At 48.1% G+C, this 256,453-nt stretch overlaps 4 protein-coding genes and 1 long non-coding RNA gene across 9 annotated transcripts; 4 read left to right on the top strand and 1 right to left on the bottom strand.

The window, feature by feature from the left end:
* Window positions 1-24,875: 24,875 nt before the first annotated feature.
* On the top strand, window positions 24,876-31,363 carry Nodal (nodal growth differentiation factor). Its single transcript, XM_075978864.1, has 3 exons — window positions 24,876-25,071; window positions 29,160-29,875; window positions 30,561-31,363. Exons 1-3 carry the CDS (start codon window positions 24,876-24,878, stop codon window positions 30,711-30,713), a joined length of 1,065 nt encoding a protein of 354 aa, XP_075834979.1. The 3' UTR covers window positions 30,714-31,363.
* A 3,510-nt stretch (window positions 31,364-34,873) lies between these two features.
* Window positions 34,874-60,680, bottom strand: Eif4ebp2 (eukaryotic translation initiation factor 4E binding protein 2). The gene is made up of 3 exons (XM_075980169.1): window positions 60,300-60,680; window positions 43,584-43,769; window positions 34,874-40,598 (listed from the first exon to the last, which is right to left on the bottom strand). Exons 1-3 carry the CDS (start codon window positions 60,442-60,444, stop codon window positions 40,567-40,569), a joined length of 363 nt encoding a protein of 120 aa, XP_075836284.1. The 5' UTR covers window positions 60,445-60,680; the 3' UTR covers window positions 34,874-40,566.
* Window positions 60,681-60,912: 232 nt separating this feature from the next.
* Window positions 60,913-64,484, top strand: LOC142853672 (uncharacterized). The gene is made up of 3 exons (XR_012911234.1): window positions 60,913-61,115; window positions 63,732-63,849; window positions 63,981-64,484. It is a non-coding gene; the product is annotated as an uncharacterized LOC142853672 (long non-coding RNA).
* Window positions 64,485-84,383: 19,899 nt separating this feature from the next.
* Window positions 84,384-180,708, top strand: Lrrc20 (leucine rich repeat containing 20). 5 transcript variants are annotated; one of them, XM_075980166.1, is made up of 6 exons: window positions 84,405-84,481; window positions 92,624-92,768; window positions 113,841-113,969; window positions 131,273-131,422; window positions 149,851-150,018; window positions 177,421-180,708. In XM_075980166.1, exons 4-6 carry the CDS (start codon window positions 131,398-131,400, stop codon window positions 177,573-177,575), a joined length of 348 nt encoding a protein of 115 aa, XP_075836281.1. In that variant the 5' UTR covers window positions 84,405-84,481; window positions 92,624-92,768; window positions 113,841-113,969; window positions 131,273-131,397; the 3' UTR covers window positions 177,576-180,708. The 5 variants fall into 5 exon arrangements, with proteins under 5 accessions (XP_075836278.1, XP_075836283.1, XP_075836281.1 ...); XM_075980163.1 differs by lacking the exon at window positions 113,841-113,969 and having other exon boundaries at window positions 84,384-84,481; XM_075980167.1 differs by lacking the exon at window positions 92,624-92,768 and having other exon boundaries at window positions 84,406-84,481.
* Window positions 180,709-190,757: 10,049 nt separating this feature from the next.
* Window positions 190,758-235,959, top strand: Npffr1 (neuropeptide FF receptor 1). The gene is made up of 6 exons (XM_075979125.1): window positions 190,758-190,813; window positions 191,927-192,056; window positions 192,142-192,202; window positions 219,413-219,757; window positions 229,717-229,816; window positions 235,083-235,959. The coding sequence occupies exons 1-6, from the start codon at window positions 190,758-190,760 to the stop codon at window positions 235,957-235,959; spliced, it is 1,569 nt and encodes a 522-aa protein (XP_075835240.1).
* Window positions 235,960-256,453: the final 20,494 nt, after the last annotated feature.

Raw genomic sequence — 256,453 nt, 5'->3', positions numbered from 1 at the left:
GGAAATTCTGATCCTCCTCCTGAATTCTGGGATTATAGGCACGTGCCATTGTTCTGGCTTCTGCAATGCTGGGAATCAAACCCAGGTATCCCTGCATACTAGGCAAGCAAGCACTCTACCAATATCCCCAGCCCTCACTATCCCTATGTGAAGGCATGGGGAAACTGAGGCCCAGGGATGACCTGACCTCTATTTCAGCCTCCCTCATGCCCTCCCAAGGTGTGTGAGAAAGAGAAGAAAGAGAAAGCCCGAAGAGTCACCTGAGAAGGACACCCCATCTTGACTCCAGCCAAACTTTGCTCAGATTAGCCTGCACTTTCTAAGCTGTGCTTTGTGGCCCAAGGAAAGTAAACTAAGCTCTCTGATCTCCACCGTCTTCACATTTGGGAGAGGTGTTTGGGGAGTCATTGAACTAGGGACCTGAGACCCAAGGACAGTGTGTGGTATGCTCTCAGGTTCCATCCTGGTCACAGTATCCTTGCTCGCTTCTCTGTCACTGCTCCATGTCCTGTCCCCCCTCCCCAAGTACCAAATGGTGTCCCTACAGGCCTGAGGACACGTTTCAGGACCGTGTGCCCTCAAGACCCCATAGCCAGGCTGGTGCAAATACATAGTATAGAATGCATACATACACAAACATGCACAGTGCCCCTCACTGTCCATAAGAAACTGAACCCTTGGCTGTCTACCTCAAGACAGTGCTGGGAATGTCAGAGCATGTGTGACCTGTCTTTGGTCCCCAGCATATGCTTGGCACATCTCCACCCAGTGAATATACATCCCTCACACACGTCTCTGCTGTTGTTGAATCCAGCAGAGAAGCCCTGTGTGGAGGCCTGCAAAAAAACAGCTGTAATCACAAGCCTTCTGACTCTAACCGACAACCTCACAGCTCGGTGGAAAGGCTTCAGGAGCAGGGACTCAGAGACTTGGGGGCGCCTCAGGGACAGCCACAGACTGTGCAAACCTCAGTGCCCAGCCTTAGGCCTTACTAGTCCCAACCCAAGCTCCTGCTCCGAGAATTCAGCTCTTCAGCCATGGGCTGGAGCAAGGGAAATCCTGAGAGCCACAAGAACTAAAGTCAGGCCTTGAGAACCAGAAAGACCCCCCACTTGGGCCTGAGATGGGGAGAGAAGCCACAGAACAGCCTAGGGCACCATGAGCAGACACGTTCTACTCTCTCCAGGCCCAGGAGAAATCAAGGACCAAGAAACGGCTCTTCCAGCTGAGCCAGTCTGGAACCTCTCAGCCACTGTGTAAGTGTCTACAATGCCAGCCAGAAGCTCAGAGCGAAATACAGTTCTCTTAAGAAAGGACCCATGGGTCACAGAATGGAATCTGAGAACGCAGAGGGTTCAGGATACACCCCCACACCCCCAGCAACCCACATAAGACACTGTGTAACACCTTGAAAGACCCAAGGAGTAGGGTGCCCCCTGTACAGATGTGTTTGTGTTGAACACATGTGGACAGCCAGGGCTTGTGCTGCTCCTCTACAGGGATGTGAAGAAGGCATCGTGTGTGTGTGTGTGTGTGTGTGTGTGTGTGTGTGTGTGTGTGTGTGTGTTTGTGTAAGGCTTCAGTGGGAGTATGGGCATGCAAGTGTGTGTCTGTATGTGTACATGCATGTGAGTGTGCATGTGTACACATGCATGTCTGTGCATGCACATGAATGAAAATGCACATAGAACACATGTAGCACGGCACCCCAGTCAGCCAGCTGCTGCTGTAAAAGCATCTCAGGAGGGTAGCTTGTGGGGCCCCAGGACCACTCAGCCCTAGCCAGGTTTCAGCGCTCTAGAAAGAGAGCTCTCACATCCAGTCCTTGAGCAGAAGCTGTGGGAACTCAGACTCCCTCATGGGAACACTCAAGCCTCAAGTTGTTTCCTGACAGGCACAAATGACTGTCCGGAAGGCAGAGGCCCTGAATCGTAACCAAAGGTGACACTTGACAAGGGATAAGAAGCAGGCCCCACTGTTCCTCTCAGCTTCTGTCAGGCCCTGCAAGCCTGGGGACACAGGACGTAGATGATGAAGTCAACCTGTCCTTGCTCTTGGTGACCACAGTACTGTCACAGCACTCCGGGGCAGGTGTCAGCAGCTTCCCCCAAGTGTGGTGATCTCTGGGACAGTTACTGACCCCCAACCCAATCAGTCACAGGCTGCTGTGACTTCCCTCGCAGGCCCTTCGCCCTGTCTCAGGATCCAACCCCTAGATGACTGAGTTCTACTATGTGCAGCCGGTCCATATGTAGAAGACACTAGCTTTGAACCAGGAGGACACAGGCCTGGAGAGAGCCTTGGGCGCCCCTTCCACATTACCTAACCTGCCTCCCAGTCGCCACAGGTCTCCAGCAGTTCTTGCTTCCTGAGACCACCTGGAGGATGAAAGGGGTGCCAGCCCTTACTGGTGACCACCATCACTCTCATTGTTATTGCCACCAGAGCTCACACCGAGAACCCAGCCTGAACATACCAGGACACAGGGCTTCTCCTGGCTGAGTTCAGAAGCCCAGTCCTCCTTGGTTTCCCTCCCTGGTGCACCCACTAGGTTTGTGGGCTCTGGGCTGTGCCTCATGCTAGCCCTGCAACGCTGTGGGACCCAAACACGTCCCCTGGACTGTAGGTACTTTCAGTGACTGACAGCCTCAGAACCACCAGAATTCACACTTGCACCACAACCTGTAGGCCACCCCCTAAATCGAAGTGTTCAAAGTTTAAATTCAACCTATTTCTTTCCTTTTCTGATGCTGGGGCTGGAGCCCAGGGCCTTGAGTGAGGCAAGGCTCTACTACTGAGATACAGCCCCAAACCCTCAGTATGTTTAAAACCAAGACTCAGAGTAAATACTTTCTTCTGGTTGTCTCTTTTTTTGTTTTGTTTTGTAGTTTGACTTTTATCTTATTTATTTATTTATTTATTTATTTATTTATTTTGACAAAATGGCACCCTGACTGGCTTCAAAGTCCCTGTGTTGTTGAGGATACCACTGAAGTTCAGCTCCTCCAGCATCTTCTTCCATACGACTGGGATAACAGGTGAGGATGAGCATGCTATGTGATACTCAGGATGGAACCTAGAGTGCCTGCCATGCCAGGCGTACAGCATCGTTCTTCAAGCATCTTCTCCTAACCCTGAGCACCTATGGGAGAGATGAATAATCCAACAAACTGACTGGTCATCTCTGAGCAATTTGTTCCTGTGAGGGAGGGATGGGACCTGAGTAACGGAAAAGCAAGGAGGATGGCCTTGGCCAAGCAAGGACATCCAGCTCTCTGGGCCAACTTCAGAGGAAGAAGATGGTTGCAAGGACCCTGCCAGCTCCAGCAATGTGGCGGGTAGCTTGTTCAGTCATCTGCAGGAAACAGGTCTGAGTTTTCAGTCAGCTTCTGCCATTTATCTGTGTGACTTCGGGCAGGCTATTTAACTCCTCTAAGTTAACATTTTCACATCTATAAAATAGCCATACCTACCCTGGTATTATCCTGAGACTAAGCAAATATAAATCCCTTAATCAACAGCAAGTCCAGCTTAAGTTCTGTTTTTGTTTTTTTTTGAGATAGGGTCTCTCTGTGTCTCTCTGAGTTGCTGGATGTCCTGGAACTCACTTTGTAGACCGGGCTGGTCTCGAACTCAGAGCTCCGACGGCCTCTGCCTCCTGAGTGCACCACCATGCTCAGCTTTATTATTATTATTTTGTTTTTGTCTTTTGTTTTTTCAGATGAAGTTCTGAACAGAAAGAGTCGTGGTCATCTTCAGCACTAGAAGGTTCTCTGGCATGTTATTCATCCCCCTCCCCTCCAGCGTTCCCTAGCCGGCACTCACTCCAAACCCCTTCAGAACATGCAAAACTGTCCAGCCCCTGCTGCTGTCAGGCAGGGTTCCAAGTGGCTTTCTGCTGGGCCTCAGTGCAGAATCCCAGGCCACTAGGAATAATGGGCACAGGGAGGGGCCATCACCCTGCAGCAGAGAGACCATCCATCCCTGAATGAACCGTCATTCCTTCCCTCCCACCCATTCTCTCCCCTAAATAGCCCAGCTCTGTTGCCTGGTTGTCTCCAAGCAGCCCAGTCCAGGCTTCCAAGGATGTCTAAGAATGGCCGTGCCATTTATGAAGATACTGCAGGGGAAGCAGGGAACTGGAGGAGGTCACAGGACCCAGGGAGGCCTGACATTGCCTCCCAGGAGCACTCTTGTAACAAAGTCCCCATTTCTAGAAACAGAACTCCTGGGGGGTGGTATCTCCCTGAATCAAAGGCACCACGAATGTCTCTTCTTGCCTGAAAAATGTCAGGGAGGCAGAGGGACACAGACTTATGGGGATGGACATTGTCCAGGACATTGGGAACTTGAGACATGCAGGACCCTGGGCAGGAGCTTAGGAAGGTCACCTGGGTTCAGCCCCCTGCCGCCCAGCCTCTTTAATGACACTTGGGGGCTGGTTATTCCAGCAGGGCCTCTGACCCTCTCTGAGCCTCAAAGAACCCCAATACCAGAAGAGAGCAACCAGTTAGAAGAGACGCTGTCATACCTTTAGTCGGAAGAGACCCTCTGCCCCAGAGACGGGCCTAGAGATGTACGTCTGTGGCTGCAAACCTGCAAATTGCTATGAACGAGGCTGGTCAGAGTCTTTCATGGCGTGAGTTTGGAAAACGAAAGGGTCTACAGACAGGGAGCTAATGGGCTGGCTAACTTGAGCACGGAACATGTGTAGTTATTTTATTTCATTTTTTAAATTTTATTTTATGTGCATGAGTGTTTTGTCTGCATGTGTGTATAAATACCAAGTATCTGCCTGGTGCCTTCAGAGGCCAGAGAGGACACTGATTGCCCTGAAGCTGAAGTTACAGACAGTTGTGAATCACGATGTGGGTGCTGGGAATTTATCTCTGGTCGTCTGGAAAAGTAGTCTGTATTCTTAACCATTGAGCCATCTCTCTGGTCCAGCTATTTTATTTCTTAAGGTGTGTGTGTGTGTGTGTGTGTGTGTGTGTGTATTCAGGTATCTGAGGAGGCCAGAAGAAGGTATCAGATCCCCTGGATCAGAGGTACAGGAGGCTGTGAGTCACCTGATATGGGTTCTGGGAACCAAACTCCTATCCTGTGGAAGAGCAATAAAAACTCCTAAGCACTGAGCCTTCTCCAGCCCACATGCAGCTATTTTAAAGCAGGAGGCAGATGGATGTAGAGAGGGGAGTATCTCTAGAGTGGGAACAAGGCCTGGAGGTGGACAGGGACAAGGACCGCTAGGGTGGTGTGGACTGTGGTGGTGGCATCCCGGAAGCGGTCAAGGCCTTGTCTGTAGAGAAACTGATCCCAACTACAGATCATACCCAGCTCACCCAGGCAGCTGCATACATAGATTAGAGGCTGGAATAAGCTTGGAAATAACCGTATCCAAGGATAAGGGTCAGGTGTGAAGTTACATACACTAACTATGGAACACAACGGACAGCATCACCAGTATAGACAAACAACATCTGAACATAGGATGACACTTTTGTTCTCTGCAGTGCTGGGAGAAAGCCAGGGCTTTCTGCATGCTAACTCTACCACTGGTATATGGTATATATATATGTGTGTGTGTGTGTGTGTGTGTGTGTGTGTGTGTGCATGTATATGTATATGTATGTATATGTGTGTGTGCATGTGTGTGCGTGTCTACAGTCATATACCACCATGTTCAACCCCATAATTTTTTTCATTACTATTTATTTATTTATTTTGGTTTTTTGAGACAGAGTTTCTCTGTGTATCAGCCCTGGCTGTCCTGGAACTCAATTTGTAGGGCAGGCTGGCCTTGAACTCACAGAGAACTGCCTGCTTCTGCCTCTGCCTCTGCCTCTTAAGTGCTAGGATTAAAGGCATATGCCAAGGTAAGCCTTTGGAAGGCTCCAGAAGTGGGTGTCATGACAGTTAAGCCCTAGAAGGGGAGCTGCATCTGGGGGCAGGAATCAGGATTTCCTTTTACACTCCTTTCATGCAGATGAACTATTTTTACCTCATGCATTTATGACAAATTTTAATTATTAAGCCATTTTAAATTTTAATCATTTCCATATATGTACAGCTGCAAAACAACATAATTAATTCTCCAGGCCATTGTCCATATATGATGGCTGTCAAGCTTTTGCCTCTGGGAGCTGGAGAGATGGTTCCCAGTGGTTAAGAGCACTTACTCCTCTTGCATAAGATCCAGATTTGATTCCCAACACCCACGTGATGGCCTGTAACCCCATGCCTTGGGGACACCTTCCTTTGACTTCTGCAGGCTCCTACGCACACACACGGTACACAAATATACACTCAGGCACATACACATCCCCATAAAAAATAGAATATATTTTTAAATTTCATCTCTGGACTGGAGAGGTGGCTTAGTGGTTAAGAGAACTGGCTGCTCTTCCTGAGTTCAAATCCCATCAACCTCATGGTGGCTCACAACCATCTATAGTGAGATCTGATGCCTTCTTCTGGCATTACATGCAGTTAGAGCACTCATATACATAAAGTAGATAAATAAATAAATAAGTCTTAAAAACAAACAAACGAAAAATTCATGTCTTGCCCGAGCATGATGGTACACACCTAATCCCAGCACAGAGGCAGATGGGTCTCTGAGTTCAAGACCACTTTGGTCTACAATGAGTTCCAGGACAGCCAGGACTACACAGAGGAACCCTGTCTTGAAACAAAACAGAATTATATATATGTGTGTGTGTAAATATTATATGTATATATATAATTTTATCTTTCATAATTTCTTTGCAATCTTTCCTTTTCTCTTTCTATTGGTTTGAAGTGTATGTGTGTCTGTTTTGTTGTAGTTGTTTGGTTTTTTTTGTTTTGGAGGTTTTTTGGTTTTAATTTTTGATTTGTTTTTTGCTGTTGTTGTTGTCTGTCTGTCTTTGGAGTCAGGGCAGAGAGCCTCAAACTTGCAACAATTCGCTTGCCTCCCCTTGCCAAGTGCTAGGATTACAGACTTGCACCACCATGCCTAGTTCCCAGTGGGGTTTCTGTTGGAGTGTCTGAAAACAACCATAGACCTCACAGCAGCTCACAGACCCCACATCAAACTGTGAGGGATGTGACACACACCATCCCAAAAAACAGAGTGTAAGAGGGCAGCCAGTGCATCCCACCAGATTTGACCTTGACCCTAGACTAAGTTCCCTAGAGGGGTATCACCTACTCCCTTCATGACTGTTAACAGCAAATCATTACCAGAAATTTCTCTCTCCCTCTCTCTCTCTCTCCCTATCTCTCTCCACTTTTCTCCTGTCCTCTCCTCTCCTCTTTTCTCCTGTCCTCTCCTCTCCTCTCCCTTCTTTTGAGAAACAGTCTTCTTGAGCCCAGGCTAATCATCCCTGCCTCCGTCTCCCAGGTGCTGGGATTACAGGGATGGCCCAACACACCTGGCTTGCCCAAGTCAGTCCCATGACTGGAAGCTACGTTCTTTATTTATTTATTTATTTATTTATTTATTATGTATACAATATTCTGTCTGTGTGTATGTCTGCACACCAGAAGCGGGCACCAGACCTCATTACAGATGGTTTGTGAGCCACCATGTGGTTGCCGGGAATTGAGCTCAGGACCTTTGGAAGAGCAGGCAATGCTCTTAACCACTGAGCCATCTCTCCAGCCCCCTGGAAGCTACGTTCTTGAAGAGACTAGGCTTCCTACCGCTTTGCCAGCTTGCAGACATCTCACAGAGGCAGAGACAACTCCCAGACCTGTTCATCCCCCAGACAACCTCAGTTGCACTACAAACCCCTTCCCTCATTCCTATCCACTGCCACCAGGGCCCTGCTGGAATACTGTCTTCAAAGCAGACCTCCATAGGCACTCTCTCAGTTCTGCAGGAAGGAGTCAGCAGGAGATCATCCTTCCGGTCTTGGTCATTACCAGAAGCCATGGGTACCCTTCCAGGGTTGGTGGGGATGGTGTGGCGAAGCTATAGAAGCTGGATACAGCCTGAAGAGGATTACAGCGCCTCCCCCAGTACCAGCCCCCTGCCCCACCCCAGGTGTGTTGGTTTGCATTCACTGGAAGGGATAGGACTACACCAGCTCCTCTGAGCCTAAGGCTGCCCTGGCCAAAGCTCAGAGAGCTTCCCAGTTCTGACATAGCTTCTGACTGCACCTCTCCCCCCCCCACCCCTCCAGCAGGGAGCAGGGATTGTGAAGACACCCTGAAACAGGTCAGTTAGTTCACCTCCTGAACCTCAGTTTCCCTGTCTTCTGAAAGAAGACAATGGACATCTTGCCTCGTGCGGCCTCCGTGAAAAGGCACATGTGGAAAACATGGTACAGTGAGTTCCCCATGCCTCTGCCTACTCGTCTACCCCCCCCCACCACATACACACACACACACACACACACACACACACACACACAGAGAGAGAGAGAGAGAGAGAGAACCTACTGTCCCTTCCAGCTCCATGATGATCCTGGGCTCCTCTAGGGATAAAGTCAGGGAAGAGAGCTCCGTAGCCGGGCTCCAGAGGAACAGAACCTATCTTTGCCTTCCTTTCAGTCATGCCTTCAGCTCTCCTCCCTCCACTGAGGGGGAAATGGGGCCAGGCTTGAAAGAGCCATGACCAGGCTTCTAGAGACCTAAGTTCCAGTCCAATCCCTGCCTCTCTGGAACTAGGCTGGGCAGATCAGGGAACCTGGCCTCAGATTGCTTATCTGTGCAATAGACAAGATCATCTTTGCCTTGTGCTTTTCTCCACTCTGGTTATGAAAGGAGGGGAGGAGGCAGATACCCATTTGATGGCAGGTGACAAACTTCAGGTGACTTAGAGGCATTGTTGGAATGGGCTCTGGGGTCCACTTCCATGGAACCTTGGACCAGGAGGACAGTTGGAGAAGGTATCCCCACATCATCTCAAAATCCCTATCCCCTTGAGATGCTGTGCCTGCCTTCCCTGGGTGGTAGACTTACTTTATTGTGGCCATTTCCATCCTAAGGCCAACTCCATTACTGTCTTCATTATACAAATGCATAAATTGCATAAATTGAGATAACAGCCAGTTGAGGAATTTGCCCCACATCTCCCAGTCCACTGGTGCCCTTATGTTCAGCCACACAAATTCTGCTTGATTTGGTTCCTCCTAGAGACTGGAATTCATGCCCTGGAAAGCAGCCCTCTTTGCCGCAGGACTGAAGATATCAGTATGGCCTTCATCTGTCCTCTCAATGAATTTTACAGCCACTTCTAACTCTCTCTCCTCTCTCTCTTTCTCACACACACACCACCACCACCACCACCACCACCACCCCACACACACACCACACCACCAGCACCACCAATGCCAGGAGTCTCACTCAGAAAATTAGCTTTCAAATATTTGAGCAATACCATACCATATCTGCCCCGCCCCCAGACGCCCCAGCTAAACACCCTGGCTTTAAAAACTGTGGGAACCTTGGGAAACTTGAGTTCTGAGTTCTTTTCCTACCTCCCCTGTGGGATGCTTTCCCAAGATGGTCAAGAAAGGGGCCTTTGTCTCCCTACCCCTCCCCTCCCACTCAACTGGGCTGGCTCTCACTTTGCACCTAACTGACACTTTGCGTTAAGAAATTGTGGTCGAGAGCTGGAGAGATGACTCAATGGTTAAAAGCACTGACTGCTCTTCCAGAGGACCCAAGTTCAATTCCCAGCACCTACAGGGCAGCTCACAACTGTCTATAACTCCAGTTCCAGGGGACCACCCTCACACAGACAAGTGTGTACATAAAATAAAAACAAATATAAAAAAAGGAAAGAAAGAAATCGTGGTTAGATTCTGAGCCCCCCTCACCTGCCTCACAGCCTGTCACCTGTTACCCCCCCCCCCCGTGAGCTTCTGATTTGGGGAGGGGACAACACTAAGTTCCTGCAAGTAGGAAGCCTAGGAGGAGGGATGGAACCCCAGCAGGCTGAGAGCTTCCTGCTCTGCGGCCTTATAGGCATGCAGAGGGTAAGTTCTCTCACTTCCTCTCCTAGGCCACCTCCCCACCCTACAAAGTCTCCCCATATGATGCATATGGGATTTCCATTTGAGAGGACAATAGGCTTCTGGACAATGGCCAGCGAAGAGCCTGAGAAATGCAGTTAGTGCTATTGTATGAATCAGTTAAAATACTGGAAGGGGCCGGGCAGTGGTGGCACATGCCTTTCATCCCAGCCCTCGGAAGCAGAGACAGGCGGATCTCTGTGAGTTCAAAACCAGCCTGGTCCGCAGAGCCAGTTCCAGGACAGTCAGGGCCACACAGAGAAACCCTGACTCAAAATTAAATAGACAGACAGACAGACAGACAGACAGACAGACAGACAGATAATATTTACTGGAAGTCAGATATGGAAGTGTACACCTGTAATTCCAACAGCTGAGCAACAAAGGCAGGAGGGCCAGGATTTTGAGATCATTCTCAACTACATAGTAAGTTCAAGGTCAGCCCAGGTAATGTGAGATCCTGTCTCAACAGACACATGCTTACATGCTTAGTTGGTGGTTGGGGACATAGACGTAGCTCGGTTGGTAGAGTGCTTATCTAAGAGCTGGGTTCAATCCCCAAAACAGAACAAAAATGAGTATGTATGGACACTTTTAATTCCAGTACTTGGGAGGTAGAGGTGGAGGATCAGAAGTTCAAGGTCATCCTCAGTTACGCGTCAGTTTGAGGGCAGCTGGGGCTATGGGAAACCCTGTCTCAATATATATCGGGGCGTGGTGTCACACACCTTTAATTCCAGCAATTGAGAGTCACAGGCAGCGGATCTCTGTGAGCTGGAAGCCAGTCTGATCTATAGAGTGAGTTCTAGGACAGCTAAAGCTATAAAGTGAGACCCTGTCTTTAAAAAAAAAAAGAATGTGTGTGTGTGCGTGCACACACACGCTTAGTAGCATTCACCTACAATCCCAGCATTCAGAAAACTGAGGGAGGAGAATTGCAAGTGCCAGGCTACATATAAGACTCTATGTCAGAAACCAGCCAACAAATACTTACACAACTGGCCTTTATGTTTTGTTTTATTTTATTTTATTGTCTTAAATTTTTCCATTGATTTATTTTTATTTTATTTTAGTCCAATTCTCCCTCCAGCCCCCACCCCAACCCCACACATACAAGGGTCTCACTGTGAAGCCCTGGCTGGCCTCAAACTCACAGCGCAACCACTGACTCAGAGAAATAAAGACTCATGCCACTGTGCCTGGCCTAATCCCTTTCATTTTAGTGTGTGTGTGTGTGTGTGTGTGTGTGTGTACTATATACATGTCTACACTTTTCTACTTAGTTTTTGTTTCTTTGTTTTACCACATCACAATGCTTTTCTAGCTTTCTGAGATTTAAAAAAAATGTATGGGTGTTCTGCCTGTATACATACCTATACACCGTGTGTGTGTACCCTCCGGGTACCCACAGAGGCCAGAAGAGGACATCCGATTCACACACACACAAATTCCGTGCACACACACACACAAATAGAATAAAATTTCAAAATTAAAAATAGGAAAGCATCAGCCATGTGCAGTGGTGCAGGCCTTTAATCCCAGCTCTAGGGAGGCAGAGGCAGGCAGAGCTCTGAGCTCAAGACTAGCCTGGTTCACCAGTAAGTTCCGGGACGGCCAGGGATCCTAGGAGAAATCCTATCTCAGCTCCCCTATTATCCCCCCAAAATCGTTCGTTCTGTCACTGAGCTACACCTCCAGCCCTGTTACACATCTTCTACCACAATTGGAAATAAACAAACAAAAAAGACAACCCACAAATTGGGAGAAAATAATTGTCAAAAAAGAAAAAAAGAAAGAAACCTCCCTCAAAAGAAGCCCCAGGGGTCCTGAGGGCTGGCTCTGAGTCAGGCAGACTGGCTGAGGTGGAGACCCCACACAGCGTGGGAAAGCAGGGGGATTCTCAAAGTCCTCCAGCTGCTCACTCCCAGCTGCCCCCATAGCAACCCTGGGGCCGGGGGCAGGCCCGTGAAAGCCAAGAAACCCTGATCTCAGCACCAACACAAGAGACCAGAGCGAGACTGTGGGGGTGGTGCCGAGAGCAGTGTGGCCTCAAAGCTGGTACCAGGGCCCCAGGGATTACCCCTCGGCAGGATGGGTAGGCCCGTGGGAGCCTGGCGGCGTTCCAGCGCGCGGCAGCCCTTCTCTCCTGCTGCTCTCCAATCCTTCAGGGACCCCATCCTACAGGGCCCATCTTGAACCAACCTTTTCATCTGGCCTCTAAAGCCAGGTGTGTGGTCCTTAGCCCCTCCTTTGGATGCAGGGTGAGCTTGTGTCGGGCCTCTTGCGTTGGAGTCTGACAGGCAGGCGACTGTAGCCCGTAATTCTGTTTCTTATACTCATCCCCTCATCTATAGAAAGGGTACAATAGGGCCTATCTTGAGTTACATCAAGGATCACAGCAAATGACATAGTTGATGGAGGTCAGCTTGGAGTACGTGTTTATTAGATGGTCTTTCTCTTCCATTTCATTCATTCATTCATTCTTTGGGGGTGGTTTGAGGCAGGATTTCTCTGCATAACAACCCTGGCTGTCCTGGAACTAGCTCTTGTACACCAAGCTGGCCGCGAACTCACAAAGATCCGCCTGTCTCTCTGCCCCCTGAGTGCTGGGATTAAAGGCGTGTGTCACCACCGCCTGGCTTCTCTTCTACTTCTCAGTGAACCAGGAGTGTGCCCCGCTACTCAGCCACTAACTCTTTGGGTAACTGCGGTGAACCCGGTGCCTTCTCGGGGCCCTCAGTTTCTCTCACTGTAAAATGCATGCACACAACTATCGGATGTTTCAGCTACCTAGAGCAGAGGCCAGCCTGGGTTGTATGAGACCGGGTGTCAAAAAAAACACAAGGCTGGGCAAGGAGGCGCACACTTGTAGTGCCAGCACTCAAGTGGCAGAGGCAGGCGAATCTCTGTGTGTTGGAGGCCAACCTGGTCTACATAGCGAGTTTAAAAATGATTTAAAATAATAATAATAAAGTTACTGAACAGGGGCATCTGAAATGTAAAATCACAGAATGGTGATCGAAGAGTCACAGATGGCAGATGTGAAAGTCTCCAATACAGCGGACTGCTAGAATCAAGACCATGAGAAAGGTCACCCACCCATGTGTAGGGATAAAACTGGCTAAGGCGGCATCAGTGAACTTCTGGAGTGCTGGAATGTTCTTCAGAGTGGTCCAGGCAGGGGCTACAGAGGCCTGAGCTCATAGCTATGAAACGCAGGGACTCAGGGAGCTGGAACTGTAAGATTCCATTCGCGTGCATTCAGCGCCCCCTAGTGGTCCAGGCCTGTCATCTCATCCACTTTCCAGGATGAGGCAGAAAGATGACTAGTTTAAGGACAAGCCTGGGCTGTGGAGTGAGTTGAAGGCTCAACCCAGGCACCTTGGTAAGACTTTTCTTCTCAAAATAAACAGTAAAAAGCGTCATATACAGAAGTAGAGCATCTTGACTAGCATGAATGAGTAGGCCGTCACCAGAGTGTCATCAAAACCGCACTCTCCTGGGGTGACAAGGAGTTCAATATTTGGGGGTTTTTTGGTCCCCTCCCCCCAAAAAACATTCAAAAGAGACCTACTATGTGCATGGACAATCTGAAGCCTTGAGGGGTGCACCATGGGGCAGGGGAGGAAAGGGTGAGGGACTTTGCCCAGGGTATACTCAGGACCGGCTCCATCTGAGTTCTTAGGGTCAATGCCCCATTATGGGTTCTAGGGGTGGCGGGGCAGGCAGCTGAGCAACAGGAGGTTGGGCCTTGGCAGAAACCCACTCCCTTCAAAAAGAAAACAAAGAGCTCCAGCCAAGGCCAGTCACCTGTTGCCAAGGCAACTGTCCCAAGTCAAAGGCACAGGGTACAAGAGGCACGGGGCCAGGAGGTGACAAGCCATCTGCTATGTCCCCTTTTCTTGTGAGGAAGGCTCCTTGGTTCATCTATGCTTCAGGCCACAGAGCTTAGTGTTGTGTGTGTGTGTGTGGTGTATGGTGTGTGTGTGTGTGTGTTTTAAACAAAGTCTCATGTGGTTCAGTCTGGCTTCGAACTTGCTATGTGGACAGGGGTAACTCTGAACTCCTGATTCTCCTGTCTCTGCCTCCCAAGTATTATGATTCTAGGATGTCTCTCTCATGTCCCCAATCCGACACAGCTTTTCGCTCTTTCGCTTTCTCCCTCCCCCAATAATACTCTTCCGCTAACTCTGTTGCAGGTGGTGTGTTTTCTTAATGGCATACCTTAGTGCCCCCCCCACTAAAGGTACCCGCTTTGTCTTTCGTTTTTTTAATCCTCCTACGTACACCTCCAGCGAGCACTGTTTCCTTTCACAAGGGTCAGGATGAGAACGAGGCATGGGTCCCAAGCATCTGACTTGGAATTGACACAGCAGGACTTCGTTGTTGTTGTTTGACTGTATATAATAACTCCCTGGAGCTCGCTACATTAGACCAGGCTGGCCTTGAACTCTCAGAGATCCTCCCGCCTCTGCCTTCTGAATTCTGGGTTTAAAGCTGCGCGCCCCCACAGCACAAACTTTTCTTTAGTCACGCTTGGAACGGACGCAGATTTGACACAGCCCCCTCTCACCCTAATCCCCAAGAATCCAGAAGCAGATACCAGTCCTAGAATAAAGGACTCCTAGCGTGGTTGGGGTGAGAATAAATTCTCACTTCCAGGGAATTAGCTGTTCTCTAAGGTACTTCCTGCCCCATCCAGAGCCTCTGGTTAATCGTATTAGCTCCCCTGGGTTTCCCGGCATTCTCGGCTTGGTATGCGCACCTCTCCAAGATGCCTTTGAAGTCCAGGGCCCTTTGATGTGAATGGATGTGAGTGAGGGCTGCGCCTGCCGGGAGATCCTGTGACCCCTGTGGTCAGTGGTCTTCAGAGCGAGGGCTCTGGGAGCCTGAGTTGCAAGTGCTCCCTCCCTGCCTCATCCTGGAAAGTGGAGTCAGGGAGCTGAACACAAGAGCTCCCAGTAGCAGCCCACAACCCACGTGACTTACCCACCCGATGAGCCTTCCAAAAAAAAAAAAAACTATAGAAACATAGAAACATCTACTGGGAGAGAGAGAGAGAGAGAGAGAGAGAGAGAGAGAGAGAGAGAGAGAGAGAGAGAGAGCTCACATCTCACCTCACCTGATAAAGAGCAAAACTCTCAGAAAGACAAATCTTCCCCGCAGTCCCAAAATGAGACAGCCTTCCAAAGACCTTAGAGGTCTAAGGTCTGATCAAAATATTCTAAGCTTTGATCAGAATATTCTCCTAACCATGTTTTCCTTTCAGAATTATAAACACACATACAAAGAACATCATTTTTAATTATTTGAACTTGTTTGTTTAATTTTGTCTGACTTTTTTTTCTTTCCTTTTTTTTTTTTTTTTTGAGAGAGAGCCCTAGATGTCCTGGGACTTGCTATAGAGACCAGCTGGCCTTGAACTTGTGGTGAGCCCCTGTCTCTGTCTGCCAAGCGCTGGAATTAGAAACAAGAGCTACCATGTCCAGTTTTATTGATTTCTTTGGTTGGTTAATTTTTTTGGTTTTTTGTTTTGTTTTTGTCTGTTTTCGAATAGCATCTTGCTGTGCAGCCCTGGTTGACCTCAAACTTGCAGCAATCCTCCTGCCTCTACCTCCCAATTGTCGTCTGACTACCATGATTGTACCATAGCACACGCATCTCCAAACACATATACACACACATAGAAATAATTAAAAAACAAAATTACTGGACTGGGGCAGTAGCTCAGCAGTAATGTGCTAAACTGGAACTCGTGAGACACTGGTTCAATCCCCAGGACCAGCTTTAAAAAAAAAAAAAAATCAGCCAGGCAATGGTGGTGTAGCACTCAGGAGACAGAGACAGGGAGATGTCTGTGAGCTCAAGGCCAGCCTGGTCTACAAAGTGAGTTCTAAGACAGCCAGGATTGCTGCACAGAGAAACCCAGAATACTGGCTCGGTGCTCTCGCAGAGGACTTGGGTCAAGGCTTCACATCCGTGTCACACAACTCACAACAGCCTATAATTTCACCCCCAAGGGATCTGCCGCAGGCACCTGGACACGCATGAACATACCACATACAAGACTCACTCATTCACATAAGTAAAAATGAAGCAAGTCTTTTCTTCTCCTCCCACTCTGTTATTGTAAAGTAATTTGGGGGACAGTCAGCACCTCTGCACCCAGAAAACAGTTCTGCTGTTATTCCATCCCCTACCCAGACACACAGACACCAGAGAGAGCGGGGAGGGAAGCATTTCTCGACCCAGGGCTCAGAGCTGACTCAGCACGGTGACTGCCTCCCAGGGACAAGAGGAGGTGGGAAGCAGGAGACAGAGACTGTGGGAATCTCGGGGAGCTCCAGAGTGGGAGGAGAAGCCTTCCCCCTGGTGGTCTAGGTGTTTGTTTCACAGAATCCTTCCACTCCCCAGGGTTCCCAGGCCAAGGGAGGCTTCACCTCCTGACCCTGTGAGAAGCACTCAGCTGGGCTCCTGCTGGAGAGGGCCCAGGATGAGGAGTTACAGGAACTTAAGGTCCGCTTGGGTCCTAGGGCTGGACCAGCTCCATCCAATCTCTCAGGCTAAGGTGATGTCAGCCCAGTCCAGGACACAGCTTCCATTAGGCTCCTGAAAGGTGGGCACTGAGTGACTGGTGTTTATAGAAGGCACAGTAATGAGCCATGAGTCCAGACACTGGCATATCACATGGATGTCCCCTGTCGTGTGCAGGGAAGAGTGAGGAGAGTTGTGGCCTGCGGCTCCTGTCCTGTTGGCAGCCACAGCACTGAAAAGCACCTGCCCAGTCTTCACCCTTTCCCATTTTGTCTCCCCACTGCCAACCCCCAGTGCAGGCACTGGGTAACATGTATTCATTCAACAAACACATCCTGATTCCTTATGTGTAACGGAAGTAGGCCAGGGCTATTAATGAATTGGGCTGGGGGGCCGAAGAGGGGACAGTTGAAAATGACCAAATGACAACATACAAAATGAGTTCAGTTCTGCTCTGGAGGTGCCCTGGAGATGATGAAGAGAACGCTAGCATACAGGAAGTTCCTTAGCTGGGGTGAATGAATGAAGGCCTCCCTGGGACTCTGTGGAGACATGCCAGCACCTGGCCTGTGTTTACAACTCTGGAGGACTTAGGGACTCTCCCTTAAGTGAGCTGTTAAGCCTTCTGAGTCTGTTTCTCTGTCTATAATATGGAAGTCAATGTCCCATTACTTCCAAGGACTAATAAGAGACATCTAGTTTAGCCTTCACTTTGGTTTTTTTTAGGCAGAATCTTGCTAGGTTTCTCAGGCCAGCCTTGAACTCATAACAATCCTCCTGTTTCAACCTCCCAAGTCCCGAAATTACAGGTGTGAACCACTGCACCTATTTATTCAACTAACTAATAAAGACAGGGCTCACCAGAACCCAAGCTGGTTTCGAACTCCCTTTGTAAGCTGAGGATGACCTTGAACTTCTCAGCCACACACTTCCACCTCCTGAGTGCTGTGATTATACTAAACCTGGTTGATGTGGTCTTGGGGATTGAATCCAGGGCTTCACGTAGGACAGGCGAGCTCTTACCAACTGAACTGCGCCCTCAGCCCTACGTATTCATTTTGACAAGAGGTCTCACTGTGTCACCTAGGCTTGTCTCAAGGACTTGTGGGCTCAGATCACCTCCTCACTTTGCCAGTCTTCTTAATAACTGAGATCATTGCTTGGCGCCCCCATCAGCAATGTTTTGTGTACATAAAGAGGCAAAGTTATCTTCAGGAAAAAAAAAGAAGCTGTGAACATCAGGAAAGAGCAGGTGTTTCTGAGGTGTCACTTCGGGAGAGGTGGGAGGCTGGAGAGGAGGCTGGGAGCTACAGGCTGGAGCGCAGGAGCTGTTAATACCTCAAGAACTCAAAGAGCCACCTGAGCACAGCAGGGGCCTAGATAGAACCTCTCCTCCACTCTGGGTGTCAGAGCAGTGGTGTGGGAAACAGATGGGTGGGACATACTGAACATGCCAGGCAAGAAACTTGTTGGGACCCTGCCCCGCCCCCCACTGCCACTCACGGAGTTCCTCCATTTCAGGTCACAGAAAGGAGTCGGAAATGGTCCTGTTTCTTGAGAACTCCATCTGGTTACTGGCATGGACACACGGGCAACTGCTACACAATGCTTGTTTCACTCATTTGTGGATTTGTTTGGTTTGGTTTTTGTGTGTTTGTTTTCTTTGGTTTTCGGTTTTTTGAGACAGGGTTTCTCTGGGTAACAGTCCTAGCGGTCCTGGAACTAGTTCTTGTAGACCAGGCTGGCCTCTAACTCCTCTGCCTCCGGAGTGCTGGGATTAAAGGCGTGTGCCACCGTCGCCCGGCTCATGTATGTATTGTTGAGACAGGGTCTGACTGTGTAGACCTGGCAGACCTGGAACTCAGATCTGCCGGGTCGGCCTCCTGAATGCTGGGATTAAAGGCACCTGCCGCCATGCTTGCTGGGTAATGTTTTATTTAGGAGCTTTACTGTATTGCTGGAGGCTGTAGAGAGAAGAGGATTATTCCTGCCTGTCCTCCCAGTATTGGGGGGACCTTAAGTCCTCGCACACACTAAGCTAAGCAAGCACTCTACTATTGATCCACATCCCCAATCCTTTTTCTGCTTTAAATTTTGAGACAGGGGCTGGAGAGATGATGGCTCAGAGGTTAAGAGCATTGCCTACTCTTCCAAAGGTCCTGAGTTCAATTCCCAGCAACCACATGGGGACTCAGCCAACTGTAATGGGGTCTGGTGTCCTCTTCTGGCCTGCAGACATACAGGCAGACAGAATATTGTATACATAATAAATAAAAATATTTAAAAATAAATTTTGAGACGGGGCCTCGCACTGAGTGGCCCAGCCAGGCCTTGAGTAGGTGGTATTAACAGGCTTTAAGCCCCACCTCCTGGAGGGGACTTTGCATCTGTATTATTAGATGAGTTGGGGTTCACTGAGGAGATGCAGTGAAAACAACCAAAAGGCGAGCATTCTGGGGCCTTGCTTTCTGCGCCCATCGCGTCAGCTGGCAAGAATGGTAACTGAATGCTGCACCAGGCGCTGGAGTGCGGCAAGAAGGCAAATGTTCTCAGCTTCACAGAGAACTCGCTATTGAGTTCTTTCTTGTGGCTTCTGCATGCTGATACAAACAGTCGTCCAGAAGCAGCCATGAAGAGTTCTGTAGGCAGAGACTGTACATTCGTTTTCCGGCTACCCTGCCATAGAAACTATATTAATTACATTACTGCTTGGCCTATTAGCTCAGACTTCTTATTAACTAACTCTTACATCTTAAATTAACCCATTTCTATTCATCTGTGTATCATCATGAGGCTGTGGCTTACCCATAAGGACCCAGTGTCTTCCTCCTTTGGCAGCTAAATGGAGTCTCCTTGACTACACCTACTCTCTCTCTATATCTCTTCCAGCCTGGCTGTATTCTGCCCTGCCATAGGCCAATAAAACATATTCACAGTTTTATACAGAGGGGAATCCCACATCATCTCCTCTTTTCTGTCTAAATAAAAAAGAAGATTTTTAGTTTTAACATAGTAAAATTACATATAGCAAAACCTGTATCAAGCAAGAATTACAATATTTAGTCTATTTGTATCTGGAAAGTTTCATATCTAATTTATCTTTTATCATAACTAAGGAGAACTGTAACTATAACTACCTGTCTTCAACTCCACCAAAGACCCCAGAAGGATATATTATTACCTAAGTTAACAGGAAGTGCATTGTAAGCAACTTCCAAAACTCTAAAATCGACAGAGACACCTTGCCGCCTGGACAGTCACCCAAAGTTCTTCTGAAACATTGGGGCATCCATCTTTAGTCCATAATGGAGGCAGGTGGATCTATGTGAGTTTGAGGCCAGCCTGGTCTATATAGTGATTCCAGGCCAGCCAGGGATACATGAGGAGACCTTGTCTCATAACAAAAACAACAACAACTTGGCAGATAGGTAAAGGTCACTAATACTGTTGTTGTGTGCCTGTAATCCCAGCACTCGGAAGGTGGGGGCAGAAGAATCAGGAATCCAAGACCAACCTCAGCTACATAATAAGTTTGAGACCAGTCTCTTGTAGAAGAAATTTTGTCTCAAAAAACCAAAACCAGGGCAGAAAAGATGGCTCAGAGGTTAAGAGCACTGCATGCTCTTCCAGAGGACTTGGATTCGATCCCAGCACCCATGTGGCAGCTCACAACTGCCAGTGACTCCAATTCCAAGGGATCTTACCCAGTCTTCTGAACTCCAAAGGTCCCAGGCACACAAATGGTACACAGATATACAAGCAAGCAAAACAACTATACTCATAAAATGAAAACAAATCTTAAAAACAAACAAAAAAGTAACAATATATAGTAAACATGTCTTTGACTCCCAAAGAATCATGTCTAGGTTAACAGGGTGTGAACTCATGGGATGACCAGATTTATTCAATGATTTAAGGGGCCTAGAGCAATCCTAGTGTTCCAGTCAGGAGAGAGCCAGGACAGCTGTGAGAAAAGACTTTGCCCCCACCCCCCAGCAGCGGTGTGGCCTCTGAGGTTATCATTCAGGTCAGACTGTCTGGGGAAGTGAGAGAGTGTCACCCTCTGCCTCAGGAAACAACCCTGGGACTAACTAATGCCCCTAATTAAGGGAGGAGGGTGGCTTGACTGGCCTGTGTCCTAAAGAGCCTGCGAAGACCTGGGTCCTCCTCCTGAGGAGCAAGAGAATGTTGGAGATGGACGAGCTTTGTCAGACAGTCTAGGAGAAAGCCCAGATCCCCAGGCAGCTGGGGGCCAATACACACAAGAAATGAGCTCTGTCTGCAGCCCAGGTCACATGAGGGCAAGACTTGGGGAGTCTAAGAAAAACCATTTACTACAAGACATTTGCACAACTGTATTAGTCAGGGTTCTCTAGAGTCACAGAACTTATGGAATGAATCTCTCTCTCTCTTCATATATATCATCCCAATAAATTCCCACATATATATATTTGGGAATTTATTGGAATGGTTCACAGGCTGCAGTCCAACAATGGCTAATGTGAATGGAAGTTCAAGAATCTAGTGGCTGCTCAATCCCATGAGGAGGCTGGATGTCTCAGTTGGAATGGGTGTACAGGCAAGGCGAGGGTAAGGCAAGCAGGTAAAGAAATAACCCTTCCTTCTTCCACGTCCTTCTACAGGCTTCCAGCAGAAGGTGTGGCCTGGATTAAAGGTGTATCTTTCAGCCTCAAAATCTAGATTACTAATCCCAGCACTCGGAAGGCAGAGGCAGGCAGATCTTTGTAAATTTGAGGCCAGCCTGGTCTACAGAGCAAGTGCCAGGACAGGCTCCAAAACTATACAGAGAAACCCTGCCTGGAAAAAAAAAAAAAGATCTGGATCACAAGTGTGCCCTCCACATTTCTGTATTACAGTTCATTCCAGATATATTAACCAAGTTGGCAGCCAAGAATAACCATCACAACAGTGTTTCTTTGGTTTTTGTTTGTTTGTTTGTGACACATGATCTCATTTCATTTAGTTTAATTACTATGTAGCTGTGGCTAACCTCGAACTGAAAATTTTTCTGCCTCCATTCCCCAGGATTATAAATATTGCCTGCATTTTCTTTTCTTTTTATCCCCTATAACTTTCTTTTTCATGTGGCTGAGCATGGCAGTGCACAAACTTAGGAGGCAGCTGCAGGTAGAGCTCTGTGAGTTCAAGGCCAACCTGGTCTAGGTTGTGAGTTCCAGGACAGCCAGGACTACACAAAGAAACCCTGTCTCAAAAAAACCAGAGGGAGCCGGGCGGTGGTGGCGCACGCCTTTAATCCCAGCACTCGGGAGGCAGAGGCAGGCGGATCTCTGTGAGTTCGAGGCCAGCCTGGTCTACAAGAGCTAATTCCAGGACAGGAACCAAAAGCTACAGAGAAACCCTGTCTCAAAAAAATCAAAAAAAAAAAAAAAAGAAAAAAAGAAAAAAACCAGAGGGAGAGAGGTAGAGAGAAAGAGAGATTTATAAACAATTTAAAAAAATTTTATTTTTATTTATTTATATATTTATGTGTTGTGCCAAGGGAGAGGACAACCTTCAGGAGTCAAACTCCTTTCACTATATGAGTCACAGGGACTGAACTCAGGTCACCAGGTTTGGTAGCAAATGCTTTTCCTCACTGGGCCATCTCATCTTCTCTTTCTTTTCCTTTTTTTTTAATTTTAAGATTTATTTATTTATTATGTATACAGTGTTCTGTCTGTATGTATGCCTGTACACCAGAAGAAGATACCAGATCTCATTATAGATGGTTGCAAGCCACCATGTGGTTGCTGGGAATTGAATTCAGGACCTCTGGAAGAGCAGCCAGGGCTCTTAACCGCTGAGTCATCTCTCCAGTCCCCAGCAGCTTTTTTTCCTCCTTCTCCTCCTTTTCTTACCTCTCTTATGGGAAAGCACCAAGAGTTAAAACGTGGATGTGTGTGGCAGGTGACCTTCCTCTCCTGCTGGCTCACCCTTGTGTATCTTGGGGCCAGGACATCCCAGTCTCACGAGCTTCCATTTTGCCTTCCTGCCATGTCTTGGCCACGGGGTAGAAATGAAATCAATAAAAGTTAGCAGAATGCGCATTGCACATGCCTCTCAATAATTTGCCATTGTTACTATCATTAACTTCAACTCAGTTTGTTTGGTTTCTCTGTGTAGCTTTGGCTGCCCTGGAACTCATTTTGTAGACCAGGCTGCCCTCATACTCAGAGATCTGCCTTCCTCTCCCTCTCTGGTGCTGAGATTAAAGGTGTACACCACCACCACCTCCAACTCAGTTCTTACACTTCCTATGTGCAAGAAGCACAAAGGCCAAAAGCTTAACCATTAGGAGACGCTTCTAGCTGAAGGTAGAAAAGACCATAAAACCCAGACACGGCAAAATCTCACTGTGTAGCCTTGCCAGTGCTGTCTGCCTTTGGAGAGGGGTCTGTTGCCCAGGGAAGGAGCTCCTAACACCACCAAGTAACAGTGCTCAAGAACAGCAATACCCAGCCAGATGTATAATCCTTTCAAAGGAGTTTAGAGCCCTTCAAGCGCTTAGTTTTAAGTGCTTAGGCGGAGATCTCTCCAGCTGTTTTATTCGGGACACATCCTACAAACTGTTACCTGGCCACCCAGGTTTCCAAAACCTTCAGATAAGAACCACTGGGGGTGCTCGTTGAATATGCAGATCGCCGCGCCCTCTCTCTCTGAATTCTAATTCCGAGGTCCGGGAAGTGTGGAGGCCTGGGTTTAACAAACACCCTCAGGCAAGTCCAGACGTGTTGCTCCTCCGTACCCTGGGTCTGAAGTTGGGGTTAGAAGTGAAGCTCAGTGCCTATCGAGTTCACGCGAGACTTCAGTCCCAGTACCACGTAAACCAGGGCACCTGTAAATGTAATCTGAGTACTTAGGAGGTGGAGGCAAGAGGATAAAATTTTGAGGTCATCCTCGGCTACAAAATGAGTTCAAGGCTAGCCTGGGCTACATGAGACCGCTTGGGGAAAAACAAAATGCCTGGGTCAGACAAATGATATCGAGTGGGGAGGTCAGGAAAAGCCAGCGAAAGTGCATCAGGACCTGCGGCAGCCTGCAACCCGAGCCTCGGTCCAGCTGGTTAGAACAAGATCAGGCAGGTCTACTGGCCCCAGGGAGTCTCTGCCCTATCCTAACACCTGCTCACATCCCAGCCTGTGAAAGAGTGTGTAAAGTCCTCAGCACGTAGTAGGTGTTCAGTAAATGTTAGCCAGCTGCTAACGTGCTAGTTGGAAGCTTTAAAAGGTGGGGGTGGGGAGCAGCTAAGGAGAAAGCCAGCAATAGCGGAGGAAAACAGGGGGCGGACATTGGGACAGGAATTTACATTTCTTTAAAAGGTAATTCTGATCCCGCCTTTCCTTTTGAGAACACAAAGCCTAGGATCTTTCCATTCCCAAGATTCTCTTCTTAATGACTCCATTCCTACGAATTCAGTCATTTGTGTGGTGGGAAAAAAAAGGTTCAGTCCTTAAGATAAATAATATAAATTACACTCCTCATGGATATAACATATTTATTCTGCGCAAACATATACGACTGATTGAGAAAGCACAAGTCATTTAATTCCATCTTGGGCAGACAAGGTGAGATGGAGCAATGGTCTTAAGACCTCGCAGGGCGCCCTGCCACTGTTGGCAGGAGATACAGCCAGCAGGCCCCAGATTTTCCTTTCCTCTTCGAAAACTCCCCTAGCAAGCAGGGAAGAGCCTGTGTCACCACCCAAAACACCTGGATTAGCTGTAGCTGGGTCTTCCTCTGCTCCTCAGGAGGGCGCTTTGGTATTTGAAAACTGACCTTTGTCACCATGGGCCTTCCTCTGTTCTTGCAAATTCCCAGTACCCAGTACTTGCCAATGAAGGCTGTACCCCTGGCTGGCCTGGTGCCCAGAACAGAGCCCCGCCCCCCACCCCAGCACTCCCTACCTGCTTTTGGATGAGCTAGAAGGAGAGGACCGCCAGGGGTCCAGAAGAGGCAAGGTAGGGAAGCCATTGTTGTAATTCTGGGCTTGAAGCCAGGGCTCCAAAACACCTCCAGCTCAGCGAAGCACAATTCGTAGCAGGTAATAGACCGTTGTCTCAGCAGTAAGACTTTGCGAGGCAGAGGGGCAATGTGTGTAACAGCCCAGACCCAGTCTCTGTACTCAAACCCCCACCCCAGTTTATCAGTCACATCTCATCACATCACACCTTCCTCCAGCAGGGGCTCCCCTGCCCTACCCTTCCAGGGGGTTATAGGTTCTTAAGGCCTCTCAGGAGGAAGGATGAGAGGGGGCGGGGCAGCGGTGGCTGAAATATAAGAGACCCAGACGCTGTTTGCGGGTTCATCCAGCCCACCATGAGTGCCCACTGTCTCCCTATCCTTCTTGTCCATGCCTGGTGGGCCCTACTCCAGCCTCGCGCCGCGACGGTGGCCGCCTTTCCTCTGTGGACACGGGGGCAGCCCTCGTCACCGTCCCCTCTCGCTTACATGCTGAGCCTCTACCGAGACCCGCTGCCTCGGGCGGACATCATCCGCAGCCTCCAGGCGCAAGGTAGGCTGCAAGCCTGGCCTCGCCAGCACCCAAGGGCGCACGGCCCGGGAGGCGCGCGGTGACTGCGGAGGGACTGGGCACCAAGGGGTAGTTCAGGGTCTGGTCTTAACGATGTTTCCGCGTGGGCAGGCTCAAGGAACAGCGCTGGTGGCCGGGACGGAGAGGAACTCAGCCACCACCAGGGGCCACTATATTTCGGGTTCTAGTTTAGGTGTTAGAGAGTAAGGGCGAGGCCCCGATCGCGCCACTGAGCATCTGGGAGCCTCAGTTTACCTATCTGTAGTTTAGAAATCGTAAAACCTCCTTTGTAGACTTATGGAGAGGACTGGATGACAACACCGCCCCGCCCCCAGAAAGGCTCTGCACGAACCAGATATACAATAGAATAGGTCGTTACTGAGTTTTAGCTGCCGCAAATGCCACCTGGAACTAGGGCTTAAGGATCCAAAATTAGGGACCGGGTGCCGCAATTACAGAACTCCGGTAGCTCTCGTTGCTGGGCTGTGTCAGGTGTCCTGGGTGACCCCGGGCTCAGAACTTCCTTGGATCGAGGTGTGTGTATAGTTGACCCAGAGATCTAAGTGTTGCTCACCAGAGAAGATCGACAGGTGGGTGCCCAGGAGAAGGAGTCCAGACTCGGGACTCCTTTCCCGGGCGCAATCCACATCCCGTGGCCTGGACAGCTTGGCCAGCTCGCGCCTCTGTACTACGGGGGCCAGACGGCCCTCCGCGGGACCCGGACGCAATCCACATCTGCTAATCCGGTCTGACCAGTCGCCCGCCGGCCCTCGCGACCTGGAGGCGGAGTCCCTAGTCCCTGCCTGCGGCGTCTGGGGTGAGACTGCCGGTGACCCTCTCCTGAAGGGTCATCTGGGGGACTACGGACTAGGACACCCTGGAGGGCGAGGCACTGGGGAATTGGTGGAGTGCTTGGCCCCTCCGCCTAGGGTGGGGCAGAGGAAGTTCTTGAAGGTTTATTTACGTACGTGATGGGACAGTCTGGGATTCAGGAAAACTGATAGGGTTCATCCAGTTCTGTTCGCAGTCGCCCGAGTCTCACTTGTTCATTACTTTTGTAAATCGGGGGCTCTGCCTGGAGGGAGTCTGGGAGAGCGGCATTCCAGGTCACCCGACTTTCCTCTTGAGTCAGTGTGTAATCTGCCCCGTCATAGTGGCAGTGGGGTCTGTCAGCTGGAATCTTAGTGTCTGTCTGTGCCTCAGTGTTCAGTTCACTCATGTGCAAATGGGAGTACCGGTGGGGGGGGGTGGGGTGGGAAGACGGTTCCTGTAAAGCCTTGGCATGGGGGGTGGGAGCAGAAAAGCAGAAAATGACAAGGCCTTATGATAGCCTCTTACCTCCCTGGTTGAGGACAGGGACAAGCAAATGGCCTGAACAACTCTTTCCTTTAGAATTGGAGGTGGCTTAATGTGCTAATTATTCTTGCACACAAGTGGGTTTCGGGGGTGGCCGTGAACCCCTTCCTCGTCAGTATTCAGTATCAGCTGTTTAATGAGCTAGAGCTGCATCTGGGCATCTGGAGGACCCTCTATCCCAGGATACCCTGGGGGCAGCCCGAGAGGAAGCAGTTTCTTCCTGGCCTGCCTGAACACCGGCCATCAGTTATTAGCGACTGTGTCTCCATGAAGCGCCTAGCTACCTGACTACCACATTCCTGAGCTTTGTATAGCACACAACATCCCTTCTTTCTATAAGAAGGCAAATGAGGCCCAGAGAAGGAAAACTGACCAATGACAAACTGGAACCACGACAGGACAACTCCTCAAGTCATGGGGGACTCAGGCTGCTGCTCTTGACCATGAAGCAGGAACACCTGCCTCTGAAAGACCATTTGCAGATATTTAGGATAAAACTTTGAGATCCCATACAGGCTGCTAGTATACGGGGGCCGGAGTGACTAGAGGAAACCACCTAGCTCCCAAGGGCAGAGGTGTCCCTAGGCAAGGGCTAATAGTTATTGTATTCTGATGGTACTAATGAGGACAGAAAGTGGACTTTAACTGAGAAAGCGGGTAGAGATGGGCGGGGAGAAGCTGCCAGAGGCAGAAGCTGCAAATGTCTGTGGGCAACTCGCCTAAACTCAAAGATGGTCTGGGGATGGTTAAAAAGCTAAGAGCTACCCAGGAGCGTCCCAGATCCCTGCCGCCTCCAGGACTACTAATATGCCCATCTTAGAGTCCTTGTTTTGTTTATCTCCAATGAAACAGACTCTGAAACAAACCGGAAACACCAGATAAGTGTAAAAAATTAAACCTCTTATTTCCCCATGTCCTTACATCCATTATTTTGTTCTCTTGTTTTTTGTGATAGGGTTGTTTCATGTAGTTGCCTCTGGCCTCCAATTTGCTATGTCCCCAAAGCTGGCCTTAAATTCCTAATCCTCCTGTTCTTAAGTGTCCCAAGTGCTGGGATTATCAGCATGTGCCACCACACATGGCTGTAATGCAAAGAGGAAACAGGCTTTGTCTCCTACTATAGCTGGGCTGGCCAAAATCCCACAGCTATTCGAGTGCTGGGATTACAAGCCTGAGTGACCAATTTTCACTTAGGTAATCATTTTTTTTAAAAAAATTTATTCTGTATACAATATTCTGTCTACATGTGTGCCTACAGGCCAGAAGGCACCAGACCTCATTACAGATGGTTGTGAGCCACCATATGGTTGCTGGGAATTGAACTCAGGACCTTTGGGAGAGCAGGCAATGCTCTTAACTGCTGAGACATCTTTCCAGCCCCTAGTTAATCACTTTTTAAAACCCATAAATGCACGCTAGTTCCAGACATCTACTACCCCAGTATCTCACCGAGTGAGGGCCGCCCTCTTTCTTGGGTTCCTGCCACGGGTCTGCCCGACCCATGTGAAGAACCTGACACAAGAGGGCAGTATGAGCAGCCTGGGAGTAGATAGAAAACTCTGGATAGGGAAACCAAGGGTCTGAAAAGCTGATGGAAGATGGAAGCAATCTGCTGCCTATGGAGGAGCAGGTGGGGAGAGGGTAGCCAGCGTGGCCCTATTACTTGCTCTTTCCTGAGAGCTCTGGGGTTTCTGTGATAGTTACATCTACCTAGCATGTCTGGAGCAAGCCGCCCTCCTGTCCACTAAGGAAAAGCACAGGCCAGAGAGGGTGGCTTGCTCAAGGCTCAACAAGGCAAGTAGAGCCCCAGGTCAGGTAAGATGAGTGGGCGAGGGATGGCAGAGCCACCTAGTTCTTGATATCTCTCTCTCTCTCTCTCTCTCTCTCTCTCTCTCTCTCTCTCTCTCTCTCTGTGTGTGTCTGTGTGTGTGTCTGTGTGTTTCATGACAGGTTTTTTTTCTGTGTAACCCTGGCTACCCTGGAACTTGCTTTGTAGACCAGGTTGGCCTCAAACTCAGAATTCAGAGATCCACCTGCCTCTGCCTCCCAAATGCTGGGATTAAAGGCCTGCGCCATCCAGTTTTTACCCACTGTCCTCTAGATGGCTAGAACAGGGATTTCAAGTTTACTCCTGTCCTTTCCTTCTGTCCTTCCTTCCCTCTCTCCCCCCTTCCTTCCTTTCCTCCTTTTCCCTGGCTGCCCTCTTCCCCCACTCTCAAGGCCAAGTTGGCCCTGAACTCCCACTGAAGTTGAGGATGACCTTGAACTTTTGACCCTCCAATTCTAACTCTGGAGGACGTCGGGGGCTTGCTGCACCACGCCCAGGTTATACAGCGCTGGAGACTGAATTTGGGTCTTTGTACTTTGTAGGCCAGAGCTGGACCAACTGAGCTACATCCTCAGCCCTTTGGTTACTTTTCCTTCATCTCTGAAATGGGACTATGAGAACACACACACACATATATGAGAGCTTAACATATTACTTGAGAGACTGAGACAGAAGGATGGCCCAGAGTTCCAGGCAAGTCTAGGACAAATATCAGGTTCCAGTTCTGCCTGAGTTATTATAAAATGCCAAAATAGATAAAATGGACTCGATGATATTAAAAACCAATGGGGGTGGGCAAGGGCAAGAGATGGGTGACAGGCAGCCGACCCAGCTGGTGGCTGACAGAAAGACCTCTTACCCTGTTTCCTCCCGACTTCTCCCCTAGATATGGAAGTGAGTGGGCAGAACTGGACCTTCGCTTTCGACTTCTCCTTTCTGAGCCAAGAAGAGGACCTGGCATGGGCGGAGCTCCGGTTGCAGTTGCCCCGCCCTATGGACCTCCCCACTGAGGGCCCACTCACCATTCAAATTTTTCACCAGGCCAAGATGGACCCAGAGCAGGAGCCAGCGGACTGCCTGGAGCGAGTACGGATGGAGGAGTTCACTGTCACTCCGTCTCAGGTCACTTTTTCCTCGGGCAACACTGTCCTGGAGGTCACCAGGCCACTCTCCAAGTGGCTGAAGAACCCCAGGGCACTGGAGAAGCAGGTGTCCAGTCTGAAAGGAAAGTGCTGGCATCAGCCCCGCACCCTGCCTGTCACCACCACCAGCGACAATGTGCTCATGCTGTACTCCAACCGGCCTCAGGAGCAGAGGCAGCTGGGCGGCGCCACTTTGCTCTGGGAAGCCGAAAGCTCCTGGCGGGCCCAGGAGGGACAGCTGTCTGGAGAGAGGGGCCGATGGGGCAGAAGGCACCGCAGACATCACATGCCAGACAGAAGCCAACTGTGTAGGAGGGTCAAGTTCCAGGTAGACTTCAACCTGATTGGCTGGGGTTCCTGGATCATCTACCCCAAACAGTACAATGCCTACCGCTGTGAGGGCGAGTGCCCTAACCCTGTGGGGGAGGAGTTTCACCCTACCAACCACGCCTATATCCAGGTATGTTACCTGGAATGGAACAGGCTGCTAGACATGGGATGGGGCTTAAAGACTGTGATGAGATAACTGGGTTTGGTCATTTAAGCACTTCCATGTTTGCTCCTATGAGGATGTAGATTGTCACAGCACTGAGTCCTGTTCTGTGGGGTTATCCCGGGAGCTCGCTCTCTCTCTATACACACACACACACACACACACACACACACACACACACACACACACACACGCCAGGCCAGCTCCAAACATGGCCCAGGATTCACTCCCCCTGGTGCTGGGGTTACAGGCATGCACCACTATGCCTAGTTATTACAATATTGGGGCTCAAATCCAGGACCTCAAACATGCTGGGCAAACACTCTACCAACTAAGCTGCATTCCCAGCTTTTCCTTGTTCCTTTAATTAGGTGATGGGAACAGAACACAGGATCTCTGCTCCTGACATTCTGGGAAAGGACATTCAAAATGGACTTTAGGACTGGATGAGTCTTCCTCCTCCCGCTCATTGCTTGTCTGACATTAAACTTCTCCAAAGTCTGTCTATTTCAAGGCCAACAGACTATTTCACAGACATGGGGGTTCATGAATTGGTTGTACGTGAAGCATCCTATTGTTTATGAAGATAATTTTTCACTTTAGCCAGAATTACTAATTCTGCCTCTCCCTCCTTCTCCTTCCTCCCTTTCAGAGCTTGCTGAAACGCTACCAGCCCCACCGGGTCCCTTCCACGTGCTGTGCCCCTGTGAAGACCAAGCCACTGAGCATGCTCTACGTGGACAATGGCAGGGTGCTCCTGGAACACCATAAGGACATGATTGTGGAGGAATGTGGGTGCCTCTGACAGAGCCAGGGCAAGTGCTGAATCCGCTTGCCCTCCACAATGCTGGTAAACTCCAGGGAGACGCATAGTGTCCATCCAGGGAGCAGAAACGGAAGGGCTCTGCCTGCCAGAGCTGAAGAGGAAGTCCTGCCCCCTGTGCTTACAGGGCTCTTAGACCTGCCAGGCCAGAGACCTGTGGGGAGGCAGGAATAGGGAAACCTTTCAGGGGCTGGCTGGGCTCCCTGGAAATAGGGGTTCTGAACTTCACGAGTGCTCTTTAACCTCTGAAGCCCTAGAAATGGTGTGCAAAGGCTGAGGTATATACGTATTTATTTTTTTTGAGGCTACCCGTAGCTTTCCTGTATTCTTAAAAGTGGCTGTGACCTGCTGTCCCTCCCTAAAGATCAGTATAATTGTATTAGATTAAAACTAGCCATTTGGCTCTCCCTGATTCAAGCTGGGCTAGGGGAACCCCCACAACTTTCTAGCTGGCTGGCGCTAACGGGCTGGCTTTCCTCAGGGGCTCTATGATCTCTGCTAATGAGTTGCCTAAACAATAAAGCCACTGTCCAGTTCTCCCAGGGCCAGCTGTGCCTTTGACCAGAGAGGTGGGCACTTATCCAAGAGGGACTGGCCATGGTGGACTACAGAAGACAGAGCTGTCAGACGTCTGCTTGGCAGACATAACCCAAGTCTATTAAAAATCAGTGAGAAATCACCCCAGGCTCTCAAGTTATGTTTTGGGGTTCTGAGGTTCCAAACCAGCAGGGCATGGGGCTGTGGTCATAGATTTTGCAGAGAGGCTGTGTGATGTGTGTGAAAAAAGCGGCAGAGCCTGATTGGTTTGTAGGAAGTACCTCTAAGGGCTAGGGAATGATTATGATTCAGTGGCAGCTACTTACTTAGTATATGAAGGACCCTGGATTAAACCCCAGCACGAAAAGCTGGGCCTATTGGTGCACACCTTTAATTAACAGCAATTGGAAGGCAGAGCTGGTCTTTATGGTGAGTTCTAGAACAGTCAGAGCTACACAGTGAGACCCTGTCTCGAAATAAACAAAACGAAGCATTTAAAAGGGAGGGCCATGGATCTTTGTCCTCTGGGCCTTCTTCCACTTTTGAGATTTTAAACCTTAAAGCATAAGACCTGCTAAGCCCTGTTGAAACCACTTTCTGGGGGGGCGGGACGGGACATGACTAGCTCCTGATTCTGCATGGCAGCAGAGAAGAAGGAAACTCAGATGCCTAAAGAAAGTTCTACTACAACTTCCCTCTCCCCAAAAAACAAACACCAAAACCTTTAATTCCAGCACTGGGGAGGCAGAGACAGGTGGATCTCTGAGTTCAAGGCCAGCCTGGTCTACAAAGCAGTTCCAGGACAGCCAGGGCTACACACAGAATTCCTGTGTGTTGGGGGGGAAGGTGTGGAGGCAAGTTCCATCACTAAGGTATCTGCTTGTTCTTTTGGCTGGGGGATGGAGCTGCTTTGGGGGTGTGCAGGTCTGCAGGAGCTCTTCCTCCTAGGATGCCCGTCCCCTTTGCTCCAGCCATGGCTGAATCAAGGCAGTGAGACTGGTCCAAGCAGGGACTGGGTTGGCTACAACCTAGCCTGGGCTTGACTAAGATGACTCAGCAGCAGAGCTGGGTCTAAGAAGCTCTGAGCTGAGCAGTTCAGTCATCAGGGTTCCGCGTTGAGGTTTGAGTCAGCGTCTCCCTTTAGCTCTGACTGACTTCAAACTCAAGGCAATTCTCCTTCCGATTCTCAAATGCTGGGATTACTCATCTCTACCGCCATGCCAAGCCAAATTTTATTTTTTGAAACAATGTTATGGAATCCACTTGTTCCAAGGGCTTTCCTGAATGCTACCCCAGAAGGCCTTTATGGATATCCCAGCAGTGCTGAGAGATGCAGGGCACCTGGATGGGATCTAGAGGACTAGGCTAACCTATCTTAGACCAAAGGCTTGATCCTCAGGACTCAGCCCACTATCAACAGCTCAAGTGGAGTGAAGTGGCCTCTCGGGGGCTTTAGGAAGCAGGTGCCTGCAGTTCTTTCACAGCCAGAACTTCAGCAGGGCTGAAGGCCAAGCTGTTTGACTCCAGTTTGTGTTGGCTGTTCTGTGAACTTGGGATGAAGTTCCCTAGTGACAAGGTATTGCCTATGTCAAGTTGGGGCTGGAGGCACAAAGTGATTAACTACATGTGTTGATTATGCTCATCATGCTAGCTGCAAGACCACTGGCTGCGGGTATCTGGGTACCAGTGTCTAACAACTGCTCCAGATCTGGTCCATGCATTGGCAGGATGCCTTGAACATCCCAAAGGACTCCCTCTGACAACTGTTCTATCTGAATGTAGGGTTTTTATAGATATTTGCTCTCGAGGCAAAGGTCTAGTGTTCTGCAAGTGTAAGCAGTGCCAAGGGCAGAAACAATAGCTTCCTTACACACACACACACACACACACACACACACACACACACACACACACTGTAAGCAGGACCAAGGGCAGAAACAATAGCGCTCTCTCTCTCTCTCTCTCTCTCTCTCTCTCTCTCTCTCTCTCTCTCTCTCTCTCACACACACACACACACACACACACACACAGTGCAGGTGGGTCTGGCAGCAGCAGAGACAAGATGATACAGAATTGAGGGGCGACAGTTGTGACCCTCTGCACCATAACTTGAGTTTATCTCCATGTTAAGAACCCTTTTAGCCAGGCAGTGGTGGTGAAAGCTGTTTTTAATCCCAGCACTTGGGAGGCAGAGGCAGGTGGACCTCCGTGACTTTAAGGCCAGACTGGTCTACAAAATGAGTTCCAGGACAGGCTCGAAAGCTGCAGAGAAACCCTGTCTGAAAAAAACAAAAGAATCCTTCTACAGCAGGAAGACTCCATTCCTCCATCTCCAGTAGAGGCTCTGCAGGTTATCCCAGTTCCGAGTTCCCTTTAGTCCTAGCTTTATACAGTTCTGTCTGCTCTAACCCACATCTGAATAGAGGGTCTCAGTATAGCCCATGCAGTCTAGAGTGATGGAGTACAGATGTGTACCAATTGAGTTCTCCAAGAACTGGCTGTACCAGCACTAGGCACAGATTCTCCTGATCGTACAATCATTTCTTTACCCTGATAGAACCAGAAGTTGAGAGATCTAAGGCCCAGCACCAAACCTCTATGACACTGTCTTGACACCTGTCCACAGCCACCAAGACAAGAAAGCCAAGCCAGGCTCATGCAGCACAGCCTAGAATGGCTCTCGCCTGTGGGTCGAATACCAGATACGTGTATCAGATACTCAATTCATAGCAGCAGTAAAACTACCATTATAAAATAGCGATGAAAATTATTTTATGGTTGGGGGCGGGGTCACCACAATATGAGGAACTGTGTTAAAGGGTCACAGCATTAGGAAGGTTGAACCACTGGTCTAGAGCAAGATATATATGCAGGGTGGGCTTCTTAGAGCAAGGAGAGGCCATTAAGTTCCTGTGCTCACACTCATAGGACCAGAATGACAGTGATCCACTAGGAAGACAGAAAGCAGCAGGTCTCTTCAGCCTGGCTTCTCCAGCTGAGACTCGCCAAATGTGAACAACCTGCAACAGCACACCAGACACTGTTCTGGTGTGTGGGTGTGTATGTGGGCCAGGCTGGCCTCCAACTTTCAGCAATCCTTCTGCCTCAGCCTCCTGAGCAGTGGGGTTTCAGGTGCAAACCCTGTGTGGTATCTGACCCCAAATAAACAAGGAATAAAAAGAAAGAAAAAGGCAAGCTGGGTGGTGGTCACAACACACACTTTTAATCCCAGAACTGGAGAGGCAGAGGTAGGCAGATCTCTGTGAATGAGGCCAGCCTGATCTACAGAGCAAGTTCCAGAACAGCCAGAGCTGTTACACAGAGAATCCTATCTCGGAAAATAAATAAGATCAATATACCAAGAGGCTAAGTGTGGTGATACAAGCCTTTAAACCTAGCACTGGAGAGGCTGAGGCTTGTGACTCTGCATTCAAGGCCAGCCTGGTCTATATGGGAAGTTCTAGGTCATCTTGCAATTTACAGTGAGACCCTATCTCAAAAACAAACAAAAAACTTAACATACTAAGTTCAGGCTGGCTCTGTGAAGTGTGCCTGTAGCATATGTGAAATGCAGGGTTCACTGCCCAGCACCACAAAACACCAAGTCAATATTCAATGTCTTTATTTAGCTGTAACAGCAACCGTTGGTGAGAAATTTTCACCTAGTTCCAAATACCTGCTGGCTTGGAAGGACAGTAAGAAAACAAACTGGTCATGGAATCACACAGGACTGTCTTAGGATTGCATGGAACCTTCCACGGACCATTGCTGACAGCGAAGGGAGGGAGGTAAGGGGACAGCACATCAAGGGAACCAAGTAGGAGGACCAAGGAAAGTACTGGCAGCCTCTGAAATTCCATCCCATGTGGCTAAGACTGCAGCAGTGAACAGGGGAGGGTCTATCAGAAAACACAGATTCTTAATATGGACAACTGGGAATCGGAGTCCTTGGGATTCTTCAAGTTGCCTTCTTTAAGGCTTCCTGGAGCCATGAAGTGGGGGCCAAGGCATCGGTGTCACGCTGGCCCCTACCTCCTGCTGGTGTCCCCACTCTCTTGCCCTCCAGTCATAACCCCCAGGCCTGGGCTGGGCAGTTTTTAAGACTGAAATGAGAGGAAGGGGGTATAGAGGCAAGAATGGGCATTCTGTGCTAGATTTGTGGATTCTCTGAAGTTCACAATGCCCTGGATTTAGGTCTGAAGCCCTGGAAGGAGCTCCCTTTGGAAGTATCAGCACAGCCAAGTGTCTACCAGGCATTCGGCCTCTCACCACCACCCTTCCACCTCAGAAAGGTAAGCAGGAGTTTGTATCCACTAGGAACTGTTTCCGCTAGTTCAGTAGCCTTTTCTCCTGGGCACAGTATGGCCCACTAGGGTGCAGGAAGAGTTGAGCAAGCAGAGAGAAACCACAGACCACCCAAAGACTTTGAAAATAAGCTCTGCCATCCAGGACCTGCCTAAGGGAAAGCTAGTTTCAGAGGGTGGGGAAGGTATCTTGACTGATCAACTGGAAAATTGAGGACCCGTCAGTCATCCTTACAGTCTTCAGCTGTGAGCAGCTTCAACAAAGCCCACCACTACCGTGAAAAGCACTGCCAGAGCAGGAAGCACGGCGGGATGGCAAGCACCGAAGGATTGCCTCAACTGCGGGAACCCGAATTCCCGTCACTAAAGGCTGAGAGGCAAGGGGCTGTGGGTAACTCAAAAGCTCAGACAGAACCCTCTACCCCAAGAAGAAATGGTGTTCCTCCACTATAAATCCCGCCTTCCATGGTAAGGATGGGTCAGTGATTGGGTTTTCGCAGATCATTAAACAGCTGCCATGGGCATGGAGTCCAGAAAACACACTAAAGAACTACATGAAGACAGTAGTGCCTTTCCTCTAGAGGGAATAAAAAGGGCTCCACCACACCCCCCTCAAGCAGCCAGCACCCAAGATGCAGATGGGAAGGAGGCTCCCTACCTGATACACTCACAGTGGCAGTCTATACAAGAGGTTGGATGGACTTTCAGTGAAACACAACAGATGAGAGGCCCAAGAGCTCCCTATCCCTCACCCCTAGAAAGAAACGCACCACGAGAGCCTGAAATACACTCCAAAGCAAGCATAGCTACAGAAAAGAAAAGGCTAGAAGACAGAGCACCAATTCAAACAAGAGCCTCCATCTAAGGATGGGGAGAATGGATGGCAGGAAGCAGCAGACATCCCATGAGATCCGAGGCACTGGTGAGCCACCTCTGTGGCTTCCCCTACAGGTGAAAATGTGATTGCTGCTTTTTGTAAGAGCACCCTTCTATCAAAGTGTCCAGGAGGCAACAGGCTCCTCTGCATGCTGCACTGACCAGAGCAATCAAGTACAGACAGACATCTGCATTTTTCAGGTGTCCCTGGTTTATGATCTGGATGGGACACCTTGACCAATGCATGCAGGTAGCACCTGACTTCAATATCAAGAACCTGAAATGCTTTCTGCTCTGTAACTCATGAACCTGACATCTAATGCCCTTTGATTCCTCTGCCAAACACCGCTCCAGTTAAGAAAGTTTGTATGGCTGCATAGGAAGGCCCCCAATTCCTTTTGTCAACTCTGGGCTAAAGGAAGTCAGAAGGGGTAAATGACGCTTGAAGAGGCCACCTCAGAATCTCATAAAAGCAAGCGTTCTTGACAACAGGCAGATGGGGGGATGCAACGGATCTGGGAATCTCCATTTCCTGCCTCTTTTCTTAAGACAAATGGGTAGCTTTGGGGAAAGAGAAGTCTTTTATCCCAGTTTGGTCCCATTTTAGAGGGCTGATCTGATAGCAATGTGCACCTAGCTTATGGCTGTGGCTATCCCCATTTCCCTGAGGACTACTTTCCTCCTGTTAGGGACACGGTGGTGTAAAGGCACTGCAACTTTCTTCTTACCCACCTCCTTTTCTAGGATCAGTCACTCAGGAGGAAGCTAGGTGCTATGGCATGATACCTACAGAGTCCCATACGGAACGAGGGAGGCACTCTGCTGACAACCACAAAAACAAAGTATGGAAGTGGGATTCTCCAGCTCCAGACGAGAGCAGCCCCCACCCACAGACTACATGCACCTCCATGAGACCTCATGCTAAAGCTCCATGCTGAGCAGCCCCTAACCCTATTTGAGACACCAACAGGTAGTGTTTACTATTGTGAGATATTACGCTGGCAGGTAATTTGTTACACAGCAGAAGATAACTCTATCTAGAAGCCAGCTTTTCCACTCCAGTTCCCTGGAGGAGGCAAGGAAGCGCCTATTTGAGCAGAACACAAGGGCTGGGAACTCAGGAGGAAGGCCACTGCTGGGGTCTCCCACCAGGGCTGGAGCTTCTTCCTCATGTAGGTTGATTGTCACAAGTGCAGAAACACATCCTTCATAGCAACAGTGTAGATGGCTACTAAGGTTTAAATAACTGTCTCCTTCAGGAGGGAGACTGGCAGATTAGGACCATATACCCTCCATTTAAGGCTCCAGCTGTGAGGCCTTTGGATCACCCAGAGGTGAACCCCCACTGGACCCTGCTTACTAGAAAATGGCTCATGAGGCATGGCACAAAAATGCCATCTGCTGGAAGCTTATGTCTTGCCTTGTGCAATTATCTTACAATGCTCATGTGTGGAGGTCAAAGAACAGGTGGCCTTCATATAAGGCCTGCACCAAGCAGTGAGGGGTCCTGGCAGAGGCCATAAGGCTAAAAGGCTCCTGCACCACACAGGTGACACTCTAAGGAATACTAGACATGGTTTCTGATTGAGGAGGGGCGCATGTGCAGACTCTCCAAGATGGCAAGAAAAAGGAAAGTTTCTCTATCCTACTCAGCTGCCAGGTCTCCCTTCCCAGTGGTGGGTCCAGGAAGCCACTCTGCTGCAGACAGCGTTCAATGAGGAAGCATATATTCTTCTGCACACTCACGCCTCCTCACTGCAGCGTTCACAGAGTGCCAACACCAGTGTGCGAAGAAACATGAGCCTTGCTCGCGAAGAATGAAGCTCCAGGGTACAGAGGTCCTGAGCAAGCTGCTTATGCCAATGGCAGCACAACTTAAGTTTTCCCAAGACTCCATGAAGTAAAACTTGGAGTTTAATTAAAAACATAACAGACACATTTAACAAAGAAATAAAACTCTTCTGATTATCAACTTGGAGACTCCAAGAATCCCCAAACATTGGAGACCCAGCTTATTCCTGAGACAGCGATCGTCACAGAGGGCTGCAGTACAAGCTATTCACATTGTGTGGCAGGAGACAGACCAAGTTCTGCAGATGTCCTTCCTTTTTCCTAAAGTCTTCACAAAACAGGGTCTTTCCATGGTGCAAAGGAAAAACAAACAACTGACTTTCCCAGACAATGGGGATCTGGAATCTTACTAAGAGGGTTTAGACAGGCATCCAAAAGAATTAGAAATTCCCAGGACAAGCCGGGCGGTGGTGGCACACGCCTTTAATCCCAGCACTCGGGAGGCAGAGGCAGGAGGATCTCTGTGAGTTCAAGACCAGCCTGGTCTACAAGAGCTAGTTCCAGGACAGACTCCAAAACCACAGAGAAACCATGTCTCGAAAAACCAAAAAAAAAAAAAAAAAAAAGAAGAAGAAACTCCCAGGACACCAGTGGCTGCTGTACTGTCTTCCTGTAGGAGGACGGATTCACCAGCCTGTCTATGGAGGCCTCTCTCCCGGGATCTCCCTGTCGGTCCACAGTACCAGGAGAGTGGGGCAGGGTGGAGCAAGAGAGCAAAAAGGTAAAAGAAAAGAATGAAGTTTTCGCCAACAACTCATAGCAAGGCAGACTAGTCCAGTTTCACAAACCACTATACTCCAAATAGCCCCTAAACTTGAGAGCACGGGAAAGCACTCATAAGGAACTATGAGAGATAACCGACAGTGAAGACAGCAGACTTGCCTATGAACATTTTTTATAACCTTCCTAATACTGGAAGATGTTTTGTTAAAAAAGTTGCAGTTCAAAATCGTACTGAAAACTTATCTAAAAATAGGTCTGTAGTTATCTTAAAAATAAAAAGTCTCTCCTCTGATAAGAGAAGAGACAGATATTATCAGATACCAACATGGGAGGTATCTTTGATGTAGATTTAGAAAATGGCCTGGTGGAAGAACCAGAAGGAAAGAGAGTGAGGTTTGAAAAGGAGAGAAGGAAGGGAAGCAAGAAGGAAGGTCTACAATGAGGAGGAGAAGGAAACTGGGAGGAACGCACTCTTTCAGCCCATGCTTCTCTCTCGGCAGCCAAGGATAAAGCAGATTCAGGAGGGGAATAGGGGAGTCAACTTTAAACTCAAAATATAATAAACTGCAGGGCAGCAAACCTGCTAAAGTCTATCAGGTTTAAACCATGACTACTAGGGCTGGCTACTTGTGTGGCTCAGTCCTCTACAGAGGCCAGAGTTAGGGCATTCTCAGGCAGACCGCTGGGACCAGCTGTGCCCACCAGGTAACAACGACCAAAGCACTGGCACTTCAAATGACTGCTCTGGGAGCAGACAGAAGTCCCAGGGCATCTTGGAGTGAAGACGACTCTGCCTGCAAGATGCAGGTAGGAAGAATGGCAGAGAAGCAAAGACCACCTGGTCACCCAGGGGTCTCTTCAGAAGGAAGGTTTAAAAAATACCTGTGCCAATGAATTAGATAAGAGATGAGCCATCACACCCAGGACAGAAGCCTTCTCCCTAGAGAAAAGGGAGCTCATGCCATGTGTCCCAGGAATGCAGTCGGAGCTACACACAGGAGGTACAAGAGCTGTGCTCCAGTACCAAGGACAAACATCTCCAGGGATAGGGCAAGCAGCTCATTTTGTTTATCATTCTTCAGAATGGTTTAAAGATCCCACATCCAGCACTGACTCACCAATGGGATGCAGGGAGGAAGACAGAAGAGAGTACAGGAACAGCAATGGGCACCAAACCTCCTTCCCTCCCCAGTCACCCCAAGCAGCGGTGCTTCTCCTTAGAGAGTTCCTGGACTTGGGGCAAATCAGAAGGGGGCAGAAGATTCTTAGGAAATGAACAGGCAAGTTACAGGGACTGCTTTCCTCCAAGGACCAACCGCTCAGTTCTAGAGTAATCCAAGGGCTTTCATCCTAACCTTAATGGGGCAGGGGCAGGGGCAGGGGCAGGAGACAGGGAAGTTGTGGTCAATGGAGCTTTATCTCCCATCATTTGGCACCCAGAGGGAGGGGAGGGGAACTGCCGGCTTCTCGGTTCACTGCGTTCCTACTGGCCCAGTCAGGTCACATGGGCCGCTGTGCTGAAGCCTCCTTAGATTGCGTAGCAGTCAGATGTCCATTTCAAACTGGGCCTCATCCCCTAGTTAGAAGGAAAGAAAAGAGAAGTTTAGTACAAAGAGTAATAATAACAAAGCTGTTTTCTTTTTAAGTTTTTTTCTTTTTTAATTTATTTATTATGTATACAGTGTTCTGTCTGCATGCCAGAAAAGGGAACCCAACTGAATTACAGATGATTGTGAGCCACCATATGGTTGCCGGGAATTGAACTCAGGACGTCTGGAAGTGCAATCAGTGCTCTTGAAAGACTTAGAGGCACCTTAGCACTACTGCACCCCCCCTTCCTGGGAACCAGGGCCCTGGTAACCAACAACACGTGCACTAGAGCTTTGAGTACTTTCCATCTCCATTGTATAGACCCGGACCCTGGAACTGGGGTGAGAAGACCTTGTTACCGTCATAACATTGATCAAGGCTCCTCCTTGTAACCATAACATTGATCAAGGCTCCTCCTTGTAACTGTTACAACATTGATTAAGTAGAGTTAGCTGACCGTTAAATGAACTAGTCAAAATAGTAGACAAATGATTTTTGGGCTTTCCTTTTGACTTTGTACTCCCCCCTCCCTGATTTTGTGGTTTTTTCCTTTAAAAGAGCTTGTAATAGACAAAGCGGTCGTCCTTCTCCTCTCAAGGCTGGGGGACCTCTGCCGTGGCAAAATAAAAATTCCTCTTGCTATTGCATCAACCGTGTTGTGTCTCTTGGGGCGACCTCCTCCTTGGTGGGGCTTTAGGGCCCAACATTTGGTGCATTGGCCGGGAAGTGCTGGTCGCCCTCAGACCCATTCCTGACCCGGTTGGAGGTAAGAGCGCGCTCGTCTGAATGTTTTATGTTTGTCTATTTCTGTTATTGTGCTTTATATTTATGAAATTTGAAGGAATATTGTACCTGCGCAGGGCTAGTATTTGAAGGGGACCAGGCAGTGGGACAGACGTGTCCGGGAACACTCCCTGGCCCAGCCGCGGAGGACGCTTCACTGGCAATTTGTGAAACTAGGAGCGACCAGGTCATCTTAGTTTCTAGGGAGCGTGGCCCTTATTACCCACTCCCTTCCAGGTTCGTATCAGTTTGTTGCCGCGCGGCTCTCGGTTTTGAGTCTGTGTCTGCCATTTTGTATTGTTGTTTTTGTCTTTGTGTTCGTTTTTGAGTTGGAATCTAGTACATTGGGACAACAAATAACTACCCCCTTAACTTTGACTTTAGACCACTGGAAAGAGGTTGAGGACAGAGCTCACAACCAGTCTATGGTAATCCGAAAGAAATGCTGGCAAGCGTTCTGTTCCGTGGAGTGGCCCACTTTCGGAGTGGGCTGGCCACAGGACAGAACATTTAATCTGAATGCTATTTTGCAGGTTAAGACAAGAGTCTTTCGGCCTGGCCATCTCTCCAGCCCAGCAAAGCTGTTTTCAACGTCTTTCTCTACCTGCAAAGGGCAAAACTAATAAAAAATCCTGTTTCCTGTGGCCCACGATACCTACTCCTGAGGGTAATACTAGCACTCAAATTCAATACTTAAATTTGAGGTGAGCTTGGGCTACATAGCAATAAAACCTCATTTATTTTTGTTTTGGCCAGTCAGTCTCATCTGGGGGTGGGTGTGGAGAGGAGAGTCACACCAGGTGAGGTGTAAGGGGATGTTTCCAGCTGCTTTTCCACAGACCAACCCCATCGCAGCTCCTGGTCACTCAAGGGAGCACACTTCTGGAGGCTTTGAACCTGGCTCCTGCTCTGAACTGACACTTGCAGTGGGGTGGGAGGAGAGAGGTGTGACAGCCTACACCCAGAATTCAGGCACTCAGGAAGCTGAGGCAGGAAGATAGCTGCAAGTCTGAGGCCAGTCTGGACTTCATGGTGAATTTTCTGCAGCCTTGGCCAAGAGCGAGACCTTGCCCCCCTCCCAACCAAAACCCAAGTAAACAAACAAAAACGAAAACACCTTAACTGGAGTTTCAGAAAACATGAAACACAAAGTCTCTCTCCTGCTCTGAAGGTGCAGGGCAGCCCACTATAGTCACTCAATGAAGATGGCAGATCTCTCTCTCTCTCTCTCTCTCTCTGGAACAGGGTTGCTCTGTGTAGCCCTAGTTATCTTGGAAGTTGCTCTGCAGACCAGGCTGGCCTCGAGATCCACCTGAGATTAAAGGCGTGTGCCACCACCACCACTTGGTCAGGTTTTCTTTCTGGGGTTGATGGAAGCAGGTGGCCTAAGATTCTGCTTTGAGGTGAAATGTGTGCATGTGCACACTTGTTCATGCAAGGAGGTCGCAGGGACAACGTGTGTGTGCAATTGTGTTTATGTAACTTTAGGCATGGTTCTAATTCACCTTTGGGTTGCCATTTTTTTTTAAAGATTAATTTATTATGTATACAATGTTCTGGCTGCATGTGTGCCTACAAGCCAGAAGAGGGCACCAGATCTCACAGATGGCTGTGAGCCACCATGTGGTTGCTGGGAAGTGAACTCAGGACCTCTGGAAGGAAAGTCAGTGCTCTTAACCTCTGAGCCATCTCTCCAGCCCCCGGGTTGCCATCCTTTTTAAAGACTGCATCGCCGGGCGGTGGTGGCGCATGTCTTTAATCCCAGCACTCTGGAGGCAGAGGCAGGCAGATCTCTGTGAGTTCGAGGCCAGCCTGGTCTACAAGAGCTAGTTCCAGGACAGGCTCCAAAACCACAGAAAAACCCTGTCTCGAAAAAAACCAAAAAATAAAAAAATTAAAATTAAAATCAAAAGACTGCGTCTACCTATATAGACCAGGTGGCCTCTAACTCCCAGAGACCTGCCCATATCTGCCTCCTGAGTGCTGGAACTGAAGGTGTAAATCACTACATCTGGTTCCCATCCTGATTTGGTTTTCCCTAGCAATTAGGTGGAAACTGAAAGCACTTCAGTAGATGTTTAGGAGGAGAGGACACGTCACACGCACGACCGCACTCAGCTGTGCTTTGATGAAGCAGCATGTCCCAGTCTACAGTCCACTCCAGCACCTCCCCAGCTCAGCCCCTCACCAACTGCGTGCTTCCTGTCATGATTGTTCAGGTTGTTCAAGTTGTTCACTTCTACTTTGGAGTCTTCAATTAAGGTGCCAGGACTGGTGACTCCAGGGATATTGGGCAGATGGCAAGGCGGGGTCTGTGCCATGGGAGAATTGCGACGATCCAACAGAAACTTTCGGTCATAAATGATTCGTGTTCCTAAAACACAAGGTTGAAGAGTTCCAATTAAATTAAGGTACCACCAACACAATGACTACTGAAGCTGGCTACTTGTGTGGCTCAGTCCTCTTCAGAGGCCAGAGTCAGACAATTCCCAGGCAGACTGCTGGATCAGCTGTGCCTACCAGGGGAGACCAAAGCACTTCAAATAACTGCTCTGGGAGCAGACAAAAGTAACTGGGAATCTCAGAGAGAAGAGGAAGAAGAACAGACAGGCAATGACCACCCAGAATCCCTTCCAATGTCACCTAATCCCTGGCATCAATCCAGCTAAAAGGAGAGACTACCCCCTCCCCATGAACAGGGAGAGGGCAAGGTGCTCTGCTTCTGGGAAACTCCTTTGATTCTTCAACACTCAGCTCCAATGCCACTTCCCTCCCCTTCACCTGTGCTTTTCACATCACTCAATACATCACCTTGTGCAGGACTCCTGCCTATGTATGTGCCAGTCTACAGAATTCACGCTCCATATGGCAGTTGTGTCTTATTTATTTATAATTGATAGCCAAATATTTCAATTTTCAAAACTGAATCCCTCCCTTCCATTTCTCTTTCTCCTTAAGAAATTTAACCTGGGTTGGAATTTTGGATCAAATCTTGTTTCAGCCACTTACCTACTAGACCAACTTAACTCCCAAAAGTCTTTTTTTTTTTAAATTTATTTTTATGTGCACTGGTGATTTGCCTGAATATATGTCTGTGTGAGGGCACTGAGCCCCTGGAACTGGAGTTACAAACAGTTGTGAGCTGTCATGTGGGTGCTGGAAATTGAACCCAGATCCTCTGGAAGAGCAGCCAATGCTCTTAACTACTGAACCATCTCTCCAGCCCCCATCAAGATAACTTTCTTAATCAAAGACTAAGCAAATATAAACAAGTATGTGAAAAAAGTAGATAAGCATCTTCTATTAAAGGCTACCCAAAGAAACCTGGAGGCTGACCACCTCCCCTAGAGAGACAGAATACCCTATTTCTTCAAACATAGACCTAAGGATGGCTCAGCAGACAGAGGAACTTGCTGCTAAGCCTGTTTAACAGGTTCAACACTGGGTCTTACATGGTGGAAGGAAATGGGTGATTGCCAAAGTCTGTCCATTTTAAAAACAAGATTACTGTTAATTTACAAATGAGTATCTTGCCAGCATGTACGTGTGTTCTGAACATACTGAGGCCAGGAAGCACTGGATCCCGGGGAACTGCAGTTACTGGTGTTATGAGCCACCATGTGGGAGCTGGGAGCAGAACCCAGGTCTTCTTGAAGAGCTTCCAGTGCTCTCCGAGCCGTCTCTCCAGCTCCAAAAGTTGTCCTTTGACCTCTGCACACTTTGGCAATATAAGCCCATGCCACGGACATAAAATAAATATTAATACAACAAACCACTTGCAGTCAGTCAGATGGAGAAGCAAGCTTGCAGTCACCGCCACTCACGAGGATACTACTCTCATCACAAGCCAACCCCTTAGGTTTATCTGTACCTAAGCCCCCCACCATTTAGTCCAATCACACTGCGTGCATATCAAAGCTTCTACACTGAATTGTGTTCATAACACGTTCTTTTCTAGTCATCCCAACTTGAGACTTCTAATCTGTTTGGAAACCCATAATCTGTTTATTATTAAGCTATGTAGATTAGGGATCAAAGGTTGAAAGGGGACAGAGACAATGGCTTTTTCTAACAAAGGGAAAGAGCTTTAGTGGACCGACTCTACACATTTGTCTGACACCCTCACTATCGACTAACCTATTTATGGGGTATAATAACGTTCTAATTCATATGTATATCAGATAATTATCAACTTGGAGTATTTCGCACATTTACTACCTTAAACTTTTGTCACTTTTTCCTTTTTTAAAATTTATTTACATGTATGAATGTTTTGCCTACCTTTATGTATGTGCACAATGTGTGTGCCTATGAATGGTTGTGGGTCCTGAGCTCTTAACTGCTGAGCCATCTCTCCAGCCCCAATCTTGTTTTGACAATGCCTCCCTATGCAACCCTGCTGGCCTTGAACTTGGTATCCTCCTGCCTCAGCCTTTTAAATGCTGAGATTATAGGCAAGCACTCCACACCCAGCTGAAATGCTTTTCTTTTTATATGACAGTATGTATGTATGTATGTATGTATGTATGTATGTATGCATGTACACATGAGCATGTGGTGGTCAGAGGACAACTTTCAGAAATCTGTTCTGTTCTCTCCTACCATGTGGTTCTCAGGGATAGAACTCAACTCATCAGGTTTGGCAGAGCACACCAAAATTTTGTTAGTACATTAAAATCCAGTCTTTTAACCACAATAAGACAACGATCTAAGGTGCTGCCATAATTAAACTTATAAATTACAGATAGTAGTCCTCCCTTTTCTGAGGTTTTACCGTGTTTTCAAAGTGGTAAGAAAGCAAAGATTTAAGTTTCAAATAACTTTCATTACAACTGCAGTTTCAATTATTTTATCATCAGTTACTACTGATCTCTTGCTGTGCCTAACTTACACAGCGATGTATAGAGGAAATCAGTAGCCACGGCCTACTGCTTCTTGTAGTCTCCAGCACCCAGAGGATGTTCTGAAATCCATCCCCATGGTTGGGGGAGATACCAGTAATGTGAACAAACCAGTTGTTAATCTCTTCATCAGCGGACGGATATGTGGCTGTTGCAACACCTTGACTATTAGGAATGACACCAATTTAAGATGTAGATATCCATGCACAGGTTATAGTGTGAACAGCCATTTCCTGGAGCACATCCCAATATGGAATGCTAAGTCACATGCTAACTGAGGAACTGCTGTTTTCCAATGACCACAGACTTCACATTCCTGCCAGCAATGTGAGACCCCAACTTCTCACAGTGCAGTTTACACCGTGGGGTCTTTTTCATGCTAGCCGCCCTAGCTGACATGAAGTGATCTCCCCTGTACTGACCTACTCTGCCTTCCCTAATGACTAATTCTGTCAGCTCTGCACCTCATGTCCTTTGGCTTTTCTACTATCCATCACCTTTGGAAAAAGGTGTCAGGACCTCTGACCTTTTACTGTGTTTTAATCATCCCCTCAAAATGTGTGTGTGTGTGTGTGTGTGCTGAGAATTGAACCCACAAGCTTGTGTATCTGAGGCAAGTGCTCTACCACTGACTGAGATCTCCAGCATTATTTTTTATAATCTAGATATAAACACACACAATTTATTTCTGCTTATATATTTTCTCCCTCTCTCTCTTCTCCCATCTCCCTCCCTCCCCCAGTCCTGATGATTGAACCCAGGGGCATGTGTTCAGTGATGTCATTCTTTGAAGCATAAAAAGAAAACAAAATGTTTAAATCCCTAGCTGACCTAGAACTTGCTCCATCTAATACACACAATCGAGTTCTAAATGCTGGGTTCATATGTGCCACCACCTCAGGTCCTAGTGTTTAACTGCAATGAGATCCAATATATATATATATTTGTTGCTATTGCTTGTGGTTTTGTTGTCAAATCTAAGAAATTACTTAATCCAAGGTTATAAATCCTGTTTTTTTTCCAGGAACTCTACCTGTGACTGTGGGTCCAAATTCTGTTTCTGGGAGAGCAGCCAGTTGTAGCCTCTTTTCAGTAGCCACTGTTTACTGAAAAGAGGTTCAATGTGAATTGCTATGAACGTCTACTGGATGGGGGAGGGGTGCACTGAGAAGGCATACATACTACTTCTGGCTTCTCAATTCTTTCCCATTGTTCCACATACAAGTGCAAACCACACATTCTGAAACCCGGAGATGAGAGGTATTTCAGGTCCTGTAGAGTTCCAAGGCTGTTCCCAAAGATGTGAGCTTGAATTCTGACGCCTGTCTGTGTGCATCATTTCCTAATCTATCAACAGTAAGTGCCTCTTGAATCTCTTTCAACATTAATTTTTAAAAAAGACTTATTTATTTCATGTATATAAGTGCTCTATCTGCATGTACACCTTTATGCCAGAGAGGGCATAATATTCCACTACAAATATGGTTGCTGGGAATTGAACTCGGGACCTCTGGAAGAGCAGCCAGTGCTCTTAACCTCTAAGCCATCTCTCCAGCACCTCAATATTAATTTTTAAAATTACATTTACGTAGTGTGTGTGCACGCACATGCACCTGGTTGTTGGAGGGCATGCATGCGATGGAGTACACGTTGAGGTCAGAGAACAACTTGAAGAAGTCTGTCCTCTCCTTCCACCACACGGATCCTGGGAATCAAATTCAAGCTTAGCGGCAAGTCCCTTTACCTATTTTAATGGCCACTCAACATTTTGTAGTTCCCAATGTACAAGTTTTGGCTTTTGACCAGTTTTATTCAGTTGTACCTACTGAGCTAAATTACTACCTTTCCACACCAATTTATTGAATTTCGAGTCATTGCAGGTTAAAGAATTTACTGATTTGGGTTGGGCAGTGGTGGTGCACGCCTTTAATCCCAGCACTCAGGAGGCAGAAGCAAGTGGATCTCTGTGAGTGTGAGGCCAGCCTGGTCTACAGTAAGTTCCAGGACAGTCAGAGTTACACAGGAAAACCCTGTTTCAAAAACCCCAAATAAGTAAATAAATAAGTTACTATTTGGTAGTTACATACCAAATGGGATGGACACACACACACACACAAAACAGCACTAGCAACCAGAGTGTTAGTGATTAATAAGCACTTGGCATTCCAAAGAATCGAGCTATTCAAAGAAAAATGTTAATTATCAGGAAAAATATTTCTTTAATTCCTAAATGGATATTTGTGTTTATGGTAAAGAATCAAAGACAATCTATTAAAAATGAAAATATTCCATGTCCTTGACACATGTGAACTTGTAGACAAACTTTTTTTGTTTTGGGGGGAGAAGCAGGGTCTCTTTCTGTAGCTCAGGCTGGCCTTGAACTCATAGTAATCTGACTACCACCTTTAGGAGGGCAGTGTATGGACTGCAGACTAACTGGATGTAGAGTACTTGTCTAGCATAGCAAGGCTTTAAGTCTGAACTCCAACACAACAGAAACACAAAAGAAAAAGGCACTTCCGTTCCACGCAGAAGAGGACTGACACCGCCAGGGCAGCAGACGGCATGAGAAAACTGAATGAAAACAACGGGTAGTTAGATGGTGAAGTCACGGGAGTACGTGAGGGCATGCTCCACACTCATATAGCTCCAGTGCTGGGCAAGCGGGCAAGCCGGCAAGTGGACAAACTGAATTTAAAAAGAACCAAGCACCAACAAGATGGCTCACTGGGTAAAAGGACTTGGTGCACAAACCTGAAGCCCAGAGTTCAACTCCTGGATCCCACAGTAGAAGCCATCCTGAGGTTCACACATGTACCTCAGTACACACATCGGTAACATTTAAAAAGAAACAGTTAAAAATAAAGCAACAGACCAAGTTTGATGGTACATGCCTTTAATCCCAGCACCTAGTCTACACAGTGAATTTCAGGCCAGCCAGGACTACAGTCAGACTATCACAAAATAAAACAAAGCAAAACAGACAGACAACAACAATCAACCACCACAAAAAAAGACAGCACTTGGCAAGCAACCTTGGTAGTCTATGGGAATTCTTTTTTTTTTGTTTGTTTGTTTGTTTTTTTTGGTTTTTCGAGACAGGGTTTCTCCGTAGCTTTTTTTTGGTTCCTGTTCTGGAACTAGCTCTTGTAGACCAGGCTGGCCTCGAACTCACAGAGATCCGCCTGCCTCTGCCTCCCGAGTACTGGGATTAAAGGGGGGGAATTCTTTTTAAGATTTATTTTTAGGGGGCTGGAGAGATGGCTCAGAGGTTAAGAGCAGTGCCTGCTCTTCCAAAGGTCCTGAGTTCAATTCCCAGCAACCACATGGTGGTTCACAACCATCTGTAAAGAGGTCTGGTGCCCTCTTCTGGCCTGCAGGCATGCACACAGACAGAATATTGTATGCATAATAAATAAATAAATTAAAAAAAAACAAAGGTCCTGAGTTCAGTTCCCAGCAACCACATGGTGGCTCACAACCATCTGTGATGAGGTCTGGTGCCCTCTTCTGGCATACAGGCATACACACAGACAGAATATTGTATATGTAATAAATAAAATATTAAAAAAAAAAAAGATTTATTTTTAGACAGGCAGTGGTGGCACCTTTAATCCCAGCAGAGGCAGGCAGATCTCTATGAGTTCGAGGTCAGCCTGGTCTACAAAGTGAGTTCCAAGACAGAGCTGTTACTCAGAGAAACCCCATCTCAAAAAACAAAAATAAAATAAAATTTAAAAAATTATTTTTAATCTTTAATTATGCATATAGAATGCAGGTGTCCAAGGAGGCCAGAAGGTGCTGGTCTCTTGGAGCTGGAGTTAGAGGAGGCTATTAGGGGCCTGATGGGGTTCTGGGAACCAAACTCCAGTCCTCTGCAAGAGTAGCACATGTTCTGAACCACTGAGCCCTTCCTCCAGCCCAGCAAGGAAAATCAAGAAGTCAGAAACAAGATCTCTAGCAGTCAGTGACTTTAAACACTCAGAAGAAGGCTGGGCCTCCCCTACCCCTTAATAACAGAGAAGGAAGATGCAGAAACATGTGAAAGATGATAGAGAGCTTATCCCCCACGCTTGGGAAGGTCTGCCTGCCTGCACCAGAATCCAGGTTTTAGTTTTAACAAACATTTGTTCTTCATGGAGGCCCTTGATGAATAGACTGTTAAAAAGTCCTGTGGCTGATAATCCAAAGAAAACTAAAGGTTGCCTAAGCTGGAGGCCCCCCAGGAGACTGGTGGTGGCCAAATCACATTTACTTTGCTCAGCCACTAAATCCCTCAAAACTGAGACTGTTTTTAGGACAGCTAAAAGCACAACTGGAGTTTGGGGCCTTCTATCATAATACGACTAAGTGCCGTGGCAAAGGGAGACCTGTAAAGTTCTATGGATGGTTTAAGAAATCCTCTAAACCCATTCCCCAGCAACCAGGAGCAAAGGTTACCAAATGCAAGTACTCAAGGATGGACCCGTCTGATCACTGCATAGGCCAGAGAGGAATGGCTGTGTCCTGCTAGGAAGCACTGTTGGGGAGACCCTGAAGAGCAGCTGACAGATGCCTTCTTTACAAAGAAATCAATGTAAATCACAGTGACACAGAGACACGGAACAACACAATTAACACAGGCACTGAGGCAAAGTCTGGGTTGCATAATGAGTTGAATCAGGTGTTCTCTAAGGCTAATAACAGAGGCCCGAGGATGTAGCTCAGTGGGTAGAATACTTGCCAAGCATGCACAAACCCTTGGTGCAATGGCTGCACAGACCTAAACAGGCTTGGTAGTTAGTACACGCCTGCAATCCTAGTACTCAGGAAGCAGAGGCAGGATCTTAAATTCAAGGTCATAGGCTTAGTTCTGCTCAGATTAGGCTACAAGAGACCTAGTTTCTTTTCTTTTCTTTTTTTTTAAAGAGACCTAGTTTCAAATCAAAAGAAAAACAAACAAGAAGGAAGGAAGGAAGGAAGGAAGGAAGGAAGGAAGGAAGGAAGGAAGGAAGGAAGGAAGGAAGGAAGGAAAAGGAAAAACAAAACCAGCTAATAATACCAAATCCCAACCGACCCTGTCTAGTGTGTCTCCGGAAATCCAAGTCAAAATGAAGCATCCCCACTACTGTTTGGATTTGAACATTCACCTGGAAATAAATCTTCTCCACAGAAACAACTGAAAGAAAGTGCAGGTTGGATCTCCCAGGCTTCTGACTGCCTCATGGAACAGGTCTCTGGATTAAATCTCCTGTCATATGTTGTCAAGTTTTGGTAATGCTAATGATAAACTACCCATCTTTCCAAGTGGCAAGGGGAAACACAAATTCAACTTAGGCTTTCAGCCCGACTATTTCCTCCTCAAGGTCACTGCTTTTGGCCAGCTCTAAAACCAACTCACACCTACTACCACCCTCCACTTTTCCTCACAATGAGGAGTGTTGACTCATCCCTTGGATACACCCACCTAGTCTGTTTCCTGCTGTTTTAGGAGTTGGGCATGGTCAATGGTGGCACAAAAACTTAGTCAAGCAGGCAGAAGTAGGTGGATCTTTGTGAGTTTCAGGCCAGTACGGTTTACACAGCTAGTTTCAGACCAGCCAAGAAGATACTGAGGCTCTGCCTCAAACACAAGAGCCACTTCATGTCAATGTAGAAGTAATAGAAGACCTAAGAGCTCCTAACAGTCCGAATCCCAACGGAGCCTGCTGCACTCCTGCTAAATACCTCTGAATCCACAGAGCAACATCTATCCTAATATACAGTCAGCATGCCCACTATACACAGAAAGACATTTCCAAAGAATTAAAATTGAATGAAATGTTATTACCTTAATTGCAAAACTGGCAAAGAAGACACAAGAAAAATAGAGTACTGTCCTTCATCAGTATACAACTAAAACCAGCAAACCAAATCCAGCAACATCAGTACAAGAACAAGGGAGATTTAGCCAGAGTGCGAGGCTGACTTGACAGCTGAAAAGTTAATTAACGGAATATACTTTTTTGTTTTGTTTTTTGAGACAGGGTTCTCTATGTAACAGCCCCAACTGTCCTGGAATTCTTTGCTGGCCTCAAACTCACAGAGATCTGCCTGCCTCTGCTCTCAAGTGCTGGGAATAAAGGTGTGCAATAACACCTTTTTTTCCTCTGAGGCAGGAGTTCTCTGTAACAGAGATTCGCCTGCTTCTGCCTTCCAAGTGCTGGGATTAAAGGTGTTCACCACCACTGCCCGGCTTATAGACTATATCTTAAAAGAATAAAGCAAGTCACATGATCACCTCACTAAAAGAAAAACTCTGGGCCTGAGAGGGTCATTCAAATGGCAGAGGCTTTGAGCTTTATCCCCAAAACCATGTCCCTCCAAAAGATCCCTAACATTCTTTCAGGATGATTATATCCCGCAAACTAGGAATAGAATTTCCTCACCTTCTAGTTAAAGGCACCTGTAAGAGCCAACAGCTGCCACAGCCCAGAGCTTTAAGTGCCCACAGCTAAGATTTTACTTAATGGGAAGACAGCTTTCTCCCAAAGATCAGTATGCCACATACCACCACACTGAAGGCCGTACCCAGTAGAACTGGTCAAGAAAACCAAAATACAGATCTAGACAAGGATTGAGACCATCTCTGCAGATAACAGGAAGCCACAGGACCGAACTGTATTTCTCAATACAACTATTTTTGCCTGTTGAGATTTTTACCTTCTCCAAGCTATGGTCTAGGAACAAGATGAGGTGATCTTTAAAAACTAGGCTTTTGAACAGGGCTGGTGGCAAAGACCTCAAATCCCAACTACCTTGGTGGCTGAGTCAGGGAGAAAGAAAGTTCAAAGTCAGCCTGGGTGACAGAGCACCTTCAAGGTTGACCATGGCAACTTAGCAAGATCCTGTCTCAAAAAAACGAAGTACTTCCTCCCGGAAAAGGTAACTGACTAGACAGAAAGCCATCGAAGAGAACGCTTAAAAATTATAATAAGGTTGCTGAAGTGTAGCTCTCCACAAATGATGGCTCTGTCAGGGATGTGGGTGGGGAAGGACTCAGCTTTTTTACAGCAATAATGTTCCAGTTAGTAAACATGCAATACAAAGTGAATTTTCTTCTTTTTTTGGGAGGAGGTCATCACTAAGGTGGGTGGGATGGACCAGGGAAGACTGGGAAGTGAGTGTGATTGGGATGCTTGGTATGAAATTTCCAAATAATGAATAAAAATATTATGTTGGAGGGGGGAAAAATTCAAAAGCTCACCAGCTAGCTAATCAATCAATGAGCACCATTCAGTGAGAAACCTTGTCTCCAAAACTAGGTAGAACACATCAATAGAACAGTGATGCTTTCATGCACACAGACACAAAACCAAACTAGGAACACTCAGGATGGACAGCTGTTGACAGACGATAAAAAACAAACTAGGCTTTTGCTTCATTGTTTTTGATCTACCAACCTCAGACCCCAAGTGCTGGAATTACAAGAAAACACCACTGAACCCAAGAACAAAGGTTTTATATATAAAATAACAAAGTAAGGTTGGGTATGGCGGCACACGTCTTTAACCCTAGCACTCAGGAAGCAGAGGCAGACAGATTTCTTTGAGTTTGAGACCAGTCGGGCAGGCATACTTAGTGACTTCCAGGCCAGCCAAGGCTACACAACAAGACCTCAAAAACAAAAACACACATGCACACACACAAGTGACGGATTTGGAAATGGCAGCTTAGGTCTTATCTACAAGTCTCAACAGAGCTTAGGTTCTATAAATGGACATGCAAAAAATCTCCATCCTAAAGACTTGGAGCTAGGAAGCCCTTCAATTCACCAAACTCACCAAGGACCCAGGCCTCTTCCTCTCCTGCTCACTAGATGAAGCAGCTTCCCACACTTAACTGTCCTGTCTAATCCACAAGTCTTTACATACAAGCTAAGGCTACAGAATCCATAGTCATATAAAATCCCTCAACGAAAACTGCCTTTAAGACTCCAGGTCTAGCCGGGCGGTGGTGGCGCACGCCTTTAATCCCAGCACTCGGGAGGCAGAGGCAGGCAGATCTCTGTGAGTTCGAGACCAGCCTGGTCTACAGAGCTAGTTCCAGGACAGGCTCCAAAGCCACAGAGAAACCCTGTCTCGAAAAACCAAAAAAAAAAAAAAAAAAAAAAAAAGACTCCAGGTCTGGAAAGGTCTCTGCTCAATGACTTTGGGGTGCAGGTGTCAGTTTCTCTATTCCCTCTGAGGGATGGTGAGCAGAGGAGGGGCAGTTCTGTATTTGGAACAGCAGCTCTACCTTCCCAGTCACCCCTCATCTGAACGATTCCTCTCTCCCAGTGCTGCCTTGACAAGAAATGACCTCAGCCTTCACCAGGCTTGCAAAGCAAAGCCATGCCCTCCAAATTCAGCACAAAGCCACGGCAGTCTGTAATACTGAAGTAAGCAGTTGCCATTTTCCTGGCATAACAAGGCAGAGTGATGTGATGTGTATCTCTCACTCATAATAATGAAGTGCCGAGGCTAAGAACTAAAGTTAAAGGGCTCAGCAAAAAGAGGTGTTTGGTACATAATCGTGAGGATCTGAGTTCAAATCCCCAGTGCTGGAACCTGTTGGGTAGCTAACCTAGTCTAGTCAAACCTCTAGGTTCAGCAAACAAACCCTGTCTAAAGGGTGATAAGTAAGCAAGCAATTCTTGGCCTCTGCATGGGCCCATGGGGGCACGCGCCACACACACACACACACACACACACACACACACACACACACACACACACAAGAGAACAAAATGAAGCTAAAGAAAGACATTTTGTTGTCTCAGAATAAACAGGCCAAACTCACTGAGAAACTCTATCAACCCTGTAGCCAGTAAGAATCAGCTCATAAAGCAGGCTCCCCCAATACACCTTTCCTTTTTTTTTTGTTTTAAAAAAAAGAGCACACTTTAGTCTAAAGGGGATTATTTCCACTTCTTCAGGCCTTCTTGTTTATTTCCAGATTTTACCAATAGCCCGAGGTAATTCTGCCCTAGGAAACCTAGCAGAGGCAGGAGCCAGCTGGCAGGGAAAGAGAGACGAGAAAACACATGGATTTCAGGCCATAGCGATTAGTGGCCTTCTGCTGCTCCTGTGTGCACTGTTCTTTTCCATAACTGAGAATGTGACTGAGGAGAGGACCAAGGAAGGCTAAAGGTCATTAGGCTTCTGCTTAACCTAGAACATTTGTCTCTCAGGAAGACGGGGAGAAAGACGTTGCAAGCTGGCATTCCAGAGGTAGAAGTGTCTGCCAACTTCTTTCCCAGGAAGGTAAGCATCTACGACAGCGGAGGAAGAACTGAATCTGAGGCTGCCCAACACATTCATTTCTTCAGGCCTCAGGGGCCTTTAATTCTAAAGTCACCTCATTTGGGTCCTCCAGCTAACTGGACTGACAAACCAACAAGAAAGTTCCACCCTGAACATGCTCACCTCCCATGAGGGCGACAAGCAGCTGCTACTGGAAGAAGCGACTACCACCCATCGCTCCATGTGTAGACACGGGAAAATGAAACAAGCTTTCCTGTCCCCTAACACCAGCAAAAGCAACTCAAGATGTCACAGTCAAGTGTGCCTTTAGTACAGCTCTTACTTCCAAACCACAGAGGGGAGCTTTAAAAAACCCTCCAGCTGGGCTTGCTTACTTTGGATCTCCAACAAATGAAGGGCTCTTGCCCAACAAGGCCAGGGCAAGGCCAATCTTTCAGGGCATTCAGCAAACAGAAGATGATCCTACAATGCCCTCCCCAAGGGTGTGGCACTTCAGATATTCAGAAGCTCAAGGGAGGAAACGCACTCCCTTCCCTTCTCACTAAGCAGAAATTCCCAGTCCAAGCCAGCTGCTTTCAGGTCTCAAGTATGTAAGCCAGTCATTTGATCATACTGTTCCAAGTGTTACTGGCAGCCTCCATCCCTTCCAAATCAAGATCTGTAGCCCATGCAGAGCAAGACCTACATTTAACACTTCATTTTTTGGAGACAGAGTGTCATGTAGTGATCCTGTCTCCTCATCCAGAGTGCTGGGTGCACAGGCCTGCACCAGCTGCCTAGGTCTGCTGTGCTCGTTTCCTGTAAAGTGCTGATCACAAAACCCACTAAAGACCTTACCAACCACGGAGATAAATTGACTTAGTGCAAGGAAGAGAGACAAATCATCAGAGGGAAGAATTTTCCAAAGTAGGAGGCAGCTCAGGGGTAAAGGTGCTCACCACACCAGAAACCCCAATGGAAGGAGAGATCAAAAGTTGCTCTCTCGCAGGCCTTTAATCCCAGCACTGGAGGCAGAGGCAGGCAGATCTCTAAGTTTGAGATTCCAGGTCAGACAGGGCCGCACAGAGAAACCCTGTCTTGAAAAAGAAAATAAAAAAATTGCTCTCTAGCTGGGAGGTGGTGGCGCAGGCCTTTAATCCCAGCACTCGGGAGGCAGAGGCAGGAGGATCTCTGTGAGTTCGAGACCAGCCTGGTCTACAAGAGCTAGTTCCAGGACAGGCTCCAAAGCCACAGAGAAACCCTGTCTTGAAAAAAAAAAAAAATTGCTCTCTGACCATTACTGGCAAGCCAAAACACTGTACACACACAAAGGTCTTTTTTTTTTTTAAATGAGTATGTGATGAGGAAGGTCATTGGTTAATTGATAAAGAAACTGCTTGGCCTGATAGGTTAGAACATAGGTGGGTGGAGTAAACAGAACAGAATGCTGGAAGAGGAAGTGAGCTCAGACTCCATGCCTCTGCTCTCCGGGGTAGACGCGATGAAGCTCCAGCCCAAGATGGACATACGCTAGAATGTTCCTGGTGGTGCTACACACATTAATGGAGGTGGGTTGATAAGGATGTGAGAGTTAGTCAGTAGGAGGCTGGAGCTAATGGGCCAAGCAGTGTTTAAATGAATACATTTTGTGTGTTGTTATTTCGGGTGTAAAGCTAACCATGCGGGAGCCAAGTGGGACGAAAAGCAGGCCTGCCCGCAGCTCATACTACAAGTATGTGTCTATGAGACGTATGCCACATGTGCAGAAGATGCTAGTGAAGGCCAGGTGAGAGTATGAGATCTCCTGAAGATGGGAGTTACAGGCAGCCCAGTGTGGAAACTGGGAACTGAACTCAGGTCCTCTGCAAGTTTGGCAGGCACACTCTTAACTGCTGAGCCCTCTCTTTTTTTTTTTTTTTTTTCAAGACAGGGTTTCTCTGTGGCTTTGGAGCCTGTCCTGGAACTAGCTCTGTAGACCAGGCTGGTCTCGAACTCACAGAGATCTGCCTGCCTCTGCCTCCCAAGTGCTGGGATTAAAGGCGTGCGCCACCATCGCCCATCTGAGCCCTCTCGAGACCACCTTAAAGTCATTCCAGCCGAGGAATGGTGGCACACCTTTAATCCCAGCACTTGGGAAGCAGAGGCAGGCAGATTTTGGTGAGTTCAAGGTCAGCCTGGTCTACAGAGTCCCAGAACAGCCAGAGCTAAAACACAGAGAAACCCTGTCTCAACCACCGCACACACAGACAAATCATTCTAAAGTGGAAAAAGTCAACAAGCATTGTTTAACTAACCACCGCTGAGTTAACTGCTATAAAAGACTGCTTAGCCAGTCAGAGTGGTGCATACTTTAAATCCCAGCATTAGAAAAGCAGAGGCAGGTGGGATTGCTGAGGGTGAGGCTGGCCTGGTTTTACAGTGCTATCTCCTTTCAAAAAGGAAGCAAGCCAACCTGTATCAAAATCTAAAGACTGCCAGGCATAGTGAGTGGCCTTTAATGTCAGTACTCACGAAGCAGAGACAAGGCACTTCTCTGTGAGCTCCAGGCAAGCCAGGGGCATATAGTGAGACCCCACCCCCAAACAAACAAACTCTGTGCAGAAGCTCTGCAGACACAGGCCGAGTGGTAACTGTCGTGGAAAAGCAAATGAATGCATATTTCCGGCAGACCTTCCCAAGCATGTTAGAACTAATCCAAGCTGCGAGACAGCTTCTATCTTTAAAGCAAGGCTTAAAGACTACGTGCCTTTTCTTCTTTTGAAAGCACAGCAGCTCGGGGTTTGAAATACGACCACAGATCGTCTCTGGATCTTCTCTCAGGAGAGCAAGATTAACATACAGCTAAAACTATGGTTCCTCCCCAAGTAAATTACAGCTAAATGCACCTGTTACTGTGACATGTGCTCTGAACTGTTGGAAGTATGGGCATTTTACTGACCAAAACCATACAAAACTCTGGAGAATTACAGATATCTCTCCACCACCCTGGAAATAATCCTTTTTTTTTCCCTTTTAAAGAGACAGGGTGTCACTATGTAACGTTGGCTGTCCTGAAATCATTATGTAGAATGAGTTAGCTTTGAACTCACAGAGATCAACCTGCCTGTCTGCCAAGTGCTGGCCACTAAATTCTGTTTCTTAAGAGTTACTAGTTCAAATTAAGACAATTTTATCTGGAGCTGACCAAGATCTTTCCTGATTGTTGTTTCCACCAGACATGGAGGGACACACAACAACCCCAGCCCTCAGGAGACTAAGGCAAGAACACCATGGATCTGAGGCCAGCATGGATCACACAACAAGGTTCAAGGTAGTATGATGGACCATGTGGTGAAACGTTGTCTCAAAAAAAAGCCATGAAAAGCAAGCCTAAATCCTGTTGATCTTGAATAGATCAAATCAAAGGTCTCTTCAGCAACAGGGCCACTGTTCCAGAGTGGACCTGTCTTACCCATTCTTTAACCTGGAGAGTCCTAAGGAATGGCTTCCTCTGCCAGAGTCATTCTGAAGGTCTTTCAGGGCATTCATCCCTTTCTCTAGACTGGCCTGGCTGGATCCTCTGCCAACGTTTCTCCTAGCTTTGTTTGCTTTGCTCCATCACTCCCTTCCTTGTTTGGTTGATTTTGTTGTTGTTGTTGTTGTTTTTTTTTTTTGAGACAGGGTCTGACCCTGTAGCTCAAGCTGTCCTAGGACTCATTTATGTAGCTGGGGCTGGCCTTACATTGAACTCTCCTGCCTCTTCTTCCCAGAGGAATGGGACCACAGGCCCAAACTACCACACACAGCATCTGGATTGCTACCTCTTGGTGTTGGCAAGGCAAACCCTTATTCTGTGCCTTCCTATTGCACAAAATTCCAGGAGGGCCAGGGCCAATTTGCAAGTGATCGGTTGAGGTGAACTTGGGAGGCCTGCCCCATGGTCAAGACTACCCAACTGTACAGACTGCAGAGACTGCCAACCAAATCTTCACCCGCTAGCCAAAGGCCAACCCCCTGGGTCACCAAAAGAAGGCAAAGTTCTGAGATTAGAAAAGGAAGGCCAGTTCCCTTCATTAAGGCCCAGAAGATTCCTTTCTCCCTCTAGAGAATAGCCCGGAATGGGGACAAACAACCTTTGCGCTTCCTTTCCCGTGACCAATTCAACATGTTTCACCTCTAGTGTTGCTGGTAAACAGTTCCGGGTCATCTTTGGAAAAGCAACCCCAGGCACCTCCTTTTGCACTGCCTCCCTCTACAAGCCCCTTCCCTACGACCATGCAACCTATTCCGACTAGTGTTTGCTATTTGACAAAGCCCCCGTCCACAATCTCAAAGTCGCTCCCCCAAAGCCCGGAGCTGAAAGCTGACGGCGCCTCTACCAGAGCCAACATCTGGGCTACCACAGGAGGCATTTTACCACCACCACCCCTTGCCAATTCTCCAGCCTGGGGCTCCCCTGACCTGTGATGACTCCTCCAACAAAGTAAACAATGCTGCCAAAGGAGGATAACACAGGGCGAGGCATGCACAATGCATGCCAGCCTCGTCCCGGGGCTCTAAGCACTGCCAGATAAGTCAACGGACGATTCCGCGCCGGATCCCCGTCCCCGACTTCCCTCCTCCAAAACCCGAGGGGCAGCTCCAGAGACGAGTCCTGCCTCGCAGAGTGCACGTTCTGCAGCACACAGTCCGAGCGGCAGACGTGCCCGGGAGAGGAAGCGGCGGGTCGAGCATACAGTGCCACGCGCCAGCGGCGATGGCGGGCAGGCCCGGACAACTCACCTCCCGGCGTGGTGGAGAACAGCGTCCCGCCGGGAGTGGTGCAGTAGTCCTGAGGTAGCTGCGCAGCGTCGCTGATGGCCACGGTGCGCGTGGGGATGGCGCGGCTCTGGCTGGGCTGGTGGCCGCCGCCTGCCGACGCGGACATGGCTCAGGCGCGGGCTCGCGGCTTTGTGCGGCGGCGGCGGCGGGGCCCGGGAGGCACTGGCTCCTAGAGCGGGAGAAAGAGAGCGCTCGGCTCTCAACTCGCCGGCTCTCGCTCGGTCGTCCCGCTGCGCTCCCGCCGCCGCCGCCGCCCGGTCCTCCGGCCTCCGCCCGCAGCCTCAGCAGCAGAAGCAGCAGCGGCAGCAGCGGTAACGGTGACTACCGGAAGCGAGCGAAGGCGGGAGCAAGAGGGGAGGGGAGTGCAATATGGAGACCGGATGTGGCGAAAGCAGGAGGCGTGTCGAGGGGGGGGTGTTGATCGAGGAACTGAGGGCGGGGCTGAGCTGGTGAAGCCAGAGGGTCGTCCCGGAAATCCAAAAAACAGGAAGTGGGCATGAAGGGTGGGGCCTTCAGGGTGCGCTGGGCGGGACTTGGAGGGGCGGGACTTAGCTCAAAAGGACCGAATGGAAATTAAGCTAGATGTGGGTGACGTTCGCTTTTATTTGTAGTGTGGTGTGTAGGTGTCAACAGTACTTTCCTGGTGCCTACTCCGGGTTCCCAGCTATATCTAATAATTAAAAGTATAATTTTGGAGGGTCCCGTGGATGGTTCAGCGGATAAAGAATGGTATGCCACCAAGCCGCCGACCTGAGCCCCATCTTCAGAAGCCACAAGGTTTGGAATGCCCCCCCCCCCCCCCCCCCCCCCCCGACTTCCCCAAGTTGTTCTCTAGACTTCTAGACGCAGGACGCATGGCTCAGCGGTTTAGAGCACTGGGTATCCGACCTCATCTTCTGACCTCTGCAACACACTCTTAATGCACATACATACATGCAGATAAAGCACTCATACGATAAAATAGAAGCAGGATGGTTACGAGCATCTATGCTACATAGCTACATAGCTAGTTTGAGGCCAGTCACGAATACGAGACTGTCTGAAAAAGTAATGAAAAGTGGGAGGTGAGGAGATAGGTCCACTTGTAAGATTGCTTGCCGTGCAATTGTCAGGACTCGAGTTCAAACCCTATCATCCACATTAAAAAATTTATTAAATATACAATATTCTGTCTGCGTGTATGCCTGTACCAGACCTCATTACAGATGGTTGTGAGCCTCCATGTGATTTCTGGGAATTGATCTCAGTACCTTTGGAAGAGCAGGCAATTCTCTTAACCTCTGAGCCATCTCTTCCAATAAGAGATTTTTTTTTAAAGGCCAGACATGAGGCTGACAGTGGTGGTACATGCCTTTAATCCCAGTACTCAGGAGGCAGAGGCAGGCAAATCTGTAAGTTTGAGGCCAGCCTGGTGTACCGAGTGAGGTCCAGGGAAACCCTATCTTTAAAAAAAAAAAAAGCCAGACATGAAGTGACCCCCATGCTGTGGAGAGAAGAGGTTAGGAGTTACAGCTGGAACTTGCTGACTTCCATCCCTACTCAAAGCTCATTGAGAGTCATCTGGGAAAGGGAACTTCAACTGAGAAGGTGTCTTCATCAAATTGGGGCCTGCTGACAATCCCGTGGATCATTTCTTGATTAATGATTTCTAAGGGAGGGTTCAGACCACTATGGCCAGTGCCACCTCTGTTCATGTTGTGTGAGATGGTACAAGGAAGCAGGCTAAGAGAGCCTGGGAGAGCAAGCCAGTAGGCAGCACTACTCCATGGCCTCTGCTTCACTTCCTGCCTCCAGTTCCTGCCTTGGATTCCTCCCCCGACTTTCATTTATGATGGACTATAAACTTTTATTATTATTGTTGTTGTTTTTAATTTTATTTATTTAAGATTTATTTATTTATTATGTGTACAGTATTCTCAGTATTCTGTCTGCATGTATGCCTGCAGGCCAGAAGAGGGCACCAGATCTCATTACAGGTGGTTGTGAGCCACCATGTGGTTGCTGGGAATTGAACTCAGGACCTTTGGAAGAGCAGGCAGTGCTCTTAACTGCTGAGCTATCTCTCCAGCCCTGGACTATAAACTTTAAGGGGAAATAAGCCATTTCCTCTTCAAGTTGCCATTGGTCATGACCTTTATTAAACTATAAAAAGCAAAGTAATATACAAGGCAACCAGGGGCAAAGATGTGTTGCTTTTGTATATGCTGTATTTGTTTAATTTTGTAAAGATGTGTTGCATTTGTTTCACCTTGCCTGCCTAAGGCACTTGATTGGTCTAATAAAAAGCTGAACAGCCAATAGCTAGGCATAAGAGGGAGAGGCAAGGCTGGCTAGCAGAGAGAATAAATAGGAAGAAAAGTCTAGAAAATGAGAGAAGAAGAAAGAATAGAGAATTAGGGAGATGCCGGGGCAAGAAGCCAGGCAGCCAACAGCCAGCAGACATAAGGAACAATAAAAGTAAGATATACAGAAGGAAAGAAAAGTAAAAAGCCCTGACACAAAAGGTAGCTAAAGAGAAATGGGTTAAGTTAAAAGGAGTTTGCCAGAAATGAGCCTAGGCTAAGTTGAGCATTCATAACTAATAAGAAGTCTCCATGTCATGATTTGGGAACTGGTAGGTGGCCTAAAAGAAAAAGCATGGTACATTTTGTCGTTCTAACATGAGGCCTGAATTTTCACATAGGGCCTGAGAAGGTTAAAGAAGAGAGAGAGGAAAAAGGGATACAGTTCCTTTAAGAAGCTCTGCCATATAGCAGAGCACTTAAACAGCTAGTACATTAAGTAGAAACAAAAAGCTAAATAAAAATGCCTGCCACAGTGCAGGACACCCACTTCTTAGAGCTGAGGGGCTTGAATGGAGTTCCTGGTCACAAACCTCCAGACTGGGCCGGCAACCTTAAGGCTGTGACCTTAAAAATCCAGGCAGGGTGGAACCAGCTGCCGAGGCTGCAGCAGAGAACCCAACAGTAGCTTAGCAGTTTAAGGTTTTGCTCATGTAGACAGAAAAGGATAGAGATGCGCAGTAGAGACAGATCCAGATGGAAAAGGCCTCTAAACAGGTTACAGTATGTTTAAAATGCGCATAGGTTTAAGAAAGAAAAGAAAATGAATGTTCGGTCATAGAAAAATTAAATAGTTTATAAATAATAATAATAATAAAAATAAGCCATGTAGAGTTGGGAAATCCACAGGGAGTTTGGCTCTTGTGTAGTATTGTGTTGTCTTCGAATTTTTTGATTGCTGATAAGCAAGCAACAGCTGCTGGGAGACATGGGATTGTGAAGGGGATTGCTGAATTAAACCAGCCTATATACTTTAGGAGTGCCTTAACTTTAAAGTGGAAATCAAAAAATGTATTGCTTTGTGAAAAAGGTTATGGTTTTGTTTCCACAGCAAATGAAAGACTGTGGATTCATTCAAGTTTGACAGAGATCAGGTTTGATTGGGGAAGACCCCCTGAAAATCCTGGCTACAGATATAATGAACTAAACCTAGAAAAACTACAAGGCAGGTAATGTTTATTTTACATGCTCAAACATAAAACAAAAAAAAATCATCTTTGGCTGGCTTGTGTGCAATGCATAGTCATACTTGTGTTAATGCAGGTATGTATATTACCTTTGACAGTCTGTGTGTTTTCAGAGCAAGGGAACGAGACACCAATAAAAATGAGTGGTCCAATTAATCAGCATCTCAGAATGCCTCTGTTGCAGTTTCCTAAGAGTTCTGCATCTAGAACAGCTTCAAGGCTGCTGGCTGAGATGGTCCAGCCTCACAGGCTATTCTAGCCAGGACTGCAGGTAAGCCTTGTCATTTCCCATTGCACAGAGACTGAACAACAAATGTTATAACTAATTTCCTTAGGACTTGACTATTATCTCAATTTTCTCAGGTTCACTAAAGATTCCTTTGTCCACAGACAACAGAAGCAGTTTAGAGAATACAATGGTCACATTCCCAAGAGGTAGAGTGGGTGGTTTTGGTCATTTGGTGGGTTATGGATATTTGTCATTATTTAGTGGGGATATAGGATAAAAGACAACTATTAACTTCAAATATTTTGCATTGTTATAGATTTTAGTAGCCAGGTGGTGGTGGCATACACCTTTAATCCCAACACTTGGGAGGCAGAGGAAAGCGGACATTAGTGAGTTCAAAGCCAGTCTGGTCTATAGAGCAAGTTCCAGGACAGGCTCCAAACTACACAGGGAAACCCTGTATTGAAAAACAAAACAAAAAAAAAAAATTAAGGGCTGGAGAGATGGCTCAGAGGTTAAGAGCACCAGTTGTTCATCCAGAGGTCCTGAATTCAATTCTGAGCAATCATATGTTGTCTCACAACCATCTATAATGGGATCTGATGCCCTCTTCTGGTATGAAGTCATATATACTTGTTATATAAATTTGAAGTTATTTTTGTTATAGGTATATACAGTATATCTTTCTACTCTTTTGGGATATTGTACTTATGTAACTCATTTAAGAATGCAGATTAGCAGTTAGTCATCTATAATAATCAAACTTACAGTGTGTTAGTTATGTTTTCAAGGTTAAACAGATATATTTTAGATAGATGGTTTTCAGATACTTCACAGACCTACAGAATATGACATTTAAGATGTTTAATAACCCAGGGCTTTTCATGACAGTGAGGCAGGTCTGCTCCTGGTAGCACTGATTTACTTCAGAGAAGATGATGGGCATTGAAAAACCTCAATATGGAGTTTGCCTTTATTATGGCAAAGTTAGTCACAGGGTAAAGAAACTACTCTTGCCTTGACGGCTGACAGTATGCTGTACAAAGTGGACAAGCAGGACACAAAGGGAAAAAAAACCCGAACTTTGCCGAAACAAGGCAGACAGTCCTTTAGAATTCCTGCTTTGTAGACAAGTCTGCCAGATATTCTAGGCCTGTAGGCCAAAGATTAGTTGCCTCAACATTGCAGAGGAACCTTGGATGACTGGCCAGGCAGTCAGATGCCTGTCAGTTCTTTAGTTTTGGAAGTGGCTTGCACTGTACTTCTGGTTCACTCAGGTAATACATCCTTCTGGGATCTTTGATGGAGTTGAAGACTAGATAGATACAGTTTCTGTTTTCCTTAGTTATAGTAGAAAGTAAATTAGATACTGAGCTATAGACTCATCAAGATAGAATAGATAATAAAGAGAATTCTCTGAATTTGCCAAATGCAAATTGACTGGATATGTAACTGTAATCCTTACTTGATCCATGACAACTCTTATAAAGGAAAACGTTTGAGTAGCTTATAGTTTCAGAGGTTTAGTCCATTATCATCACAGTGGGACATGGTGGCTGGAGAAGGAGCTGAGTGGAGAAGGAGCTACATCTTGATCCCAAAGGCAACAGGAAGTGGTCTGGGTGTCACACTGAGTGAAGCTTGAGCAAAGGAGACCTTAAAGCCCACCCCCATAACAATACACTTCCTCCAACAAAGCCATACCTAATAATGCCACACTCTATGAGTTTATGGGTGCTAATGACATTCAAACTACCCCACACCTCAAAACCAAAGTAAAGACAAAAAGGGGAAGGAGGCTGGTAGGAATGTAACTCAGTAGATGGGTGTTTGCCTATCAGGTGTGAAGAGATGGGTTCAGTCTCCAGTACCATGTAAAATTGGGTTTGGTGGCATACAACTGTAATCTTAGCACTGGGGAGGTAGAGGAAGGAGGATTCGAAGTTCAAGGTCATCCTTAGCTTCATAATGAGTTTGAGGCTAGCCTGAGACACAGGAAACCTTATCTCAAACCTAGTAAATTATAGAGAACCCCCAGAAGCTCTTGTTAGTGTGGATTACCAGTACTGCTAATTACCGCATTGCAAATTAAAACCACAGTGGCTTTAACATTTCTGTTACTTCATTAAGCAATAACCCATTATATGCTGCTTCATAGCAATTAGAGTCATTGAAGCTGTAATTTTAATTTTTTTGTTTTGTTTTGCTTTTTTCAAGACGGAGTTTTTCTATGTAGCCCTGGCTCTCTTGGAACTCATTCTGTAGACCAGGCTAGCCTCCTTTTGCCTCTGTCCCCCAAGTGCTGGGACTAAAAGCATGTGCCACCATGCTCGGCTTCATAATTTAAATTTTCATTGTAAAAAAAAAACAATTTTCCAAAGCTAAATAAACATAGACCATTGATGTTGTTTTATTTTGGCAAAAACATTAGCGCCCGACCAAACAGACGCAGCTGGATTAGCATGGCTGTTTGTGTGCTCACCGGGGCGATGTCCTTTCATTAAGTGTATGACACAACTCAACTTCCCACAGGCAAGCACTGCAATTGAAGGTGTCTGACCCTCTAGACCACACTTTGAGTGCACAGTGAGAGAGTGATGGCAAGCCCCAGCACTGCTGCTTCATTTCTGTTCTGCAAATGAGGAAACTATGGCTAAGAAAGAAGAGGGGTTAGCCTTAACCCTAAGGAGTGAGAGGGGCTAGCCTAAGGAATGAGAGGGGCTAGCCTGAGGAATGAGAGGGGCTAGCCTAAGGAGTGAGAGGGGCTAGCCTGAGGAGTGAGAGGGGCTAGCCTGAGGAATGAGAGGGGCTAGCCTGAGGAATGAGAGGGGCTAGCCTAAGGAGTGAGAGGGGCTAGCCTGAGGAATGAGAGGGGTTAGCCTAAGGAGTGAGAGGGGCTAGCCTGAGGAATGAGAGGGGTTAGCCTAAGGAGTGAGAGGGGCTAAGCGCCTAAGGAGTGAGAGGGGCTAGCCTGAGGAATGAGAGGGGTTAGCCTAAGGAGTGAGAGGGGTTAGCCGAAAGAATGAATCTCTAACCCCTTTCCAAAAGGCAGGCAGATGCTTAAGATGAACAGAAGGACTTTGGGGTTTCGCTAAGGCATGGCGTGGGGCTGATTTCATGACGTTAGAAATTCAATGCAGGAAGAAGAGTTCTCTGCCAGCCCTGAAGTCTAGAAAGGCCCAGAAGTGGGGAATGAAAAGGCTGAATTTAACCTTTGAAAAACCATTATGACTACTGGTTGGGTCCCAAAGAAGGGGAATTTTCAGCTGAAGGGAGGAGGAAAAGTTAGATGCTAGTTTTGAATTTCTGGAGGGCTAACCAAACATTTGGTTTACAGAAAGAAAACCTAGCCCTCTTTGATCCATCTTTAATTATAGATTCCCAGTATTCTGGAGACCAAAGGAAGAAAATAGCAGCGAAAGGTAGACACAGGAAGTAGGGGCGGGATCAAATGAGATGAACGAAGCCCAAATTGCAGATCTCTGCCTTTTGTTTACGCTGTCAGTGGCTGAGCCATTTTATGTTCCCTCAAGCAGAGTATAACGCTTTTGTTTCTAACTAAACAAAACACTTTATTTAGTTCTTTGCTAACACTTATTGTGCCTTTCTTTTTATTTTAGCCACCCTAGACAGCAAAGTGATAATTCATTGAACGTTTGATTTGTGTTGCCTTAACGGTTCATTATGAATGTTGAGCACCTCTATATTCCTATTAGCTATTCTCTTTGGGGAAATGTCTGTACAAGTCACTTGTCCATTTTTCGTTTGAGTTATTGGACTTAATGGATCTTGAAAGCTCTTTATATATTCAGAGCCTTAAAGCTTCACCAGATAGATATAACACTTGTCTTAATTAGGGTTTCTATTGCTTCGATGAAACGCCATGACCAAAAAGCAAGTTGGGGAGGAAAGAGCTTATTAGGTTTACATTTCAACATTGCTGCTCATCACTGAGGAAAACTACAGACACACCTGAAGGGCAGAGTGTGGCTCAGTGAACTAGGCTGCCTGAGACACCCCTCTGAGGCTTCGCCCATATTCACACAATATTTGACGGGCTCTCCCACCTACTGCATCCAGTCCTGATACTTAGTCCTTGAAATGGTACGTCTTCTCTCTTCCTCATTTTTTTTTTTTTTTTGCTTGTTCGACTGTAGATTTAAGATGAGCCTTATTGCCTGGTGGTAGTGGCAGAGGCAGGCAGATCTCTGTGACTTCGACGCCAGCCTGGTCTACATAGTGTGTTTCAGAGCTACATAATAAGACCCTGCCTTGAAAATCAAAACAAAACAAAAAAGATGGATCTTCCTATGTACTCTGGGCTGGCTTTGAATTTGTAATTCTCCCACCTCTGACTCTAAAGCACTGAAATCACAGACATGCTCGACCATGTCTGAGCAAAAATACCGCCCAACTCTCAAAACAAGAAATTAGAAGGAAAACATATTTCTGTCCTTTCCTGGAGTCAGTCATAGACACATAGGCAGGACCCTCTTGGTTTAAGTGTGCAGGATGAATAACATGTCTAAATGATGTTACCCTGACAGCTTGAGGTCAGGGACCCCACAGAACTCTCTAGATGTGCATCTGGTGTTTTGTCAAAATGCAGCATGGAAACCCTACAGGCACCCGAACCATGGAAGTTTTACATTTCATTCATATAACTGAAGTTTTGTTGACCAAAAGTGGCTGAGGTGTCCCCAAGGCAGTGGTTTGACAGTTTGGTCTCCCCAAACTCACCCTTCACTCTGTGTCTGACTTCCCCAGGGCAGAGGCGATTCAGCCACCCACACCAGATCTGTATCACTAAGGCTGATGGTCCCTCATCCTGGAAAACAATTTTCCACTTTACAAAGCACTTTTGCAAACGTTTATCTCCGGAGCCACAGCCCTGTGATGGAGGCAGACTGTTTACTGTTCTTATCTATCCTTTACAGATGAAGAAACCCAGGCTCAAAGAGGTTACCTGACTTGTTAGAGGAGGAGCAGGCATGGCCTGATGAGCTGGGCTAGGAGCTTTGGCTTCTATCAGGAAGAAGATGCACTCCCTCTGTCTGCACCCTCCCTCTGCATCCGTCCTCCCTCTGTCTGCACCCTCCCTCTGCATCCTTCCTCCCTCTGCACTCCCTCCCTCTGATCCTTCCTCCCTCTGCACTCCCTCCCTCTGATCCTTCCTCCCTCTGCACTCCCTCTGTCTGCACCCTCCCTCTGCATCCTTCCTCCCTCTGATCCTTCCTCCCTCTGCACTCCCTCCCTCTGATCCTTCCTCCCTCTGCACTCCCTCCCTCTGATCCTTCCTCCCTCTGCACTCCCTCCCTCTGATCCTTCCTCCCTCTGCACTCCCTCCCTCTGATCCTTCCTCCCTCTGCACTCCCTCCCTCTGATCCTTCCTCCCTCTGCATCCTTCCTCCCTCTGCATCCTTCCTCCCTCTGCACTCCCTCCCTCTGCACTCCCTCCCTCTGCACTCCCTTCCTCTGATCCTTCCTCCCTCTGCATCCTTCCTCCCTCTGCACTCCCTCCCTCTGCACTCCCTCCCTCTGCACTCCTTCCCTCTCTCTGCACTCCCTCCCTCTGCAGCTCCCCCACTCTGCACTCCCTCCCTCTGCACTCCCTCCCTCTGCACTCCCTCCCTCTGCAGCTCCCCCACTCTGCACTCCCTCCCTCTGCACTTCCTCCCTCTGCGCTCCCTCCCTCTGCGCTCCCTCCCTCTGCGCTCCCTCCCTCTGCGCTCCTTCCCTCTCTCTGCACTCCCTCCCTCTGCGCTCCCTCCCTCTGCACTCCCTCCCTCTGCACTCCCTCCCTCTGCACTCCCTCCCTCTGCACTCCCTCCCTCTGCACTCCCTCCCTCTGCACCCCCTCCCTCTGCACCCCCTCCCTCTGCACTCCCTCCCTCTGCACTCCCTCCCTCTGCACTCCCTCCCTCTGCACTCTCTCCCTCTGCACTCCCTCCCTCTGCACTCCCTCCCTCTGCACTCCCTCCTTCTGCACTCCTTCCCTCTCTCTGCACTCCCTCCCTCTCTCTGCACTCCCTCCCTCTGCACTCCCTCCCTCTCTCTGCACTCCCTCTCTCTGCACTCCCTCCCTCTGCACCCTCCCTCTGCAGCTCCCCCACTCTGCACTCCCTCCCTCTGCACTCCCTCTGCACTCTGCCCTGCCTGCTGCTGGCCCGAATTCTTAAAGAGATCATGGTGCCCCTGAGCATCTATCCCTCACCAGCACCGCTGCAGAAATCACTGCACCTTGAGCAGAAGTCAAGGACTGCTGAGAAGCCAATCATGATGTCACTGTGTCCTGGCACTGAGGCACTGCATGGCTTTCAGAGATCCTGTCTGGCATCCTAGGAGCTGGAGGGTGCTAGTTTTTATGTCAACTTGAGGCAGCCTAGACTCATTTTGGAAGAGGACTCCTCAATTGAAAAAAAGTGTTCACCAGCTTGGCCTATGGGCAAGTCTGTAGTATATTTTTATTAAGTAGTGATTGATATGGGAGGGCTCAGTGCCACCCCTGAACAGGAGGCCCTAGGCAAGAAGGCAAGCTGGCTGGGCAGTGGTGGCACATACCTTTAATCCTAGCACTCGGGAGGCAGAGGCAGGCAGATCTGTGTGAGTTTGAGGTCAGCCTGGTCTACAAGAGCTAGCTACAAGACTCCAAAACTACAGAGAAACCCTGTCTCAAAAAACGAGAGAGAGAGAGAGAGAGAGAGAGAGAGAGAGAGAGAGAGAGAGAGAGAGAACACAAGCTGTAGCTAGATAGTGGTGTGCATGCCTTTAATCCTAGCACTTGGGAGGCAGAGGCAGGCTGATCTCTGTGGGTTCAAGGATAGCCTGGTCTACAGAGCTAGTTCCAGGACAGCCAGCACTGCACAGAGAAAGCCTGTTTGGAGGGAAGAAGCTGAGCAAACCCTGAGAAGTTAGCCAGTAAGCAGCACTCCTCCATAGCCTCTGCCAGCTTCTGCCTCCAGGTCCTTTGGTTCCTGCCCTGACTTCCCACATGCTGGACCACAAGCTGTAAGATGAGATAAACCCTTTCCTCCACAAGTTACATTTGATCATGGTGTTTTAATAGACATCCCAATTAAGACTCCCCACCTGCCCTCCAGAGTAGGAATTATCACTTCTATTTTACCAAGGAGAAAGCAGTTACAGATAACTAGCTTGCCAAAGTGACCTGGGTACTTGGAAAAATTACTTGTGCTCTGTGTGTGTGTGTGTACGCATGCATGCATGCGTGCGTGTGTGTGTGTGTGTGTGTGTGTCTGTGTGTGTAGACTAGAGATAAATACTGGGGCCTCTTCCTCAAAATTGATCTCTACCTTTCTTTTTTCTTTTCTTTCTTTTTTTGTTGTTGTTGATGTTTCCATTGTAAATTTTCTTTTTTTAAAAAAATTGTTACTATCAATGCATGCATGTGTGTGCACATTTGAATTCCACAGTATGCTTGGAGAAGTCGGAAGATAACGTGGTGGAGTTATTTTCTCCCCTTCTATCTTCACGTGAGCTCTGGGGGTTGAACTCAGGTCACCGATCCTGCTGGCAAGTGCCTTTAGCAGCTGAGCTTGGAGCTTCCTGATTCAGCAAGGCTAGCTGGCCAAGGAGACCCAGGGCTCTCCAGTGCTGGGATTCCAAGGCTGCACCGTGACACCCGGCTTTTTGTGTGGGTTCTGGGAGGTTCCCCTCAGGTCTTCATGCTTGCACAGCACATGCTTCACTCTTTATTTATTTTTTATTTACTTATTTATTAAATGTACATTGGTGTTGTCTTAGGGTTTTTATTGCTCTGAAGAGACACCATGACCATGACAACTCTTATAAAGAAAACATTTATTTGGGGTGGCTCACTTATAGTTTTAAGAGGTTCAGCCCATCATCAGCATGGCAGGAAGCATGGCGGTGTGCAGGCAGATGTGGTGCTGGAGCTGAGAGTGCTACATCTTCCTGGTGACAGGAAGTCAATTGGAGGTCACACTAGTGAAACCTGAGAAAAGAGACCTCAGAGCCCACCCCCACAGTGTCAAACTTCCTATTAGTGGCTCTCCCTTTAGGGCATTTTTTTTCCCAAACCACCACAGGTGTTTTGCCTGCATGTATGTCTGTGAGAGGGCGTCGGATCCCTCAGAACTGGAGTTACAAACAGTTGTGAGCTCCCGTGTGGATACTGGGAATTGAACCCGGGTCCTGTGGAAGAGCAGCCCAGTGCTCTTAACTGCTGAACCATCCCTCCAACCTGTTAAATACTTTATTGACTCCATCATCTCCCAGCCCTAAAAATTCCCCAGCGTTGTTGGGGATGGTTCATAGTGCCTGGGTGCTGGCTCCTCCACCAGCTGGTTGACTATGACCTGCAAGCCTGGAGTCTGAAAATTCTGAGGATTCATGTCAGGGTCAGCAAAGGTTTGACTGACATCAAACAGATCCAGGAAGTTCCTAGAAGGTACCAAAGCTGTAGTGAAGTAGGCAGAAACTGCACTATGTCTGTATGTCCCATGATGCCCGAGGGAACCGTGCTCTCCTCCCAGTATTCCTCCCTTTGGAGGTCTTGGCAGGTGAGGCTCACCATCTCTCATGACGGACTTCAGAAAATAGGGTAAGGGACTGGGGGGTGGCTCATTTGGTAAAATGCCTGCTGTGCGACCATGAGGGCCTGAGTTCAGATTCTGCACACCTATTAAGAGGAAAGTTGACTCTAATCCCTGCACTGGTGGGAGAACTGAGGCAGGAGGATCTCTGGAGCTAGCTGACCCACTAGTCGAACTAGATTCAGGGGAGACTCAGTCTCAAAAACTAGGTGGAGGGTCTGGGGAGATAGAGGGGCTGGAGAGATGGAGGAGGGGCTGGGGAGATGGAGGAGGGACTGGGGAGATGGAGGAGGGGCTGGGGAGATGGAGGGGCTGGAGAGATGGCTCGGCAGTGAAGAGCACTTGCTGCTTTTCCAGAGGATCTGAGTTCAGTTTCCAGCACCCATGTCAGGCAGTTCACAACAGCATATAACTCTGTTTTAGGGGATTAACCCTCTTCTAGACTCTTCTGGTAATCACACATACACATAAATAAAAATTTAAAAATGGAAGCATCTTTGGCCTCACTCCATACACATATGCACACACCCACATGAACATATACATTGTACACACACGGAAAGAAGGAAGGATGGAAGGAAGGAGAAACGAGGTATAGCTTGCTTAAGGTTACATATTCCTGGTAATGGGGGTTCTTGAAGCCAGTTTTGTATCTCCTGGCTACCAGGCAACCTGTCTCTCCTCTCTTTCTTTTTCACCATCCTGGCATTTACTAGAGGATTCTACAGACCCAACTCAGATTCTCCAGATCAATAAAAGCCCCAGGCCTGCAGGATGAAAACAAGGTTAGAGCCCAGAGCAGCCACGTTGCATCTGCTGGAATGTGCTAGATATGAGAGATTCCGCTCCAACAGGGGAAAGCATAGCACGGTTGGAATGGAAATGCACAGTCATCCAAACAACGAGTATTGGGCCACACCCTGCTCCCGCCTGAGCCCACAGGCAGGGCACACTGTGTACTGAGTCTTCTAGCCAAGGGCAGTGCTTGCCAAGTTGAGGCAAGGGTTGCTGTCCCAGGAACTTACGCCATCTCTCGGGTGGATCCCAAGGTTGTCAAGGGGAATAATGTATGGGTGGGCATAGTGGGGCTCAGAGTAGAAGACAGGCCAGACTACCAGGAATCTAATTCCCTGAGCAAGGTGTGGACAAGCCACTTGGCTTTTTATCGATCCATCGAGTAATTTATTCTCACATATCCACTCGACGGCAGTCCTGACTCCAGGCTCAGTGCTGAATCAGGACTCATGGAGCGCCCAGCTGGCTGTGGGGCCCATCTGCCTTAGCATCAACTCCTTGCCTACTGGATGGTTCTGGATGGGGCCATTCATCTACAGTGTCAGTGAGTGGCAGTGTATGTTGGGTTCCGTCACCACCCTCTCTTCCATAGCTCTCCATTTCTCTTGGAAGCTTTGAGAAGCCCTGTGAAGGTCCTGGAGAAATGGTTCAGCAGTTAAGAGTACTTGTCATTCACACCAAGGATCCAGGTTTGATTCTCAACACCTACGGGACAGTTCACGGCTGCCTCTAACTCCAGTTTCAAAGGATGGATGCCCTCTTCTGGCCTCTATGGGTACTGCAGACACATGATGCGTAGACAGACATGCAGGTAAAACACCAGAACACATAAATAAACCTTGAGAATAAAAAACAAAAAGTCCGGTAGAGCGTTCTTCTCATCCACCTGCTCCCTCTCACTTTCTCCTTGCTGTCTGATGGCCATGCTTCTTCCTGTCACAGGGCCATTACACAGGCCTCTTCTTTTTTTCCTGGTTGTTCCTTTCTGGCAAACAGATATCCAGGTGAAGCTCAAGATCCCTCCTCCTGTTGTCACACCCTTAGTGTGGGTGATCTGATGTCACACTCTCAGGCTTCTTCCTAACCAATAGCATGCAGCAAAGGTGCAGGAGGCCATTCCTGTCCTTAAGTTACATTAGACTTTTTACGGTCAGTTCATACTCTGCTCTTTGGGGGGGGAGGGATAGATGTTTCCTTTATATCTTCCCTAAAAAAGTCGCACAACAAGCTCAGGAGCAGAGTGTTCACCTAGAAAATGTTGTAGTCCCGTGTCTGTGTCCAGTCCCTGCCTCCCGGTCACTGACTTGGAAGAAGGAAGCTAGCTGCCAGGTGAATGGAGTACCAGCATTGTAGTAGCGCTGGCCTTACACCTTGCTTCAACACTAGGGGGCGCTCTGAGCCAGGTTTGCATGAATTCTGCTGTAGACCTTGAGCACATAAATTAGGGAGCTTGACAGTCAGGGATGGGAGTTTTCAAAAAAAAAAAAAAAACGACTGCTCTGAATCGCCTACGATCCTCCAGGTCACTGGAATAAACTCATTCGATCACCAAATTTGAGCCATCAGACTATTTCTTTGGTCTCTACCTTCCTCATTTAGGGGTAAATAGATGCTTTTTTCTGTCTCTCTGTCTCCCTCTCCTCTCTCTCTCTGACAAGATCTCATGTAGCCCCCACTAGTTTCTAACTCCCTCTGTGGCTGAGGCTGGCCTGTAACTCCAGATCCTGCGGCCTCCACGTCCTCAGTGCCAGGCTTGCAGGGGTGACCACTATGGCTGTAGCTCGTTTTCTTGTTCGTTGGTTTTTGTTTTGGAGACAGGATTTTACTGGAGCACAGGTTGTCCTGGAAACTCACAGTCCCGGGTCAGCTTTTTGAGCACTGGAATTTTAGGTGTGAGCCACCAAGCCCAGCCTAACAAATGTTTTTGTTTTTAATGTTTCCTCAAAAAAAAAAAATCCTGAAACAAGTTCAGCAGTAGAACACTTACCTAGCAAGTATAGGCTCTGGAGTTTGGTGGAGGTGTGTGTGGCACGAACTAAACCATGCAGCAAGGCTCTTGACTCCGTGAGTCCTACATCTGCCAGGAGATTTAATCCTGCCAACAACCAGAGTGAACCTGGAACTCATCCCTCCCCCGTTGAGCCTCCTGACTGGCGCCTTCCCCGACGCCTTGCAAAGGACCCTCTGTGCAGAGACAGCTGGAGTGTAAACTGTTTTTGTTAAGTGTATTGCCCTCTCATCTTCCAAACGCCCTGTGAACTTGGCTCTTCGCCCTAGAGGCCGCTCAGGAACCACCCATGATCCTCTTCCTTCCTTCCTTGTTTCTACCCCATCTGGAGTCCTTTCCTGGGCAGCTCTCAGGGCACAGGAGCCTGTCCCCAACACGACCAGTTCTAATTGTGTCACTGTTTATCCACCATCTAACTTGTCACCAAAAGCAGATCCTATGAGAGCAGGCTGTGTCTCTGCTCTGCACTGCTGGGGCCCAGCACAGTGCCTGGCGTGTACAGCTACCCATCTTCTCTCTTTCTCTTTTAAAATTACGTCTGTCTGTCTGTCTATCTGGAAGGAGATATACATGCCATGGTAAATTCACATGATTTTCAAAGGTGAAGTTCAAAGGACAGCATATATGTGTGTGTGTGTGTGTGTGTGTGTGTGTGTGTGTGTGTGTGTGTGTGTAACACACACACATATATTCTTTCCTTCTATCTTGTGGGTTCAAGGATCAAATTTAGTCTTGGCAGCAAGAACCTTTACTCACTGAGCCATTTTGTCTACCCTAATTCCCTCCTTTTGTTCTGCTTTGAGACAGGTCTCACTGTGCATACCTGGCCAGACAGGGACTTTCCATATAGATCAGGCCAGCCTCAATTCAGAGAAATCCACCCACCCCTGGCTCCAGAGTGCTGGGATTAAAGGCACATGCCACCATACCTGCCCCAAATGGCTGCTTTTGAGTAGATATGTATTTATCGCGCAGGGCATTCTGGGTGAGATGGGGTGGAGATTGACTAGGGGCGGTTAGAGGCTACAATGGTCTAAGGAGAGGCTAGACCACGAACCCTCAGATTTGCCTTTACTGCGTGTGGCACAGGTGAACACGTCAAGTGTGCTTAGGGTCACTCACGATCGTGAGAATTCACTTTTGGTAGAGCAATGGCCCTAAGCCACCTCCCGGGCTTGGCAGGAGTGTGATTCCATCAAAAGTTCCAGGCTCTTTCCTCTAGCACAGGAACACCTTGTATTCAGATCTGCAGGCAATACACTTGGCAATCTCTCATTATTGCACTTTCAGGGTCAGAGGTTGGAAAACTTGGAGGGAGAAGGCAGGCTGCAGGGAGGAGGAGATAGTCCCGATGTGGCCATCGTAATGAAGGCCCACGAGTCAGGCTAGGGGGACTATGCCTGCAGTCCTAGCCAATGGAAATGCCAGGTTAGAGACAGACTTAAGCCTAGAAGTTCCAGCCAGCCTAGACAAGAGGAAGACACCTAAAAAAAAAAAAAAGGAGAGAAAAAAAGAAAGATCCAGGAAATGCTAGTACGTCAGAGTTCAGTGTGTGGGTTGTGTGGACCGGCCTGTGTCTCTTCAAAACTATCGCTTGTGTGTGCTTGGCGGTAGGTGGGTGTACCTGTGTGTACACATGTGTGGCCACAGGTCAACCCTGGGTGCTTTCCTCAGCCCTCCACTTCTAGAGTTAAGATCTTTTTTGTTTGTTTGTTTTTTGTGAGACAGGGTTTCTCTGTAGCTTTGGAGCCTGTCCTGGAACTCACTTTATAGACCAGGCTGACCTCGAATTCACAGAGATCCTCCTGCCTCTGCCTCCCGAGTGCTGGGATTAAAGGTGTGCGCCATCACCACCCGGCTAGAGTTAAGGTCTTTTCATCATCCTGGAGCACACTGATTTGGTGAGGATGACTAACCAACAAGTCCCAGTGATCTTTCTGCCTCTGCCTCCCCAGTATTGGGATTCAAGGCATGAGCCATGAATTCTAGGTATCTTAGTTAGGATTTTATTTCTTTGAAGAGATACCATGACCACAGCAACTCTTATAAAGGAAAACATTATTTTAGATAATTTGTTTTTATTTTATGTACAAGTGGTTTTTGCCTGCATGTATGTCTGTGTGAAGGTGTCAGGTCTTGGAATTACAGACAGTTGTGTGCTGCCATATGGGTGCTGGGAATTGAACCAGGGTCCTCTGGAGAGTAGCCAGTGCTCCCAACTGCTGAGCCATCTCTCCAGCCCCATAAAAGAAAACATTTAATTGAGGCTGGCTTACAGTTTCAGAGGTTTAGTCCATCATTGCAGGAAACATGGCAGTATGCAGGAAGACATGGTGCTGGAGGAGCTGAGAGTTCTGCATCTTGATCCACAGGCAGCAGAAGGAGTCTGAGTCCACACTGGGCATAATCTGAGCATATAAAACCTCAAAGCCTGCCCCCTTACCCCAGTGACACACTTCCTCCAACAAGGCCACACCTCCTAACAGTGCCATTCCCTGTGGGCCAAGCATTCAAACACATGAGTCATTGGGGGCCATTCCCATTCAAACCACCACCACACTAGGCTTTAAAACACACTACCCCTTGAGATTCGTATGCTGAAGCCTAGCCTGGTATCTTTGGAGAAATCTATAGGGCCAAATAGATTATGACCAATGGACTCCTAGGGAAAGACTCTAGCTGGCGGCTGCTGCTCTGAGATCAGAAAGATGCCAGACTTCTCTGTTCCGGGTGAGGACACAGCCAGAAGGCCGCTGGCTACAGCCAGGAAGATGGCCTTCCACCAGGGGCTCCATCAACTCGAACTGACCACGGCCTTCCAGGACCTGGAACTGTGAGAAAATGATTTCCATTCTTTAACTCACAGCCTGTGGTTTTTGTTATGACAACCAAGTAGACTAAGACAGCAAGGTACAAAATCTCTATTTTTACCAACATTTTTGTCTGTTTCTTGAGACAAACTCATGCTATAGTCCAGACTGTTCTGGAGCTTGCTATGTAGCCCAGATTGGCCTTGAACTTCTAAGAACCAATGTTCCTCAGACTCCTGAGGGCTGGAAATATTGGTGAGAGCCGCCATGTGCATGCTGGGAATTGAACCCTAGTTCTTTGGAGGAGCACCCAGGCTCTTTTTGTTTGCTTGTTTTGGTTTTGGTTTTAAAACACAGGGTTTCTCTGTGGAGCATTAGTTGTCCAGGAACTCACTCTCTGTAGACCAGGCTGGCCTTGAACTGAGAGATCCTCCTGCCTCTGTCTCCCTAGTGCTGGGATTAAAAGCAGCACCACCACGCCTTGCATCCAGGGCTCTTAACCTCTGAGCCATCTCTCCAGCTCCCACCTGGTAGATTTCTTGCCTCAAAAGAAGAATGAGGTTCAGGTGCAGACCTTTATCAGCCAACAGTAGCACTGGGTGATTTGATGATCCCACCTCACAATGAGGATTTGAGTCTTAGGAGCTCTCTGAGCATGCATGTGCAACTCAGCCTCACCGCTGGGTGGCGCTAATATAGCAAAAATCAGGAAGGCAGCCGGCTGAGAGAGGGCAACAAATGCTTTTTCATGGTCTGTTTTTTTTGGTAAGAATAAATCGAGTGAATCTTAACTTTTTTGTTTGTTTGTTTGAGACAGGGTCTTTCTACGTAGCTCATGCACTACCACCCCCAGCTGAATCTTAATTTCTATCCAAAAGGGCAAGCCCTTTGTGTGTCGGCGAGACAAACTGCTCACGTGAGGAATTCCCTGCTTGTGGAGCCGTGTTGGTGCTCAGAGAGTTCTGGCATTTGTCTCATTTCAGATTTTGAATTTTCCGGCTGGGGACACACCACTTATGTGCCTTTTCTGACAGCCCCTATAACAAATGGACACAAAATGGCACTTAGTCACTTTTCACTTCGGGATGAGGTCTAGGTAAGGGGGACTCTGCAGGTGGTCATGCTAGGTAGGGGAACGAACCTTGAAGAATGGAGAAAACTCAGTTCAGATCGACTCTGTCAACCCGGATCAAGACTTCAGGGGTCTGATCCCAGGCGATTCATTCCCAACAAACTTAAATACAGTATAATATGGAAAAAAAGTTTTGGGTGTAATATAGTCCCTGGTGAACAAGGAAGTATAATTACATGGAAGCCCCACTCAGGCTACGTGTCATTTCTTCCAAGAAGACGGGTTCTAGAGCTAGGCTACTTATACTAGCTTAAGGGCCTAAGGAAGGGTCTGGCCCGGTCTCAATCATATCGAAAGCGTAGAGGTCATTTGAACCGTTAGCCACTTGGGTCCTGGTTGTAGGACCTGCAGGTTGATACGGCGTGGCCCAGCAGATAATACACATCACCAGGCTGTCAATCATCTTCAATTCTAGCTTTCTGGATGGGAGAGCAGGTTTTTCATCTTTCCTATTGAAAAGACAATCCCAGTGCTTAGCCTTCCTGGTTTCTCTGGAGATCTGTGGGCACACGGACCTTGGTGCTCTGCTCCCAACATCTAGGTATGTTGTCCAGTCTGTTCTTGAACTCGTAGGCTCAAAGACATCAGACGCCCTGAATGCTAGGATAACAGGCATGCACCACTGTGCCCTGTGGGTGCTTCAGAACAACAGATACCCAGGCATGCACCGCTGTGCCCTGTGGGTGCTTCAGAACAACAGATACCCATTCTCTCACAGCTCTGGGATCTGGAGGTCAGAGATGAGCTTGACGGGTTGACAGGATTCGTTCCTTCTAGGAGGATCTGAGGCCTGAAGCTCTGTTCTGCCTGTTGTTAGCTCAGGTCCACCCACTGTCCCTGAATTCCTTGGCTTGCAGGAGCATCTCTTCATTTCCAACATCATGGTGTGCGGTACGTGCCCCTCCTCCCCTTGTGGGCCACCAGTCACACTCCGGTGTGACCTTACCTTCACTAATGAGACCTACAATGACCCTATCTTCAGTACGCCCATGTTCTGAGGTACTGCAGGTTAGATTTTTCTTTTTGTTTCACTTTTAACTTTTTCTTTTTAGAATGGTCTTATGTAGCCCAGGCTGGTTTGAATCAACTAGGTAGCTGTCTTAGGGTTTTATTGCTGTGGAGAGAGACCATGACTATGGCAACTCTTATAATGAAAAACATTTTTTCTTCATCTATTTATTTTACATTCTGGCCGCAACCTCCCCCCATCCACTTCTTCATGTCCCTCCCCCATATCCCATGCTCCCCTCCCCCATTCGCTCCTCTTCCGTCTCCATCCAGGAAAGGGCAGGTCTTCCAAGAGTATCAATAAAACATGGCATATCAAGTTGCAGTAAGACTAAGCACCTCATGTATTAAGGCTCGGCAAGGCAACCCAGTATGAGGAGTAGGGTCCCAAAAGCCAGTAAAAGAGTCGGAGACAGCCCCTGTTCCCACTGTCAGGAGTCCCACAAAGAGGACACAAGCAATACAACTGTCACATATATGCAGAATGCCTATGTCAGTCATAGCCTATGCAGGCTCCCTGGTTGTCCGTTCAGGCTCTGTGAACCTGTGAGCCCAGGGAAACTGGCCTGGTCTCCTGGGATCAGATTGGTGCCTTGCCCAGTTGTCATCAGAAAGGTGCCATCCAGCCACTGATGGAGGCAGATGCAGAGACCTATAGCCAAACATTAAGCAGAGAGTTTGGAATTCTGCAGAGGAGGAGAAAGGAGTGTAGAAGTCAGAGGGGTCCAGGGAAGGCTCACACAATCAAAGAAAAATATTTAATTAGGACTGGCTTACAGTTTCAGAGGGTTAGTCCCTTATCATCATGGCAGAAAGCCAGGCAGCATGCAGGCAGGCATGGAGCTGGAGCTGAGAGTCCTACATCTTGAACCACAGACAGCAGAAGGAAAAACTGCCACACTCGCTAGACTTGAGCTTCTAAGACCTCAAAGCCCACCTCCACAGTGACACTTCCTCCAACAAGGCCATACCTCCTAATAGTGTCTCTGTATATGGGTCAAATATTCAAACACATGAGTCTATGAGGTCATATCTATTTAAACCACTACAGCAGCTGAGGATGATCTTGACCTTTGAATTTCCCACCTCTCCCTTCTGTGTGCTGGGACCAGGCATACACTGGCATGCCTGGATTTTGAAGATCTGGGGACCGAAACCTTGCAAGTGCAAGCACTCTGTCAGCTGAGCGACACTTCCAGCTCCAGGAATTAGAATTAACATCTCTTTTAGGTGGACACAAACCCTAAGGCCCTAGAGCGCTGCCTAAGCCCCCTTGCTGGCCAAATTCAATATTCATTCTCCAGACCTCCCCACAGTTAATGCGTGTATGCTTGTTAGAGAATGAGACGATCTCATCTTGTTTGTCTTCCCCTATTCCCAGCAAAGGGTATGTGGTGATGTCAGGCAGCCATGTAAACGTTAGCAGACCTGGAAGACACTGGGGCGGACTCCTTCCTCATACTCAGCAGCCTGGAAAACCAAGGACTAAGACTGCAGGACTCTATTGGCTGGTCAGAGGGATGAGACCTGAGTCCTCTGGCCCTGGGAGATGTGACAACATGAACTGTCTGGAAGGTTATTAATAGACCTAGTCTGGAAATCCCAAGTCTCATAAGGTCCCTGTCTAGCAGGAGGCTTTCTGACAAAGTCTAGCGTATATAGCAGTGAGCCCAAGGTTCTGTCTCAAGGCAGAAGGTGAGGACAGACAGCAGAAATCGTTCTCTGATCTCATTTACGTGTGCATATGCCCATGTGCCTGCACTTACAGGTGACACCATATACACAGACACACAGAGATACACAGACACGGAGATACATACAGACACACAGAGACATACACAGAGATAGACAGACATACAGAACACACACAAACATACACAGACACACAGGCACACACACAGAGACACTATTTTCTTTTTCAATACAGGGTTTCTCTGTGTAGCCCTGGCTATCCTGGAACGCACTCTGTAGACCAGGCTGGCTTCTAATTCATAGAGATCTGCCTGCCTCTTCCTCTGAAGTGATGGAATTAAAGGTGTGCACCACCACTGCCCAGCTATTCTTTTTAAGTAAATCCAAAGAGGCACCTGAACAGGACAAATTCACTCAGGAAAAATTACCTGTTCTAGAGACTTCACAAACAACATAAGCCCTGCCTAAAAAGTAGACAGGTGAGTGGCCCTTGGGGACCATTGTTTACTCTCACGACTTAGGAGTGTGCTCTGCTCCATTTGGCAATAAAGACATCATTCAGCGATGTGTCTGGTCTCTTTACACAGAGCTCTCAAGGATGGAGAAGCAGAGGTGACTCCAAGATCCCAGGGCAGGTGCATCCCTCAAGGAAGATGTTGTATGACCAGTTTACTGCTTACTCTGGTAGGGAAGAGACTAGTGAATCTGGTCAGTTTCAGGGACTTCCTGAATTTATTTGTTTATCTTCCTGTTTAAGGAGGGTCCTGAAGCTATTTTGAATTGCTTATTGCTTAAGGAGGTTCCTGCAGGATGGGGTGTTTCCGGGAAGTTACACAACAGGAGGTCTGTGAGGTGGTTACATTTTAGAAGCTGTGGTCATGGTGGCTAGTCTGGGCATGGTGAGTAAAAATTACTGAAAAGAACTGCACTTTCTGCTAGACTAGAGCTTTGGTGATACAGAGAGGTTGGAATGTTGCGGGTCCAGAGCCAGGTTGTTTTGTGGCATCTTTATGCCCTTGAACAATAACTGAGACTGCCTGCCCTGTTCTATCTGGCCTAATATCTTTGTAGCCATCCCATAAGTCACTGAGGATGCCTTAACAGACCCATAGTTTCCAGCCAGCCAAAGACCTGATTGTCCTTAGACTAGCATTTTAGGCCTACAGCTGACAGATTTTTTTCCTCCCTCCTTTGCTGTAGCCTGTTTTTTAAAAAAATATTTATTTATTTATTATGTATACAATATTATGTCTGTGTGTATGTCTGCAGGCCAGAAGAGGGCACCAGACCCCATTACAGATGGTTGTGAGCCACCATGTGGTTGCTGGGAATTGAACTCAGGACCTTTGGAAGAGCAGGCAATGCTCTTAACTTCTGAGCCATCTCTCCAGCCCCTGCTGTAGCCTGTTTACCTGGAAGAATTTATACTTGAAAAGCGCCTTGACTTATGATTTGGTTCTGTTGCTATAAAACCTTCATCAAGAGGCTGGAGAGACGGCTCAACAGTTAAAGAGTATTTACTACCCAGACAGAGGACCAGGGCACAGTTCCCAGCATGTACATGGTGGCTTACAATTTTCTAGAACTCTAATTCTAGGGGCTCTGACCCCCCCCCCTTTCTGACCTCTGAGGGCACCAGAAACACAAGTGGTGCACAGATACACATACAGGCAAACATGCATAAATCTTAAAAACAAACGAAGCAACACAATTTCGTCAAACTTATCATGTTGGAACATGGAATAACCTATACCTGTGTTCTAGGGCTAGGGCTGCTCGTATTTAGCCCGAGGACAAATCATCTCTGACACCCCCCCCCCCCCCCTTTGAGGTGAGAGTTGTAGTTTTTGCGCAGCAGCTGCGCGGCACTCAACAATGCTCACAATGACTCCGTGAGGCCGGCATTTATAGACTTTAATTCCATGGTTTTTGGGCTTTGGAGAGATGAAGTTTCAGTGCGGCCTCAATTAGTATTTATGTTTTTCAAAGTTCCCTGATCTGGTGAACTCAGCCCCATCCGGAGAAAACTCAGCCTGGATCAGCATACCGAAGGTGTAGGTGCAAGCGCCCCGCCCTAGCGCTCTGGCCGGGGTTGAGTCTACTCAAAGCGGTTCCTCCCTAGGTTCCAGAGCGCGCAGGAGGAGCTGGCGGTAATTGGTTCGCGTCGCCGGAGCTCCGGCTTCGCCCCGCCCTAGTTCTCATTCTGGCATTTCTATTGGCCGAACGGCCGTGCGCGCAGAGCTGGCTGTCCCTTGGGCTCCGCCCCTCGAGCTCCGCCCCTCGGGCTCAGAACTTGCACCGGGTACCGGCGGCTACTGAGGGAGCGTGACTGCTGGGCGCAGGGTTCTAGGACGCTTTGTCTCCGTAAGTGCAGCGTCAAGCGGCCCACAGGCTTCGCGCCGCGCAGAGTAACGGTGGCCAGAGGCCGAGAGTGTCGGGCTAGGGAAGAAGGGAAAGCAGGGTCCCAGGCTTGGCTGCGTCCTTTCCCCTCCCCCAAGGCACCTGGTAGCACTGAGCCGCGGCTCGGACCGTGTTCTGAGTCGTGGACTCGCCCGTCTGAGATCGCTCGGGGGAGTGGGCGGCTCGTGGTTAGCGCTCCCGGATAGCCCACTTCCGTTTCCCCAGGGAGACGCCCGTGCCCACGGGGAGAGGCAGCTGCGCATGTCGCTCCCGGAGTGTACCTCTCCGCTCCTGGCAGCGTGGGACGCCCCCTGCTCTGTTTGCTTTCTTTGCCCCAGTCCCTGCCTGCCAGGCCAGCGCGGGGCTGGAGATGAGCAGCCACTGGCAGCGGTCGTGGGGTCCCGGGGAATCCTGTCTTTGGCCACTCTGTACAGTCATGGGCAGGTACGATCCGAGGATGCTCCTGCGGGGCTACCCAAACCCGAAGACTCAGAAACCAGGCGCCGACACGTCGGGCTCACTCTCCAGCCTGCCTGCTCTTTCCCCTGGGTGGGAAAGTGGGTCAGTTCTGTTCTGGTCTCCAGTGGACCTTTGGGACTGCTGGGGTGAGGCTAAGCACTGTGCCCCTCACCTCCCCACATCAACTCTTCGCCTTGGCAGGGTTCCTAAGGCTGGCTGGAGCCAGCGGTGGGGCAGCTCATGCGCATGGCTCCAGAGGCTCTGGTTGCTCCGCAGAGCGGCTGCCAGGCTCTAAAGTTCCCGGTTGACCACAACAGTAACTAAATATAGGACCATCTGGTGCGGCCGGAGTGTCGCAGTGTTTTCTTTGTAGAGATCTCAGGGCTGCAGATAAGGTGGTAAAGTTCTGGCCCTTAAGGCTAGGTCAGTACTATAGTCAAGGTTTAAGTACCCAAGCCCCCATTTGGTGATCTGGCAGAGAAATCGCACAGAGCTCATAGTCCAAGCTCCATCTAAGCAGAATACCATACACACCTTCAATTTATTATGTGAAGACTTCGAGTCTTTCCTGTTTGATTACCTATTGATTGTCATGCCTTAATGTGGGAAGCCCTTAATGGCTTGCAAAAACGCTTCCCCAGAAGTGATTTATCACCAATTAGTTTTTCTAACAGCACCGTTGAGGAAGGTAATGTTTCCTTCTTACAACTGGGGCTGCCCCACGTCATTGAACACTTTGCAGAATTCTTCTCGGGTTAGTTGTGCCCCTCAGAGAGCAACCTTCTAGGCTTTCTCTGGTACGTCATTTTTTTTTAATATTTATCTATTTATTATGTATACAATATTCTGTCTGCATGTATGCCTGCAGGCCATAAGAGGGCACCAGATGGTTGTGAGCCACCATGTGGTTGCCTGGGAATTGAACTCAGGACCTTTGGAAGAGCAGGCAGCGCTCTTAACCACTGAGCCATTTCTCCAGCCCCTCTCTGGCACGTCTTTGCCTCCCTGTTGCTGGCACCCAGTGATTCCACCCATGGGGTCTTGCCTCAGGCCTCCACGCCCCCCCATCCCAGGCCATAACTGTACTGTACTGGCCTGTGACTGGCTCTTTCTGCGTGCCTGTGGGAAGCTTGTTTATCAGTCATGGCCAATCTGTGGCCTGGGGGGCCCATTTGTCCCCGGGGGAGCGATGCCCATGTAGATGAGAATGCCATGTTGCAGTGACAAAAGGTGGTGACGCCTCTAGTCCCTATCCTGTCTCTTTTTGTTGCCCAGTGTGGATTTAATAGATGGTGACGAGAAGATTTCAAATTTAAGCATGTGCTGGGTTTGTATTACAAACTCGGGGAAGGGCAGCTGAGCAGTGGGAAGAGTTGGTTCTCTGTCCAAGCACCTTGGGCTTTGGAGTAATTGCTTTGGTGATTTTGTCCTCCTCTTCTGTTTTTTTTTTTTAAAGATTTATTTATTTATTAAGTATACAATGTACTGCTGGCAAGGAAGGCACCAGGTCTGATTACATTACAGATGGTTGTGAGCCACCATGTGGTTGCTGGAAATTGAACTCAGGATTGCTGGAAAAGCAGCCAGTGCTCTTAACCCTCTGAGCCATTTCTCCAGCCCTCTTCTGGTTTTCTTTTTCCTCCTTCCCTCCCCTCCCTCCCTCCCTCCCTCCTTCCCTCTCTCCTTCCTTCTTCCCTCCTTTTCTCCCTCCCTCCCTTTCTCCCTCCCTTCCTTCATTTTTTTGAGACAGGGTCTTGCTCTGTAGCCCAGGCTGGCCTGAGACTCACAATCCTCCTGCTTCAGCTTTCCTCATGTTGGAGTTATTGATACGTGTCACCATGGCCAGTCTCCTTGAAAGTTTCCAAGTCTCTCCCACACAGTGGCTGGGATTGGTGGTACCGAAGCAGCCCAGGCCCCTGTGGACTATATAGCTTCTGTTTTCCTCTGACTCTTGCCACCACCACCACTATTATGCAAAGGGTTGACCAGATCTCTGCTTCTGGAAGTCTACAACCTAGACCTGTGGGGCTGGCCTGGGGCCCATGGTTTGTGCTGGTTCCAGAGAGATGTCTAGTGCCTTGATTGTTCAAATAATGCTGATGTGCTGATTGTGAATGAACTCAGATTGTTTATATAGATTGGGGAGGGGGCAGCCCACTGTCCTGCCGCTTGTTTGGCTTGGGCAGTTATCTGCTTCTCTGTAAAAACCTGCCTGTAAAACTGCCGGTCCTGTAGCCCTTCCTTATAGGACCGGCTATGCAAGCTGGGAACTGGCCTGGAGACTTAAAATCTCATACACACACAGACACAGACAGAGTGACAGAGACACTGGTCATCCTTGATACAACAATGCCAACTTGATTGAGCTCAGGGGCAACTTATATAGGGCTCTGGCCACACCCCCGCTCTCAGGATCTTTCAGCTGCAGACCCATCAGAACCCACGCCCCTGCCATCAGGGTCTCGTGCTCACAGCAGCTGCAGCCTGCTTAGAGTAGAGGAAAACAAGTTGTTTACAGGAAATTCAGGGTCTACTAGCTCCCAACACTTCTCTTTTTAAAACATTGAAATGGAAAGAAAAACAAAAACCAGTTATGTGCCCCATCCCATGTCACCCATTCCTCACCAGTACTACTGGGATTAAACTCAGGGCTAGGAGAAGGGTCTGAATTGCCCTTGAACTTGCTTAATAGTCCAGGCAGGACTTGAACTTATAATTATCCTGCTTCAGCCTACTGAGTAGCTGGGCTTACAAGACTACGCCACTAGACCCAGCAAGGACAAATATGTTTTTCTTGTCTTCCATCCCAGCCTTTTTCTTTGAGCTTCCATTAGATATTAAATAAATCCATTTGTTCCAGCCTTTGGGGCCACAGGCGCCAATAAGCGCCATTGGATCATTTTCTTACTGCTTCTTGGTAGGGCAGGAGTCCACTCCAGCCCCCTCCAGCATGTTCTCCCTCGGCTCTGGAGCCCTGGTACCCTATCTTTGCCCTTGTACAGAATGTGACTTGCCATCTTTCCATCGCACAGTCTTGCCCGTTTTGTCATCTGGATTGGTGGAGCAATTCTCTTTTGTGGCGAGAAGAAGCTTTAGGTGACGTGTGAGTGGCTACTGGGCCAGCAGTGAGCATGGCGAATGTAAGTAGCTGATGTTTTAGATTTCCTTTGGACAGCCTAGGATGTATCTGTGCTGCACCCAGAGCATCCTTGAAATAAGGGAGTCCTTCTTCCTAGTAAGTCTGACCCACATTGTGGGGTGTCCGAGTTTCTATTCCTGGTGGTTTTCCAGGAACTTCTTCCATCAGTAGCCTGCAGCAACATCGCCACCTGGTAGCATCTGATAGAATTGCAGGCACAGTGGTTAATTGACCGCCTAGTCTCGTCTTCTGGGAAGCACAGGCCCTAGGCATCTTGGCAATTTTTCTTTCCATCTTTGTTTTTGAGTCCAGAATTGTCCCGGTGCTGTTCTTTAGCAATTTCATCTTCAAAAGAATCACAAGTCAGAACTAAATCCTGTCATTATTTTTATTCTTATGTCCTATATACCTAACATAAATATCTATGATTGTTGGTCATGAGTATTGGTGAGGGGAAAGGAGAGAATCTGGCACAGCAAGAATAGCTAGCTCCAGGCTAAGAATTAGGAGACTTGGGATCTGGTCTCTGTTTCCATCTAGCCTGCTGGCCCCCATTCCTTGATCCTCAGTTTCCCTGTTTATGAAGAAGTTAGGATAAATGACTTCAGAGCCAGCGAAGTGGCTCAGTAGGTAAAGCACTTACTGTCACACCTGATGGTCTGGGTTTGATCCAAGAACCTACAGTGGAGAGAACATTCTTTTGGAAGGTGTCCTCTTCCCTCCAAATGTGTCCCACAGCACACTTGTGCCTGCATTTACACACACACACACACTCATACACACACACACACGTAAAATTAAGGCTCTTCCAGAGGTCCTGAGTTCAATTCCCAGCAACCACATGGTGGCTCAATACCATCTGTAATGAGATCTGGTGTCCTCCTCTGGTTTGCAGGCATACATGCAGACAGAACACTGTATACATAATAAATAAATAAATCTTTAAAAAAAATTAAGGGCTGGAGAGATGGCTCAGTGATTAAGAGCACTGGCTGCTCTCCCAGAGTACCTGGGCCTCAATTCCCAGCACCCACTTGGCAGTTCACAGCTGTCTATAACTTCAGTTCCAGGGGATCCAACACCTTCATGCAGGCACCAATGGCAAAACACCAATGCACATAAAAGAAGACTAAATAAGAAGTAAGATTAAAAACATAAAGACAAGTACATCCCTTCAATTTTGGCAACACTAATTTATGCCCGGGGGTTTGGAGTAAGAGGCTACATATTGAAAGTGATGGGGTCCAGTTTGTCACAGTTCTTCCTTCACTGTCACTCACTGGTCCATGCCATGCAGGCTACTTAAGTATGTGAACTTAGGATCCTTGGTAACTTGGACTCTGTCTTGGCCATGTTGGAAGAGTCATTTGATTTGCAGCGAGACTTGAAACCTACATTGTGTGTGTGGACCGTCAACATTGGAGGTACTCTCTAAGCATCTATACTGGTGAGAGTGTGAAGAAAAACGTAGGGTGGATGTGTTCACAGGCCAGTGAGGGGGGAGATTTTTATTTTCTATGTTTTTTTTTTTATTTTTGAGACAGGATCTCTTTATTATGTAACTTGACTATCCTGGAACTCACTGTGTAGACCAGACCAGGTAGGCCTTGAACTCCCCTATTGTGGAATATTATTTTAAGATGTGTTACATTTGTTTCTGCTCTGGAACATTTGTTTTAATGATGCAAAGACGAGTTGCATTCTTTTTTTTTTAATATTTTTTTATGGTTTATTTAACTTTATTTTATGTGCATTGGTGTGAAGGTGTCAGATTCCTTTCAGACAGTTGTGAGCTGCCATGTGGGTACTGGGAATTCAACCCGGGTCCCCTGGAAGAGCAATCAGTGCTCTTAACCTCTGAGCCATCTCTCCAGCCCCGACGTGTTGCTTTCTTTTATGTTGCATTTGTTGAACTCTGTGAAGCTGTGTTACTTTGCCAGTCTAAAACACGTGATTGGTCTAATAAAGAGATGAACGGCCAATAGCAAGACAGGAGAAAGGATAGGCAGGACTGGCAGGCAGAGAGAATAAAGAGGAGAAGAAATCTGGGAGGAAAAGATCTAGGAGGGGGTGGTGGTGGAGGGCCTGCCATACAGCCAGATGTGAAGTAAGAAGGAAAGATATACAGAAATAGAGAAGGGTAAAAGCCCACAGGCAAAAGGTAGATGGATGGGACAATTTAAAGAAAAACTGTCTAGAAACAAGCCAAGCTAAGGCTGGGGACTCATAAGTAAGTATAAGACTTCATGTGGTTTATTTGGGAGCTGGGTGGTGTGCCCCCTAAAGAGTAAAGAGCCAAAAAGAGTAAAGAACAAACAACTACACTCCCCAGTGCTGGGATTAAAGGTGCATGCCACCACACCCAGCTGGAGAGAGAAATTTTGTAGCTCACAAACAACCTGAGTGACTTGTGCTTAGTCATTTAAGTACCACTGATGCTCAGGGGGAGAGGGAGCAGCCAGGGGACACATTCTGGGAGTGGAGGGATGGGAACCACTCATTCCTCAAGGATGAGTTCTGCTGAGGTGTTTGTTCAGAGCCCCGAGGGTCATACCTAAAGCACGCGGCGCCCGTGTCACACCGGCCCGTGTCCTCCTGAATCCTCTTCAGCTGACTTCTGTTGAGTGTTTATGGGTCCTGGGCTCCCCTGCGTGTGCTCATCAAGAGAGGTGTTAGCTAGGCTCAGTGAGACCTCCTCCAACACGTCCCAGCTACTCAGAGGTAGAGTTAGACTTGGGGACTTTCCCATCGTCAGTGTGTTCCAGCCTCCTTGTGTCAGCCTCTTGGCGGGATACATGCCATTGATCTTCTGCTTGGCCAGCTCTGGACACAGTCCCCACATCTCTGCTTTCTGTCCTTGTCACTCTTCTTCCTCTGACCCCTGACTAGGGTGGGTTTGCCGAAGCTCCTTTGCTGGAGTGACTGCTGAATTCAGGACTGGGGACAGGGCCAGGAGAGGCGAAGAAGAGGGCCTTTGGTCTTGACTTTGAGTTCCTTCTTCCTTGTGGGGATGTGGGTGACATCTGTGAAGAAGTGTGGGGCTGCCCAGGCCTGAATATGGCCCCCTTGTCTTGAGCTTGTCCTCATTACCTGGTCCTTGTGCTTTGATTTCTTTATCTGTAATAACAGGGGTTTGGAGACACTTTTTGATGACTTTTTTCATTTCCTTTTTATTTATTTATTTTTTACTTCTTTGCTTATTATTTACTTGAGGCAAGGTCTCATGTAATCCATGCTGGCATTTAACTTAGCCAAGGATGACCTTGAAATTTTAACCTCTAGCTCCCCAGTGCTATGGCTATAGGTGTGTCCCACCATGCCTGGTTTATGTGGTGCTGAGGATCAAACCCATGGCTTTTGTGACTGTTTGGTAAGCAGTTTGCCAGATAAGCTTCACCCCAGCCTATTTTTCCAATGCCTTGCCAATTGCTTTTCTTACTTGTCTTTAGTTATTTTAAGTATCTGGTGTTTCGCCTGTGTGTGTGTGTGTGTGTGTGTGTGTGTGTGTGTGTGTGTGTGTGTCTCACTCACGTGCATGTCTGGTGCCCGATGCCTGAAGAAGCCAAGAGTATGTATGGTTGTGAACTACCATGCAGTTGCTGGGACTTGGACCCAGGTCGCTGTGGAAGAGCAGCCAGTGCTCTTAACCACCGAGCCATCTCTCCAGCCCCACGCTTCTTTAAGCATGTTCTCCCTAGTTCTCCACTTTCCCTTCTCACTTGCAGTGCTTCCTCTTTGCTCCTAGGTAAACTCCACAGCAGGCTGAGAGTGAGGCCTGAGCGCTGACACTGTCCCCTTCCCTCCGCTCCGACAGACATGCAGGGCGTTCCTAGAGGCCACCCACCTGCAGACTCCAAGGTCCATGTGCCCTGGTACTGCCCTTCCTGCCGTGTTGTAGGAACCTGGTAGATGGGGCAGCAAGCAGGTAGCTGGCCTCGTTGTGTGGATTGAGCCCTGGCCGGGAGGCTGCAGAATAGACAGGTGCTTTTCCCTAGCAGTTAGCTGGGCCTGGCCTCTTCCCCAACACCCCACCCCACTTGCTGAATCACAGGCCATCTGAGTCCTCATACCTGCCTGGCCACTGGTTCAAGATCTGTGTATGGTGAGGTCACATGTCTTGATCCTCTCAGGAAAGGAGTAAAGCCCAGCTGCCCTCACCCTCTGGGCGGCAGATTAGAGCAGCCCCTGAAGAGGCTAAGCTGGATGTGGCCTGGGCTTTGGAGGAGGTGAGTGGCCTGGGGACTTCTTTTTATGTTGTTTTTTTTCCGAGACAATGTTTCTCTGTGTAACAGCCCTGGCTGTCCTGAAACTCACTCTGTAGACCAGGCTGGCCCTGAACTCACAGAGATCCACCTGCCTCTGCCTCCGGAGTGCTGGGATCAAAGGCGTCCATCACCATCGTCCACCTTCTTTTAGCTTCTTAATGGCCTGGGTCCCTAAGGAAGACAGTACTGGTCATGGGACCCTGACTGGCAGGTGGGTGCTTCATGGTCCTGTGTCTTCCCCAGGCACAGACCCCTTTGTGAGCAGCAGACCAGCCTGAAGGCTGGGAGCCCTACACCCACGTCTGCATGCTGAGGAAGATGGGTGAGGCCGTGGCCAGAGTTGCGAGGAAGGTCAACGAGACGGTGGAAAGCAGCTCAGACACCCTGGGTAAGTGAGGCCAGGCTCTCCTAACCTGTGACTTGCTTGTGAACTCAGAGATGGCACATAAGGAGATGAAGGGGCCATCCATGTGTGGCCAGGAGGACCGGCGCTTCATGGAACTTTGGCCACAGTTGTGACTGTTGTGGCTAGTATGTGTCTCACCGTAGACTTTGTTCTTTTTCTGGGTCTTGGTCAAAGAGATTGGAAGAGGTCTGAGCTGTGGATCCTGGCTGATTGAATGTCAGTGAGTTCTGTGTGTGTGTGTATTCCCTTGAACTGCTTCAAAACATCAAACTGGCCACGCTTGATTCATCCCATGTACAGGCCCCATGCCTGGCGCCTCTTGGGTGTTATCTAGTTGAACTGTCACAGTCTCCCTGGGGTGAACAATACTTGCCAGTCATGGCTAGCCTGTGTGAGCTTCTGGGTTCACCCAGCTGGAAGATAGCATCACGCTCTGCTGTTGTGACATGTATTTTTTTAAATTTGAACTGATAATAGCCTTTTAGCCTTTTATTTACCCTGAGATGTCAAGCATTTAAGCAAGCCATCCTTCTAGTTGAGTTCTGCAGATGTGAATGAAAGAGGATCCAGGGAGACCAAACAATTATGTCTGCATATGCATGAGTTTGTGTATGCCTTTGTGAGCATGAATGATTCATGTGTTCTGTATACACATGCGAGTGTGTGTGTGCACATGTGTGTGTGTGAGCTCACAGGAGTGTCAGTGCCACTGAAGAGACAGAGGCATGTTGGCACATTGCAGGAACCCAGAGGGCTGGAGTACAGCCTTATATTGGGAACGATAGTGCATATGGCTTAGATGGGGTTTATCTGTGGAGAGGCATTTTCCAGACATGTGAGGGTTTGTGTGCACATGTGTCTGTGTAAAAGGGCAGCATTTTGGTGGTGTTTACTGCTGGATAGAGACCCAGCTGTAAGCTCCCCATCAGGTGTGTCTGGAATGCAGGCTCTAGGTCAGAAGGCAACAACCTAGGGATTAGAGAGATAGTCAGATGCGCCTTGCTCACTGCCTCTTCCAGGAAGCCCTCAGTTTTATCCTGTTCACCTTTCCTCCCTCCCTTCCTCCTCTGGAGTGACTCATCTGACATTCCCAGAGGGCAGGAACACTGGTCTTTTTTTCACCCTGTCTCTCTGGCTGAAGGGGAACGCTGTGCAGCTCAAACTGGCCTCGAACTCACAGTGATGCACCTGTCTCTACCTCCTTAGTGCTGGCGTTAAAGGTGTGTGATGGACCATCGGCTCTGCCTCCCCAGCTCACCAGGCACCCTTGTGAGCGCTTGCCAATCCTGACTCATTTATTTTTTTATTTTTTTTTATATTTATTTATTATGAATACAATATTCTGTCTGTATATATGCTTGCTGGCCAGAAGAGGGCACCAGACCTCATTACAGATGGTTGTGAGCCATCATGTGGTTGCTGGGAATTGAACTCATGACCTTTGGAAGAGCAGGCAATGCTCTTTACCACTGAGCCATCTCTCCAGCCCAATCCTGACTCATTTAATTGCCATGAGAACTTGATGATGTTAATGTCCTGTTGTAAAGATGATGAAACAGGCATGATGCTTTTTGTTTTGTTTTGGTGTTTGGTTTTTTGAGATGATCTTTGGCTGTCCTGAAACTCGCTCTGTAGACCAGGCTGGCCTTGAACTCAGAGAGATTCTGAGTGCTGGGATTAAAGGCGTGTACCACCACTGCCCCACTGACATGAGTATTTTTTATGTGTTGTTTCTAGCGTTCTGCTGTATAAAGGTGCCCTCTGTAAGGTTGCTTTCTGTTTTTTAGTTTTGTGACAAGGTGTCAGAGTAGCAAACTTATTAGACCCCAGACTCATGTAGCTTAGGCTGCCTTTGACCTCACTGTATCGCCCAAGATGGCCATGATCTTATGGTGACCCTCCTACTCAGCCTCCTGAGTGCTGGGATAATCATGTATGACATCATGTTCTAAGCATGTATCACATCATGTTGTGGGAGTTTTACAGAGCTCAAACTAGACGGAGTGTGCAGGTGACTTGCTGATGACCCCAGTGAGTAGAACTAAAACCACAGCTCGTCCAGCCCTGTGTGGTTCAGACTCTGACACAGCAAACACCCTGATGCCCCTGTGGGGGATGCAGGAAATGAAGAGCTGGGCTGAGAGTCAAGCAGCTGGAGGCTACCCTGCTCCAGACTCCTCTCATGCCTCAGAAACACCATGGTGAGCCTGCCTTTTCCTTTCCTTTTCATTCTTTTTGAGACAGGGTCTCACTATGTGGGCCTGACTGGCCTGGAGCTTGCTCTATAGACTATGCTGGCCTTGAACTCACAGGGATCCTCTTGCCTCCTGTCTCCACCCTCCCAAAGTGCACCACTATGCTTGGCTTATCTTTTTAGTTATATGTGCTTTTGTGCACATGAACGCAGATGCCTTCAAAAGCCAGAGGAGCACATTGGGTCCTCTAGAGCTGGAGTTACAGATGGCGGTCCTTTGAAAGAGCAGCAAGTGCTCTCAGCGGCTGAGCTATCCCTCCAGCTCCTATCCCTCACCCTTTTCATTTTTGTTTTGTGATTATCTCATCAAGTTGTCTAGTGTGGTCCTGAACTTGGAACCCTTCTGTCTCCCACGAGGCTGGGATTCCAGACAGGCAAGCCCACGCCCACCTGAGCTTGGCTTCCCTGTGTGGCTCTCGTCCTGGCTCGTGAGAATCCACGCCTCGCTTCTCTCTCCCCTGAGTAGAATACGTGATGCAAGCGTGTCTCTGTCTGATTGCCTCTTTCCAGGCAGGAGGACACATGGGCGATATCTAGGTTTCCCACGTTGTTAATGAGCCCATCAACACTGTCATGAAGGTTTTTCGTGCGAATTAGTGCCGGGAGCAGGGGCTGGGCTACGTGTGGTGAGTGTGAACAGCCCCTCCCATGCTGAGAGTGCTGGTTTCTGCCTGAATTCTTCGGCACTCAGTACAGTTTTTTATTTAGTCTGGCCTTTTAGGGGTGAGACAACATCTCTTGTTGCTTTGTTTACAGTTATTTGATGACAAGTGATGTTGAAAATCTTTACATGTCCCTCTTCGCCTGATCTGTCTGTCTTTGATGAAATCAGTCTTCTAGCCTTTTACTGACATTTTTAAACAAGCGACTTTTCTTGTTAAGTTTTGAAAATTCATATGTATATATATATGTATGTATGTGCATATATATATATACAGATTTTTTTTTCTTTGCGTAGCCCTGACTATTCTGGAAAGAGATCTGTTTGCTTCTGCCTTTTGAGTGCTAGGAATAAAGGCATGTGCCACCTTGCCTGGATCTATAAATATATATAGTTTTAGTGTGTTATACTTATTACTTATTTATTTATTGGGTGGGGTGCACACTTGCCATGGTGTGTTTGTAGAAGTCAGAGAACTTTTGGGAGTCAGTTCTCTTCTTCAGCCATGTGGGTCCTGGGGTTGGAATTCAGGTCGTCAGGTTTGGTGGTTAATGCCTTTCCCTGCTGAGCCATCTTGCTGGTGCCCAGTTCTTTACACATTCAGGATCTGAGTTTTGTTTCACTTTTTAAAGTTTGAGTCAGGCTGGACTCCCAATGCCATCCACTGCCTCAGCCTCCTAAGTGCTGGGGTCCTCCGGCATGTGTTCTCCATCGTGACCTGGCCAGATGTGTTTTGCTAATTCAGTTTCTAGGCTTTACCTTGTCTTTCAGCCTTTTAACAGTGCCTTTTGAGAAACAGATTTTTTAATCTTGATGAAGTCCAATTTATCATTCTTTTCTTCTAGACAGTACTTCTGGTGGTGCATATAAGTTAGCTTTGCCAAACTCAAGCCTGCGTGTTCTCCTCTTGGGACAGTCTGGAAGCTGGGCAAATGTGTGTGTTCATGGGCCCCAATGACTGTGAAATGGCAAGGTTCTCCCAGGCAGCACGTAGAGGGGATGCTTGTGAGAGGCCCTTCTTCCTTGAATTTCTAAGGTCGGAGCAGGCTCGTTGCCTGGCCAACCTCTGGATATATATGAACGGTCACAGCGGGAGACTGAGCGTGAGTTGGGAGAGGCCGCATCCTAGGTAGAGCAAGGCTAGGGAGAGAAGGGATACAGACCCCCCCCCCCATTCCCTTTTCCCTGGCTCTCTAGCCCCTAGCCACGTCCAGCCACACTTACCAGCAGATGGCACCCTGTCACCAGCAGGCCCGGCTGCTGCAGGATGTCAGTCCCACCGCCTGACAAAGGCCTCTCCTCAACCAGCTCAGCTTCTGTAATGTGTAGTTTGTCTGACCCCTGTAGGGACCACACGATCTGGACCCCCCTTCTTTCTTTCCTTCCTACCTCTCTCGCCCTTCCTTCCCTCCTCCTTACTATCCTCCCTCCTTCCCTCCCTTTCTCCCTCCCTCCCTCCCTCCCTCTTGTTTTTGTTTTATTTTGAGAAAGGGTCTCCCTGGATAGCTCTGGCTGGCCTGGAACTCGCTCTATAGTCCAGGCTGGCCTCAAACTCACAGAGATTTTCCTGCCTCTGCCTCCCAAGTGCTGGGATTAAAGATGAGTGCCACACAGCCAAGTAGAAACCCCTCTCTTTTATGACAGTATCTACCATGCACTTAACGTGATTCTTGCTGAATCTGAAACCTCTGCTGGCTCTTTCCCAACAAATAGACGCTGAGCACCGACTGTATGCTCACAAGAACCAGCTGCTCCGGGGGTTTGGTGTGGAAACTGAGGCAAGTCTCCCTCCACGTTCCTCTCTCCCTCTCTGTATACATACATGTGTAGGATAAGGGAAGCACCCTGGACTATAGCAGGAATTGCTTCTCTGTCCTGGCTGGGTGGTAGCCCTGGCCTTAGTTGAGGTTTAGTAACCTATAGTTCCTGTGGGTTTAGGGGTTGTATGTTTCACTGTCAAGTTTCTAGCCAGGGAAGTCCCCAGCGTCTGCCAGGTTCAACCCTTTCTGAGGTCACGCGGGTAGAGACAGGCTCCCTAGGCATCCCTCAGACTCCCATTTCTGCTCGCTCAGAAAGCCAGAGCTTTTGTCCTGCTTTCCTGGCCCCACTTCTGATGGGACAACAGGCTGGTTGCTGACCGGCTGTCCACTGCCAAGCTTCCAGCTGTTCTCTGTAGAGCCCCTGAGTTCCTGTGTGATGAGGAGCCTCCTCTCGGCCCTGCCTCTGTATGATGCGATGTGGAGGGGGTGTGAGAAACTTTCTATCTAAACTCCCGTTTCTGGACAGTCTCTCCAGATTGCGGGGTTTGGGAAACCAAGCCCGAGCCTTCCTCCAGGCCAAGAGAGAGCTTCCCCCTCCGGAGCTCAGGACCTTTTAATAGGAAAGCTTTGTGTCCTGGAGGGGGCACCCGCAGTCTCACGCTGTTGACCGCTGAGCTGACCATTTCTCAGGAGTGTGGCTGCCCAGTGCACCTAGAGTTCTCCATCCTCCCCGGCCCTGACCCAGAGTTGCCAATGCCCTAGTACATTCCGACTCCTGAGATAGAGCATTGCAGCCCAGCTGGCTTAAAAGCAGCAGAAATATGGTTCAGGGAGAGGGCTCAGTGGGCAACATGCTGGCCATGTAAGCATGAGAATCTGAGTCTGGATCTCCAGAACACACACAAAGCTGATTGCTGTAGCGCAGATGGAGGCAGAGATAGAAGGCCCCAGAGCTTGGAGGCCAGCTAGCCTGGTGTATAACAAGATACCCTGTCTCCAGGAAGGTGGAAGGTGGGGACTGACACCCAATGTTTGCTTACTTGGTCCTTTCCAAGAACAGTATACACTCTTAACTGCTGAACCATCTCTGCTGCCTCCTGCGCATGGATTTTTAAAGAGAGGTTATTTGTTTATTTGTGTGTGCGAATGTATGTGCAAGTGTGTATTTGAATGTATGCACGTGCAGGCCCAAAGAGGATGTTGAGTGTTATGTAGCACATCACTGGGATCTGAACTGCGGTCCCCATGATTGTGTAGTAAGCATTCTTTCTCATTCATTCATTCATTCATTCACTCATTCATGGTTTTTCGAGTCAGGGTTTCTCTGTAGCTTTGGAGCCTGTCCTGGAACTCACTCTGTAGACCAGGCTGGCCTCGAACTCAGAGAGATCTGCCTGCCTCTGCCTCCCGAGCGCTGGGATTAAAGGCGTGCGCCACCACCACCCAGCACGTAGCAATCATTCTTACCCTGAGCGCTCTCCCCAGAGCCGTGTACAGGAAGTTTTAGCACACACATCTTTGGTTTTGTTTCTTCACTGCTCAGAATCTTCCATGTGTCTGCCTGTAGATGTCTGTTACATGTATCCTTGTGTTATATTCCACTGCATACATGTGTTCCAGTGTGTTCACCAACACCACTGTTCATGAATTCAAGGCTAACAACAGTTCTCATATATATGTAATTCTGTAAGGAGAGACCCAGGCTCTAGGCATTCTTTCTAGGCAGTGTGCGGCTCTAGAGCAGATACCGTTCAGTCTGACAAAGGGGGCTGGTTGTAGCACTGACAGGGAGGTAGAACCAACAAGTGGGACATATCCAGAGTTCCTATGGCCCCTTTCATCTGTCTTAGGATAGGCCTGTTGGTAGCAAGAGAGTTAGAGGCTTGAGCCTTGTCTTAGTTAGGGTTTCTGTTGCTTTGAAGAAAAACCACGACCAAAAAGCAAGTTGGGGGTGGGAAAGGGTTTATTTGACTTACACTTCAGCATTGCTGTTCATTTCTGAAGGAAGTCAGGGCAGGAACTCAAACAAGGAAAGATCCTGGAAGCAGAAGCTGATGCAGAGGCCATGGAAGGGAGCTGCTTACTGATTTGCTTCCCATGGCTTGCTCAGCCTACCTTCTTATAGAACCCAGGACCAGAACCCAGGGATGGCTCTACCACCATGGGCTGGACCCTCCCGCATTGCTCACTAAACGAGAAATTGCCTTATAGCTGGATCTCAAGGAGACATTTCCTCAGCTGAGGCTCCTTCCTCTGATGACTCCATAGCTTGTGTCAAGTTGACACACAAAACCACCCAGTACAAGCCTTTAGCTCAACCCTGACCTTGCTAGGTGACCTTGGCAGTCATTTCCCAATTTTGGTCTGAACTTCTGTCAGTTACACAGGTGCTGACAGATACCAGCCCACTCTCCAAGGTGCCTTGGGCATGTCCATTGCCTGGCCCGGGGATCTAAGAAAGCAGGCTTGTGTGGGCAGGCTGTGGCGGCAGCGGCTGTCAATAAGCCTCCGTGAGTCTGCGGCTGGTGTCCTCGGCAGGATGTGCCGGTGTGTAGAGCGAGCAGAGCAGCGTAGGTGGAGTCCTGGTAGGATGCGAGGGTATAACTCAGAAGCAAATAACCGGCTTGAAAAGGAAAAATCAATAGATTCAGAGAAGCAGAAACAGCTTTACCACTGGCAAATTGGCCTGGCGCCGGGGCCTGCTGGGCTTTAATACAGGACCCAGGCTTGGGGCGGCTCTTGTTTTAGAGGCTCGTGATTAGCGCCCGTCCTCCTGGGGTCCGTGGAGCTTCTGAACTGGTATTAAGCGCAGCTGAGGCCCAGAACCTTGAGTGCAAAGTCCAGGCAGTGGGCGGCAGGAGAGGACTCAAGGTTCCAGTACACCTTGTCTGCTGTCCTTTTCTTTGTGCCCAGGTGGTCCTGGGGCCCACCTAGACCCCTCGGCTTCAGGTATAGTGGTCCTCGGGGGCAGGAAAGGGACCACTCGGAAGGGAAGCAGCCCCCGTGGTGCAGAGTGTGGTCTTGCTCTAAGGTCTAGCTGTGACTTTCACACCTGGAGGACAGCAGCAGACATGCTGGGAGGTAGCTCAGCCCGGAGGGCATTTGCCTAGTAAATCAAGCCTGGTGATATTCTTGCAGTCTCAGCTCTTGAGAAGTAGAGGCAGGAGGACCAAAGTTCAGGGCCATCCTTAGCTACGTAGTAAGCTCAAGGCTAGCTTGGGCTACATGAAACCCTGACTCCAAAAACAACAAAAGCCACTCAGCAAACAACAACAACAAAAACGTGCGCTAAGCACGGTAGTAGCTCCCGTAATTGCAGTGATCTGGAGGTGGAGGTCATGAGTTCCAGGCTAGCTAAGGCTGCAGGATGAGACTTGTCTTAAAAAAAACCTTCTACCTTACCCCCACCCCAACCAGAAAGAAAAAATCCAAACCTAAGCACAGAAGAAGCTGTGGGTAACTGTAATCCTAGAGTGCTGACTCCAAGGCGGGGTAGGGAAACCTGACTTTCCCTCCTTGCACTCTGGCCCCGCCCCTAGTCCCTTCCTCTCTGGCACAGTGTTTTGTGGGACCAGAAGAGCATGAGGCTCTTGGGGTCAGACTGGCCGGCTGTGGGATTGCTGGGACAGACAGTGGTCAGCTGGGGTCCTAGGCTGCCCCAGTTCGTCGCAGTGCTGAGAGAGGCCCCAGAGCTCCGTGGATGGGTCTCTCCCTTCCTTGGATGGCTAGATCTCTTGGAGCTCTGAAAGTATCGGTGAATGAGCCTCATCCGCCCCGTTTGGACATCACTGAGGCTGAGAACTTCAGACTGCCACACTTCCAGATTCCAGATTCAGTGCCCCAAGGACTTAATTGCCTGACCCCCTCTGTACCATGTTGCCCAGTCAGAGGACTTGTCCCAAGCCAGTGCCTGCACTGGAGAAACGAATAAGGCCCCATTCCCTTGTTCTCCTCCCCTCCACCCTCCCTCTTCGTATCCTAGTGCTGTGGAGATGGCTTGGGCGAGAGACTTGGTCCCTCTCAGGGTTGTCTCAAGGGAAACGGGGATGGTGGTGGTCCCTCTCCAGCCAGGACACTAGGGCCCAGATATGGCAGTGATTTGAAATGCTGCGGTTCATGGAGATGGGGCACCAGGTGGAGATCTGGTCCTGCGGGCTGTACAGTCCTTGCAGAGGAGGGAGGGAGTGGAATATGAGCTCTGCTTTTATTTACACGCAGGACTGCAGCTGTGCACCTGCGCTGTGGACTAGGCGTCGATGCTCCTGAACCTTAAGGGCTAGTCGGGGCCAGGTGTTCCTGGTTAAAGGTGGGCGGTCCCTGCCAGGAAGGACAGGGCCACACAGATGGGTGGAGGAGCCAGTTAGGAGGTGAAGTGCTGTGACATTGTAAATAGCTGTGCAGCGAGGTCTCACCTTACACAGGGCCAAGATCTAAAGAGCCTGAAGGTAGAAGGGTCCCTTAGGATCGGAATGACTGTCAACAGGAAGACACAGCCACTTCCTTTCAGCTGCTGCACATACTCCCCGTTTCATCCTTAAAAGGGACCTGTTAAGCCTCCAACTCCTTATGTAGCTGAGGAGGACCTCGAACTTCTGGTCCTCCTGGCTTTGCCTCCAGAGTGCTTGGATTACAGGCTTGCACCGCCGTGCCAAATTCGGTTTTGTGCGTCCTAAATCAACTAGGTAACATTCCAGCCTCTGTGTTACAGAGGAGAAAACTGAGGCGTAGGGGCACTGAGCCACTTCCCAGGCCGTACCTCCCTGGTAAGGTGGGGAGAGTGATTTAAACCCAGTCAGAGTTCTCTCCAGGGTGCATCAAACATTGTTACTTCTGAGGAGACAGTTGATTCTGTGTTTGGGAGCACTGGAGGCCCCACCGGAGGCCAGTAAGCCCATGTTGTAGGGAAATGCGTATCTTCAGTGTCAGAGGTGCTCACCGCCTCTGAAATCAGCTAAATGAGTACGTGAGCTGCCTCTGCTTTCTCTGATCTGGGTGTGACAGAGGTCCCTGGTGGCTTCTGAGCAAGAGAGCTGCGTGACCTGCTCAGGTCTGGAAAGGTCACCACTGGACATAGGGCACACATGAAATCACCTAGGGATTCCAGGGAAGAAGCAGCTTGGCACCTTTGTGGGTGACAGGAAGGCCCTTAGGGGTGCTCTGTGGAATCTGGTTAACAAACTGGAGCCTGGGTTATTTGGAGTTGGTAGTGTAGGGAGTTCTGAGAAGTTTGGGTACCTTTGTGGGACACCATGGAGAGGCTCACAGCAAGGAATTGAACAGGTGGCTCGGTCAGCTGGCACTGGGGATTTCTGCAGAAGAAGCCACCGTTCCAGGAGCCCACCCCACCTGAGGTTGCTCCCTCCTTTGATGGAAAATCTTTGAAATTGCAGGGCTAATGATGCAGCTTCAAAGGGTGCGTGCTTGCAGGAGAGTGAAAACGCCTGACCTCAGAAATCAGCAAATAGATAATTTCACAGTATCAAAAGCTCCCGTTGCTCAGGCACGAAAATGTTAGCCTTGGGCAGGCAACTTAATGAGCAGGCTGAGTAGTATATTAAAACCAAATATTTCCACAAATGCATATGCGACACTGGCTGCTGAGGTGGCCAGGGATGGAAGTCCATGTTGGAGTGGACAGGCCAGGCGTCCTCTAGGCTCTCAGTGTCAACGGGCACGTGCCAGAAGCAATCTCTTGCCTGATAAAGTTGAGAAATTGTGATTGCTCACAGCGATGGTGCTGTCCAGACTCATTAGCCCAGAAGATGAGGGTGAGGTTAGGCCCCTTTGAATCGCCCTAGTTAACTGGATTGCCCAAATGCCTGTTTCTGTCACGCTCTGGTTTCTCTGGGTGGCTTCTTTGTCAAGTCCCCTCTCCTGAATGGTGTCTCACCCTGTGCTGTGTCTGTGCTCATGGCTCTGCAGAGGGTGGACTGGGAAGGTACCGAAGGGAAGGTCTGATCACCCTGCAGGTCCCCAGTAGGCTGCTGCGCTTGCTCCTTACTTCCACGCTGAGGCTTGCCTCACCCCTCCCTCTGTGGCCTGCTGTCCCAGGATACCCTTTTGTTTCCCGAGGACAGGTATAGCTAGCTGACCGCCCTCTCAGCTCTGTGTGTCTTTTTACTAGAGCATGAACTAGCTCCGAATTGGTGGCAGTTGGGTCTAGCTTACCATTGTGTCCTTAGCCAGTATTAACACAGTGGCTACTCAGGAGAGACTTCTCAGATGAATGAATGAGTCAGATGAATTAATGATAGCTTTCAACAGTACTTGGTACTTCTGCATCACACAGAGAAAGAGAGCCAGATATGGTGGTATAGCTCTCAAATCCCAGCACTCAGGAGGCTGGCGCAGGAAGGTTGTCAGTTCGAGGCCAGCCTGGGTTCTATAGAGAGAATTTCTGAAAAATAAGTCCCCCCAAAGCTCCCAAAGTTGGGGTGTAGCTCAGCAGAGAGTTGCCTAGCATGTGGCAGGCCCTGAGTTCAAATTCTGTCATTGCAAAAAAAAAAAAAGGAAGTAGGGTTAGTTTTGACTCTCATAGCCAGTAAATTTGGTGTTGGAATTTGAACCTGAGTTTGTTGGCCTCCAGTGTACTCTTTTAACCTGCAGCCTGCCTCAGTGGGACCTAGTTCCTACTGCAGGACTCCAGCAGGCCTGAGCATGGCAGATATGGTGCCAACAGTCTTTGCTTTCTCCTTCTCCTCCATTCCCTCTCCTTTCCTAAAAAAACATTAGATTACATTCTTCTTTTTCCTTTTTTATTTTTAAAAATTATTTATTTATATATTTTATGTACCTGAGTGCTCTGTCTTCATGCATACCAGAAGAGAGGGCATTCAATTACATTCTTAAATCTAGCAACCAAGGTCTGTTCCCTTATTTGGCCACTTCCTCCTCCTGAGGCCTACTACCAAGGTCCAGCTACCAAAGTATTAAAGTCCAGCAGTCAAGAGCCCCCTTTGGCTCACCTAATAAACATGCCCAGTCAAAATTAACCAGCTCACCTGTGGTGGTTTAAATAGATATGGTCCCCATAGACTCATATGTTTGAATACTTGATCCATAGGATATGACATTATAGGAGATGTGGCCTGGCTGGAGTAGGTATGGCCTTGTTGGAGGAAGTGTGTCACTCTGGGGGCAGCTCAAGCTATGTCCAGTGTGGACATAAATTCCTTCTGCTGCCTGTGGATCAAGATACAGAACTCTTAGCTCCTTCTGCTGCACTATGTCTGCCTGCACGGTCCCATGTCCCATCATGATAATAATGGACTAAACCTCTGAAACTATAAGCCAGCCCCAATTAAATGTTTTCCTTTGTAAGAGTCCCTGTGCCATGGTGTCTCTTCACAGCAATAGAAACCCTAACTAAGACATCACCCTAACACAGGGTTGTCCCCTTTCCCTTTATAAACTGCCACATCTGTCTCCTCTATCCAGAAGCAGTCCTTTGTCCCTCCAGATGTTGGCACAGGCTAGGCAACCAGCGTAGAGAGATGGTTCAATGGTTAAGAGCACATACTACCCTCCAAGGGCACTTCGATTTATGTGCACATACCTGTACACATCCATGCATGCATGCATACATGCATACATATATACATACATATGAATAAAAATCAGATAAATCTTTGAAAAGAAATTGCTTTAGCAGTACACACCTGCAATTTCAGTTCTGGTGGGTTGTGGGGAGACAGACTGTCCAGTCAGTCTAGCAACTTGAACTCCAGATTCATTTACAGTGATATCTGTAAAAATAAGGTACAGTGTGATAGAGTTAGAGACATAGGGGATGTGTGTGCAGGTAAGTGTGCACTTACACATATGTGCATGCGCATACATGTGCACGCGCACGCACACACACAGTGTAAGAGTCTCATGGGTGGAACATTGACCTTCACTGAGAACAAGAGCATTTATAGTCAGAGATCTAGAGGTGAGAACTAAAGAGCAACCTGCCCATGTTCACTGGTGAAGAGCAGCCTCAGGTCAGGAATTGGGTCCCCAGATTCTGCAGGGCCATGAACTTCAAGAGGAAGACATCCCACCCATTCCCTATTTATGGTGTGACCTTGAGAATAATCTCAACTCGTCTGGTCTCAACTTCTTCATCTGCAGAGGGAATCCCTTTCTTCAAGGTGGTCATCAGGTTTAGTACAGTGATGTTCAGTCAACGCTGCATGCCATGCCTTTGTGGAGGACCATGGGTTCTGTGCCGTCCTCCACAAGACCACATGGCTTCTGCCGTGACCAGCTGAGGCCCCACAGAGCTCGTGGTGTCTGTGTTGTCAGCATCATCATGGCTGCTGTTCTGACTCCTGACTGTGGCTGGGATGAGTCATTGACTAAATTAAAATAATGGCTGTCTCAAATCAGAACCTCTGTGTCATTCATGGATTCTGTATTTGCAAAAAGAAACTTTATTTTTTAATTTTTAAGTGAGTATTGGTTTATTTTTTTTCTTAAAATAGCAGGCAAGCTTGTTAGCAAGGAAAAGGGTTTCTTTTTTTTAAAAAATGATGTTTATGCTAATTCTTTGAGAATTTTATACAGTATATTTTGCCATATTCTCTTCCCTCAGCTCCTCCCGGATCTTCCCCCCACTTTCCTGCCCATCCAAGTTCATATTCTCTCTTCCTCCTTCTCTTTCAAACCCAATCAAGTCCAGTTCGTGTTTGTGTTGGCTGACTATTCCTGACTATGGGGTCCGCCCTGCGGTGTGATCAGTGAACCAGATGTCACATCATTGAAGAAAACTGATTCTTCTTCCAGTAGCCACCAGATGCCAGTAACTCCTCTCCTGGGGGCGAAACCTTGTACTCACCTCCCTTCCTTTATGTTGGGATTTTGTCTGGTTTGGGATCCCTCCAGGCCTTATGCTTGCTGTCACAATAGCTGTGAGCTCATACATACATCTGCTCTATTGTGTCCAGAAAACACTGTTTCCTTGACTAGATCCCTGTGCCTTTTGGGGAGGGGGATAATACAGATGTTCCATTTAGGACTGGCCGCTCCAAAGTCTCCTACCCGCTGCATGCTGATTAGGTGTCGGTTTCTGTGCTAACTGCCGTTTGCTGCAAGAAGATACTTCTCTGATGAGGCACTGACCTATGGATATAGCAATATGTCATTTAGAGTCACTTTCCTTGTTATGTCCATTAGGTTCTCTCCTGGGGCCATGACCTATCTATCCACAGGTTCTTGGCTAGGTTGGCAGGGTCAGTTATAAATTCCATCCTGTGGAGCTGGGTTAAAAAGTGGTTGGTTACTTCATTTACCAGTTGTGCCATTGTTGCACCCGTTGGCATATCTTGCTTGCAGGGATCATAGTGAGGTGAGATTGATGGGTACCTTTCTCCTCTGGTAGTATGTGTAGCACCTTCCAGCCCTGTGAGAGCTAGCCATGAAGGGTGAAGCTTCCAGTTGGGTACCAGCTGGATTTCTCCATATTCTATGTATGATGCAAGTATCTGATATCTTCAGCAACAGGGTCTTCTTACCATCGAGTTCTGGAGGGCAATTAAGTGTTGGCAATAGCTTGCATTGTTTGGGGAGATTGTATGGGGTCCCACTGGCCAGCAACTCAAAAAGAAATAACCCATTCCTGGCAATAGGGTTTTTATTCGTTAGTGTATGGTTTCTTGTTGGGAGTATTGTCCCTTATTATAGGATAACTGCATTTAAACTTTTTTATAATGTATATATTTTAGTAGTAGGTTTCTATGACTTTTTCTTTTTAAAAAAATTTTTTAAATGTTTACTTTTATGTGCATGTGTTTTGCTTGCATGTTTATATGTGAACCGTAAGTGTGCCTCATGCCTATAGAAGACAGAAGGCAATGGATCTCCTGGAGTGGTAAGCTATCAGGTGGTACTGGGAGACAAACCTGGGTCTTCCACAAGAGCAACAAGTGCTTTACACCATTGAGCCATCTCTCTATTCCTTCATTTGGCTTTTTACAAAAGCCCTTCAATATTCATGATTTCTCCCTCTATCCCACCCTCCTCTCCTCCACCTCATTTAATATCTCCAATCTCTCCTTTATCTGTTCTAACACTGTATTCTATTTCCTCTTCCTTGAAGCATCCCCTCCCCCCACAACCCATGACCTCTGTGGGTTCCAAGAGAAACACACTGTATTAGTCAGGGTTCTTTAGAGTCACAGAACTTAGAGAATGAATCTCCCCCCCCCCCCCCTCTCTCTCTCTCTCTCCACACACCCACCCTACAGGCTGCAGTCCAACAATGGCTGATTATGAATGGGAAGTCCAAGAATCTAGTAGATGCTCAGTCCCACGAGGCTGGCTGTCTCAGCTGGTCTGCTGGGATGTAGAAGAAGAAAATGAATGTGTGAGTGAAGGTGAGGGCAAGCAGGCAAAGAACAAGCCTTCCTCCTTCCATAGCCCTTACCCAGGCTTCCAGCAGAAGGTGTGGCCCACATTAAAGGTGTGCCTTCCAGCCTTCAGGTCTGGATTAAAGGTGTGTCATCCAGCCTCAAGATCCAGTTCAAAGGCATGTTGTCTTCTTGCCTGAAGATCTGGATCACAAGTGCGCCCTCCATTTCTGGATTATAATTCATTCCAGATACAGTCAAGTTGACAGCCAAAAATAGCCATCACAATCCATCCCTTGTCAAATTGGCACACAATCATATATTTTTATGTCATGATTAATTAATTTCCAAATGGAAAGCAATAACCAGGCCATAATAATGCCTTAACATAATAACTATCCCATGTATAATCACAAACATGCTATATATTTAACCAGGTCATAATTACACCTAATGTGATATAACTATCCCTTGTACAAATGCAAATGCGTTATAAATTTAGAATAGTTGTAATGTTCTTGGGAGACATCTTTCTAGTATCTCAAATATGCATATGATAACCTTTTAATTCTTTTAATTGATGTTACAACATGATAAGGAAATTGAAAGAAAACACAGATATTTATATAAACACATTCTCAACAAAATAAAACAGAAGCACTTCTGTCGGTTACAACTGGTCATGTCACCTTGGCTGGTATTTAGAGCTACCTTCTTTTGCTGCCCATTCTGTATTTCCTCCACCCTCTGCAAGCACGTCAGCAGGCCTTGGCTCTTTTCCTGGAGGAGTGACCCATCCCTTCATTCCTGGTGCGTCTGTGCCCTTTGTCATCCTGCCTGGATTAGGCTGTTGTAGCTTCCCATTGACTTTAATCACAGGGCATGGAGCACCAAGAGACGCCCTAAAGGATCTCTGGCACTCCAGACATAATCCTTCTTACCTCCATTGTGGAGAGGCGAGCCAATTTCCCTGTGGTGATCTGGATCTGTCACCCCTCCTAACACTGTTATTACCTTTTTGACATGTTGGTTTAAGGGCATTAGAAATCCAAAGTGATGAGCGTGTGTCTGAGCTTCCAGTTTGTGGAATGTTTGTTGTGGCTCCTGAAAGGAGCACTCTCCACTCTGGAACCAAAACTTCTGGCCGAGAGAATTTAGGGTTGTGGGAACAGGAAGCAAAACCAAGTGGGTCACTAGGGGCGACAGTGAGTGGAACTTTTCCCCTTTCCACCCCTTGCTTCCTTGCTCTGTGGATCCTGGCTGTGGGAGAAACCGTACCATGTATTAGATGCTGATTCAAAGCACATACAGCCTTCTGGAGACTCCTGCCCCAGTCCCCCATGCTGCTGCCTCATAATTGGTCCTGTAACTGTCTTCAGAAGGCCATTCCATCTTTCTATGAGGCCAGCTGCTTCAAGATGGTGGGGAACATGGTAAGACCAGTGAATTCCATGACCATGGGCCCACTTTTGCACTTCTCTGGCGGTGAAGTGAGTTCCCTGGTCAGAAGCAATACTGTGTGGAACATCATGTTGTGAATCAGGCGTTCTGGAGGAAGTGGTCCAATGTAGTCAGCCTGCCAGCAGATTGATGACTAGTCAACCCGGGGAAATGGTACCATATCTGAAGCTCAGTGTTGGTCTCTGCTGTTGGCAGATCTGGCACTCAGCAGCAGCTGTAGCCAGTCAGCCTTGGTGAGTAGAACTCCATGTGGTTGAGCCCATGAATAAGCCCCATCTCTGCCACCATGGCCACTTTGTTCATGGGCCCATTGGGCAATGACAGGAATGACTGAGGATAAAGGTTGGTCCACAAACCATTTCATCTACTTGATTACTGAACAACTCCTCAGCTGAAGTCATCTTTTGATGAGCGTTTCTGTGGGACACAGTATCTCCACATCCTTTGCCCATTTAGAGATCTATCCACATACTTCCTCAGATGTCTTTCTCACCAACTTTCCGATCATGCTCTTTCCAAGTCCCTGACCATCCAGCGAATCCATTGCCAACAGCCCATGACTCAGTGAACAGACAGACTGTATGTCCCTGTGGACTGCCTGAAGTTCTGCCCACTGTGAAGATGTCCCTTCGGCAGCATCTTTCAGGGTTGTCCCAGAAAGGGGTTGCAGTGCTGCAGCTGTCCACTTCTGAGTGACACCTGCCTAGCATGCAGAACCATCACTAAGTCATTTCTTCCCCAGTGAGCCAATCATAGGGAGCCCTCCATGAGGCAATAGGGGCACGCTTGGCAGTTGGCGGCATTGTAACGGGAGTGGAAACTGTGGGCATTTGGGCAGCTTCTTCATGTAGCTTGCTAGTGCCTTCAGGACCTGCTCGGGCCCGGTCTTGCATATACCACTTCCACTTGAAAATTAATTGCTGCTGTGCACACCAGACTTTATGACTGGGTGGGTCCAGTAACACCCAGCGCATGATGGACCGTTCACGTCGCATGGTAACTTGACGGCCCACTGTCAAACGTTCAGTTTCTACTAAGGCCCACTAGCAGGCCAACATCTGTCTTCCTAGGGAGCCTAGTTGTCTGCAGATGATGACAGAACCTTGCTCTAAAATTCCAAAGGTCTCTTCTGTCACTCACCTATAGGGGCCTGCCAAAGGCTCCAGACAGCATCCCTACCTGCCACTGACATCGCAAGTACCATGGGGTCTGCTGGTTCATATGTTCCGAGTGGTAGAGCAGCCTGCCCAGCAGCCTGGACCTGCTGAAGAGCCTTCTCGTGTTCCAGGCCCACACAAAGCTCGCAGCTTTCCGAGTCACCTGGTACATGGGCCGGAGGAATACACTCAAGTGGGGAATGTGCTGTCTCCAGAATCCAAATAGATCTACTAAATGTTGTGCTTCATTCTTGGTGGGAGGGGCCAGATGCAAAAACTTACCCTTCACCTTAGAAGGAGCATCTCTGCATGCCCCACATCCCCGAACTCCTAAGAATTTCACTGAAGTAGAAGGTCTTTGGATTTTGGTGGGATTTATCTCCCATCCTCTGACGTGTATATGTGTTACCAATAAGTTCAAAGGCTCCCTCCTGCTCACTTGGTTCCATAAGCATAATGCTATCAATATAGTGCACCAGTGTGGTATTTTGTGGACGAGACAAATGATCAAGATCCCTTCTAAGTTATAACACAGGGCAGGAGAGTTATACATCCCTGAGGTAAAACTGCAAAAGTATACTGTTGGTCTTGCCAACTGAAAGCAAATTGCTACTGGTGGTCCTTATGGATAGGAACCAAGAAAAAGGCATTTGCTAAACCAATAGCTGCATACCATGTACCAGGATATGTGTTAATCTGCTCAAGTAAGGACACCACATCTGGTACAGCAGCTGTACTACCTGACTGAGTTTTTGATAGTCAGCTGTCATTCTCGTCAGTTCATCCGTCTTCTGCACTGGTCAGACGGGAGAGTTAAAGGGAGATGCGGTGGAAGCCATCACCCCTGCATCTTTCAAGTTTTGATGGTGGCACTAATCTCTGCATTTCCTCTAGGGATGCAATGCTGCTTTTGATTCACTGTTTTCTTTAGCAGAGGCAGCTCTAAAGGCTTCCTATTTAGCTTTTCCAACCATAACAGCCCTCACTCCACATGTCAGGGAATCAATATGAGAATTCTGCCAACTTCTAAATACATTTATTCCAATTACACATTCTGGAACTGAGGAAATAACTGCAGGATGGGTTCAGGGACCTACTGGACCTACTGTGAATTGTACATCAGCCAAAACTCCGTTAATAACCTGGCCCCAAAAGCTCCTACTTTAACTGGAGGGCTACAGTGTTTCTTGGGGATTCCCGGAATCAGCGTTAATTCAGAGCCAGTAAACCCAGAAGATCTGATTGTTTCCTTTTCCCCAGTGTACAGTTAAAGGGTTCAGATCCCCCTGGGGAAGAACTGGAGGAAGGCTAACTGTAAAAGTTTTAGTTATCTTATTGGGGTCCTTGCCCAGGGGAACCTGGCTACCCCTTCATTCAGGAGGTTCTGGTTCGGCAAACAGGCTCAAGTCTGGAAATGGATTCACTGGCCGACACTGTCTTTTGCCATGATCCAGAGCAGCCATTCTTTCACTTGAGACCTTTTCTGTTTAAACAGATGAAACAAAAATGCAGTAGGCTTATCTATTTCATACCTGGAAACGCTATGATTAGTCAGTACTGGAGGTCTGTACCAGTCATGCCGCTGTAAAATTCACCTTGCCTGTACTGACCCTTTAGGGGTTAGGCCATTATGAACATTGTTTTGTCTCGGCTGCCCATTACAGTCCCTACAGTCACCTTGCCTCTGGTAAACCCATTGCCCTTAATCCATCCAATTGAGCAGCAGCACCTCCAAGCCTAAGGTCAGGCACGAGAAGAAGGGAGACAACAAAGCTCTTCAGAGGTGCTGGTGCCCCTCTCACCATTGTGTGTCTTACAGGATTAGTGAAGGGCGTGCGTGTCTTCTGGGCCTTCCCACTGTGGAGGATTAGGTTTACAGGGTGCCGTAGTCTCTCTAGCATTGCAATCTCCCTGAGCCTTAAAATCCTCTCATTAGCACTAAGCCAAGGAATATCAGGCACCTCCAACCCCTTTATTCACTAGGCCATCGTTTGATAAGCACACCACCCAATTAACTTTTCACACCTTTTTTAACTGTGCATGCTTTCATACTAAACCTAGACTCTCCACGGAAAGGGTCCATATCAATAAACTCAGCCTAGTTTTATGTTTCTTCCACCATTATCCCAAACCCCCTTTATTTTTTTTTAAAAAATACTTATTATGTATATATATGGAAGAACAGTCAGTGCTCTTAACCTCTGAGCCATCTCCCCAGCCCCTATTCCACATCCCTAAGATTCATTCCCACACATATTCCCTAGATTTTTACTTGAACACATTAGCAAAATCGTTAAGCTGCTTAGTGGTGTGGCGCACTTCCTCATGGACTACACTTTCTACCTCCCCTCTAGGAGCCTGCTTGCCTTGAGCCTGGTTGTAGGTCTAGATGGAACTATTGGTGGGACTCGAGGGACATTGGTGTTGTCTTGCATGGCATTTCCTCCAGAAAAAGTCACTGCTGATTGAGCAGACCCTGATGGATTAATTTCCTCAGTGAACGGTGGAAAAAGTGGGGCTTCTCAAGGGGTGGGGCGGAGAGTACTACTTTCTCAGGTGAGATGAACCCTTGAGAATCTGAGGGGTAGGGGTAGGGCGGAGAGTCCTACTTCCTCAGGTGAGAGAAACCCCTGAGAATCCGAGGGTTCAGAGTTCTCAGCTTGAGTATGGTCCTCCCACGCATTCACATCCCAAGTGATATAGGATCTCATCCTTTGCTAATTAATGCCCTTTAGCCGCTGACACCCTCTGAGGCCGAGACTTGAATTTTCGCTGTAATTTAGCCAACTTTTTAATGAGGGCTTCAGTAGGATTTTCTGAGCTCTGTGTCTGCTGGAGAGTAGATTCTCTCTTCCAGGGCAACTTAGAACCCTTGAGACGGTGAATTTGCGTCCAGAGCTGGTCAGCTTTATCACTAAGACATTGGTTTTCACCATATGCTGAGGTTCGTCATGGAGCTCACTCCTTTCCTCAGCAGTGTATCCAGAGATGCTAAGAGCAACCAACCAGCAGCGTCATTCCCTTGTTTTTCCCCAAACTGTCAGAAGTTTCAAATTTCATGTCACAGAATCCATTGCCACTCACTGTTGATGAATCAAGGTCATCAAAGCCATTATCTCTTTAATATATCATTTATACTATGGGTTTTCAGCACTTCCCGAGCTCCCAGGAGAGAGAGAGACTGGAGAGGCTTTGGTAGCTGATGGTGCTGGTGAATTTGAAGGAAGGTGCAGGCAAATTAAGAAGCCAATCCCAGATACCTAAAAGATTCATCCTTGTACATCTGCTTCTCTAGAACCACTCTAGTACCAAAATCTGTGTTAGTCAGGGTGCTCTAGAGTCACAGAATTTACAGAATGAATCCTCCCTCTCTTTCTTTCTATCTATCTATCTATCTATCTATCTATCTATCTATCTATCTATCTTACAGGATGCAGTCCAACAATGGCTAATTATGAATGGGAAGTTCAAGAATCTAGCAGCTGCTCAATCCCACGAGGCTGGCTGTCTTAGCTGGTCTGCTGGGATCTGGAAGAAGGAAATGAATATGTGGATGAAGGTGAGGGCAAGCAGGTGAAGAACATGCCTTCCTTCTTCCTTTGCCCTTATATAGGCTTCCAGCAGGAGGTGTGGCCCACATTAAAGATGTGCCTTGCAGCCTTCAGGTCTGGATTAAAGGTGTGTCACCCAGCCTCAAGATCCAGATGGCAAGTGTGCCCTCCATTTCTGGATTATAGTTCATTCCAGATACAGTCAAGTATAGCCAGGAATAGCCATCACACACATATTGTGTATGTATTTTTGTAGATGGATATTATTTACATGTATGTCCACACATTAGAAGATTGTATCCTATCCCATGGAGCTACAATTATAGATGGTTGTGAGCTGCTATGCCAATGCTGGAAATTGAACTCAGGATCTCTGGACAGACATCTAGTACCCGGGCCGTGGTGGCGCACACCTTTAATTCCGGCACTCAAGAGGCAGAAGTAGGCGGATCGCTATAGGTTTGAGGCAAGCCTAGTCTACGAGAGCTAGTTCCAGGACAGGCTCCAAAGCTACAGAGAAACCCTCTCTTGAAAAACAAAATAAACAAAAACCCCCAAAGCATTTAGTGCTCTTACTGCTAAGCCATCTCTCCAGCCCTGCATCTCAAATTTATAAGCTAACATCACATATGAAAGAAAACATGTGGTGTTTGTCTTTCTAAGCCTGGGTTACTTCACTCAGAATGACTTTTTCCAACAAATAATATGGGCTTTTTTCTCCAGAAGTCCCATATCCCGGGGCCTGGGGAGGTGTCCATCAGGTAAACTTTCTGCTATGCCAACATGAGTCAATGCCCAGAACTCTAATAAAATGCTGGGAGTGGTGGTGGCTTGTTTGTAATCCTGGTTTTAGGGAGGCAGAGATGGGCAGATGCCTAAGCACACTGGCTGGCCAGCCTTGCTGAATTAGTGAGCTCCAGGTCCAGTGAGAGACTGGCTCAAAAATAAACGGTAGAGGACTCTCGAGGAAGACATACCCTACCTTTAGCACCCAGGAAGTGAGGCCTGAGCTGTCTCACAAGAGACCTTGTTTCAAAAACCAAAGGGGTTGGGAAGAGGACTCAGTGGATAAGGCCTGCTTGTGACTCCCCCCACCCCTACCCATTTAACGTTGAGCAGATGTGGCCACTTAGAAGTCTAGTGCTCGAGAGGAAGCTGTGAGGGTGGGGTGGAGTGTGGGAGAAGCGTTCCCTGGGGCAAGCTGGCTAGCTTAGAATAGCCAGAATCAGTGAACTCCCAGGTCATCTGGAGACCCTGGAACTTTGAACTTCCACTTCAATGCATGCACATACACCCATACACATATGAGCATGCACACACACACACACACCCATACACACGCGAGCATACATCCACACGTGTCTGCACACTACACGGGCAAGAACAGGAAATAAAAAGAAAGAAAAACCAGCCGGGCGGTGGTGGCGCACGCCTTTAATCCCAGCACTTGGGAGGCAGAGGCAGGTGGATCTCTGTGAGTTCGAGACCAGCCTGGTCTACAGAGCTATTTCCAGGACAGGCTCCAAAGCCACAGAGAAACCCTGTCTCGAAAAACCAAAAAAAAAAAAAAAAAAAAAAAAAAAAAAAAAAAAGAAAGAAAAACCAAACCAACAAGCAGATGAAGACCACCCCCAATATACATTGGCGCGCACACACATGCATGCACACATAATGCACGCGCACACACATGCCTGTAGCTCTTCATTTCATAGCAATGAATGCTGTTTATTGAATGCAAACTGCCTGATAGGCACTGTGCCAAACACCTTCTGTCAAATGCATTTCATTCCATGCCCATAAATTGGTGGTTTTTAGTATAATTACAAGATTGTAAAGCCATTACCACTATCTAATTCCAAAACATTTTCATCACTCTAAATAGGAGCCTTTTACCCATTAGCTGCAGGCCCTCATGTCTCCATGCCCTCTCTTTTGGTCACCACAATCTGCTTTTTGTCTCTATAGACTGGCCTTTTCTGGACATTTCATGTAATATGGGACCATATATTGTTTATCCTTTTGTGACTGACTTCTTTAATCTCTTAAATATTTTCATGGTTCAGCCATGTTGTAGCCTGTGTTGGAATTCTGTCCATTTTTGTGGATGGATATTTTTTCCATTGCATGGATATACCTTGGTTCTTTCCTCTGTTCCTCCATGGCTAGGCATTTGGGTGCTTTCCAGTTTCAGGCTGTTGGAAATGGCTCAGCTGTGGCCATTCACAGACAGGTTCTGTATGGCTCGTGTCCTCACTGTATTGAAGAGGGGTCTGAGATAGAGTTAAGCTTCTGACCCAGCAGCACAGCCAGAAAGAGCTGGCCCCAGAACAGCTTTGGTTTGGGCCTGAGGAGCTCTTCCTTCTTGAGCTTCTGTCTCTGCTGCTGTCTTCGGAGAGCAACCTGATGGGTACAAAGCCCTTTGCCTGGATCCACAGCCAAGTGTCAGCCTTTGAGATAGGCACCTACAGTCACCTTGCTCCCCAGTAGGGAGGGAACTTTGCACTGGCCAGTGCCTTAGTTCGGGTTTCTCTTGCTGTGAAGAGACACCATGACCACGGCAACTCTTATTAAAGATGATATTTAATTGGAGTGGCTTACAATTTCAGAGGTTTAGGTCATTATCATCATGGTGGGACATGGTGACATGCTAGTAGACACAGTGCTGGAGGAGATGAGAGTTCTGTGTCTTGATCTGCAGGAAGTGAGTTGTACTACACTGAACATAATTTGAGCAAAGGAGACCTCAAAGCCCACTCCCAGAGTAGCATACTTCTTCCTAAAAGGCCATACCTCTTAATAGTATCACTCCTTTTGGGGGGCCATTTTCTTTTAAACCACCGCATTCCATCCCCTGGCTCCCAAAGGCTTGTACCCATATCATAATGCAAAAATGCATTCAGTCTAACTTTATAAGTCCCTATAGTCTATAAAAGTCTCAGACTTATTTAAAAGTCTAAAATTAAAAGTCTCTTCTGAGATTTATGCAACCCTAGCATAGCACCAGAGGCAGGAAGGCCAAAACTTCAAAGTCAGCCTCAGCTGGAATCTGTGTGTGTGTGTGTGGGGGGAACCGGACCGAGAAGGCATCAGTCTGACCAGGCTCTTAGCATCTGCCAGGGTAAAGTCACCACAGCTGGAGGGAGACCTGTTTGCTGTGATTCTCAAACTGGGCACCAGACACCCCTTGAGGCTGCCGAAAGCACAAGTGCCTGGGCTCCATCCTCTGTAGGTCCCAGAGTGGGGCCTGGGAATTTGCAGGACGATCAGAAGTTCAGGGTTATCCTCAGCCACACAGGAAGTATGAATCCTGCCTGGGCTACAGGAGACCCTGTCTCAAAACAGAAGAAGAAGAAGAAGAAAAAAAAAAGACGTAAAAACCAGTGCTTCAACAAGGGGCAAGAAGAGAGCCCTGACTCCAGAAGGCTGTCCTCTCTGATTTCCACAATACCTTTAATTATTTTTAACTAAAAAGAAAATAAAAAATTTAAAAAGAACCAATTTTCAGTGTTGCAGCTGTGTGTGTGTGTGTGTGTGTGTGTGTGTGTGTGTGTGTGTGTGTGTATGTATGGAGGTCAGAAGCTAATAAGTCAGTTCTTTGCTTCCGCCACGTGGGCCCTGGGGGTTGAACTCGGGTCATCTGGCTTGGCAGCAGGCTCCTTAACTTAATGAGCCATCTGCATGACCTGGGAGTTATTTGTTTGTTTATGTTTCAGTCGTTTAATAAGTCATTTGATTTGAGCACGCCGCTTCCTCTTCTGTTTAGGGATAAGGAAGCGCACTGCTGTGCCGACAGAGTGGAGCTGGTGAGTGTGGTGATAACAGGCCCAGAGCACAGCGTGGTGCTCAGCTTCAGTGATCCAAGGCAGTAGTTAATGTTGGACAGAACCCTGCAGGAGAGGAGCCAGAGTCAGAGCCAGGCGGCTTCTGCCTGTCTGAGAGGAGTGTTGGGAACCATGGCAATGCTGCTACCTGGAGAAAAGTTTCTGATTTTCTCATCTTCCAGGGAGCCAGCAGCAGGTGGAAGGTAGGAGGCAGGTGTCTAATAAGAGCATAGCTTCAGATTTGCAAGGTACAAGCATTCTAGAGGTTGATGACACAGCATGTGACCTTACTCAAGGCCACTGAACAGCAAGCTCCAACGTGGTTACATTGTTTTTTTTTTTTTTTAAAAAAAAGATTTTTTTTTTTTAAAGTGAGGTATTAAGTTTGTAGCAAAACGGAGGGGGAATTGGAGTCTCCACAAACCCTTCTCCCCTCAGCCTCCTGCTTTGATCCACATTACCAGCCAGCACAGTCCATTGGTCAGCTTCCTTTCTTACCACTGTGAGGAATACCTAACAGAAGCACTCAAAAGAGAGGGTTAGAAAGCTTATGTCTGAGGATACAGCCCGTTCATGGTGTCCTGAGCTTGAGCCCGCTAATCGCACTGTATCCACGGTCAAGGAGCAGAGATTGATGAACACTGGTCCACTGCTTTCATCTCCTTCTTCAGCCCAGGACCCCAGCCTTAAGGGTGGGCCTTCCCCCCTCACTTAACCTAGTCCACAAAGGCTCTCACGGACACGCCCAGAGGATTTTTTCTCCTGGCTGGTGAGGAATGCCGTCACGTTGGTAGCATTCACCATCACAGCTTCCGGGTTAACTGCTGACCCTGCAGCCCACACTTTGTTTACGTCCCACGTGGTTCGCTGGAGAGAGTGCATTCTCTAGTTTTGAGCAGGTATACGATGGCATCCATCTACCATTGCAGTACCAGGCAGTGTGTTCCCTGCTCCAAACACCCTCCGTGCGCTCCATCCCCCACCCCAGCCCCGAACTCTGAAACAGCTGCAACCCTGAAAATTGGTTCTTTAAATTTATTTTTTAATTTTCCTTTTAGTTAAAAATAAAGTTATTGGTGCGAGGTGGAGGTCAGAGAGGCCAACTGCCAGGGTCGGGCCTCCTTTCTTGCCCCTTGTTGAAAGACTATTGTCTTTTTTTTTTCCCCCTATTTTTTTGAGACAGGGTCTCCTGTAGCCCAGGCAGGATTCATACTCTCTGTGTAGCTGAGGATGACCCTGAACTTCTGATCTTCCTGCCTCTAACTTCCGAGCGCTGGAGTTGTGCACCAGTGTACCCAGTTCGTGCCTGCTGGGGGTTGAAGCCAGGGCTTCCTGCGTCTTAGGCAAGCGGTCTACCGACTCGGCCCTCTTTTCCAGTGCCGCCTCTGCTCAGCACACACGACTCCTAGCTGCCACTCTGCCTGCCTCAATGTGTGTGTCTTGGGACCCGTTTCTGCTCGCCGTTATGTATCACCAGGTCCTCATTAAAGTGAATGTGTTGGGTGGCCTTTCATAAAGCACCAGGGCCTTTGGAATAGAAGGCTCCTTTATTAGCACTAAGTACTGTTTTAATTAGAAGTTTGGGATGTGCATTTCAGTCTTCTCGCAGTACATAAAATTACACGGCTAATTATGCCTGGCGTTCCTTGGTACAGTCTTGTAAGGAACGTCTCCTCTATTGAAGCTCAAGTAGGTGCAGCTGGGAGTGCTGGAGAAGAACACTGAGGTCCAGGTGTGCTCCAGGACTGATGTAGGAGCCCAGGGTTGACCCTGGCGCTTCATTACCCTCCTGCCTCCCCAGCCTCTGGTAGCGATCTGTGGATAAGCGCCACCAGGTAGCTCAGGATTTGGGCCGCAGGAGCCTTCATCGCTGAGCATTTATTTATGGGGCAAGGTGAAGAAGAAGAAGAAGGTTGACCAGAAGGTGGAGGTCTCATGGAGCGAGTCCTCAGGGCCTTTGCTTGTGCTGTTCTACTCCTAGGTTGCCCTGCTCTCTTCTCTCTGGACCAGTCCCCATCAGTTAGCCTGAATTGAGGGTGACTAAGCATCCCAGGGTGAGGGAGATGCAGGTCTCTCCATAGTAACGTTGGGGAAGTCTTGAGCAAATGGCTGTGTTGGTTGCTCTGCTCAGATCTCTGGTCTGGAATCATCATGCTGATTTGTGAGTGGCCCTGTCTTACTGGAGTGATGGTGGATGATCTACCTAGCAACCCAGCCCTAATCTTCCCGTTGAGGGAAGCTCATAGGTGGTTACAGCACAACACAGCACAGCACAGCACAGCACAAGTGCTCAGCTCTTTAGGCAGCATGTGTTTTGCACTGGGTTGAATGGGACCTTTGAGTCCGTGTGTGTGTGTGTGTGTGTGTGTGTGTGTGTGTGTGTGTGTGTGTGTGTATCTTCTTTGCTGACCCTGGCCCAGACCTCCTATTATGTGGTATATCCTTCCTCACTTCCTCTATGACATGGTGAACTCTTAACCCATCCTGTCTCATTTGAGGCCCCTTGGAGAATGGGATATTTTTCTTTTCTAAAAACCTTAAATTAGATTTTTACTTACTAATTTTGTGGTGGTGGGGTGCGCATGCTACAATGTGCATACGGAAGCCAGAGGACAACTCTCAGGAGTTCCCTTTCCAATGTGGGTCCTGGGGACTGAACTTGGTCATCAGCTCTGGTAGCTGCAGACTTTACCGTGCCAGCCATCTCCTCGGGCAAAGATATTACCAGTACACTCTTTAACTCAGTGTTTGTAGGATTTTTTCTTTCTTTCTACTACTGGAGATTAAACTAGCCTCATGCATGCTGATCAAGTGCTCTGCCACCTGAGCTACATTCCCCAGCATTAGAACCCTCTCCTGAGGATGGCATTCTCTGTGCAGCCTACATTAACCCTTTCCTGCTTGAGGACCCTTTAACTTGTTCTTAATTGGGCCTGGTGACCATCCATATCCTGGCCGTATCTCTGGAAGCAATGTCACGCGTTCACATAATCAAAGACCCAGCACTGAATTTGCCTTAGCTTATGGAGACCTTTAATTCCACACAAAACTGTAGAATGTGCTCAGCTTCTAAATTAAAACTTCAGAAAAACTCCATGAGAACAGAAAGTCAGGAAAGCCCGAGGGCCTTTCCTCAGATGTGCTGAGGGATCACAGACTTTGAACTGGCAAAGCCTCCAGGAGCTTGTAGCCACAGCTGCAGTTTCCCATTGGAAGCCCGACATGGATTTCTTTCTGTCTGCCTGACCCAGAGGTAGGTACCTGGACATAGCCTTGACCAAGCAGGTAGTATAGCAGAGGGCTTGGAATGCAGGTACCCACCTCCCATCAAATGTAAATGTCATAAACCAGGCATGGTGGCCCTTGCCTTTAATCCCAACACTTGGCTGGAGTATGGAAGGGCAGAGGCAGGTTGCTTTCTGTGAGTTTGAGGCCAGCCTGGTCTGCATAGGGAACTGCAGACCAGCCAGAGTGTCATAGAGAGACCCTGTCTTAACAAACAAAGCCAAACAAAATAAATGTACTAAAATCTTAAAAGGAAAATAAAAAGAGACTTCATCTGCCTAACCTGGGTCCAGATTCACTACCCCCAACTCCTAGCCTTATAACCACCCCCAAGCTAAAGAACGGAGGACGGTGAGCAAGACGTGTGTGTGTGTGTGGTCCTGGTAACTGAGCCATGTTAGACAAGCACTCTCCCACCAAGCTACTCCCCAGCCCTTGAAAAAGTCACTTAGCAGCGGTTTCCTTGTGTGAAGGGGGGGTTGGCATATGTGAAGTAATAAAGTGATATTACTTATGGCCATATAGTCACCATCCCTAAAAGCATAAACTCCAAGAATATTGCATCTCATGTACTGATGAAAAGGTGACTGGACAAAGTGGAGGTTTGTTCCAGGATGCTTGGGTACCTGGATGTTCATGTTCTTGTCCAGAGAACATGACTTCTTCGCCTAGCAGGGATAATACTCTGGGCAGCGTGGCTGGAGATACAGGTGGATACATGCAGTATATTTGTATCAGGACCAGTGGACCTGTTGAAGGAATCCGCTGTCAGTGGCAGCCAGAATGCCCTGAGTAGGCAGTTTGGGGTTGCAGGATGCAGGGAACAGGTGGGAGTCCCTGGGAATAGTGACAACAAAATCACAGGAATAGGATACCTCTAGATGAGGGCCTGGCACTTAGATGAGCCTCCTTGCAGGGCCAGGATGGGCGGTCCAGTGACTTCCAGCAGTTGGCCACAGCAAGCTTCAGACACTTTGTGTGTTGTTTAACTCAGACTGGAAGAGTGGAATGAGATAATTTTCTTCCCTTCCTGTTGGTTAATTGTCTGGCCACGGAGAATCAGTGGACCTACAACAAAGGGTGAGCGAAAGAAGGAGGAATTTCATTCGTGTGGGAGTGAAGTGGAAGGCTCTCCAGGGGCTGGGCTGGCTGACAGGAAGCTGCTTTGTCAGGGAATAGTGACGGCTTTGAGCCCTCACAGGCTGTGGGGCACTGACTAAGAGGGACTAGAAGTGGAAGAGATGCTCTCTCGATGGCCTTGGGTTGCCAACTAGGAGTGAGTCACCAGCTGGTTGCCTTCAGGAAGCCGGAGTCTCCCTGCTGAGAGCCATAGTAAGCCAGTTGTTTGAAAACAGGAACAGGTCTCCCGAAAGGCCCTGCCTAAGGATTTATCTAGACTCAGGTGGGCTGTGACTGGCTGGCCATCTGCAAATTCTGTGAAAAAGTGAAAATCAAATCATTGGATCAGTGAGAGCTGGCCCGAACTGGGGGAGATTCTCAGTTATGACTGCTGCTCAAACCCGTTACCCCTTTTGATACTGCAGCAGAAGTTGAGCAAACGAATTGAAGGAGGTGGGTAAACACCCCCACCCCTACCCCAGAGCCCATGCTTCTTCCCCACCCCCTTTCCAAGTCTGTGCCTGCCTGCCAGCTCTGGTCACAACTGACTGGGGTGCTCGCATCATTTTTAGTAAATAAGTACATGGAGAATGGACTTACTCTGGCTTGTGGTTTCAGAGCATCCTGGTAGGGAGATGACATGGCAGAGCAGCTGGTTCTGGGAAAGAGAGGGGAGGACCACAGGTGTGCTCTACTAGGCTTTCTCCTTTCCCTGCTTTCCCTCCATCCAGGCTTCCAGCCCTGAACTAGAGCATCCCCTTCAGCATCTCTCTCCCTAGCCGAGCTCCTCACTCAGATGTGTTTGCTAATCCTAGGCACCTAGCGAGCCCATCAAGCGACAGTCAAGATTGACGGTAACAATGGTGTGCGCCACCACGACCAGGTCTATTATATTCTTTTATTTGCTTATGTCTGTGTGGGTGCATGTGTGCCATAGCGTATGTATGGAGGTCAGGACAACTTGCAGGAACTGATTCTCGCCTTCCTTCCATCAGGTCAAACTCAGGGTCAGACTTTGGTTGTCAGACCTGGCGGCCAATGCCCTTACTTGCTGAGCCATCTCAACAAGCTTACATGACCATTTTGAACCTCGGATTCCTTGAGTTTGCTGAGTCTTACCAGCCTTGCCCCCTTCCTCCAGCTACACAGTAGGGTCATGAGTACAGGCGTGATGAGCAGGATGTGGGCTGGCCACTTCGGGACTCTGCTCAGGGTGACAGCCAACTTTGAAGAGCCTTAGAAATAACTTGAATGGCTTTATGGCTCTTCTCTGTGCCCACTTCCCTCACTTTGGGGACTGATGGCCCATTGTGCACTCCTCTACCTCACAGTTGCTGCCCTGACGCTGTTCAACTGTTCCCGCCTGTCTTCTGGGGGTCTGCTCCTCTCTGTTCTTTTGATCCTTTTTATTTTAAATTTCATTAACAAGAGGAAGACGATGGGGTCGGGAGATGCTCAGTAGGCCGAAGTGTTTGCTGTGTGACAATAGCTCTGTGTCGGTGACCCTCGCGTGGAGGGTAGAGGTGGGCACATTGCTGGGGCTCACTGGCGAGCCATTTTATCAAAAACAGTGAGCATCAGTTCACTAAGAGACCCTGTCTCAAAAAATACGGTGAAGAGGGACTGAGGAAAACACCCAACCTTGGCCTCTGGCCTCTGACCCACATGCACACATACACACATACACACAAGATTACGATATGGTAAGTGTGGGTGTTGGAATAAAAATGGTTCCCATAGGCTCATATATTTGAAGGCTTGAGCTCCAGGGAGAGGCACTATTCGAAAGGATCAGGAGGTGTGACCTTGTTGGAGAAAGCATGTCACTTTGAATGGTCTTTGAGGTTTCCGGATCCCAGGCCCAGGTTCTCTCTCTGCCTGTCGATCAGGATGTAGCTCTCTGCTCCTACTCTGGGGTGTGCCTGCATGCTGCCATGCTCCCTGCTGGGATGGTACTGGACTAAGACCTCTGAACTGTAAGCCAGTCCCCAGTTACATGCTTTCTTTTATATAAGTGTTGTCGTGGCCGTGGTGTCTCTTCACAGCAACAGAACAGTGACTAAGACAAGTTACTGAATTACATTTTTTAAAAAAATCTGTCAAATGGCCTGGCAGTGGTGGCACACTCTTTTAATCCCAGCACTCGGAAGGCAGAGGCAGGTGGATCTCTGTGAATTGGAAGCCAGCCTGGTCTTCAAGAGCTAGTTACAGGACAGCCAGGGCTAATACACAGAGAAACCCTGTCTCAAAAAAAAAAAAAAGAATCTGTCAAATGCTACAGAAATGCAAGCATTTATGGGCACTGTGGTATGTTCCTGTAATCCTTGCACTTAGGAGATAGAGGCAAGAGCTTAGGGAGTTCAAGGCCAGTTTCAGTCACATAGCAAGTTCAGGGTCATCCTGGGCTACATGAGACCCTGTTTCAAACAATAATTTTTTTAAAGCTTAATGTTTGTAGACATACTTATAAAATCGTGCTTCAAATAGAAAATTGTTCATGGAACACAGGAGCTCTGAGGACAACGTGGTAAGATTCACTTCTTTCTTCTACCTTTGCATAGGTTCCGGGCTCAGATTCAGGGCATCAGGCTTGTAAAGCAATCACCTTTACCCATTGGGCCATCTTGCTGGTCCCCATGATGCCCTATTTCAGATGCCCAATAGCTCTGCTTGCCACCAGCACCTAGTTCCCAAACCTGGGTTCTCACCCTTAGAATGGCATGCCAAAGTGATCTTACTGCCTAATTCCTGGACAGTCCTTCTCCTATGGGTGCCCTGGCTCCCTAATCCTGTCCCAGCAGAGACAGGCATCCTGACCTGCAAAGTAGATGGAGCATACCAGTGGCATCAGCAGATAGAAACCCACGGGCTCAACCAGTCTACAATTCACAATCCCAGAGAACGTAGACAACAATGAGGACCCTAAGAGAGACATACATGGATCTAAACTACATGGGAAGTAGAAAAAAAAGGCATGATCTCCTGAGTAAATTGGGAGCTTGGGGACCATGGGAGATGATTGAAGGGGAGAGGAATGGGGGGTGGGGAGCAGAGAAAAATATGTAGCTGAATAAAAACAATAAAAAAAAAAGATGCACATGCTTATAAAGGTTAGACTGAACCAAAGGTGGTAGAAGCTGGCTGCGGTGTAACAGAACTCTTCCTCCCAGGGAAACAACACGTGTCTGCTCACCCCAGGTAGGAGGTCCTTGACAGATCAAAGTAAAGATGCTCCCAAAGTCCAACTTGGTGAACCAGTGAGTTTTACTGAGGTTACTTGTAGGGAGCAGAAATAACTAAAGACAGCTGTAGGCCCACTCTACCCTGGGCAACAGCTCCCAGAAGCTGGAAACCTGGAGCACGCTGATTCACGGTTGATGAATTTCACTCATGGTTTCCCAGATCAACAAACTTCTCTGCGAATGGTGTATTTTTGTAATCATATCTAATGACTCCGGGCTTTCTGGTGGCATACGCCGGAGTGTGTTTTTGGATATGGTAATGGGCAGTTCCCCATAACTTCACTGTGACATTGTATAAAAAGTGCCTCATTATAAGTCATTCTGTCTGCCTTAGCACTAATGACATCTTCCTAGATGCTTTTATTCAAATCATTCACATCTTCTTGAATAGGATTTCAAGTCTGCGCCAATTGAGAATGCCACCTAAATGGCTATAAACTTGGGAGGCTAAACACACCATCAGTTACAGACACTGTGGAGGAGTGATTACCTAGACCGTTCCAGGATGCTTCAGACAGGCCTTGTTTTTCTGGCCTACCTGCTGCACGCGCCCATCCTCCCGCTCTGGCAGCCGGGCGCCGTGCCTTGTTTAGTCTTACACGAAAGTGACCGCCTAGGTCATCTTCAAATTTGCCAGGCTTTTTTTCCCCATGAAAGTTCATTTTGTGATACATAGGTTTTTTTTTTTCAATCCTTAAAGTGCTACTGGATATTCCTGTCTTTGACAAATTGTTTTGTATAAATACATAGCAGTATTTTACTTAGTAAAACAAACATTGTGACAGTTCATGGTAAGAAACAATCAAATACTTTGAAATAATTGCTGTTAGAACTCTGGTTATTTTTCTTCAGATCGTCTTTCCCAAGCCTGTATACTTTTTATCTAGTTGAAACTGCTGTGTACATAGATTTGTTTTTTGTTTTTTGGTTTTTTTTTTTTGAAGCACCATCTCGCTGTGTTATCATGCTGGCTTTGAACTGGCTTTTGTCTCCCAAGTAGTTGAGATGACAGGCACACATTTTCACAGTCAGCTTAGTTTTAATATTTTGTTTAAAAAAAAATCGGCCAATCTTGGGGCTCAAGATGTAGGTAGAGCCTTAGAGCCTTGCCTAGCATGTGTGGAACCCTGGTTTCCATCCCTGGCATAAAAGCAGGCCTGGTGGCACTCACCTGTAGAGGCAGGAGGATCAGAAATTCAAGGTCATGCTCACCTATACAGTGAGGTAGAGGCCAGCCTTGCACTGAAAAAGAAAAAGGAAGAAAGAAAACAAGTATCCAATCTCTGTAATGTGAACTATAAAATTGGGAAGGCGTTGTGGAACTCTGAAGTTGGGAAAGCGCAGGCTGTTGAATGTGAAAATAACCAACAGACGTGGGTAGACGGTTATTGACGACTGAGCTTTACTCGGCTTTTAGTGAAAGCACTCCGGAAGACCAAACAAAAAAACAAAAGATGTGAGCAGAATGCTCCACGGGGGAAATAAAGATGGTTAATTGACTATGAAATGTAATTAGTGTCATTACCCAAAGAACTGCAGAGTAGACCAGTGGATACCATTTCCCCCGATCGTATTAGCAAGGTATGTTTGTAAAGCACGGGGCTATTGTTCAGTAGATTTATAACTCAGCATAATGTTCTGGGGAGCAGCTTCAGCCCACGTGAGGCTGTGCATTTGTTTATGACTTATGGTTTCCCTTTGTAACTGTCTTCTGTTTATTGAATAGTCTTAGTTTTTCTTTATACTATTGTCTTACGCATTTTCATTTTTTTCTTTATCTTACTTATAAACTCTCGCATAATCCATTGTTTGCCTTATTTTCTTTAAAAGATTTACTTTGTTTCTTTTCATTTTTTTCAAGACATGGTTTTCTCTGGATAGCCCTGACTGTCCTGGAACTCACTATGTAGACCAGGCTGGCCTCAAACTCACAGAGATCCCCCTGCCTCTGCCTCCTGAGTGCTGGAATTAAAAGCGTGTGCCACCACTGCCTGGCCAAAAGATCTATAGACCAATTTTGTGTGTGTGTGTGTGTTGTGTATGTGTCTTTGTGTGTGCCATGTGTGTGCAGTGCCCCTTAGAAGCTTACAAGGGCATTGGGTCTCTTGGTGATTATGAGCTGTCTGGTGCCGGGAACTAAACTTGGGTCCTGCGGTAGGTTAATAAGCACCCTTAACCACTGAGTTATTTTGCCAGTCCCTGCCTTGTTGTTGCTATTATTATTGTTACTACTTTATATATTTTTTGTTTTTTTCAAAACAATGTCTCTCTCTATATCCCTACCTGTCCTCACTCTGTAGACCAGACTGACCTCTAACTCTCAGAGATTCCCCTGTCTCTGCCTCCTGAGTGCTGGCATTTAAAGTCGTGTACCACAACCGCCTGACTATTTTTTTTTTAATATTCAGTGGTCTATCTTTTATGCAGTTTCTGCTCTGTTCCTTGTTCCTGTCCCTGTCTTATATGCGCCTTATGTGAGGTCACATAGACACTCTAACTCGGATTCCTTCTGAGTTGTCTGGTGGAGATAAAGAATTTGATTGTTCAGGGAGTCTCTTTTGTTTTCCCCAGCTATTACGTGAGGGAGCTGATGAGCATTTCCCTTCCTTGCTTTGTTTGTGAGGCTTCCATTAGTATTCAATTATGACATGTTTTCTTCTGTGCTAAACCTTCTGGGCTCAACATTTTCTTTCTATGATGTTTATCCTTTTGCCCTCTCGTAATTAGTGTGACTTCTGAAGTGACTGCAACCCTGCCTTGCTTTTCAGATCATTCTATTTACTCACTGGGTAGAAAACACAGCAGACATTCTATTACATTCTATCACAATTTTTCTTTAAAAAAGGCAATGTGGAGCCGGGCGCTGATGGCGCACCAACTTTAATCCCAGAACTTGGGAGGCAGAGGTAGGCAGGTGGATCTCTTTTTTTCATGCCAGTCTGGTCTACAGAGTGAGTTCCACCACAGCTAGGGCCATACAGAGAAACCTGTCTCAAAAACTAACAAACAACAGAAGACATCACAGGCTGAAAAGTTGGCTCAGTGGATGCTTAAGAGTCCCTGCTGCATTCAGAGGACCAGAGTTCAGTTACCAACATGCAGGATGAATCACAGCTGCCTGTAACTTCAGCTTCAGGGGCTCCTACCCCCTCCACTGATCTCCTTGGGCACCTGTGCACCCATGCATGCATACACACAAAGACACACACATATGCGTAACTTAGAAATCAAATCTCCTTTTTGAAAGCAACATCATTTAATACTTTTTCTTGTTATCAATGTCTTCACATACAAACCTAAAAATACTTGAAAACAGATAGAAAAATGTGTTAATAAAACCTCAGATTAAGTGCATGCCACTCTGGCTGGAGGAACAGCTGCTTAGGGCAGCGAGAGGCTTCATGGAGCAGGTGACATTTGACTAGGACTTGGACCAAAAGTAGAGATTCCGTGGGAAAGTGACTTGAGAAGGGTTTCAGTTAGTGTGTGAGGAATAATCATGATTCTTATATGATCGTTTCCACGAGCTTTGTACTATTTTTGCTCTTAGGAATAGGACCTTTAAAAGCCCTCTACTAGGAATATGGCACAGTGGCAGAGCACTTGCCTAAGAAGCCCAAGGACCTAGGTTCAACTCCCAGTGCTGCACAACAGAAAAATAACAATGAATGAAAACCCTTATTTTATTGTTGATGTACGGGATTATTATTGCACTTGTGCATTTATTCTGGAGCCATGGCAACCTATGAGAGCCAGGCTTCTGTGGAGAAGAGATGAGATGGTGCTGCCACAGTTGGTGAGAGCCCCAAGGGCTCAAAAGGCAATCACCAGCAACAAGGAAGCTCCAGAAAGATTCCCAGAAGAGGTCTGGAGGGAGCCAGTCTTGAAGTATAGAAAAGGTCTGAACACAGTGGGGTAGAGGATGTGGAGAGGGTAGCATTGTAACACACTAGTTAGGTGTCTGCCAGGCCCTTTGTGAGTTAGGATTTGATCATAGTTCCCCTTCCTGGCAGCTGCCAGTCAAATGCTGTTGCTGTTTTATAGAATGAGGAAACTGAGGCTCCGGAGCTTATGTACCTGGGGAGAGCTAGGCAGCCTAATAACATAGCCTCTGTGCTGTGTGTGCATGAAGATTTATGGAGATCTAGTTTATCCATGTGACGTAGAGCGCTTGCCTGGCATATGCAAAGTGCTGGGTTCGATCCCCAACACTTTGTAAAACTGGCTGTGGTAAGGCACACCTGTATGTCTCGTTCTTAGGAGGCAGAAGCAGGAGGATCAGAAGTTGACCGTCATTCTTGGCCACATAGTGAGTCTGAGGCTAGCCTGCTTATGCTCCATGAGGCAGCGGAGACAAGAGGAAGAAAGGGAGGGGAGAGGAAAGAAATCCTTTTAGTGGTTTTCGTTGTATTCAAGGAGCTGTAAAATTGCTGCCACCGGCCAATTTTAGAACATTTCACAGCGAAGAAACCCCGCCCCTTCTTCATCGCTCGCTCTCAGACCCTCTCTCCTACAGCCCGCACACGCACCAGCTGTTTGTTTTCTGTCTGGGTGGATTTGCCTCTTACATTTCACATACGAGGAGTCAGGCTGATGTGTGGTGCTTTTGACAGGCTTCTTTGGCTCAGCCCCGTGTTTTCATGATTCTTCCATGTTATAGTATTTCTCTGTGGGCAGGGGGCCCTGTTCTTATCTACACATGCGTGTGTGTGTGTGTGTGTGTATGTTGTTTCTTGGTTACCATCTATTTTCCCCCAGTTTGTAAGGTGGGTTATTCCCTGACCTTTAACTCAGGAAGTAGACTAGGCTGGCTGGTGAGTGCCAGGGCTAAACCTGTCTCTACCTCCCGAGCACAGGGATTGTAGACACACACCACCATCACAGTAACTGCCTCCCCCAGCCCCCGTCATGGGTTCTGGGCATCACATGCAGGCCCTGGTACCTGCAAGGCAAGTACTTTACCAGCCTCTGTGACATTTCTTCTGTGGCTGAGCAGTGTTCCTTTTTATGGGCACGTCACCCATTTTTCAGTCCGTGGCCAGCTGTATCGTTCTGTTTTCAGAAGACGCCTGCATGTCTTGTGTTTTCTGCATGGAAACACTTGTTTTCCTGTCTCCTGGGTATAGATGTGGGAAGGGTGGCAGCCCTCAACTATATGATGACTTTGTGGTTTGCCCTTGGGGAAGTGTGAGCCTGCTCTGTGTAGTGGCTTCTCTGCTTGTTGGATACAGGCCCGGGAAGATGGACAAACCACAGAGTCTGAGTGTTGTGTGTGCCCAAAGCCAGGGATCGTGAAGTAGTCTTTGAGAGGCTGCCTCATTGTCAGGTCTTTGGTTCCGGAGGAATAGATTCTGTAAGTGAAGGACCTGAACAATGCTGCCCTGCATGGCATTATTATTATGACTTGAAGGTTCTGCCTCTTGGATTCCAGCTAATCAGCTGTGGTAATAGAGATGGAGACAACCCAAGGTTCAGAGTATGGAAGGAGGGACAAGTGGGGCATAATGCTGGTGGGGCTATAGGCCAGGCCAGAAGGCACAGAAGCTGGAGGGTGGGAAGCTAGGGGGGGGGGAGAAGCTGTAGGGGGAGAAGCTGCAGGGGGAAGAAGCTGCAGGGAGGAGAAGCTGCAGGGGGAGAAGCTGCAAGGGGGGAAAAGCTGCAGGGAGGAGAAGCTGCAGGGGGAGAAGCTGCAGGGGGGAGAAGTTGCAGGGGGAGAAGCTGCAGGGGGGAGAAGTTGCAGGGGGAGAAGCTGGAGGGAGAGCTGGCTTAGGTCTGCGTGGGTCTGGGGAGGGTTCTTCGGAAGCTGTGATTCATGGCACTCATCTCTTTCTCCTTTTGCTGCAGACCTGGCTGACTGCAAGCTTGTGTCTTTCCCCATCTGCATCTACAAGGTCCTGAGGAACGTCTCTGACCAGATCCACCTCATCACACTGGCTAACAATGAACTCAAGTCCCTCACCAGCAAGTTCATGACCACCTTCAGTCAGCTTCGAGGTAGGCCAGAGATTAGCTCAGGCAAGGACTGTGTGACCAGCCCCTGACCTTCAGGGTCTCACTCCCTCCAGAGCTAGTCCTGGATCAACCAGACTCGTAAAAATCATTCCAAGAGTAGGCTTTGAAGGTAGATTTGTGCCTGGAAGTCTTTGGGTCAAATTCTATTTCCAGCTGATTGAACGGTAAGATTGACAGAGCCTGGCGGGGTGGTTGGTACATGCCTTTAATCCCAGGAGGTAGAGGCAGGCTGATCTTCGTGAGTTCCAGACCTACCTGGTCTACAGAGTGAGTTCCAGGACAGCCAGGACTGTTACACAGAGAACCCTGTCTCAAAGTTAGTTTAGCTGAAGACAAGTCCTGGTTTGATGCTTTTATTCTGGCAGATCAGCAATCCGAGGAGACATGACTGACTGATCCCTTCTCATCCCCAGCGTTGTTCTTTCATGTTGCTTTCTCAGGGCAGTTGGGACAGGTGCCAGCAATGCTGGTTTATCTCTCTGGCACACACTGAGTGACTGGGTATGGCTCTTGGAGGGTGCTAGGCAGGAGGCCAGCAGGTGGGCGTTTTGGATCTTTTGCAGCGGTATCTCTGGATGGCTGAGCAGGATGTGCTGAGGCTGTGGTACTCACTACCGCAGTCTCTCTGCCCCATGGATGCTAGAGTGGGAGAGTGGCAGAAGGCACAGGACCCCTGAATAAGGGGACTATTGCTTCCTGGGACTCTCTGTCTGCCAGGGGTATGAAAAGCATCTGTTTAGAGAAACAAACACAAAATACTGGTCCGGCATGAAGAACAAGTAAATATATCTCAGACCCCTGATTTCAGCTGGTCAAGTATACCTGCTTGTTTTGTATGTCAACTTGACATAAGCTGGAGTCATCAGAGAGGAAGGAGCCTCGGATGAGGAAATGCCTCCATGAGATCCAGCTGTAAGGCACTGCTCTTTCAGTGATCATGGAAGGGGAGGGCCCAGCCCATGGTGAGTGGTCCTGGGTTCTATAAGAATGTGAGTTGAGCACACGGTGGGGAGCAAGCCAGTAAGCAGCACCCCTCCACACTCTCTGCATCACCCTCCACCTCCAGGATCCTGCCCTGTTTGAGCTCCTGTCCTGACTTCCTTCAGTGATGAACAGCAATGCTGAGCTGTAAGCCTGATAAACCCTTTCCTCCCCACGTTACTTTTCGGTCATGGTGTTTTGTTGCAGCAGCAGAAACCTTAGCTGACAGCAGGCTTCCTCAGGGAGCTGTGGGTGTTGGATAGAGATGAGAAGGCAGAGAGACAGGTATGAATGGGCAAAGCTTGGTCACAGATAGGAAGAAGTGGTATGTCTCAGGGTGAAGCAGGCGAGAACCTGGTGAGGCCAGCGTCACTGTGCACACAGACGAGCACAGAGGCAGGCTTAGTCTGCGTGGCTCCTTCTGAGTGAAGGTCACAGAGCTCAGACAGTTGTATTTGAAAAGCTCTAGTGCCTGTGCTGGAGGGGGTGTGTAGGGAGGGAGTGCCGGGGCAGGGCTGGTTTCCCCAGAGGCATCTATGTGTGTATATACTTCAACCTGGCTGGTTTCTGTTCAGTCTGTTTCCCAGCCTCTGTCTCTTTCCAGAGCCGAGGTGGGATTCTTGCAGCCAGCAGGCTCCTCAGACCGTCCCTTGACGAAGTCAGACCCATCCTAGGACCCTTGCTGTACTCGCCGTCATCCCAAGACCAGATGAGTTGGACCACCTGAGTGTGAGCCTGGGCCTTGGCACTGAGACAGGCTCAGACCATCTTGAAGTGCTGACAGCCAAAGTCGAGACCCATGGTTCTGGGTTCATTAGCACAGATGTGTAGGAAACTAGTGCCTGAGTAATGAGTGACTTGCACTGAGTGTGTGGCAGGAAGTAGTGGGGGCGTCCCCACCCACCACGGGTGTGTCACTCAGTGTGTGTGCCACAAGAGGAGATGGACTGGTGATGTCCATTCGTCTGGTCATGTATCCGATGATGTCCATTCTTCTCATCATGTATCTGACTTGGTTTTCTTTTTGTTAATAGTTTATTTTTATTTTATATGCATTGGTGATTTTTGCCTTCATGTGTGAGGGTCCTGAATCCTCTGGAACTGGAGTTACAGACAGTTGTGAGCTGCTACGTTGGTGCTAGGAATTGAACTCAGGTCCTCTGGAAGGACAGTCAGTCCTCTTAACTGTAGAGCCATCCCTCCAGTCCCCAGTCTGATTTTCTTGAGACAGAGTCTCCAATAGATTAGACTGACCTCAAACTCACTACCGAGCCAGAGGCGACCTTGAACTTCTGACGCTCCTGGCTTCTACCTCCCAAGCACTAGGGTCGTAGCCATGCTCCCCCATGGCTGACTCCTGCTGATTATTTAATAGAAACTGGAAATAAACAGCGTGTGAGACTTTTTTTTCAGGTTTTATGTAATGGGAAAACCAGATGCATTTGCAATGTAGATTTAGCTTGTAAAATACTGACATGGCCTCTAGTTTTCCTCCTTCATGAAGGAGATGGAGAATCAGGATAGAGGCCCTGGCTAAGAAAGGATCCAGAGCAGGACCTTTGACCCCAAGAGGGCCACCTCATGGGGTGCTTGTATTAGCTTAAAGGTCTTCTAGTGTTTTGACAAGGTCTCATGTAGCCCAGGCTGACCTAACTCTCTAATTAGTTGAAGGTGACCTTTAACCTTATGATCCTTCTGCCTCCATCTTCTAAGTGTTAGGATCTTATGTCCATCTTATATGGTGTTGGGGATCAAATCCAGGGCTTCATCCTGCTGGATAAGCACTCTACCAATGCAGCCACAGCCTCAGGCCTCAGTGTTTGCTTTCTAGAGAGGTAAGTGGTGAGGTGCTCGGGGTCCCTGGAAGAGCAGTTGGGTTGAGGCTTCCTTGGGCAGAGGAGTTATCCTGTGTGCTTTTTGATCCTCAGTCCATCTCTTAAGCCCCTGCAGTCTTCCATGCCTGAGCCTGGAGGTGGGGAAACAGTGGTGGGACAGGCAACCAGGTGTCTCCCTGAAGGAGCTCTGGGTGGCAGGATGTTCATTCTTACCACCGCCCCGCACCCCGAGGTACCCGGACACTGGCAAGGAGAAATGCAAAAGGGTAGACTGCTAGGCAGAACTGATAGTTCCCGAGAGAAGTGTGGGCGCTGAGGGCTGGAGGCAATGCTTTCAGAGGTCCCTCAGCAGCAGCTTTGGGTAAATGCTGCTCAGGGCTTCTTCGTCGACACCATTGAACCCACTCCAATATCATTGGATCAGACACCCATTGAAGGATGCCGTCTGAACTCTCTTCTCTGTCCCCACCAGCTCCTGACTCCTCCATTCCTCAGCCTGGGGTTTCAAAAGGAAGGACCAGACCAACTAATTGGATTTCACACAATGGATTGTAGGCTGTGGTGGCTAGGAGCTGAAGATGGGGAGTTGTGGGGGCGAGTTAGAGGTAGCTCTGTCCCCAAGTCTTTGTTGTGATTTCTCTTTAAACAGAAGACACACGCGCACACACACACACACATACACACACATACACACACGCACACATGCTTGCCGTGAGCTTTACGTGTGTGGAGAAGGAGGTATTGGCACTGAAAAGACTGCTGTGTCTTCTTCTGGGCTCTTATCAGAGCAGCTGCTGTTGCCACGTGTCCCGAGCCTGGGACCACAGGCTCCCAAGGGGAACCTGAGAACTCTCTCCATCGGACTCATGGCTTCCCAGGGTCGGATCATCTTTGATTCCACCTTTCCATGTCCCCCACTCATTTTTATGAAATGAGAAGGCAGGACCTGATGTGCAGTGTCTTGTCTAGCCCTAGGTTCAACCCTTAGCACTGCATAAGCCAGCTATGGTGACACATCTGCTGCTGCTACATAGCACTTGGAGGCCAGCCATATCTTGTCTTAAAATAAACAAAACAGCAAGAACTGAGTGAGTGAAGGGCTGGATAGGATCAGTGTGATGGCAGATGTGAAGGGGCTGGATAGGATCAGTGTGAATGGCAGGTGTGAAGGGTTAGGTAGAATCAGTGTGTATGGTGGATGTGAAGGGCTAGGTAGGATCAGTGTGAATGGCAGATGTGAAGGGGCTGGATAGGATCAGTGTGAATGGCAGGTGTGAAGGGTTAGGTAGGATCAGTGTGTATGGTGGATGTGAAGGGGCTGGGTAGGACCAGTGTGAATGGCAGATGTGAAGGGGCTGGATAGGATTAGTGTGAATGGCAGATGTGAAGGTGTTGGATAGAATCAGTATGAATAACAGATGTGAAGGGGCTGGGTAGGACCAGTGTGAATGGCAGATGTGAAGGGGCTGGATAGGATCAGTGTGAATGGCGGATGTGAAGGGGCTGGATAGGATCAGTGTGAATGGCGGATGTGAAGGGGCTGGATAGGATCAGCGTGAATGGAGGATGTGAAGGGCTAGGTAGGATCAGTGTGAACGGCAGATGTGAAGGGGCTGGATAGGATCAGTGTGAATGGCGGATGTGAAGGGGCTGGATAGGATCAGTGGAATGGCAGGTGTGAAGGGGCTGGATAGGATCAGTGTGAATGACGGATGTGAAGGGGCTGGATAGGATCAGCGTGAATGGAGGATGTGAAGGGCTAGGTAGGATCAGTGTGAATGGCAGGTGGGCCTGTGGGAAGGGATCTCAGTATCTGGGTGTGACTCTTTTATATCTCTGTCTCCTTTCTTACTTTCTGGTCACTTGGCTCTTTTGCTTGAGTGTGTCTTGGGCCTGCCTGCCAAGTGAGAGGAGTGTGAGACATACCTAAGAGAATTTGCTTGCCCCCTCCCAACAAATGAGACACTTGGAGGTTACTGCCCTTGGCACCTGCTGTAGAGCAGGAAATCAGCCCTGTTGTGTGCACTTGGCCAGGGCTCCAAGCCCAGGAAGGGGATGGGAAATGCTTCATAGTGGAACGAACGCAAGGGTTTTGTTCTGAACAACTGCTTGGGCGACTGCTAGTGGCTTGCTAAGAGCAGGCATCTTTGGGAATGGACTACTAGAGTTGGGTAGAGATAGGTTTAGCTTTCTCCTTAAGGTCCCTAGTTTGATATGAAGTCAAAACTCAGGAAAGCTCACCCAGGTGTTGTTGTAATAAGGCCGCTTGTTTGTCCCCGGCTGTTCAGCCCCAAAATAATCACACAGAAACTATATTATTTAAAACACTGCTTGGCTTATTAGCTCTAGCTTCTTATTGGCTAACTCTTACATTTTAATTTAACCCATCTCCATTAATCTGTGCATCACCACGAGGTCATGGCCTACCAGCAGTTTCAGTGCATCTGTCTCCAGCAGTGGCTCCATGCCTTCTCCCTGACTCCACCTTTCTTTCTTCCAGCATTCAGTTTAGTTTTACCCACCTACCTAAGTTCTGCCCTATCAACAGGCCAAGGCAGTTTCTTTATTTATCAATAGTATTCACAGCATACAGAGGGGAATCTCATGTCAAGATGTGATAGCTCAAACCTGTAATCCCAATACTTGGGAGGTAGAGGCAGAAGAACCCAGAAGTTCAAAGCCAGCCTCAGCTACATAGTGAGTTTGAGGCCAGCCTGGGCTAAATGAGATCCTATCTTAACTCAGATCCACCTGTACCCCTTCCCCTTCAAATTAGAGAAGCTGTGGGTTATTGAGTTCTGACCTTGTAGAGCCAGTTGTAACGGAGTTATGGTTTGCCTTGTTGAAAGGTTGTTACAGACAACAGTTCCTATGATGTCTGGCTTAAGTGAGCAAGTATCTTAGCTGAGATTTCTGTTGCTTCGATAAAACGCCATGACCAAAAAGCGAGTTAGGGAGGAAAGGGTTTATTTGGCTCACACTTCCACACTGTAGCCCATCACTGAAGGAGGCCAGGACAGGAACTCATGCCAGGCAGGAACCTGGAGGCAGGAGCTGATACAGAGGACATGGGGGAGTACTCCTTACTGACTGGCTCATCATGACTTGCTCAGACTTTCTTATAGAACCCAGGACCACCAATCAAGGAGTGGCATCACACACAATGGGCTGGGACCTCCTCCATTAAGCACTAATTAAGAAAATGTCTTAGAGCCGGATCTTAGGGAGGCATTTTCTCAGCTAAGGTTTCCTCCTTTCAGGATAACTCTAGTTCGTCTGTCAAAGTAAGACTAGCCAACACAGCAAGTGTCCTGGGCTAGTGGCTCCAGATAATTGGATGGCTTCCTGGGCTACTGGTTGTGGGTCAGTATTCTGTTTGATACTGGGTTTCCCTGTTGTCAGTAAGTTCAGTCTTCCATAAGCCAGGCATGGTAGTGCACAGCTGTAATCCCAGCACTTGGGAGATGGAGGCATGAGGAATAGAAGTTCAAGATCATTCTCAAATGCGCAGAAAGCTGAAGGCTAGCCTGGACTACGTGAGACCTTATCTTAAAAATAAAACCAAAAAACAAAAGTCAGTCTCTCACACTCCCACCTTACCCAGTCCGGTGAATGCTCACAAGCCTCTGTCCTGGCTCAACTCATGGTATGTCCAAGCAAATAATAGCAGAGGAACCCCAGTTCACTGGGCACTCAGCTCTCCTGACCCCAAGCCTATGGACGCTTCTATTTTGAATTTAATTTTATTATTTTATGTGTATGAGTGTTAAGCCAGCATATATATATCTGCAACACTTGCTTACCTGGTGCCCAAAGAAGCCAAAAGAGAGTATTGGATCCTTTGGAACTATAGTTGCAGATACTTGTGAGCTGCCGTTGTGAGTGCTGAGAATTGAACCCGGGTCCTCTGGAAGAACAGCCTGTGCTCTTAACCACAGAGCCATCTCCAGCTCGCCCTGCTCTGCCTGTGATTTGTCACTGTAACACCAGCATCATTTGGGAATGAGAAGACTTAGAGCTAGGTAGAGATAGCCCCTGAGGTCCTCACCATTTCACAGGGGACACAGGTGGACTAGACAGCAACCTGGAAACTTTTAAGGAGTTGTCTGCTGAGGGGTTGCTTGTGGAAGACCCAGAGTTGTGGGTGGGAACTCAGGAAGCTCCAGAGAAGTGGTTTAAAGTAGGCATGAGGAGGCGTTTGCCAGTTAGATAAGGGGGAGTTTCTATAGCAGCCTTCAGGAGAGAAAAGGTATGTTTGGAAAATAACTGCAAAAATGATAGAAGACCAAGTGGTCCAGAGCAGAGGGATGAAGCATGTTGTCAGGGACTGGCCAGATGGAGCCAGTGCTTAAACAGGAACGTTCCAGAAAGGTCCTGGCAGGATAAGTTGGGAGTAAGAAAAGGCTGTGTGGGACATTGAAGACAGGAGACGTGTGAGTCAAACTATAAAGCCAGCAGATGCAGGAAATGGCGCTGGGCTTGAAGACCCATCTTCAGTCAGGTCCTAAGGGAGTCTCATTCTCTCCACAGGCAGAGGCAGCAGGGCTTGGGCTGGCTTACAGTGTGTTGTTGTGGACAAACTGGGCAGGGAGGTTTAGGCTAGCTGGCTAGCCAGCCTGGGAGACTAAGCTAACCCCAAATCCCTGCTGTGGGAGAAAAAGAGGCTTGGCAGAGCTGGGCTTAGGGACAAGGTTCTTGATTAAGTATTACGAGAGGGGGGTGAGGTGACACCAGATTCTTACGGTGTGAAGTCGAAATGTCTTCTGGTTTCCAGTAACGGACTCGTTTGCTTGCTTAAGATAGTCTCAGGTAAACCAGACTGACGTCAAATGCCATAGATATCCAGGGATGACCTTTAACTCCTAATCCTCCTGCCTCCACATTCCCTGTGCTGATTTGACAGGTGTGCGCCACTGTACCCAGCTGTAATGAGTGTCTCTTTCTATGTCCTTCCCTAAGCGTTTGTTCTCTGAGCCCATGCTGACAGGAAGATGCCAGGGAGCCAGCCACCCTGGGACACCGTGCTGTGTGTCCTCCTGTTCAGTCTGCAGGCCCCCTGCGGGGCTATCTGTTAAGGGCTTCAAGGCTCACCATGCTGTCATTGTCCTCACTGCAGGGGCCTCCAGGCAGCAACTCCTTTGACTTTTGGTAGAGAAAATTACACTTTACCTCCTTGCCTCAGCCAACCAGAAAGGCGCAGGAGAACTTTATCCTTTCTTTCTGGCAAGCCACCTGGTATGAGAGGGCTGCCCTGTCCTGCCCCAGGAGCAGGACAGGCCTTAGGGGGTTTTGAGGGGACTGGGACAGTGTGGAAAGGGCCTAGGATGGTTTATTGCCTGATGATCTGGGAAAAGGAGGCTAGGGGTGGGTTCTCTGAGGCATAATACATCTCCCGAGCCAAGGATGGGTGGACCCGTCCTCACGTAGGCCATCAGGTGGCAGGATCAAGTGTGGCTGAAGTCGCAGGGCACTGGGCCTTCACTTCATGCTCTGCCTTAGCCCCTCGTATTTACTTTTCCTCAGCTCATGTCTCTTAGATGACAAAAGGAGAAAGGCAAGGCTGGAGAAAGGCGCTGGGCAAGCCGGCCAGACGCAGAAGCGGTGCTGAAGTGGGTGTCAGCGTTGTTCACAGGGACCAGTCAGACCTGCTGCTGGGGCACACATTTTCCGTTTCTTCCACGTAGATCCTGATTAGAGTCATGGAACCCAGGAGGACCCATGTCCTCTGAGCGTCCATAGGGACAGCCCCCATTGCCATCCCTAAGGATTGTACTAGGAATGGAGGAGGTGTCAGGTGTGGTAGCCTCCTGCATCAGCTTGTGCTTTCTGTCCTCATGGGTGTCTCATCCCCGGGTTGCCTGGCTGTAAGCAACAGAATTCAAGTCTAAATGTTCATGACCACTGTTTCTGGGCAGAAGGACCGTCTGCCAGAGGCCAACAGACCCATAGAGCTGGAAGAAATCAGTTCGGCTGCCTGTGGGGAGGGCCTGGTAGCAGCCTGGAGAGGTATACCTGCCCCGCAAACAGGAGACCACCTCTTCCATCCTGCACCTTGGCTCTCTAGCCCTCTGCCTACCTAGCCAGGGCAAGTGTGCCAGTGTACACGGGGTGAGGCACACCCAGAACACCGGGGCAGGATGACTGAATTAGCTGTGTCTTCTGGCTCAGTTCCCAAGCTCACATTTTCCAAACCCCGAGTAACAATGGACTTTGCAATTTCCCTCTTTCCCCTTTTCCCCCCAAGCTTCCCGCATGGATTTCTTTGACTGCTGTGCTGCAGGGCCCCTCTGCCCCTCTCCCCCCCCCGCACTCTATCCATCTACTAGTTGTTCAGGTCCCTGCCACACCTGCACTGCTCCACCACATCATTGGAAAGAATGGGCCCTGTCTGCTTGTGTACTTTGAATAGGCAATAGGCACACACAATGCAGTGGTCCAGTCAAAAGGAATAATAGAGGAAAATAAGTCTCTCTCCTCCCCCAGACATCCAGTTCTCTGCCCAGCAGCGGCTGTCACTGCCAGCTCTGGAGATGCCGCTGGCCTGTGAAATAGAAATGCATCTAGTGTTAGTGACATTTACAGCGTCCCACCAAGAGCAGGCATTGTTGTGAGCCCTTTCCAAGTATGCATTTATTAAAATTTTTAAAGCCCTCTCAACCTTTTCTTTTCCCTTTTTTGCCTCCTTCTCTGCCTCTCACTGTGTTTCTAGCTCTGTCTTCTTCTTGGCCAAGGTCACACAGCAAGAAGGTGGGCTCATACAATTCACTAGGGAAGGATACAGGTACCGTTTTACATCACGGTTCTGTTTGACTCAGGGGTTGATGTTGGTCCACTTAAGGGTGTATGTAGTTCAGTTGATAGAATGTTTGTGTGGTGTGCACAAAATCCTGGATTTGATCCCCAACGCTGCCTAAACCCAGCATGGCGGTGCATGCCTGTAATAGTAGCACTTGGGAAACAAAGGCACAAGGATCCAGAATTCCAAGTCGTCCTCTGCTGCCTAGGATGTTTGAGGCTAGCCTCGGCCGTGTGAAACAGGAACAGCAATAACAAAACTGCCTTATTAGTCTTTCATGGGGGCAGAATGATCAGCACTTCTTTTTAGTCCCCGGCCCTCTTACCATCCCCTACAATTCAGGGTATGTTTTCTGGAAGCTTAGCTTTTGTTTACTTTCCCGCTAACACCTTTAGGAAGCCTTCTCTGCTCGACCCAACACCACACATGGCCCTTTGGACGGCTGGCTCTTGCCATGGGGTAGGCAGGCACAGCTGCAGGATCAGAGCCCCCTTGTTGGCTGAACCTTGGTCTGCAGGAGTGTGGAGCTGGCACATTCCTTTGCAGAGCAGCTGCATTGTCACTGGCCAGCCTCGCGTGTCCCCTAAGAGAATCGACTGGTTTTTCATTTCCTATGGGGTTAATTCCAAGTAGACCCTGACGGCTGTACACCGTACAGCGGACTAGGAAGCGGTGAGATGAGAAAGGAAGGTTGCACCTGACAAAGACTGGAAACCACAGCTCAAGGGAGTCATCGAACAAAGAAATGTCGCTGCTTGGGCTGCTCTCAGCTAGGACACCTCCAGAATGGGATGCGGTAGGGTCTTCTCCCAAAACTCCTTTTATCTTTGGATTCCCAAATTGTCCAACTCTGAACCCTGGCTCCTCAGACAGCCCTTTTGACCAGAGCCCCTCAGCCACAAGACCCTGGATCCACAGAGGATCCAGGTGCTGTGACCCCAGGGTGAAGAGAGAGTCAGGCTTGGCTGTGGCAGTGTGGAAGGTCAAGTGGCTAGGACTATTTCCTCTGACATAGGAACAGTAGAGAAAAGCACCGGAGCCCAGAACAGGCTGTTCAGAAGATGAGGCGGAGTCGTCAGCAACCTTGCTGGCTCCAGTTGGCCTCTCTAAGCCTCTCTCCTCCGTGCCAGTCTGTTCTGTGTTGTCCTAACAAAACACCTAAGCTGAAGAATATCTGAACTAAAGAGGCTCGGCTCACAATTCAGGCAGCTGCATAGCTTGAACAGTGTGATTCTTAAGTGTCCTGGCTAGGATCCCAGGCTTCATCACAATGTGGCTAAGAGGCAGAAAGAGAACCAGCCATGGATATTGGGTGGCTTTGATTTTAAATGACTCATACTCTTGAAAACTATTCCACCCTGCAAGAAAGGCATGAATCCCTCGATTCTCAGTGCCTCCATGATAAACACCTTGCACTTGGTGTTGTTTCCCCCCCCCCCCCTTTTGAAACAGACAATGTCTTTCTGTCTTGGAACTCACTGTGTAGACCAAGACTCAAGCTCACAGAGATCTGCCTCCAGAAGTGCTGGGATTAAAGGCTGGTGCTGCCACACCCAGTACACTGGCTTCTCATGTTAAAGTTCCCCAGCACTGTTCTTCCCCAGGGGACAGGCTTCCGGTACAAGCACATTGAGGGGACACACTCAATCCCGATCTGAATCAAGGCCAAGCAGATGATCCTGTGAGGTTGGGGATGAATTGTGTGGTGCTTAGTAGCCATCAACGTGACTGCATTCAGAATCACCATGGAAACATACCTCTGGGCATGTCTGCGAAGGTGTTTTTCAGAGGCTTAACTGAGGAAAGAAGACCCACCTCAAATGTGGGTGGCACCATCCCTGATTCTAGATGGAATTTAAAAAAAGGAGAAAGTTGGCTGAGACCATCTTTAATTTCCTTCTGGTTCCTGGCCATGAGCAGTGTGATCCTTTACCTCACCTCCTGCCTCCACATCTTCCCTGCTATCATGATATGCTCCCTCAAACTGTGAGCCACAGTATGCCTTTCCTCAATTTACACTGTCAGCTCTTCTGCTACAGTGACAGAGAAGCAGCCAGTGCACCGGGTAGGCACATGAATGTTTTGATGGGCTGTGGTTCTGCTATAGAGTGACAGTCACATTGGGAGGCTTATTGTGTCTTTAGGGAGAATGCAGCAAGAAATAATAATAGTCACAGAAATAAGCCTGCACAGGAGAGACTTCGATGGGGCCTGAACTGGATCTTAGCTGTCAGAGATGGGGAGCCTGAGATGCCCTGGATCTATGGTCAAGATCTAGGCCGTAGAAGCAGGTGCTTTAGTCAAATGCTAGCGACATGATTTGGCTTGAGCCATTGAACTACCCAAGCCTCACCTATCTTACTTGCAGACTCTGTTTGTGATGCTGGTGTTGAGCTTGCGGGACAGTCCCAGGAGTTCGCAGAGGCTATGCAGGGAAGGCAGTTAGCACACAGTGCAGGCTCTCCAGAGATGCTCGCTGGTGCTCCGTAGTCATTCAGAGAACTGAGGGCTTTGGGCATGGAGGATTCCAGATTGACCATAGACGCCAGGTAGGTGTGACTGCAAATGGTCTGAGCTTACGTACTGTTTCCTAGATTTGACAAATGAAGTATAGGATACCCTGTTAAAATGAATTTCAGAGAAGCAGAAAGTAAACACACCCCGTGAGACATATGGTGTAAAAGCACACTTTAAAAAAATATTTTATTGGCTGGGCAGCGGTGGCACCCTTCTTTATCCCCAGAACTCGGGAGGCAGAGATGGGCAGATCTCTGAGTTTGAAGCCAGCCTGGTCTACAGAGCAAGTTCCAGGGCAGCCAGGGTGGTTATGCAGAGAAACCCTGTCTCGAGAAAATAAAACCAAAACAAACCATTTATTGTTATCTGAAATTTGACCTTAATTGGATGTGTGCTCTATTTTACCCTGAAATTCACATTCCAGTGTGCCTGAGGCTGGAGTGGACAGCTTAGTTCCCTTGTTTTTGTCCTTGCCATTCCTTTGAGCCAAGACACATAGGGAAACCCCTCTCTGGTCTAGAATGATGCCACACAAACCCCACTCCCATGCTGCAGATGTCATCCTGGGCCAGACCAGGGAATATGGGGTTTATGGTCAAGTCATCCCCCAACTTTTATTTGTCTCTCCATTTCCTTATTCATTTACTTATCAAATGGTTCCTGTCTGTGCTGAGCATGGTGCCAGGTACACAGTATGCGTGATGCACCGTTCTGGTTTTGAACCCAGCTCAAGGGTCACTAGGCACCACTGTCCCCTTTGCTAGACGGTAGCACTAACTCCGGGGCGCTGGCATTCCCACACAGCCAACTGCCCCTCACTCTGTCTGCTGCTCCCTTGGCTGCTGACCTCTGTCCTGGTGAGCTGCTTTGCTGAGAGGTGGCAGGCACTTCTTGGCCAGTAAGTCACTAGTCCCCACAATGGACGGATCAGTGGTTTGGCTCCAACAGGAAGGTTGGAGCGAGGATCAGTGTTTGGCTTTGGGAAGGCCAGTAGACACTGACACCGACTGATGCCCTCAGGTGTGAGAGCTGGTGGAGCTGAGCCCTGGGCATGGCTGACGTCAGTTAGGAGCCAGGAATGGGCAGATGCCCTTGGCTCTGCCTCCGTCTATGGGTCTTGGTGCCTTGGCAGAGGGCCTCACACCTGCTTCATATACAGGCAATCTCTTGATCTGAGTGGAGCAGCAGTTAAGACAGTCTCTGGTCATCACTGTCTTTGAACCAGACCCAAGTATGACCCTGACATGCTTCCTGAGCAAGTGAGGGATGATGAGATCCACAGCTACAGCCTTCATTTTTATCTCCCAGGCACTAGGCAGAGCCCCACGTCTGCCATCCCTGCACTGCACTGATGGATGACGGAGCTGTAGAGCTGTGAGGAAAGTGAGGTTCCCTACCAACATGAGTGACACCTTGGGGCACAGAGAGGCTATGGGATGAGGCCTCTGAGACCTTCCAAGAGCATCCTTAGTGTTTTTCAGAAACGAGATACAGAGCCAAGAGGAGATGGATGGATGGACGGATGGATGGACTGACACATAGATACATATGTCTCTCTCTCTATATATGTATATGCATATATGCACACACACACAAAGGGATACAAACACACATAAATACAAAATACAAATATAGAAACATAACGTAGATACAGATATACAGGAACATAGCTATGTAGATACATAGAGAAATAGACACATAAACTAGATACATGCATAGTACTCACACACCACATACAAATACACACACACACACACAGATATGTGGATACATATTCTGGCTCTGGGGAAAGCTCGCAGAAGACTTTCTTGTAATGTGCCTTCAGGGACTCATTTCTTATATTCCTGAACTATGCTGGGGCTGTGATAAGACTCAGGCCTGAATTGGTTTGATAAAGTCTTTTTTTCCCTTAATAACAATTTGATCGTGCCGGGAAATTAGAAGTAACAAAGTGGAGAAAGGAGAGTCTCCCCCAGCTTCTGCAGCCTGTGTAGCGCTTGCCCTGATGAACTATGTATGTGTGGTCTGTGTCTGTGCCTCCAGCCGTAGGGGACTGGGGCAGCAGCGGGTCTGAGACCCCTCACGTGGACATACCGTGTGGGGGTGATAGCATAGCTATTTTTACAAACTGTCACAAACACCTGCTCCCACGTGACTTGAGAGATGGTAGGACTCGCTTGGCTGTCTTCCTGTGGTCAGTGGCCCTAGCAGTAATAAGATTGCTTTTCATTCTGTGACTGAGAGCATAAGCATGCACGTACCACCATATAACTCCTCATCTTCCCCAGGATTTGCTCCTCCCCCCTCCACTCACAGATTTTATCTGCCAGATTTTATGGCTGTCTATGCCCCACAGTGGTGGTGGGGGCCCTCTGCGCTTCCTCCCATGGTGCAGTGAGTGGCTGTGCACCATGGGGCTCACAAACATGGGCTCTAGGGATTCAAAGTCAGTCTGGGTGTGGTGCATACATCTTCAATCTCCACACTCTGGAGGTAGAGGTAGGTGGGCCTCTGTGAGTTTGAGGCTAGCCTGATCTACATAGCGAGTTCCAGGACAGCTTCTAGGTGGCCTGTTTGGCTTTGCAGGCAAATGGGAGAAGACTCAGCTGAGAAGCATGTTTCTGCAAAGTAGGCGCTTTGGAAAACACACCGCATAGAATCCCCCTCCCCTGCTCCCAAGAGGTTCCAGGGCAGCCACCTCTGTCCTTTCCACCTTCCTCTCCGCTGTCTTCTGCCTAGGGCCTGGAGTCTTCCTCTAGCAGCAGCGTTCAGTGAGACATGAACAGCAGTACTTTTTATAGAAAGCAATAATAGGGTTTTTTTTTCCTTCTTGATAAAAGGAACAAATCAATTCAAAGAAGAACTACCCTGTATTTGGAACAGGAACTTTGCAGAGTTGTAAGGGCGACGTTAAAATCCATTCCCTGTTCGTTTGTTTTCTTGCCCAGGATTCTGGGGTACTCGCTGTACTGGACCGGTTGGGTGTTATCACGTGCACACTCTGGGCTGCACTGTTGGGGACACTTTCCTACGGAAGGCAGCTTCTGTCCTCACAGCAGGAGGCATAGTGCTGTGAGTTCTCGCAGCAGGAGACAGAGTGCTGCCAAGCAAGTTCGCTTAGGAAATGGGGGATCTTTAGGGGCCGGTCCTGAAGGGAAAGTGACCAAGAGGGGGGGAGTCCCACTTTAGGTGAGGTGATGCTGGCGTGAAGACACAGCTCGCACAAGGCTGCGGGGCTTACACATACTCGGGAGAGAACATTTGAGGAAACAGAACCCTAGGACTGCCCGCAACCCCAGAACTTAAGAAGCCGGGTCCAGAGGACCACACATAGTCTGAGGCCAGCCTGGTTTGCACAGTAAGTTCCAGGCAGGCCAGACTACAGAGTGAAACCCCGCCTCCGCGTGTGGGGTGTGGGGTGCTAGGGCGGTCGTCCAGTTGTCAAATGTTCGCCTAGCATGCACACAGCTCTTGAGTTTGATCCCTGACAGCAAATATGTATGAGGTGTGGTGATGGACACCTGTAATTCTTAACACTTGGAAGGTCGAGGCAGGAGAGTCAGGAGGATCAAGGTCATGCTCAGCTACCTAAGGAATTTGAGGCTAACCCTGGCTGCAGGAGATCCTATCGCCCCAAAAGAAACAGAAGAAGGGAGGGAGAAAAAAAGAGAGAAGAAATGAAAGGAGGAGGAAAGGAAGGGAAAGTGAAAGGAATGAATGAATGAATCAAGCAATCAATCAATCAATCAAACTATGAGGGCCCCAAGGCAGTAACCTGCTCAGCGTGAGGAAATGCTCTTTGGCCAGGGCATCACGAGCTAGACGTCTGGCATTGCCCCCAACACTGTAACTAATAACCATTATCCACAGGCAGGCTTTGAAGGCTCTTATGAGACACGGAATTCCAGATGACTGAACTCCACAATTTTCCTGCCTGAGCCTCCTGGTTATTTGAATGACAGCTCTGTACCACCATCAGATAGGGGTGTTTTGTGTGTCTGGCATGGTTCTTCACGAGCCTAGCTGTGAAAGGGATCAATCTTTGGTTGGTTACATGGAACAGGCCTTGGATTTGCTCATGGGACTTTGGGTTTATGATGTTGCCAAAGATAGGACACTGGGAGGCCCCACCTGACGTCTCCTCCCATCATTCACTGGGTACTTACTGAGTGACCACCGCATCAGCCCCGAAGGAGGCTGGACATAGAAATGAAGAACCATGTGCAGTTCCTGCCTTAGCATAACACAGCAGAGGACTTAGTGTGGCTAGAGGCGTGCGTGGGTGTGTGTATGCGTGGGTGTGTGCATGCGTGGGTGTGGGTGTGCGCGCACGCACGCGCACGTACAGAGGCCCTGCTGAAGGGGACAAGGAACCCTTACTGTGGCAAACCGTAAGGAGGGCTGTAGGGATCTCAGAACAGACCATCAACCCGGGTCCACATCACAGGAGCCCTCTGAGAACGTGGAACACAGAGGAAGGGACTAGGCTGGCTTCAGGGATGGAGTGCTAGACTCTCGTTCTGGGGGACGTGCCGTCAAACAAATAGAAAGCTTTGTTTGGCCGCCTCTCATAGCTTGCCGTGCTGCTTCCCATTTTGCTGCTTAACACCAAGGAAAAATTAAGACTTAAGATGAGTTATACAATTCTTCTTTCTGTCACACAAAACCTGTTTGAAGTGCAATTACAGGGCAGTTAGCTCACAGGCAAAACCCTAGAATTAGACAACTTGTGTTTCTACTTCTGGCTTCAGAGGTGCTCTGAGTGGGTCAAAGAGACCCGACTTCAGCCAGGCTCAGAAAGGTTAAAAGGCCTCTTTCCTTCCTTTTTGCACCGCCCCATATTTTACGTAGCTGTATTTCCGACAATTATACTCTAGCCACACAGCCAACGTCTGCTTTATACTTATATTGTTCTTTGTTGAAAAGAATAAAATGCAGAGGCACATATGAAATGGACATAGCTAATTCGAGCATTGCAAAATAGAAGTCCTTCCTTTTGTGACAGCCTCTCTCCCCCACACCACATACCCCCCCAAAAGAAACAGTCAAGGCAGGAAGCCATGGAAGATCACTCTTAAAAATTGTGATGGGGTGCTGAACTGTAGCTTTCCACAGTTGATGGCTTCTTGTGGGGGTGGGAAAGGAATCGGTTCTCTTTAAGGGGCTTGCCACTAGGAGTTTGACCATGTTCCAGTAAGTATACGGGCAACACAAACTGGACTTTTTTCTCTCCTCCTCCTCTTGTTTCAGGGAGATTAAAAGGCTCAGGAGGTGTACCTGGGAGGACTGGAAAGTGGATGTGATGTCTCATGTGAAATTTCCAAACAATCAATAAAAATAGTATGTTAAACAGAAGCCTCTCAGGTTAGCCAGCTGGAGATCTTGCAAGGCTCCCTCCAAATCACTGGTATCCCTGCCTCCCTCTAATCAAGCTGCTTCCTGTTGTCTCTGCTCATTATTTCCTTCCTGTCCTCTAATGTTACTGCAACCATCTCAGGGTCTTGACAGAGTCCTTTCTTCTGTGAGTTAAAGAACTAAAGACTGGGGGGAAAAATCTCGTGTGCCATGTAGCAGTAAGGAAATTCTCGAACACAGCAGAGGGAGTCTTCTTCCTTCCTTCCTTGTTGAGACGGGGTCTCTATGTAATTTTCGCTGTCCTTGAACTCATAGAGATCCACTTACGTCTATCTCTCCACTGCTGAGATTAAAGATGTGCACCCCCAATGTCTGGCCCAGGAGCCTTTTTCTTGAAGCTTTTCAGCTTCAGCCGTGGTCCATCTCTCAGTGCTGTCTGGGCCTCCTCATGAGGGTTCTTTCCAGAAGCCACTGGTTAGCTTCACAGTCACCACTCCAGGGGAGGAACCTGTCCATATTTTGTTGGTAGTGGCTGGGTGAGAAACAAGGACACCTGACAGAACTGGGCTACCCCAACAATCCTGGAGCAAAGAGGGCCTTGAAGAAAGGTCATGATCCTTTTGGTGCATGTCCTGACATATCCCACAAGGCCTGTCTGAGGGAGCTATCACACCTGGACCTTAGGGCCCCAGCTTCTGGCAGGAGAGCCTCTTATAGAGCCAAAGCGGGGATACCTCTGCCAGAGTAATGGCAGAAGGCCCTGGGCAGAGGTTGGGGCAAATAGACCTGGAGCCATCCTCTTGGGGCCTTCCTGTGAGGCAGGGTCATTCTCACTGCCTTCCTGGCCTGAACACTGACAGCAACGCTGGTGGCCTCTGGAAGGTTCTCCTTCCCTCACAATTTCTCCTTCTTCCCTCCTGTGGCAGAGCTCCGCCTGGAAGGCAACTACCTCCGTCGCCTCCCCAACGAGGTCAGCAGCCTCCAGCACCTCAAGGCCATTGACCTGTCCCGGAACCAGTTTCAAGACTTCCCAGAGCAGCTGACCGCCTTGCCTGAACTGGAGACTATCAACCTGGAGGAGAATGAGATCGTGGGTGAGTATGGCTGCTGCTGTCTGAGGTTTGGCAGAGTACAGAGCGCTGGGATTTACTTTTTGTGAGCGTAAGGGAGGCTTGACTTTGCAGGGCCAAGACCCCTGAACAGACAGTGAGCCTGGGAAGATCACCACGTCACAGCCCTGCCACCTGCCAGGTGCTAGCTCAGATACACACTTCCGTCAGCAGCCCGGGCTTTCCCCATAGCACAGTCCTAAACTACTCGGGTCAGTGTGGGCCTCAAGCCCCATCTCTCTAGATCCTCATATGCTACCCTCAGCTGACTGCAGTCCTTTTCCACCATCAGCCCCGTTACACTGAGCCCTACGTGTGTCTTCTCTCTTCCCAGAAAGTAGCAGGAGCCACAAGCCGGTCATGCTCAGAACAGTCACTCAGGGCCCCCACCATGAGGAAGCGTCAGGCCAGTACCTCCTATAAAAGGCAGCCCCCAGAGACTGGGTTCCACTAAGGTTTAGAATGTGCCTGCCTTCCCATCGACGCAGTACCTCGCTATTACACCAGGACCTCACAGAACTGAGTGTCCTCTTCAGCTAGGAGCCTGACGTCCCCAGAGAGAGCAGATGTGCACTGTTCTCTCTGTGTCCTCAGCGCCTTGGCTCTTAACTCCACTGGCCCCGTCTCACCCTCTCACTATGCCTCTATCATTATGGCTGTTCTAACGTCAGCCATGTTACCTGCAAGTGTTTTTGTGGTCCTTTCTGCCTCTTGATTAAAGGCAATGGCCTTTGAAGTGGTTCGGGCTGCAGCAGGGGAATGGCTTGCGCTCAATACTTGCCTTGTGTGGTAGTCAGTGTGCCTGAATATCCAGGATACTATGGACAGGTTGCAAAGAGGTGAAACCAGCTCATCTTTTCAGTTCTCAGTCTATTGTTTAGTTATTGTTGTTCTTTAATTTTAAATTACATGTATTTATTTATTGTGTCTGCGTCTGTGTACATGCGCGCATGCTGGCTGCGGATTGTACAGGAGGTCAGAGGGCAGCCTGAAGGAGTCAATTCTCTAGTTCTCTCCCAGCTTGTGCACACTGGGGATTGAACTTGGGTCATCAGGCTTGGCAAGTCCCTCCACCAGCTGAGCCATCTCCCTGGCCCCTGAATCTGTTCTTTGACCATTGAGTCAAATGAGCTCCTAAGTGTTACAGAAGACAATTAGATTGCATGGAGAGACTGCGCAAGAAAAATTATGAACCTCAGCCCAGTGTCTGTGGTGACAATCCCCACCGCTGGCCCCAGAGAAACCTTTGGCCATGGGCACTCCCAAGGCCTGGGGTCCCTGAGCAGTCTGGCCTGAGTTGACTCACTAGTCACTTGGTCCTCTGTACCGTCTCTAAGCAAATAGAGCATCCCCAGGGTGCCCTCTCACTGCCAGGTCCCCTTCTGTACCACCCGAGTCACCCAAGCTGTGCTGAGCTCTGTCTCAGATTCCCGGTGCTGCCTTCTGCTTGCTCCTCACTTCCTCTGCCTCCACTTCTTCCTGCAGTGGATCCAAGTCAGCCAGCCATCAGGCAAGGGCTCCTGTGGTCAGTGCCGAATACAGAGCTGAGCAGGGGGGGGCGGACAAAGTTCTGGGCAGCTCTTTGATATGTGGTCAGTGGCCACCTGATTCTCGGGTCATCTCTGGCCACCCCAGAAGGTGGTCAAAGACAAGAAAAAAAGAGCTTTACTTCAAAGCCTGGGAGCAGACTAAATATCTGTACTGGCTGCAGTCAGTAATGTGACTGTCACTAAGTGAGACAAAACCAGGGGTCCAGGCACTTTGATCTTTCCTCTCCCTCAGGGTTGACAGTGTCCCTCAGCAGAGCAGTGTCACAGCAAGGACAGGCAACCTTGACTCATTGTGAGCTCTCTACATCTCTGCCTTCCTGTGAGTGACAGTAATAACTTGTCCCTTGTGCTTACAGCTCACCAAGTCCATGACGCACATCCTCACTGAGGCTCTAAGAGGTCCACCTAGCCTTTGTGGCCAAGTTCATATTGTACACGTGGGCTGGTAAAAGGGACCTCAGTGCCTAGGCTGTACCAGGAAGTAGTTTAAGCCGTAGTCAGAGGCTAGTGCTGGGGGATACAGAGATGCCAGGGTGGGGAGGGAGCTGTTTTCTCTCCCGCAAAGACCCCTGGTTGTCCCCAAGCAGCAGCTGCTCTAGAGGTGCCCAGTTAACCTCGGTAGCCTCCAGACTGCAGGAGACTTGTTCGCAGGCAGAGAGAGGGGATGGGCCGAGGCAGCCATCATACCCTGCTGAGTTGCCAGTTCTCCCTCTCCCTGGTTCATTCTGGTTTCCCAGTGGCTGCTCTGCTTCCAAATCAGTGAGAAGGCCATCTCACATCCTTCATAGCCCTTTTGGAGTAAGACAAGCCCCAGGGTAGGAGTGGGGGGCTGTCACCAGTGAACATGCGCATCCTTCAGTAGGTAGAGCTTTGTACCGTTTGCCAGCTATAGCTCGTCTCCCACAGGACTGGAATGGCAGAGCTTGGGATGTCTTCAAAGTGATTTATTTCCTCTTAGAACTTTAAAACGGTGCTGGAAAAATAAAGCCAAATTTTTTTATGAAAAATATCTTTTTTTAAAAAAATCTTTTGCCATGGGATTTTTATTGCATTTATTTACTTATTTTATAGGGGTTGGGGCGTGAGCCCAGGTGCATACAAAGAGGTCAGGGAACAACTTAGAAGTTGGTTCTTGGCACATCTTTAATCCCAGCATTTGGGAAGTAGAGACAGGAAGATCTCTGTATTCGAGACCAGCCTGGTTTACATAGTGAGTTCCAGGACAGCTGGGACTGTCTCCAAAAAGAAAGAAAGAAAGAGATTCTCTCTTCCACCCTGTGAGTCCTGGAGATCAAACTCCGGTTGTTAGATTTGGAGGCAAGCCCAGCACCTTCACCCCCTAAGCCATCTTGTCCACCCAGAAATAGCTTTGAGATTTCTGAGTTACTGAAAAACTTCTACTCAGCAAGCAGTGTGAGCTTTGAGCCAGCTGTAAGTGTTTGGAGGGACCCCCCCCCCCAATCCCCACCCATGAAAGGCTTCCTCTCACCAAGCCTCCTATCTGGGCCCTAGAAGACTGATATTTGTAGTATCCGCCATCCCAGCCACCCCGTTCTTGCAGCTAGTGCTGCCTTCCAGTTCTACTCCTCACTTTGGGCTGTTCTGGGGTGAAAGGAAGAGTCGGGGGTCCATTTCATGTCGAGAAGATGTCCAGGACCCTCTGGAGAGCATGCCATGCGGGAGGACACTTCTTCTTGCTTTCCCGAGGCCCAGGATAGGGTGCCATCTGTCCTTGTTGTTTTCTGATGCCTGCTGAGTTGCCAATTCTCCCTATGTCACAGCTATGAGGCACTGGCTACGCAGACAGCCTCTGGTCTGTGACCCTGCTTTCTCTGTGCTGTCCCCTCTGCTGTAGCTGCCTGCCCTTCTACCCCGTGGGCACTGCATGTGGCACCTGCAGCTTACTGGCTAGAAAGCACAACCAAAATCAGAGCAGGGATTTGGAAGCCTCACAGTGCCTCTAACGTCCCTAAGACCAAGTCAGCCTGATTATTTCAGTTGTAGGCAGTGATCCACTGGGGAGCTGTAATAGCAAATTAGTGGGTTGAGACCAGCAATTTTTTAATAGAGTAGAAAATATCAGGGTACATCGCACGAAGCACGGTAGGTTGTTACTTTGTGACTTTTAATTTCAGTTTTACTGTGTGTACACTCAGGTGTCTGTTTGGGGTTGTGGTGAAGAATTGTGTTTCTTACCATGGTCATAATAAAAACCACCAGGGCTGTCAAGACGTATTGTGCTTGCTACCCAAGCCGGAGAGAACCTGGCCACCTGCGTTTAATATAGGGAACCCACATAGAAGTAGAAGGAGAATACCAACTTGACCGGATCTTCCTTGAAGCCGCGCATGGTGGCAGGCACGTTTGGTCTCAGCATTTGGGGGAGGCAGAGGCAGGCAGGTTCAAAGCCAGCCTGGTCTACATAGTAAGTTCCAGGACAGCCAGGGCTATCTAAAAACAAACAATGACAAAAAGTTTTCCTTTGGCTTCTTGGCATAGTTACAATACTATTAAATAAAATATTAAATAATAATAGTAATAATATGACCTAACCAAAGATACTTCAAAAAGTAGTTTTATAGGGAACAGAACCTCTGTTCTCAGCCAGGTTGGCCACCAGTTCCCACACTCCAGCCCATATTTCCTGCTGTATAATACAACCTTGGCCCCTATTATCCTGTAACTCCTCTTTGGTCTGTGGTCTTAGTCTAGAAGATCTTTTGTGTCTTAGTCCGCTCTCTGCAGTGGCCAGATTTCCCAGAGTCTAAACACCTGGATCAGATGGACTGGAAGCGGAGGAGGTGAAGGGGCTGCCTCCCTCATTCCCTCCCTTCCCTGGCCCCTGGTGCTTCCCATACAGATGGGGAGTCTCTGGATTTCGGGGAGCATGGTTGTTTGTTGTGGGGGGGATGGGCATTGGTGGCTTAAGAGTGTTTGTTCAATGCCAGCCATGGTGGCACACACTTTTAATCCCAGCACTTGAGAGGCAGAAGCGGTTTGAGGTCAACCTGGTCTACAAAGTGAGGTCCAGGACAGTCAGGGGTGTTACACAGAAAAACCCTGTCTCAAAACAAACAAGCAAAGAGTGTTTGTCCAAACAAGTCACCTAAAAATCTATGAGGTTTAAGATGGTCCCTCTATTTTCCAAACAGAAAGTTGCCAGTGGGATTCCATAGGGGACAGGTGCCAGGACTCTTGAGGTTACCATCCCTGCAGAGATGATTCAGGTCCCTTGCACTGCTTACACATGGCCTCTCGTGTACTCAGTCGACTCCCAGTGTAACATGTGAGTGAATGTGAATACCGAGTGCATAGCTGTTACACCACATTGTATAGGGAATAGCAACAAGAAAATTCTGCATGTGCGCAGTACAAACATGGTTCCCTAATTTTGGGCTGTGGCTGGTCGGATTGTTCAGTGGAGAATAAACGAATAGGGAGGACGGACTGTCTGTGGAGGCTTGTTAAGTGTTTATGAACAAAACTGCTTTGGGGAGGGGAACACAATTTCTAGAGAGGCAGGGGCTTCTCGTCCTGACCTCGCAGCTTGCAGGCAATTACCAGCTACACTGCTGGGAAGAATATAGCCACCAGGGGAGGGGCGGACATGCTGGGGCCCAGAGTGCAGGGGACTCCATAGAACAGATGGCTGTCCTTGTACTTTTAGGGACAGGATTCCCAGAATGCTCCAGAGAGGGATTCTGAGGAGGTGACATGTTCAGTCTGACGTGAGCAGGGACGTGGGTTCATGCCAGGGTGCCACTCCCATGCGTCAGCCTTCCCACCTCAGGAAGCCGCACGTCCATGGCGGATCAGAGGAACACAGATCATTACATTCACTTGGTGAGCACTCGCTGCTGCCTGCCAATTCAGAGCTGGAGTGTGTGGGGGTGAGGAGGAAATCACGCGTTTCAACGACTTCATTTTGCTAAGCAGGAGGCTCCCACTTCAGTTTAGAATTTGGCTTTCCGTGCCCCTCAATTCCGGTGTTGTTCTGCACCTACACTGCTCCAGAGAGCAGAGGCGCATAGGAAAATCCATTCTTGTTGAAGACTTAGTAAATAGCCAGGCTTGATGGCTGCCTGTAATTCCAGCACTTGGGAGGTAGTTCAAGGTCAGTCTCAGCTACATGATGAATTCCAGGCCAGCTTGAACTACAGGAGACCCCATCTCCATTCCCTCACAAAAAAAAAAGGAATTTAAAAGCAGGAGCTGGGATGAGAGCTTAGTGGCCTACGGTTTGCCTGGTGCATGAGGCCTGCATTCAAAATTCAGTCCCTCAGAACTGCGAGTACCTTCACCTGCAGTGTCAGCCAGCTTTTATGTCAACTCAACACAAGCTAGAATCACCTGAGAGGAGGAAACCTTAACTAAGAAAACACCTTCGTATGATCTGGCTGTAGGCAAGCTTGGTAGGCATTTTCATAATTAGTGATTTATATAGGAGGACCCAGGCCACTGTGAGCGTGTCTACCCCTGGGCAGGTGGTCCTGGGTTCTATAAGAAAGCAGACTGAGCAAGCCATGAGGAGCAAGCCAGTAAGCAGCACCCCTCCAAGGCCTCTGCATCAGCTCCTGCCTCCAGGTTCCTATCCTGTTTGAGTTCCCATCCTGACTTCCTTTGGTGATGAACAACGATGTGGAAGTGTAAGGCAAAGAAACCCTTTCTTCCAAGGTTGATTTGGCCTTGGTGTTTCATGACAGCAATAGTAACCCAAACTGAGACATCCGCTGGTGGACATTGGGCCAGCAAGATGGCTCAGCGGACACAGGCTCTCAGCACCCGGGCCTCAGGACTGGAATTTGATCCCTAGGGCTCACACCGTGGATGGAGAGAAGCAGGTCTCCCAGGTTGTCCTCTGACACTTGCATGCACGCCATGGTGTGCACAAACATATGGGTGTGTACATGCACATAAGATAAACAAAAATGTTTAAGACAAATAAGGAGCTGGAGAGTTGGCTCAACCATGGAGAGTACTTGTTGCTTGAACACCAGGTTCAATTCCTTGCCCCCACATGGTGGCTCACAGCCATCTGTAACTCCAGTTCCAAGAGATCCAGCACCCTCTTCTGACCTCCGTAGGCACTGGGCATGCATATGGTACACATACAAATGCAGGCATAATACTCAAACACATAAAAAATAAATCTTTAAAAAAAATTTAAAAAGCTGGGCAGTGGTGGCGCACGCCTTTAATCCCAGCACTCAGGAGGAAGAGGCAGGCGGATCTCTGTGTGTTCGAGGCCAGCCTGGTCTACAAGAGCTAGTTCCAGGACAGCTAAGACTGTTACACAGGAAAACCCTGTCTCAAAAAGCCAAAATTTAAAAATTAAAAAAAGACAAGGACATATTTGTACATAGAGCCTTTTATTTAATTTACTTTTTGGGGCAAATTCTTTAATTTTGATCCCTGCATAGCCTTCCCTGTATAATCCTGGGGCTGGAAGTATAGCCATGCATTGTCACATCTAGCCATAGCATTTTCTAAAGTGGAAAGTTCCTCCATGGACTTTCAGTAGCTTGCCTCCTATGTAATTGTATATTCACAGGGGCCCTTTCAGCCCTGGCTGGCAAATCATACCTCCTGGTTATAAATTTCCTTCCCACCGTATGTCCCGTCTGTCCTCCCAGACACCTGTTTGGGAAGTACACAAACAGAAACCACCAAGGGCACTTCAAGTCAAGGGGGTCTGTGGGAACTCGGACGTTTGCACAAGTATCTTAGGCTGTAGTAGCAGTTGTAGACTGGACCTCCATCGGCCACCCTTAGGTCAGCACTGGTGGGTGAGGAGAGGTGCTTCGGGTATCATGGTGCCTCCCATCATCAGGAAGGCGAGAACTGCTGGGTGTGACATTATCTCTGTCTAGTGGTAGAACCCTTGCCTAGTTTGTCTGAACCCCTCGGATTCAATCCCTAATGCTGGAGGAAGGAAAGAACATGTATGAAGACGGAGAACAAGAGGCTGTAGGACAACTGGTTGAACCCAAGCCCTTCTGCAAGGCCTTGTGAGGTCAGTGGGTGACATTTGCACCGGGCAGGACTCTGGCATCCGAGACAGAACCCGGCACCCTGCTAATTGCTGCAGCATTGATTGCCAAACCTAACTGCCAGTGTTAAAGGAAATGTAGGGTTTTTTTTTTCTTCTTCCAGGTTTGTTCGATGTGTGGGTGTCACCATTTCCTCCGGTGACTAGAACAATAGATTAAATGAGTTCATTGTATCTCGCTGACAGGCAGGAAGCTAGCTGTCTGTTCCAAAGTGGAGGCCGTGGCCTGTAAGGTAATGCAAGGTCAAACAAGGGCTTGTAGGATGTAACCATGATATCTTAATTACTTTGCTATTGCTGTAGAGACACCATGATCGTGGCAATGTAGAAAAGAAAACATTTCCTGGGGCTAACATTCCAGAGGGTGACAGACAGCTGATGATCATCATGGCAGGGAGCATGGCAGCGGGCAGGCAGACAGACATGGTGCTGGAGCAGTACCTGAGAGCTTACATCCTGAGCCACACAGCATGAGATGGAGAAGAGCGAACTAGAGTAATGTGGGCTTGGAAGCCCCAAAACCCACCCCTACTGACACACCTCCTCCAACAAGGCCACACCTCCTAATCCTTCCCAAAGGTTCACAAAGTGATGATCAAACATTCAATATATGAGCCTGCCGGGATCATTATTTAAACCACCACATATGGACTGTTGGAGTGAGGCCAAACCCCAGTGAGTTGTCCAAGGTCACACAGTGACCTTGCTCTAGCTGAAGATGAGAGCCAGGACAGACCAACAGTCTCTTGGCATGAGGGTCATGTCTTCTTGCCTCACCACACATACAGAAGGGATCGAAAGCCAGGGAGACAGCTCAGTGAAGTGCTTCCCCTGCAAGCAAGAGGACCTGAGTTCAATCCCCAGAGCTCACAGAAACAAAGGGAAGCTGAGCATGGGCAGGTGAAGTGGCTCCTGGGGTAAAGGTACTGGATGCTAGGCCAGTGACCCAACTATGATTATGCTAGGCCTGGTGACCTGAGTGAGATCACAGATCATTTCCATCAATATGGCAAAAGGAGAGAACCAACTGCTGTATGTTATCCTCTGACCTCCACACGCATGTATGTGCATGCACAAACACCCACATTTATACACACACACACACACCAAAAAAAAAATCAAGTTGGGCATGTTGATATGCATGTAATTAATCCCAGCATTGGGGAGGTGGAGACAGGCTAGTTCCTGACACCAGCCAGCATGGATATAGTTGGTTTGGTTGTTGTTGTTACTCTTTGGGGGCCTGCCGCTACCCAGCTCTCAAATAAATACACAGAGACTTATTCTTACGAATACGCAGCCTTAGCTTGACTTGTTTCCAGCCATTTTTTTCTAACTTCAGTGATCTCGTTTCTCTCTAACTACATTTTGCCTCTGGGCTTCTTGCTTTTCTTTATTCTATTATGTCTTTATTTCCTTCTTACTCTGTGGCTGACTGTGTAGCTGGATGGCTGACCCCTGATGTCTCCCTCCCTCTCTCCTGTTTATTCTGTCTGCCTAGCAGTCCTGCCTATCCCTCTCTCGCCTAGCTGTTGGCCGCTCAGCTCTTTAATAGACTAATCAGGTGTTTTAGACAGACAGAGTAACACAGCTTTACAGAGTTAAACAAATACAATATAAAAGAATGCAACACATGTTTTCATCACTAAACAAATATTCCACAGCATAAACAAATGTAACACATCTTCAACTAATAGTCCCCAGCACCTGGTGTATTTGATGAGCTCTAGGCCAGTACGAGACCCTGTTTCAAAAACTAAGGTAGATAGCACCTAAAGAATGCCCCCCCCCCCAGAGATTGTCCTCTGGCCTCCAGATGTACACGGATGTACCCAGACACGCATACAGTTGAAAAACAAAGTGGGGATTGGAGATGGCATCTTAGCATTGCAGAAGGGGGCGTGGTCATGGTGCCCAGCTTCCAATCCTGGCAAAGATTTGGCCAGGCAGAGACCCTTGGTCTGGCATGTCTGAAAGGGCAAAAGCAAACGCTGGCCCTTCCATCTTGCCCCTGCATCTCCTAGCCTGCCTCGGAGGAATGGAACTGTCTTCCTGGGCCTGAGTTTGGAATTTTCCCTGATTTTCCAGACTCCTTGCTGCCTGGTGGCTGCGCAGAAGCATCCCAGTACCTGGGAAGGATGGCATGTCCTCTCAGGCGGTGGATGCTTGTGTGCACAGCAGGCACACTCCCCTCTTTCACTTGGCATCTGCAAAGCTGTGCATTGCTTCTGTGGACATCAAACGGTTGGTACAGACACGGATTGTGCCAGCAGAGAGCTCACTGGACAGACAGTATGGGGGTGGGGGGCATCTGCTGGCCACAGCTGTGGAATCCACAAACGGGTTTCAACAGCAGTTAGTATAAAGAAGTCTTGGTTCTTGGGCCCAGGCAGAGAGATCCTATTTGCGGTCCTGACCCTGCATAGGTCCAACCACGAGGGACTAGCAGGGCCATGTCTAGGCAAAATACCTTTCATATGCTTAGTCTCTGCCCAAATGGCCTTGTCTGTCTGGCTACCCCGTGGCAAAGCCTTGATGGACATCTCCCTCCAGTTAGCCAGGGTACTGTTGGCTCTTCTCTAGGGGCACACTGACTGTCTTTGAGGTTCTTCAACACTTGTTTAAACTGGAATGAAGGCTTGCACAAGCTAGGAGTGTAGCTCATTTGGTAGAGTGTTTGCCTAGCTTGTACGGAGCCCTAGGTTTGATTCCCAGCGCCCCAGAAACTAGGTGTTATGACATCCACCTGTAGTCGCAGCACTTGGAAAGCAGAGGCAGGGGGATCAGGAATTCCAGGTTATCTTTGGTTATATAGTGAGTTCCTTATGCTCCACTTACCCACCAGTCTCCCAACTCTAGCCTACTACCTTTGGCTCTACCAAGAGTGCTGGAGGGCTGTGTGATGGTCTGGGGCGTTAAGGCCAGCCTTGCAAGGATGTCTACCCAGGGCAGAAGCAGCTTGTTGGTGTCACAGACATGGCTTTTTGGCAGGTTATGTTAACTTCATGCCAGACACTGAGCTGAGACTCAAAATCTTCCCATTCCTGTAGGGCTCCTGGCATCATGGGTATTTGTCAGTTCTCCACTTAAATGTTTTCTGAGAGCCTTTCAAGGATGCTTTCATTTAATCCCCACTCCAACTTTGTGGAACAAAGAGATGGTCACGCCATCTGGACAGGGCAAGGGTTCTGACTCCAGCTCCATCGTGTCGTTCCTGCCAGCACTTTGCACAGGAATAGGGGAGTTTTCCACGGACCTCTGCAACAGAGTGTCCTGGGAAAGTTGTGGTCCAACACAGAACTGTGTGGTTGAAAGGAAACTCCGATGGGGCGGGGAGCGTATGAAGGGCTGTCTCCCAAGGCACACCCTGCCTGCTCCTGCGTGTTCAGTCCCTCACAGGGAGGCAGCAGTGCAGCATCGCAGCACGGAGGCGCCCCGTATTTCTAGCAGCTTCTCACAGATGGTCACGGAGAGAAGAGGTGGTGCTCACACCAGCCATACGTTCTCATCATCCGATGAGCTTTTAAGCAATCTGAGTCCAGACCATATCCTCCATCAAGTAAATTAGAATCTCCCCTGGTGGAATTCTGATTCGTGGTTTTTTAGAACTCTCCAGATGAGGCGGAGGCGATGGTTCAGTTGGTAAAGCATGTGCTAAGCAAGCGTGAGAGCCTGAATCCCAAGCATCAGGACCCACATAAAGCCAGAGGTGGTTGTGCGGCACATCTGTAATCCCGGCACATCTGCAGAGAGGTGGAAGTGTGAGACAGGAGAATCCCAGAAGCTCACACACACACACATATATATATTAGAAAATAAATAGATAAAATGCTCCAGATGATTCCAGCGTGCAGGCAAGACTGGAGCTGAGCTAAACCAGAATCTCCTGTGAATAAGCACCCTTCTGCCTCAGACATAGGGTCTTTTCTACTTGGAAGCACACGTAAATCTAGACAAGACCTCATTTTGGCCTCTGGAAAAGCTGTAACTGCCCTCCCCAAAACCTCTGAGGAGATGTGTAGTTCAGGACAAGAACAGTAGCCCAGTCCTGGGAGCTACCATTCTACTGGAGGACAGCTGAGTCGGGTGCTGTGAACTGTGTCTTCCTCCTCTGAGCCACCTCCTGGAACCCCAGGCATGGTGTTCTGCTGCCCCCTAACCCCCGAACTCACTGCCTTGGTTACTGCTCTCAGCCTGTGTCCCACCCACCAGTCTAGGCATTTTGCTCTGACAGGCCCATCATGCAGTTCCAGGCCTCCAATTAGAGGCCAGTTGTGCCAAGGGAGGGAGTGGCAGACACTAGAGAGGCAGAAATTGTCGCTCTTTCTGAGGCCCTCCCTAAGAGTTTCTGAACCAGAGCCCTGGAGGGTTGGGGCTGGCCAGAGCAGAGTGAAGCTAGCCTACAATTTGGGTTCATCATCCCCTTGTCACCAGAGGCCGGCTGTTATATCTAAGGAGAACTGTTGTGATCAGACTTGATTGCATGTCAGACCTGAGTACAAAGAAATCTTGAAGGAAAGGCAGTGTGACTAGTGGCCTTCCGCAATTGCCCCATTATCGCACCAGCCTCTGGTGAGGAGGGGAGGAGAAAAGCCGGGCCTTTTCTGTTTTTCTTCCTTTCTAGCTGATAGTTCTGACAGGTTGTGTATGTGTGTGGGTAGGAGGCTGTTCTAGGTTTGTTATGGAATCTTAAAACACTGCAGGCTCCTTCCCGTGGCTACCACACACCCCTCAGTGGCTCTCTCCTCCCTAGAAAACAGTTTATGGTCCTCTTAATATCCCCGTGACCCCACCCCACAGACTCTGGGGTAGATGAGATATTTCAAAACCAGGCGCAGTGGCATGTGGCATATTCCTGCAACCTCCACCTTTGAGAAACGGAAGCCTTAGGGAGTTTCTGGTCATTCTCAGCTACTCAGTAAGCCTGAGGCAAACATGAGCTACCTGAGACCCCCTCAGAATACACACAGGTACTGGAGAAATGGCACAGTCAGGAAAGTGGTTCCCTTGCATGCATGGGAACCTGAGTTCAGATCCACAGCACCCATCTAAAGAGCCACGCATGGCTGTCCTGGTTTGCTTTCTCTTGCTGTGATAAACACCATGACCAGAAGCTATCTGGGGAGGAAAAGATTTATTTTAGCTTACAAGTTACATTCCATCGTGAAGGGAAGCCATGACAGGGTTCATAGGAGGAGTCTGAAGCAGAAACCAAGGAGCAAACAGTCCAGGCCCGCCTGCCTAGGAATGGTGCCTCCCACAGTGGGCCGGACCCTCCTTCATCAACCATCACTCAAGGAGATGCTCCACAAAGATGGCCCTCTTTCCAGGTGGGTCAAGTTGGCAGCCAACATTAGCTGTCACATGGTCTGAGGAAGCAGAGACGGGCACCCTAAGACTCATTGGCCAGCCTGCCTAGCTAAATGAGGGACTTTTCAGGTTCGGTGAGAGACCCTGTCTCTAAACGTGAGGTGAGAGCCACAGAGCAATACATCTGATGTTAATCTCTGGCTTCTCCATGCATGTTGTGCATGCACACACATACATGAAGACATGCACACCACAGGTCTGGTGGTATGCAATCTCCTGAGCAAGGCTTAAGCAAGAGGATTGTGTTTCCAAGGCCAGCTTGGGTATGCTCTACGGGCTAAATTCACTATGTCGCCTGTGTGAAGCTGACTGGAAGGTGGGGTCTCAAGCCCTGGTCTCTTCAGTAGCAGGGTTAGAACATCACACATAGCCTCCCAAATCCCTCAATATGAGGGACTGACTGAGGCCAGCTCTGTGCTTATCCCAGAAGGCAGGGACTATTCTATTCCAGTTGGCTTCCTGCCCAGAGCACTAGTAAGGTGGGAGAAGCTTAGTTACTCTGTTCTCTGGCTTCCATCCAGCCACTAGCGCAGTCTGAGGAACACGAGTGTGGCCCAGATGCAGCCGTGTTCCAGACACCATTCCGTGGCCCTGCTGGGTCATCTGAGTTCATCTGCTCGTCTGTGGCATTTTGTGTGGGATGTGAAGCTAGGCTCTACATCCTTCATCTTAGTTGGTTTGGTTTCTAGGCATCAAGAGCTGCTATGATGCTCAAATGTGAAGCGAGGCCCCCGCTTCTGGCCAGCCTGGATTCCCAGGAATCTAAAGTCTTTCTAGATGCACTAACCTCTAATTAACTCTGCTGGGAACTCCCCACCCCTCTCCACTTCCCTGGGCCCAGCCTTCTCTTCTTCCTAGCATCCTTTCAGGCCACGGGGGGAGGGGTCACGGAGATGCACGTTGCTCAGAGGATGGTGTTTACCATTTTGCCTCTCAGCTGGTCCCGCTGCATCAAACAACTATCAGTCAATAGTGCTAATGAACCACAAGATGAAGTCAGGCTGACTTCAGGCAACGATGTCTGTAAATTCTGCCCACTTGGGTGCTGCCCTGATTAATTACCCAAACCTCCAATCGATAGCCAGAGTGTAGGGAGGTCCTCAACACTTTGAGGAGCATCAGGGAGGGCGGCAGAGGGTTTGTCCTGATCTGGGTCTTTCTCTGCAAGGTTTGTTAAATCTTTGATTCCAGTCCCTGCCTAGGACACGGGACTTTGCAAAAGAAGCTTGTGGACAGTCCCCTTCCGTACACTGGTGGACCATGAGAAATTTAAGAGAGTCTCTCAGGTTTTTGCTTGGTGTGTATCCCAGACTGACCTCAAAGTCCTGATCCTCCTCCTGCTGTAGACCTTCCCTTTTTTCTTGACAGAAAGGGTCCCATGTAGCCTAGGATGGCCTGACCAAAGGTACCTTAAACTTCTGATTTTCCTGCTTCCACCTCCAAAATGCTAAAGTTACAGGTGCATATCACTACACCCGAGCTAGTTATGCAGTGTTGGGGGTAGACCTTAGGGTGTCCTGCTGCCAGGTGAGCATTTGTCTGCCGCATCCCTAACCCTGCCGGAGCCTCTCAAGTGTACGCCATCACACCTGGATACTTAAAGACATTTTGCTTTGGCTTCATGAGAAGATTCTGGAACTTTATATCATACATCCTACAGGTTTAGCTGAAGGAAACAGAGCTGCCCAAGAATGCCTCACTAAACCCATAGCTAAATAAATGCATAGCATCTTAGGTGCCAAGATGTGGAATAGAAGTTGAACGTCTAGCAGAAGCAAGAACAAAGGGTTTGTGCATCCCTACACTAGAGTCTTATGTCAAAAAGTAAAAGGAGGGGCTGCAGAAATGGCTCAGCAGTTAAAAGCATTGGCTGCCCTTGCAGAGGACCCAGGTTTAGTTCCCAGCACCCACATAGTAGCTAACAACTATCTACAACTCCAATTCCAGGATATCTCTGGCCTCTGCGGGCACCTGGTGCACACCTGGTACACAGATCGGCACAAAGCATCTACGCATAAAATTAAGATAAATTTTTTAAGTAAAAGGGAGCAGAGTACAATTGTGCCAGTAATCCCAGCACTTGGAAGGTGATGGCTAGAGGATTAGGTATTCAGGGTCAGCCCTGGCTACAGAGAAAGTTTGGGGCCAGCCTAGGCTACCGAAGACCTGGTTGTAAAACAAAAAACAGGAACCTGGAAGCGTACCTCAGTGGTTAAGAGCACTTGCTACTTTTCCTGGAGACCCGAGTTTGGTTCCCAGCACCCACATCATGCTGCTCATAGCTGACAGAAATTCCAGCTCCAGAGGGTCTGACTCCATCTTCTGGCCTCCAAAAGTACACACACACACACACTCATGTGGGTGTGCACACTTCTTTAAAAATCTTTGAAAGGCCAGTGGTGGCACACGCTTTCAATCCCAGCACTCGGAAGGCAGGAGCACTTGGATCTCTGAGTACAAGGCCAGCCTGGTCTACAGAACTAATTCTAGGACAGCCGGGCCTACACAGAGAAACCCTGTCTTGATAAACAGTAACGGGACTGGAGAGATGTCTCAGCAGTTAAGAGTACTGACTGCTCTTCCGGAGGACCCGGGTTCTGTTCCCAGCACCCATATGGCAACTCACAACTGTCTGTAACTCAAGATCTGACACCCTCACACAGACATACATGCAGGCAAAGCACCAGTGCACAAAAAAAATTAAAAAAATTAAAAAAGAAAATCAACAAAAGAAAAACCAAAAAAATATTTAAAACAACAAAAATGTTGTAAGAGTTTGAAGGGTGACCAAGGGACACGGCAGGAGGTGGTCTTGAGCTAATATTAAGTAGCAGAAGTTTAGGGGTGATCCACAGCCCTAAGAAGAAGTGCAGGCCAAAGTGGCAAGACCTTTTTCTGTTGTTAGTGCTATACTGACACCTGCTCAGACCCAAGGAAGGGCAGTTGACATGGACACATACGGTGTCCTCATCAGAAAGACACAAGTTACTTCATCTCCTCTCCATCCTGCATCCATCACGGCCTCTCGTCCAGATGCAGGGAGCATAAATGATCTTTCCGAAGCTTCATCCTCAAGCTCTTGGCTGGCTTCTTGGGCTTGTCATCTGCTAGTTAGACTGTTCCGGCTTGTCACTTCTGCCAGCCTTGACATGGTCTGCGCCTCCATAGCGCCTGCTTCTCTGCTGCTTCTGTCAGTTAATCACTAGAGAGAGAGCCAGCTGTTCTGTGCTTCATCAAGGAGATTCGGAGAAAGGCTTGGAGGTAGACGTGGGAAAAGCAGGGACCAAGGTATCCAGCCTCTCGCTCGGCCTGGAGTCCCCAGCAATCCTTCAAGGCTGAGCTGTGGCAGGCCTTAGCGCAGCACCCAACAGTCTGGAGCAGTGCCTTCCAGGGACCCCAGCCACCACGCAGACCACTGGGCTTCGTGGCAGACGGACAGAGAAGTCATGAAGTCCAGCATGGAGATGGGTTCTTAGCAACTCCAAGTTCAGTCCCCCTAGAGAAACTGAGGCAGGAGCTGCAGTCGCCAGTGACAGAAGGGGAGGGAAGCGCTGTGACAGTCAGGGTTAAAAGCCTGAGCAGCCCACCCATCGTGACTACCTTCAGATATAGAAAGAGCCTGAAAAAGCAGGCTAATGTCTTGACCCTGACCCCCCAAGTAGGTGTTAGGGTTAGGGACTGCCCTTCCTGTTTCAGTCACTGGCTCCATGACCTTGGTCACCAAGAGTCTGAGGCTCAATTCCTTTGTCTGCAAAGTGGATCGTTGTGAAGAACCTTCTAGAACAGGGCCTCAAACATCAGTTTCTTTGAAGTCTCTTTCTCTGCTAGGCCCTCTTAGACAAGCTGACAAGCTCCTGTGACAGGCACTTAGAAGCAGCTTTTGCTAAAAAGCATTAACTCCTCGCTCAGGCTCATGGGTCACTCAAAGCAAAACAAAAGCCTGGCATCTCTGCCTTTATCTATGTCTGTCGCTTTGACTTTGACTCCTGCCTGACAGGCATGTTAGTCACTCAGGAATGACTGTTGAACACACACACACACACACACACACACACACACACACACACACACACTCAGGCTGAAGGCACAGAGATGAGTCACTGTCTTCCCTTGGATTCCAGGAATAACAAAGACTGGCAGGACAGACCACCATTCTCCAGACGTAGGCACCTCCCAGGAGCCCACCATCTTGCCAGAACCATATTGGTCCCTGTCAACAATGACAGCGGTTGACAGCTTAGTAGTTCATTTGTGAGGCCCCTTGGAAAGAGCGGGACTGTTTAATTATATGCACGCCTCTTGCCCTTTCCCCAGTTCTTCCTTTTCTTAAACCTGAGGTTCCTATCAGTACCCTGAGGATGGATTTTGTGTCTCTTTGTCTCTGGGGAGCACAGGGTCCCTTGTGCATGCTCTTGCTCAGATGGTTGAAGTGGTTTTAAAGCGGATTAAGGCAATTAGGGCCGCTTCATGGCAGTCTGAGCGAGAAAGCAGGGCTTCCTCTTGGCCCCTTGGCCCCCGTAGCTTTATCCTCCAAGCATGGCCGTTGAGCTGAAGGTGAGACTTAAATGGGAAAAAGAGAGAGTTCGCTCTGGAACCAAATATGAATGACCGTGGCCTGAGAATGTCAATTCAGATAACCCCAGACTCCAGTATTCCACCGCGGTAATGGTGTGAAGTTTTTATAGTAACAAAATAGAATTGTAATCAATTGCTTTTCAAAGGCATTGGTGGAAACACCGAGCTGTGTGGGTCTCAGAAAATTGGGAAAAATCTCAGCTATAAGCCTCGGATGCTATCTGATAACTTTCAGCCCTCGGATTGGTAGGAACTAGGGTCTGTCTGGACATTTCTAACGATTGATCTAATTGTCAGGAAGGTGCTGGGTCATAGAGAGATGAGCCCGTGAAGAGGGTAAGCCTGGCCCAGGATAATTCGCCTCGGAACTCATAGTCTAACCTCTGCACCATCGTTGAAGTTCTAATCAGTCATTGTGCCGAAGGGTCAGTGGAACGTGAGGTTCTTTTCTGGAACGTGTGTCTCGAAAAATCAATGGTGATTTAAAATTTTAACAGAGAACATTTAGATAAAATCTTTACAGAGTCTGACATGGTAATTATCTCAAACATAAAAATCCTTGTTTTTTTTTTATAAATGTTACTAAGAACAGATCAGTAACACCATTTTAAAAATTATTTTGATTTTGTGCATACCTGAGTATATGTCTGTCCAGTATCTGAGTTCAGTGCCCTTGAAGAGCAGAGAAGAGAACTAAATTCCCCTGGGACCGCAGTTACAGAGAGTGAGTTGTGAGTAGCCATGTAGGTGCTGTGGGACTTGAACCTGGGTCTTCTAGAAGACCATCTGAACCATCTCTCCAGCCCCAGTAACTCCATCTGTGAATGAAAACCTAAGAAACTCTAGAGAAAATGTGGGCATAACATAGATAGAATGTGTTAATAATTTTGGAAAACATTTCTACTTTTTTTTTAAACAAGCAAATTAACTAGTTAGATTTGCTTAAGTTTTGTGAATTTAGAGGAATTTGAACTAAGTTCATGAGCTGCCTTACTCTTCCTAGAGGCCTGCTTTAACCAGAGCTTTTTGGGGGAACTTTTAACATATAGTAAAAGGTGACGCAGAAATCAGTGTGCTTGCACACCAGGATAATACGACTGTGATGTTAAGACTCTGTTGTGGGGAGATGAAGAAACAGATCAGTGGTGAAGAGCACTGGCTGCTCTTCCAGAGGACCTGGGTTCAATTCCCAGCACCCACATGATGTATCACGCCCATCTGTACCTCCAGTTGCAGGAGTTCCAGGAGTTCTGGCCTCCTTGGGCACGGCATACATGTAGCGCATATCTATGCAGACAAAACATGCATACTTATTAAATAACTATCAAGAATAAAAGGAGTATATGCTGTTCTTGCAGAGGACCTGGGTTCAATTCCAAGCACAACCACATGTAATCACAGCTCTAAGGGACATGACAGCCTCTTGTGACCTCCATGGGTGTTCGTGCACACTCTGCAATGCACACACTGCCGTGCACACACATATACACACATAATTGGTTGCGAGACAGAATTATGCCATGAAACAGATTTACCCATTTATAAGGAATGTGAACTTAAAATTATAACAGAGTGATACAGATTAAGAACAACCTGAAGCCTTCTGCTGTTGCTAGTGTAATTTTTTTCCTTGTCAGTGTTTATTTAGTTTTTATTGAAATCATCAGGTCGAGAGAGCCTGATCATTTATGCTGCACAAAGAGACGCCATGGCGTTTTAAAGAGCACAGGCTGGTGTTTCCTTCTCATGGTCTGGAAATCAAATTTGCCTCTGTCCTTTTTCTTTTTAAGATTTAAAAAAAATTATTATCTTTATTATTTTACATGTATGGGTGTCTTGTCTGCATGTATATGTGTGTTCCATATGCATGCTGTGTGCCCACAGAGGCCAGAAGGGGATCAAACCCAGGTCCTCTGAAAGAGCAGTCAGCAGTCTTAACTGCTAGACCATCTCCAACTCCGAAGATTTATTTGATTTTTAGTTGTGTGTTTGTGGGGTGGTATGCTTGCAGAGATCAGAAAGAGAGCCTTGGATCCCCCGGAGCGGGAACTGTAGGTGGTTTATGAGGTCCCCCCTCCCCCGCATAGGTGCCAGGAGCCAAACTCCCGGTCTTCGGCTAGAGCACCCGTTGCTCTCACTGCTACGCCATCTCTCCACCTCTTGCCCCAGTTCTTTAGGACATCCCAGAGGTGAGTCTGAAGGGATAAAATGGCCTGTGGCACACTGAAACAAGATCGGTGACCCTCATTCTTAACAAGGTGTCCCTCCTCTCAAAAGGACCACCTGCAGCCAGAGAGATAATGGGTACAGACCCTTGCCACCAACCACAAATGACCTCAGTCATTCCATTTGATCCTTGGACCCTACGTGGTGAAAATAGAGAACCGATGGTGGCAGGCTGTCTTCTGACTGTTGAAATAGGAGCAGCGGGGCTGTGTCCCGCCACCGCCCGCACCGCTAGCTTTATACCCGAAATAATTACATGTATTCTTTTAAACACTGCCTGGCCCATTAGTTCCAGCCTCTTATTGGCTAGCTCTTACATACCGATCTAACCCATTTCTAATATCCCTGTAACACCACGAGGTGTCTTACCAGGGAAGATCTTAACCTGCGTCTGTCTGGAGTGGGAGAACCATGGCGACTCCTTGACTCAGCTTCTTTCTCCCAGCATTCTGTTCTGTTTACTCCGCCTACCTAATTTTATGTCCTATTAAAGGGCCAAGGCAGTCTCTTTATTTAACCAGTGAAATTAACACAAGCCAGAAGACTCTCCCCCATCATCTGACCTCCACAGGTATGCCATAGTGGGTGTGCGCATGCGCACACATACACACACACACACTTACACACAGTATGATCTTTTTTTTTTAAGGTCTGCATGGTGCTAGAGCCAACAGTGGAAGGGCAGAAATGCTGGGCCGGCTTCTGAAGGAGGAGATGTACCATGCTGTTGTCGCAGGGAAATCCTAGGTGACAGATGAACGTTGTCAGCATCATGGCCACAGAGAAGGGAGGGAAATAGGCGTGCACGGACCCACGCAGCAATGCTGAGGTTGCTTAGTGCTCGCTGTTTAGAACTGGGTCTGAACGGGAAAACAGTAACTCTCTCTCTCTTGTGCGGTAAGCTATAAGCTGCCATGGCCTGAGAACCTCAGTTGCCAGAAAAGGAGGACATCTCTGCTCAGAGCTGTCCCCTAGGGACAGACTCCTGAGGCACATGGGGAAAGTTCCCAGAGGAGGCAGGGTCCCTCGCCCACCCATCAGGGTTCTGGCAAGTGTGAATTGGAGTAGGGAGGCCCTCCACAGACACCAGGGTGGAGGGAGTTGCATAAGGGCCCTTCCACAGTGGGGATAGGCGGGCTGATGAAAGAATTCCTCCCAAGGTCAGAGTAGGAAAAAAAAAGCAGGCTTATTTAGTATACTGCAAAGATACCAGAGGGCATGGTGGTGAGGAAACTACTGGCGTGTATGATGGGACACAGTCTCTGTTTCTGTGGAGTCCTCCTTCAGTTAGGGTGAGCCTCTGTGGATAAGGACAGCTCAGACCAATCAGTGTGTGTTCCTGAGTGGTTAGGGGGAGTCACCTGTGAGCAGGTTCCCTGGCCAGTGACTCCTGCCATGCAAATGACGGACAACCTGGACTGGCTCTTGTTTGGTGCTAACAACGGTTAGTTAAACAGGCAGTTTAAGTGGGCAATTTCACACGTAATTTCTTGTCTCCAGCACATAGATGAGGGCAGCTCTGGAGATGGCTGTAGCTAATCTTGTTTGGCCTGGCCATTCTGTCCGGTCCACTGTTTGGGGTGTCCTTTCTAGGCCAGATTCATGGAGACCTTTTGGCTTTCTGGTCTCCCAGTCAAAGTCCCTCTACAACTGGTCCATCTTTTCTGTTGCTGTTATTTTGGTTTTGGTCTTTAAAGACAGGGTTTCTCTGCATGGCCCTGACTGTCTTGGAACTCACTGTGTAGATCAGGCTGGCCTCAAACGCAAATCCGCCTGTATCTACCTCCCAAAAGCTGGGATTTAAAGGCATGTGCCACCCCACCCTACTGCAGCTGGTCCCTCTTTAATCTTGCAATTAGTTCCTCTTGGCTGTACATCTGACGGCCAGCACTTGGGGAACGTGTTCCCAAAGAGGCTTTCATCATAGTGTTTGAAATCCATCTCTGTGTTAAAAATCTTTCATTCCCTATCCAGTCAGTGGTAGTAATCCTGCGAGTCTCAGATAATTCCCTGCGAGAGGATGGCGGCAAAGATCCCTTTGCTCCCCTCCCCCTGCTCAGCATCCCCCTCCTCACTTCTTCAGTTCTTCCTGGTGCTGATTAAAACTCGGCTCTCTCTTTAATGGGCATATCAGATGGGATGTCCAGCCTAGTTTGTTGGGACTGCAGGAGCCTGGGATTTTACTGTAACCCGCCAGTTACATCTAGGCCTTGATGTCCCTCTGTGCCCCATGGAAAGTTAGTTATCAGTGAAATGACTCGATCTCATTAAGCCAAATGCAAGGGGCTTCCTGATTCTTGGTGCGGGGGGCTTAGGGGTTGTGTTGTCTGCCTGCCTTCTCTTAGTTGCTACCTGAGATGATGAGCCTAAAGAATGAGCCTTTTGTCTTCCTGCCATTAGCCCTGCAGCCAATACGGGGCTGCAAGGAGCTTTCCAGGGTGCTGCCCAAGAGGAAGTCCAAGGAAGTGGGTGGGCACTGGCAGATGTCAATCAGTTTGCTTTCCCTCCACTCCTGGGGTTAGGTCTGTTTTACCTGCCTCCTGCGAGAGAGGGTATTTACCCTGCACTCTGTCCTCACCCTAGTCTGTTAGGGATCACCCTGTCCTTCGACCTGCCGTAGTTTCTGCTTGCCAGACAGTGAGGACACTCTCGCATCTGTCTTGTGGATCTGGGTCCCACTGTGCCAGCTGTATGCCGAAGCCCCCGAATGAGGCCCTGATCTAATGATACCCAGCCCTCCCTTCCTTAGTGGCCAATCGCCCTGAAGTCTAAGAATGGGTGACGCTCCCTTTTCTAACACCTTCCACCTGAAGGTTTGGCCGCCCGCCCCGTGTGTTGCTCCTCTTCTGATTAAGCCCACTCAGCTGAGGAGGGTGGCAGAAGCCAGCTTGGAAGGCTGCCTGGGAGATGGGACAAAGGACACAGGGCCAGTAGCCAACCAGCCTGGCATCCATCATCCATCCCCTGGTTTACTACCTAGCTGAATTTTTGCCTCCCTACCGCCCCGCGCCCCCCCGCCCCCCCCCCGCCCCCCCATGCAAGTCTTTAGCCTCTCTAGACTTTATTCTACACAGAGGCTAGAGATAATCATGGTATTTAGGACTGGAGAGATAGTTCAGCAACTAAGATTGTTTGGTTTTTTTGTTTTGTTTTGTTTTGTTTTTCTGTTGTTTTTCGAGACAGGGTTTCTCTGTAGCTTTGGTGCCGGTCCCGGAACTAGCTCTTGTAGACCAGGCTGGCCTCGAACTCCCAGAGATCCGCCTGCCTCTGCCTCCCAAGTGCTGGGATTAAAGGCGTGCACCACCACCGCCTGGCAGCAGCAACTAAGATTATATGCTGCATTTGGAGAAGACGTGGGTTTTGGTTCCCAACTGTCAGTGTTAGGTGACTCACAATACCTCCGGCTCCAGTTCTAGGGAACCCAAGGCCCTCTTCTAGTCAATGTTCGGGTGGAAGCTTCACCCAAGCCCCTGCCATCCATATATCCGAAGAGTCCAGAATGTTCATCCAAGCCTCCTCCCCCATCTCTCTTCAAACCCTGTGTACCTCAGAAAGCCTGCCAAATGATGGCCCCTCCCTCAGAGATGCTCAAGACCACTCCCACAGGGTATTTAAAAGGCTTCCCAGAAAACAGACACATGGTTTTCCGGTCTTTTTTTATCTCCTCTCTGGGAGGCTGGAAAATCATTCGGGAGTGATTTACTCATTAAACCTGGGTTTTTTCTAATTTGGTTTGATTTGGTCTGGTTTGGATTGTTGCATTGGCAGAGAGGCTTTTCAGGGTGCAGAAACTTTTCTGTTTCCCCAGGGACACATGCACACACACACACACACACACACGTTCTCCCCAGGCATATGGATATACACAATTGTTCTCCCGAGGCACATATGTGCATACACACGTGTTCTCCCGAGGCACATATGTGCATACACACGTGTTCTCCCCAGGCACATATGCGCATACACACGTGTTCTCCTGAGACACATATGTGCATACACACGTGTTCTCCCGATTCTCCCGAGGCACATATGCACATACACACGTGTTCTCCCGAGGCACATATGCACATACACACGTGTTCTCCCGAGGCACATATGCACATACACACGTGTTCTCCCGAGGCACATATGCACATACACACGTGTTCTCCCGAGGCACATATGCACATACACACGTGTTCTCCTGAGGCACATATGCACATACACACGTGTTCTCCCGATTCTCCCGAGGCACATATGCACATACACACGTATTCTCCCGAGGCACATATGCACATACACACGTGTTCTCCCGATTCTCCCGAGGCACATATGCACATACACACATGTTCTCCTGAGGCACATATGTACATACACACGTGTTCTCCCGATTCTCCCGAGGCACATATGCACATACACACGTGTTCTCCCGATTCTCCCGAGGCACATATGCACATACACACGTGTTCTCCTGAGGCACATATGTGCATGCACATGTGTTCTCCCCAGACGTGTCCATGAACTTGTACACACAACATGTGCATAAACAAAACCTTTTAAAAAACAAATGCTACTCGGCTCATTCAGTTATAGAAAATGTTAAGTTGAAAATGTTAATAATCCATGTAGATCATAAATTGGCACGCCCTCGATCCATATTCCCTAACTCCGTGGCTCCATTGATAGAATGCTTACCTAGCATGCATCACGCCCGGGGCTCAGTCCCCAGCACTGCATAAACTGGAAGTGATGGAGCAGGTGTGCAATGCCAGCTACTGGGAGGTAGAGACAAAATGGTCAGAAATCCAGTCTTCCTTGGTTACATGGGCTATTCAAGGCCAGCATTCAGTATATGAGTCCCTGCATGAAAATAAAAATAATAACAACTAAAAATACTGTCAATAAAACGAGTCCGCAGAGGTCCTAGAGTCATTGCGCAGAGTCCTACTTTGTTAGGCTTGGGCTGGGCTTAACAGCTTTGGAGAGGAGGCCCCTGGGAAGCCCCACAGACATGGAGCCACCTACCTATTCAGTCATGGAGCTTTGGATCACTTTCTCCCACCCCCATGCCTACAGAAGATGCTTTGTAGCCCCATACCCGGCCCCTGTTCTGCTTCTCAAATGTCCTTGAGCTTCAGGCTCCTCTTCTGTGAAGAAGGCAGAGGAGCCCCTGAGCTGCCTCGACTTCCTCAGTTTTGTAAGCTCTGGTACATGCTCAGGGAAAGACCAGCCAGAGTTGGTGGTTTCTCTGTTTTCTTCCTAGCAGTCAAGGCTGCGGGGGAGGGCAGTGGTCTGTGCTTTGGGAGTCTTCACTGTCCACCATCCCTGAAGAACTCCAAGGTTTGTGTTGAGGGAGAACGAGGGACCTTGCTGAAGGTCTAGGGTGTATCTCTGCTATGGGTATGGGGACAGCCAGGCCTGGGCTTCAGTTGAAAGTTTTGGGGAGACAGGCTGATCAGATCTAGAGTCCAGGAACCATCAGAGGCAGCTCCATACACACCCTGTGATGGAGCCTTTGACTGTGCTGGCCGGCAGCCAATGGCATCCTCAGACTAGCCTTTAGGGACCGATGATCAGACTATGTGTCCATCCCTGGCAGAGTAGAAGGGAAGATGCAGAGCGGAGCAGAACACGGCCCCCTTGGCTGCAGTTCAAAGCCGGTGATTATGTATGTGGCGGGCCTTGTAAACGGATCCCACAACAGGATTTAATACATCCCAAAATCTTGGCCACTTGCCAAGCCATACCGTCAGGACGGGGGGGGGGGGGGGGGCGGAAGTGCAAGACAGAACACTTGCTAGTAGGCTCCAGTCCCCAACACTACAAAATACAAAAACAAAAGCTGTCAGGAGCCAGGTTGGAGGGGCTCCCGCAAGCCAAATCTGGAACAAATTGAGCAGCAGATTAATTAAACACAACAGTCAGGAATCAGTAGAAGCGTCGAAGTCCCTGTTAATAAACAGATGGGCAGCCAAGAAGGGCAGCCTGTGTTAGGCAGTGCGGGGCCGAGCAACTTCAGGCGCTCAGTCTATAGCCATCCGTGGACATCGAGGCCGTGGCAATGGGTGGGAAGTGGCGAGGCGACTCGGTTGCCTGCTCTTAAACTGTGTCCCCACAGAGCGCTTGTTATTTGCAAATGAGGAAAAAAAAATCCCGAAAACAGCAGTAATTATATGGTGGAGGAATCCAGCACCACACTGACAGGGTAATCACAACAGCCTTCAGGACGACTGTGCACCTGCCAGGCGCGCACCACCTGTGCAAGCTTGCAACCGCGGGCCTGTGTTCCCACAAATGACAGGGCTGAGGAAGGTACGGCGCAGGTGGGGCTAGAAATGATTATGGAGGGAAGCTGGGCTGTCTGTGGGCTTTCTGTTTAGTGTTTTGTTTTTCTTCCGTGTGTGCCTATTTTATCGTGTTTGTATTGTCTTGGTTTTCTTGAGACAGAGTCTATGTGGTCCTGGCCGTCCTGAAACTCACTCTGTAGACCAGGCTAGACTCAAACTCAACAGAGATCCACCTGCCTCTGCCTCCCCAGTGCTGGGATTAAAGCACTCGCCACCACAGCCAGCATTATTGGGGGCGGGGGGCTTGTTGATTGACGGTGAGGAGAACACACCATAGCATGCCTGTAACAGTGAGGACTTGGGGATATCAGCTCTGTGCTTCCACCATGCGGGCTCCTCCGTTTGCCAGAGGAGCCATATCACCTGCCACCTCGTGTATTAGAACTCAAGTCAGGTCATCACTACCTCCTTTTTTTGACAAAGTGCCCTGGGTGTGTTTGGAGAAAGATCCTATTACCTTTGGATAAATTGAATGGGTGGTAATTTGAAACCTGATGCCCACATTCTACACATTAGCATTCGGGACCCAGAGCTGTGACAGGAAAGGTTGGCTCTGATTCCTGAGAACACCTAGCCTCTGTTTGACCATCCAGGGCACTCCTACACGTGTGTGACCAGGGGATATGGTGTGGGGAGGCCTGATGATGTCAGACCTTGAACCAAGGTAGCCGTGAAGGGCTGTTGTCCTGTCTAGGATCTCAGCAGTACTGGTCTACAGGTGGGTGGAAGGAAGCCCAGAACATCCTGGATAGTTCTGCTTTAGGGACTCCTCAAGGGCACATCGCCTCAAGGTTTATGTTCCCATACTGCTTATCTGTTGGTGGATATTAAGCGATTGGGAATAGCTCTCCTGTTCTCTCCACGGAACAGTATTTCAATCTATGTAAGAATAAAATTGCGGCTTATATGATGATTCTATTTTTTGAGATGCCTGATCTAATTGCCCCCATAACTAACCTGTTGGTTTTGAAACAAGGTCTTGGGTAGCCCAGGCTACCCTCAGACTCACTGTGTAGTAGAGTGATCCTCCAGCCTCTGCTTTCTCAGTGCTTGGATTACAGACACAAGCCTCCATGGCCAGACTAGGTTCCTCATTTATTAATGCTTTTCCACATATGGCTGACCCCTCCCTCAGAGATGGGACCTCTGAGCTGAGCCCATACATGGTGGTCCACGAGCAGCAAGCCCATGCCGGCTCTTCGTGCTGCCAAGTCTTCTTGCTCTGTCGTCTTTCCAGGCTGCTTGCTCGCTCGCTCACACCCCTGTAACCTGTCCCCTTTCTCCCCAACAGATGTGCCTGTGGAGAAGCTGGCCACCATGCCAGCTCTGCGCGTCATCAACCTGCGCCTCAACCCCCTGAGCGCCGAGGTGCGCGTCATTGCTCCACCTCTCATCAAGTTTGATATGCTCATGTCTCCAGAGGACGCCCAGGTCCCTCCGCCTTAGGACACACCCCCTGCGCTCACCCAGCAAGGGACGAAGGCTACTGGCCTGCCAACCTGAGAGGAGGGAAGCCCATGGGAGGCCAGGCTTGGGGAGCGGGGTGGGTGGGCCAGACAGCATACTGTGAGAGGGGACGCAACTAAGCCAAGATAAGGTAGCTTAGCACTATAGTGAGCCCTGGTGCCCCAGAGGAAGGAGGCTGGGTGAGTCTAGAGCCTGAGCTCGGGGGGGCCCCCACAGCTGCTGTGCTGACCTAGGTAGGTTTCTTTCTCTCTCTAAGCTCAGTTACTTGAGAGGAGGAATGGCATTGGAGAGCCTTTCCTGCTTGGGGCCCCTCTGCGGTTCTGCCTCCACGCCGTCAGACACCCTCCAGGCTGGTGGATGAGCCTTCTATGGGTGTTTTATGGACCTTATGATCTGCTGTGAGAGCCAGTCACCATCCTGAGAAGAGACCACCTCTGACTCTGTCGCCTTCTGAGGACTGAACACAGCCCTTCTTCTAAAAGATGCCCTTCATGGTGCCGTGTCCTGACCATCAGAGTGCCTGGATTGGTTGGAGCCTGAACTGGAGTTCAGATGCCTGCATCCTATAGTTGGATCCTGTGGCAGGAGTGTCTATGAAGAAACCTATAGACATCTGGCTGGGGTACAGAGGGTCAGCTCCAGGGAGCTGGGAAGACAAGGGAAGGAAGTTCTATGCATGCTTATCTGTCCTTCCCTGGTAATGGCCCAGTATAGCCAGGCATCATCCCCAGGGCCACAGGAGATGTGGCCCAGAGAAGACAAAACCATCTTCACCTGTGACTTTGACCTGAGGTCCTTGGGTGAACTCCTTCACCATGGCCTCCCTCTGGTAGCAACTTGGTTGCCTTGTCTTGGCCCTGGACCAGCAGCCTCAAGGCTATCACCATAATCACCTGTCATCTCAAAGACCTTTGTCTGTGGCCTGGTGGGTAGCCAGAGAATAGGGTGGCTGTCCCAGTCTTCTCAGAACTGTGGAATTTCCCAGGGGGTGGCTGGGCACTTTACCCCCTTGGGGACATCCCTGCCCCCTCTCAATCTCCATGTGTCTACCTCCTCACCTGAGCAATTAGTCCTATCAGCTGCCCTGGCCCTGGCTGCTTTATACCTTTGTGTAGGTCTGTGAAGGTTATAGAGGCCCCAGGGCACAGGTAAGGCTGGGCCACTTTGTCTCCAAGGCTTTACAGTATAGAACTGGCACTGCTGCTCAGAGAAGACACGTGTCCTAGAGTTTGTCTGGGTCCCTGCCCTCTCACAGTGCTCCTGGATCTTGGTAAGGATGGCATAGGGGCACTGCTGGTACCACTGAAGGCTGTGTATCCTGAGAGAAACCTCGCTCATTCTGCTCTCATCCCAAGGCCAACCAAGGGGTGGGTGCAGCCCAGACTGAGTGGCTTCTCCCACCCTGTGTCCCTAAGTTGGGGATTTCACCTTGTTGAAGAAGATAGGGGCTTCTCTGGGGTGTAAAAGGGATCCCGTGGTTGGAGCCTGGCAACTCCCAATGTGGACAGACTAACACACTAACACCTGTGTTCTGGAAATGTGGCCTCTGATGGTGTGTATCTGTTGGTCCAGCACTTGGGAGGCCAGGACTGCAAGGTTGTAGGTGTGAGGCCAGCCTGTGTTGCACAACGAGAGCCTGTCTCAACACCACGACAGTAGACAAGGTAAGAGAGAAGAAAAGCAAAGACTGTCTGACGTGGTGGTGCCCACTTGGAATCCCAGCCCTCAGAAAGTGGAAGCAGAAGTGTCAGGAGTTCTAGGCCAGCCTCGGCCAAGAATAAAGCGTCTCTGGGCTGTGTGAGATCCCGTCTCAGTCAAGTAAAAGGGAAACTAAAATGCAGGTTCTTGGGCCTCACACTGGTTCCCTCAGTGGGGTCACAGAGGGCCTGGGTAGCCTGTATAAATAGAGACTGCTTGTTTATTTCCCTGCCATTCAGGCCCAAATGAAGATACGTTAATTACAACACTGTTTAGCTCAGGTTCCTTATTAAGTAACTCTTACATCTTAACCCATTTCTGTTCATCTGTGTATCACCATGAGCCTATGGCTTACTGGAAAGGGTATGGCAGGCATCTTTCTCCTTCGGTGACTACAAGGCATCTCTCTGACTCCGCCTACTTCCTATATATATCTCTGTTCCGATTTCCTGCCTGGCTCTATTCTGCCATGCCATAGGCCCAAAGCAGATTCTTTATTAACCAAAGGTATTCAGAGCATACAGAGGGGAATCCCACATCATGCTTGGGCATGTCCCAATACCACACACACACACACTTCCATGAATCTGAGTATATGCTTAGCCTCCCACTAACAGTACTGGAAGGCCCTTAGATCATTTCTCAGTCTTTGCATCACTGGGATGGTCGCTATAGTGATCACCAGATGATGGTTAGGTGTGTCCTGTCATCCCACCCAACCTCTGGTTCATCTTGCATGCCAGTTAGGGTTGCTCCTGGAAGTTGTCTGTGCTGCCTAGACATTATGATCCAACCTGTCTGGGCAAGCTTAGTCAGAAACCTCCAGATCCAGGCTCAGAGAGTGAGGAAGCCGTTCGCTTCAGTCTGCAATAAAGGATGGATGTGTTAATCTCATCTGCCTGGGTAGTGTTTGGTTTTTCCTTTTCCGTTCTTTCCCAGTGTGAATGTGTGATATTTGATTCATTCCCCCAGCGCAGACTCTGGGGGTCGGGGTCCGGATGTTGTCTGCCCACCTTTGGGGGGGGGTTGGTCCTGGTGGAAAAAGCTTGAGTTACAGAGTTTAGTTCTCCAAGCATCAGCTGCTAGTCATTAGATCAGCTGGGCCTGCCTACCGAGTCCTTCAGGAGTGAGCTGTGAGCTGTGGATGTTCCCTCAGGGAAGGAGTTGGGAGAGAAGGTCATTAGAACCAATATCTGAGATGCCAGCTGCTCTCCGAGCCATCTGTATGCAAGTCTGTAGGCTAGGGAGTGTTAACCGAGAGTCTTCCATCGGTATGGCTACAAAGAAGTCATTATCTATGCTGTGTAAAGACTTTGCAGTGAGGCTTTTTTTTTTGGGCCACACTCCTATTAAGCAACTCCTCACCCGGGCTCTGTAAAGGAACTCAATAAACTCATTGCTTCCTCAGATTTAACTTTGATGGGATCATACTCTCGTTTGTCAAATTCTCAAAACCACAAAGGAGAGGAAGCCGCATTGGACCCTGGTGGTGATAGTTGCATGCCTTTAATCCCAGGCAGAGGTAAGCAGATCTTCCAGAGAACCCGGGTTGAATTCCTAGCACCCACATGACAACTCACAACTGTCTGTAACTTCAGGATCCAACACCTTCACACAGACACATATTCAGGTAAAACACCAATGCACACAAAATAAAAAATAAAAGAAAAAGCTGTATTGGGGCAAGCACACAAATGTACAACCTGCAGCAGTGCCCTGCAGAGCAAAGGGATGGGTATGAACCTGCAGAAGGCTGTGTCTTCAGAAGAATGGTCAGCTCATGTCCCAATTGCCCTTACTAGTGCCAGACATTGCATCCTATGTTACTCTGTCTTCCGGGTCCCCGGTTTTCTAAGCAGAGTCTTGGCCTGGGATAGCAGGATACTGGCTAGAAGTGCAGCAACTCCGCTCACCCTGGGGCGCAGCTTCAGAAACCCAGGTTTGGCTCCTGCTCTCCAAACAAACCCTCCCGATGGCTTTGATGGCTTTGATATTCCAGCTAGAGAACTCTGTTCTGGAGTCAGGCTTTTTTTTTTTTTTAAGTTGAATTGGCCAACTTGAATTGACTTGAAATTGTAAAACCAGATATACCACGGCTTTTATTGACCAGACACAGAGCGCCCAGCAGGTACCAGGCTCATTCTGGTGGTTAATGTGTTTATCCCTTCGTGCTAATCTCAGCAGTTCTGTGATGTGCAGAAATCCGTGCCTGCCTCCAAGTCTTGATTCCTAACCTGCAAAATGAAGGGACCAAACTAGGAGAATCCTGAGGAGCTTTCTGGAATCACACAGTCCCCATTGCTTAGATGCTAAAGGTTCTGCTATTAAATGTCCCCTGCAAAGCAGGCCTTTCCTGTCAAATGCCAGCCTTCAGGATTTCAGCCAGTGACCTGTGAGCAGGTCCTATAGCGAGCAGGTCCTATAAGGAGTTTCCTCTGAGGGGGCTGAGACTTGGAGTTTTTTATGTAGACAGGAAGCCTTGGTCAATTACAGCTTAGTTTAGGATGGATGGATTGATGAGCAACGGTACCAGACCATGATGGGGAAACCCAAGGAAACAGCTGACCTGAGCAAGTGGGAGCTCACTGACTCCAGACTGATGACTAAGGAACCTGCAGAAGACCCAACTAGGCCCTCTGAATGTGGGTGACAGTTGTGTGGCTTGGGCAGTGTGTGGGGCCACTAGTAAATAGTAGTATTTATCCGTAGCGCATGAACTGGCTCTTTGGATCCCATTCCTTATGAAGGGATACCTTGCTCAGGCTAGACAGTGGGAGGGCCTTGGTCCTGCCTCAAGTGATGTGACAGACTGTTGACTCTCCATAGGAAGCCTCACTCTCTCTGAGGAGTGGATGGGGGGTGGAGTGGAGGGGAATGTGAAGAGTGGGAGGACTGGAGTAAGAGGGAACTGGGATTGGTATGTAAAATAAGATTGTTTTGAGAAATTGAAAAGTAAAGATGGGTGGACTGGACTTGCCCTGGGCTGTGGTGGTGCATGCCTTTTAATCTCAGCACTGGTGAGGCAGAGGCAGGCAGATTTCTAAGTTTGAGGCCAGCCCGTGGTCTACAGAGCAAGTTCCAGGATAGCCAGGGCTACACAGAGAAACTCTTGTCTTAAAGAGTAGACATGGCAAGGGATCATTTGGGGGATTGTCACTGCTGTTGATACAATTTGACTCTTCCATTAAGCGACTCTGAAGGTTTCTTGTTGTTGGTTTTTTTTTTTTTTTTTTTTGGTTTTTCGAGACAGGGTTTCTCGGTAGCTTTGGAGCCTGTCCTGGAACTCCCTTTGTAGACCAGGCTGGCCTCGAACTCACAGAGATCCTCCTGCCTCTGCCTCCCAAGTGCTGGGATTAAAGGCGTGCACCACCACCGCCCGGCAACTCTGAAGGTTTCTAAGTTGAACATGAAGATATTTGTTGCTTTTATTTCCTGGGTAAGAGGTTCCTGGAATGGAACAGTTGTGTTGAAGACGACAGAATAATGGGGTTCATGGCGATACCACAGTGTGGGACCAGAAGGTGTAGATTGCTAATTTCCCCCGAGAAGAACATGTTGGACCACTAGAATCGGGCCTCACAGCTACTCTTTCACTGAAATGTGCTTTTCTCTTCTCAGAAAGCCAGTCAAGAGATTGGAGAGTTGACATTTACCTCAATAGAGTCCTGGGAGAGGGGCCAAGGCCAGGAAGAGCAGGCGTAGGATCAGAGGTTTGAGAGGAAATGTTCTCAAACAGCCAGACCATACTTTCATGCTCTGGTTAGGGTCTCTGGCTAAACAGGCCAGACCCATCCCTAAGAAAGGAGACACGGGCTGCCAGTGCTCATGCGTACCCAGTGTCCACTTGTCCTTAGAGGGGACTCGTTTCAGATTTTTTAAATGTTTTGGTGTATGAGTGTTTTTTGGCTGCGTGTATGTGTTTGTGTGTGCCTGGTTCCCAGAGAGGTCAGAAGAGGGCATCAGATCCCCTGTAACTGGAGTTAGGGATGGTTGTGATCCATTAGGTAGGTGATCGGGATCGCACCTGAGTCCTCTTCAAGAGCAACAAGTGCTCCTAACCACTGAGGCCTCTCTCCAGCTCCCTGTCCCCAAGGGACTTGTGTTTCCTTGTTTGCTGTGGCAGCATCACTCTCTCCCAGCAGACAGGGCTGGAGGGGTGAGCACAAGTCCAGGAAGCATCAGAACCAGGGCTTTAGGATGGGCTCGCTCTTTGGCTGAGCCTGGGCCTCCTAGGAGGCCTACTTGCATCGGAGTGACCAGTGGCTTTCTCCAGATGGCATGATCCTGGAAAGTGGCCTCTCCAAGCCTTTGCTTCCCCATGCAATCAGCAGACCAGCTCACACAGCACAGGTGGGTGCATCCGTGTTCCCCACCTGCCATGCCCTGATACTCCTTCTCACCGCCGCTTAATGCCCACCCTGTGAGCGAAGCCCTCGGTGTCCAAACAAGAACATAGCCCTTGTTACCACAAAGAGCTGCGGGCCATAAATCCATGGGACCCATCTGGAGGCTGATGAGCCTTTCTTCACAGTTCAGAAGCCTACAAAGCTGTAAACAGCACCTGGGAGGCTGACGCAGGGGGATTGTGATGTGGATCCCAGCCTGGGATACAGTGTCAAAACCGTGTTTGAAAGAACAAAAGCCAATCAACCTATGAACACCCATATCTGAGGATTGCTGAGGGGGCCGTGTGATGAGGCAGTGGAGGCCTTGACAGCAGCCAGCTGGAGCTCACGCTATCCCAGTGAGTGAAACCAGATCCCTTCCTGCAGAGGCACCCATACACTGTATTTCTTGTCAATGGGGAACCGCCTAGACGGTACCTTCCAGGATAAGCTCCGAGGGCCCGTCTCACAGTGCAGAGTTCACAGAGGGTGTTCATAGTGCAGTTGCTGTAACTGACACCTGCTCGGAGCACAGTGATATCAGGGGTAGTGCAAGGGTTAGTATCAGAGCTCCAGAATGGGTCTAAGAATCAGGGGTGGCAGCTGGGTGGTGGTGTGGCACACCTTTAATCCATGTGATCCCAGCACTTGAGAGGCAGAGGCAGGTGGATCTCTGAGTTGAGGCCAGCCTGGTCTACAGAGTGAGTTCCAGGACAGCCGGGGCTACCCAGGAAAACCCTGTCGGTTTCAAAAAACAAAGCAAAACAAGAATCACGTGGGCTTTCTAAGAAGCAGAATCGTAGGCCCACCTGAATGGCCAGACTGACTCTGGAAACAGGGTCATGCACCTGAAAGAGTTCCTCCTAACCACCCACACAGTACTCAGAGGATCCTTCTAGATCCTAGGTCATTCCCGCTCCGACTCCTGAGTGGTTCTGCATTTCCTTCAGGGGAAATCAAGGGCTTACAAGGGTATTTTGGACCAAGCACCTGTCAACTTCGCTAATGGACTGCTAGGACACGCCCCCAACTCCCAAGTTTGTCTTTTTCCACAGAGCGTATCTCCTGCTCTATAGCCACTGAACACTTTATCTGTGCCCTTTATTTACACTCACTAGGATCTTAGTGTTGGTTTCCATAGCTTTCCCTCCCTCCCGTCTCCTGAGCAATGCCCAGCACATAGTCGGTATACACTGCCCATCGCCAGTGGCTGAACAGGTGCGTGGTAATGAATCTCAATGTTTGAGAATTGGGATTTTGAGAGAATTGCTCATGGCCAGGGCCACTTCCAGCTCAAGGTCAGGTTCCACATTAAATTTCCATGCCTCTCACCAGGGATGTTGACTCGATCAGCATGTAATTCCCCTTGCATTGGTTTTCCTAGACCTGCACATGCACAAGCCATAGTATTGTGGCTGGGTTTTGTCCTAAGTGGAGCAGCCAAAGGTCCATATGCACAGCCTGAGAGAGGATGGCAGCCCCTGTGCCTTAGCCCTGTGCTCCCTGTGCCTTAGCGCTGTGCTCCCTGCCTGGGGTCTCACCGTTAGGAGATTGCTGCTTTCCATCCAGCTTCACCCTCCCCTGTTCCCTAGTTCCACCCCTGTCGAGATTGACAGAGTCACGGACCTAGACCAGCCAGACCCTTGCTACTTAAAGTGTGATCCTCAGCCAACAACATCAGTAGAGTTTGTGTGTCTGTGTGTGTGCGCGCACGCAAGTGCGCACATGTGTATTAAAATGTGGTACAATGTGTGCTTAGCATGCTCAAGAGGAGCCTGGATTCAAATTCCAACATACAGGCACACACACAAAAAAAGCAGTGTGTTCCTTCTGAGAATTTGCCTTCCACCACTGAGATCTGCGTGTAACATGTGGACACAGATGTTCCGTTGAGGCTACAACAGCCGGCTTGAAGGTCTCCTCCCCCTCTCCTCCCCCCACTTTCTCCTCCTTCCCTTCTCCTCCTTCCCCTAACCTTCCTCTCCTCTCTCCTCCCATTCCTCCTCCTCTTCCTGCCCTCCCCTCTCATTCCTCTGACTTGACAAGTCACAGATATTTTTACCTTATTTCAAAATCTATTACCTTGAGATTTCTGTCCCGTGCTCCTCTGTCTCTGTCTCCTTTCATCGCCTGATGAAGGTTAATGTTCATGAGGATGCCTATGTGTTTGTCTTTGGGTTCACCTTCTTACTTAGCTTCTCTAGGAACATGCATTATAAGCTCATTGTCCTTTATTTATGGCTAGAAACCAAATATGAGTGAGAACATCCCATGTTCCTCTTTTTGGGGGAGCCTAGGCAGTTTGGATGCTCACCTTAGGAGACCTGGAAAGAGGTGGGCGGTCCTTGGGCTTCCCACAGGTCAGGGAACCCTGATTGCTCTTCGAGCAGATGAGGGAGGGGGACTTGATTGGGGGAGGGGGAGGGAAATGGGAGGCGGTTGCGGGGAGGAGGCAGAAATCCTTAATTAATAAATAAATAATAAATAAATAAATAAAAAGAAAAAAAACAAAATCTATTACCAACGTCACTGGATTTGGAGTCCCTAGTAAACACATCTCTGGGCATGTCTAGAAGGATTCCAGAGAGATTTACCTTAGGAAGCAGGACTGACTGAAATGGTGTGGCATGGTACCCTGGGCTTGAATCCCAGGCTGAATAAAAAGTGAAGAAAAGAGAAAGCAGCTGAGCAGCCACGTTCATTTCTGTTCTCCTTGACTGCAGACACTGTGACCTTACATCCTTGCAGCCTTCTCCATTGTGATGACCTGGAGCAACTGGGAGCCCAAAGAAACCCTTCCTTAAGTTGCTTCCATTCATTACTTAGTCACAGCATTAAGGAAAGTAGTTAAAATAAACCCTCCCTCCTCCCCCTTTCTGTCCTCCCTCTCCCCTTTCTTCCTTTCACTCCCTCTCCTTCCCCCTCCTCCTTTTCCCCTCCTCCTCTTCCCCTTCCACTTCTTCCTTCTGTTTTTTGGTTTTGGTATAGGGTTTCAGTTTGTAGCCCAGGCTGCCCTGAAACCATGGCAGTCCTCCTGGCCTTAGCCTCCTAAGTGCTGGGATTATAGGCCCAAGATACTGTGTCAGGCGGGGGTTCTCTAACTCTATACACATCAAAAGTGTATGTTTGCTTTCTAAGATTTGTACCCACCAGAGTAATCAAAGTGCTGGAGAGATGGCTCAGGAGTTCACAGTGCTCGCCGCTCTTCCAGAGGACTCAGGCTGAATTTCCAGCACCCCCATGACAGCCCAGAAGGATCTGTACCTCCTGTCCCAGGAGATCCTCCCCCTTCTTCCAGCCTCGGGCAGGCACCAACCCTGTGGTACATAGACACGCATAAAGACAAAGCATCCGTACATATGAAATAAATGATTCTTTTTAAGTTTAAGGTCAAGGAGTTCGAGGTCAGGCTGGGCTACATGAGACCTTATCTCAAAAATACAATTAAATCTAGAAATAAGGGCCAGGCAGTGGTGGCGCATACTTTTAATCCCAAAACTTGGGAGGCAGAGACAGGTAGATCTCTGTGAGTTTGAGGCCAAACTGGCCTACAAGAGCAGGCTCCAAAGCTACAGAGAAACCTTATCTCAAAAAACCAAAAAAAAAAAAAATATTAAAAATAAATAAATAAAAATAAGGTAAAGTAAATTTTGAAATAAGGTAAAAATATCTGTGACTCGTCAAGTTTCCAGTTGCTGTCAAATCCAGTTGCCACCACAACAGGGGATACAGTGACAGTTTGTGTATAGAAGAGACAAGTGGAGTGCTGCAGGCTTGTGATCTCGGCACACGGGAGGAGGCAGGAGGATGACAGCTTTTTCTTTTTCTTTTTTTTTTTAAAGACAGGGTTTCTCTGTGCAGCCCTGGGTGTCCTGGAATTGCTCCATAGACCAGACAGGCCTCAAACTTGGAGATCTGCTTACCTCTGCCTCCCAAGTACTGGGGTTAAAGGCGTGCACCACCACCGTCCAGAGGAGGATGACAACTTTAAGGTTAATGTGGGCTATAGAAATGAAGCCAAGAGACAGGCTTAGAGGATGGAGCATGTAACCAAAGTTACTTGTCATGGGGATGCTCCCACTTGGAAGAGGAACTGGTTTCCAAGCTCAGGTCTCTTGACTAGAGTCCGAATCATTTCGAATTAGTGTCCAGGTCAGTGGCTTACATCTAACCTCTGGGAAGCCTGCCATCCCAGAGAGCTGTCCTGGTTCTCTAAAGCCTGTGCTGTCCTACAGATGGACTGAGTCCTTCTTGGCTCAGTGCCCTCCCCAGAAGCCCTCGCTGTCACAATCTAGAGTGTGAACCCCACCCTGAGAACAGGACTTCTCCGGCTGTCCCCAGTCTCTCAGAAGATTCTGAAAACCTAGACTCAAGGATGAAGGCTGAGGAACTCTCTTTTGCCCAAATCCTCACATAGAGATGGGAACACTGAGTTCCCGAGAGACAATGTGCAAGAAGCCAGTGTCAAAGCTGGAAAGATGAGACTACCCAGCTTTCTGGCTGCCTATTTGGGTTCTGAGGCCTGCCATGGACTTTTCTAGGCTTTTCTGTCTCTCGGTGCCTGCTCTCCAGCTCTGCAGCCGGATGGAGTCAGCCATCTGAGCCCTCTATTGTCATATATAAATACAGAGAAAGGCGCTGACCCGCTTCCTTGGGGAGAGTTTGCTAATAAGCATTTTAAGGCTTTTAGAGTGAAACGCTCCTCAGAGGCTGTTTCCAGGCTCTGGGAAGACATCCCACTCCTGCCTGGGCCTTACTTAGCCTCTCTGTGGCCACCCTGGCCTCACTGTGCAAGGGTAGCCTCCCTCCTCCATCAAACAAACACTACAGAAGTGGGCTGTGTGGGGTCTGATTCCCAGGGACCGCATTCTCACCATCTAAAGAGATCCCTTTGCCCTTACCCTAAGGAGGCTGAGTCTTTTCAAAAAGGGCAGCTTACTCCATAGCCTTCTTTGCCCCAAAGACTCTTGTTCATTTCCAGCCAGGGAAGGAGACTCAGTCTCCCACTGGAGCCACAGGAGAGGTGCCCCATAGGGCACTCTTTGGCTTCATGCCAGTTCTTCTCCTGAGCACTTACCAACTCTGCTGGGCATCTTAGAATATGCTTCCAACCCTGTTTAGGGAGAAGGAGTCCGCATGCCGAACCAGTTCAGACTGTGTGTGGTCCATCAACACCAGCAAGGCTCTTCAACTGGATGGATACTGGGATAGATAGCACACGCTATGGCAAGGGCTCTATGCCGTTAGAGAATGGTACCTACTCAATGAGTGTGGGTCCCTCCATCCTAACCCCAGCTGACTGTATTTGAAGGATAGGGCCCTGATTCCCTGGGGATAAAATGAGTATAAAAGATGCATCTGTTATCCCAGCACTTGGGAGACTGAGGCAGGTGGAGTTTAAACCTGAGGCTAGCTGGGCTGCACAGTGGGATTTTTGTCTCAAAAACAAAGAAGAAAAAGTTTTTAAAAGAGCTGGGGAGGTATCTCAGTTGTTAGAGCGCTTGCCTAGCAGGACGTAAACCAGGTATGGTAGCACACCCCTGTAATCCCAGCACTAGGTATGGTAGCACACCCCTGTAATCCCAGCACTAGGTATGGTAGCACACCCCTGTAATCCCAGCACTATTGGTAGCACACCCCTGTAATCCCAGCACTATTGGTAGCACACCCCTGTAATCCCAGCACTATTGGTAGCACACCCCTGTAATCCCAGCACTATTGGTAGCACACCCCTGTAATCCCAGCACTAAGTATGGTAGCACACCCCTGTAATCCCAGCACTAAGTATGGTAGCACACCCCTGTAATCCCAGCACTATTGGTAGCACACCCCTGCAATCCCAGCACTATTGGTAGCACACCCCTGTAATCCCAGCACTATTGGTAGCACACCCCTGTAATCCCAGCACTAAGTATGGTAGCACACCCCTGTAATCCCAGCACTATTGGTAGCACACCCCTGTAATCCCAGCACTATTGGTAGCACACCCCTGTAATCCCAGCACTAAGTATGGTAGCACACCCCTGTAATCCCAGCACTAAGTATGGTAGCACACCCCTGTAATCCCAGCACTAAGTATGGTAGCACACCCCTGTAATCCCAGCACTATTGGTAGCACACCCCTGCAATCCCAGCACTAAGTATGGTAGCACACCCCTGTAATCCCAGCACTATTGGTAGCACACCCCTGTAATCCCAGTGATGGAAGGATTAGAAACTCCAGGTTTCATATTGAAGTAGGGTCCTCATGGCTTGAGACATGTTTAGAACTAGGCCAAAAGGGTTATCTGAGACCTTGTCTCAAAACAATAAATAATAGATAATTTTAAAAAGCCACAAGAAAACTCTCCCCTGCCCCCTCCCTTTTTCAAGACAGGGTTTCTCTATGTAGCAGCCCCAGCTGTCCTGGAACTAGCTCTGTAGATCAGGTTGGTCTCAAACTCACAGAGATCTGCTTGCCTCTGACTCTCAAGTGCTGGGATTGAAGGCATGCGCCACCATGCCCAGGTAAAGTAAGCTCCTTTTAACATTCATACACACACACACACACACACACACACACACACACACACACACACAAAGGGAGTAGGGAGGCAGGCAGAGGTGTGTGTTGACACAGTAAGAAGCTAGTGACAAAGTCCTGAGAAGTCAGAAAGACTGACCCCGTGAGACACGAGATGGTCTGAAATCTTTATCTTGGATTTACTAGTTTCCAGAACACTATGGCATACATTTCTATTGTGAAACCTTCCAGCCGGTAGCATTTTGTTATACGAGTCTGTGGAGAGGATCAAAGGGGAGAGGGTCGCGGAGCAGCTTGGAAGACGGGCACAGAGAAGGACAAGGACTGCAATACCACCAGTGGTTCTCATTATGCTGTGTGCCAGAATTGCCAGGGAGCTCCACACACTTCTCGTCTCCTCGCCACCCCAGACGTTTCAATTTAATTGGGATAGGTGTCGTCTGAGGGAGGGAGAGAGTGGGCGTTAAAATCTTCCGGTGGTTCCAAAGTTCAGGGAAGGTTTAGGAACCACCAACCTAAGAGCTGTGTCCAAGACTCAAGAGCAGAGAGCCGTGGATGGGGAAAGGGATGGCTGATGGGCAGGTGACGGAGGTGGACAGGAATATCAGGCGGTGAGCACAGCACATGGGCAAGCAGAGGGATGGAGAGGAGGTAGATGCTCAGTGAGAGGCATGTACCAGTTATGGGAGGCAAAGGCAGGAGAAGTGGAAGGGACAGGGTCATCAGCAGAGGTGCTCAGGTTTATATCCGCTGGTACCTGCAAGCCTCAGGGAGATGTGAGCAGGGTGGGGCGCAGACAGTGACACTAGGGACATGTGAACAGGGTGGGCCACACTCACCCTTTCAGAGGATCGAGGGGGCGCATCCAGTGGGTGACTCACAGGTAAGCACATCTTTTGTTGTTTTAGAGGTTGGGTTTCAATTTGTAGCCCAGGCTGTCCTGGAACTTGCTCTGTAGACCAGGCTGGCCTCAAACTCAGTTTGTCGGCCTCCTAAGTGCTGGGGTTAAAGGAGGTCTGCAACCCCACTGCCCGTGTACTGCTGGTACCTCTAGTCCCCGCCCCCTTGTGATTCTAATGTGAGAGAAGGCTTGAGTACTATTCTCTAGATATTTCAGAAGGCATAAAAGAGAACAAAAACCTGGACTCCTGATATAGGAAGGAGTGGTCATTCACTTTCTTTCATTGGCCTTGAACCCGGGGGTCTTCATCCACACCGTAGATGTATGGTGTTGTCTGCTGGGTGTCTGTCAGAACCTGGGGATGGCCAGGGCAGTGCTCTCCAGTCCAGTAAGGGGCCCTTAACTGAGTATCTACTATACACTGGGCAGAAACGTACATGTCTGCTTCCCTCAGAACCACTTCACAGATGCAGAAACTCAGGCACAGTGCGAATAAGACACTTGCCCAAGCGTATACCTCTGGAGAGTGCCTGGTCTACGAGACCATCAGACATCTTGTCCCTTGTTCACTGAGAAGACCTCCCAGGAGGTCCCTGCTATCTGTAGTGAAAGCGACTTCTTAGCATCTTCAGGAGGGGCAGAGTCCTGGACATCTTAGTGGGTGAGTGCAAACCAGTCCGGGCTCTAGCCACGTAGAATGGGGACAGAGGGCTGGTGCGTGTCCACTAGCGCTGCGGCGGGCACCACCCGCACTTTGGAGGGTGCGGGTCCTGGGGAGAGTTCGCGGGGGAGGTGCACTGGGCGCTCTCTCTCGGCCACACAGGTGTGCCGGGTGCCATGGAGACGGCGCCGCGCCAGCCCCCTCCTTCCTTGAGACCCGGGAGGCGCTGGGCGGGCGGCAGAGTCCGGCGGACCGCAGCACTGCGAGGGCGCTGCACTCGGGACACCAGGGAGTGAGCGCCCCCTTCCCAACTGCTAGCGACCCGGTGAAGCGGGGCTGAGGGTAGACCACTCATCCCTTGTGTCTCTCTGCCCCAGCCCACCCACCCGAAGGTGCCCGCCTTCATTGAAGAGTGTCCCGGAGCAAACAGTATGGAGGGTGAGTGACACTGGGGTTTGGGGGTCGTGGTGGGATAGGCTACAGACCCGGGAACGAGGGCTGGGGTGGGGGGCAGGCAGGGGGAAGAGACACTGACCACCTTGGCAGCCAGAGACAGAGACTGATACCTACACTCGTGTGTGTGTGTGTGTGTGTGTGTGTGTGTGTGTGTGTGTGTGTGTGACAGACAGACAAAGAGACAGACACACACACGCACACACACAAAGATGTAAAGACCCTGAGAGAGGGACAGAAACAGATCTGAGGGTGCCTCTCTGTTCATGGAGTTGGGAGGGGGAAAGACTTGTATATGTGTGTGTGTGTGTGTGTGTGTGTGAGAGAGAGAGAGAGAGAGAGAGAGAGAGAGAGAGAGACAGACAGACAGACAGACAGACAGACAGACAGACAGACAGACAGACAGACAGAAACAGGGAAACAGAGACACCAAGAGAGAGAGAGAGACAGATAAACACAGAGAGCTAACGATAGAGTGACGTGGGGTTGCCTCTGTGTCCAGGGTATGTCCGTGTCTGATGGAGCAGGAGGATACCTCTATCTGTGGGTGTATGTACATGTGTGTGCACCCCAGCTCTCATCGGAAACAGGCTTTTTTGTGACCAGGTGAGGATAGTTTAGGTACTAGCTTTAGGGAACTGTTGCCGACTTAGCCAGCTTGCTGGGCCAAACAAGGGATGGACTCCTAGAGGAGGTGGTCTCCATGATTCTCCTAAGAAAGGACCTAAACTCAGAACCTAAGAGGAATAATAGCTTGGCTTCAGTTACATCAGATGAGGGTCTAAACCCCATCTCGGTCTATGTGGACAAAGGGAGTTATATTTAGATTAAGAAACTAGAGGACCGAGGGCTGGTCCACTGACTTGCTGGGTGCCTCTGAGATGGTGCCTAAGCCTTCCTGGACTCTTGGTTACCTAGCTGGTGGGCAGAGGAACTTAGATGCAACAGGGCTTCACAGGGGGAATTGTGAGGATAAAACTGAGACAAGACGTGTTGGACACGTTGATACCAGCAAGTAAAAGCTGGTGAAAGCCCTGGGATTCCAGTGGGAAATTGCAAGGGGTCACCATGGAAAGTAAACGGGGTTTTATAGGCAGTCTGGTGAGGTGCACTGACAGGTTTCCCAGGAGCTAGTAGGAAGAGATGCGGGAAGGGATATACAACCCGGGGTGAAGCTGGAAGATCAGTGGAATATATAAGAATGATGGTTAGCAAAGTGCCGAAAGCCCAGAGAGCACAAGGAGAGAGAGAGAGAGAGAGAGAGAGAGAGAGAGAGAGAGAGAGAGAGAGAGAGAGCGCAATGAGTGCTGGGAAGAGGCAAGAGTGTCTCAGGGCTGGGGGCTTTGGGGCTTCTGACTAAGAGGAAGAGGACAAAAACTCCAGGTGGGGGGGGGTGGACAGAAAGCAAGCAAGCTCACCCTTCAAAACCTGGACACATGGCATCCCAGGGACCCAGAGGCAGTTGCAGATATAATCATCGCTGTAGAGGAAATTACAGCAAATGAAAAAAAAAAAGCCCCAAAGATGGGCACCTGTCCTGATTTTCAAAAAAGATGGAAAGATAATTTCTGAAACCCACGGAACTGCTTGAGTGAAATGCTCGCCTCTTAGTATGCCAGAGAAAATTACTGAACGCAGGGTGAACATTTGAGAGACGAGAAAGCCAGAGCACAGCTTCGGTGTTATGCAGAGGAAGCCATTCTGCACGTCTACCAAAGTCTGCGTATGTTCACTTAGACACTGCAAACTAAATAAATGAAGTCAAAGGTGTACTTGCAGTGGCATCGTTAGAGAAGGCACTTATGAGCCGGGGGCTGGGCTAATAGCACAAGAAGCCGTGAGTTCAGTCCCTGACACGGGGAGCTGGGGAGACAGACTGTGCTTATGATTCTATTTATTGACATGGAAATGTGTTCATCGTCTTCTGTGGATTGATCGTTAAGTGATTTTATATTGTGAACACAGCAGAGTATTAGAAAGCTGAGTTTAGAATACATGCAGAATAATCCCCTTATGCAAAGTTACATAGTTTTATTATCTCTATCTAGCTATTAATGAAATTCATATACAGGAGTCACTACCATCTTCTTTGGATTCCCTGGTTTCTGAGGCCTCCCATAAGACAAGGATTTAGGAATAGGGAGTTCATTTGGGAGTTGCCTCAGGGAAGCAGAGATGAGGCATGGGGGAGAGAGCAAAAAGAAGAGGAGCAGGGGGCATAGGCCAGTTGGTAGAATGCTTGCCTAGCATGAGGGAAGTTTTGGTTCTATCCTTCAGCAACTCCTTAACTGGACTTTGCTAGTGAATACCTGTAATCCCAGCATTTGGAGGGCAGAGGCTACCTAGCAAGTTCAAGGCCAGCCTGGGCTAAATGAGAATAGGCTCTAGTTGCTGCTTGCCTCTCTCTACTGGTTGAAGGTTATTCCACTCCATAAGTTCTGGGTTGTTCCTGCCATGGCTTCAAAAAACAAAGCAGAGAGACCCTAGGTGCGGGCAGGATGGAGCATTGGCAAGTTGAGGAACCCATTGCCCCAGCTGACATCTCTGGGCTAACAGACTATGGTGTAGCACAATTAAACACATTGTTCCAGCAGGTGTATCCCAGGGTGTTCCTGTTCAGACTTTCCCTCTGTCTTTTGTGGTGCTTGGAACCATGCATGTCTTTTAAGAACTAAAAACAGAATGATGAGATTAAGAAGAATACTTTTGGAGCTGGGACTGGGGCTGGGGCTCAGCAATCAAGCTCTTGCCTGGCATGCCTTGGACTCAAGGTTTGAGCTCCAGCTCAGGAAAACAAACACAAATTTCCGGAGAGAGGGGGGGCAGAAAAAAAATGAAAATAATCCAATGTTCATTAGGAGCCAATGTAAGAGCAAATCACACCAAATTTCCTGTCTCAGGAGGTAAACAGATGGATTATAGCAGTGTTGCATGAACTTCATGGAACACTCAGCACTGACAAGAGAAGTAGAGGGCTGACAGCAAGGGGTGTCATTAAAGTCTTGGCAGCAGCCTCTGGTGCCTGAGAGGGGATAGAAGAGGCATGCTCTGCACATCTGTAGCTAGGAGCCCAAACAGCCGTAAGAAGACAGGCTCAGAATTTAAGGCTGGAACCCGGAGAAATGGCTTAGTTGGTAAGAGGCTTATGGCACAAGCCCGACCACTCCAGTTCAGACCCTCATCACCCGCATAAAAGCCAGGGGCAGAGGCGTGTGTCTATCGTCTCAGCCCCAGGAGGAGGGAAGAGGGCGGGCAGGGAGAAGCAGAGGCTGCGCGCTTGCTGTCCAGATCTGAAATGGCAAACTCTAGGTTCAGGGCGAGACCTGGCTGTGAAAACGAGGTGGAAGTCAGGTGTGGTGGTGCATGCCTTTAATCACAGCATTCAGGAGATGGAACAAGCAGATCTCTATGAGGTCTGTGAGTTCGAGCATGATCTACACGGCAAGGTCCAAAGCCTGCCAAGGCTACATCGTGAGATTTCTGTCTCAAAAACAGAAGGAAATTGGTAGATAGAGGAAGATACCTGAAGTTGAACTTCGGCTTCCACAGGTCTGATTCCTGGCTAGAGTGCAGAGTGTTGCGGGAGGTCCTCCCACTCCTCCAGCCTATCGCCGCTGAGATACCAGCCCCTTGGGGCGTGGTCTCCTTTTAAAAAAGCGGCCACTTCCCTCTCCTCTCTCTCTTCACTTCCTGCTCCGCCGGCGACTAGACTCCTGGTTGCGTTGCTTAGAGGGCCGTTGCCTGGGACAGTGATTTGTAAGTTTTTTCCCCTTTAAATAAATATCACCCTATTAATCATAATCCCACATTGGTGTGGCATTGTTTGTGACTTACGCCTTCATTTTGGCGCCCAACGTGGGGCTCGAACCCACGACCCTGAGATTAAGAGTCTCATGCTCTACCGACTGAGCTAGCCGGGCGGCTGGGGTATTGGGGACGCAGCCCTGCCGCCGCCCCTATTACTACAGCAGAGAATTTCTAAAAATGTGTTGTGTGTGTGCACCTCACATGTTGGAGGGGGCTGCTTGTTTGTCCCAGCCACCCAAAACCAAAATAATCACACAGAAACCATATTATTTAAATCACTGCTTGGCCCATTAGCCCATTAGTTCTAGCTTCTTATTGGCTAACTCTTACATATTAATTTAACCCATTTCTATTAATCTGTGTATTGTCATGTGGCTGTGGCTTACTGGCTAAAGTTCTGGCATCTGTCTATGGTGGGGCTACATGGCTTCTCTCTGACTCCACCTCCTTTTTCCCAGCATTCAGCTTAGCTTTCCCTGCCTAGCTCTGTTCCCCTATAGGTTTGCTATAGGCCCAAAGCAATTTCTTTTTTTTTAATTTATTTATTTTTATTGAGAAAAGGAAAAAAAAAGAAAAAAGTTTCCGCCTCCCCCCAGCCTCCCATTTCCCTCCCCCTCCTCCCACCCTTCTCACCCTCCCTCCTCTCCTCTCCCCCTCCCTCTCCAGTCCAAAGAGCAGTCAGGGTTCCCTGCCCTGTGGAAAGTCCAAGGTCCTCCCCCCTCCGTCCATGTCTAGAAAGGTGAACATCCAAACTGGCTAGGCTCCCACAAAGCCAGAACATGAAGTAGGATCAAAACCCCGAGCCATTGTCCTTGGCTTCTCATCAGCCCTCATTGTTCGCCATGCTCAGAGAGTCCAGTTTTATCCCATGCTTTTTCAGTCACAGTCCTGCTGGCCTTGGTGAGCTCCCAGTAGATCAGCCCCACTGTCTCAGTGGGTGGGTGCACCCCTCGTGGTCTTGACTTCCTTGCTCATCTTCTCCCTCCTTCCACTCCTCATTGGGACCTTGGGAGCTCAGTCCAGTGCTCCAGTGTGGGTCTCTGTCTCTATCTCCATCCATCACCAGATGAAGGTTCTACAGTGATATGCAAGATATTCATCAGTATTGCTATAGGATAGAGTCATTTCAGGTTCCCTATCCTCAGCTGCCCAAGGAACTAACTGGGGACCTCGGCTTGGGCTCCTGGGAGCCACTCTAGGTTCAAGTCTCCTGCCAACCCTAAGGTGGCTCCCTTAACTAAGAATTGTGCTTCCCTGCTCTCCTATCCAACCTTCCTTTATCCCAATCATCCTGTTTCCCCAAGTTCCCCCCATCCTCCCCTTCTCACTTTTCTCTCCCCATCTCCCCTAACCCCCATCCCACCCCACCCCCAAGATCCCAATTTTCTCCCCTGCAATTTTGTCTACTTCCCATAGCCAAGAGGATAACTATATGTTTTTCCTTGGGTTCACTTTCTTATTTAGCTTCTTTAGGTTCAGCAATTGTAGACTCCGTGACCCTTATTTATGGATAGAAACCAATTATGAGTGAGTACATCCCATGTTCATCTTTTTGGGTCTGGGTTACCTCACTCAGGATAGTGTTTTCTATTTCCATCCATTTGCATGCAAAATTCGAGAAGTCATTGTTTTTTACCGCAGCATAGTACTCTAATGTGTATATATTCCACACTTTCTTCATCCATTCTTCCATTGAAGGGCATCTAGGTTGTTTCCAGGTTCTGGCTATTACAAATAATACTGCTATGAACATAGTTGAACAAATGCTTCTGTCATATGATAGGGCATCTCTTGGGTATATTCCCAAGAGTGGTATTGCTGGGTCCAGGGGTAGGTTGATCCCGAATTTCCTGAGAAACCGAAACACTGATTTCCAAAGTGGTTGCACAAGATTGCATTCCCACCAGCAATGGATGAGGGTACCCCTTCCTCCACAGCCTCTCCAGCAAAGGCTATCATTGGTGTTTTTGATTTTAGCCATTCTGACAGGTGTAAGATGATATCTCAAAGTTGTTTTGATTTGCATTTCCCTGATTGCTAAGGAGGTTGAGCATGACCTTAAGTGTCTTTTGGCCATTTGAATTTCTTCTGTTGAGAATTCTCTGTTCAGTTCAGTGCCCCATTTTTTAATTGGGTTAATTAGCATTTTAAAGTCTAGTTTCTTGAGTTCTCTATATATTTTGGAGATCAGACCTTTGTCTGTTGCGGGGTTGGTGAAGATCTTCTCCCAGTCAGTAGGTTGCCTTTTTGTCTTAGTGACAGTGTCCTTTGCTTTACAAAAGCTTCTCAGTTTTAGTAGGTCCCATTTATTCAATGTTGCCCTTAATGTCTGTGCTGCTGGTGTTACACATAGGAAGCGATCTCCTGTGCCCATCTGTTGTAGGGTACTTCCCACTTTCTCTTCTATCAGGTTCAGTGTGTTCGGACTGATATTGAGGTCTTTAATCCATTTGGACTTGAGTTTTGTGCATGGTGATAGATATGGGTCTATTTTCATTCTTCTACAGGTTGACATCCAGTTGTGCCAGCACCATTTGTTGAAGATGCTTTCTTTCTTCCATTGTATACTTTTAGCTCCTTTATCGAAAATGAGGTGTTCATAGGTTTGTGGGTTAAAATCCAGGTCTTCTATACGATTCCATTGGTTGACTTCTCTGTTTTTATGCCAGTACCACACTGTTTTCATTACTGTAGCTCTGTAATAGAGTTTGAAGTCAGGGATGGTAATGCCTCCAGAAGATCCTTTATTGTATAGGGTTGTTTTGGCTATCCTGGGTTTTTTGTTTTTCCATATAAAGTTGATTATTGTCCTCTCAAGATCTGTGAAGAATTTTAATGGGACCTTGATGGGGATTGCATTGAATCTATAAATTGCCTTTGGTAGAATTGCCATTTTTACTATGTTGATCCTCCCAATCCAAGAGCAAGGGAGGTCCTTCCATTTTCTGGTATCCTCTTCAATTTTTTCTTCAATGCCTTAAAGTTCTTGTCAAATAGATCTTTCACTTCCTTGGTTAGGGTTACCCCCAGATATTTTATGCTGTTTGTGGCTATCGTGAAAGGTGAAGCTTCTCTGATTTCCCTCTCTGCTTCCATATCCTTTGTGTACAAGAGGGCGACTGATTTTTTGGAGTTGATCTTGTATCCTGCCACATTACTAAAGGTGTTTATCAGCTGTAAAAGTTCTTTGGTGAAGTTTTGGGGATCGCTTATGTACACTATCATATCATCTGCAAATAATGAAAGTTTAACTTCTTCCTTTCCAATTTGAATCCCCTTGATCCCATTATGTTGTCTTATTGCTATTGCTAGAACTTCAAGCACTATATTGAAGAGGTATGGCAAGAGTGGACAGCCTTGTCGTGTTCCTGAGTTCAGTGGGATGGCTTTGAGTTTCTCTCCGTTTAATTTGATGTTAGCTGTCGGCTTGCTGTATATAGCTTTTATTATATTTAGGTATGACCCTTGTATCCCTAATCTCTCCAATACTTTTATCATAAAGGGATGTTGAATTTTGTCAAATGCTTTTTCAGCATCTAATGAAATGATCATATGGTTTTTTTCTTTCAGTTTATTTATATGATGGATTACATTGATAGATTTTCGTATGTTGAACCAGCCCTGCATCTCTGGGATGAAGCCTACTTGATCATAATGGATAATTTTTCTAATGTGTTCTTAGATTCGGTTTGCCAGTATTTTGTTGAGGATTTTTGCATCGATGTTCATGAGTGAGATTGGCCTGTAATTCTCTTTCCTGGTTGAGTCTTTGTGTGGTTTTGGTATCAGAGTAACTGTAGCTTCATAAAAGGAATTTGGTAATGACTCTTCTGTTTCTATATTGTGAAATACATTAAGGAGTATAGGTATTTGGTCTTCTTGGAAGTTCTGGTAGAATTCTGCATTGAAACCATCTGGTCCTGGGCTTTTTTTGGTAGGGAGGTTTTTGATAACAGCTTCTAATTCTTCGCGACTGACAGGTCTGTTTAGATTTTTCACCTGGTCCTGGTTTAACTTTGGTATATGGTATTTATCTAAAAAAGTGTCCATTTCTTTTACATTTTCCAGTTTCGTGGCATACAGGCTTTTGTAGTAAGATCTAATGATTCTCTGAATTTCCTCTGTGTCTGTGGTTATGTCCCCCTTTTCATTTCTGATCTTATTAATTTGCATATTCTCTCTCTGCCGTTTGATTAGTTTGGATAGGGGTTTATCAATCTTGTTTATTCTCTCCAGGAACCAGCTTTTTGTTTAATTGATTCTTTGGATTGTATTCTGTGTTTCTATTTTGTTGATTTCAGCCCTCAGTTTTATTATTTCCAGTCTTCTACTCCTCCTAGGTGAGTCTGCTTCTTTTTTTTCTAGAGCTTTCAGGTGGGCTGTTAAGTCCCCAGTATGTGCTTTCTCTGTTTTCTTTAAGTGGGCACTTAGTGCTATGAACTTTCCTCTTAGGACTGCTTTCATAGTGTCCCATAAGTTTGAGTATGTTGTTTCTTTATTTTCATTGAATTCAAGGAAGACTTTAATTTCTTTCTTTATCTCTTCCTTAATCCAGGTATGGTTTAGTAGTTGACTGTTTAGTTTCCATGAGTTTGTAGGCTTTCTGGGGGTAGCCTTGTTGTTGAATTCTAACTTTAATCCATGGTGATCTGATAAGACACAGGTGGTTACTAATTTTTTTTGTAACTGTGTAAGTTTGCTTTGTTACCGGGTATGTGGTCAATTTTTGAGAAGGTTCCATGAGCTGCAGAGAAGAAGGTATATTCCTTCCTATTTGGGTGGAATATTCTATAGATGTCTGTTAAGTACAATTGATTCATTATCTCCATTAATTCTCTAATTTCTCTGTTAGGTTTCTGTCTGATTGACCTGTCCATTGGTGAGAGAGGAGTGTTGAAGTCTCCTACTATTAGTGTGTGCAGTTTGATGGCTGCCTTGAGTTTTAGTAATGTTTCTTTTACGTACGTGGGTGCTTTTATATTAGGGGCATAGATATTCAGGATTGAGACTTCATCCTGATGAATTGTTCCTGTTATGAGTATAAAATGTCCCTCTCCATCTCTTCTGATTGATTTAAGTTTGAAGTTAACTTTGTTAGAAATTAGTATGGCCAGCCGGGCGGTGGTGGCGCACGCCTTTAATCCCAGCACTCGGGAGGCAGAGGCAGGCGGATCTCTGTGAGTTCGAGACCAGCCTGGTCTACAAGAGCTAGTTCCAGGACAGGCTCCAAAACCACAGAGAAACCCTGTCTCGAAAAACCAAAAAAAAAAAAAAAAAGAAATTAGTATGGCCACACCTGCTTGTTTCTTAGGTCCATTTGCTTGATAAGCCTTTTCCCAGCCCTTTATTCTGAGTAGGTGCCTGTCTTTGTGGTTGAGGTGTGTTTCTTGTAAACAGCAAAATGTTGGATCCTGTTTTCGTATCCAATCTCTTAGCCTGTGCCTTTTTATAGGTGAGTTGAGCCCATTGACATTAAGTGATATTAATGACCAGTGGTTGTTAACTCCAGTCACTTTTTTAGTAGTAGAGTTTGTGTGTTTCCCTTCTTTGAGTTGCGCTGGTGAAGGGTCTCTAGATGTCTGAGTTATTGTGGTCATTGTTGGACTCCTTGGTTAGTGATTTTCCTTCTATTACTTTCTGTAAGGCTGGATTTGTGGCTACATATTGTTTAAATTTGTTTTTATCCTGGAAAATTTTGTTTTCTCCATTTATAGTGAACGAAAGCTTGGCTGGGTATAGTAGTCTGGGCTTGCATCCATGGTCTCTTAGTTTTTGCAGTACATCTATCCAGGACCTTCTGGCTTTCATGGTTTCCATAGAGAAGTCAGGTGTAAGTCTGATAGGTTTACCTTTATAAGTAACTTGGCCTTTTTCCTTTGCGGCTCTTAATATTCTTTCTTTATTCTGTATGCTTTGTGTTTTGATTATTTTATGGCGAGGGGATTTTTTTTTGATCCAGCCTATTCGGTGTTCTGTATGCTTCTTGAACCTTCATAGGTACATCTTTCTTTTTTTTTTTTTTTTTTTGGTTTTTCGAGACAGGGTTTCTCTGTGGCTTTGGAGCCTGTCCTGGAACTAGCTCTTGTAGACCAGGCTGGTCTCGAACTCACAGAGATCCGCCTGCCTCTGCCTCCCGAGTACTGGGATTAAAGGCGTGCGCCACCACCGCCCGGCAGGTACATCTTTCTTTAGGTTGGGAAAGTTTTCTTCTATAATTTTATTAAATATATTTTCTGGACCGTTGAGCTGCACTTCTTCTCCTTCTTCTACTCCAATTATTCTTAGGCTTGGTCTTTTTATTGTGTCCCATATTTCCTGAATGTTTTGTGATGAGAGTTTGTTGGATTTGCTGTTTTCTTTGATCAGTGCGTTTATTTTCTCTATGTTATCTTCAGAATCTGAGATTCTTTCTTCTATCTCTTGTATTCTGCTGGTTATGCTTGTTTCTGTAGTCTCTATTCGTTTACCTAGATTTTCCATGTCCAGCTGGCCCTCTGTTTGTGTTTTCTTCTTTGCCTCCATTTCAGTTTTCAAGACTTGAACTGTTTCCATTATCTGCTTGATTGTTTTTCCTTGGTTTCCTAGGGTATCATTCACTGATTTATTCAATTCTTCAAACTTTCTGTTATACTTCTCATCCATTTCTATAAGGGCATTTTTTACATGCTGTTTAAGGGCCTCTATCACTTTCATAAAGTCAATTTTTTTTCTACTTCTTGATTAAGGTGTTCATGTCCTCCTGATGTGAGGTCGCTGGGTTCTGGTGGTTTCATGTTGTTTTTCAGATTGTTGGGTGAATTCTTGCATTGGCGCTTGCCCATCTCTTCCTCCGAATGCTCCCTTATGGATCTTCTTTTACAGGATCAGGTCTACCTTCCCAGTGATGTCACTCCCCAGTGATGGCTCTCCTGGTGCCCAGATCAGATCTCCGTGCTGCTTGGGTAGCTCGTAAACAAAGGGCCTACCTTGCTTGCTGCAGGCAGGCTATGGAGACAAAGGAACTACCGCCCTCCTGTCCCAGCGCCTGAATAGGCTGAGCTGGGAGATGTTATGTGGCCAAAGAGGGGAGGGAGGCAGATGGGGGAGGGTGAGGTTCTGGATGCAAGCTGGGTGGGATAGGAAGAGAGAGGAGGTATTGGGCAGTATATCCCCAGCAGGATGACCAGGAAGTGTAGGAGGGATGAGGAACGTCTGAGTTCCCTGCTCTGGGCTGCTGCCGCACTCACTCATCCCAAAGATGGCTCTCCCGGTGCCCAAAGCAATTTCTTTATTTATCAGTGGTAATCACAGCATACAGAGGGGACTCCCACATTAGTCACAGCTGTACGTGGAGATCAGGGGACAATGAGGACAACTTTGTAGAATCAGTTCTCATCGTACACATTTTTTTTTTAAAAGACAGGGTCTCTCTAAGAAGCCCTGGCTGTTCTAGAACTTGTTGTGTAGACCAGGATGGCTTTGAACTCACAGAGATCTGCCTCTCCCCTGCCTCCAAGTGCTAGAATTAAAGGTATGGACTGCCACACTTGACTTTCCCTGTTCACTTGAACCTGGGTTCTGGAGAGGAACTCAGGTTGCCAGACTTGTGTGCAAAGTGTGTTTTCCTGCAGATCTAGCTTGCATGCCCTGCAAGTGGTCTTGAGTAGCTAGATCAGAACTGTGACCTGGAGGGGGATTCTGGGGCCTCAGAAGACAGATACTACAATCTGCATAGCGCCTGCATCCTTCCTGGTGCCACTAGAGGGTGCCTGATGAAGGCTGAGGCGGAAGAACACTGCATCCCATCTGGACTCTGATGCAGTGGCTTCCTCCTAGCTGAAAACCTTCACAGCTAGCCCGAGTAGAGACACCAAGCTTGTAGCTCCGGAGGTAGAGTACTCACTAGCATTAGCGAAGCCTGAGTTCAATCCCTAGCACCTGATAAAAACCGGACTTCCTAGCACACACCTGCAGTCCCCAGCTCTGGAAGCAGAAAGACCCAAAGTTCACGGTCATTCTTGGCTAGGTACAAACTTTGAGGCCCACGTGGGCCACATGAGACTCTGTCGGAGAGAGAGAAAGAATATATTTCTGTTCAGCCAAGTGTGTTGACTCCAAAACCAACCCGACCAACCAATAACTGCAAAGATTCTAGCTCCGAGAACCCAGAGGGTCCCAAGTAAGCAGCTGTCTAGTGCCAAGTGAGGGAACAAGGGAACCGAGTGTGTGAGCAGGGGAACATGGTTAGTTTCTACTAGTTCTACTTAGATGAAACGGACATGAAAGCCACAAGCTCGGTCTAGGCAAAGCCTTTTGCCGCTCTCATTAGCAACCGAAATTGCTCGAAGACTGTTGCACTTCAGATTTAAGGGCTGACAGCTTTTGAAATGCAAATGGCTCAGAGACTCAGCCTGGAGGACTGTCCTGAGTCATTTCCTCATTCAGCAACAAGTTTATCAAAGTATTTTTTAAATCTTTCTTTTCTTTTCTTCTTCTTATTATTATTTGAGACAGAATTTTTCTGTGTAGACCTTGGTTGTCCTAGAACTCACTCTGGAGAACAGGTTGGCCTCAAGTAGAACCACCTGCCTCTGCCTCCCACGTGCTGCGACTAAAGGCGTGTGTGCCGCCATGTCCTACTGTCTTTGTTGTTGTTCTTGTTTTAATTAATTATGTGTGTGTGTGGGTATATACATATGAGGCCTGTTAAACCCCTACCCCTGCCATATCAAACAAAAGACAGGGGTGTCAGACACCCCCAGAGCAGCGCCAGCCCCCAAACCCAGGTGACCGCTGGGAACCTGATTCAGGTTCTCACACCGCTGCCCACTGCTAAGCGATCTCTCCAGCTCCATCGCAGTCTTTCCTAAACAAGACCCTGCTGAGAAGAGAGAGAGAAAGAGAAGGAACCCACTGGGGACAGGGACACTGAAGCTCTGTGACATGTGATAAGGAAGTGCTATGCAGGAGCAGATCCCAAAAGAGCTAGGTTTTCTTCCTTTGCTCCTTAGCTATGTCCAGAGTGGCTCTGCTTCTGCCTCTGACCATTGTCTGCACTTCTTCAGGCAGTGTTGTCTTTTGTTTGCTTTGAATCAAGGTCTCATGTAGCCTCGGCTGCCCTCGAACTCTCTATGCATAGCTGAGGATGATCTTGAACTCTGGATCCTCCTACCTTCATGTCCCCAGTGATGAGATCACAGGTATGCACCACCACGCTTGCCTTGAGACCTGGTTGGTTTCTCAGTAGTTATGGAGTCTGTCCTGGAACTCACTCTCTAGACCAGGTTGGCTTCGAACTCACATAAATCTGCCTGCCTCTGCCTCTCGAGTGCTGGGATTAAAGGTTTGAGCCACCACTGCTCGGCTTGAGTGATGTTTTTAATGATTCTTGTGGTATTCTTGTTGTGAGACATTCACAGGCTTTCGGAAGTCATAGCTCTCTCCTAATTAGTAGGAGCCCTAATTGGACACTAAGAGCTTTAGAGGTGGCCTAATGGACTCAAAGAGGATGAGACACTATGGAGATGACAGAGTTAGAGTGGAGGCTCAGACTTGAAACACGTCCCCCGGCTTAATTGGTAGGCCGTGAATTCTGAGGTCAACCAAGGGCAGATTTACTGTAGCACCCTGTATTCTGAGAGCAAGTCCCCTTGTCTTTGAGCTTTGGTTTTCCTGAGACTTGAAAAGAATTCTTTCTTCCTGGCCAGAGGTAGTTTGGTACTGCATAAGACACATGTTACAAAATGGCAAGGAGGGGCTGGAGAGATGGTTCAGCAGTTAAGAGCACTGGCTGCTCTTCCAGAGGTCCTGAGTTCAATTCCCAGCAACCACATGGTAGTTTACAACCATCTAAAATGAGATCTGGTGCCCTCTTCTGGCCTGCAGGCAATACATGCAGGAAGAACACTGTATATATAATAAATAAATAAATGGCAAGGAGATGCACAACTGTAATCCCAGCACTTGGAATGTGGAGGTAGGAAGATCAAGAGCAGCCTAAGTTGTGCGAGACCACCCCTGCCCTGTTTTGAAAGTGCCAGTAACCATGAAGAGAGCAGAAAGCAGAGCCAATGTACGGCAGCTAAAGCAGTACTTGGAGGAAAATTCATTGCCCTTAGACCTAGGTACCAGCATTCATTCAGCATCTCTGTGTTCTAAGTCATACACTAGCCAGGTAGTGGTAGCCTCTGAAGCCGAATGAGGCACGGCAGCTTCCGCTAAGATGTGTTCTGTGTAGAGGAAGGAAACAATCTTCTATGTGTTCACTAGGAAGTGAAATAGGGCGAGCAGTGTGGTATTGAGGGATTAAGCAAGCTGACCCGGAAGAGGCAGCCACCAGAGCCTCGACAGGAGACTAGATAGACAGGAAACTAAGTGTATGTTCAGCCTGACCCAGAGCATCCCAAAGGTTGGCATCTCTGTCCCCTTTAAGTCTGTTCCACCTCCACTTACCTTTCTTAAAAAGATTTTTTAAAAACAATTATGTAAATGTCTGCATATATGTGTACCATGTGTGTCATGTGTGCGCCTGGTGCCCATGGAAGCCAGAAGAGGGCAAGAGATGCCCTAGAACTGGAGTTGCAGATGGTTGTGAATCAATACATGCGTGTTGAAAACCAAACCTAGGTCCTCTCCAAAAGCAGCAAGCGCTCTTAACCACTGAGACACGCACCTCTCTAGTTTGGAATCCCTTTCAAGGGGCTGAGGAATACGCTTCATATGTGAGATAAGAGCAATTCAGTTTCCAGGAGAAGCAAAGGACTTGAAGGGATGTGTTTTTGAATACAAGTGTTGATGGGTGAAACAGCAAACACACACACACACACACACACACACACACCAGAAAGTTGCTTAAAAAAATGAGAAATAGAAAGACCTGGTGTAACTGGGCAGTAGTGGCGCACACCTTTAATCCCAGCACTCAATAGGCAGAGGTAGGCAGATGTTGGGAGGTCAAGGTCAGCCTGGTCTGCAAAGCTAGTTCCAAGATAGTCAAGGCTACACAAAGAAACCCTGCCTTGAAACAAAGAAAGGAAGGGAGAGAGAGAGAGAGAGAGAGAGAGAGAGAGAGAGAGAGAGAAGAAGAAGAAGAAGAAGAAGAAGAAGAAGAAGAAGAAGAAGAAGAAGAAGAAGAAGAAGAAGAAGAAGCAGAGGAGGAGAGAAAGAGAGGAGCCTGGTGTTGTTAGAGAAGCAGCAGGTGAGAAAGCTGGTTGATGGGCTCTACAAAGCCCATTTCAGATGGAGCGGCTTCCTTATTCACTTCAACCACTAGACGGGGACTGGACTCTGGGAAGGTGTGTGTCTAGGGAACTAAGGGAAGCCCTACTATAACTTCACTGGAGGAGGCAGATTCTCTAGAATGATAGCAGCTTTGCTATGGGGAAGAGCATGATTTGGGGGCATCGGAACTTGAAGGAACTTGAGGACCATTTGTTTACAAGGCCTGGTTACACCTGCAGTATCTAGGGACTGGACTTGGGGCAGGCATGGTTAAATCACCCCTATTTGGCTGGTTTGCCTTTTCCCTCCACCAGGATGGATGTGTCTAAATGGAAGGGGTAGGCTGGAGGGGGTGGGGCCTGATCTCACAGTAGGCCTGGTCCAACAAGTACTTAGGAGATGAGAAGGCTTGTCTGGGGCTAAAGAGCAGCATTGGCTGCTTTGACTTATGACTACCTGTAACAACAGTGTGGGGAGGGTGCCCTCTTCGGGCCTCTGCAGGCTCCAGGCCCTTAAGTGGTGCACAGACACATAGACAGGCACACACATTTGGTATGATACTCCAGTCATCTTCTCAGATTTGTCAACACCAAGGACTCTGGAAGACTCCCTTGCTTTTACTTACGATCTTAGTTAGGGTTTCTATTGCTGTGAAGAGACACCATGAACTCTTACAAAGGAAAACATTTAATTGGGCCTGGCTTACAGCTTCAGAGGTTCAGTCTATTATCACCATGGCAGGACATGGCAGCGTGCAGGCTAGCATGGTGCTGGAGAAGGAGCTGAGAGTTCCACATCTTGATCTGTAGGTAACAGGAAGTGAACTGTCACACTGGGCATGGCTTGAGCATATAGGAGACCTTAAAGCCCTCCCCACAGTGACACACTTTCTCCAACAAGGCCATACCTAGTAGTGCCACTTCCTATGGGCCAAGCATTCAAACACTTGTGTCTAGGGGGCCATACCTATTCAAACCACCATATTCCACTCCCTGGCCCTCATAGGCTTTTAGCCATGACACAATGCAAAATGCACTTAGTCCAACTTCAGAAGTCCACATAGTTTGTTATAGTATCAACAATGTTTAAAAGTTCAAAGTCTCTTCTGAGATTCATGCAATCTCTTAACTGTAATCCCCTATAAAATCAAAATCAATAAAACAGGTCACATACTTCCAACATATAATGTCACAGGATATACATTACCATTCCAAGAGGTAGGGAAGAGAACATAGAGAGAAAATATTGGACCAAAGCAAGACCCAAAACCATCTGGGCAAACTCAAACTTTGCATCACCATATCTAATGTCAAAGTGCTCTTCAGATCTCCAATTCCTTTCAACTTTGTTGACTACAACACACTTCTTTCTCTTTGGCTGGTTCCACTCCCTGTTAGCTGCTCTCCTGGGCAGGTATTCCACAGCTCTGGCTTTGCCAACATCTTGGGGTCTCCAAGGTAATCCAGGCTTCACCTTTACAGAATCACACACTGGCCTCTCTAGACCTCCACGTAGGGACATGCCTGCTACATGCATGGCCTCAGCAACTTTCCTTAGTCTCAGAGGGAGATTCCAGAACCCCTTTCTTGTATCCTTGACTCTAAAGGCAGAACCATGTGACTAAAGCTGCCAATTCTGAGCAGGAGGAGCAGGAGGATGGTTCAGTGGTTAAGAGCACTGGCTGTTCTTCCAGGGGTCCTGAGTTCAATTCCCAACACCCACGTGATGGCTTATAACCACTCTAATAAGATCTGGTGCCACTTCTGGCCTGTAGGGACACACGAAGGCAGAACATTGTATACATAATAAATACTTCTTTTTTTAAAAAGCTGCTGCCAGGTGGTGGCGGTACATGCCTTTAATCCCAGGACTCGGGAGGCAGAGGCAGGTAGATCTCTGTGAGTTTGAAGCCAGCCTGGTCTACAAGAGCTAGTTCCGGGACCAGTTCCAAAGCTACAGAGAAACCCTGTCTCGAAAAACAAACAAACAAAAAAAGCTACCAAGTTCTGCTGCTTGCTGGGGCTGCAACATGGCCCTCTCGTTCAATTATATCTTCACCAGCTTTCTGTTTTCCATGGTTTCCTTCACTACCTAAGCTGGCCTGTCCTAGAACTTACTCTGTCGAGCAGGCTGACCTCAAATTCAAAGATCTGCTGGCTTCTGTCTTCTGACTACTTCTGGGATTAAAGGTGTGCATCACCATATCTGGACCTAAGATGTTCTTTAATTCCTTTTCACGAGCTGGAAGCTTAGCTGGATGGGATCTTGCCCTGATGTCACCACTCCCTTTATTCCATTTCTTGATCTGTTTATCTCCTTGAACACAGGACTTAACTCTATTCCACTTCCTGGTGCCCCTTTCCTCCTCGAATTGTACATTTTTGCTTGCTCGCCTTGTTCCTTTTCATTATAAATCTTCCTGAAAGTTACCACTAATCACCCCACAACAGAGTCTATACTAGGCGGTTTTGAGATTTCCTCTGTCAATGCAATTCATCCGAGACTCTCCACTTCAGCCTCAGGCAGAGTTTTTGAACAAGGGTAAAATGCAGCCACATTCTTCACCAAACTATCACAAGAATAAGCTCTAGGCGATGTACTAAAATTCTTCTTGGAGGAGGCTGGAGAGATGGCTCAGCGGTGAAGACCACTGGCTGCTCTTCCAGAAGACCCGAGTTCAATTCCCAGCACCCACATGGCAGCTCACCACTGTCTGTAACTCCAGTTCCGGGGGATCTGACACTCTCACGCCAAAGTACTTCAGATAAAATTAAATAAATTATATATTTAAAAAATTCTTCTTAGAAACTTCCTGAACCAGGCCCCACAGTTTTCATCCTCAGCACGCTTCCATGCTTCCACTGGTCTGGCCCATTGAGCAGCTCTTAAAGCCTTCTCCTACCTTCCTAAACCAGAGTTCATACTACTCCAAATAAGTCATGTTCAGGCCTATCCCAGCAACACACTAGTCTCTGGTACTTTTATCTTAGAGTTTTTAGTCCTATGACAGCAACTCTTATAAAGGAAAACTTTTAACTGGGTCTGGCTTACAGTTCAGAGTTTTGTCCTTTATCGTCATTTTGACCTCTAGGCAGATGTGGCGCGGGAGAAGGAGCTAGGTGTTCTACATCTTGATCCGAAGCAGCTGAAGCAACTGTGAGCCACAGTGGGTGTAGCTTGAGTCTATGAGACCTTAACCCCCCCCCCCACAGTGACACACCTTCCTCCAACAAGGCTACCCCTACTACACTTACTCCAACAAGGCCACACCTCCTAATAGTGTCACCCCCTATGGGCCAAGCATTCAAACACGTGAGTCTGTGAGGGCCATACCTATTCAAACCACCACACTTACCAAGATGGACAGGGATTGCAAAGATCAGAGGGGAAGAGCCAGATGGCAATGGAGAGGGAGGGCTGGAGAATGTGGGCTTTTGTTCTGTCTGTAAGAGAGGCAACACGATTCCTGCACACCCTCCTGCCACTCTCCTGAGCAACCGTCGTCAGGGCTGACTCACTTCGGACTAAATCCAAGAAACTGCCCATCAGTGTGACCCTCTGTGCTTCCTGGAAGGCAACGAATGCCATCAAGAAGCAAGCCGTGATATAGTATGCCTTTGATTCCAGGCAGATCTTTGTGAGTCTGAGGTCAGCCTGGTCTGCACAAGGAGTTCCAGGTCAACCAGAGCTACGTAGTGAGATCCTGTCCTAAACAAACAAAAAGAAGCAAGCCTGGGGGCACGGTCCAGTTGGTACAGTGCCAGCTTAGCATACCTAAAGCCCTACGTTTGGTCACTCCCACCACCATTAACCGGGCAGTTAGAAGTTCAAGGTCATCCTTGACCACGTGGAGAGTTCAAGGCTAGCTTGGCTACTTAAAATTTCATAAAAGCAACTATACACTGACGACTTAGGGTTTCTGTTACTGCAACAAAGCGCCAGGACCAAGAAGTAAGTTGGCTTATACTTCTGCATTGTAGTCCATCACTGAAGGAAGCCAGGACAGGAACGTGGCTGGAACCCGAAGGCAGGAACTGATGCAGAGGCCATGGGGGAGTGCTGTTGAATGACTCGTTCCCCGTGGCTTGCTCGCTTGCTTCCTTACAGAACCCAGGACCACCAGCCCAGGGCTGGCACCATCCACCATGGACTGGCCTGTTCCCTCTCTCCTCCCCCTCCCCGTCAATCACTAATTGAGAAAACAGTGGATCTCATGGAGGCATTTTCACTTGAGGTTCCCTTCTTTAGGATAACTTTAATTTGGGTCAGGTTGATGTAAAACCGTTCAGCATAACTCAGCTAGTAAAGGCCTCTGCTACCAGACTTGATAACCCGAGTTTGATTCCCCCAAACCTACCTGGTAGAAGGAGAGAACTGACCCCCACAAGTGGTTGTCTGACCTCCAGAAGTGCACAAGGCCCTGGAGAACACACACTAAATAAAATGTAAGAAGCAGTTTTCTTTTGTTTTTGATTTTTTTTTTTTGAGACGGGGTTCTCTCTGTAGCTCTGGCTGCCTTAGAACTCCCTCTGTAGACCAAGCTGGCCTTGAACTCGCAGAGAGATCCGCCTGCCTCTGTCTCCAGAGTGCTGGGATTAAAGGTGTGTGCCACACTGTCCGGCCTAAGAAGCATTTTTTTTTAAATTAACTGTAAAATAAAGTCCCAAGCCTCCTCTTCAAGCGAGGTTGCTGTTCTCCCGTTCCCCCGAGGTCTCTTAAAATGGATGAGTGACAGTCACTGGTTACCAGGCCAACTTCTCTGATCCCTAACCAATGCTGTAATCAATGTCCTTACAGCATTGTCCCCATGGAAGAGCACACGGCCTGTTGAGAGGCTATGGGATGTGGGGACAGAAACCGCAAAGGCTCCTGTGCTCTTGCTGCCTGCCTGATGCTATCCATGGGGTGCTGAACCTGGACTCTGTTACCCTCTCAGAGGCCCAAGACAATCAGCTTAAGTTGCAAACTAATTCTCATTGGCTGTCATGTGGCTAGGGATGAGTGCAGACTTCTGACTGACAGCCCCTCAAAGGCTGCATGCAGGGAAAAAGGCAGGCAATGGATATAGAGAAGTTGGCACCTGTCCGTGCTCACGTTCCCTTGAAAGAGTGTACTCTGTTTAGAGAGGATCTAACACATTCAGAGACCATAATTGCCTCCTGGACTGGAAGCATTTCATGCCAGATCAAGAGAAAGCCCTAGAAAGCCTCTGCAAAAATGCATCAAAGTACATCAAAGACTTTGGTGACCTCCAAGTGTTAAGCCTCACTAAAGCTTGGTGCTCGAGGGCAGGGACGGCACAAGTCGGTGGCTCTCAAATCATATGGGACTCATCAGAGGAGCTTTTAGAAGAAGCGTTCCCAAATGCCGTCTTCAGACCTGACCCGCGTGGGGAGGGGGGTAGAAGAAACGCCTCCTGAAAAGCAGAGAGACGGGGCTCGAGTTGGAGAGCCATTGGCATCAACAGGATTTTATCTCCTGTTTCCATTTCCCTGTGATCAGAAAAGTCAAAATAAAAACTTGGAATGAAGGAAGCCAAAAAAAAAAATCTTCTGAAGAAACGCCACCCGCTGTGGACAAATACTGTCAGTCAAAATAGAAAATCATCTGCAGTTTTCATACACACATTTGATATGGAATAGAGATTAATGGTGCATGTTTATACTGTTTCGTGACCATTACAACCCGAGGTCAATGTTTTCCTCACGCCACCGGACCTCCTCCTTCTAAACATCGTGGCAATCCCCCTCCCCGAGTGGCAGGTCTGGAAATCAGTTACTTGTTGGGGCACTGGCCACATCTGCCTCAGTCCGAAGGCTCCCTGACTGGCGCACCGCCCCTGCTCTGCGCAGCCGCACTGGAGCCTCTCAGAGAGCCGCTGCCTTTGCCAATCTGACTGTTGAAAAGGTTACACCGAGTTCTTTTTGAAAGGGCATCTCTCACATTGGCAATGAGTTAGAACTTTTTGTTTCGTGTGGTTATTAGCCATATGTCTTGTGTTGTGTTCTGTGCCTTTGGCAGCCCCTAGAGTGGTATTCTTCAGCGGTTCCAGTGTCAGGGTTCACCAATAGGCTCTCACAAGTGGGTCTGGGGTTGAACTCCCTTGTGTTACCAGGACAAACCAGAAGGTGGCGCTAAGGATACTATCGCTGGTAAGAAGACAGTGTACTCTGGGGCACACCTAGACTCCGCCAGGGCCAGGTTCCTTCATTCGGACTTTGCTTCCTGTTCACAGGTCTTTCGCTGCTACTAGGCTGCCCTCAGAGCAACCTGCATCAAGGAAACTTGACCTCTGACCTCTGTCTATTGTAGTAAAAGGGATCTGGTTCCTAGGAGTAACATGATCTACCCTAGGCCATAGCCAGGACTTGCTTTCATTTTTTTGTTTGTTTTGACTTGACAGTGCTGGGGATTGAACCCAGGGCCCTGTGCATGATAGGCAAGTACTCTACCACCAAACCATACCCTATCTAATGCTTTAGAATTTAAAACAGATGGCTGGGAGGTGGGACCCAGTGATAGAGCACTTGCCTAGCAAGCATGAGGCCCTAGGTTCAATTCTCGGCACTACAAAATAGCAAAAATAAGGACTGGAGAGATGGTTCAACAGGTAAAGTGCTTGCTACAAGCATGAGGGGGGCCTGAGTCATGCCCCGCCCCCGAAACCATGTCAAAAAGTCAGGGGAGGTGGCATGCACTGCATGCCAAGGACAGGAGGATTCCCATGACCTGCTGGCCAACAAAGCTAGCCAAACTGGCAAGCTCCAGGTTCAGTGAGAGTAGGTAGCAGTTGATGACGGCACCTGGCATTGACCTCTGGCCTCCAAACTCATATAAATATGTATGTGAATGTGCATACACACATGAACACATGCAGACACAAAAAGAAAAATAACAGATAACAGAGAGGGAGACTGGAGAGATGGCTCAGTGGTTGAGAGCACTTGTTGCTCTTGCAGAGGACCTAGTTCAGTTCCTAATGTTCACATGGTGACTCACAACCATCTGTAACTCCAGCTCCTGGGGATCTGGCACCCTCTTCTGGCTTGCTCTGGCACCAGGCACATACATGGTGCACAGAAATACATGCAGGCAAAGCGCTCTTACATACAAGATAAAAGTGAGTTTTTTTTTTTTTCTTGGGATGAACAATAAATAAGTAAAACAGATTGTTAAGGTCCGGCAGTGGTGGTATACACCTTTAATCCCAGCACTCAGGAGGCAGAATCAGGTGGATCTCGGTGAGTTCGAGGCCAGCCTGGTCTACAGAGCGAGTTCCAAGGCAGCTAGGGCTATACAGAGAAACCCTGTCTTGATTATTAATTCCCCCACCCCTCTGGTTTCTGGTTCTCTGAGTCAGGGAAAAGGCTGGGACTCTCTGAGGAGTTCCCTGTGATACTGGCAGTGAACAACCACACTTTGAGAGTCTGCGCTCTGACCTCTGTCGCCCAGCTTTTGCTGGTGCAGGTGTGACCTCCTAAGCTCTTCAGGGTACCTGAGAGGCAGCCATCATTATGTCCGGAAGCTTCTGGGAAATGCATCCAATTGGGGAATGTAATTGGGTTCAGCGGATGAAGAGTTCACAGGATGTAATCGTAGGGGCAGCTGGCAGGTCCCAGAAAGGCTGAGTGAAGAGTGTTAATGAGGTTTCAGCTGCTGGTGTGGGGTTCAGGCTGGTGGAACTGTGAGGGCGCTGGGTCAGGGGAGGTTGACAGGACTAGGAAGGTTTTCTTCTGGGATTGTGCAGTGCTGGGTTAAGTCTTGGGATGGATACCCAAGTGTTGACACATTAGAAGCGGGTAAGGTCACTCCAGACACCTCGCAGGGACAGACACTAGGTAATGAGCTCATTTGAGGGTTGAGCAAAGGTAGTTTGGGAGGCAGGCGAGGATCCAGCCTGAAATGTTTCTGGAAATTTCCTCTACCTATTGATCCGTCCTATTATTACTGGTTGTTTATTGAACCGTTTACCAGAACCAGGCACTGACAAGATACCAGAGACACTTCCCAATAAGAGTCCTACAGTCCAGGAGAGGACTCTTAAGCACAGGGGGAAAGACAGCAAACCCTTAAATAAATCATTGGCAGATTCAAGAACACAATGGACGGGCCGGTATGGTCAGGTTTGGCTTCACCAGGAAGACATTAGAGTGGAAATGGGTGCTAGGCTTCCTTGAGCTTCCTTATTCCCCAGGGAAAGGTGAGTGTGCTATTGGCCCATTCCCGCAGCCCCATGATGCAGGACAACCAGACACAACAGGGAGTTGAGTCAAAGAGGAACTCAATTTATTACTGTGAGCATTTGTTTATAAAGGGTAAGCAACATCCTGTGATGTAAGGGTACCTCCAGCCAATGAGAGGCAGCTAAACCCTCCCTCTGGCTGGAGGGGCCTTTACGTAGTTTTTGCTGTCTTATCCCCACTCAAACTTTGAGCCAGGCTTTTCTCTGTTCTACAGGCCTCGAGGTACAGGCCCTGAGATCATTTTGGCTCGACAATAGAGAGGAGGAGAAGAGCAAAGGCCCAGGGTTGGAAAAGAGGATGTGCAAACGGCCAGCACTTAGTGGCCAGAGGGAAAGTGGAGCTGTTCAACATCGTGGAGAGGCCAGCAGGGGTCAGAGCCTGCTGTGTATTGATGCTGAGTTAAGGAAAACTGGACCTAGTGGTGCAGGCATGGGATGCACAGACAGGAAGATCAAGAGTTCAAGGCTAAGGGCTAGAGAGATAGATGGCTCAGTGGTTAAGAGCACTTACTAGCCGGGCAGTGATGCACGTCTTTAAACCCAGCACTCGGGAAGCAGAGGCAGATGAGGGAGAGAGAGAGACAGAGACAGAGAGACAGAGAGGGGAGGAGGGAGAAAGAGAGAGAGAGAGAACAGAAAAAGAGATAGCACATCATGCCTGCTCTACACGCTACAGTACGCGAGTTGGTCAAGTACCTGAAGATTGAAACACACACACACATAAAGACACAGGTAACGCCAAGAATGTCCACTTTGTTGTGTTCCATAACAACTTATATAGGGGCTCTTGACTAATGTCCACGTCCTAACTCTCAGCTGCAAGCCCACCAGAAACCACTCCCCTGCCATCAGAAACTCCTGAGGGTCTCGTGCTCAGAGCAGCTGCAGAATAAGTTGTTTGCTCAGAGCAGCTGCAAGCATAGGAAAACAAGGTGTTTACTCCGACAGGCAGGGGGTCACAGGAAATTCAGGGTCTGGGGGTCCACAGTCCCCAACGAGAGAGAGAGAGAGAGAGAGAGAGAGAGAGAGAGAGAGAGAGAGAGAGAGAGAGAGAGGACGTACTTCCTGCTCTTGCAAAGGACTTGTGTTAGATTCCCAGCATCCACATGGCAGCTCACAGAGCCAACTGTAACTCCAGTTCCAGGTGATTTGACACCCTCTTCTGACATCAGGGGGAACTGTATGCATATGCTATACAGACATAAATGTAGTGAAAACACTCGTATAAATAAAATAAAAATAACAAATAAATCTTAAAAAAAACAGTTTAAGACCAGTCTCAGCTACATGGTGAGTTCATGGTCATCATGGGTGACAGGAGACCCTGTTAAAAAAGTGATCAAGTGAGGCCACCAGGCTACCCAGACCGTTAGCTTTAACTGCCTTTAACAAGGACCCCAGAGCCCAGAGAGTGCCGCTAAGGAAATGGTACCGTGGGAGAGCCGTCTGCATCATCCAACCTGCAGGAGAACCCACAGACAAGCCACATAACCTTCTGGATAAATGATTGCAGGGGTTTGTGGGTGGTGAGGAAACAATAGTGAAACCTGTGCCCCCAGAGACTGAGGAATGACATCAACCAAGTGTGGTAGAAGGGGGCAGGGTAGGTTTTTTCTTTTAATTTAAACTTTTACTTCATTACGTGTAGGGAGGGGGGCTTACATACTACAGCATGTGATTGGAGGCGAGAGAACAGCTTGTGAGGGTTGGTTCCTTTCTGCCATTGTAGGTTCCAGGGATGGAACTTAGGTTATCAGGCTTGACAGCAGGCACCTTACCTGCTGAGCCATCTTTTCTTTTCTTTTCTTTTTTTCTTTTTTCTTTTTTTTGGTTTTTCGAGACAGGGTTTCTCTGTGGCTTTGGAGCCTGTCCTGGAACTAGCTCTGTAGACCAGGCTGGTCTCGAACTGCTGAGCCATCTTGATGGCCTGGTTTGGTTTGGTGAAAAGGTTTCGTGTAATCCAGGCTGGCTCAAACTCAGCATGCAACCAAAGATGATCTTAAACCTCTCATCCTGCCTCTGGGGTTCTAGGTTTATGGGTGTACCACACCTGGCTTGTGTGGTGCTGAGGATGGGACTGAGAACTTTGTGGATGTCCATCAGGCATCCTACCAACTGAGCTACCTGTTCAGCTCCTGGATCTCCAGTTTAAAAAATAGTAGATCTCTCTCTCTCTCTCTCTCTCTCTCTCTCTATATATATATATATATATATATATATATATATATATATATATAATTTTCAGTGGAAAGAAATATTGGCCAATGCTTCAGGATAACTGAAGCGGAGAACCAATGGTTGGTGGTGGTGAGCAGTATTCACCTGGGAGTCCTTTACACCATCCCATCCCTAATGGTTTCATTAAACTTCATACTCTCACGTATGCTCACTGTAATAGTCTCTTATGTATATGCTTGATTTTATATTATGGTAAAGGTGTCTGCGTGCAGTTAGAGCCCTTGAAAGGCCTAAGTGGGGGAGAGTGTCACCCCCTCTCAGTTCTTTCTCCGTCAGCAAACCGTCACCCCTCCATTCCCTCCTATGGTGCCCACTGGTCCCTGCTGCCCAGATGGTGCCAGGTCAGTAGCCTGCTGCTCCCAGGTGTCTCCAGCCCCCAGGTGCCCCCGCCCTCTAGTGTACCTCCAAGTCGGTGGCTGAGCTCTGGGCTCCATGGAAAGATTCCTTAGGGATACTTCATCCTCCAGAAGGGGCCCCATTCGGTCTCAGAGGAAGACACAGGGAGAATTTTTGAGACAACACTATGACTCACCACAGCTAATGACTTCCCAGAAGAGCTATGGTTGGACACTGGGCTGCTCTCTCTGAAGCAGGACTAGAGAAACATACTCAGCCTGCTCCTGATGAGAAGTGTGTGGAGTAGGGCACCTCCATGCTTGCTTACTGCGAGGATGGCTAAACCAGAAGGCTAGCCGGGCGCTGGTGGCGCATGCCTTAAATCCCAGCACTCAGGAGGTGGAGGGAGGCAGATCTCTGTGAATTTGAGGCCAGCCTGGTCTACAGAGTGAGTTCTAGGACAGGCTCCAAAAAGCTACACAGAGAAACTCTGCCTCAAAAAAAAAAGTTAGATACTTGTCCCCTTGGTAGTGTACTTGCCTAACATATGCTAAACCCTTGGTTCTGTCGTGTAAACTGGGCATGGTGACACACACAGTCTCAGCACTCAGGAGGTGGAGACAGGAACCAGGAACATGAGAAGTTCAGGGTCATCCTTGGCTATGTGGTGAGTTCAAGGCTAGCCTGATACATGAGACTTTGTCACCCCACACATAAAGAGGTCTTCTGAGGCTCAAGAGATGAAGTGAAGGCAGGTGGAGGGGTGGGTGGAGAATAACTAACATGGGCGAAGAGTGAGTCTCGGCAGTCTGAGGAGGGGATAAATTGAAAGTCCTTCATCAGAGGTGGGAGGACAGATCAGTGATTAAGAGCACTTCTTGCTCCTGCAGAAAGCCACGCTGTGACTTACAACCATCCTTATGGGATCCAACGCCTTCTGACTTCCATGGGCTCCAGGCACACGCATGGGGCATGCACGTGTGTGCAGACAAAACACTCATAAACTGAAAAATTAAAAGATAATAAAATCCTTTCTATGTGTGTCCAGTTGTCCTTGGAACAGTGAGGACAGTAATGAGTAGGCTTAGGGTATGGCGTGGGACACAAAGAAACACCAGCTTTTCCTTTCTTTCCTTTGAAAGCTTATTTGGCTGAGGTCAGTCTCAAACTCTCTAAGTAGAGGAGGGTGACCTTGAACTTCTGACCCTCTGGCCTCCACCTCCCCAGTGCTTGGATTAAAGGCATGTATACCACTTTATGTGGCACTGGGTATTGGCCCATAGCTTCATGCATGCTAGGCGAGCACTCAGAGTTACAGCCCCAGCCAAGGGTCGGCTTTGGGTGGTACAATCAGCCATCTTGTTTTTGCTTAGGTCCTGACTCTTGTGTCCCTTTGGTCCTAGACGAGCCCACCCAGCCTCCCAATGGCAGCTGGCCCTTGAGTCAGAATGGGAGCGAGGCTGAGGCTGCCCTGGCCGCCAGCCCCATCTTCTCCTCCTACTACCAGCACTCCTCGCCAGTGGCCGCCATGTTCATCGTGGCCTACACCCTCATTTTCCTCCTCTGCATGGTGGGCAACACCCTGGTCTGCTTCACTGTTCTCAGGAACCGGCACATGCGCACCGTCACCAACATGTTCATCCTCAACCTGGCCGTCAGCGATCTGCTGGTGGGCATTTTCTGCATGCCCACCACCCTTGTGGACAACCTCATCACTGGTAAGTATGCCAGAAGGCCCTCGCCCTTCACTTCCGCCTTCCAGCTGAAGACCGGAGCAGACGCTGGGGAGACGGAGGTGACTGAGCTGACCGCTCAGCCAAAGGGATGTTGTCTCAAGCTCTGAGCTGTGGGTGAGGGACTGGCCTAGGAATAACAAGTCTAATGGGTTAAGCATCTTCTTTGTGCTCACCATGATGTTACATGTGATTTGTACGTTATCTTAATTAATCCCCATAATAATCCAGCCAAGCGTGCTTTGTTATCATCCTCATTTTACGGATGAAGAAACGTGCTCAGCGTAGTTAAGAGACTGGTCTGTAATTACACAGCTTTTTCAGTGTCAAGGCCAATGTCCTCACACCCCTGGGCTACGCTCTTGGAAAGCGCTCCTGCGGGCAGAACTAAAGGCAGGAGAAGCAGGAGGTGGGTGACTTTCTTCTGCCCATTGTGGTTTTCCACACTTGGAAATGGACTATAAATATGAGCGTGTCTTACATTGCAATAATTTTCAACCAACAATAACACCCACTGTTTTTAGCATACGGGTCCACAAGCCGGATGAACACAATGGGCCAGCAAGATGGCTGAGCAGGTGAGGGTGCTGGTTGTCACGCCGGTCACCCAAGCGTCATCCCTGAGACCCGCACGGTGCAGGTTGTCCTCTGACTTCCATACTAATTGAACTGTGGCATGCACAGACACACATAAACATGCATACATGCCTGCACACACGATGATTTTTTTTTAAAAAAAAAAAAAGACAGAGGTAGAAAGAGATGGCTCAGTGGTGAAGAGTATGCACAGCTCTCCAGAGGACCTGAGTTCAGTTCTTAGTACCCACGTTGGTTAGCTTACAGCTGACAGTAGCTGAGCTGCAGAAGATCTAACAGTTCTGGCCTCCACGGGAACCTACACTCGCACGCATGTAACTAAACACAGATACACACATATGCAAATTAATAAAAATAAGGTAAATCTTAAAAAAAGAAGTCATGACGACTTGAGAACGTTGGTGGCCTCCCAGAAGAACTCTGAGTTCAGAAGAGTCTTTGTTGCTAGGTACCTTTAAATGTGAATGTTTTGCCTAGCCTAGTAATTTTTATTTTATTATTTTAAAAAACTTTTTGTATTATTTTATGCGTATGGTTTTTTGCTTGCATGTATGTATGTGCACCACATGTGTCCCTGGTGCCTGCAGAGGCTAAAGGAAGGTATAAGATCCCCTTGAACTGGACTTACAGAGGATTCTGAGCCACCATCTGGGTACTGGGAGCCAAACACAGGCCCTCCGTGAGATCAGCAAATGCTCTTAGCCACAGAGCCATCTCTGCAGCCCCTTGAAACAATTTGAGATGTAAAGACAACTAGCAAAGCTAGCAAAGATCCTTGCCTGCGCTTCATTCACGTTCCCCAACTCCCACAATAGAAAACCAAGGCCAGGGGAAAGCACCCAAATGTTGTCAATGCCTCTGTGGAGTTTTCTTGACTTTGACTAGCTTCCCAGTTGTGTCCTTTTCTAGGAGTTTGAGCCATAATTCTGAGAAACACAACCTGAATGCTCAAATGTTGAGTGATGGGGCCAGGTGTGATGATCTGTGTGGTGGTTTGAAAGAAAATAGTCCCCAAAGGGAGTGGCACTATAGGAAGGTGTGGCCTTGTTGGAGGAAGAGTGTCACTGTGGGGGCAGGCTTTGAGGTCTCCTGTGCTCAAATTATCCCCAGGTTTATTCTCAGACCACTTTCTGTTGCCCGCAAAATGAAAGCCTCTCAGGTACTTCCCCAGCACCATGTCTGCCTGCACACTACCATATCCCACCGTGACGATAATGGACTGAACCTCTGAACTGTAAGAGAGGAACCCAATTAAATGTTTTCCTTTATAAAAGTTGCCATGGTCACCAGGCAGTGGTGGCGCACACCTTTAATCCCAGCACTCACTTTAATTCCCAAGGCTGGTGAATCTCTGTGAATTCAAGGCCTGCCTGGTCTACAGAGCAAGTTCCAGGACAGGCTCCAAAAAAGGCTACATTGAGAAACTCTGTCTCAATAAAACAAACAACGACAAGAAAACCAAACAAACAAAAGCAAAAGTTGTCAAGATCATGGTGTCTCTTCACAGCAATAGAAAGCCTAATTAAATAACCTATAATCCCAGAACTCAAGAGGTTGAAACAAGAGGATCACCTGTTTAAGGCCAGCCTGGGCTACACGGTGAAACCACACCTCAAACCGAAAACAGACACCAGCCACAAGGTATCGCTGTAACAGCCACAAAACAGAGCACTCCAAAGGCCACTTTAGCGATAAAATAGGGAATAATAGCACATACTTTTCCAAGCATAAACACTCAGGTGTACCAATGCCCAAATGGCATTTGTGAGGCTCTAACAGCTCTGAGCGAGTAGGTTCTGTTCATAATGGGCCCAGAGTGGTGGCTGGTAATTGTATGCATCCCACTGTATAACTGTGGGCTTCTGGAATACCGTGGCTACCTTAGTCACTGTTATTGCTGTGAAGAGGCACTGTGACCAGGGCAATTCTTATGAAAGAAAGCATTTAATTGGGGGCTTGCTTACAGTTTCAGAGGTTTAGTCCGTTATCATCATGGCAGGGAGCTTGGCAGTACACATGGTGCTGGAACAGTAGCTGAGAGCTACATCCTCATCCACGGGCAGAGAGAATGGGCTTTTTAAAACCTCAAAGCCCACCCTAGTAACACCCTTCCTCCAACAAGGCCACACTTACTAATCTTTCTAATCCTTTCAAAGGATTCCGTGCCCTGGTGACCAACCGTTCAAATATATGAGCCTATGGGAGCCTTCTTATTCAAACCACGACCTTGGCAGACCATCCAAGTCTTTTTTTAGGGTTAGGGTGTCAGATCTCAACCCTTTAGTTCAAGCTAACCTGGAACTAGCTTTGCCACCCGGCTGGTCTGGCATATGTGATGCTCCCAATTCTGCCTTCTAAGCTCTGGGATGGCAACGGTGTGTCTACCACATCTGGCTCTTAAGATGTTTGACAGGCTCAGTCCCTATACGGAGTGCATTTTATAGATAGCGGCTCCAAGAAATCTTGAGAAATTTTGTTTCTTATAAATGCAGACATAAAAAAGACATCTTGAAGCCTGCCAGTGGTGGCACATGTCTTTAATTCCAGCACTCAGGAGGTAGAGGCAGGAGGATCTCTTTGAGTTTGAGATCAGCCTGGTTGTACAAAATGAGTTCCAGGACAGCCAGGGATGTTACACAGAGAGACCCTGTCTTGAAAAAACAAACAAACAAAAGACATCTTGAGCTTGGCAGTGGTGGCTCACACCTTTAATTCTGCTGCTTGGGAGGCAGAGGCACACAAATCTTTGTGAGTTCGAGACCACCTTGGTCTACAAAGCAAGTTCCAGGACAGTCAGGGTTGTTACATAGAGAAACCCTGCCCAAAAAACCAAAATGGAGGGAAGGAAGGAAAAAAGGAAGGAAGGAAGGGGAGGAGAGGGGAGGGGAGGGGAGGGGAGGGGAGGAAAAGGAAGGGAAGGGAAGGGAAGGGAAGGGAAGGGAAGGGAAGGGAAGGGAAGGGAAGGGAAGGGAAGGAAAGGGAAGGGAAGGAAGCTTGGTTGATTTGTTAAGGCTGGAGAGATGGCTCAGCAGTTAAGAGTTAAGATCCCTTTGCAGAGAACTCAGTTCAACTTCCAGGACCCATGTGGAGGTGTTTCACAACCACTTGTACCTCCAGTTCTTGGGGCTTTAACGCCCTCTTCTGGCTTCTGCAGGTACTACATGCACATGGTACACATACACCCGGGCAAAACACTCCTGCATAAATAAAGTGGTTTTTTTTTTCCAAAAAAGTTTGACAATGTAAAATAGTGAGAATGAAAAACTTTAAAAAACAAAAAATAGCCAGGCGGTGGTGGCACACGCCTTTAATCCCAGCACTCGGGAGGCAGAGGCAGGCGGATCTCCGTGAGTTCGAGACCAGCCTGGTCTACAAGAGCTGGTTCCAGGACAGGCTCCAAAACCACAGAGAAACCCTGTCTCGAAAAACCAAAAAAAAAAAATTTCAATATACAAAAATATGAAAAGCTTTACTTCAGGGATATATTGCTACCCAAAGGTCATGCCTTAGGGCAGGCAACCCCCAACATCAGCTCTCTGCTGGTGTCCTAGATTGCAGTAGGTAAGCAGTTGCTTATATTCTGTAAGGGCATGGCTCTTCATGCAGAATGCAACTCAGCTTATCTTTTACAACTGTCGCTCCTTTCTGTTTCTTTTACTTTTACTTTTTAAAATGATCGTATTTGTTACTTTGAGAGGCGTGGGGATGCATGTAGCATGACACGTATGTCAAAGGATGACTGCCAGAGTCCAGCTCCAGCAGGCCGGAGAAACTGGAGAGGAGATGTGGAGTCATGGCTACACACACACAGGAGACAGTTTTTGGATTTTTTAATTCTCTCTATTTTTCCCCTTTCTCTTTTTATACCACCTAAGACAAAAGTTTCTACAGAAGAAGAAATGACCTCACAACCTCATTACATATTTTCCAAAAACAAATTAAAATCTTCACACAAGAAGAAATGACACTACGATCACAAGGTGCATGTTTTTCTTAGAAGCCTGCATATAATTAAGCATTTTCTTTTGAATTATTTTTCCCACCATAACATCTTCACCCCAAAGCAATAATTCTTTTATTATTGATTAACAAAGCCCTAAGCAAGCCAAGTATATTTCACCTTGTTCCTTTGTACTGGCAGGCAGGCATTTGAAGTTTCACGGCAGCAAATCATTTTTATTCTTTTTTTTTTTTTTTCCCCGAGACAGGGTTTCTCTGTGGCCACCATCGCCCGGCTCATTTTTATTCTTTATTTTGTCTTTTTTTTTTTTAAAGTTGAGGACCGAACCCAGGGCCTTGCTCTTGCTAGGCAAGCACTCTATCACTGAGCTAAATCCCCAACCCCCATTTTTATTCTTTAATTATTTATTTATTTACTTGTATTTTATGTACACTGATATTTTGCCTGTATATATGTGAGAGTGTCAGCTCCCCTGGAACAGGAGTTACAGACAGTTGTGAGTGGTGAGGAATTGAGCCAGGGTCCTCTGGAAGAGCAGCCGGTGCTCTTAACTGCTGAGCCGTTTCTCCAGCCCAGTGTAGCAAATTCTTTTCTTTTCTTTTCCTTTCTTTTCCTTTCTTTTCTTTTCTTTTCTTTTCTTTTCCTTTCTTGCTTTGGGTCTATCCTGGAACTAGCTCTTTTGTTTTGTTGTTTTTGTTTTTCGAGACAGGGTTTCTCTGTGGCTTTGGTTCCTGTCCTGGAACTAGCTTTTGTAGACCAGGCTGGCCTCGAACTCACAGAGATCCGCCTGCCTCTGCCTCTCGAGTGCTGGGATTAAAGGCGTGTGCCACCACTGCTCAACAAATTCTTATCCTTATTCTATTCGACAAAACTTTATTCAAATGGTCTAACTAACCATCTGTTTTTCTTTTTTTCTTTACCCATAACAGGGCCATTTAATTTCTTTCCACAACTTTGTTTTTTCAAGGCACACAGTGAAACCTGTGATGATTTCTGTAAGCTACATGACCGAGGAACTCAGACCTAACTTTGGGGGCAGGGACATAATTGTTTTCTTTGATCATCAGCCTCTTTGACCACAGGCAGAATCCGTGGGGCTATAGCGTGTGAAACTTCCTTGATTTCATCCTCTAGCCTCGGCAAGTCCCACATCTCCAAGTGTCATTGCTCTGTACAAATCATCTTCGTTATGATCTGCATGTGAATTGCCCAGGGAGGAATAGGATTTTCCCATGAAACAATCGTACTCTCCTAGAAACAGTGGGATTTTCTCACTCAATAATCCCATCATGCCACATACAGTAAGTACGCATAGCAGCCATCAAAAGACATAGTAGGAGCAAGGGGCATTCTGGAGACAAACCCTCCTGGGGCTTTGCCTCTTTGGGGTGCCCCCATGGTAGCTGTGCTAACTGGTGGGCCATACTCTATAAACTCCAAGGCCAGCTGCAGTTCCTCCGATGTGGCCACCGCCAGGCAACTTGTGGGCATGGAGTAGATTCTCTTCTTCCACTATGTGGGTCCTGGGACTCAAACTCAGGCTGTCAGACTTGGTGGCAAACCCTCTTAACCAATGAGCAATATTCCCAGTTCCTTTTGCTGTTTTTTGAGAAAAGTTCTTACATAGCCTGAATGCTACTAGGTGTAGCCTAGGGCGGCCTTGACCTTCTCCGCGGTGTCACGTATGTTTTGTGTGGTAGGATCTTCCTCACCTCATTCACTCGGGCTCACACTCTTTGCGGAAAACAGTTTTACTGTCACAACCAAAATAACATTTTTCCAGGTACCCTGCCTGCCTTCCTGGGACAGCCTAGGCACACTAAAACATCTTCCCCAGAGCCTGGCTGGATACCTTTGTTCTATAGGGTTTCTCCCCCTCCATGGAGTCTGAGGCTTTCAGTTTTGGATTTTAGGGTGTCAATATTTAGGAGTTTAATATTTTGGAGTGTTCAGACTTGATCTTTTTGGTGTTCTGGGTTAAGACTAGCACCCCTTGGCTAGCTCAAGGTCAGACCCAGGATCTAAGGCTGCTTTTGTCTCCCTTCTTCCTTCCCTCCTTTCTCCTGCAGCCTCAGTACTAGAGACTGAAATTAGGCATCACCCATCCTGGGCACTGGTATTAAAGGCTTGCGCTACCGCTGCCCGGCTCCAAAGTATGAATGTTTATGAACAACTGACCAACGTATGAAAAGACTAGCAACTTCCTCCTCCCAGTGTTTACAGCCTGAAACTGCTCACCTACAGCGCCTCCTACAGAGACCAGCTAGCCCCTCTCTCTGCGCAGCTCCTAAGGAACACCACGCTGAGATTCTGGGTTACTTCTGTAGTGTTAGAGAACCCCACCCGACCCCAGCTTTACTGTCTGTGTATCTGTCCTTTAAAGAGAAACGGAAGTGGTTGCTTTACAGCTGCCCTAGTCACCTCAAAACACCTGGTGAAGGGTCCAAGGCCCCAGACTGTGTAGATCGTGACATCAGAGGAAACATCAGGGAAGCCCATATCTCAAATAACGGATCAGCATTTTCCCAGATGTGTTGATGTCATGACCCAGCACCTGTGGCAGATCAGTGGGAGCTAAGAAAACAATTCAAAGAGCCTGGCCTGATGGCACAGACCTGTAATCCCAGCAACTCAGGTGGGATTACAGCTTTCATCCCCGTGCACACACTCACACACACATGAGAAAATGTATACAGACATGCATGCATATGCATACACATGCAAAAGTAAAAATTTAAAAAATGCTAGGGTTTTGGACAGATGGCTTTGTAGTTAAGAGCACTTACTGGCTGCTGTTGCAGAGAGGATTGGAGTTGAGTTCTCAGCACATACATGGCAGCTCATAGCTACCTGTAAGTCCAGGACTGTGGGATCTGCCCCTGACCTCTATGGGTACCTACTCATATATGGCGCACACACACACCAATAATAAATTAATGCTGGGTGGTGGTGGCACAGGCCTTTAATCCCAGCCCTGAGAAGGCAGAGGCAAGTGGATCTCTGAGTTCTTGGCCAGCCTGGACTACAGAACTCATTCCAGGACAGCCAGGATTACACAAATAAACCCTGTTTCAAAAAACAAAAAAAGCAAATTAATAAAGATGTTTTTTATTTTATATATTTTAATATTTTATGTGCATGATATTTGCCTGCAAGCATATATTTGCATTCTGTGTAAGTCTGGAGCCCTCAGCATTGGAAGAAGGCATCAGAACTCTTGGAACTGAGTTTACTGATAGGCGTGAACCACCAAGTGGTGTCTGGGAACCAAACCTGGGTCCTCTTCAAGATCAACAAGTGCTCTTAACCACTGAGTCACCGCTCTAGCCTCATAAATCTTTTTTTTAAAAGCGGACTGACAGTTAGGTGGTGCACACCTTTAATTCCAGTACTAAGGAGGCAGAGACAGGCAGGTCTCTGGGTTCAAGGCCAGCCTAGTTTACAGAGTGAGTTCCAGGACAGGCAGGGCTACACAGAGAAACCCTGTCTCAAACAACAACAATAACAACCACAACAACAAAAATTTATACTCTGACTCCAGAGGAATTCTTTGCTCATATGGGTAATGGCTTTGTCAATGCCCCATAGGTCCAAGCTTTGGAGCCTTGGCATGGCTATTCCCCATGTCAATAATACACATTTATTCAGAACTTCATGCGCTCGGTGCTTCCCCTGCACCCTACACCTTGGTTAGATTCGGTTAAGCCATTCAGGCGAGAGCAGCGTGGGTATGTGGGGAAGACACACATGAGAGCTGTGCTGCTTGCTTGATTCTCTCCCTAACTGCTGTCTCTCAGCTGCAAAGCAAACACTTCCCCCTGTTAATTATGAAGTACCCTACGGGGAGATCCTCCGAGACTGTGCAAATGTCACGGCTCATTATATTCTTGCACTAACTTAATAGTGATTTGACAGTTGCTGCCCACAACAGTGCTTGCCATCCTGTTCTCTATTAATGATATTTTTTTAATCCTCTGTACTTACTAATTGGATCTTTCTTCATGGCTTTTAATTCAACACTATTGTTTACTTTGTTGCTTAAACCGCTCTGGGTCTGGCTATTGGGAGCTCACTGCTGCTGGCTTCTGTGTTCTTCCCATACACTACCATGATGCTTAGACTATTTCCTTACTTTCTAGCTCCACAGAATGTTCTGGATCACCTCACGTGTTTCCTTGCATCAGCCCTGGAATTAACTAGTTCTTCAAAAAGCCTTGTTTTCTTTGATTGAAGTATATTTATTTTTATTCTATGCGGATGGGTGTTTTGCTTGCACATATATACCATGTGCATGCCTGGTGCCCAAAGAAGTCAGAAGAGGACATTAGATCTCCTGGAACTAGAGAGTTATGGATGGTTGTGAGCCATATGGGGTCTGAACCAGAGTCCTCTACAAGAGCAACGAATGATCTTAGCTGCTGAGTCATCTCCCCGGGGCCAAGGAATATAATAAACAAAGGTCTCTCTTCCAGGTGTGCTTATCAATATTGGAGTGTCTTGATTCTAGACTCTCTGAAGTGACAGCGCTGTAAAATGCATGCATATAGCCACAGAGTTCTCTAGCATGTGTCTTCTTCTTCCCTTCCCTCCCCTCCCCTCCCCTCCCTCCCTCCCTCCCTCCCTCCCTCCCTCCCTCCCTCCCTCCCTCCCTCCCTCCTTTCTTTCTTTCTTTCTTTCTTTCTTTCTTTCTTTCTTTCTTTCTTTCTTTCTTTCTTTCTTTCTTTCTTTCTTTCTTTCTTTCTGAGTCAGATCTCTGCCTGGAACTCATAGAGGTCTGTTGTCTGCCTCTATCTCCCAGTGCTGGGATTAGGATTAAAGGCATACTCCACCACACAAAGCTACAATTGTTACTCCTGTGTCTCGTCATTTACCTGCATTTCAGAAACTACGATCCATCCTAATAATACTTCAGATTCCAATCCAACACCAGAAAATTTAACAATACCCCCTTCTTTATTTATAGTGTTGTTCTCAGTGAAAAATGTCTGCGTTGATCCATATAGCGTTTACTTATTTGTTTGGTCGACTTTAGTATACATATGTGTAATAATAATATGTAGGCTGTGAATGTATGCTATTAATAATAGAAGGGCTAATGTGAGGAAAGAATGGCCTCCCTCTGGGCTGAACAGTAGGATCGGGGAGCCGGGAATACGTGGAGCTAAAGGTCATAGAGAGACAATCAGATGTCAACATAAAGGTCATCTTCCTTAAAGCAGTTTGGTCTGTAATGATTGTCTCCTCGGTCACTGTTGTAGAGACCTAATGAGCCCTCATAGCATAAGGAGAAAGGAGCTATGTTTGGGTGGGGGCTTGGCTTATCTAGCAAGATCTGCATTTTGTTGGATTAGCATCTTTCGCCCTGTGGGGGCCTCTGTCATTACAGGTTGGCCTTTTGACAAGGCCACATGCAAGATGAGCGGCTTGGTGCAGGGCATGTCTGTGTCTGCATCCGTCTTCACGCTGGTGGCCATCGCCGTGGAAAGGTGAGACGTTTCCCTGGGTAACTTGGGGCTGACACTGAGAGAGCTCATACCTTTGACCCTGGGCTAGCTGGGAAGCTATAGAGAAGGCCTGCTGAGAATACCATGCCATCCCTTTCTGGAAGGCAGAGGCCACTCCTGACGAAGCCTCATAGTAATTTCTGGAGCCTGCTAGGAGCACAAGGCAGTCTGCACCCCGGCATCAGAGAATCCTACCTCTCTTCTGTTTGAGCCCTGGGAGCCAGAACTGGAGGAGCCTGTCTGCCGATTGGCTTAGTATAGCTGGAAAAGAAGGGTTTCTTTTTGCTCCTTTATCCCATCTCCTACTTGCTGGTTCCTGGAAATCCTGGCCTTACTTAATCTACACGTCCATCACTTCCACTTTTCAGCCACAGACTCCAACAGAGTCCAGACTAAGCATGGTTTTGTACATGTGAGCAGGGTTGGAGCCCTGGGTCAGTGAGGCTTTGGACCAGTGTTTAAGCTTTCCTTCCCATAACATATGGTTGTGACCCTAACCCCTACTCCTCACTAAATATCTCCTAAAGTGGTAAGGACTCCTGAGTGGGAGCCTTGTCCCCAGGGACTAGGGGGTAGGCAGAACAGCTGGAGGTGGCTTTTGTCTTCATCACTGTCCCATTGTGTGATATTGGGCCACTCATTCTGCTACTTTGGGAGGAACTGTATCAATAAAATGGTAACTGCCCTAACAAGGGGCTGGAGGCTTTAAGCAACTTTGTTTGAAAAGTTAATGGAGGGCTGGAGAGATGGCTGAGTGGTTAAGAGCATTGTCTGCTCTTCCAAAGGTCCTGAGTTCAATTCCCAGCAACCACATGGTGGCTCACAACCATCTGTAATGAGGTCTGGTGCCCTCTTCTGGCGTGGAGACATGCACACAGTCAGAATATTGTATACATAATAAGTAAATAAATATTTAAAAAAGAAAAGAAAGAAAAGTTAATGGACAGTTCTTAGCCCACAATCCAAACACCAGCTGCTAACTTGATTTCTTCCACATGCCCACTGTATCGAGTCCTTTTCTGTCCCACCAGCCAGCTCCCAAATAATGACACAGAGACACAGAGACTTCTTATTAATTATAAAAGCTCGGCCTGCTGGGCAGTGCATCTCTGTGAGTTTGAGACCAGCCTGGTCTACAAGAGCTAGTTCCAGGACAGGCTCCAAAGCTACAGAGAAACCCTGTCTCGAAACAACAACAACAACAACAACACAAAGTTCAGCCAATAGTTTAGGGTTGTGCCCAACTAGGTCTTATAACTTAAATTAGCCCACTTATATTAATCTAGGTTCTATCACATGGTGTTACCTCTCCTCCATCTTGCACCTCTTGTCTCTGGCATCTGCTGCACACCTAGTTTCCTCCTCCTCTTCCTTTCTCTCCCCTGAAGTTTCACCTTTTCTTCCTGCCTAGCTATTGGCCATTCACACAGTGTACAACTATCCCATAGCAACCCACATCCTCCTCCTGGTTTCTTTCTCCAACGCCAGCCCTTTTCAGCACCGCTCCTCCTGGAATCTCACGTTCCCAACTCCTTCCCACCTCTGCCCCCATCAAACTCCGTTTTTGTTGGTTTTGATTTCTTTCTTTCTTTCTTTCTTTCTTTCTTTCTTTCTTTCTTTCTTTATTTATTAAAGATTTCTGCCTTGTTGGTTTTGTTAGACTGGCCTTGAACTTACATGTCATTGAGGATGACCCTAAACTTCTGATCCTCCTTGCTCCACCTGCCTAGTCCTAGGCATATGCCATCATGTCCTCATTTTACTTGCTGCTGGGATTAAGCTCAGGGCTTTGTGCTTGCTAAGTAAGGACTCTACATGCCCAGCCCCAATCCCCTACCCCTGTCACGTAGGCAGCTGGCATGATGGAGTTGGGGTTCCCTCTCTACAAAGCCACTAAATGATAGGGTCATGTGAGAAGCTCTCTCCTCCTCCAACTTTTTTTTTCTTTTTTTTTTTTTTTTTTTGGTTTTGGTTTTTCGAGACAGGGTTTCTCTATAGCTTTGGAGCCTGTCCTGGAACTAGCTCTAGTAGACCAGGCTGGCCTCGAGATCATAGAGACCCAACTTTTTTTTTTCTTGTCTCTTCAGTTGTGAGTCTTAGTTTTTAATGACTGAACCATCTCTTGACCCCTCAGTCTTTGTTTTGTTGTTATTGCTGTTTGTTTTGTTTTTTCCTTTGGTGAGTGACATGAGAATGTAAAACCTCTCCTGGTCATACTTACAATTTATCAAACTCCACCTCCTTCAGGAAGCCTTCCAAAATGACCTCCAGGAGTTCCCTCCACCCAGTGATTGCCACTGAGTCCATAATAGTATCAGAGGCGTCAGAAGTCACCTGTTCTCTGGAGAGTTCTACAGTGTCTGGTGCTCTGAAGCCAGAAGGCCAGGGTTGTTCAGGGTGAGGCTGTGGGATAAATGCTTTCAGGTTGGGACGATGGAGCTGGTAAGAGGGAAGGATACAGGTGAATGAACATTGAAGAAAGGACCTCTGGCAGCAGTCAGTGCCATACCTGTGTTCTAAGCAGGTTCTGCCCTTAAAGAGCCATGTGGACTTGTGAGATAGACCATTTCTTCCCTTCCACTCAAATAACTGAGCCTGGCCCCATGGTCTTCAGGAGGGGTGTCTCTATTTTCTGGCACAGATGGATGATGGGAGGCATACTGGGAAGTAGGCAGTCCTTCTTTTTCTTGCTGTGTGTTGTTGTTGTTTTTGTTTGTTTTTTGTTTTTGTTTTTTGGGGTTTTTTGTTGTTTTTTGCAACTTGGTGTCTGTCACATAGCCCAGGTGGACCTTGAACTCTCTAGTCAAGAATGACCTTGAACTCCTGATTCCCCCCACCAACCTCTGAAGTCTCCAAGTAATTTTTGGTTTTGGTTTTTCCACTGTTGTAAGCATTCAGAATGCCTCTAGAGTGGAATAGTCTCAGTTCATCCTCATCACCCCACAGAGGAGGGTTTATTATGGGCCCCATTTTTGTTTTGTGTTTTTGTTTTTTGTTTTTGTTATTTTGTTTTTGCTTTTTTGTGTGTGTGTGAAGTGTGTGGGTGTGTGGTTTATTTAGAGATGGGGTTTCTCTATATAGACCCAGCTGTCCTGGCACACAGTCTGTAGACCAGGTTGACTTCGGACTCAGAGATCTGCCTTTCTCTGCTTCCCGAGTGCAGGGATTAAAGACGTGTGCCACCACTGCCAGGCTATGGGCCCCACTTTTAAGATAAGGAAACCAAGGTCCAGAAAGGCCTTTGAGCAACTGCCTCTTCTAGCCGCTCCTTCCTGTATTGATCTAAACCCATTCTAGGGCACTTGTTTGACCCCCACTTTCAAGTACAAGAGGTTGAGCCACAGCCTTTGAACCTTCACCTCTGCTGGCAGCTCCCGCCCCAGGCTGCTTAGAAGAGAAGATGCAAATACTCCAGAACCCTTCCCACAATAATTAGAGTGGAGGGGGTTTGCTTTCTTTCTTTTTTTTTTTTTTTTTTTTTTGGTTTTTCGAGACAGGGTTTCTCTGTGGCTTTGGAGCCTGTCCTGGAACTAGCTCTGTAGACCAGGCTGGTCTCGAACTCACAGAGATCCGCCTGCCTCTGCCTCCCGAGTGCTGGGATTAAAGGCGTGCGCCACCACCGCCCGGCTGCTTTCTTTCTTTTATATTCTTTTATATTTCAGGAGAGTCTATGCTACTCGTCTAAGTGGCACAGGGAAATGGACAAATTGGGGTTCCTAGGTGTTCCTTTATAACCTTCCCCGATGGCTGTGTGACCTGTGGCGGTTGCTTCACACCTCGGAGAACCTCTCCTAGGAAAACTAAAGGTGAAAGGTGAAAGCAGTCTGGAAGGATTATTAGCTCAAGGTCACCTTCTACAACAGAGGGAGTTTGAGACCAGTCCAGACTGGAAACTTTCTCAAAAATGATAAACAAGTAAACAAGGGTTTAACAATAGCTTTTGCTGAGTAGATCTAACAAGGAAAGTCAGGCTACACATTGTGACTGTTGTAGCTAGGCTGTGGTCACCCAAGAGGAGACCAGGATGAGCACTTTGTGAATCTGAAGTTTATATTCAGCTACACAGACCCAGCTCAGGGCTTTCACTTCTGTGGCTACAAGTCTAAAGAGGCGTCCTCGAACTGAGTGAGCAGAGCATTTATAAAGGTAAAACCTACAAGTTTGGTACATCCCATTGATGTAGCTGTGATGGCTGTTAGCAGGCAGGACAGGATATGAACTTTCAATAAGAACAGGGCACCGTGGTGTCACCATGGTGTTTCTGGTTGATCAGGGAGCAGAAAGCCTTGGGGTTACGAAAGCGGAGCAATGCGGGTTACCAAAGTACGGTAAGTGCTGTATGAGCCTGTGGGTTAGGCCTAGCTCAGTGTTAGCCTGAAATCCTGTCAGGATTTAGCAAATACGTTTTTGTCACTTCAGTACAATGGTTAAGATGACCCAGGGATGGCCTGTTCCTGACCCACCCAGCTCCTAAGGTGCTCGGGGCAATACATAAACAACTAGAGATTACATTTGTTAGGTTTGTGTTGGTTAGTAATGGGTGACGGGGGTTGTCACCAAGCCTGCTGACCTAAGTTCAATCCCTAGGATCCCATGGTAGGAGGGAACTGACAGCTACAGTTGTCTTTTGTGTGGAGAAAGAAAGGGAAGAAGGAGCCAGAGAGAAAGAGCGAGAGAGAGCGAGAGAGAGCGAGAGAGAGCGCGAGAGAGCGAGAGCGAGAGCGAGAGCGAGAGCGAGAGAGAGAGAGAGAGAGAGAGAGAGAGAGAGAGAGAGAGAGAACTGAGCTGTAAATAAGTGTTTTTAAAAAACATTTGTGTATTTACCTAGTCAGGCTTCTCCAGCACAGACTGTTCACCGCAGGCTGGCTGCCAGGTCTGCTACCAGCTAACCCTTTCTGAAATAAAGATCCCAAGCCTCCAGTAGGAAGCTGTACCTTCGTCACCTACTTTAAATCCAGCCTGAGCTCCAGAACAATTTAGCAGAGCGAGCTGCCACCCTCGCAAATGACAGACCAATTTTCTTGTAAATTAACCTGGTTTGTGTCTGAGCTGTCACCGGATGCTGCCTCAAGTGTGGTGATGAATGTCAGGTACCTTCCAGCAGCACCGGATGCTGCCTCAAGTATGGTGATTAAAGTCAGGCGTCCTCTTCCAGCAGTTTCTAACAGGTCAACTCTGGCCCGCTGGGCTTCCGGGGACCCTTCCAAACCCCTCTGCCTTCTCGACCCCCACCCCCACCCCCCTGCAGGTTCCGCTGCATCGTACACCCTTTCCGCGAGAAGCTGACTCTCCGGAAGGCGCTGTTCACCATCGCAGTGATCTGGGCGCTGGCGCTGCTCATCATGTGTCCCTCGGCGGTCACTTTGACCGTCACGCGCGAGGAACATCACTTCATGCTGGACGCTCGCAACCGCTCCTACCCGCTCTACTCGTGCTGGGAGGCCTGGCCGGAGAAGGGCATGCGTAAGGTCTACACCGCAGTGCTCTTTGCTCACATCTACCTGGCGCCGCTGGCGCTCATCGTGGTGATGTACGCGCGCATCGCGCGCAAGCTGTGCCAGGCCCCGGGCCCAGCGCGCGACACGGAGGAGCCGGTGGCCGAGGGTGGCCGCGCGTCGCGCCGCAGGGCTCGCGTGGTGCACATGCTGGTCATGGTGGCGCTCTTCTTCACGTTGTCCTGGCTGCCGCTCTGGGCGCTGCTGCTGCTCATCGATTATGGGCAGCTGAGCGAGTCGCAGCTTCACCTGCTGTCGGTCTACGCTTTTCCCCTGGCACACTGGTTGGCCTTCTTCCACAGCAGCGCCAACCCCATCATCTACGGCTACTTCAATGAGAACTTCCGCCGTGGCTTCCAGGCTGCCTTCCGTGCACAGCTCTGCCGGCCACCCTGGGGAGCCCACAAGCAAGCCTACTCCGAGAGGCCCGGCCGCCTCCTGCGCAGGCGGATGGTGGTGGATGTGCAGCCCAGCGACTCGGGCCTGCCATCCGAGTCTGCCGCCAGCAGCGGGGCCGCAGGGCCTGGCCGCCTGCCTTTGCGCAATGGGCGTGTGGCCAACCATGATAGGCCCCGGGAAGGACCTGGCTGCAACCATGTGCCCCTCACCATCCCAGCCTGGAACATCTGAGGTAGTCCAGAGAAGGCAGATCCAGTGGGCCTATGGCTGTGACCCTGAACCGTGATGCCTGGATACAACAAAATTGGAAGAGCGTGCCAAGATGCATCCTTGATTTAAAAACGAGACAGTGGGTGGCTGCTGCTGATGGCAAATGAGAAGGGGAAACCTCCAATGTTCCAAACCCCGTCTGCTCCTGCCACATCTGGATATGGAGCCACATCTGCATGAGTCTATCTCATCAAAATCTCAGATTCCTTTTCCTCAGAGGCGCTGAGGCCCAGGGAGAGGTGACAAGGTCTCTCCATTGGAAATCCCACTTGACCCAGGCTCCAGTGTGTCTCTGTAGTATCCACATTTCCAGGGGTTTCCTCCCCACGATCTCCTGAGGTTGAACTCAGGAAAATGTGTCACCTTGTGTAGGTATCTGGGAAGAGGTGGCCGGTGTGCTCACACAGCATCCCTGTGATGGAGTAGCCTGTGCTGTGTGGCAGAAATGGTTCCCCTTGACCCTTTCTGGGAAAATTCCATGCTCTCCTCCTGCCAAAGCCAGCGTGTTCGTTTTATTGTAAGACGTGTCCAAGTCCATTCCCACTTCAGGATGTCCCAACTGGGCAGCTGCAAGAAGAGCCCTAGGGAGCCTGTTTAAATTGCAGGACTTTCTGGGTAGAGCCTAAGAGAGGCTCCCCTCCCTTGCCTCCACCACCCAGAGCCATGCAGAGCTTCCAACAGGACCAACAGGCAAGGGGGAAAGGAAGACAGCAACGCCTGCTCTTCCCTCTGGAAATACCTTCCTGGGGCCTGTGCACCTGATGCTTTTCTCCTGGATCTCTTCCTTGCCTAATGGGAAGAAGTTGGTCAGTCAGGGTGGAAGGAGCCCCTGAAGGACAAATACAAACCCTTCCACAGTATGTGACTCATGGACGCTAAGAGCAAAGGAGACAGGAGACCCCGCATGCGCCCCAGCTTTTACCCAATATATGTGTGATCACTTTGATAGAGTGACTTCACCCCAGGAGCTGAGGAAACGGATTGCTTCTGCTGATTTCTACTACAGCTCTAATAGTCTGCACTTAACCGGACACTTTTCCCTCACCTCTATTACCACAGTTGCTAGAAATTTAAGGGATTAAAAAAAAAATAAAACATTTCCAGGATTCAGGGCTCTGAGCTCTTACTGTGTCTTAACACACACTGACTGGCCGTTTACTGTCCCCAGGTCTGTCATGAGCAGTGGCCACTGTGGCAGAAGAAGGGGTCTTGCAGTTGTCCATGTCCAAGCATGTCTCTGGACACTGTCATCTGAGTCAGTAAATGAGCAACTGAGGCCCGTAAGGCCAGGGCCAGAGGGTCACAGACAGCAGCATTTGGATAGGCTTGTCTTTTGACAGCTTGAATCATATCCTGCCTTGTGGAGAAGGTGGGCATGGCAGGATCTCCGGAGAGCTAGAAACTCCCTGCCTGATGATGAACAGGAACACCCACTGAACGAATCCAGATTGAAGGAGAGAAATGTCTCCATTGGGCTCGCCCTGTGACTTCTGGCCAGAACTGTTCTGAACAAATATCTGTAACCCTATCTGTGCTTAGGAGGCTGCCAAGCCCCCTCATGACACTGCCTAGTCTGGGGGTCTGGGAGTGGTAGGTGAAGGCAGATGAGGTGTGGTGGCCTAAACTGACATTCTGCATTCTTTTTGTTTGTTTGTTTTTCTCAAGACAGGATTTCTCTGTATAACAGCTCTGGCCGTCCTGGAACTTGCTTTATATACCAGGCTGGCCTCGAACTCAGAGATCTGCCTGCCTCTGCCTCCTGAGTGCTGGGATTAGATACGTGCGCCGCCACCACCTGGCCACTCTACACTCTTGCTGGTGTTGTGTTAGTGTCGCATGAATGGCATAGTGGCCTGAGAACTGCTTGCTGTTTACTGGGAACACTTGTGACTCTAGGCTCTAAAAATAGGCCAGACCAAAAGCCATGCCAACACTGTCTCTGTGGCCCCTGGGAGCTGTGTGAGTTCCCGTCGGCTCTCAACTCTGGAGAGTTCCTCCTTCAGCATGGCCTCCCCGAGACAAAAACCACAGTCTCCCCTCAGCAATCATGTCCACCAAGACCTCTGCTTTCTTTTCCCCAGACTCCCTGCTTTGAGAGCCCATGACTGCCCAAACAGCCCACTTGACACAGGTGACATTATTCCCTGTGTTCCGTTGTTCTTGTCATTACTTGAGTAAGAGCAGAGGCAACACCTGCCTGCCCCTGAGACTTGGTCTGAATGCTAACAGGCACAACTTGATGTTATAGAAGAGCAGGCAGTGTGTGCATGCAGGGAGCTTGCTTCTTTGTACAGCTTTTAAAATATATCCAATGTACAATTTCCCCCAGTGTACAGAGCAGTGGCCCTGAGTATTTGTGGCTCTGTGACTGTCTTCCCACTCTTGCCTGCACCGTGGTACCCTAAATGGAGACTGTGTGCCCATTGACACCAACTCCCCATCCCAGCTCCACCCGACTCCTGTAGCCACCTCTCTCTCTCTCTCTCTCTCTCTGAATTGGACAATTCTGTAGTTCCCTACAAGTGGAAACACTCAGTGCTTCTCCTTTTGTGACTTTTACATCATATAACACCTTTCAAGGTTCATCCCATGTTGTCACGTGGATCAGAGTTTCCTTGTGCGGCCAACTATTATTCTATTGTGTGTCTGTGGCCCCTGGGAGTTGTGTGAGCTCCAGTGGGCTCTCACCTCTGGAGAGTTCCTCCTTCAGGATGGCCTCCCCGAGACAAAAACCACAGTCTCCCCTCAGCAGTCATGTCCACCAAGATCTCTGCTTTATTTCCCCAGACTCCCTGCTTTGAGAGTCCATGACGCCCGAACAGCCCACTTGACACGGGTGACGGTATTCCTGTGTTCCATTGTTCTGACGTCTTGCTTCTCCATCAGTGTGTTCTTGTTGCTGATTTAGCCATTTCAAGTCCTATGTATGCATGGGGGGGTGTTAGGTAATGAAACTAGGTCCTGACAATCGTACCTGTGTGAACCCCATGGACAGAGACCCCAACACTTTTCTCAACTTGTCATCTAGCAGTGACAGAGCAGAGGACAGCTGAGATTGCTCTCCCCTGTGCTCAACACAGCTGCTCTGATCTTCCCTCCTCTGTGTTCCTTCTTGGTTACAGTGGGGATGTTTGTGTGAAGCTGTTTTTATAAGTCTTTATAAGTAGCTTTGCCAGCCTCATGAGCTCTCTTTGTCCCAGCACTTGGGTCCCAGTGCGTCTCGTCTGACTACTGCCCACAAGGACAATCAAGGAAGACCTCTTTGGAGCAGCCATGTTCCATTTGAGACGTGTCAGGTCTCCTGAGGTGACTTGCCCTTTCATTGGGTGGAAATTTTGGAGATGAACAGAGTCCGTGATGGGGAAGAGAGCCAGAGGCCTGTGGACATTGAGAACCCTACCCAGAGGGGCACTTGGAGGGACACTGCGTCCTTCAGGGCCACAAGAGCGGTCATTCTCCAAGCGGATCTCAATGGATGAATGGACTCTTGACTCCTCCGAGACCATGCGAACACACCTGACCAATGTGAGGGAAGGCGGTGCCCCCCAGGACCCACAAACCACAGACTGCCCAGCCTTGGACCGCCAACTTTCTCTAGGGGCCTGGAGGATTCATGGCTGACTGGGGTTGGAATGGAAGGGTGGAACTGGCAAAGGAAGCTAGGAGCCCCCTATCATTAACCTACTGTGCATTCATCCCAAGCTCCAGGGGCGAGCCAAGTCCGGGGCTGGAAGGACAAAGCATTGCTATTAGGTTCTGGACCGCTTTGTATCCTTTTCCTTAGCTCACCTCTCAGAGGTGCCACTGAGAAAAGATAGATGAGAAAAAGCTGACCAGCAGCTTCATCACAGGCAAACAATGTTGAAGCAAAACAGATTCCATGCTGAGTAACCCGATTATTGTTGGCTGCTTCTTTCTTTACAAACGCGCCCCTGCATAAGCATGGTAGAAATTTCACAAAACATAGATAAGCAAACAGAAAAGACAAAAAGTGCTTCAACTGTCTGGGAGATACATATTCGGTTTGTGAACATAGATATGTATATGTTTAAATTTTTATAGCACCCTTGTGGAGGGACAGCATATGGGAAAATTCACTCTTCTGCTGTGAACGTTCAGTGGATCTTAGCAATTAAATATTTGTTTTACCAAAGATACTTTCATCCCTCCAAAATGCTTCCTAATGTCAATGTATGCCCTTCCCCGATCCCAGAAAACCAACCATGTGTTTTCAGAATGTCCTGTATATAGAATAAGACTGTGAACCGTGTTTTGAGTCTTTCTTTTTTTTTTTTTTTTTTTTTTTTGGATTTTCGAGACAGGGTTTCTCTGTGGCTTTGGTTCCTGTCCTGGAACTAGCTTTGTAGACCAGGCTGGTCTCGAACTCACAGAGATCCGCCTGCCTCTGCCTCCCGAGTGCTGGGATTAAAGGCGTGCGCCACCACCGCCCAGCTTGAGTCTGTCTTCTTTCATTTGACAGGATGACTTTGAGGTTTGGTCACATCACGGCATTTCTTAGTTTGTTCATTTTTGCTGCTGAGTAGTACGCTCTTGTGGTGTATGTTGTGACACAGTCTATCTGTCCCTTAGATGACCATCATTAGGGTTGATGATTATCATGTTGACCATCACGGGTGATTCTGTTGTGGTCATTCCTACACAGGCCCTTCCATGCACACATGATTTAAGTTCTCTTGGTGAGTAGGAAGTGAGTGTATTAGGATGTGTATGTACTTCCGTCTTCTAGCGGTGGCCTGCCGTTAAGTTCTGTTCCCACCAACAGTGTACACGAGTTGTACACTTAGAATTATTGTTCTTTCTAAAGTTCTCCTGATGACTGGTGATGTTGGGTATCTTTCTCTGTGCCTACTGGCCGACCTTATGTCTTCAATTTTAACCAACTACTGTATAAATTACTTGTAACAAAATGCCTGACCGAGGCAACCGAAGGCAGGGAAAGGCTGTTCTGGCTCACAGTGTGCAGGAAGGTGTGGCAGCAAGAGTGGACCAGCCAGGGTGACAAGGCCATGAGGCTGCTGGTCACATTGCAATTGCAACCAGGAAGCAGATCAAGGTGGATGCTGCCATTTGACTTGCTTTCTCCCTTTTCCCTCCCGTTTTATTTAGTCTAAGACCCCAGCATTTGGGCTGGGTCCTCCCTCCTCAGTTAAATCTCTCTGGAAACACCATCACAGGCACTCCTAGAGGTATGTCTGCTGGGTGATTCCAGATCTAATCAAGTTGACAAGGAAGATTAATGCTCGCAATTATTATTAACTTGGTGTCTACCAAACTGAACTCACCAAACTGCACAGGCTAGGATTACAGGCCTGTCATGAAGAGTAGGTTTATATAGCCTCAAATTCCAGCACTCAGGAGGCAGAGACAGGCGGATCTCTGTGAGTTTGAGGCCAGCCTGGTCTACACAGTGAGTTCTAGGCCAGCCAAGGCTACATAGTGAGACCATGCCTAAAATAAAATAAAGGAGTGTACACAACATAAAAGGCAAGTTGTGGGAGGTGGGGTGGAGGTGGCCTCTCCAAGCAGGTAATGTTTGAAAAGAGATCTGAAGAGAGAGAAGAAACTAGCTGACCAGCATGGTGCCATCCAGAGCAAGCAGCATGTACGACTGCCTTGAGACAGGAGAGGGATAGAAGAATAAGGGGCAAGTATACAGCAAAATGCCAGTGACCTACAGCAATTACATTTCTGGTCAACTCAAAACATGTATTCAATGCCTGTTAAACTGCAGGCATGGGCCAGTGAGAAGACTTGCTGGGTAAAAGGGCTTGTTACACAAGTCTGATGACCTGAGTTCAGTTCCTGAAACTGCCGTAGAAGGAGATAGTTGTCTTCTGACCTCCACAAGTACATTGTTGTGCACCTAAACTCACACACACACTCCACACACTCGCTCACGTGTTCGCATATGCACGCATGCACACATGCCAGGGACTGTACCAAGTGTTCTGTGCCTATTGCTTACTTCTGACAATGGAACACATGCTGAGACTCAAGTCACGGTCTCCTCCCCCCCACAAGTTGCAGTGACCTTTCTTTCCTACATTCAAAAAACCGAGGCTCAGAACTAAACCAGGAGGCCTGATGGAGGTTTCCTATAATCCTAAAAATAAACCCAGCCAGCCACAGGCTCCGGGCTGCTGCTTTGGTCCCAGGCCACGTTTCCATCACATTCAAAGGCTTCCAAAGATTTGAGATGGAAGGAACACCAGCAGCCTGAGGTACAAATACAGCCTCATCCAACACCACATCAAGTCCTCGGGGGAGCCCCGGCTCCCTTGCCCGGTGGGCACGGAAGGAACGAGGTCTCCTGGCCTGGCTGTCACATCATGCCCTGTTGTTTGTGTTCCCTTGCTAACTGCCATGGCCTGGTCTTCAAATCTGGCCACCAACAAATGTTGCTGTTGTCATGTACCAGTAAGAAAATAAATATAGGTGGAAAAACCCAAGCTTAGCGATTTGGAGAAGCGAGTTTATCTGTGGCAAGGCCAGTGGAAGTAGTAAATCATCCTGTGTTTGAGGGGTGTTTGCTATCCCCTGCCCCAGTACCCCGCTGCCTTCCCTTCTATGCAGAGGTCGGAGGAACCAAACACTGAGAAGCCTTCTTTGCTGTTCTGGCTCCTGGGGAAGGACCCCTCATCCATCCAGTGGTCCTCCAAGGCCTCCTGCAATCAGCATAATCACTGCCTTATGTCCTCCTTCCCAGGTCTTTGGAAAATGATCCTGGCGCCTCTGCAATGATTTGCAGAAAATAAACTTATTATGAAAGGGTTTGAGGCCTTGCTTTTTAGTTCCGTGCCACCGATAGTCTCTCTCCTTTTGTGTCTTCATCATGAAAAGAGGTTTTCAGGCAAGACAGCCAGTTCCTTCAAGAAGATGGAGAATAGGCGAGGGGACCTCTAAGACCACTGCTGGACGCCCATGTCTACAGAACCACATTGGGGCATTGCTGTGAAGGCCGCAGAACACCGAAGAGGAGAAAGCTAATAAAGTGACAAGCTTTGTAGACTCTTTTCCAGTGGGTTTATTTTGTTCTAATTTTTTCCTTAAGATTAGGAAAAGGGGGGACAGGGTGTGGTGATGTACACATTAAACCCCAGCACCCAGGAGGCTGCGGCAGGCGATTTAGAGTATGTGTATGTGTGTCTGTGGAGTACGTACATGTGGGTATGCATGGTACAGCTGCTCACTGATGCCTAAAGAAGATACTGGATTTCCTGGAGCTGCTCCAGGGGGTGCTGGGAACCAAACTTGAGTCCTCTGCAAGAATTATAGGTACTGGCCAGACAGTGGTGGTCTTATGACCTATTGATGAAGAGACATGTATGGTGGTTTTGTTATGCCCAAGTTAATTATCCCCCAAAAGAGACTCTACTGAACTGGATTCTGATGTAAAGTACAAGAGGGCTTTTAATATTTAAACTCGAGTTTGGACTACACCTCTGGCGTGCCATCTCAGTGGGAGAGGGAAGTGCGGCCCCGAACCCAGGGATGAGGAGAACTTCTAAAGGGGAAACGCTGTAATCAGGGGAGTTCGTGTCTTGTCACCTTGAGATCGGGTAAGGAGGGCATAGGGTAAGGTAGTTTTTGGAGCCATTGGTCAGTTTTGGGACGCGAAAACCCTAACAAAGAGCCATTAATAACTGACAAGGTATCTTCAAGGACAGGCTGCCTCCTAGGAACATCTGGACCTCATTAAATTTTATGACCTGCTCCCTAGCTCCTCAATTGACTATTTTCAGGCAGGATATCTGCTCAAATTCTGCTATTGCTGCACATTTCTGGAGCCAAGGTCAGGGCTCAGTTATTTAACAGGTGACTTTAAGGGAAAACAAAATTCCTGTAAAATTAAAACTTAATTGAATCTTGATTTCAGTTTGAATGAGAATGACTTCCAGAGATTCATATGTTTGAATGCTTATGGTGCTAGTTAGTGGAACTGTTTGGGAAAGAGGGAAGGATTAGGAGGTGTGGCCTTGTTGGAGGAAGTTTGGTGCTGGGTGGTGTTTGAGGTTTCAAAAGTAGATGCCAAGTCCAGTCTCTGTCTGTCTCTGCCTACTGCCTGGAGATCAGGATGTAAAACTCTCAGCTTCTGCTCCAGCTTATTGTCTTCTGGCTTCCAACCATGATGCTCATGGACTAATGTTGTAGAATATTATTTTAAGGTGTGTTACTTTTGTTAATGTTCTGGAACAAAGATGTGTTTGATTAAATAAAATTCACCTGTGATCAGGAGGCTGCATCAGCGACTAACGGGAAGTTGTAGGGAGGAACCAGGTGGAGAAGGGTTTTTAAGGAGGGGCAAGGAGACACAAGAGGACATCTTGGTGAGCTAGGTGAGCTGCTTGCTGTTCAGCCTCTCTGGGGAGCAGGATTTCCTTGTACTCAACCTTTGAATCTTGAGTTCTTGAGAGGGACAGAGATGTAGATAAATTCCCTTTGTGGCTTTGGAAGAGTCGGTGCCTGAGGGAACAGAATTTCCTCAGGCTGTAGCTCTTGTGGCTAACTGCTGCTGTAGAAACAGAGTTGTGGTTGTTGACTAGGATAGCCGTAACTTAAAAGGCAGCAACAGCCTTGAGGTGGTGAGCACACCTTTAATCCCAGCACTCTCAGGAGGCAGAGGCAGGTGGATCTCTGTGAGTTTGAGGCCAGCCTGGTCTAAAGAGCTAGTTCCAGGACAGGCTCCAAAGCTACACAGAGAAACCTCTCTCGGAAAACAAAAAAACAAAGAAAAACAAAAACAAAGGCAGCAACAATTGAAAAAAAAAAAGATAACAGACTAAACCTCTAAAACTGAAAGCAAATTTAATTAAATGCTTTCTTAAGTTGCTTTGGTCATGGTGTCTCTTCACAGCAATCGAACAATAACTAAGACAACAACAGGACAGTTTGGATAAAAATTCTAGCAAGTCCATTCAAAACTTAGTACTATTGCGTATTAGTGGGGGTGGGGGTTCATGAACTTCCCTACTTTTCAGTGGCAAAGGCAGAAGAGAAAAAAAAATCACAATATGATACAATCCTTCCTGTAGTGGGGTCCCATATGATTGGTCAAAGATGTTAGGGGACAGCTTGAGGTATCAGAAATGGATTCCCAGAAACAACCTAAAATTAATCTGAGGGCTGAGCTAGTGGACACTTGGAGAGGAGGGCGTGAAGTAGGGAGGTGAAACCTCACAGTGGCAGCAGGGACAGTGGACTGGAGGGGGACAGAGTTCACAGTCTCCTCCTCAAGGCGGAGGCATCTGCAGAATCCAGAGGAGATCTAAGGAGACTGGCTGAGGCAGGCAGGATGAGGAAGGGAGTACAAGAGACCTTGGAGAGATGGATTCAGTTCGCCCTGACCTGTTGGGGAGGGTGGACTGTTGGCAATGATCTCAGTCACCCGGAACAGGAAGCAAAGGCTTATTGGTGTAAGGAAGCGTGCAAGGCAAGTACAAGAAACTGGCTGATGTATGGATCCAAGAAGTCAGTCAGCCTGGAAGTCAGGCTGTGTCCACACCTCTGCCATGTGCGGTACTAATGTCACCCCGTCTGTTTTTCCGTGTGGTGGAGAATGTGGCCACTGGCTGTTAGAACACAGGCCTATGACCCCTTTGAAGACAGTGGTCACCTTTGAAAGGTCACATCCTATAGCCTGGCAATATCAGGCCATGTCTCCCTGCGGCTCTCCTAGGGACAAAGAACTAAGAAGCTCTCTGGTGGTCTGGCAGTTGGATCTCTGCTCTATGGTCCTAACAAGTACCTGGCTCCTCTGTGCTCTCTGTCACGTAGGCTGTGTTGAACTAAATCATGTGACGTGGAACTTCCTGCCAGCCTTCCCTCCCCCAACTTAGACAAGGCTGATATTAGGGAGATGGATTTTGGGTTTGCGCTGATGAAGTCTCCCTGGCTCTTCCTGCTGTCCCTCTCACGGCAACACGTTCTCCCTCTTCTTCTCACTCTTAAGGAAGCTCTTCTCCAGGTTTTAAAGGTTAAGCTTCTCCTTCCCTTGAAGGCCATTTAGTTGCTTTTCATACATTGTACCATTTTCTGTCTAATGTTTTCTTCCTCCTACCTCAAGGCCCAATCATGGCCATGAGGACTTTTTAATAAACTTTATTTCTGAAGGGAATTATCATCTTTCTTTTCCTAGAATGACCTCTGCTCCTTAATTATTTGTCATTATATTTAACAACAGTAATATTAGATTAGTGCATTTGCTTGTGTGTGCGCAGAGAGGCGGACAGAGAAATCTCTCTTGTCGTGAGTGGGAAGCAGCCTACCCTCATTGGCCCAAATGGAGTTAGGTACCTATTGGGGGGGCCTTGAGTCCAGCCTCAGCACCCCCTCAGGGCTCAGAGCAAGCCATCTACAGCAAGTGAAAATCTGACTAATAGAATCTGAGGGTAAATAAAAAAAAATTAACTCAAGCACATTACCTCTGCATGTTCCTTATTCTTCCTATGCTCTCCCTAATGCCCACGCCATTCCTCGCTCTTTTTTGTTCCTGGTGTCCTTGCTGTGCTTGTTGCTGTTCCTCTTTCTTTGCTGTTCCCCCTCCCATGAGGTTTCCAGTCTGTACAACCCACACAGACATTGACAATGATATCAACACGCATTTCAGATCATAAAAAAAAAAACAGGTAGGACCTGGCAAAAGCAGCGTTCCAGGAAAAGGTGGCACCACCCACAAAGGGCCAGCATCCAAGGGGAAATAACTTGACATTCCAAACCATTAGCTAAGATCTCTAGGCGTCCCTGAACCCTGGACTCACCCACTCCCCTCACCCCCGTCTCCACTGTGATAAACAGCTTTGGGGAGCCCAGGCCTGTTTTCAGTAGGGGCAGGCACATTGCCTTTCTATCTTTTTGAAATTCCTATGTGGTCTATTAGAAAAGGTATTTGTGGGGGGTTGAGTTTATGAAGATTTGACTGTTAGAACAAAGAGTTAATGTTATCGCTCTAAGGCCCCATGGAAGGTCATTCTGTTGCCCCTTACAGGAGGAAGTTACACTGCTGAGGTATTTTGGGAATGAATCCTATTTTGAAGGGAAGAAGAGTCATGGCTTCACAAGGTTTTTACAGAATTGACAGCGACTGTTCAAAGACAAGTGTTCCCGAAGCTCTGCAAACGGGTCCCCACAAGTTGTACATTTGTGGGTCTGTCTAGGAATCTGTCCACTGTACATTTACTGTATAATACTTGTGGTTCCATGACTCCAACAGATACCCATTCTGGAGCCAACCTTTTGTCATGGGAATCCCATAATACGTGTTTCTTTCTAGAAGAGGCAATCCCTTCTTCACCTTTGGTTCATGGTTAACCAAGGATGGGAGAACAGGACTGATCTAGCCAAGCCAAAGCTCCTGCTAGAGTCCTGCATCACACCCAGCCTCTGATCTGTTATTCCTCTGGGAAAGGGGGGCAAACTGTGAAGAAGACATAGCCAGAAGCATCATGAGGACCAAGGGTCTTCACTTTGCATCTTCACTGTAGACGCTACTACCATTACCCGCAGACTCCCCTTCTCCGAGGTGAAAGGTCATGGTTAGTAAGATTCCACAGATGTGCCCAAGTGAAGAAGGGAGGGCCTCTTCCAGCACGGCTCCCACAGAAGCCAGAGGGGCTCTCCCTTAAGCCCCTCACAATTCCCTTTACATAGCTTTGTGTCACATAACCACAGCCAAAGCAGACATTAGCAAGAACAGAGACTTCGTGATTAAACTGGTCTAATCAGGGCTGTTCCCTGCGGCTGGCACCGAGTTCCCAGAAGCACAAGGATGTGTGTGCAGGGTCAGGTGACTGCAGGTCTGAAGAACAATAGCCCTGTTAGGAAGGAGTGGTGACCAGTGAGTGGGTGTTGGGTAGGGCTACTACCAGGATGAACCCACAGAGACCCCCCAGGTCCACTGTATGGTCAGGTACAGTCTTGCTAAGGCAGAAGACTTAAAGGAGACCAGGTGAGCACACTCTCAGTCTTATTAACGATGAGATGCTCACGAGCCACCCAGGCAGGAAAGCCAGCTGTGTACAGGGGTGACTGCCCACTTCTAAAAACCCCTGTGGCTTCTAAGGTGCACATCTTCTGATCTAGCCCTTCCCTTTGCGGGCGCCTCTTCTCATAGCCTTCCAGAATACAGGGCCTCTTCTGGATTCTGTCCCCTGCCCTCTGCCCCTCTCATTCTGTGCTGTTCCTATAGGTCAGTGGTCCTCAACCTGTGGGTAGCGACCCCTTTAGGGGTAAAATGACCCTTTCACTGGGGTCACCTAAGACCATCATAAAACACAGATATTTATATTACGATTTATAACGGAGGCAAAATTATAGCTATGAAGAAGCAATGAGAATAATTTTATGAGTGGGGTCACCACAACATGTGGAATTGTGTTAAAGGGTTGTGGCATTAGGAAGGTCGAGAATCTCTGGCCTCACCTTTATTAGTTCCCACTGTTACTCTTTTTAAAGATATAAGGGGAGGGGGGAGTTTGATCCCACGAGGGGGGACTCAAGGCCTTGGTGGTTCCCAGGCCTCATTGAGTCCCCTGAGGTCTTGGTGGGTCACCTTGGAGGGTGGGAGACCACAGAGGGTGAGAGACAGACAGATATATCATGCAGAGAGAGTTTGGTTATAGAGTTTACTTAGTGGGTTATGGAAGGAAAGGGGGAAAAGAGAGGGAGAGAGAGAGAGAGAGAGAGAGAGAGAGAGAGAGAGAGAGAGAGAAGAGGCAGCAGCCACCTCTTCCCAAGAGAGATGGGACAGAGAGGTGGGGGAGGAGGAGCAGAAGTTACCTCTTCAGGAGAGAGACAGAAAGAGAGAGTGCAAACTGGAGGAGGAATGATAGTCACTTTCCTTGAAGGAAGGGGAGGGGTTAAGAGAGGATGGGGCTTGTCTCTTGTAAAGGGACAGAGTACCCAGGTGACAGACCAGGCCAGCAGCAAATCATAACACCCACTCCTAAGGAAATGGCTCCAACCTTTCTCTTCTGAGTTCCAGAGCCATTTCTAACCCTCCCACTTGGGACTTTCGGCCCTCCGCATGCTTTGCTCTCTATAAAATCCTGGCCAGAGTCATTGGTAATCCTGGATAATTTTCTGTTTTATAATGATGGACTATAAAAACGCAACCCCAAGTTGTATTCTCTGACTCTATTGCTATCCTGGGCCTGTTGTGTCTGTGCCATGCTCTCCTGTATTTATGTGAGTGTCTATCTATGTGTGCAAGTGTATATGCGAGGTGGGGAGAGCTACCCCTGTAGAAGAGCTCTCTTGGACCCAGTGTGATATCCTGTGACTTCTTAAATCTCCTCTGTAGGGAGGCAGAGGCAGGCAGACCGCTAAGAGTTTGAGGCCAGCCCAGTCTACATAGTGAATTTCAGGTCAGCCCTGTTTCAAACAACAACAAAAATAGCTTTCTCAAGGTCCTGTCAAAAGGATCCAAGATTGTGTTGTTTCCCGGCATTCATGCTTGTTCCTGTAAGAGCAGTGTACATCCATCGCTGTCCTACAGTCGCTTCCCTACTGCTTGATGTTGAACCTGATCCTGTGAATGGAAAGTGGGCAGTTGTCAATATAACCGAAAGCATTAAGAGCCACTATGTGCCTACATGTGGTGGTGCATGCCTTTAATCTCAGCACTCTAGAGGCAGAGGCAAATGAATCTCTATGAATTTGAGACCAACTAAGGCTACATAGTGAGACCCTGTATACATACATATATATAAAATATATATTACAATATATCTTATAATCTATACACATATGTACAGTATTTATATTGCATTGTGTATCATACCATAACATACACATATACACAATATATATGCGTTTGCATATGTATTGTATGTGTATATGTGTGCATTCATATATATATATGTTGTAACATATACTGTTATATACTGTAAAATATACAATTATATATCATATACAACACAATGTAATAGTGATAGACATTACATTGTATATAACATATACAATATACTTTATATATTTTAAAATTTGCTTTTTATTATATACAATGTATATATGATATATATGTGCGGTATAGACCATACATGTGTGTATGATGCTATATGTGTGTATATGTCTGATATATACAATGTATATAATAAATACAGAGTGTAATAATAATTATGTGTTTATGTACTCTGAGAGAAACAGGAACACTTTGTTTTCTGCAACAAAATCAAGAGTGTGGTGGGTTTGGTGAGAGGAAGGTTGTCTGTTACAAGAACAATGTATCTCTTACAACATAATTTTAAAAACAGACTAATATGAGCTGTGCAAGTAGTTTGGTTGCTGAAGAGTTTGTCTAGTGTGCACAAATCCCTATGTGCTGCAAAACCAAACACAAATGGGCGTGGCGGTACACATCTGGGATCTCATTGCTTGAGAATGGGGGTGAAAGAGCGGGAGCTCAAGTTCCTTCTCTGACTTGTGTAGTGAGATCACAGCCAGTCTGGATCCCAGGATATCTTGGTTTCAAAATTTTTTTAATTTTTTTTTTAAAAAAAGAACAAAAAAGAAAAATAGATGGATTGAGTAACAATATCAGGAACAAAACATTATGTCATTCATTTTGGGACCTGCTGGTGAGTTCTTCAGCCACTTGGAAATCAGATTAATCACTGAGTAGCTTACAGTTTAAGACAAGGATATTTTACTTGGCTGCTTTTAGATGCGTGTAACAAGATTTATTTATTTACTTATTTTTAACACAGTATCTCTCTGTGTACTTCTGGCTGGCCTGAAACTCACAGAGATCCACCTGCCTTTCCCTCTCGAGTGCTGGGATTAGAGGCATGGGCCGTCGTGCTGGACAGGATTCTTTCTATAAGCAAGAAATGAGCTTGAAAAAGAATTGGCTAAATAAGCAGGGGGCAGGAGAGAGAGAATCCGAAAGTCTGTGGTCAAGAGACTGAACTGTTTTGTTGCTCGCCTATGACAAAGAAGGGCTGGAAATTGAGAAATGCGTTGAGTAATAAGTGTGACTAGGTCAAAGTTAGTCTTGGGACAGACCCATCGAGCAAATAATTTAGGAAATCTAGATCTTTCCTTAATAATTATGTCTGGGGAGAACAGAGATACAGATACGATGATGTGGAGCTGCCTGGAGCCACAGAGACTACCCAGGGTCTCGAGAGTGTTGTGTAATCGACCCGCACCGGCCTGGGTGAAAGGGCACCGAGGCTGTTGAACAATTTTCGTGTTCTCAAGTCTCTGTGGGCAGGAAAAAGGCTGACGACAACTCAGCTCCCAAGGATTTTCCATATACAGCCAGGGTGCATGGTTGGAATAACCTCTAACCCGTCTCTCCAGCCCTTCCACCCCCCATTATTGTTTTGATCATCCTACCTCAGCCTCCCCAGTGCTGGGATTACAATCTGGCTCTATCTATCTATCTATCTATCTATCTATCTATCTATCTATCTATCAATCATCTATCTATCATCTATCTATCTATCTATCTATCTATCTATCTATCCATCCATCTTCTTTTTTTTGCAAACTTGAAGCACTAGAACTGCAGTCGTGGGCTCTCCGATGTCTTCCAGGCTTCCAGATGCTGTAATTGTGTCAGGATTTTGCTTTTGTCTGGGCCATCCGTCTGCTTTCGTCGAGATTCTTTTGATTTTATGAAACAGAAATCTTCAATTGAACCCGAGTTTTACCATTAAAACTGCAAGGAATTACTATGTAATGGAATGAGACATTCGGAGGCCAAGCAGAGCCGGGGCTGTTTAAGTCAGCGGCTTTAAGACATCATCATAGGGCTTCGGTAGTGTCTCATCGTTCTTTGATGTTGATCTTTTCGTGCTGGCTCGGCTCCTGGGCTGATATCTCATGGGACTCTGCAGGGTGAACCACTTGTATTCATCAGTTTTTGCTGGATTATGCTATGGCAATAACCCCCAAATCACTATGGCTTGAAATAGCATTTAGAAGTATATGTGCACTTTAAGATAAGGAAACACATTAGCAGTCTGCCCTTCATCACAGGAAACAGAACTGTGATTGTCAGAGCCTAGGCCCTGAACTTAAGAGATAAAGTAATTCTTTTTTTTTAAATTTATTTATTTATTAAAGATTTCTGTCTCTTCCCCCTCACCGCCTCCCATTTCCCTCCCCCTCCCCCAATTAGGTCCCCCCCCCATCAGCCCGAAGAGCAATCAGGGTTCCCTGCCCTGTTAATGTAAGTCCCAAGCCCAGTCTCTGGACTGGCCTCCATCTTTGCAGGCCCCATCCCTGTGTCCGCCAAGCCTTGACCCCTCCCCAGAGGAGGGTCAAGACAGCCCACCAAAATCTTGGCCACCCCCCAGTCTATTTAAACTACTTCCCCAGAACGTTCGTGCGCCCCCCACCCCCACCCCCCGTTGCTTTCACAGCTTCCTGGATATTTTTTAATTTGGCTTGTTATTGTGATTTGGCTTGATTGGGATTTTTTGCATCAGCAGAGAGCTCGCATTAAGAAAATTCCTAACACTTAGTAAAAGAGTTCCAGGCCAGCCAAGGTTACAATGGTGAGACCCTGTGTCATCCCCCTTTGCCTCCCCCGCCCAAAAAAAAGAAAGAAGAAAAAGGAGATTTATTTAATGTGTCCACACAGGGAAGAGGTACAAAGAGGACTCCTACCTCACCCCCAGTCCGTCTTCTGGGTCCTGACATGATTCAGATTTAAATAGAAGGCAAGAAGTCTGTACAGCTAAACAGTGGTCACAGTGTGGTCCTTCCCATCGTTGCTAGCTCTGCTCCAGTCAAGGCAGTCTTACAAGTTACCAGAGCTGGGGTGCCTGTTTCCCAGAGACCAGTCCACCCCGCTGTACCAGGCTTCAGTCTCTTCTCTCAGCATGCAATCCTGGGGATGCCAGCTTTGGAGGGCCATTATTTTGAAGTCTGATAAGCAACAGGCAAGACACAAATGTCTGTTTAGGATATCTTCATTCCTGCTGGGACAGTTTCATGACTGAAAAGAAGAAACCACTGGCAACTGTGACCCACTTAGCTCATTCTCAACACCTTTCTTGAAGTGGAGGAGGGGCTGGATGCTCCGAAGCAAACCTGCGTGGAGACCATTCTGCACAGAGGCTTGATAAGGCTTCTGGCATCCTCCATTTCCACCAAGCATCCAAGCTCTGAACTGCTTACAGAGTTCCTTCTTTTCTTGATTGAGACAGGGTCTCACACTTTAGCCCTGGCTGGCCTCAAACTCACTCTGTAGCCCAAGTTTGCCTTGAACTCTTGGAAAATTGTTCCGCCTCAGTCTCCTGAATGCTGGACAGAATTTCTTCCTTCCTTCCTTCCTTCCTTCCTTCCTTCCTTCCTTCCTTCCTTCCTTTCTTTCTTTCTTTCTTTTTATTTTTCGAGATAGGGTTTCTCTGTAGCTTTGGAGCCTGTCCTGGAACTCACTCTGTGGACCAGGCTGGCCTCGAACTCACAGAGATCCTCCTGTCTCTGCCTCCCGAGTGCTGGAATTAAAGGTGTGCACCATCACTGCCCGGCCAGAATTTCTTTTTAAAGCAATTCAGAGTCAGGCCTAGTAGAGAACAGGTTTGTGATCACACCTTTCTGGAGCCAGAGGCCAGATGAATGAGTGCAAGGTCTCTAGGAAGCAAGAGCAAGGTAAACACAGCTCTGGTAGGTCTAGTGTCCCTGTACCCCCTGCATCCCCCCATTCCTTCTTCCTTGCTAAAGTGTTAGATTATATTCCTAAAGCTAACTGCTAAAATCTATTCCCTTATTTGGACATTTCCTCCTCCTGAGGTTGACTACCAAGGTCCAGCTAGCAAAGTATTGAAGTCCCGCAGTCACCAGGGCCCCCCCCACCTTTGGCTGCCCTAATTAACATGCCCAATCAAAACAAACAAACAAACAAACAAACAAACCCGTCCTAACACGGGTTTCCTTTCTAAACCATTTGCCTGTAGATCCCGTCTGCCCCCCCCCCCCAACCAGAGACAGTCCTTTGTCCCTCCAGGGCAAATATTCCTGGCTCCTTTTCCTTTCTTCCTTGTCCTTGGTCTCCTATCTTCATCTCTTATTCCCAGCTCTCCGTCCCTCTGGGGCAAAAATCTCCTTTGTGCTAAGAACTTGGTCTTGGTGTCCTGTGCAATCCTGGTCCTCTCAAAGTCAGCCTGGGTAACTTAGTAAGACTCTATCTCAAAATAAAAAGTAAGAAGAAGACTGGGTAAAAAACTTCTTACCATTCGTTTGTTGAAATAAAAGGTATTTTAAGATGCAAAGCTTAAGATGTGAGGATCTAAGAACATTTTAGGTTCTAAGAAAGTGTTTTAAGGTGTACAAATGCAAGTTATTAAGGTCTGAGGAGAAAGAGAAAGCGATTTGAGACCTTTAAAAGACTACAACATGGAGCTGGAGAGATGGCTCAGTGGCTAAGATTGCTGGCCACTCTTCCAGTTCAATTCCCAGCAACCACATGGTGGCTCACAACCATCTGTAATGAGATCTGGTGCCCCAAGAAGGCAGAACACTGTATCCATAATAAATAAATATAAAAAAGACTACAAAATAAATAAATAAAAATAAATTAATTAATTAAAAAAATAAAATAAAATAAAAAACAAAAGACTACAACATGTTCCAAATCTCTCTGTCTCTCATTATGCTGCTGTTATATTAAGACCCCAAATAGTTCATAGTCTTAACATTAGTCAATAAAATTCTGATGAGCTATTATTAATCTAACTCTGGCAGAGTACTACTGTTATGCCCATGCCAGTGAACCCCAAATGAATCCATGGAGTCGATTTCCAATGCAAAATACATGAGGGTGCTTGTTTGACAAACTCGAGTCTGGACCACACTCTTCCAACACATCAATGCAAGTGGGTGAAAAGAGAGTGAGGCCCTGATTCCTAGGGGAAGGAGAGCTTTTAAAGGGGAACGGTGGCAAGTAGGGTGGATACGTTTTGGGGTCTTGGGATTGGGTGAAGGGGGTACAGAGTAAGATGATTTCTGGAACCACTGGTGAAGCTTTGAGAGCAAACTGTTAACAAAGGACCATACTGACTTGCTGTCAGGATACCTGCAAGGACTAGGATGTCCACAGAAAGCATCTGGACCTCATTAAATTTAATGATCCTCCTCTTTAGAACCTTGATTGGCTATTTCTAAGGTGTCCATTCAAATTCTGCTATCACAGCACATTCCTGGAACTGAGGTTGGCCCCCATCACTAGCTTAAGATAAAGCCCCTACTTTACAGGACCTGCAGTGTCAGGTCCTCACGTTCCCTACACTGGCTGGTCCCTGAGAATTCCAATCATGGGACTCTCTTAAGCTCTGTAGTTTCCCTGGGCTCTTGGAGGAAGGACTGATATTGGGTCCATAATACCATCAGCTGGATGGCCCCCAATCTTTCTTTTATAAACGATAGCAATTTGTTTGATAACTGGAATAAGGATAACTAGAATAAGATAGTAGACCAGGGTGATGAATTGAACCAGGACTCAAACCATCCCTGGTTGGCCTTGCGATTTTTTTTCATTATGCCAGCCCTTCTCTGACTTTGGCCATGGACTCTTTGACTACCCCTGAATGGTCAACACAGAAACATTTTTTTTTACCCAGTGCTGCACATAGTCCCCTTACGTAAGGGAGGTTTTTTTCTAGACTTGGCGTCTTAACCAGGTATCACAGGATGACATATTTTTTTCTGTAACTGCTTCAGGCTGACTTTGGGGCATTGTTGTCAGGGGCTAAGAAGGCTGAAATGCTAGTCAAAAGAAAAGAGGGAATTCAGGCATGGGGCAATTATCAGAAGCATCTGGGAGCATTCACGACAGCTGGATTGGTCCACATCAGCTTTCAGCAAGTCCAGGCTTGCAGTTAGTTATTCGGAACAAGTTGTAGTTAGCAACTGATGCTTAGATGTGTCTGCCAGTTAAGTAGAAACCTGTTGAGACAAGTTCAAGCTAGGGACAGAAGTTAAAAATTTATGTACTTCAAGTAAAATAATACATTTGAAACTTCCAGGTCCACGTTGAAATCCATATCATAGCAAAAGCAGATAGTGAATATCTATAAAACAGCAGGAATAGACTCGTAACTTTGAGTCCTAGCAAAAACTACAAATTTGGGTTAGAAGCATGTACATTTTTCTTCTGTCCGGGGAGCCAGGTATGGATTAGACAGAAATGTTTTTGGCCTGATGAGAGACATCTTTAAGTTTATATTTAGATGACAACCAAAATAAATCTAAAATCTTGACCTTGTGACCCAAACAGTAAGTAGTCATTGCTCTACCAGCTTACCAGAACTATAACATAGAAGGAAATGAAATCTGAAACATTTTTCATATTTTAATCATCTATTTATACCATTGTAACCTGTATTTCCATCTTAAATCATTTTCTGAGACTCACAAAGTTTATGAGCTTTCATATTCTCAGACATTTATATTTCTTAAAACATTTTTTTATCAAGAGACCTAGTAG

Source organism: Microtus pennsylvanicus, chromosome 7, assembly GCF_037038515.1.
Source record: "Microtus pennsylvanicus isolate mMicPen1 chromosome 7, mMicPen1.hap1, whole genome shotgun sequence".
In the NCBI taxonomy this organism is placed as follows: Eukaryota; Metazoa; Chordata; class Mammalia; order Rodentia; family Cricetidae; genus Microtus; species Microtus pennsylvanicus.
This window is presented reverse-complemented; position numbering and strand designations above follow the sequence as displayed.

Bases quoted from the DNA above. Each gene is read 5' to 3' on its own strand.
- Eif4ebp2 (XM_075980169.1), bottom strand. From the start codon at position 60,444: ATGTCCGCGTCGGCAGGCGGCGGCCACCAGCCCAGCCAGAGCCGCGCC. The intron at 43,770-60,299 runs GTGAGTTGTCCG...CTTGTGTTTTAG, and splicing joins GTTCTCCACCACGCCGGGAG to GAACACGAATCATTTATGAC. The intron at 40,599-43,583 runs GTGAGGGGCTGA...CCTTCTAACTAG, and splicing joins TGACAGGAAGCACGCAGTTG to GGGATGAGGCCCAGTTTGAA.
- Lrrc20 (XM_075980163.1), top strand. From the start codon at position 92,687: ATGCTGAGGAAGATGGGTGAGGCCGTGGCCAGAGTTGCGAGGAAGGTC. The intron at 92,769-131,272 runs GTAAGTGAGGCC...CTTTTGCTGCAG, and splicing joins AAGCAGCTCAGACACCCTGG to ACCTGGCTGACTGCAAGCTT. The intron at 131,423-149,850 runs GTAGGCCAGAGA...CTCCTGTGGCAG, and splicing joins CACCTTCAGTCAGCTTCGAG to AGCTCCGCCTGGAAGGCAAC.
- Npffr1 (XM_075979125.1), top strand. From the start codon at position 190,758: ATGGGGAAAGGGATGGCTGATGGGCAGGTGACGGAGGTGGACAGGAAT. The intron at 219,758-229,716 runs GTAAGTATGCCA...CTGTCATTACAG, and splicing joins TGTGGACAACCTCATCACTG to GTTGGCCTTTTGACAAGGCC. The intron at 229,817-235,082 runs GTGAGACGTTTC...ACCCCCCTGCAG, and splicing joins GTGGCCATCGCCGTGGAAAG to GTTCCGCTGCATCGTACACC.
- Nodal (XM_075978864.1), top strand. From the start codon at position 24,876: ATGAGTGCCCACTGTCTCCCTATCCTTCTTGTCCATGCCTGGTGGGCC. The intron at 25,072-29,159 runs GTAGGCTGCAAG...CTTCTCCCCTAG, and splicing joins CCGCAGCCTCCAGGCGCAAG to ATATGGAAGTGAGTGGGCAG. The intron at 29,876-30,560 runs GTATGTTACCTG...CCTCCCTTTCAG, and splicing joins CCAACCACGCCTATATCCAG to AGCTTGCTGAAACGCTACCA.